Consider the following 205,444-nt stretch of genomic DNA (forward strand, 5'->3'; position numbering starts at 1 on the left):
CCCAACGAAAAGCCTTAGCGCCCTGGGCGCTTTATACCGTAGTTTGTTGCGAGTCCTTTTTTTTTTCTGGGCAACAGGCGGCTGGCAGGCTGGGCAGAGTAGTAGGGCAAGGCGAGGCAACTCTTGCCTGGTTGGGGAGAGACGGGGCGGGGCTCCTGGCTTGTTGTTCGTCACTTGGTGTAAAGCCCGAGCAAATCTCTGGAGAGAACAAGGAGCCCATTCAGAGCGGCCGCAAGGGGAGCGGCGCCGATCAGTGGCCAGAAGGGCGAGGGGCGCCCCGCGGGACTGGCTTTCCTGGGGATTCCGGCGGGCTGAGCAGCGGCAGGACACGGCGGTCACTCGCTCTTCGGAGGGAGGGAGGGAAAAAAATGCTTTCGCTTTTCTACCTGTGCCTCTTGCCTGGGATCGCCCGCGCCTTCAACCTGGACACGGAGCACGTCGTCAAATGGGACGGCGAGCCCGGCAGCTTTTTCGGATTTTCTCTCGCCATGCATGAGCAGCTGAACCCCAACAGGAGGCTGTAAGTTTGGCTCCGGGGCGCGGCGGGGAGGAATTGCCATGAAGCCGGGACTTGGTTGCTGTGAAAGGGTCCGGCCAGCGGGGTGTGTGTGTGTGTGGGAGACGCGGTGTTTTTGTGTGTGTGTGTGTGTGTGTGTGTGTGTGATCGGGGAGATCGGCCTGTCCAGCCACGCGGCGGCACTCGCTCGGGGGTAAGCTCTCCGCTGTGGCAATCGATCCGCCGGATGTGAACGATCTGCTGTGGCAAGGATCGAGGTCGTTTGATTGACCTGTCTGTGGCAGGGCCGATCGTCACTTTTGGAAGTGGAATTGAGCACTTAAAAAAAAAACACCAACAACCACACACACACACACACACACACACGCAAAACAAGCAACCCCCTCCCCAGCTGGGATCGCCGTAAGGAAAGCGCGCGCAACCGCTGCAGGTGGGAGCCGGCGGGAATTATCACGTGAGTTTTGTTTTGTTTCCTCGGGGCTGAGGATCTCTCGAGGGGTGCCTGTGACCTCCCTCGCCAGAGATGGGCGTCAGGAATGCTGGAAGAAAAAAAAAAGCAACCCTGCTCCGCCCGGGCTGTTGCGGGGCAACGTAGCTGGAGGCGCCGCTTTTGGAAGTTTGTGCCTGAAGCTGAAACCGGCTCCTTTGCTGCTCTGCCGCACCGGAGGATGGAGGTGTGGAGCGCGGCGGGAGGTGGCGGCGAACGAGGCTCACTTCCGCCGGCGTGCTTGCACTGATCTCTCTTCCTCTGCCAGCCGAAAATCGCTTTTAGTTTGGTCGGCGGGTAACCGCGCGCGGCTCTTTTGCTAGAACAAGTCAAGGAACGGGTGGGGGGAAACCCCCCACACAAAAACAACAACAACAACAACAACAACCCCCAGCCACCTGTTAGCTGGGACTGGAAGCAGATGACCTTCAGGAAGCCGGGCAAACGGATGGGAAGAAATCAAAATGTCCGATCGGAACTTGTTTAAGCACATTGATTTGTGCTTAGATTGTAAGCCGCCCTGAGTCTTCAGAGAAGGGCGGGATATAAATGGGATTTAAAAAAAAAGTTGGGGAGGGCAAAACAACAACAACAGCAACTCTGCTTTGTTCTAATCTGGAAGCCCTACCTGGTTGGAAGTTACTGGGTTTTGCATCAAGGACGCCCTCCAAGGGGACCGGGCAGCTGGCTTTAGAAGAAAACAGCAGGAATGCCCGCTGTTGCATGCATTCTTGATCCCTGATCACAAAAGATGTTTGCTGGAGTAGGGGGTGGTCTTGCAACAAAAAGGGGACATTTACAACTCTCCTCTCCCCTCCACCCCACCCCAACCAAAGTCACAGCATTGCCAAAGGGCAGTGTACAAACAACCAAGGAGGATTCATAAAAACTGGGAGACTTAGCCTGCCCGTTCTGAATGTATCTCTGAAGAATGAAAGGAAACCTCTCCCATCTTTTACCTGGCAGTACCAACCCACAGTGGGGCTAAGCATTCCTCTGTCTTGGGTATTTCTAATTCCTCTTTTCCTACAAAGGCAAGGGCTGGACTAAGGCTCTTCATCCTGAAAGGGAACCCCCAAATGGGGAATGCCAGCATTTTCAGAAGACACAGAGCAAAATCCACTCTGCCTGGCTTTTTTTTTCCCTTGGGGCAAGTTATAAAACACCCCAACCTGTAAAAATCACCTGCCAAAGAAACCAGATTGTTGCCCATTAGAATGACTGCTCCAAAGTCAAGCACCCGAGTCATTACACCAGTATTTCTTGAGAATTTGGCATCAAAGGCAGGGGCATTTGGAGACCACTGGTCCAATACTGTGTTTGTCCCTAAAAATTGTTTTGCACTGAAGAAAAGAGCAATTTTAAAAGCAGAAGACAATGAAGAACTGAAAGGTAACCTGTGTTACCTTCAGATGTAGCCCATGTGATTACTCAAAGAAGTATCAAACCAACAGCAATTATATTGTTCAATTTATGTGCATTTGAAAGTTGGGGGTTTTGGAGAAAGAGGGGTGGGGTGGGGAAGCAGCACTTTAGTAGCAGTATAGAGTCTAGCAATTTTTCCCCATTAGCTTCATGTAGCTTTTAATGTATTTTCTTTCATTGCCTTCTTAACACTTCAAGCAGTCTTGTAAGGTAGTTCAGTGTGATTATTCTCAGGATAGTTAAATGTGGTTAAGGCAACACAAAACAACTCACTTAAAGCCAGTGCTTTCCAGTTCAGAAGTCAGTCCCATACATGTTTTGTTAGATGTAAAAAAAAATAATTCAAGGAAATAGGTGCAAACCTCTATTCTTTAATCATCCTAATGCAGCCTTCAAGGAATTCCTATATTATGTGTCGTGAGCAAAGTTGAAACAATCTGCTATCCTATTTTATGTGAAATAACACTAAGGAATTGGGAAGAATGAAGCAGAAGTGACAATGCTCTTTGGGATTTACAGGACTGTGTCTGAACTACAGGCTTCTTCTGTATCCATCTTTTTTTTGTGCAAATTCCTTCCAGGAGTTGCATTTTATTTTGTAGTAGAAAGGAATAGCTCAGCTCTCCCTCTTTTCTTTGCCCTGCGGCTGGGAGAGCTGCCACAAGTGTGAACATGTGCTTCCTTGGGTACATCTGACTCATGCCATAGCTGGCACGTAGCCAACAGTAATCAACTCACCTTTGAATTACTGTATGCTTCTTTTCCAACAGATTCCCACTTTCTTTTTTGGTGGGTAGAAGCACCATGCAAAACTCCTTGATGCTTGGTTCCAGCTAAGCATGGGTAAACAAATAACTTAAGACTGCAATTCTGGACACGTGTACCTGGAAGTAATTTTTTTTTTAAAAAAATAGCAAAATTCACTTTCTTAATATTTATCTAGAATTCATCTCATAGCAGTGGAGGGAAAAATAAACAGGGCAGTTGTAGAGAAAAATGTGACAGAATGAAGATTGCTATATTTACCATAACTGTATGTAAAAGAGTCACAGGGACTTTCTGCAGTCTTACTACAGTTGCTCAAATTTAATTTAATTTAGAGTCTTTCTGTATAAAAGATCAGTGATTGCCAACAGTGTCTACAGGTAGATGTCAAAAAAATAATAATCAAGATGGTGATGATGGCTGTATAATTGAAGCCCTGCCTCTACATGTGTGCAACATTGATGTGAGTGCAGAACGAAGGGGGCTTTGATTATACAGATATGATCACCATCTTGCAGTTTTTCATGTGTGTGTCCTTGCTACATAGAAGGTAGTTCATGATCTACCTTATTGCCACACAAATGTACCAGCATAACTCTGTCTACACAAACCCAGACCCTGTTTAGAACACAAAAGCAACCTGACTAGTAGTAGTAGTAGTAGTAGTAGTAGTAGTAGTAGTAGTAGTAGTAGTAGTAAACAAATTAGGAGGCCAGGGACAAATTGCAGCTAGGTGTGGTGGTTGGAAGATCTGGACTATGCCCAGAGACCTGAAGTCTCTGCCCCTGCCCAAACTCAGTTGGCCTTGAGCAGACCTGATTTCTTCTTAATAAAGAATTGAGCTTTTACATAACTGCTTCTATACTTCGACATCTTTCCTAGTCTGTGAAGACAATCCACTGCTAGCTTGAGACCATCGCTGGGCTGGAAGTAATTCTTTTGGCTCTTGGGATGTTTCTTTCTGGTGCTTTCATTATCTAAGGAGAACTCTGAAGACTGGATTGTGATGGTGCAGTGCAGAATAAGATAAATATATGTAATTCTAAATAAACCACTGATGGAGATTTCTGCTTTGTTTGGGTACTCTGCCTGGTATAGGGAACCAAGTGGATGTGATGGAGCAGGGGTCTTCAGACTTGGCCCTTTTATGACTTGTGGACTTCAACTCCCAGAATTCCTCAGCCAGACTGAGGAATTCTGGGAGTTGAAGTCCACAAGTCATAAAAGGGCCAAGTCTGAAGACCCCTGTGATAGAGCTATGACAGCTCATTCCTAATCATTGAGAATGCTAAGGGATTCTGGCTCCAGGTTCTATTGGAACACAATTGCTGAGTTAGCTGGATTGTGTAAATGTGTCTCATTATAATATCCCTTAGTTGTGGTGAGACTACCCAGTAGGCCATAATTGTTTCTGGAGAGCGTACATGACAATGTCCTAGGCTTTTATTTATTGCAGTAACTTATCTCTTATTGGAAAATTGACAGTTATCTCTTACTCCTTCACACTCATGGGGCAGCAAAAGCCACACAGTTGAAGAAGATAAGTCTTGTTATGGTTTCAAGTAGCCGGTACTTTAGACTAGAGTTATATAGGTTATACCCAGTTATCAAGTATCAAAAAAGTATAATAGAGTGAAATTGAATCCAGATAAAACAAGGGCGTGACTGGGAAGGGTCAATTCCAGAGCAATAGCAAAGCTTCCGTTCTGGAAAAGGTAATGCTTTCTCAGAAGGAGCAAATAAGCAGTTGGAAGGTGTTTCTGCAACTGGATATCTAAGCACTTTCCCCGTGTTTCAATAACAGCCAAGAGTACTTTTTATCAGTTTTGATTGATAAGACAAGTTAATCTCTTCTTGGAAAAAATGTCCTTAAGACTATGGTGCACAGGCTGATAACTTCCAGTTTTAATTACTAATAACATGTTATCCTGGAACTGTCTTAAGTTCACTTCCCTCTCTCCACCAGTGGGGCAAAGTGAGCAAGTGTATGGACGTGCTTTATTTGCTTTAACAAATAAAAAACAGGATTCAGATGCTTTCCTGTGAAGGACATCTTTAGAAAGATTTGCCCAATTTTACTGGGCTGTAATTCCCAGGGCTTGGATCTAGCTACTTAAATAGCCACTTAAAGTGTCTATTTCTACATGGTTCCCCCAATTTTTTAGGAAGACTATGGTTACTATGGGCTTCTGGAGGTGAAATATATCCTCAGTTCTTGGGAATTCATTTCTGCTCTTCTACATATAGGTAAAAAGGGGGCGAGCCAAACAGATTCTAGGTTTCAAGTGGGGAGCTGAGGATGGACATTTCTGTGAATCTATATATGGAATTCTCTTGGGGATCCTCATCTATTCTAAGCCACCATCTCTAGGTCTGTCTTCATGGGGATGTCAGGAGGGACTTGAATCTGCAAAACCTGTTAAAGGTTGTGGCAGAAAGAGGAACAAGGAAGATCCTTGTTCATCAAATGTCTGCTAGAGTGGGGTGGGGAATCTTGTCTCTGTTTGGAATTGCAAAATAAGCAGTTGCAGATTCATTGCAAGTGACCCAGTGAAAGGGAAAAAAAAGAGGCAGCCAATAAAAGATGATAAATGTAACTTCAGAAATTGCAGATTTCTCTTCTCTAGGAGCTACATGTGTCACAGATATGGGTTGGCTTGTTACCCCAATGAGCAGGATTTCATCTGTTGAAAAATGTCATACATTTTTTAATTTATTTTTTTATTTTAATTTTATTTATATACCGCCCTTCTCCCGAAGGACTCAGGGCGGTGAACAGGGCAGATATATAAAAAATACAAAAATACAAAAGTTAAAGGAAAATTAAACATATGCCCAACTAAAAACAGTAAATACATATATTAAAAATGACAATAAAAACCCAACCCATCCCTCATTTGACCTTCTTGCTTTGTTCATTAGACTAGGGATCCCCATGGACCACTACTGGACTGCAGGCCGTTTGGAACCAGGCTGTGGAAGCTTGGCAGGCTCTTCTGCACAGCTCCACTTGAGTGAGTGGCAGGTGCTCATGCTTGCATGTGAAGCTCCAGTTACACCAGAGGCAGGCACTGAGTTCCAGTTGTGTGAGTGGTGGGTGCTCACGCTCACATGTGAAGCTCCATTTCCATGAGTGGCAGGTGCTTGTGCTCACACAAAGGAGCTGTGCGTGTGCATGTGCACCTGCCATTCACAAGGAACCATTCCCTCTCCCCTCCCTCGCCAGGCCAACAAGCCATAAAATTTGGGGACTGTTGCATTAGACAGTTGTAGTTGGGTTATTTTGGCCCTACTGATTCTGTTTGCGGACACATGTCAATTTACCAGTATTGGCTGACTGGGCAAAAAAAGGGAAGCTAATAAGATCATTTCTTTGAAGAAACGTTTGTAGGCTAAGAGTCCTTTCTGCATGAACATATTACAAGGCATGTATCAGAATTCCAAACTGTAAAATAAAAACGTGAAAGACCATTGTAACCTACATAAATTGGGATCAATTCATTCTGAGTAAATCACTGATAATAGAGGCGTACAAAAAAATTATCTTAAACTATACATCAATGGTGGTGGTGATGGTGGGGAGGCAGAGGTAGGTTGTACAAGACTGTAACCTGCTTATTTTTGGTAAGATGTACCACAAATGTATTCAGAAATGTAATATCATTTTTCTGTTCTGAATTGTTTTATATGATAGTTTTTAATAAGTTTGTTTATATCTTTCTTGTCTTTGGTGATGGAGGAAATCTTAAATACATTGAATTCCATGAAGGAATTAGGCAAGAAAAACCAAATGCACAGGTACAGTATAGGTGGTACCTTGCTCAGTAGTAGCAACTGTGAGAGAGATTTCGGAGTCCTAGTGGACAATCACTTAAATATGAGCCAGTAGTGTGCTGCAGCTGCCAAAAAAGCCAATACAGTTCTAACCTGCATTAACAGAGGGATAGAATCAAGATCATGTGAAGAGATAATATCACTTTATAATGCCTTGGAGTACCACACTTGGAGTACCTCATCCAGTTTTGGTCACCACGATGTAAAAAAGACATTGAGACTCTAGAACAGGCATGTCAAACTGCCGGCCCGCTGGCCGGATGCATCACACCAAAACCGCACCCACCCTATTGCCGGCAATGGGGAAAAAGTCCCGATACGTTGCACGACGTCATATGACTGCTCTAGAAAGAGTACAGAGAAGAGCAACAAAGATGATTAGGGGACTGGAGGCTAAAACATATAAGGAACGGTTGATGGAGTTGGGTCTAGTTTAATGAAGAGAAGGACGAGGGGGGACATAATAGCAGTGTTCCGATATCTCAGGGGCTGCTACAAAGAAGAGGGAGTCAAGCTATTTTCCAAAGCACTTGAGGGCAGGACAAGAAGCAACGGATGGAAACTAATCAAGGAGAGAAGCAACCTAGAACTAAGGAGAAATTTCCTGACAGTTAGAACAATTAATCAGTGGAACAACCTGACTCCAGAAGCTGTGAATGCTCCAACAGTGGAAGTTTTAAGAAGAGATTAGACAACTATTTGTCTGAAATGGTATAAGGTTTCCTGCCTGAGCAGCAGGTTGGACTATATAGAAGACCTCCAAAGTCCCTTCCAACTCTGTTATTCTACTCTACTCTACTCTACTCTACTCTACTCTACTCTACTCTACTCTACTCTACTCTAAAGTAAAGGTAAAGGTTCCCCCACACATGCGTGCTAGTTGTTTCCGACTCTAGGGGCCGGTGCTCATCTCCGTTTCAAAGCCGAAGAGCCAGCGCTTGTCCGAGGACGTCTCCATGGTCATGTGGCCGGCATGACTAGACGCCAAAAGCCCACGGAATGCTGTTACCTTCCCACTGTAGTGGTCCCTATTTTTCTACTTGCATTTTTACGTGCTTTCGAACTGCTAGGTTGGCAGAAGCTGGGACGAGTAACAGGCGCTCACTCTGTTACTCTACTCTAAATGTGCATCTAGGTAGACGTGACTATGAAGGAAATTACTGGGTATTTGCTAGTGGTTCTGCAAGTGTTTCAGGGGTTCTTGACATAAAGGGCATATGGATGCAAATCCACTTGCTTTTATTGATTGAAAGCATGATTTTTCCATTAATAATCTTCCTAATTGCTTACAAGAAAATAACGTAACATTCAAATAATGCTTCATCATGGCCCCAAAGGAAATTTGAGTCTCTCTTGATAGTCCTAAAAGGATTAGAGATGCTGTGATTTGAGTCAAATTACAGGCGGAAGAATGGGCTTTCATCCCCTTCTCAGCTTTCTTTCCACCAAGAAAACCAGCCTTCTTCCATCCACTGATCCTTCATTGAAGTAAACACTGAGAAATGGATACAATAAATGCATTTGTTTCACCTATCAGGATGAAGGGATGAAACAAACCTCAAAGTCCAACACTAATGATTCAGACGTACTGTAGGTGAGTGTGTCATTACTTCATTGTGTTTTAAACCGTTTGCTGAAAGGTTATGTCCAGGATCCTCTGGAGCTGCAGCATCACCCCATTCTTATAAATTATTATAAGTATTAAACCATAACTAAGAAGTGCAAAAACTGCCACTTTTGCCACAAACTATTAATAATGGCTGATGACAATGGCCACAGTTTTATTGTGGGTAAGGTGATTCCTGGTGATCGTTGGTGGCTGTCCTGATGTAGGTTGTCTTTTTTTAAAAATAATCCCTTGCCCATTGGTTGTCTGCCAACAAATAAACCAAAAAAATAAAACAAAAAAATTCAAAATTAAATAAGATCTGTGTATTACACTAAATTCTAGCTGTATCTCAGCAGAATTGCCTATGGATTTACAAATCCCAGCTATAACTTTCCCCATTCTAATGCTCTCTTCTTGTATTGGGATTACAAGATCCAGAATTCCCAGCCAGTGTACATCATGCCAGCTGGAAGATCTTGGAGTTGCAATCTAGAGCATGGCTTTTCAACCAGTGGTACGAGTACCACCTGTGGTACATTGGCACCTGGCAGGTGATACGTGACCATCCTAGAAAAGTGGTAGCGGGGGAGGGGAATGAGCTGAACCAGTGGCAGCACCGCACAAGCCTGAGCGAGAGATGGCTAGAACTGCAGGGCTGTCAGGGCTCAGCGGAAGTGCCAGGATCAGGGCCAGGCTGGAATAAAGCTCTGATACTGGTGCTTCTGTTGAGCCCAGAAGAAGCACCGATCAGCTGCAATGTTGCAGCATCCCCAGGGTCTTGTGATTTACATTCAGATGCTTGGCAACTGATTCATATTTATGACAGTCACAGTGTCCCAGGGTCATGTCAAGTGACCAAAACCTGCTGCAACCACCCAGCAGAGGGGGAAAAAATAAAAACCAAACACCCCCCCACCCCACCCCTGCTGCCAATCCTCAACAGAAATGCTCACAACAATGAAAACCTCGGACAGGAGGAAGAGCACTGCCAGACAGGCAGGCAGGTGTCTTGCTCGGCTGTGGCTTGGGGGGCACTTTTTTCAGTGCCATTGTAATTTCGAACAGTTACTAAGGAAACTGTTGTAAGTCGAGAACTACCTGTACTTCATCACTTTTTTCTTTCCTTTTTTTTTGGTCATCAAGTTTTTGACACCTTGCTAGGCAACTGGTGGTACTCGGATGTTGCCATATCATAAAAGTGGTACAATGGGTGAAACGGTTGAAAAGCCCTGATCTAGAGCACTGGGAAATCAATAAATTGGGGAAGCTGCTTTGTTAGTCTTGGTCAAAATTCAGAATTGCCTTCCTGATTGAATACTGTTATGAAATCTGAACTTGTTGCTGTTGTCAATCTGAATCAGGTACCATGATTTGATCACAGCTCAGGCATAAACTGCATCGTTTCCATACAGATGGTCCCATGCAGGTAATTGTGAATCTGGACTTGGACATGTTATCTAATGTTACAAAGCAAGGTTAATAGTAGCATAAAAATATTACCGACCATCAGACATTTGACTTTTTACAACTCTTACTTTCCAGCAGGTTTCTGAGAAGCCAATTACTTGGTTGTCTGGCATATATACTGGTGACTGTATGGGAAAAGGCAAAATTCTAGTGCATTTCCTAAAATTCTTGTTACTAGATATTACATTGATATATTGTGACTGGTATACTGTGCTAAGCCATTAATATGGCTTACTTGGTTTTTGGCTTAGTCATTGGGGTTGATAAATCCTTGTTTATGGCATAAGCCATTCTGTGAATCTAGCTATTATTAATAATGATTTATGGCAAAAATTAAGAGTTTTTGCATGCCTAGGTTATGGTTTAGAGTGCATAATTTATGAGAGGGTGGCGGCGGCATCGTAACTCCAGAGGATTGGGCATCAGGCATAGATGTGGGACAGAAACAGCCCTGGTCATGCATTTGGATGATCTCTGATGAGAGCAGAATGAAGGTAGAGCATCCATCCTTGCTCTTCTTGACTTCTTTTGAGTCAGTTCCAGGACTTGGGGATGGGAGGCAGAATTTTGTGCTGGTTTACCTCCTTCCTCCATGGCTGGTCCCAGTCAGTGTTGATAGGGAACAAGAAGTCCAGCCCACAGCGCCTGCTCTGTGGTGTCCCACAGGGCTCTCTGTTCTCTCTGCTCCTATTTTAACATTTAGAGGATAAGTAAAATATCTGGTGTGTATTACCAAAACCTAGTTGGGTGAGGGTAATGGTATTATTCTTTCAGTAATCTACCTTCCTGCCTCCTTCAGCAGCCTTGATTTCAAGATCAAGTCTCATGGCAACTTTCACCTTAAAAGATCTGTTGCCTATGAGTTGAGATGGGTGAATGTTTATGTGTTAAGCTGGACTGCTGAGAAAACTGTGGATCCTGTTGGTATAGGTTAGTATACCAGCCAACATATACCAATGATGCATGTTGGTATACTGGCCCTATTTGGACAGCTAAACCTGGGTCTTTGGGCTTGTTCTCTTCATCTATTGATGTTGGGTGAAGCAACTTCAGTCTTAATGCTTTGGGGACCAGGTCTGGGAAAGATCAGGAGTTCATGGCTTCTATGGTGACCATGTGTAGGAGAAGGGATGGCAGAACCTGGGGCAGAGTTAAAAGAGGGATCAGCCTAGAATCTCTATGTAGCCACAAACAAAGTCCAGCCTCCCTTGAATTCTGTTGACTTTTCTCTAACCGAACAGGTGCTAACCATTAATTGAGAATATTCCTGTGTGTAGGCATGAGTAGCAATAAATCAGTTTAATTGGATCTTCAAATATGGACCAGATCTTTTGTGCCTGACACCATGGGTTTGTCCAAAAATAACCTTTGGCTCAAGAGACTCAGATGATTATACTTTGGATCTTGTCTTTGCCTCAGAGCAGTTCATCTGGAACTGCATATCACCCATAGCTCTTTGTAAAACCCAGTCTCTATTTTCCCTCTATTATTGTATTGGTAGGCTTTAAAGAGGTCCTCTCTGGATCCAGCTGTTTTGGACAGCGTTTCCAACCATTCATTTTTGCGGGAAGGTTGTTGAATCAGTGCAGCAAAACAATCAAAGAGTGCCCTAGGAGTAGTAGAATGTCGCCTCCACCTTTAGCAAAATTCAGACTTCAGCACCTTTTTGAGATGGCATTGATAACTCTAATCCATGTTAGAGGATGACGGCTCTCCTGGTCCTACTTAGCCCTTCAATGGCCGTTGCTAGTGATACCGTTAATCATGGTATCAGTCTGGACCCTCTGTGATGGTGGGGGATTGGAGACATTGTTTACAGTGTTTCCAGTCCTTCCTCAATGGGCAATTCCAGTTGATAGTTGCAGGAGAGCAGAGCTGGGTCCAGTGTATATGAATAACAGAGTTGGAAGGTCTTGTCCAACCCCCTGCTCAAACAGGAAATCCTATACCATTTCAGACAAATGGTTGTCCAATCTCTTCCTAGAAACTCCAGTGTTAGAGCACCTGCAAGTTCTGGAGGCAAGTCATTCCACCAATTAATAGTTCTAACTGTCAAGAAATTTCTTAGGTCTATGTTGGTTCTCTCCTTGATTAGTTTGCATCCATTGCTTCTTGTCCTGCCTTTATGTGCTTTGGAGAATAGATTGACCCCCTCTTCTTTGTGGAAGCACCTTTAATATTGGAACATTGCTATCATGTCCCCCATCGTCCTTCTCTTCATTAAACTAAACATACCCAATTCCTGCAGTGACTTCTCCTCTATGATGTATGCAAGATTCCATCCTCTCCCTTTTGCCTTTTAACCTGAATCCAATGTGTGAGATCATCCATTGATTCAGAAAGTGGGAGTTAGATTAAAAAAAATAGAAGATTTGACCTATTAGAGGGGGCATCATATGTTTAAATACTTGTTTGAATATGATTAAAAGAACGGATGACTCTTAGACACAATTAGACTTTTATAAGGAAAGAGATGATTTAGAATTAAAGTAGCATTTTTCTTTTTCTTTTGATATGGGTAAATATGAAAATAAGAGGAGGATAGGTATGAGTAAAAATTTTAGCTATATAAATGTAATTAATATTGAGGAAATCATAATGGACAAAGATACTTTAAATATTGATGGGAAATCAAATTTTAACAAGAGCACGAAAAACAGGATATTGATTTATGAATTGATATTATTGTTATTTGTATAATATTAGTAAAATATGATGATGTTTATATCTAACTTTGTGTACATCAATAGTACCAAGAATTGTAATTGTGTAATGAGGGGGAAATGGAAAAAAATATGGGGAAGAAAGGAGGATCAGGGAAAAAATATTGGATTGTGCAGTGCTGAATAGATTTATATTGAAGAAGTTAATGTTAAATATGTGAACCCAGACAACATGTTGTTTACTAAACTCTAAAGATTGTAATTCTTAAAAATTAATAAAACTTTTAAAAAAAATCAGAAGAGGAGGAGATTAAAATTTAGCGGTACACTTTCTATGAAATGGAGGCTTATAAGTATTCCCGATTCCAGATCTACCTAGTTACATCCACCGTCCACAGTGCTCTTTACATAGAATTGTCTTTAAAATAAGTCTTGTATTTTCACCCAGGACAGAATTTCAGCACCCGCAATGCTTGTGGGAATCAGGCATTAAGATCATATGACAACTGATTTGTACCTGCACAGGTTGCCTATTCATTTCCTGACAACAGTTTAACACACTGGTCTTTCAAGCTCTGAATGGGCAGGATCAGATTACTTGAAAAGGATACCCACAGCCTTAGAAATTAATCAGGGATGAAATTAGCTTCAGAAACTATTAAATTATTTGGTTTTTTTAAAAAAATTAGTTTTAGAATTGGTGTCACTCGAATGTCATACCTGCGTAATAATTTTGATATGACAATGTGTGTGCTACGTGTCGTTGTGCAAAAGTATTAGAGGTATGCAAATCTTGTCATTTGAATCATAATGTCAGGATGCTGGGTTGTCATGTACCACCTCCCCTGTTCTTGCTAACAGCTGTAATCACAACTTGACTATAGGCCCTTTACCCTTGTGCACCATGGATCTCTTTGTCTGTTGCTTCCGAACTGTAATTAGGAATCACAATATTCTATTTTGTACTAACAATCTCTTCTTTAGCTCAGGCATCTGATTGACCATGTCAGGGGTTTTCAAACTTGGCCCTTTTATGACTTCTGGACTTCAACTCCCAGAATTCCTCAGCCAGGCACACTGTCTTAGGAATTCTTGGAGTTGAAGTCCACAAGTCATAAAAGGGCCAAGTTTGAAGACCCCTGGACTATGTAATACGAATTGGGAGCTTAAGCTATGACAGACTCGATTACTTGAACATGAAGGAAAAAAGAAAAAAACCATAAAAACATGTGAATTGAGGGGCAACCAAGTAAACCTGAGGTATGTCCCAAAGGTTAAATTTTATTTGAAGCTCTGACAGTTTTTATGTTCTCTGTAATTTTCCTTTTCTTCCCTTTTTTTTTGAAAGGCACAGTTCCACCGTGATAATGATATTGAAGAACATTATTAGATTTTATTTTAATTGAGATGTCTTCTGGAAAACAAAGCAAAACAAAACAGAACAAAACACTCAGTGTATTAAAGTTTTCCACAGTGATTCCTTTAATTTCATTTGTGTAGGGAATTGGCAGAGGCAACCTGAGGTTTGTGTATGTAATATCAATGCATTTGTTATTTTATTAGCATTCATAAGTGAGCTTTTTGAAGTCAGGTAGGTCTAAAGTGATGTTCTCATAGTATGAGAAAATGTTTCTAAAAATTAATCTTAGTAATGTCTAGACAGAGGACACATTTACATACTTTGGGTTGGATCCAGAACTAGCTATTGTACGTGTAAGAGATCCACAGAAATCTATAGGAATTAATGTCATATCATTAACTTCTACCCGTTTCAGTGGTTTTACTTAAGCACGGCCTGATTATTGTCCCTAAAAATGTTAGCAGAGGTCAGATTTTTTAAGATACTTGGATACACATCCATCATTGTCTCTGGTTTCATATCTCTTCTTTATGCTGTACATCAGAGGCCCCCAACCTTTTGGGCACCAGGGACCGGTTCCGTGGAGAAGGGTTTTTCCGTGGACTGGAGGGTGCATGGTTTTATGTGCTGCCTGCATCCCACGGATGGGGTTTTGCTTTTTTGTGCAGACCGGTTGCTGGCATGCCGTGGCCCGGTACCTGCCCACGGACTGGGGTTTGGGGGACCCCTGCTGTTCATAACAGAGTAGAGAATTGGAACTCTCCACTAATCCATGCATAAATTTGCTGCCCTATTCCTTTAATCTTTTCCCTTAATTTGCCTATGTAATGCTTTAGTCCCATTAAAGACAAAAATCAGAAAATGAATAAAATTTCAAAAATTGACAGTGCCAGTAAATATTAATAGTAGATGATTGAATGTATTCTACAGGTAAAATTTTGATATATTTAGATCATTCTGATCTGATTGTAGGTGTAGACATAACTATATAGTGGTTCATAATGCACAAATTCAAATTTGAGTGTTGTCTTATGGAGCGTCATGTGGTTGGACACCACAGGATGTGGTGAAGTCAGCTCAGGGTTGATAAGATATCACAAGAATTATAATAGCTGCTAGATGCCAAGTAGAAGCCAAAAATAGATTTAGGGTTACAGTTTTTCCCCAATTATTGATAGTAAAACTCATGGAATTCAAGCAACTTTACTTCTTATCAGATTCTATAGGGTTTCATTGTTTAAAATGTTTTAGGCTCTTCAAAATTTTACTGCTCTCCAAAAGACAAAAGAAATATAGTCTCTCTATTAAAATTCTTCATTTTGTATGACATTATATTGTTGGAATGCATCTTGAGAAGGTTAGATGAATTTGTTTCTACATAAAAGATTCAGATTTTTGACAAAGCTCAAACAACAGGAAATATGAACAGAAAATAAAATAGAATAGGGAGGAAAAGATGCAAATCCTTTAGATTTCCTTTAGAAGAGGTGCTTTGAAATATGTGGAAATATGAATAACTGTGATTTTTAAAAGTCTTTTTCCAAGTTTGTGCTTCTGTTGTATTAAACATGCAATCCTAGAAAAAGAGACGGTTGCTTTAATGAGTCATAAACAGATGCTCTGTTTGTGCATCTATGTGTTCTAACAATCTCTTCCCAACTGAACCTGATGTATTATATAAACGCTATTGATTTGCATGAATTTTTCTAAGGAGTGCTGCAAACTTCCATAGAAGAGAAAATAATTGAACATGCACTGTTATCAACTGGGTAACATTGAAGAATGAATTGCATTGCAAACCTGTGAATGGGGAAAGCTTGTTGAACAATGTTGCTCTTCAGATGTTTTGACCTTCAGCTCTGATCACTTCTAGCCAAGCATGATCAACATGAAAGAATTGTGTATAGGTATTCCTTGATTTATGACCAATATTGGGATCACAACCTCATTCATTGAGCAAAGCAGTTGTTAAGCAAGATACCCAAGTGAGTGCCTTGGTCAACAATTGCAATCCTGGCACTCCTGGTTACAATCGTTATGCAATCTCCCAGTTCATTAAAGGGACAGATGGAAAGAGGTGCCTGCTGAGTTCAGCTCCCTTCTGTGCGTGGAAGGGAACACCTCCAGCAGGCTGCAGGAATGGAGCTCAGATCTTCAGAGCTGGAAGGGACCTTGGAGGTCTTCTGGTCCAACCCTCTGCTCAAGCAGGAGAGCCTATATCATTTTAGGCAAATGACTGTCCAGTCTCTTCTTAAAAACTCAAATACTTAAACTTTTCTTACAATCTTCAGGATCTGTGCTCTATTTTTCTACCCCAACTAAGAAGTTAGCTTCTCTCTATGTGTGGAAGGAAGCTGCTCCAGCAGGCTGCAGGAATAGAGCTTAGCTCTTTGGGATATGAGCTCTGTTTTGTATCTCACCTACGTTGTTTAACTTCCCTTGGGTGGCAGCTCTTTCAGCCAGGTCCCAGAACCAAGAAGGTGTCCTCTTGGCAGGCAGTAGCAGCTTGCAACCTTCCCTACCAGCTTCCCCATTGCAAACTGATTGCAAATGGCAATCACTTGTTCATGGGGCACTGAGCAAACAGCCAAGCTTTAGCAGGTTGCCAGGTTGTCACATGACCACAAGGGTTGGAGTGCAATGTTTTGCTATGCCTAGAAGTGCATTACAGGCCGTAAATAATTCCAGACCTTTGTTAAATGAACAGGCATAAGTCAAGGATTATCTGTAGTAATAGCACTTAGACTTATATACCGCTTCACAGTGCTTTACAGCCCTCTCTAAGTGGTTTACAGAGTTGGCATATTGCCACCAACCATCTGAGTCCTCATTTTACCCACCTCGAAAGGATGGAAGGCTGAGTCAACCTTGAGCCCGGTGAGAATCGAACTGTCGAACTGCTGGCAACCACTGCATTTAACTGCATTTAACCACTGCGCCACCACGGCTCTATAAGTCCTGATCCAACTACCTCTCAAGGCCATCAGCTTTTCTATCCATGGTACTAACTGGACCATTCTTCTCAACCAGCAACCTTCTGGAATAGTTGGACTAAACCTCCACCACCACCACCACCACCCTATATTATCCACACAAAGAGAAATCCACAAAATTGACTCGTCTTCGGGGCAAACATAAAGAGTTTAAAATGCTTGTCCTTGATTTAGAGAATCAAATCCAGAATAACTGTTGTGTTGTTGTTTTTTCCAAGTTGCTGGGCAGATGCAGGCCCACAGAGACAGATGGGGAAAATTGGGCCCGAGAGACATGAAGCACAAGTCTATGTCTTAAACATTGCAAACTTTTTCCCCCTTTTTTGTGTAGCTGCTAACTAATTGTTCTTTTGTTTAAAAAGGCCACTGCTTTCTTAAAAGAAAGCTATTCTAATAAGCACAGGTGTGAGCTGGAGAATTTGAACTGTAATGGAATACAAAGGCTTCTAAAAAGCCTTTGGCTGAGCTTGTGGGGAAAAAAGAAGGCGGTTTTTGCCTCTTTCCCCAGCCTGCCCTGCCATCATATTCCTATTTCTTTCTATATGCGCCGTGGCTTGAAATTTAGAGGCAATTAGAAGGGTGGTATTAACTGGGCTTCATTTGTGCACCTTTGCAGCATTGAAGAAATTATGCTTCAGTATAAAACATTCTTTCTTATTGCCAGCCAGCCAAGAGTCTTAAGTAAGTTTAAGTTAAGTTTAAGTTTAAGTTTATTAAATTTTTATACCGCCCTTCTCCCGAAGGACTCAGGGCGGTGAACAGGGCATATAATAATAATAAAAAAGTAGGGTGTCTGATATGTGCTTGCACAATGTATTGTTTGTGAATTCCTCCACAAACGGATTAAATGGTTTTAGGCCAGCCTTTCTTAACCTGATGCCCTTTCTCTTACTTAGCAAGTGCAACTCCCAGAATTCTTTAACAGTGTTGGCTGGAAATCTCAGTAACAACAATCCCAACAGAGCTGGAGGTCACCAAGTTGGAGAAGGTTCTCCTACACACATGTGAGGATTGGAATGTACTATTGTTCTCTTTGGGCTTTCACAGTGGTTTAAAACACATTGACACACCTATCTTTTAGCACAGAACACATTGAAAGATAATAAATAGGCTTTCATTCCACATGCAGTTATAAACATATCTTTTATGAGGAAAAATACAAATGTTTGCATAGTTTTTTTCTTTTTAAATTTGCACAATAGTGTAAAAATGAGATGGAATAGACGTATGAAATTAGCAATTGCAAAATTAACACAGATCACAACTCTCTAAGCATTCGATCATTAGCTTGCCTTTGCTTCCATCAGCTCAACACTCTCTCTTCCATTTCTCCCCCAAAGTAATAAACACAGGAGATGATTAAAGAGAGGGTGACTAGCCAAAAATCAGCCAAAGATTTTCTATGGCTGAGGGTGGATTTGACTTTTGGCTTTCTCCAGTCCAAGAGATGACACCAACATACAATAAACCATCAGGATGGTGATGATGCTAACGCTGATGATGCTGAAACAATGATTAAATGGAGCATAAAACATGAACACTGCTAAAGACTTGATGAACCACTATGATTTTACTTGGCTTAAATAAGGGTCCATCAACAAGAAGATCATATGATTGTAAGATAGACATCTGATGGATAATTTATGTGATGGACAAAAGCTCTTCAGATAGCCTAGCCAGGTCTAAAATCATTTAAAGTAGCCTTCCCCAATCTGTTATCCTTATCTGACGTAGTTGTGCAAGTTGTGTTTGCCACGTAATTATTAGGTTGGCAGAAGGTGATTTAGGTTTTGTTGATTTAAATTGACACTCAGCCTCCTCTTCTTTAGCCACAACCTTGAGTAGAGCCCCCCTCAGAATTAGTATAGAAAAATAAAGACAAAATTCTTTCCTCTATTTTGGGATGTCCTCCCGTTCCTGAGAGGAGTCCATGGTTACTCCTTGAGGTTCATTCTCAGAAATGAATAATATTGCTGTAGCATAATATTCTCCTTTGCGTTCACCTTTTTTGTTATTTGATTCACTGATTAACAAAATGCCTTAACAGCTTATAATAAATACATGAAACCAGAATGTGCATAAAAATATTAAAACAAAAATTAAGATGGTAGTCTCTAATGTATCAGTTCAATAATTTTTTTATAAAGCTAATCATTCTTGCTTAGCTCAATTTATCTCATGTGGTTGTGAGGAAAAATGGAGGAATGCCAGGTTTTTCCATTCTGGCTCCTGAATGAAAGGTAAGATAGGAATCTAGCAAATAAATAAATACATCTTAACTTGAGCCCACGTATACCTTAAAAATGGCCCAGATCCCTGTTGCCAAAATTCAGCAAGTCAATCTGGGGTGCTGGAACCATAACTGAGTTACTGGTGTGATGTATGTGGCTCACAAGTCAGGAAATGCATCCTCCCCACCACACACACCTTTGCTGTAGCAAGAAAACTGGTTTGCAATTTCCTTATAAGTGTTACATCTTGTAAAGCTAAGAAAAGAGCAGAATGTTTGCTAGACTGAGTTCCTGTGGTTTCCCCTTCTCCTTTTCAAGAAAAATAAAAAGTTACCCTCCCACTTAAGGTGTTTGGCATCTTAAAGGCACAACTCTTATTATAAAAGCTGCAGAGTATGCCAGATTCCAAATTTGCCCTCTTCCTTTCCTGCTGAACATCCAGCCAGTGGCTCCACCAGGCCTTTTTTTTACTCCTTGACGAGACAATTATGCAGACGGTTTCTCACAGAAGTAGCCAAAGTCTTGCCAGAATTGAAATGAAATGGGCTCCCTGAGCCCCAAAGCAGATTGAAGGTTGGAGAAGGAGACATTGTTCCCAAACTAGTAAACTCAATGCCAGATGGAAGCAGAATAAAAATGAGGCTCTTTAAAAGGCCTTCTCCTGACAGAGACTTAAAAGACAGCTACCTTCAAGCGTGAATTCCTCTCAGCTTTAACTCAGCTACATTTCTCAACTTGTTATAGAATATTTCATTTTGTCAGATAATTACAGAGGTCTTTTTTCCTATGGATTTGTATGGGAATTTTTAAAATTCTGGAATAGATGTGGTAAGGACCATGCTATCTCTCTTACCTCAAGCTGATTTCTGCAATTAATTAAGGATATTAATCAGTGGAATTAATCAGTGGAACAACTTGACTCCAGAAGTTGTGGGTGCTCCAACACTGGAGGTTTTTATGTAGAAATTGGACAATTATTTGTGTTAAATGGTATAGGGCAGGGGTAGGCAACCTCAGCTCTTTTATGACTCATGGACTTCAACTCCCAGAATTCCTGAGTCATAAAAGAGCCGAGGTTGCCTACCCCTGGTATAGGGTTTCCTGCCTGAGCAGGGGGTCCGTTCCAACTCTGCTATTCTGTTAATGATAATTATCAGCCATATGAAACCAGAGTTGGCTGGTGCTGTAGTCAGGTGGGCAGTTACAAATCAAGGGATGTATTTATAAGTCAGCAGGTGACATTGCTTGTAAATGTCTGACACTCAAGCTGACCGGTTTTCTGGACCATCTGTAACAAAGGTGTAAACAATTAGTTTTAAGTACATTCCCAGACATGTTAGATCAAGTTTTCCCACGTAGGCTAAAAATTCTAAGAATTGTTATTCAAGCCTCCCATAAAGCTTAGGATGTAGTCCCTGGAGTCACTCTAGAAGTTTCCATTGAATTGTATTTTTAGTGTCACCAAAGGGGAAATGACTAATCATATTTGGAGAATAATTATATTAACACTGCTTAATTAATAATGTTTACTTTTTAGTTTAATCACATTTTAGTTGATTAATTAATCTTCTTTGTCCTGTTCTGCTTCAACTCCCAGCATGCTGTTCAAAAGCCCTTGGTCTGAGCAAGGATTGTGCACAATTGTTTGTAGTCTAGCTTACCTGGAGAGGTGGCAGGACAGACGATGCATTGCTGGGGTCCATATCCCTTATCAAAGACGAATGTTTTAGCAGTGGAATGGAAAGTGTCGCTTACAGTCCAAGATGAACAATAACCTATTATCTGTAACAGCCATTCTTATTCTTGTCTGAAAGAATCAATACATTCCCACTATTGCTTGAATGTCCTGTGTGAAAATTTCTAGTTTGCTCAAAAGTCTTCTGCTGGTGGGAGGATCATGGATAATCAGGCGAATCAAAGAGGGAAATGCTATATATCCTTTTTTTGTACATCAGTTGAATCATGTTTTGTTTCCAAGAAAAGGTTCCTATTTGGAGGCAACTTTGATTTCCTGACACTATTGACAAATAGCTAGGACCGTTTTCTTACCGTATGTCCTGGTTGTAAACATTCCAAAAATAATCTGTTTTAATTCCTGAAGGCTAAGAGTAGGGAGATTCTTTGTGCAATGGTATCATGACACACGTGTCATTTAAACTTTGTTATGACTTGCGTGGTTGGTGTTGAAGAGGGTTTATTGTAGTCCAGAGTATCTTCCTGACAATCTTAGGCTTTGCTTTTACCGTAGTTGAAATAGACCTCCGATGGGCACTTCTGAGAAAGGCTGGGATGGAGAATTTTATGGCCTACTTCTGGCTAACCAAATTGCCTTTTCACACATCGATACATAAGGACTATGTCAAGAACTTCCTGCCAGATTGAACTAGCCCATCTAGTTCAGCAGTCTGTTCCCATGATGGTCAATTGAGTGCACAAGAAAACCCACTGGTCACTTTGCAAACATTGCTGAATTACAGCTGCCCAACCAGGAGGGCAGTGGTGAAAGATTCTGGGAGATACAGTCCAGCAACATCTGGAGACCCTACAGTTTATTTATAATTATTTTATTCACCAGCATTGGTCAAGTCTTTACAACCATTTGCTTTAAATGAACCTCAAGCAATTAAAACATTTCTGAATTGCCTACACATTTTCCCGTGATAAACCCAATCAGTTTGACACATTCACACACTGGGTGGGTTGGAATTCAAAAGGAAACACATATTTGTCTGGGAAACACCCAAACCTGGCAGCTCTTAGCATGCCTAAAAATAACGTGATAGATTTCACCTTGATTCCTCCTTTGCTGTTGCTTTTTTTTAAAATCTGCAACAAAATCTCATCAACATTTTTCTCTTTGTACTTATTTTTGTGCAACGGAAGAAAAGTTTATATATTTTAAGGTAGTGACAACCATTGACTATTTTAGTACATTGCTTTTATTCCAGTCATGTGCACACTTATTAGGAAATAAATCTTGCTGGAAGGTGCTTTTAGAGAAGCTAACTTTCAAGGAGACATATCTGAAAAAAAATTGATTTCCTTTTCAAGGAAGTGAAGAGGTGAATGTAATAAAAGTCAAGAGGAGTCTGACAAATAAAAAGGAAGAATTTAGTCTGACAGAGGCAGTTGTGCATTGCTCTGCGCCATGATATGGAGAGTTAATTTTATTTTGGTTTCAGATGATGTGTGAAATTGGGTTGGTGGTCCTTAAATAAATTCTGATTTGCTTTGGGACATTGAACCAACATGAAACCATTCGAAGTGTGGCATACCATAAAATGGAGATGGGGGATGCACAACATGCATAAGATGCATAAATGAATTAATAAATGTATGAATAAAGAGAAGTGCAGAAAAAGAAAAAGAGAGATAATTTAGTAAAGAAAAAAGAAATATATAAAAAATTACTTTCCCTTCATCGTGAGTATAAACAATTTTAGTAATTTATCACTTCTCTCTAATTCTTTTGAATCTCTAATCTGATCTAATCCAACCTTCAAGTAATGTCCTAGGATGGTAGTGTTGTTTTTTTTATTTTTTTCTTTGTCTCACAATTTCTCACAAAACTCTACAAGACCTAACAAATCTGTAAATCCACTGTAAGAAAGTTGTGCAGATACAGTAGTGGCCAAAATTGTGGAAACCTTTTGGGAAAAGTGTATTCTTGAGGTTTGATGGCTAATAACACCACTTTTTTTGGAGTAGTACCATAAAATTATATGTCAATGGAAAGATAATTTAATCACGAATATAATGCAACATAGTTTATTCAATTATCTGTACTGTATTCTATGAAAAGTTATAGCCAAATAACCAGAAAAAGGAAACACAACTTGCTTAGGTTGATATCAGGTAGCTTTCCTTCATCTGATTGTAGCCAATGAGCATGAGTGTTTAGAGAGCCAATCAGGTGCCATCTTGTTTTGGCACTGAGCCAATCAAATCGCAGTAGGATTCAGTTATTGATGTCATGTGTTGAATCTGAGAGGAGGACATTTGTCAGTGTGTTATGTGATTGCTATCAAGTTGGTTGGGGTTTTTTTGTATTCTTTCATTTTAGTGAGCTTGTAAAATGTAATAAAATTAAAGTAATGGTGCAAAGAGTTGACTGGTTGCCCAGAAAGCAAAATAGTAGTATTAAGTGAACAAGGCTACAGTTATAAAGAAATTAGAAGAAAAATTGGTGGAAACTTAAGCAAAGGTGCCATTTCTACTGTTCACTTTTCCAAAAAGGTTTCCTCAATTTTGCCACAACTGTAACTTTTTCCGTATAATTCTTGGAGCCTGTCTTTTAAAAATCCACTCTCAAATCACTTGCATTGATCTGAAAGTGGACTTTCCATTTTGTTCCTCTGCCATAATATTGTTATATATCATACTTAGAGACCACCAATCTCCCTTATATATGCAGGGCTTTTTTTCTCATAGAACACTCAGAACGGAGTTCCAGCACCTTTTTTGGATGGAACCTTGTAGGGTAGGCAAGGCAGGTTGTATGACATGTGGGAGTTCCGGCACCTTTTTCTTTTACAAAAAAAGCACTGTATATATGTATGTATATATGTATATTTATTTATTTATTTATTTATTTATTTATTTTATTCAATTTATATATGTATGTACAGTATATATATGTGTATATATATTTGTATGTGTGTGTATATATATGTGTGTGTGTGTTTGTGTGTGCGTGTGCACGCGCACATACGCAGTACATATACATAGTGCATATACAATACTGTCCATTATTTTCTGTTTTAAATGCTTTTTAGCCCCTAAGCCACCATGCTTCTTTCCAGCAGATTCTAACACTGAGGGATGGATTTCATTCAGATTTTAACCCTTTTGCCCTTTAGTCCTGTGTGTGAGAACATGTGTGTGTGATGAACTTATCAGCTTTACACATATGAATTTCTTGCTCTGTTCTCTTTGTCTGGCAAAGCTCAGAGTTTCTTGTCAGTTCCACTAATGTTTATTCCTCTTTGCTTCCCCTTGGTGCCGACAAGGCCAACAAAAACCATATCCATTGTAGAGATTCTGGGAAATGTTCACCCTTCTGTCCTGCTTGCTTGTCACTGTGCTGGAGCTTTGCTAAAGACAGAGAAAGCATCAAAGGACCAATTGTTTCCAATTCTTAAAACATGAAAAAGGATTTTTAAAGTGATGTGTATATACAGTTTATGCTCATTGTGCCATGTATTATGAGACTGCTGCTTCTTCAGTAGCCTGACCGTATACATATCACATAAATATTGTTTTTGTGAATTTTTTTCCTCTCTTTAAACTAAATATTTTCTGTGATTATATAAAAGATAAACAAGATGGGAAAATAACACAGTAGAAAAAAATAATAATACCTTATTCGAAACCACCAGCATTTCTAGCATGAAATAATTTAACAATCTGCAGAGCAACAGATTCTCACAATATGATAAAAGCCCAGAACTTCTTAATCAGGGGTCTTCAAACTTGGCCCTTTTATGACTTGTGGACTTCAACTCCCAGAATTCCTCAGCCAGTGTGCCTGGCTGAGGAATTCTGGGAGTTGAAGTCCACAAGTCATAAAAGGGCCAGGTTTGAAGACCTCTGTTCTTAATGATAAGAGGAGATGAGACAAGCCATTCACTACATCTGAAAACAATGATTATCAATTCATTTCACTTTAATGTCTGGTTTTCTCATCTGATGACAAACCAAGGATTTTAAAGCACAGGTTTCAAAGAAATGAACCTGGCTTTACTTGGAGTCATTGGAGTGGAGTTACTCATCTGGGAAGATTTTTGAAGTATCTGAATAGGATGAAATGAAATGAAATAAAATGAATCAACGTGACACCTGATGAGATGTATCATGTATTCAACCATTAATAGTTGTAGCTACTGTTTCTGTTGTTTTTCTCTCAACCTACAGTATCTCTTGTCCTGTGGATTTACTTCACTTTTAATCATGAGATACATTTATATCTGTGGTTGTCTATTTGCACTAATGCTCGCATTAAGACGTACTTTAGGCCTGGCTGTCATCTATCAACTGCACCTTAGAAATATTAACTATGGTTCATTAAATGGGTCATAAGTGTCTAGTATTTACTGCGGTTGTTAAACAAATCAGGTGATCATTAAGTGAAACACACCATCGGTAAACAAATCCGCCCATTGATTTTGCTTATCAGGAGCCAGCTGGTAAGGTCATAAATTGTGATTTTTATTTTTTTATTTTTATTTTAATTCCATTTATATCCCGCCCTTCTCTGAAGACTCAGGGCGGCTTACAAGCTTAGCAGTGACCACAGAATGCTGTAACCATTGAAAATGTAAGCCCATGGCCTGCACTCGAATTGTGACCCCTGACTATGGGAATGGTATGATGGTCATAACTCTAGGATGGGTTGTAAATCACGTTTTTCAGCACTGTCGTAACTTCAAACATTTGCTAAACAAATGGTTGTAAGTCAAGGACAACCTGTACTTCAGGTGTTATGTGGCCTGAAGTCCCAGAGTTAGTTAATTCCTGAAGGAATTTTCTAAGCCCAAAAGGAGCTAGACTAGTGGGGCAACATACACTTGGCAAACCGAGGACAGTGAAATTGTAGAGGAGATGAGCATTTCTTCTGAAAGGATCTACAGATCTTGGAATATAAGGGTCATGTCTTCTTGATGGCAACACCTGCCCTATGAAGATGACTCTGATTATTTTCCCCCCCGCCCGCCTGCCCCCCATTTCTAACTCTGTTAGCCTTTTAAGAAGGCATTGAAGACTTGTTTCTGCAGGCATTTCGGCTAGGTAGATAGATGAGCATACAGATGATGAATGGAGTCAGCTGTTTAAGTGTGGGTGCTGGTATGTGGGTGTTATATTTGATTAGTTTGTCTTGTAAGCCACCCAGGGTCTTACCCTTGATGTGAGATGGGAGGGTCTATAAATCAGGCAAAGAAAAGCAAAGATGAAACCCTTGAGGCAAAGCGTGGACTTGGTCTCCTCTATAAAATTTACGCAAGTCGCGGGTGCACAACCATATCTAAATAAGAAGCTAAAGCAAGCTAAAGAATGCCAATACAGGTAGTCCTCAAATGATAACAGTTCATTTAGTGACCATTCAAAGTTACAACAGCACTGAAAAAAGTGACGTGTGGCCGTCTTCCACACTTATGACTGTTGCTGCATCCCCATGGCCATGTGATCAAAACTCAGATGCTTGGCGACTGACTCATATTTATGATGGTTGCAGTGCCTCGGGGGGTCATGCGATCCACTTCTGCAACTCTCTGGCAAGCAAAGTCTCTGGAGAAGCCAGATTCACTTAACCACTGTGTTACTCCCTTAACAACTGTGGCAAGAAAGGTCGTAAGATGGGGCAAAATTCATGTCACAAAGGTTTCACTTAGCGATAGAAAGTTTGGGCTCAATTGTGGTCATACCTTGAGGACTACCTGTATTATTTTTTTCGAAACGGAAAAAGTGTTCCTGTATCAGGAATTGGGAAGAGGGGCTGCAACTTTTGATATCAGGACCAGAGAGATAATGATGGGGCACGTATATGGATGAAATGTTTTATAAGCGTATGAGATGATACCTGATGTTTATTTGCATCTGCAGCTCTCGGTTTCCCATTACATTCTTCTAATCTTCTTTCTACAGTTTGCTGGTTGGTGCACCTCGACAAAAGGCTTTCCCATTGCAACAAGCCAACAGAACTGGAGGACTGTTCAGCTGTAACATCGAAACTCCAGAACTACCCTGCACACGTATCCAATTTGATGAGACAGGTGAGTTTGCTGAACTTTTTTTTTTCTAGGTAGAATAAAAATATTTATTTAGGAACCTGTTGGAAGAATCGAATTTGGCAGTTTAATAATAACTGTTAGATGTGGATACAATCCCCTAGCTAGTTTTTCAGCTTCCATTTTCATGGTTACTGGTTTTTCATATGGGCAATTTGAGCAGGTTTTGCTCTTTCAAAAACCAGATGTATGTATTCAAGTATAATAGAGGGGTCAGGTTTGAAGAGTCCCAGAAAAAAAAAGGTGTCTTGCAAGTGTGAGGTCAATTCCCCGATCACCAGTTGTTCTGTGTTAAAAACAGGATATGATGTACCAACAGAGTGAAGGAAATTCTGAGTTTTCTAGGCAAATACAGATTCCCCAGAACAGAATGAAAAATGAGCATGTTCAATGAACATGGAGCCTTGATTCATTGTTGTGATGGGATGGAGGAGGTATCCAAACAAACAGAAAGAGGAATAGTATGAAGAAGATAAATACGAGCAAAGAACACCTTTATTCTTTACTATTTTAATATATGACTCATTACACATTTTATACTATAATGATACAGTATCTCCAGTACTAAATGCAGTAAGCAGTGAAAACTTTGTACTGATACTATAGACAAACAGCGCCATCTAAAGACTGTTACAGATATAAATAATATTATTCAGTGAATCCATTGTGAAAACAATAATTTGCACATAATTACACAGAAACTATTTTAAAAGAAATAGTAGAAATAGATGAAACCTTTTTTTGCAATGATTTTTTTTAGCTGACCCAAAAAAAGAAAGCAAAGAAGATCAATGGATGGGTGTAACTGTGCGAAGTCAGGGGCCAGGTGGGAAAATTGTGGTAAGTTTTCAGAATGTTCTCTGAGCCTCAACATTGTTGGGGGGTTTATTTTGATACTGATAAACCTTTAGGATTATCTTGGGGGCTTTTTTGATATTGACAAGTCTTCAGAATTGTTTTGATTTTATAAATATTGGTACTCCTCACTTAAAAATCCTAAATGGCGCTGACAATTCCAACGTTGACAATTTCAGGTTCAAAGCAGTTGTTGAGCAAAACGTCACATAACCACGCTGACTTACAACAGCAGTTCAAGCAGTGCTTGTTAAGTGAGACATCACGTGATTGTGACCTGCCATCATCTCCACTGACTTTGCTGGTCAGAACCTGGCTGAAAGGTCTCAGTCTGTGATCACGCAAGATGTTGCAATTGCCATAAGTGTGAGGACTTGTCATAAGTAATCTTTTTTGGCACAGTTGTAAGTTCAAATGGCTGCTAAATGGTCATTAATTGAGGACTACCTGTATCCTCATTTAGCGTCTGCCTTGTACAGCAACCATTCACAATTATGACAGGGTTTATCTTTGAGCCCTATCCTCAAATTTATGATCTTTGCAGGTCTGTAAACCAAAAGAAAGTACAGTCATGCTTTCACTTAGTGACCATTTCACTTAACCACCAAGGTGCTTTTCATTGCTAAATGAGGAGTGCCTGTACTATTTTAGTGCCACAGGTGGACAACCTACAGACCACAAGGAGACATATACCCCAAACCATTTTTTTAAAGCTCCCCAAAATGGATCTGCTAAATTGGTATTTCTCATCCTGGGAAACTATGGTGCGTGGACCTCTGCTCCAGAATCACCCAACCAGAATTCTGGGAGTAATTCATATATCTTAGTCATTAAGCTATGAAGCAACTTAGGGATGAATTTCCACAGTTTTTAAAGGGAGAAGAAAAATAGCCGTTTGAAGGTTCGGCCCATCAAAAATCTGTAATCCCTCCAGCTTCCTTAGAGTCTGGAATCCCTATTTCCATGATAAAATCCTAGCCCCCACAGCATTCAAAAAGAAAAGAAAAAAAGTATAATTTAGCCTGCCAGTGTAATATTTAGTCATTGTTACCTCTAGGGTTGAAGTTGCGCTGTTGTGCCATTTGGTTTTCTTTCTAATTTTTAGGGCTGTACGTAGCTTTTGTTTCCGAACTGTGGAATGAAGTGAAGCGGCAGTATGTGCACACATGTGTGGAGACAGCCAGGGACAGGTTCTTGAGCAGTCACACAAACGTGGGAAAAATTGTGCCTGCTTGAGTGATTTGGAAAGTGGTGTTATTTGTGCTGCCAACCTAGCAGTTCGAAAGCACGTAAAAAATGCAAGTAGACAAATAGGGACCACTCCGGTGGGAAGGTAACAGCGTTCCGTGCGCCTTTGGCGTCTAGTCATGCCGGCCACATGACCACGGAGACGTCCTCGGACAAGCGCTGGCTCTTCGGCTTTGAAACGGAGATGAGCACCGGCCCCTAGAGTCGGAAACGACTAGCACGCACGTGCGGGGGAACCTTTACCTTTATGTTTTCTACAGCGTCTCTTTCAAAGGATTTGCAGATTTCTGATCATTTGAGATGGGAGCCAGTCTCAAGTTCTCTCTCTCTTATACACACACACACACACACACACACACACACACATATACACACACACAAATACAAATATATATATATATATATATATATATATGTGTGTGTGTGTGTGTGTGTGTGTGTGTGTGTGTGTGTGTGTCTGTGTCTGTGTCTGTGTCTGTGTCTGTGTCTGTGTGTGTGTCTGTGTGTCTGTGTCTGTGTATATATCTATATCTATATCTATATCTATATCTATATCTATATCTAATATCTAATATCTATATATATATCTATATCTAATATCTATATATATATACACAGAGACATATATATATACACATACATATATATATATATATATACACACAGAGACACTTAAAATAAATAAGCTATTCCAAAGATGCGGTTAACAAAGCAGTATACATAAGATTGGAAGTGCACTGTTACATTTTATAGGTAAAGCCACATTTAAGGTACAATTCAGTCTGGTTAAAGCAAAGACACACTTACCGAGAGACCTTCTGTGCGGAGTTAATTGTTTGGAAAATCAGCCCTGTTCATTTGTGGAGGAGACAGATCTGTTGACTGATCGAATTTGCTTTTGATACTTTACAGACCTGTGCACATCGCTATGAGAAAAGGTATTATGTCAACACCGAACAGGAAACCCGAGACATCATTGGGAGGTGCTACGTGCTGAGTCAGGATCTTTCCATTTCCGCCAATGAGTACATGGATGGTGGGGAGTGGAGTTTCTGCGATGGCCGATTGAGGGGCCATGAGAAATTTGGCTCCTGCCAACAAGGTGTTGCGGCCACATTTACCAGGGATAATCATTATATTGTATTTGGTGCACCAGGGACCTATAACTGGAAAGGTATAACCTCTTTATGTTCCTATCATTCCTATTGTCTATTTCCAGATTTATACATCCTGCATCCTACAGAATAATAATCACTTCTAGAAAACATTATGTACTTTGAACACTGGTTTATGCTACTCACCCCAAAACTGAAGAACAACCAAACAGGTTTCTGGTATATTACTCTTAAAACACAAGAGATTGAATTGAGGAATCATGTCCAATGACAAGGTGCTTCAGAGTAGACAGGAGTAATATTTAGCTTTTCTGGGCATCGTATAGATGCCCAGGAAAAGGTGCACCGTCCTAAGTGAGGCACCAATGGGTGAAACAAGTGTGCCCTTGACTCGTTTTGGAGTCGCCTTGTGGCAAGATGGCCGGCAAACAGATTTAATAAATAAATAAAAATATACAGTATGGATGTTCATACCTTGCGGAGAGGCTTACGCAAAGAGAATATCTATGTATATCTGTATATGCACATATAACGCGAACACGTTCAACGTGCAGATCAGGAGGCATTTACATAAATCACCTAGATTATTGCTGGGTTGTTGTTTTTTTCTTATCAACTGAAACTCCATTAACCTCACTGAGGAGAAAATTGGTTTAAAAGCCAAAGTAATCAGAAGAGAGAAATCTGCTGGATTTCATTTGGTGATTAAGGCGGAAAGCCCATCTTGGCTTTGTCCCATCTTAGTTATGCAGAGAAGCTGTAAAACACCACTCACCCCTTTCCTCCCCGCCATTTTTTTTCCTCTGTCCAAGCAGTCTGTTTTTCTTGTGCTGTTATACCAACAGCTGTGGAATTCTTCTCTGCCCTGCCCTTTTCTTCTTGTGATAAATCCTTGCAGCGTACACCTGTGTCTGACATGTAAGCCCTGTACAATCTTTGTCCCTTGGCACAAGGTGTTTTCAAGTGAAGGTTTACTTCTCCGCATGCTGGGTTTTTGTCAAGAAAATTGGGACTTTTCTGAGATAAGGTATCAGGTTTAGCTGTTGGTGAACTTAAATTACAAGTAGTTGCTTAATTTGAAGGCTTTTTACCTGTCCAGGGAAAATCCTGTAATTTTGTACGAGAATATTGTGCAGGGTATTCAGTGGTGTAGAAATGTTTAGGTTTCTCAAAAAGTGAACGTAGTTGTCCCGCTTAGCGGACAGTATTTATTTGACAGAACATTTGAATGATGGATATTTACAAATGCTTGCATCAATTCCTTGCTGGCTTCCCCATGGCAAAATCACATGATTGCTGGGAGTTCTTGGCAACCAGTTGTAAATGTAAGCTGATTGCTAAGTATCCAGAAAGCAGACAGGTGATTGCAAGGGGGAAGCCAGCAACGAATGATGCAAGAATTTGTAAATATCCATCATTCAAATGTTCTGTCAAATAAAACTGTCCACTAAGTCTGACAGGTACTTCCGTTGAAGAGCTCCATGGGCCAAAAAACCTCTTTCTGAGGCTCTTTGAATGGTCATTAACAATTGATTGTAAGTAGAGGACTGCCTGTAAGCAGAATTCAGCACAAACGGGTGACTGATTCACCACATGCCCAAACTTCATTCCCTGCCTTTTTGATTATGAGGAGGAGAACATAGGGAAACATGGGAAGCTGCTTTAAGCTGAATGAAAGTATGGGTCCATCTCTCTTTCCGCTGTCTGCTCTGACTGCCCGAATCCTAACAGAGTTTCAGCAGGTTTTTTTTTCCTGTTCTGCTTCTTCATTTGCTTCATCTTCATCTTTGCTTCACCTGTGATCTGATCTTTTTCACTTGACACGCTACCAGCTTCTCTTTGCAAAGCATTTTTTTTTCCATCACCTGTTTGCAAAGCATGTTTTTATGACGTGGAGCTACAGCTCCTCTCTGTGGCTTGAAGAACCATTCCTATAAATCCCACGGAGAGATTTGCTTTGGCATCAGCACATGGGTCACTGCGAGTGCAAAGCTCTTAAAAGAGTTTTGCCGTGCCGTGCCAATCAAAACTTTTCAGTGTCCCTCAGAGAATTAGAAAAACATACTGTATTAGGTATGGCAGGAAAGAAGTATGATTCCTGAGATGTCCAGACACAAGATTTAAGTGCTGCATGAATGTCTTTGCACTTTGAGCGTTGCACTTTCAAGTTCAAAAACGCTTACTTAGGGCAAAAAGAGAGTAAGATCGTATGATTTTTTTAAAATGACATTTTAAGTCCTTAGAAATGGCCAAAATTGACTTCGCTTTTTCAGTTCTTGATTATCATTCCACTATTGACCAGTCAACATTAGAGTATTATGTTAAGTTTCACAACAGCTCTAGAGACTTTTCCCCCGAGTCCTTCAAGTGCCAGTGATTTAAACGTTTATATCATAGCTCTTAAACTCAACTCCCCCAATTTTGGTTCCTAAGATCATTTGTCTATAGTAAATTCATAAAATGAATTTTTTTTATCCCTTCCATTCCATTTGCAGCCACCTAACCAATATGAGAGGGACGCGGTGGCTCAGTGGGTTAGGACGCTGAGCCTGTCGATCAGAATGGCGGCAGTTTGGCGGGTCAAATCCCGAGTGCCACGTAACAGAGTGAGCGCCTGTTACTCGTCCCAGCTTCTGCCAACCTAGCAGTTCGAAAGCACGTAAAAATGCAAGTAGAAAAATAGGGACCACTATGGTGGGAAGGTAACAGTGTTCCGTGCGCCTTTGGCGTCTAGTCATGCCGGCCACATGACCACAGAGACGTCCTCGGACAAGCGCTGGCTCTTCGGCTTTGAAACGGAGATGAGCACCGGCCCCTAGAGTTGGAAACGACTAGCACGCATGTGCGGGGGATCCTTTACCTTTTAACCAATATGACATGGGACAGGAAATAGATGATTGTGGTCATGGGTGTGTGTGTGTGTGTATGTGTGTGTGAAACATTCAAAACCAATAAGACAGAGTATTGTTTTGTGATAGAGCATCTGATTTGCATCACTAAGCCACAGATTCTAATTCCTGCATCTCCACGTAGCAATGGAAAACATTGTCCCCAATACTGGAGGAACAGTTTGACTGCATAGAAGAAGCCAATCCCTTTTGTTCTAAAGCTATTACTCAGCTGATGCTCCGTGCTTCTTCTATAATATCTTTCAGGAGGCCTCCCTTTCAGCAGGATTTTGGAAGAATGAGTCAGGCCACAAGGAGAGAAGGGGATAGGAAGCTTTGCTTTTGTCAGTTTGCTTAATGTATGTTAGGCCCTTTTTTCCTTTTAAATTTAAGGGGAAAGAAACAACTTTCTGATTATCACAAGAGTTAGTCACTCAGTATTCTAGTCATGAAACTGATTTATTTTGGAAATATGCCCCTAGGGCCCCCCCCCCCAAAAAAGCTTAATGTAATTCTTACTCATTTCCAATCTCCATCTTTATTTTCAAATTCTCTGGGCATATTTGAGGGAACACCTGCTGCCAGCATCAAGCTCCCTTCGTCCAGTGCGCTCCCACAGGGAGGGTCTTCTCAGGGTGCCGCCGGTTAAAGATTGCCGGTGGGTAACACCCAGGGGTAGGGCCTTCTCAGTGGGTGCGCCTGCCTTGTGGAACCAGCTGCCTGCGGAGCTTAGGACTGCCCCCAACCTCCGTTCATTCCGCTGGGACCTGAAGACCTGGCTCTTCGAGCTCTCTGGCCCAGGCTGAGAATTTTTTAATTTTAATTTTAATTGGTTTTTTTTATTGTTCTCAGGGTTTTATTTAATCTTTTTAAATTTGTTTTAACGTTTGTATTGACTCTCTTTTAAATGCCCTGTAAACCGCCCTGAGTCCTTCGGGAAAGGGCGGTATATAAATCTAACTAACTAACTAAATAAATAAATAAATCTCTGCCGTTCTTATTTTTCTGTACTCTTGGAAAGCTCTGATTTCTCTTCCTCCTCTCTTACTGCTTCTAGTCCTTTCTATCTCTTCAGCAAACTTGATTCTGCCAAAATAATCCATCCCATGCCATTCTCTCAAGTGGAGTTTGTTTTGAAGCGCGTACGTGCTACATGTTTACTACCAATACAATATGCAAGTTTTGCGGGGGGTGGGGTGTGTGTTTGTGCATATATTGCCCTGATCGCATTTTCCACAATCTTTTTTTTTGGGTGCCATTCATTATGTCATTGTAATCAAATCAAGGTTAGAATTGGGCTCAGTTGTGGTCACTCCCTTCGTTTCTTTGCTCCTTCCATTTTAAAACTATTTTATTTCATGTTCCCCGTTCTTTAACCTTCATCCCATCTTTTGTTTTTTGTTCTGTTTTGCCATTTCACTCTTCTAGGCGTGGTGCGTGCAGAGCAAAAGAATCACACCCTCGATGAAATGGGCATATTTGATGATGGGCCTTATGAAGTTGGGGGTGAAAGCCTGCGAAAGGAGAGCCTGGTTCCTGTTCCTGCTAACAGTTATTTAGGTAGGATTAAGCTCTTGAGAGAAATGAAAGGAAGAATGGCCATCCGAGCGATCCAATTCAAACGCCCCCAGAAGGTAACGGAGTTATGGAACCCTTAAATTTTGATCAAAGCTTTAGCCATTCATCCTGCCATTTTGAGGCTTCCTCCAAAGTACAGGTAGAGCATCCTGGCTGTAGAATCCTTAAGAGCCACTAACACGAAGAAAGATCTAAGAGGTACAGTTGTCAACTTGGAAATTCTTATGCCTTGCTTAACAACTCTCCCCCTCTCCCTCTCTCTCTCCTCTCTCTCTCTGTCTCTGTCTCTGTCTCTCTCTCTCTCTCTCTCTCTCTCTCTCTCTCTCTGTCTCTCTCTCTCTGTCTCTCTCTCTCTCTCCCTCTCTCTCTCCTCTCTCTCTCTCTCTCTCTCCATCTCTCTCTCTCTCTCTCTCTCTCTCTCTCTCTCTCTTTCTCTCTCTCTCCCTCCCTCTCTCTCTGTCTCATGCAAGACTATGGGTTGAGGATCAGTAGCTCTAGCCTCAGGAATTCTATTAATTGCTGGCTGCTGAACAGGATGCAAACATATCTGTAGCAAAAGCTTCGAAGGAACACTCCAGAACCGTCAGATTAAGTCTTGGGGCTTCCTTGAAATGTTTTAATGGCTGTCTTGATAAGAGTTCTGCCTTGCATGGGAATTACAAATATGCTTTTAAATGTTGGGGGGGGGAGGGGGAATGTGGGGCATTGAACATGGGTTCAACCAAATGAACATTTGTATGGCAGTTTTCATTAAGGTAAACGGTGAAAAATAAGCACAGCTTTGTGTAGCTTTGGTGGCTATACTGCACTGGGTCCTAATATCGTAAGTAAAACCTAGGACTTGTTATGACTGTCTGTGAGGAGAGATGGTGCTTCATTCTTTTCACTGGAGACACTGGATGGATCTTCTGTTGTAAGCCTTGTGTCTGCCATTGGTTCTTCTGCTGCTAGTGTAAGGGAAGTCTACAGCAAATCTGTTTTTCACAGCTAGAATGGAACACGAAGGTGAAAGCTGGGGATAAAGCAGCATAAAATAGTTTTCCACAAATAAGATAAAAAAATAGATATGGCAGTTACATGTTTGCTAATGAAAAACAACAACAACACACAGTTTTATTTACATTCCACAAAGTGTTATCTCTAGACCTGGCTTCCCTACATGGACATATATTGGGATTGCAATTCACATACCTCCCTGCTACCATGGCCGATGGAATTATGGGAATTATAGTCCCGTAGCATGCAGAGAATGCCAGGTTGGGGAAAGCTGTTATTGACTATCCTGTTCCTTGATTAATGTTCTATATCAGGGGTTGGCAAACTATGGCCACGGGCCAAATCCAGCCTGCTGCTGCCTGTTTATGGCTTACATATAAGAATGGAAAGGCAAGCAGGTGGCAGATTGCCAGGCTTGAGCCTCAGCTGAGCTTCTGGGGAAAGGGATGGAGCTGAGTGCCTGGGGTACATTGTCCTAGCTGGTGGCAGCCTATTGGCAGCCTCTTGCTTGCAGGCCTTACCATTTATTGGCTGTCGTGCTCCTTGACCTGCAGACCTGCTAGCCATTCCCACAGAGGCAGAAAGAATTTGCCGACCCCTGCTGTAGGCTATCACAGTGTATTTCTTTACTGTCCTTTGTTTGTACCAGTGAAGCGCTTCAGCTGGACTGCATGGAACTATCTATTTTTCTGCTCTCTGCTTAACTTGTCCTCCTTGTCTGCCTTTTCTTTCTCTACTCATCGCTGCAGGTCTCCTCTTTATGACAAGCGTGTCTTATGCCAACCCTGATCAGTTTGTGTACAAAACACTGCCTCCCAGGGTCAGAATAGACAAACCTGCTGATTTGACGATGAATAGCTACTTAGGTTTGTGACTTCCAAAGCACCAACCCATCTGCTTTCATTCATGACACTTCAGAGATCATTGTTTGACTTCCATTTCAAGTCAAAGCATGTCTTGAGGACAAGTGCAGATGAGATGAGAGACTTACAGGAGACGGTGGTTTGCGTAAACAAAATCTGGAAGCTATCAAATGCTTGCTTAGTCAGAGGGATGATAATGGAATCAGAAAGCCTATTAGACATATGGATCGTGGTCATCCTTCGGGTGACTCCTTTACCAAACAAATAAAGGAAATACTTGGGTGAATATAGTAGCACCAAAGAAATGGTATTGGAATATTTAGTCAATAAAATATGTCATCATCATCGTCATCTTACCTAAATCTCTTATCTCACAACGGTGTTTTCAAATTGAGAATTGGAAAGGCAGCAGTGAAGCAATCCAGGTTTTCTTTTTTAACATATCTCAATTTTTATCTTGCTATGAGAAAACTTTTTTTAAAAAAAGCTAAGAATTAAAAATACATAATTTCTGGTACATGTTCACTTTAAAGTATATTTATTCTTTAGAACTCAATTGGATGCAGATGAAATGGGCTAGAACTACATGTTACACATAATGAGGATGTGTCATTAAACCCCACAACTCTGGGCCAACATCTCTGCCCCATTATTCCCCATAAAATGTGATGGTATCTTATCTTTTAAATCATATTTTATGATAGCGCATATCCCCAGCACCTCTTCCACATTGTCGATAATTATATGGCACGAATGGTTATATAGAAATGTCATTAAATGAAATAAATAAGAATAATACATTTTAGTAAAAAGGAAAGCTAATTCAGTAGGGGAATCCATGGTTTGCAGTAGCCTTTTGTTGTGTCCTACTACCTTTTAGTTTTTCATTGCCTAAATCGGGTGAAGAACTATGGTCCTTTTATGACTTGTGGACTTCAACTCCCAGAATTCTTGAGCCAGCCATGCTGTCTCAGGAATTCTGGGAGTTGAAGTCCACAGGTAATAAAGGAGCCATATTTCCTCACCTCTGGTCTATGTGCTGCCTCTTGTATTTGCTTAAAAACCAAAGTTTAAGCTTCTTCAGCAAACCACTCATTTAATGTCCTACAGGCATGGCAGGAAGTTTCAGCTCTCCAGAGACTGGCATCTTATTAACAATTCTTCAAAAATTGGCTTACTTGGTAGAAGACTCACAGAGCTGAACATATCTTCTTCGCAATGATATGCTGGCTGGCCCACCCACTTTTCCAGCACTTTTCCACCAGCTTGTCCATTTACCCACAATCTTGTCAACATTTTGTAACTTCAGCCCCTCATCTTACCAGCATCTTCCTGCTATCACTACTGATCTTTCTGATGATCCATTCCCCTCCCATTTTAAACAGAATTGTAACACCGGTTTTTATAAACTGGACCAAACCAGCTCCATAATGCTTTGGCTCTAATTAAAGTCTTCTTCTTCCTACAGTATGTAACTGACCTTTAAGGTTTGGGTTTTCTTTTGAAAGAGAGGCAATAGGTTTTATTTCTTTAAAAAAAATGCCACGAGAGAAGCAAGTGTTGTTTACACTTAATTATGCTTAACAATCTGTTTCTTCAGATTTGGGTAATGGGTCTTTTTGTTCCCTGAATACAATGAATGAATTCATAGATGGCTTCATTTGTAATTTCATCTAATTTCTAAATGGATAAATAACAGGTGCTGGGGGTTATCATTATATATTCAGAAGGTAACCTTACCCATACCTGAAAAGAGAATAGTCGTTTTCTCAGTAGAAAAACTAATAGCACTTTGAACATCATTAAATGTTGGAAGGATGGTGGAAGAAAAGGGTATCACCCCTTCAGAAACTGGAACCAGTAGAGGTGCCTTCAATGACCTTGTCTTACTTGGGTTCAATTCTTGATCCTAACAGCCTCCCAATACTAGTTCAAGATATTTATGGCATCTTCATCTTGGCTCAGAATGGAGACATACAGCTACGTATCACTGCTATTCTGATGGTATTTCACCCCAAACTAAGTGACTTCTCCCAGTGGTGCCATCTGAACATTAAACAGTAATAGGAAGAGGATTGAACCCTACAGAATCTCACAACTGAGGACCTACAGTACCAGGTCAATCTCTCTTCTCCAATTGCCACCATTTGGTACTGCTACTTACATAAGAATAAAACCAATAAAGTACACTTGCCAGCAGTTCAGGAAGATACCATGGTTAGTGGTAGGAAAAGCTGCTGGGAATCTACAAGGACCAGGAGAAGTGCATTTGCCATTCATGTCCTAACAAAGCAACCAGAGACAACCAAAGACATCATTGTGTCTGAATCCAGATTGAAATAGTTCTATATAATTTACTTCCTGGTAAGCACTTTGTATCTTGATACCACACTGTTTCTCAAACATATTCTGAACAAAAAGAAAATTGAAGATTTAATGATAAACAAAAATTATCAGGTACAGGGATGGCTTCTTGATGGGGATACACTATCACACTCTTCTTAGTTGGTGGAAACCTTCTCTTTCAATGAGCCCTTAGGTCATAGAGAGCACCTTCTCCATCAGAGTCTACAGGCTGAGAAGATTCCTAGGTAACATTGCAAGACATTGTTCAAGGCATCACATTGGATTCTATCCACAAAAAGTCAAGATTACAGGAAACTTGAGGACTTTATCAGCAAAATATTGGTCCCAGGAAGGTGCGGTTCTTCTTGCTCAATGTACCCTGACAGGGAATAGGCAACCTTAAGCAATGCCATTGGAAGGTAACCCACTGATGCCGTAAGCATGCATCGTCATTCTTATAACCATGGTGTAGGCTTAAACATAGGGACACAGTGGCTCAGTGGGTTAGGATGCTGAGCTTGTCGATCAGAAGGTCGGCAGTTTGGCAGGTTGAATCCCGAGTGCCGCATAACAAACTGCCAACTTAGCAGTTTGAAAGCACGTAAAAATGCAAGTAGAAAAATAGGGACCACTACAGTGGGAAGGTAACAGTGTTCCGTGCGCCTTTGGCGTCTAGTCATGCTGGCCACATGACCACGGAGACGACCTCGGACAAGTGCTGGCTCTTCGGCTATGAAACGGAGATGAGCACCGGCCCCTAGAGTTGGAAACGACTAGCGTGCATGTGCGGGGAAACCTTTACCTTTACCTTTAGGCTTAAACACATGCTTGGTCAGATTCACTTTTGAACTTTCTCTGCCAGCATGAAAGGTGTTTCTTCTATGGTTTTCATCTCCTGGAAGTCCTCAGTAAATCCAAGAGACTTCCTAGGATCAACTAATGACAAAAGGCACTTGGAAGCAATTATATCCAGAACCTTGATTGTTTCCCAGTTCCTGGCTCTCTGTACAATTGCATTCCAAATTGTTGGGAAGGTCCCCAAGCCCTGATCCATTTCTGCCTAGACTGCCTGGGTCTTGAGACAACCAAAACTGCTCCCTTTGACTGCTGTTAAAACAGTTCTTGGCCCACCCACACTCACACCCAACATCCCACTTCCGTAAGCACCCGGCAACTCACCATTGTTTTTTGTGGGCCAAAGATTAAAGATGATATTTGCCCATAGTATTTAAAGTTCTGGCAGGAAAGAGAGAATTTTTAAAAAAGGAAAGGTAAACAGAGTGATGCACCTGATTTACAACTCCCCTCCCCGTTGATTGAAGGAATGGTAAAATATCAATATTATGAATGGCTAAGGATAGTCACTGTGTATAACATGTAGTTCTGTTCACAGCATTGCTTTTATGCAGGTGATTTTTCTGGAGTTTTTTTTGTTTTCACATTCTTGAAGGACTTTATCCAGGTGCCTCTAGTAATTACACCACTGCTGCTCCCAAACTGGAAGTATGTTTATTTGGCTGGGGCTATGTGAGTCCTATAAAAACTAATGTAGAGTATTTGGCAAATTAATCCTGGTTTGACATTTTTGGCAAAGCATGCCCTTTTTTGAGATGTGAGAGTATGAGCCGTTTCCCACGATAGTATTAACATTCGTTGAACATCATAGGGGTGCTGTAGCTAAGGGGCACAGTCATTTTAAAGTGCATGCGAGGTGTTTCTTTTTTTTGTTGATGTTCACTCGTCACTGAAATGGATTGCATGCATGATTAGTCAATATATTGGAAGAGGTTGTCTTTCTATGTACATACTGTATGTGCCTGTGTGTCTTGTCTTTCTGTTTGTGTATCAGAGGGTGGGAAATTGCTATCTACTGCACCTCTGTCTTCTTCATCCTCTTCCCCTTTTGCATTTTGGCTTTGTGATGTGTATGGAAAAGCGAATAAACGGGTGTTATACATGAAAATGGTGGGTGGATATATATATTTAATTTAATTTAATTTAATTTTAATTCCATTTATATCCCGCCCTTCTCCGAAGACTCAGGGCGGCTTACAAGCTTAGCAGTAGCCTTCATTCTATGTATATGCCTGCTTATTAGGGCTTTCACACCACCCCTCCAAGCGGCATTATTACAAAGTCAGCTTAATTGCCCCCCAACAATCTGGGTCCTCATTTTACCTACCTCGGAAGGATGGAAGGCTGAGTCAACCTTGAGCCTGGTGGGATGCGAACCTGCACTAATTGCAGGCAGCTGGTGTTACTTAAGGAGGCATTAGCCCACTGCTCCACCAAGGCTGGATATATATATATATGGTGGGTGTTATACATGAAAATGGTGGGTGGAAAGGATGTTTGAGGTCTGCACTGATGGACTGAAGGATGGATACATAAAAGTGTACATCGGATGTGGTATTTGTGTCTCTTGTGTGTGAGGGAGGGGGGTGGGGGATAGAAAATTGTCTTTTTTTTGTTTTGATCAGCTTTACTCAAACAAGCGGGTCTGGAGACTGTGGAAATTATAGTCCAATGCATACAGATGTTTGGGAACATGAAAAGACCCTTCTGAGTCTCAATTTTGTAAGACTCAACAGTCTTACCCTGTTGCTACTTCTCTTGCAAAAAAACCCAATAAAAAACAGACAAGGGGAGGAAGAGGAAGGTACTTAGAGAAGAGAATATTTATAGCTGAGGGTTGAAATGAGAGGTGCTTGGGGCTCTCTGAGCGTGATCGTTTTCTTGAAGACGTTTCATTACCAAACTAGGTAACATAATCAGTGCAAGTCAGGATTGGGACCCCAAGGACCCCAAAGAGAGAGGTGTGAGGCAGATAAAACTGGTGCTGATCCGAACTTTCATCTTAACTTACTGCTGGCCCAGAGCTTCCTAAGATATCTCTAAGGAAATGTGGGCCTCTATAGAAAAGATCTATCCTGAGAAGCATGCAGCTTTGGCCTTTCAACAATTTGCTGGCTGTTTTTGCTTTGATGCGTCTAAAAGTCAGGGAGTGTGTTTTCCTTTAACCTGTAGCTCCTCTTTCTTAAAAAGAAAAAGAAAAAAAATATCTTTGTGTGACGTACAGGCATACCTATCCCATTTTCCTAACCCTCCTTTAACAGAACAAGAGTTGCCAGGCATTACAGGTCAGAGCGTGAGGTGTTTTTAGCTGAACATTTTGTGTTCTGTTTTAGGGTTTTCTCTGGACTCTGGAAAAGGGATCGTTTCTAAGGAGGAGATCACTTTTGTTTCTGGTGCTCCGAGAGCCAACCATAGTGGGGCGGTGGTCCTTCTGAAAAAAGACAGTGACATCCAGCGGGCCTTGTCCTCTGTGCACATATTTGAAGGCGAAGGGCTTGCCTCTTCCTTCGGCTATGACGTGGCTGTTGTGGACCTCAACAATGATGGGTGAGATTCCTCTCCTTCACACCTCCCAGTCGCTTTTCTGTGGCCCATGATCCGATCTTTTTGGCAAAGAGGGAGCGGAACTGCGCTCTTTCCCTGCAGCTCAGAAATAGCAGAGGGCAACAACAGCATATGCATCGTCCCCTGTATCCCTTTCAGAAAAGCCACCGGCCAGATCTCTTATACTTTAAACAAAAAATCAAAATGCATGCAGCAGGCATCAAGTTCAGGAAAGCTAAAAAGACGACGGTGATGGAGAACTTAGATCCTAGGATTTAAACTACAGCAGCGGCCAAAATTGTGGAAACCTTTTGGGAAAAGTGTACAGTAGAAATGCCACCTTTGGTTACGTTTCCACCAATTTTTCTTCTAATTTCTTTATAACTGTAGCCTCGTTCACTTAATAATACTATCTTACATTGCTTTCTAGGCAACCAGTCAACTCTTTGCACCATTACTTTAATTTTATTACATTTTACAAGCTCACTAAAATGAAAGAATACAAAAAAACCCCAACAAACTTGATAGCGATCACATAACACACTGACAAATGTCTTCCTCTCAGCTTCAACACATGACATCAATAACTGAATCCTACTGTCATCTGATTGGCTCATTGCCAAAACAAGATGAGACCTGATTGGCTCTCTAAACACTCATGCTCATTGGCTGCAATCAGATGAAGGAAAGCTACCTGATATCAACGTAAGCAAGTTGTGCTTCCTTTTTCTGGTTATTTGGCTATAACGTTTCATAGAATACAGTACAGATAATTGAACAAACTTTGTTGCATTACATTCTTGATTAAATTATCTTTCCATTGATATATATATAATTGTATGGTACTACTTCAAAAAAAAAGTGGCGTTATTAGCCATCAAACCTCAAAAATACACTTTTCTCAAAAGGTTTCCACAATTTTGGCCACGACTGTATATACATCATAGCAATAAATTTTGACGGAATCACGCTTACCTTTGTAGAGTGATATACATATGTACTCAGAAGCAAGTCTGGGTCCAAAAGTGGAATCTCATAAATGCTATGAGGTGACCATCTATCGGAATCTTAACAACCAGCATTGCAGAAGCTTTGTGATAATCAACCACTGAAAGGCAATTATAAAGCAACAATATAAGAGGGCTTCCCCAAATGTGTCCAGCTATTTAAGAGTGGCCCTTCATTGTTGAAACTTTTAAAGCTGCACTTAAGGAATTTTTCTTCACAGATGATTAGATGGTGGTTAGCGCTAGCTGATCTGGCTGATTGCAAGAGGGGGGGAAAAGTAGGATTAAAACTTGTTAGTATTTGGAAATTGTCAGAAGGTTATAGCTGGAAGAGGAAATTAAACAGCTATCTATTTAAAAGCAAGGATAAACCTTGCTTTTCTAAGTATTTAAAGAAAATTTCTAGTATTCTTTTCTAAGAAAGACCTAAGAAGGAACCAGAAATCCTGCTTGATTCAAGCAAATCGATCTCATTTTTGTTCCATGCATTGAACAGGAGTTGTTTAACTGATCTGATCTCTTGAAAGTTGCTTGGGAATATTTTTTTTTTGAGAGAGAGAGAAAGAGGGAGGACTTAAAACCTTTTTTGCTCTACTTTTTTCAGTTGGCAAGATATTGTGGTTGGAGCCCCACAGTATTTTGAAAGAGAGGGAGGAATTGGTGGTGCTGCATATGTGTATATTAATCAGGAAGGCAAATGGGACAGAGTAAAGCCAATTCGCCTCAATGGAGCTAAAGATTCCATGTTCGGGATTGCAGTTGAAAACGTTGGTGATGTTAATAAAGACGGCTTTCCAGGTAAGCAGGAAAGAAACTTGTACGTATTGCATGGATTTTTTTGTTGTTGTTAATATTCAGCAGTTGGCCCAAAGTATCCAGAAACCTGAATCCAACATAATGTTGAATCCATACTCTTTGGAGCCAATAAAATGTTTCTTTATTGATTTATTTTTTCTGTGGTTTATTTATCATTTTTATATCCCACGTATTCTTTTAACATTAGTCAACAGAGCTGACATCATAAAGCTAGGAATGCTATGAAATACTGAGCAGTGTTTTGTCTAAAATTCAAACGTTTTGAAACTTGCATGTATCCTTAGGAAATTTGCACCTTGCAAATCATGTTCCTTGTGGCATAATTTATAATTTCATATTTGAAGTTTTAGATTTGTTATCTTACCGTTCTCTCTCCTGTGCTAAGATTTGTGTGCTTGTTTTGTTGTGCCTCAGTGTAAACAACTCATGCTGTAGCAATAAGGAAGATCAGCCTGAGTATTTCTGTTTTCTTTCCTCTTTTTAAAATACAGATATTGCTGTGGGGGCTCCTTATGATGGAGAGTTTGGCAAGGTATATCTCTATCATGGCTCCAGGGATGGAATAAAAACAACAGCAGCCCAGGTATTAGCTTGCAACAGGCTAATAGTGGAATTACATTTATTTTATCTACTCACTTGCTCCTGAACAGCTGCCCAGTCACTGAAGCCATCAGCTTCCACCACTCACTGGCTTTTAAGACTGTATTGATTTTATCTAGTATTGTATTACCCCCAAAGAATATGTTGGATTTAAACACATCATTTTAGCCAGAGAAGGATTGCCTGGCCTAGCATCTTCAGAGCTTCTTTCCTGTTTCCTTTCTTCCAGAAGTGCTGGTTCACTTCTTTTCTGCCTTTCAACCATCCCTGTTTTCAGCTTTGTGCAGATCGTGTCATATTTAATGAATGTGTAAGGAGGAAGTTGTATCATAATCAGTTTGCCATGCATGCATTACCTTTCCACACTCTTAGGATAGTCTGAAAAGAACTTTCTATGTAGAATTCCTTTGGAATCTTTTGTTAGTCTCAAACACATCTTGAGGAATCTAGTGGAGGAGTCTGTTGTGATTCAGGGTCAGCCTGTGGGTTCGGCAGTTGGGTCGGACGACTCAGAGGAGGAGGAGGAGGGGGGTGTTGAAGAGCTTGCTGAGGGGGTTGGACAGCTTGATGAGAGCCCTCAGCCAGGCCCCTCCCACCTGGTCACGACGGAGACCCAGCTGTGTGAACCTGACAGCGTGGATGAAGATGACCCACAGCTGGCCCTGTTCAAGGACGCCCGACGCAGGAGGCAGTCAATCAGGAGAGGAAGGCAATGGGGCTCCTCGGAAGGAGGCAGAGAGAAGCCACGCCCTGAACTGTATTTAAGGGGGAATGCGTGGGAGGGCTGGTTTGCTGAAGGCAACCGCTTGAAAAACTCCTGTTTCTTGGTTCGTGTCTTGTTCTATTTGTTTTTGTAGCAATAAATTTGGCAGGCGTAATTCCAGCCTCTTGCCTTCTTGTAAAAGGGGTTGTCCCTGCCTTTTCTGCAGGGCCGGTAGCAGGCTGGTACAGAACAGAGTCCCCAACTCTTGGTCCATGGACCGGTACTGGGCCGTGGCATGTCAGCAACGGGTCCGCACAGACAAGCAAAGCCCCATCCCTGGGATGCAGGCAGCACATAAAATCACGCACCCTTCAGTCCGTGGAAAAACCTCTCTCCGTGGAACGGGTCCTTGGTGCCCCAAAGTTTGGGGACCTCTGATCTAGTGGACCTGGGTCTCTGTTCAGGCTACCATGACATGGACTCACAAGAAGGCTTAGTTAATAGGGTAGAAAAAGAGTTTTGCCTCTCTCCAACAAAACTGCTGTTTCTCCTTAGTAGGAAGGGAAGGAGGTCAAGTAGTGAACTTGGGAGAACCATGCTGGTTTGGGAAGAAGTCATCACATTGGTATAGGGAAGGCAATGCACTGTGTTGCACTTTGCAAATAACGTAAGTATTATGGACAGTAATGTTACTGATGGCGTACCACTACTGCCAGCCACCACACCTCCAAGGAGAAAGCTCAGGAACCAAAATGCTGGAGATGGGAGTGTTCTGTACCAGCCTGCTACCGGCCCTGCAGAAAAGGCAGGGACAACCCCTTTACAAACGGCAAGAGGCTGGAATTAAGCCTACCAAATTTAATAACATAAAACAGAGCAAAACAAGACACGGACCATGAAAGAGGAGCTATGAAACAGGAACTATTCAAGCGGTTGCCTTCAGCAAACCAGCCCTCCCACGCATTCCCCTTTTATACAGTTCAGGGCGTGGCTTCTCTCTGCCTCCTTCCGAGGTGCCCCATTGCCTTCCTCTGTTTACTCCTGATTGACTGCCTCCTGCACGCTGTCAGGCTCACACAGCTGGGTCTCTGTCGTGACCAGGTGGGAGGGGCCTGGCTGAGGGCTCTGTGGAGCCTCAATATTATTCTCAGCAAGCTCTTCAACACCCCCCTCCTCCTCCTCTGAATCGTCCGACCCAACTGCCGAACCCACAGGCTGACCCTGAATCACAACAGGGAGAACCCTATGGATTCCCCTTCTATTCTCCTTTTCAGTGCTCCAGTTTTTCCTGTCTTTTGATATCTGACTTTGAAGGATAGAAAGGGGCAGGAAATACAGGAACATGCAGTGGATTAATACCGTTCCATTGATATAAGGAAATTAGATATAGTTTTAGTTTCTTCAAGAGTTGCCTTACTTGGAAAAGCAACATGTGCTTTTTAAATTCCGAGTGTTTAAATGAGCCTATCGACTACCAGGATTTAAGCTTGGATCCTTCCTTCCTGCAAGCTTTGGGAACGTTTTCTTTTTCAGTCAGATTTCTGATTCTTGTTTTCTGTTTCAAATCATAATTTTTCTTCATATACAAAGGGAAGAAATGACCTCATTTAAATACAGATATAATGTCTTCTAATTGCCATTGATTTTTCCATTATTCATAAGCAATTTATGCCTTCAAGAAATCTGGGAAAAATTGTCTGCTCTGAGCAGTTGACAATAAATTCTTATCTCTGTACGTCAATACGTAATTCTAATAGGAGCTTACAATTTGGAAAGGAGTGATGAAGAGATGCACAACTAGTTTTCTTATGCATGTAGAATTAGTTGCGGATAGCAACAGTGGCGTAGCGTGGGGGGTGCACCGGGCGCAACATCTGGGGGGCGCTCGCTCGCACTGAGCTGCTCAGGGAGCCCCAAGGGCTGCACAGAGTTGGCTTGGCTCCGCTCTCGAGCTGCTCTTTCTTGCAAAGCGAAATGAGTCCGGCAGGTGAGATGGGCGGCCACATAAACTGAATAAAATAAATAGAAGCAGCCAACTCTCCGCCCAGGCTCAGGCCAACCGCAAGCACCCCGCAGGCGCCCTGGCAGGTTTGGCCGAGCGAAGACGGACCCGCTGGCCGGCCGGCCTAGCTTCGTGCGCATGCGTGGCTTTATTTAGCGGGGCTCACGTGCGAGCTTGAATGCAGCGGCTCTTGCAGGTCGGAGCCCCGCCCAGCCGCCCTCGAGAGGGACCCGGAAGCATCCCGCATGCGCGCGACTCTTCTTGGAAAGTCTACGCCGCTGCGGGGCGCGTCTTTTCAGCAGTGCCGTGACGTCACCGCCCGCCCGCCCCTCTATTTCCGCTTCCGGTTGCCTTGCCCCGGGTGCTGACAACCCACGCTACGCCACTGGATAGCAACTGGGATGAACTAGAAACTAATGGAAATACTAATTGTGGGGATTAAAAACTGGCAGATGAAATAAGGTTAAAAGAACACAGCAAAAGTGTTCTTCACAGTTCAGAAATGTTTTTTGAATAAATGACCAGAATATTCTTTTTATATTGTTTCCTGTTTAGGAAAATGCAATGGTCCTTACAGGAAAGGGCCTAAAGCAGGGGTAGGCAACTTTGGCTCTTATGACTCATGGACTTCAACTCAGGAATTCTAGAGTTGAAGTCCACAAGTCATAAAAGAGCCAAAGTTGCCTACCCCTGGCCTAAAGCCTTAAAGAAATTGCCACTTGCAGTTCAGTGATTCATCTGTCTAGTGTACTCCTGATTTTGTTCATCTATTTAATACTGTAGGTGATAGAATTGCCAGTCCCTTTCTCTCAACCAGAGGCTGAAAAACATTGCAGAAGAAGGCAATGGCAAACAGCTTATGCAGTGTTTCACGGATCTGTTTGGGAAATGGCCAAGAGTCAAGATTGACTTAAAGGGAACATCCCAAGACTTGTCTATAAATGGGGTCAAGGGTGGGAGCTGAGTGAAGAAAGCAGTGTTGCATTGTTGTTTTTCAAAATATGTCCTTGTCCACTGCCATTATGATGTCATGTCCATGTACGAAGAGGCGGAGCTTCCAGTGCAATGCTGCTTTGGTGATGTTGATGAAATCTTGTTCCAAAGGTGCTTTTTCAAGAGGTGAGTGGACTTTCTGGTTTTTTTTTTCTTTGAAGATGTTTTGCTTCTCATCCAAGAAGCTTCTTCAGCATTTTTCTAAGCTTCTTGGATGAGAAGCGAAACATCTTCAAAATAAAACCAAGAAAGTCCAGTTGCCTCTTGAAAAAGCACCTTTGGGACAACGATGACCTGGATGACTGAGAATCTCCATAGACATCTGACTTTTTGAAAATCTCAGCACAGGTTCCCACATATTGAATGAATGCATTTGTTAAAGAGGTAATTTGACGCTATGCTGCATTTGTATGCTTTTGTTTTGCGTTTCTAGACTCTTGATGGCGCGACAAATAACGTGATATTCTTTGGGTATTCTATCACTGGAAATATGGATCTTGATGGAAACTCTTACCCTGACATTGCTGTTGGATCTCTTTCAGATACTGTTTCAGTTTACAGGTATGGCTCTTTACTATGATTTAACTGTCCCCGAAATAAAAGAGGTTCTTAAAGTAAGTTTATTCATCTAGTTAGCAAATCTGTAAGACCAATTGATTCCATAACAGCTCTTAAGTCTACTGAGGGGTGTGAAGAATATTTTGAATTCAAACACTCTTGCCTCTAACGTGTGATTTTTATGCAAATCGGTTGCTTGTAGTGCAAAGTAGATTGTTCCTATCATTTTAGATCAGTGTTTCGCAACTTTTAAGATGGGTGGCTAGGGAATTCTGGGAGTTGAAGTCCACCCATCTTAAAGTTGCCAAGGTTGAGAAACATTGTTTGAGATGATTTCCAATGTGAAACTGTGCTAAACTTTGAAACATCCCTACTGCTATTCGTGTTGGTCCAGTTTCATGCTCATGAGATCTTTGTTGTTTTTTTTATCAGAACCTCATAAATATACCATTGACAAACAGGTCCAAAACAGTGGGTGGGAGCAGAACCAGATGTAAAATTAGTGATTGGAATGGAGCCATTTATTTATTTATTTTATTTACTTACTAGATTTTTAAATCCTGCCTTCATTGCTTTTATAAATATTTTAAAGCAGTGAGCATACATAATACGGGTATTCCTCGACTTACAACACTTGGTTTGGTAACCGTTGAAAGTTACAACGGCACTTTAAAAAGTGACCTTTGACCATTTTTCACGGTTATGACCTTTGCAGTGTCCCCCACGATCATGGGATCAAAACTCAGATGCTTGGCAATTGGTTCATATTTATGACGGTTGCAGAGGCCCAAAATCATGTGATCCCCTTTTGTGACCTTCTGAGAAGCCAAGTCAACGGGAAAGCCAGAATTCAGTGAACAACTGGCTTACTAACTTACCAAGTGCAGTGGTTCACTTAACAGCTGAGGCGAGAAAGGTTGTAAAATGCAGCAAAACTCACCTAACAAGTATCTCACTTAACACCAGAAATGTGGGGCTCAATTGCGGTTGTAAGTCAAGGACTACCTGCCTTCTTTTCTCCTCTTATTTCCCTACAAGTACCGCCCTGTAAAGTGATTTACCCATGGATAGGTATGACTTTAGTGTGCTGTTACATGAAACAAAGCAGGATAGCTTTCACCCTCCTTGGGTGACATCCCTAATCGTAAGACTGAAGCTTCAAGTTATTCTTACCGTTGATTAATGTAAAGCAGTTCTTCTTTCCTCTCACTATTTCTGTTTTAACGATTTTTTCTCTCTCCTTGCTTCACTTCTCGCAAGGTCAAGGCCTGTAATAAGCATTAAGAAAACCATTATGATCTCTCCAGACAAAATTGATCTGAATATGAGGAACTGTGAAGTTTCAAGTAACCTTTGGTGAGCCACTGAGCCTTTTGTTGTCGTTTCCATTTTTTTAGCAAATGGATTTACATGCAAGTGGTTTACGTGCTACCTTTAGTCCTATTTTGGTGTATGGTCACGTGGTACAGCCCATTACTACTTTTAGGATGGTCTTTTCCAAAATTAATAGCATGGAATAAATACAGCACCCCTTCATTAAGGATGGCCCTAATTCTGTTGTAGAACATGTTCTTTGTATGCAAAGGTCCCAGATTCACACTCTAGCACAGGGGTGTCAAACTCCTGGCCCGCAGGCCGGACACGTCATCCGGAAGTCACGCCTACCCCATTGCCGGCAATGCCAAAACTGTCCCGATGTGTGACGTCATGTGATGTCGCGAGTTTGACGTGTCTGCTCTAGCATCTCTAGAAACAGCTGAGAAAATCCAGGCGGGGGCAGAAGAAGAGAGCAAGGCAAACAAAGGACTACGTTCTATTTCCTTATTTTTCTCATTGCTGAATTGTTGGTAGAGTTAGATCAACGAATGGGTTACGCAGCAGAGTCAGGAAGTTTCAATGCTTAGTTGGTATTCTGCTCAGGTGCAGATCTGGACAAATAATAATAATAATAATAATAATAATAATAATAATAATAATAATAATAATAATAATAATAATAATATCTATACCGCCCTTCTCCCGAAGGACTCAGGGCGGTGTACAGCGCAATACAATAAAATACAATATACAAAAGTTAAAAAAATATTAAATACTACAGCCCAATTCAATAAGTTAATACAATAATATTAAAATACCCCTAAACCCATCAGACCAGGCCGGCTTGTTCAAATAAATATGTTTTTAGGTCTCGTCGGAAGGAGCGAAGGTCGGGAGCCGTCCAGAGCTCAACCGGTAAACGGTTCCAAAGGTCTGGCGCGCCCACAGAGAACGCCCTCCCCCTGGGGGCCGCCAGTCGACACATATCCAACACTTCCTCTTCCTGGTGGAGTCTGCAACTCCATGCTAACTTTATTTCCCTTTCCTGAGGCTAGCAAGAATAAAGTCATAATGTGGAAGCTTTCCAAGGGATAGAAGACTTTGCACATTAGGCAATTAGCTTCTGAACAACTCACGTCTAGTGCAAAACTGTGCTATTAGGATAACTGACGTACTGGATTTTAGCTATCTAAAATGTGTCAAGAGTCCAATATAAGAGGAAGGATTCTCAAAGAGAGATCTTCCTTCTTGAGTTTCCAATTATTCTTAAGAAAATGTCAGCCATGTAGAACTCACTTTTTAAAACCACTTCTATCCTCTTGAATTTTTGCAGCCTGAACATTAGATCATGTTTTGAATATACAGCTAGCGAGACTAACTTCAATCAAAAAATAGGTAAGTTTTTATAATAATACTTGTCTATCATTATTGCTCCAGCACATGACAGTACTTTGTTGATCTTGAAAAAAGCTTAAGTAGTTTCTGGCCTTGTTAATACTTGGATAAAAGGCCACCAGGAAATCCCAAGGCTGTGACTTATAATGGGAAGTAAAACATCGAAGAAGGCAGGGCAAATCACTTCCGTATTGTCAAGCAATGGAATCATCGACACAACTAATATAGTAAGAAAAAGTCAAGCTCCAATTGAGAGTCTTGAATTTTTTTAAGCACCTTTATTACTTTTGTGGGCAATTTCAGAAAATTAGCTTTCTTTGTATTATACTCCACAAGGGCAGTGCAGAGAAAGATAAGCCTAGGAGGAATTTTCTCCATGGCTACTTTCTTTGTAGATCAATCTTGTCTTTGCGTTGAGTTGGAAGAATGAAAAAGAAGCCAATCTACATTGTCCAGTCTGGATATTCTAGATGTGTCTCAGCTCACAGTCGCCAGGATCTGGCCTCTTGAATCTGAAAGATGTGAAATTAGGGACTCTTCAAAATGGATTGGACTAAATGCCCGCGTCAAGTAAAATACGTGCCATTTTATTTATTTTTTAATCCCCATCCCACCCACTCCTTCCAGAATTGTTGTGCTAAAATGGTTACGGCTGCAGACAGCTGGCCCTCTTTTTGCTTTTCCGTTTGTTTGTTTGTATTTGAAGCAAAAATCACATCACATCGTTACTATAATTCTTGAGATTGTCAATCTTAGCGTGGCTGAATTAGGGCACTTATGCCAATGAGTTCAAGACTGTAGCATTTAGCAGGAGTACAGAGCCTAAGCATGCAGGAGATAGAGAAAAGTGTCTAAGTTAATTCCCAATATATATATAACTACAGTATGATATCCAGGGTCATTTTTAAAAACAAACGTATTTGTGGGGTGGTTTTCTTCCCAGAACCAGCTTGGATGGAGTGCAATTTTTATTGTGCTGTTTCTCCTAGCCTTACTATTTCCAAGTGTTTTGTTTTTTCTTTCACACTTCTCCTTTCTCCAGTTTTGAACTATACATTTGAAGCAGAAAGTGAGAGGAAGCAATTAGGCTTGCCACCAAGAGTGCATTTTTCTAAGCTTCGCTCTGTTCCATTTAGTGGAAGTGTAACTCTCAAAGGACAGAAGACGGAAGAGTGTGTGTCTAGCAGGCTGGAATTAGAGGTATGATGTTCAATAAAGGTCTGCAATTGTTCTAGGGCTCTCATTTTCAGGTTATGTTTGGATCAAACCCAACATTAGTATAGGTATGGCCAGCTTGCAGGCCACAAATGAAAGCTGTAGTGACTGCTGCCAACTTGAATTTCTTCAGCTTTCTCGGGCCCCCAACTCCCATCCCTCCCAGGAAATTTACTTGGATTATCAGTATTATTGTCACAAAAATCTGGAAAGCTTGCCCACTTCTGCATTGAAGATTTCAGTAGAGGTCAAGATCAAAATGGTCTAACCTCACCACCAGAAGAGCTACAGTATTGTTCCAGTACAGGTAGTCCTTGACTTACAACATTTAGTGACAGTTCACAAGTTACAACAGCACTGAAAAAAAGTGACTTATGACCGTTTTTCACACTTAAGACCATTGCAGCATCCCCATGGTCACATGATCAAAATTTGGATGATTGGCAACTGGTTCATATTTATGACGGCTGCAATGTCCTGGGGTCATGTAGTCACTTGTTGCAACCTTCTGACAAGCAAAGTCAATGGGGAAGCCAGTTTCACTTAACAACCGTGTTACTAACTTAACAACTACAATGTTTCACTTAACAACTGTGGCAAGAAAAGATATAAAATCTCTTTAACAAATGTCTTACTTAACAACATAAATTTTGAGCTTAATTGTGGTCATAGGTCGGGGGCTGTACCTATACTACCAAAGGTGGTTGTCCCTCAAATTGGGCTTCTCTGAAAGAAATGAAGCCATTCTGGCGAAGATGGATGAGATATTTCAGGATCAGAATGTTCCAGCCTTGAATTACTTTGTTGCATTTGCCATAGAACTCTACACATGTCATATTCTCCGCTGTACTGTTTATTAGCACTAGTCCTGCATATAATGGTCATCTTATACGTAGGTATCACCTCCTGGAAGAAGCTGCCACTATATGGTTCACATTTGCAGTTAAGATGAGGAGGGGGAGGAAGCTAAATAAAACAATGTTGGTTTCTATGTTTAACTTAAGTTGCCATGTAAGCCATTATATAATTTTAGGAGGCAGGCAATTCATTATATCTTACAGAGCGTGTACCAGCTCTTTAAACAAGGAGGGCCTTCTCAGGGTGCCGCTGGTAAAAGACTGCTGGCGGATAACACCCAGGGGGAGGGCCTTCTCTGTGGGTGCGCCTGCCCTTTGGAACCAGCTGCCCGTGGAGCTTAGGACTGCCCCCGACCTTCGCTCATTTCGCCGGGACCTGAAGACCTGGCTCTTTCAGCTTTCCGGCCCAGGCTGAGAGTTTTAATTGGGGTTTTCATATTTCTACTTCAGGGATTGAATTTAATCATTTTTAATTGTTTTTAAATTTTTGTATTGATGTTTTAAACACCTTGTAAACCACCCTGAGTCCTACGGGAAAAGGGCGGTATATAAATCTAATAAAATCTAAATCTAAAATCTAAAACTGAGGTGGGGATGTCTTTACTTTAGACAAGCAGCCTACATCTTTAAAATGTAATTTGCATTTCTGGCATTGGAAATATTTAATTGATCTAGATGGTGCCCACCCTGATGATATACAGGATTTTTTTTAAAAAAGAATCTGGTGATTCTCTCAAGCTTTGGGTTAAAGTGGAGATGGAACTCAAACTGGACAAGTATATGCCATTCATCTTTGTATATGTTTATTTTGTATTTGTTGGGCCATCCAACTTTTGTATTTTTATTTTTAAACCTTTTTAACTGAAGGACACCCAGAACCGTTGGAAGTTGTGTGGTCTATAACTTGCTTACTTGTTTGTATGTTGAGTGAATGAATGAATGAATAGCATTGTATTCCAGTTTTGTGGTAGCATGTATTAGTAGCTTTCAAATCAACCTACTTGGAATGAATTGCATATATTAATCGGAACTTCCTCTCTTATTTCTTAGGAAAAAATCAAAGATAAATTGCGTCCAATTCGTGTATCTCTTAGCATTGCAATTCATAATCCTGAGACTTCTGTAAAACCCAGAAGAAGACAGGGAAGGTCACTGCCAGATCTTACCCCAATTCTGGATGCCAGTGAGCCCAAAACTGTGCACTCAGAGGTAGGTTATTTGTGAATCTTTATGCTAGACATCTATAAGAGTCTCATTATGCTATATCATGCTTAGAAAATCTATTAAAAAAAGGAAATACTATCTCAAAAACATTTGCCACTTCAGTCATTGCCAGTATGTTATTTTGTCAAGAAAAGGTTGCAAGCATTGGGAATTAAAGGTAGACCCTCCTTCCCTTGTTGGATATGATAAAATGGCACATTAAATTATGTTCCTCTTCTCACAGCCTGATGCCTCTCTAGCCTCATTCCCATAATTTTGTACTGTTGTACTCTGCTAAGAGTTGTGAAACACCCGTCCCTGACCTTGAATTGCTGATACAAGGCAGCCCCCTTGGTCCTAATGAATGGAATGTTAACTTCTTACTACTGTGAGTTGTTGATGGGCTAGATTAGAGATCTCCAAACTTGGCAAGTTTAAGACTTGTGGACTTCAACTGCTAGAATTCCTCAGCCAGCCATGCTGGCAGGGGAATTCTGGGAGTTGAAGCTCACTAGTCTTAAAATTGCCCAATTTGGAGACCCAGGTCTTGAGAATAATGTTCATGACAAATTGCCACCATTGATTCACCTGTCTTGTTCCTGGATGTAAACATTAATGAAATAAAGTACTAATAGGGAAGAGGGCCTTATCCCATCCTGGTAGAGTAGCAAAGGCACTCACTTGTGGAAATGGAAAAAAAAAGGATAGGAAGAACTGAAGGTAGCTTTCTGTGAATGCAACGCAACGTGATGGGAGTGATAGATTTGATATTGTGTCTGACCTACTGTCCTATTTCTGGTTGCATATGATGTTTTCTTATTTATGGTTGCAAATAATGAGACACCTGACTGCTGCTCATATTAGTATGTGATGTATATAAAATAAAGCAGGTTAGTACAACCTCCTTGCCCTTTTTGTTGTTTTTGTTACAGTGTTATTTGAAATCAAACCATTGAACTTGTATTCTTTCTTAGGTGCAGTTTCTGAAAGAAGGCTGTGGATCAGACAACATATGCCACAGCAATTTGAAGATGCATTACAGATTTTGCACCAAAGAGGGAAGTGAGGACAGATTTGCCTATTTCCCCATGTAAGTCTATGGAAGGAATTTGCAAGAATGTGGCCCTAACACTTTTACCCTCCAGTTCCCACTAACGTGATTCAATTTCTCATTGTTTTCTCCAGGGAAAACAATGTTCCAATGCTTGTTCTCAAGGACCAGAAAGACATCGCCCTTGAAATCACAGTGACGAACAATCCTTCCAGTGCCATGCACCCCCTGAAAGACGGCGAAGATGCTCACGAAGCGAGATTTGTCGCCACCTTTCCAGACAGCTTGACTTATTCTGCTTTCAGGGAGTGGAAGAGCTTTCCGGTAAATAATTCCACCAAATGATGGGGACGTTCAAAGATACTGTTGTTTGACTTAATTTTGGCTTGATGCACCTGTGTCATGGTTCCGACAGATGACACTCTTCAAAGAACTTTGAGGCATCGTTTTCCTTAAAGAATCTTTATTCAAGTAGCATAGCATGGGCACGTACATAGGCAAAGCCGAAATCTGAATTCCCCTCCCCTGCACACATAGGATCAAGGGCAATCCTCTCCTCTGATTAACAGTCATAAATCACATTCTCCAATTAGTTTGAAATGCAGGCTTTCCCTCCAGTTCTCCAACCTGCCACTTCTTATCATCTCTTATTTCAAAAAACCTTCTCACACTGCTACAATATTGTTATGTCTAACTAACTCCCATACACATTCCTCCTCCCCCCCACCCCCCAGTATCATCTAATTCTATCTCCAAGAGTAAAATATAAGAAGCGAAATAGCTGCATTTCCATATGTTGTCAAAGCAAGAACATCTGATGTTAGTAGTGTTGACAACCTGGGTTTTTTTAATTATTATTATTATTAATTCAGGAAAAACTCCTCTCCTGTGGTGCTAATCCAAATGGTTCTCAAGTGGAGTGTGAACTTGGAAATCCTTTCAAAAGGAATTCTACTGTAAGTATGGCTTCTTTTATCTCAGAGAATGGGGTGACTGAATATCAGGCTGCCCTACATAACTCCGATTGCTGAAACACAGGTAGTCCTTGACTTATGACCATAATTAAGACAGACTTTCCATTACTAAGCCAGGTAGTTGTTAAGTGAGTCATGCTTCTTTTTGCCACATGAATAACTCTAGTTGTTAAGTGAATCATGTGGTTGTTAAGCAGATCTTGCTTCCCTCATTGACTTGACTTGTCAGAAGCTCCCTGGTTACAGATGACATTCCCAGAACCCTGTGATGTGGCAGCCATCGTAAATACAGGTTGGTTGCCAAGTACCTGAAGTTTGATTGACATGACTGTGGGATGCTGCGATGGTCGTAAATGTGAGAATTGGTCGTAATTCAGTTTTTTCAGTGCCACCGTAACTGAATGCTCATTAAATGAATGGCTGTAACTCAAGAATTACCTGCATAATATCCCCTCATGGAAAAATGACTTGAGTTTAAAATAGCAAGAGCACTTAGACTTATATACCGCTTCATAGTGCTTTACAGCCCGCTCCAAACGGTGTACAGAGTCAGCATATTTTCCCCCCAACCATCTGGGTCCTCATTTTACCAATCTTGGAAGGATGGAAGGCTGAGTCAACCTTGAGCCAGTCAGGATCGAACTGCCAAACTGCTGGCAGCCGGCAGTCAGCAGAATTAGCCTGCAGTACTGCATTCTAACCACTGCACCACCGCGGCACTTAAAGTAGGTGGTACATTAATTAAAGTAGAACCATATTTATCTGTGTGATAAAAGATATCAGAAATTAAGCAAAGCAGCTACTCCTTATTTCTTATGCATGGCAGAAGTCGTAACAATAATATTAAAAGGGAAGGCGCATGTTTCAGCAAAAAATGAAGATCAGGGGAGTGTACGTATTTTTGTATTTTTTATATATCTGCCCTGTTCACCGCCCTGAGTCCTTCGGGAGAAGGGCGGTATATAAATAAAATAATAATAATAATTATTATTATTATTATTATTATTATTATTATTATTATTATTATTATTATTATTATTATTATTATTATTATTATTATTATTATTATTAAAAGGCTAGAAATGATATAATGCTTGCTGTAAAATTTATCACTAAAACATTGGCTTTAGTAAATTTCCGTAACAAAGAAGACGCTGCTGCCAGTACATCTGTTATGTCTCTCTGATTTTAATCAATCCCAGCAAATAAACCAGTTGTGGCATATATAAGATTTATGCCCGCAATATAGTGTAACCAGTCTTTTTATTTCTTTTTTTTTAGGTTACATTTTATGTGATTTTAAGCACAACCAAGGTTAACGTTGATACGAAAGAGCTGGATATCAATTTGAAACTGGAAACGTAAGATCTTTTTTTAAAAAAACTGTATTCATCATGTTTCCTACTTTGTTTTTAATATTTTGATATGGCCATGAATAGGTTGTGAACGGATCTGCATTATAACATGAACATATATTCCTTGAAAGTATCCTTTTGTTTCCTTTTTTGTTGCAGGACAAGCAATCAGACTAATTTGAAACCAATTACCGCGAAAGCTAAAGTTGTTATTGAACTGCTTTTATCACTTACAGGGTAGGTGACCTTTACAAATCAGTGGCAGAAATGGTCCCTTTTAAAGGTCACTTTCATATATATTTGCTTTTTTTCTTTTTTTTACAACAGGGTTGGTAAGCCTTCCCAAGTGTATTTTGGAGGTAATATCATTGGGGAAAGTGCAATGAAATCTGAAGATAATATTGGTAGTTTAATTGAATATGAGTTCAGGGTAAGTTGGCGTGCGTGAAAAAAAAAGGTTATTTCCTTTTTTTGGTGATCAAATAAACTTGAAAATTCACATGTAGTCTTGCCTTTCTATCTCAATGGCACTTTTTCAAAGACCCATCACTAGGGAGAATTTTGCCTTCGCTTTTCTGAGCAAGAGCAAAGCACAGATGTTCAACCAGTAAAGTTGGGTGCTTAAAAATAGAGATAAAATAAGGTACTCAGAACCGTTGCATTTTATATTCAAACTATTTCACATCTTGTAGATTTACCATTAAATGCATATTCCTGAGAAATATTTGAAGGGGGAGGGATGAGGGAAAGTCTTAAACTGTATAGTAATTAAAACATAATATCTGCTAGCATTAAAAATGCTATGTTTATTTTTAATTAATAATCATCTCTTCATAGGTGGGTGGTTCTTGATATGTTCCTAGGTACTTCTAATTAATTGCATTTACCCAGAACATTTGTATCTGAAAGCAAATTTCCATCTTTACGGAGTGTATCAACACTGCATCCAATCTATTTAATTTGGTAGTATACACATGCTGTTAAAGAGAAAAGAGAGAGAAGCAAAGAAAGAATCTTGAGTGAGATGACAGCTCATTCCATAGTAAATATTGTGGGAATGTAGTGACTTAGATTTTAAATTCCCATGAGAATGAGACAATGAGACAGAGACAATGAGATAATGAGACAGGAAAGACATTTTATTTTTCCTTTTGGTCCATGGTATGTTGCAATAAACCTGCTCCACACAATTGTTGGAGTTAAGAAAATGGAGTGGGGAGTGACGTAAAGTTATAGGAAGTTCACTTCCAAGCTAACAACGTTTATCAGCCATAAGAATCACTAGAAATACTAATTTCAGATGTTCCTAGTCCCTAGGACTCACCTGCCCTCAAGCTGCTTATATGAAACATAATGGTTTTTAAAACCATACATTCAAGGGATTTTAATTCTATTAGATTTTTCTCAAAATTAAAGATACAAGCAAAATAAATTATAATATTATAATATAATATAATAATATAATATAATATAATATAATAATATAATATAATATAATATAATATAATATAATATAATATAATATAATATAATATAATATAATATAATATAATATAATATAATATAATATAATATAATATAATATAATATAATATAATATAATATAATATAATAATATTGGAAGTTGAGCAACCTTCTTCAACCTGACCTAGACGTTTGGAAAAGTTTATATGAAGAAGGTTATATTGCCATAATAAGCAAAAGGGAAACAGATTCGTAGTAAATTGGAATATTTGCATTTATTTTACACGATAGTTTTTTTAAAGGATGTATCAGCTAATTAATATGAGTAAATGCATGTATTTTATTCCTGACAGATCACGAACTTAGGTAAACCACTGAAATCATTTGGTACAGCTTTCTTGGAAATTATGTGGCCAAAAGAACTGAAAGGAGGAAAGTGGTTGCTATATTTGGTTTCCATTCATTCGAAGGAATTAGGAGAATTACAGTGTACTCCTCAAAATGAAATAAACCCTTTGAACGTTCAGGTAAATGAGTGCAACTGCATATTTTTCAATTAAAATGGCTGTTCTGTGGCATTTATAAGGGATTGGTGATCGAGTTGGCTCGATCTTGGCTTCTTGAACAAAGAATGAAACATCTGAGGATCTTTGCCTGTTTCCTTGGCCTGCTATTTTGGCAATATCCTGCTGATATTACATAATTGGAATGTATGAAAAAATATTTTCTTTTTTGGGTGATCAAATAAACTTGAAATTTCACACGTAGTCTTGCCTTTGTATCTCAATGGCAAGAATGAGCTAGTTTGGTCTAGTGCAGGGGTGTCAAACTGCCAGCCCACGGGCCGGACGCATCATCCGGAAACCTCACCCACCCCATTGCCGGCAATGGCAAAAAGGCTCCGATACATTGCGCGACGTCACGTGATGTCACGAGTTTGACATGTCTGCTCTAGTGGTTAAGGCACTAGATTAGAAAGTGGGAGACATGAGTTCTAGTCCCGCCTTAGCCAAGAAAGCCAGCTGGGTGACCTTGGGCCAATCACTCTCTCAGTCCAACCCACCTCAGAGGTTTGTTATTAAGGTGAAAAGAGGAGGATGTATGTTGAATATATTCGCCACCTTGAGTTATTTGTAAAATAAAGGCAGGTTACAAATGAAAATAAATACATTTCTGGAATGCAGGAAAAGATAGCATATAGTATCTGTGTGAATGAGAAATGGAGAATATGAGTAGAAAAGTTTTCCTTCCTTTCTCTTGAGGAAGGCCCTCCCTGTGCATAAATAACTTGTGGAATTTTCATACTCCTTGCTTTATAAATTCTGTATGCATGCCATTAAGCAGCCTCTATTCCAGACATGTCAAACACAAGGCCTGGGGGGGGCGGATCCGGCCTGCAAAGTGGTTTCATGTGACCCGCAAAGCCATCCTGGAAACAGTGAGGGAACGGCCCCCCCTGCCTTGGCCCTGGCCCAGAGACCCTCCTTCTGCCAGAGACCCTCAGATCTGTCCCACTCCTGCCCAGGCCCCCATAGGCACCCTTGATGCGAACGATGTAGAGCTGGCCACGCCCACCCAGTAGGCCATACGCACTCTAGCCATGCCTACCTAGTAGGCCACGCCCACCCTGGCCACACCCACCCGGCCCCCTGAGGGCAACCGCAATGCTGATGGGGCCCTCAATGAAATTGAGTTTGACACCCAACAGGTTCCTACTTTTGTGGCAAGTAAACCTACATCACCATATTTATATGCTACCAGTCTAGTTATTTCCTCTTTGGTCCCAGTGGGCCTACGGCAGAGTTTGCTGGGCTCTCCATAACCCAGGAGGATGGAGCTACCTGAAAGCATGTGTCCCATGAATGAAATAGCATGATACCTTTTTTTTGTCACTTACCCTGCCTTACCATTCCCAATAAAACCTATAAAGACTTTTGAAAAATATATTGGAATGGAAACTTAATAAATGCTTGTGAACTTGGTTACACAATTCAATAGTGAAATCTGCCTTAAATGGTTGTTTTTGTTTGTTTGTTTTTAAATTATTTGCAGCATGCTTTATGTTAACTATTTTTGCACGTCTGTTCATATTTCTAGCGGTCTCAAAATTCACGGATAAAACGTGAAGTTGCAGAGAAGCAGATAGAGGGTAGCAAAAGCTTTTCTTTGTTTACAGAAAGAAAATATAAGACATTGGTAAGTACCTATTTAACCAGTGACAAATTGCCTTGTCAACTTCCCCCTCAATATTTATTTCGGGAACCAGAAATAAGGCGTGTGTCCAAAATAACAGGAACTCCACACTTGTTTTGTTTCTTTCAGATTTCAAACTCCACTAAATGCAGCCTATTGTCAACTACACCTATTAAGCTACACTTAACACATTTAAAACGTCTATATTTAAAATTTCCAAATACCCAGAAGAGTTTGCAGGTATCTTAAAAGTGCATAATTTCATGGTGGCATAATTTTTCTCAGACTAGTAAATAGAGTGTCAGATTAAGGATTGATAGAAAACTAAACCCTAGTCAGTGACAACTTGAAACATAAGAAAGCATGTAAAGGCTACCTATAGCCATTTGGAGAGAGCGAGTTTGATGTAATGGTTAAAGTCACTGGGCTAGAAGCCAGGCAACTGTGAGTTCTAGTCTTGCCTTAGGTGTGAAGTCAACTGGGTGACCTTGGGCCAGTCACTTTTGCTCAGCTCTCAGAAGGCATCAAGGGCAAACCACTTCCAAAAATCTTGCTAAGAAAACTGCAGGGACCTATCCTGACAGTTGCCAGGAGTCAAGACTGACTCAAAGAGATGAAAATAAATAAGCCATTTTTTTAAAAAAAGGATGAAAGATAGTAAGACGTAGAAATATGCTTTATGAAAATACCACCACCACCACCCCAGCCTCCTTCATCTACAACTATATACACATTTAGTGAAGTTAATGAAAGTAGGGCTTTATCCAACCAGGTGATTAGAACAGTAGCACTGAAATAAACTTCCAAGGCTACAAACCCTTAGTTCTAATGAATCCAAGTGATTCCAAGAAACTGAGTGATTTTCCTATGCCTCCTTATTGCGAGCATGGAATTTCCTGCTATTCTTGCCTCTTTGATGCCAGTGGTCTTCAAGGTTGGGCAAAATGGGATGTGCAAAAACAGAATGAAAACAGCTTGGATCCAGTATTCCTGTTCCTCACATTCCCGAGCAACAGCAAAACTATGCCATCCACGAACACCCGAAGTGAATTTCTCATTCAGTGGAGTCCATGCCTAGTGGACCATAAGAAACTCAACAAAGAAAATAAGATAAAAAGCTTCTCTCTTTTCCTCATACAGATGTCCTCCTCCCTCTCTCTTAGGATTACTCTGTAAATGTTTTTCCATTTGTTTTGGGGGAAAAAAAATCTTGCTGGGTCATAGGACTACAGGAACCTTGCAAAAAAAAAATGCCGTATATCTGCTTTTGAGTTGTTTTTTTGAAAGCTTTCTGTGTATTACTTGCAGGAATGCAACGAAGAGGCAAACTGCGTCAACGTAACATGTTCCTTGCAAGGCCTAGACAGTAAAGCCATAGTAGTACTGCGCTCAAGGTTGTGGAACAGCACATTCCTAGAGGTAGTTTCCATAAACTTATCTTATACACATTTGAACTGAGTTCTTGTATTTATTCTAAAGAAAGATTCTTTTACTACTCTATAGGAATACTATAAAATGAACTATCTAGACATTCCTGTTAAAGCTAGAATTGGCATTTCTGCTGCAGATAACGTCAAGCTGGCAAATGAAGCTACGAATGTGAGTCTGCAATATTTCTCTACTTATGGCTGTCATAATAGTGAATCATTGACTGTAATTCCTTCCTTCCTCCCTCCGTCCCTCCCTCCCTCCCTCCCTCCCTCGGTCAATAATTTCTAAATGTTAATTATTCTTTTTCCTTAAATAGCATTTAGAAATTCCAGAGCTGGTTCCCAAAGAATCTCTCTAATACTGTTTAGGGGAGGCAAATGATCATGCATTGTTGTTGTGAATTAGTAAAAATGTAGTGAGCAATCTCAAAATCTCTGCTGTGATCGTTGGCTCAACTTTCATAGACCCATCCTCAGATCACCATTCTTTCTCTGGAAGTCCTGAAATTTCTTCCTCTTCATGTTTTTCTCTGCTGTGACAGTGTTTAATACCTTTCAAAGCTGAGCACATATGGATTCTAAGAAGAATGTGCAGATTTCAAAAAAAAACACATCTGGGGAAAGAGGAGCTTTTCTAGTTTACGATGTTATTGATAAATAATTTGAAAATAGTTTTGCACTGAAATACTTTGTAATTCAAGGGGAGCCTTCCTCTACTTGAATATACGATTATAATTCTTAGCAGGGTCAAGAACCCAACTTCCTAAGTATAATGGAATGAGGAATCCAACACGTATAAAAATAACAAAGTGGACCAAAAAAAAATTGGAGTGCTTCAGTATAGATGTAGAATTAATACTTTTCTCTGTGTAATGATATCTTTTTCTGCTTCTTTTGCAGGTACGAGTTACTGTCTTTCCTGCAAAAACGGTAGCTTTATATAAAGGAGTTCCATGGTGGATCATCTTGGTTGCTATTCTCGCTGGGTTATTAATGCTTGCTTTGTTGGTGTTCTTATTGTGGAAGGTGAGTATTTTATCAGCATGCTTGTTCATACTTAATCACACATTATTTGAAATGTGCAGAGAACTTTTTTGGGGGGGGGTTTCTCCAAAAAAAGGAAGTGTTTAGCTAGATTAGCATATTTGTATATTTATAAAGGCTCAAATGTGAATTTCTGAAATTCTGAAAATTTGAATTTCTTTTAGAAGTTATTGCTGTTGAGACCATACCCAGGCAATGGATTCCATTTTATATATGTTAACTTTAGATATAATGTTTCCAATATTTTTTCCATGTGAAAACAAATGTCCCACAACTATATGGGGACTCTCTAGATAACTCCACATTTCTTTTTCCACCACTACCCAGCATGTATGCTGATGCACATGTCATGATGTAGGGAAAGGGCATATTCTTGTCCCTTCTGTATCTCCACACTTTGCTCCATCTTATTCTTCAATTCTACATACATTTGCTTGAACTGAGTTGCATTTCATTTTGTCCGGAGATGAATAGGATTGCTGTGCTAATGCTGTTCAAATTAATCAGGATCTGGGTTTTAAAATTCATTGAAGAAATAGGATACTAAGTTCTTTGGGCATCTTTTATACATGGGCACAGTCAAAAAGCTTTTTATCAAGTAATTTTGAACACTGAATCAATGCTCCATTTATTCACGTTTCACATAATGCTTGTCTGTAAGATCAAGATCTGTTGTTGGTTTTTTTTTTGCAGAAAAATAGTTGTTGCCTCTTTAGGGAGCAAACGTGTCCTGATTGCTCTGACAAACATTATAAATTTATTTCACATCCTCAAAATAATGATTAAAAAGACTTGCCTGTCTATTGACAGCTCAGGGTTCATAACTGAAATATTAGAGCATGCAAGTTATCTGTAAGGGGAAAATTATAACCAGAAACCTATTGTAGTTATTTTACAAGACAGATTTTTAACATGCGGGTACCGAACAGTCGAGTTATTTCAATTTTTTCCCTTTTTCCTTTTTCTTTTTTGCACATTAGTCCCTAATATTAACCAAGTGCCTTGCTTCCTTGTAGTGTGGTTTCTTCAAGAGAGATAAGAAAGATCATTTTGATGCCACATATCACAAGGCTGAGATCCATGCTCAGCCATCTGATAAAGAGAGGCTTACTTCCGATGCATAGTAATGATCCACTTCTGTAATTGGTAATTGCTTTTTGAATTTATTAGCTGCAGGTTGGTTGCGGTGGCTAATGACTCAAAGCTTGCTGCATTTGTTCTGCTGGTTGCCTCGTTTCAAAATATCAAAACTCTTTTTAATGCTTGCTTACATTCCTTAGAATAATCTTTCTCGGTGCACGAATATGCCAATCCTTCTGTCAGTTGTTTTATTTTTTTAACTACTGCTTACTTATGCATTTCCCCTTCCACTCTGGGGACTTTCTGCTGAGGGTCGGCATCCCAGTCCTAAATATGCTGGCACACAGTCCAGGAGACTAAACACATCTCTGGAACCCTCTTCTGATTTTTTCCCCCTATGAAATAAGGAGGAAAGTCCTCTATTAAGCCAAACTGGTGGCTTTCAAAGAATGTTGGCTCAGTTCCTCGAGAAGTTGGGAAACTCAGGCAAGCTTTTCAAGGAAAAACAACGTCAGCAGCTAATGTCCAAGCAAATCTCTGAAGACTGGTCTGTGACTCGAGTAAACTCTTGGTCCTTCTTAGAGGAAGGCCATAAATCCCCCTATAACAGGGGTCTTCAAATTTGGCCCTTTTATGACTTGTGGACTTCAACTCCCAGAATTCCTCAGCCAGCATGCTTGGCTGAGGAATTCTGGGGGTTGAAGTCCACAAGTCATAAAAGGGCCAAGCTTGAAGACCCCTGCCCTATAGTATATTGGGACTCTCTAATACAGCAGTCCCCAACCCTTTTTGGCACCAGAGACCGGTTTCATGGAATACAATTTTTCCACAGACTGTGTGTGTGTGTGGGGGGGGAAAGTGTGCAACCTAGATCCTTCACAGTTTACAGTAGAGTTCAATGTGCGCCCTGGTTGCTAATAGGCCATGGACTGGTATTGGTCCATGCCTGGGGGCTGGGGACATCTTTTTTAGCAGACTTTTGGTGGTAGGAGGAAAGCACTTTCCCAGAATGAAAGTGCTGAGCTAAATTGTCATTTCCTAGCAAACAACCAGACACCCGGTAACTCCATCTGCCTTACCTAATAACAGCATGCTCATACTTAGGGTGGAAATAGTCTCTGAGTCTCCTTAAAGCTATTTGTGTGAACACTTAGCTCTTAAAAGATAAAACAGCACACAAGTATCTGAATGTGAAGGTTGAGGTTATAACTTTAAACCATAACTCTATTAAGTGGATTCCATGTAATGAATTCAAACCTATCTGGGCAGTCTTTCCAACATTTAGATGAAAGCATATGAAAAGGAGGCCATATAGATACTGTATAATAAACAAAAATAATAATAAATATTAGGAAAGAAAAATACATATTACCATTAAACTATTTATTAACATTTTCTATGTTGACTTGTGAAGGGACCACAATCCAATCCAATAGTTAATAAAATCCTAATTTAATGGAGCTTTTCTCAGATATTATATATAGAACTGTTATAACTAGGTTATAACTATGTCTACCTCCAGATTTAAGCATCTGTATTTAAAGATTTAACAACTGTCCATAATTGTGAATCAGTTATGCTTCAGAAAGATATGGACTGTGTTTTGAAATGCAAGACATATTTTTACTTTTTTACTGAGCAGGTAATAGCTTTATTAACACAAGCGCATGCCAAAAGCCTTTACTGCTGTGGTTGCTCTTTCCAATATAGGGCAATTCTCATTTCTCAGTTTTTACGAAAGCTTACTACAGAAATTTCCATTTTAGATTATCTGTACTTGGATCTGCATTTCTTTCTCTAAAGCCTGCCTATTGCATGCTGGCTAATGTTGTGTATACCTTGAACGCATAGATGTAAATGTCCATTGCACTTGTTGGATTGCCGAAATGACCAGTTTAATTTTGCTGCTTTATGTCTAAAGAAGCCGAAATGTTCCAATTAGGAAGACTTCTCAGACTGATCAAAATTTATTTCTCTGACCAAGTCTTTGCTACAACAGTTATACAGTAAAATGCCAAGTATGGGTTAGAAATACAGATTGTATGTTGACCAAATGGGCTGAAGGGCAGGAGAAACGTTGTGAATTTTAAAGAATTAACATGACACCCCCCCCCCCCAAAAAAAACACCTTACAACATCCCCTGGTGATAGTCTGAAAAATAAGCATCCTTTTGAGTAGTTATTGATCCAGGCCAGAGAACAGGTGTTTGCTATACGACCGATCCTCTGAAGATCTACTAGCCTTGTTGGCTGATGTTTCTTGTACATAGGGTGAAAGAGCCCGTGGACCTTGTTAGTAGAAGGTAACATGATTCATTGTAATTTTAATAATCATAAAAGTACGGAAGAATCAGAGAGGATGGAAACTGGAATTGCTGATTACAAATATTGGAAAATATGTGAGTAAACACAGGTGCTCTGCTAGATAAGTGGAGACCTGCATGAGGTTCCCGCTGAGGTAATCAAGGCAATGCTGCCTCTTTTCCTCTCAGAACCGAGCCCCATGGCAGTATCCTTCCCTATCCAAGCATTCATGGGTTCCTCAGGCAACTGTAATATCCCAAACAAAGCTCCATAACAATCCCCGTGTCCTTGGAAATTTACAAGGTAACAGGGAGGCAATGGTGTAACTTGCTGCGAAGAAAATGCTGCAACATTCCTGAACTGCATTTCTTTCAGCCCAAATTCTTTGCATGATAAGGGGAAAAAGAAAGCCTAGATCCATGGTGGCGAGCCTATGGCACGTGTGCCACAGGTGACACACAGTGCTCTCTGTGGGCATGTGTGCCGTCGCCCCAGTCCTAGGCCTTCAGCTGGGTTTTATAAAACCTTTTCACTTTAGGCCACCACCGCCATGTGCAAAAAAAAAAAAAGGTTCAATCAATCAATCAATTTCAACTTCTTGCAGGGGAAAAAAAAGATCTCGCAGAGTTGGAATTGATTGATTGAACTTTTTAGTCCCACCCAGTCTGCTATTCCCACCGTGGCCACGCCCACCCAATGGGCCACGCCCACCCAATGGGCCACGCCCACCCAATGGGCCACGCCCACCTGGCACCCAACGATACATAAGTGGATTTTGGGTTGCAGTTTGGGCACTCGGTCTCTAAAAGGTTCACCATCACTGGCCTACAACTAGAGATTTATGTTCATACATGCCAAGAACAACACTATGAGCAGCACAAATTGGATGGCTGTTATTCTCCCCATCTTTCTCCAGTGTCTCTGCCCCCTTAAAATAATGTTTTGGGATATGAGGAGATGGGAGCTACCCGAATGATACTTTTATGTGTACCTAAAACCTTAAAATTAACTTTGAGCTTGACCCAAGTTCTGGCAGGTTGTCTGGGGTCTAGATTTTGGTATTTGGCTATGGTGCATTCTGATGCCAGGCCTACATAATTTTGACCTCTAGTCTCCATAAACCATACATTCAGAGGAATAGATTCCCAAAGGCATGGGTTATTGGATATATATCAGGAAGTGAATGATCGATTTTTATACTTTTACTCAGCCAGGTAAATTATGTATGGTTCTATACTATGGTCTAAGCAAGGTTCGATATATTTGGGCTGGCCTTTAATTTTAACATCGGATCTCCCAAAAATATTACTAGGCTGACTACAAACAGAATTTACTTTTGTAAAATAAAATTTGAGATTGCAATCTTTTAGTGAGACGTTTTCTATATCCAGGATATCTGGTGCTGTATTTGTCCCTCTCTTTAAAGGTACGCTCTGTGGCAATATATTTCTTCAAGACAGAGATAAGGGGGATTGTAGTGCAGCATACCTGGGGGGCTCCAGGTTGGGTAAGACCACACTTGTTTAATAACATCGAGCATTGTGACATTTTCTCTCCCTTCCTATAGTGCGGGTTCTTCCGGCGTTCCAGGTACGATGACAGCATCCCCCGCTACCATGCTGTAAGAATTCGGAAGGAAGAAAGGCAGATTAAAGATGGAAAAACTAAAGAGAACCATGCAAAAAAACAGTGGGTCACAAAATGGAATGGAAATGAAAGTTATTCCTAGGGATCCCAGCTAAAATCCCAGATTGGATGGATTTTAAATGTCTTTGAGCAACATGATGGATGCAAGTGGGGGACCTGTTTGTTTTATGATTTCTATTTTGATATCAAAGTTGTTACAGATCTAAATTTTAAGACTCCCTAAACCCGCTTCTTGCATTAACTAATCTCTAGTATTTTGGGGGGAAAAATTCATTAAAATCCAAATTAGCAGCCCAGAAAGGGATAGATTTACTCTCCTTTTGGTGAGATTGAGCTATATGAATTTTTCCCAGGTAGTGGATTTTTTTTGCTTCCACCTTGAGAGACTCCCCTTGGGCTGAGAAAAAAATTAATGAAACTGGCTGTGTGGGCAAGGACATCTGGCCAGTCTAAAGGAGAAGGGAAGCAACCTGAGTTGTGTGGTTTGTTAGAATGCTCTTGGCAAAATTTGACTGAACTGCACAATTACTTGTTATTTCCAAAGTCTGAATTACATGTTAGGTCAAGCCTTAAAATTGTTTCTTTGATCCCACTCTCTTGCATTGCTGGAACTTCTCTCACCAGATGTAAGATAGCAAGATAATTTTCCTAACAACGAATAGTTTAGTATATTTGTCTTCACTATTTAAATATCAGAAGAGAATACTAGCATTTTGTCAGGAAAATTATATGGAAGTCCAAGTGAGATACAAAATAACGTAAACCATAATTCTTTCTCATTTGTGGATAGTCACTTGATTTTCTTGTCAATGAATGCTTAAAATAAAAATGGGGGTTTCAGACTTGCCTGCCCATCATGACGTTGAGATTTTCTCCTATCTCCCAGCCCGGAATATGTTTACTTTAATCCCACTAATTTCATGGCTGATTGATGATTATTCAGAAGTGAGAGATATGGACATATGGACAGAAGTTAATAATTTACATTAATAGGATAAAACCGTGACATTAAGAACTGGTTCTAACCTCAGGAAGATTAACTTGTAGTATGTAACTCTGTTCAGTTTTAGGAACTGCAGTGTTTGGATTTTTTTTTTATTTTTTATTTTTGCTTTTAAGAGGTAAATTGCTGGAAAAAGTGCATATTAAGGGAAGTAAATATTTGCTAATATTTATAACTTTGGTTTTTTTTTGTTTGCAGTAGATATCTATGAAATAGTGAATGGTTCTGGATTTAGACTTAGTTGCATTTTGATCCTGTTTGAAACAATGGGATCTAACTGCAACTAATTTCATCTGGATCCAACTCTTTATAGTGACAAATTGATGCAATGATGTATGGCTGAATTTCTAAAGGAAAAGAGTTATCTTATAATCATGTTCTCCTAAAAGTCTTCTTGTCTAGAAAGAGTATTTTATGTTTCTGAGAAGGGAGTCCTTGGCGTTCTGAAGCTATTTTAAAGGCACTGTTTACCCTGATTATTGTACTAATACAGTGTACAGAAAAGAGTTTATCGGTCCCGCCATTACACACAGTAATATGGACATGTGTTTTTCGGGTAAATTTGTGGTCTCTAAATCTGCTAATTCCGTGTTCTAAGACTAGTGTGTGAGCACCAGGTTTTAAAAAAAACAATTTTTAATGTGCAATAGGTCAGGTTTTAGTAATGTTTTAAAAATTAGCATTGCTGAATGTCACTTACACCAAATATATACAGATTTTCCAGTGACGATGTGTGTCGGGGCTAATAGAGCAGGGCACTTTCACCTCTGAAGATGGCAGCCACAATTGCTGACAAAGCATTAGGATACCGAAGAATTAGACCACATTCTATTAGCCCCAAAGCTCCTCCCCATTGGATTAACGCTGGTTATGAAAGCCTGCATTGATACATACATAGGTTTTGTCTTTTTAAAAGCTTGAATATTGGTTGTACTTTTTGTATATACTGTAAGTCATTCTTATATATTTATTTTTTACCATAAATCTTTGTCTTTGATGGTTAAGCCAAAGATTTTTAATTAGTGAGCAATAGCATATCAAGTTCAGTGAATAAAAGTGAACTTTTTTCCACCAAATGTGCCAATAACTTTTAAAATTCCAATGATTAGAATATTCTCAGAATCTCTTCTTTACACATTTCTAAATTATGTACTAGAGATGTATCTTCTAAGTAATTTGTGCGCTAATGCATACTTACAGATATTTATAGAAGTTTTATATGACTAACTTAATTAAAAATATAGCAAGTGCTCATTGGGAGTGGGGGAGGGACAGAGTTTTCTTTGTTCTGTATTTGGAACAAGGTTAAATAGTACAGAAGCTATAGCACTTGAACCAAAATATAAATTCACTAAATTAACTATGGTATTTTAATGGACGGGTTAAGGACTACTGAGTAATTTCCTACATTCCTAAAATTTAAGAATCGTTCCATATAAAATGCCATTTGAAACTTGTAATAAATGTAACTACAGTCTTATCATATCAAAATGTTGGTACTGATTAAGTGTTATATACATATGCTAGCATTTACAGTATATGAAATACCAATGGTCCATCAGAAGATAGATTTTGGAACTATGCAATGCATGGCTTTGCAATTTAATTCCACGTAGGGTGTTCAGAGCACATGGGACCAAACATCGCACTATTTGTAGCTTTATGAAAGTAGCCTTATCTTTTCCTGTGATCACTAGGCAGCTCCAGAAAATAGCTGTACAATTGTAGGAAAAATCGTAACAGCTTAGAGCTTTAGATGGATGCTGCATTTGTGGTCTTGTGTGCCCTGAAACGCTTTCTTGGAATCAAATCCGAAGCATAGCACAGCGGTGACAGATGTTATTTAACAACAAATAAAAACTATGCAAACCTGTAAGTGTATACCTTAAAGAAATAGGTATTATACATCTTGTGCTGTGTAGTTCAGTATAAAAATATGTTGGTTTGGTGCAGGATGATAGTTGGTTCCAAGGTTTGGTTTCTAGCTATTAATGTCAATTTCTATCATTCCACTTTTTATGGTTATCCAAATAACTTTTTGACCACACAATTTATACAGATTATTTTTCATAAAGCTTTTTTAACTTAAAAGGTATAAGCTCTTTTTTGAAGCCTCAGGTACAAATTTGGTGCCTGGCATTAATCCACTAAATGCTGCTGTGGTGTCTCCTCCATCCATTTTATTTATATGTGGCCCATAAAAATAAATCTTAGGTATGATGGATAAATTTTATTTAAAACTCTATCTCTGTAATGGGCTTATTGAACCGAAAAAGTAACTAAACACTACTATAATTTTTCATTAAAACTAACGTTATTCTGGTGGTTTGTCAGGAAAAAATAAATATGTAGTCAATAAGTAAAAGTATCATCTTGAGTCACATCACTGGTATATATTTATTTTCCACATTAATTGTTACTAACATCTAATGTTGCATCATGCCTGAAAATTACCTGTGGATATGTCTATAAATGTGTGAAATAAATTTTGTATGAAAACATTTTCTATGCTGGTATTAATTATGTATTACACAGTTACTTTAAATTTCTACATACTTATTTAAATTTGGAGGTGTCCAGCAGGGTTGTATCACATTTTTTTTAAATTCCCATTTATATCCCACCCTTCTCCGAAGACTCAGGGCGGCTTACAATCTAAAGCACAAATCAATGTGCTTAGCAATAGCCTTCATTCTATGTATATGCCTGCTTATTAGGGCTTCCCCCCCCCCCAAGCGGCATTATTACAAAGTCAGCTTATTGCCCCCAACAATCTGGGTCCTCATTTTACCTACCTCGGAAGGATGGAAGGCTGAGTCAACCTTGAGCCTGGTGGGACGCAAACCTGCACTAATTGCAGGCAGCTGGTGTTACTTAAGGAGGCATTAGCCCACTGCTCCACCAAGGCTTCTTTTTTGGTGTTTGCATGACTTCCTAAACCATAAACTCTATAGACTGGATTCACACAACAGTTCAGTTGAAAAGTGGCTGACTGGTTTATGGTTTAATTCTTAGGGCCAAACATGTTTGGATTGAATAAATACAGAATAAATCCTCAATTTATCATACCTTAGTTTAGCAGATTTCACAAGCAGCAGGCAGAATTTATTCACTATTATCTATGCACAAAACAGTATTATGCATAAATCAAATCCCAATGATCTTTTTCCCTCCCGTAATCTGTTAAATCGACTGTTTGCTCTAACTCCCTCAACATACGCTCAACAAGTGAATTGGATAAAAGCTTGGGAGATTTAAAGCTAGCAAGCAAACCTTTGGTTTAAATTTAAATCCAGGAATTATGAGCAGTGGCAGATATACAAAGTAAAATTAAGACAGCAGAAGTAAATATGAGTATTTTAACTATAAAGAATAATTGGTTAAAATAAATTCTTATAAGCGGAATAAAACAAAATATGTAGGGATGGTTAAATTATGCTGGGATGGTTAACTATTTCAGCTTGGGAGGACTGCAGAAACTAAGATGTACGTGCTACTACCTGTTTCTGACATATTTACCCCACTGAACAAGTAAATTAGGAATCCAGCACTAAATTTCTTTCCAGCTGATTTATGGAGACAGCTCGGTTATTAGGCAGAATTACTTAAATCAGTAAACACTAGGGAAAAAGGTAAGTGGCAAGGCGTGGAAAGGGTTGTAAGATAGGAAGTTTGCCTTGTAAACTCCAAACAAGGTCCTTACTCATGGGCATAACAGAATGTTATCCTGTCATCTGACTGAAACAAGACTTGGTTATTAATTCAGCAGGCATTGTCTTTTGTTGGTCCCAATCAGTGCTTTTTTTGTAAACGAAAAAGGTGCCGGAACTCATACATTATTATTTTATTATTTATTAAATTTGTATACCGCCCTTCTCCCGAGGGACTCAGGGCGGTGAACAGGGCACATACAAATAGAAAATACAAAAATTAAAAGGAATTAAATAATCGCCCAGATAAAAACAATAACAGTATAAAAAACCCCATTAAAAACCCTAACATCCCCCATCAGGCCAGGCCAGCTTGTTCAAATAAATGGTTCTTCAGACCGCGTCGGAAGGAGCGAAGGTCCGGTGCCGTCCAGAGCTCGACCGGCAGCTGGTTCCATAAAGCCGGAGCGCCCACAGAGAAGGCCCTCCCCCTGGGGGCCACCAGCCGACATTCTCTGACCGGAGGCACCCTGAGGAGGCCCTCTCTGTGGGAACGCACAGGGTAAGTAAAATATGTTTTATAGCAACATAGTTTAAATACATGTCAAACAATCTGCCTTGCCTACCCTACAAGGTTCCATCCAAAAAAGGTGCCGGAACTCCGTTCTGAGCGTTCTATGACAAAAAAAGCCCTGGTCCCAATTATTCAAGGCATACATAACTCAAATGTATTTAAACTATGTTGCTATAAAGCATATTTTACTTACCAAACTAAAGCTATTACACAATAAGTTACTTTATAGCATTTTGATTCCAGAACTTTAAAACTTTTCATTTTATCCATTAATTTTAAAAAGGCCCCAAACCCTTTAATTACCACTAGCAAAAGAAGAAATCAAGTCCTAACTAAATGTGGCATTGTGATATACATAACTATTGCATGCCTCCTGGTTGTGGGTACTTGCTAAAATTAACTGAAACCCTATTAACCCTGAGAGATTTCAACAGGATTTCTTTCTCATACTTCAAAGTCCTGTTTGGCTTTAGAATTTATTTTGTTCTCCTTTATTTTGCCTCTGAGAAGAAGATCAGTAAAAAACATTTGGTTAATAATTAAATAACCGTGTAATTTATAGGTTCACCTGATTCTATAGAGTTAATCAATATTCGCCTATCTTGATAAAATATTGCTCTCCAATAGAGGGCGGTATTCCCAAAGTCTGTTTCAACCTACACCACCAGTTCTCTTCAAGTCTCTCCTTCCTCTGAACTAAATGTACTATGCTTTGAATGGGAGTTCCAATCACTGTGAGCACTTGCTAATAAAAATCAGACTATAAAATAGGCATTTCTATACAGAGCCCCAAATGAGAGTACAAAGTTGGTAACGGCACTATAAGATTTACAATACTTGCAAATTATCACATAATTAATCAGCTCCTACCTAAGGCCCCAGGCCTGCACATAGGCTGTTTTTTACTGTACTGCGACTTAACTAGGCTTAATGAAAGCCAATAAAAAGTGTTTGAAAAGCTTGGTCCTGCATGCTTCTTCTGTCAATTTTGTATCATTAGCCCAAAATCTTAACTACCACAGAAGATTGCCTTAAAGGCAAATAAGGCACGTGAACTTGTAAAGGAATTATCTATCTATTCCCTTCCAATGGATAATTACATACCATGCAAATTTGCTGAGAAATTCCAGACTTCATAACTATTGTCTTCCTTATATTTTATTATTTATTTATTTTAATTCCATTTATATCCCGCCCTTCTCCGAAGACTCAGGGCGGCTTACAAGCTTAGCAGTAGCCTTCATTCTATGTATATGCCTGCTTATTAGGGCTTTCACACACACCCCAAGCGGCATTATTACAAAGTCAGCTTAATTGCCCCCAACAATCTGGGTCCTCATTTTACCTACCTCGGAAGGATGGAAGGCTGAGTCAACCTTGACAGCACACGGACCAGATTGCAGCACATATGTGCATATTTTCTTGGAAATTAATGACTTGTACACATTTTTATTTCAGCAAAGCAAAATACAGGAAGCCCGCAACTTACAACAGTTCATTTAGTGACCATTCAAAGTTACAACGGCACTGGAAAAAGTAACTTATTACCATTTTTCACACCTTTGACCATGGCAGCACTCCCATGGTCATGTGACCAAAATTCAGATGCTTGGCAACTGATTCATATTTATGACGGTTGGAATATCCTGGGGACATGTGATCCTCTTTTGTAACCTTCTGAAAAGCAAAGACAATGGGGAAACCAAATTCACTTAACAACTAACTTAGCAACTGCAGGGATTCGCTTAACAACTGTGGCAAGAAAGGTCATGAAATGGGACAAAACTCACTTCACAAGTGTCTCGGTAACAGAAATTTTGGGCTCAGTTGTGGTCATTAGTTGAGGAATATCTGTACTAAAATAATCGAGAATGATTAACAAACTAGAGGAATTTTAACGAGTTTTTTTTAATGGAAAAAACAGTGCACGGTTTTGTGGTATATTATGTCTGCACACATACAGAAACTTTGTCCAAAGAAACATACCGTACTTTAATTCTCCAGTTGCTACAGAAGACCCGGGAGATTAACATAATAAATTGGAATTGATTTGTTATGAAGTTCTGGTTCATAAATCTCCAGGGAAATGGACAGTAGAGCCACCCTGAAATGAATACAGCAAGGTAGTCCTTGACTTACAATTCATTTATGACCCGTTACAACGGCTGTGAAAAAGTGACATGACCATTTTTCACACTTATAATCATTGCAGCATGCCTGTGGTCAAGTGAACACAATTCAGAGGCTTGACAACTGCTTCATATTTATGACTCTTGCAGCATCCCGGGGGTCACACAAGCCCCTTTTGCCACCTTCTGACAAGCAAAGTCCATGGGGAAGCCAGATTCACTTAACAACAGCCTTGGTGGAGCAGTGGGCTAATGCCTCCTTAAGAAACACCAGCTGCCTGCAATTAGTGTAGGTTCGCATCCCACCAGGCTCAAGGTTGACTCAGCCTTCCATCCTTCCGAGGTAGGTAAAATGAGGACCCAGATTGTTGGGGGCAATAAGCTGACTTTGTAATAATGCCGCTTGGGGTGTGTGTGAAAGCCCTAATAAGCAGGCATATACATAGAATGAAGGCTATTGCTAAGCACATTTGATTTGTGCTTAGATTGCCCTGAGTCTTCGGAGAAGGGCGGGATATAAATGGGATTAAGATTAAAAAATAGTTTTATAATCAAAAAAGTGATCCCTGAGCTCCATTTTCAAACACGTACATGTCCTACACAACTAGATCACTTAGTTAACTGGTTTATTAGTCCAAATGAGCCAACTTGGTCAGGAATAAGTTAAAAATTAGTGTGATTTTGAACAGTTAAACCAAACTTTAGAACATAGATTGAGGAAAGAGAAATTACATTTACCCACAATGTCAAACAAGTTGGAAGGCAGCCAACTATCTTGAACTTTTTCAAGGTTGGCTCAGGCCTGGTTTTGAATTAAATTCAGCCTTAATTGTCTAGATAAGTGCTTGCAGGAGAAAAGACAGATTCTGACTTGTTGATCATGTTTGATCACTTGGGTACTTTTGATTATCATTGATTTTTGTTTGGTCTTGAATTATTTCTTGGACTGGAGACACTGAGTTCCATTAATTCTAATCTTACTTGCAGGACAACATCGCATCCCACCAGGCTCAAGGTTGACTCAGCCTTCCATCCTTCCGAGGTAGGTAAAATGAGGACCCAGATTGTTGGGGGCAATAAGCTGACTTTGTAATAATGCCGCTTGGGGGTGTGTGTGAAAGCCCTAATAAGCAGGCATATACATAGAATGAAGGCTACTGCTAAGCTTGTAAGCTCTTCGGAGAAGGGCGGGATATAAATGGAATTAAAATAATAATAAAAAAAATAACTAAAGCGATTCACTTAACAACTGTAGCAAGAAAGGTTGTAAAATGGGACAAAATTCACCGAACAGACGTTTCGCTTGGCAACAGAAATTTGGGGTTCAACGGAGGTCGCAAGTCGAGGGCTACCTGAACCGGCTAGATTTCAGGCAGGGCTGCTGGCCTTGTCCCCCAGGGAAACGGAGGGCAAGGGAACCCACCTCCTCGTCAAGGCAGCGAAAGGTTTACGAAGAAAAAAAGCGGGGAGGATTGAACGCCTGGTTGCGGGACCTGGGTGGTTCCAGCTCGGAGGAGCGAGCGAGGGCTCTCGCGCTTCCTTCCTACCGCGGGCCTCCGCAGTTTCGCTCCTCCTGGGCGACCCAAGCGGCTCCGCCTCTCCGCCCGCCTCCTGCCCTCACGGAGGGCAAGAAATAGCCCGGGCCTTGGCCCGTGCTGTTGCTGCTTTAACGCTTCGGCCTTTCCTTCCCGGGCCGGGAAAGGAGGCCTGGTGGGGGCGGCCGTTCCCTCTCGAGAGGCTGCAAGCGGCGGCTTGGAGCGAGCTGAAGAGGGAGGCGGGAAGGCCAGCCGCCGCTCGTCGTCTCTCTGCTTTGCCCGCCGGCCCGCCGGGTGGGCCGCCGCCATGAGACTGCTGCGGGCGCTGCTGAGAAACGTCTCCCCGGTGAACACCATCCCGCAGCAGGTGGATTTCTACTGCCGCTTCTCCCCGTCCCCGCTTTCCATGAAGCAGTTCCTCGATTTCGGTGAGTGGCGGCGGGTGGGGGGGGGTTCCCTTCTCTCTCCCGGCCCGGGTTGCTCCTCCTCCTCCTCCTCCTGGCTCCTTCCTCTGCAAGCCTCCCGCCCCCCTCCTCGGCCCACCATTTTCTCTCCCCGGAGGGAGACCCGCCACCCCTCTGCGGGGGAAAAGGCGCTTCCATCTGCCCGGGCCTCGAGGGCGCCGAGCCGAGCGAGGTCTCGCGCGGAGGCTGCAGCCGAAGCCGGCCCTTTGCGCTCCGGCCGCGGAGAAGTAGTGTGTGTGTGTGTCCCCCTCGCCCTGCCTTTCTCCACCGACTTCAGGGACACGGACAGAGATGGAAAAGGGGGTATAGGCGCGCCCCTTACCCCCGAAATGCAACTCAGAAGTTGGGCTGACAAAAGGCGTTGTGCAATGGAAGGTGTTGTCATGCAAAAAAATAAAAATAAAATCCTAGACTCGTGTCATATGCTCCTGCCCAAATACTTTTGGACCGTACCGTATTCCTGGTCATTGATTATGGTGGCCGGAGTTGAAGCGGGAGTCTGAAACATACGGAAGTTTTTGGCTATGCTAAGGTCACAGGCGAGTCCTTTTCAAGGGCGACTCCTGGGTTTAAAAGACCATCCCATTTCCCAGAGGATTGTTATTTACTAATACTAGCACGTCATAGCTCTGTCTGAAGAGTTGGATGTGCAAGGTTGTTCCTGTGTATAAAAATGTGCGTTGGGGAGACACATTTGTCCGCAAACACCCTTGATGATTATTTTTCTTTTTTTTTAAAAAAAAAATAATTGTTGCTTCAGCAAAATGATAGGCCTACCGTTATACCTATTACAGGTAGTCCTCGACTTACGACCACAAGTGAGCTCCAGTTTTCTGTTGCTAAGTGAAACATTTGTTAAGTCAGTTTTGTCCCCCCTTTATGACATTTCTTGCCATAGTTGTTGTTACATTGGTAACATGGTTATTAAGTAAACCTGGTTTCCCCATTGAATTTACTTGCCAGAAGGTTTCAAAAGTGGCTCCGGGACTCTGCAACTGTCATAAATATGAGTCAGTTGCCAAGCATCTGAATTTTGATCACATGACCATGGGGATGCTGTAATGGTCAGGTAAAAAAACAGTCATAACTCACTTTTCTCAGTGCCGTTGTAACTTCGAACAGTCACTGAGTGAACTGTTGTAAGTCGAGGATTATCTGTATTGCTTTCAGAAATTGTAATATTCTGCTGTATTAATATGCATACAGCAAACTGCCAGTACTATGTAGTCCTTCTAAGCTTACTTAGAATTACTGTTCCATTTCACAACCCGAAGGAAAATAGGATTGTGTTTGAATATTTTTTCCCCCCTGCAATCTCTCTCAAAACTGCAACTGCCTCTTGCTTCATTCAGTATGTTTGTTGAAGGTGACAGAACTGATAAGTTATAGTCTAGGAATGTAACTCTAATGCAGTGTTGCATGAGAAAAATTGGAGAACCCCTCAGAGCAGGAGTGTCAAACTCGCAACGTCACGTGATTTGTCGGGATGTATCACGACTTTTTTTCCATTGCCGGCAATGGGGTGAGTGTGGTTTTGGCATGACACATCCGGCCCGTGGGCCGGCAGTTTGACACCCCTGCCTTAGAGGGGGGGGGGAAAAAATCACACTGTAATTCTTTTGGTTCTACTGAATGTGAATTATGCAACATGACTAGAATTTCTCCTGAACTTTAGTAAAAATATCCAACTAGATATTGCCCTGATAACTATAAATACTGTTATTTGGCCTTAGATGTTTTAATACATAATGATATTGGTATTGTAATCAAAGCAATCAGATATCCACACCAATGTATCCTGCATATATTTTACATTGAGTAATAATAAAGCTTCAGGAAGTTTCAGTTTATATTATTACATTGAAAATTCTGTTGTTTGTATATTATGTCTCACTATCTCCTATTCCTAAATGTAGGAGTAGCTGATGAGTAGCATTATCTCCTGTATCTTCCTTTAAGGATATCATCTTTACATCTGAGATGGCTTTTGAAGGCAGATATCACTATTGCCTCATCACCTTTCAAGAAGATCCCCTCTTGAAATGATGAATGCAGAACATTTAAGAGGAATAATGAGACAATTCAGGGGGTGCCCTGAACCAGATTCTCTGGTTGGGAGGGCAGAAAGCAGGTCCTAGGGATGTGTTCACCAACACATCCCAGTTTGCAGTCAAAAAATGCTGCTTTGTTCCACCTAATGATAGGGCTGTTCCTGTCATTCATGCTCCATCAGAGAGATTATATTTTAAAATATTTTAACACAGTCCACAACACTTTTTCTTTTCTCTTTCAAGTAGCTCTAACCCTGAAATGGTATTCCTTTCGAATTAGCTGTAGACTTTGTCACAAAGCTATACTCAACTGAAGACTTCTGATCTGCTTTGATAATCTCTTTCCCCACATCTGTATCAAGCCATTGTTTTCTTCAGAAATGGCTGTGCTCTTCAACACAGGTAGTACTCAACGTACGACTACAATTGAGCCCAAATTTTCTGTTGCTAAGTGAGACAGTTGTTAAGTGAATTTTGCCCCATTTTACGACCTTTCTTGCCACAGTTGTTAAGTGAATCACTGCAGTTGTTAGGTTAGCAACAAGGTTGTTAAGTGAATCTGGCTTCCCCATTGACTTTGCTTGCCAGAAGGTCACAAAAGGTGATCCCATGACCCCGGGACACTGCAACCATCATAAATATGAGTCAGTTGCCAAGCATCTGAATGTTGACCACGTGACCAGGGGGATGCTGCTACTGTCGTGTGAAAAACGTCATAAGTCGCTTTTTTCAGTGCCATTATAACTTTGAACAGTCACTAAATGAGCTTTTGTAAGTTGAGGACTTCCTGTAATGGAGAAGAAGAAATTATTTTTTTAATATCTTTCACTGCTCCATAGTTTCTTCAAAAAAGAATAGTTTAAGATAAGTAAAAAGCCGCAATCAATAATATAAAATGTTATGCATCTTGAGCTTTAATATGAATGTTAAGAATCCAGCGTGGTCTTCGTGGGAGATCAAGCCACATTAGTCCAACTACTAGTACAATTTTGAACATCAGATTACGTACTACTTTCTGAATTTAATTAAACCTATTTTTACTGTAATGATAAAATATCGTCCAGGATTTCATAGAGAAGCTGTTATTATCTACCACCCTGAATGGAAATGCCTAATGAATTGTTTATAATCTATTCACTGTGGTTTCAAAATTGTTTCCTTATGACGTTTTCCCCATAGGATCTGACAATGCTTGTGAGAAAACCTCTTTTATGTTTCTGCGACAAGAGTTGCCTGTAAGATTGGCAAACATAATGAAAGAAATAAGTCTGCTTCCAGACAATCTTCTTAAAACACCTTCAGTTCAGCTTGTTCAGAGTTGGTAAGAACCCATTTCTTTTTTAAACAAAGCCTCATGAAGCCAAATTTGAACATTTTGCAAAGATATGTGAAGATGCAGAATATTAAAAGCTGAGTCTTATGGCTATAAGGTGCCTAATAGCATCCATGCACTGAGTAGACATCTGGCTTATATTTTCTCCCTCGCCACCTACATAGCTCTGTGCCAGAGGCAGGAGATACCAACACTGGTCATGAACACACAGCCGAGACTCCTAGCATATCATCTGTCAGCCATCATCATTTACTTGAAGCAATCCCAAGGACAAACATCTTGCCCACATATACAACTTCATCTTGTGGTTTCTGAGCCTGACTTCAATTAATATTAATATTTACAGACTGAGACCTAGGCATCAAAGCGTGATGCAAATGAAAAGTCCTCCTGGTTGAAGAGAGAACATACGGACCCTTGTCTCATTCTGCTTTTGTTTTTTCTCCTCAAGCATATTGTGCCAAATTGGCAGTAGCAATAATGTTACATAGTGATGTTTTATCCTTCCCAAAAAATTGTTCAACAAGTCAGATTTGGCCCATTTGAATTAATTACACCACCTGTTTGTTCTCTGCACCCAATTATCTTTTAGAGTGCTGCATGCATGTAAACAGTTAATTTAGTAAAGCTTATTTCCAAGTGAATGGACATGGCATTGCAACATTAGAAATTGATTTTGAATAATTCTTAGAAAAAGGGCCTCTGTTGTAGGATGGAAACAGATTTACGCGATGAGAAAGTAAGGGTTTGCAAAAGGAAGGGGAAAGCTGAAAAAATACTCTCCTTTCCTCTTGAAGGAGTTTCTTACATATTGGAGGCCCTTTTGTTGTGAGGAAAAAAAAATCTTCACTAGTGGGTGGCTAGACATAGAACAGTAAAGCTAGGAAGTGTTTTACTTTTGAAAATCCATGTGCTACTACCACTATTACTACTATCACTACTACCACAACTGCTTCTTGGTTGAGGTAAGATATAATGGGCATTCAGACACACTTGTAGAAATGGATAGAACTTATTATCTTACATATGAAGGCTATTAAAATTTTAAAAAAATATTTAAAAAATTAGAATGTGCTGAAATTTGGAAATATTACTTTGGCAAATTCATATTCTTGTCCTTATTAGGTGAGAGGAAATTATTTATTTCTCTTTATGACAAAGATCAAACATACCGAAATTGTGTTTTTTAGGTATGTGCAAAGTCTGCAGGAGATCCTTGATTTTAAAGACAAAAACGCTGATGATACAGAAGCTGTTTCTCGGTGAGACATTTTGGCTTTCTCAAGAACAGTGGATTATCTTACGTTTTTTACGCCAGTCTTGTAGCATGAGACATTCAGTGCCATGTATTATATTTGTTTTATTATATAGATCTCAAGAAACAGTATGGAGATATTAAGTAGGAAGAAAAATCTCTCTTAATTTATTTTTGTAAGTTATCAGGGTGGTCTAAAAATAATAAACTCATAATGTTTTTTATTCAATTGATTAGTAGTCTGTTAATTTTCTTTAAAGGTTATTAATAATGAAGTGATATTTTGAGTTCACCCATTGAAATTTGCTTAGAATTTGAGTAACTTAATTTTAATGGCTCTGTTTCAAATTTCAGTAGCTTCAGATGCCATTGTTCTATCCAAAACAGGCATTCATCCTTAAAAAATAATCTTAGTGAGATATAGGTGGTAATAAATAGTTACTTCTATTGTCATGTATCTCTAGCATGTAAGGGCATGCTAGCTGTGAAGAGATTAAATTACCATATATACTTGAGTATAAGCCGACTCGAGTATAAGCCGAGACCCCTAATTTTACCCCCAAAAAAACTGAAAAAAGTTATTGACTCGAGTATAAGCCGAGGCTGGGAAATGCAGCAGCTGGAGGCTGGATCCCCCGAAAGACGTCTCTGCTGAGATGAGAGAACGGGGTGGCAAGCCGCCGAGAGAATGGGGCGGTGGAGTGCTCCGCCGAGAGAATGGGGCGGCTTGCTGTTCTCTCGGTGCAGCACGGCAGAGGCTGGATCTCGCGAAAGAAGTCTCTGCCGAGAGAATGGGCGGCAAGCCTCCACCACCCCATTCTCTCAGCGGAGCGCTCCAACGCCTCATTCTCTCGCTCAGCGGAGACTTCTTTCGGGGGATGCAGCCTCTGCCGCCCCTTTCTCTCAGGTGCCTGGGCAGCTGAGAGAAGGGGGCGGCAGAGGCTGGATCCCCCGAAAGAAGTCTCCGCTGAGCGAGAGAATGAGGTGTTGGAGCACGCCTCATTCTCTCGCTCAGCGGAGACTTCTTTCGGGGGATGCAGCCTCTGCCGCCCCCTTCTCTCAGCTGCCTGGGCAGCTGAGAGAAGGGGGCGGCAGAGGCTGCATCCCCCGAAAGAAGTCTCCGCTGAGCGAGAGAATGAGGCGTTGGAGCACTCCAACGCCTCATTCTCTCGTCTCAGCGCCCATTTTCTCGGCGAAGACTTCTTTCGGGGCATGCAGCCTCTGCCGCCCCCTTCTCTCAGCTGCCCAGCTGAGAGAAGGGGGTGACAGAGGCTGCATCCCCCGAAAGAAGTCTTCGCCGAGAAAATGGGTGGCAAGCTTCCACCGCCCCATTCTCTCAGCGGAGGCTTGCAGAGGTGGCGGCGGAGCTGCGCGTGCAGCTCTCCAAACCGCCGCCGCCCGTTTGGAGAGCTGCTGCCTTCGTCCATGTTTGATGAAAGCAGCAGCTCTCCAAACTGGGGGGTGGAAGTTCTTTTTTTTTTTTGTTCACTGGAGTATAAGCCGAAGTGGATTTTTCAGCCCAAAAAGTGGGCTGAAAAATTCGGCTTATACTCAAGTATATACGGTATGCCTTTCTGAGGAAAAAGACCCTTAGGGTATATAATCTCTCAGAGATGAGATAGAATTATGAGAAGAGTTTATCTGTTAGAATTTGAACAGCTGCTGACTTGAAAAATTCTGATTGTATTTTGTGTTAAAAGAATTGTGAGATGGACTTTGGAGGAAGAAATGGTGGACTAAAGACGGCTGGGTGAAAAGTGGCGCCAACAACTTTAGCAAAGAATGTAGCTTGGCTCTTTGAACCTCTCTGGAAAAAGAAGATGAGAGATCACCCACAAGTACTCCCGACAGTTGATCCTTGTGAGGAGTGCTTTGAGCACTGTGGGATGAGGAAATAGCCATGTTTCTCAAACCAGAGTTAATGTCTTTAAAAAGACATTACGTTTGCATACTTCCTTAACTAATCCTATTTGAAAGTTGCTTATTAAGTACTTTGCACGTATTAGAAACCATTGGGTGAACAATAATAATAATAATAATAATAATAATAATAATAATAATAATAATAATAATAATAATAATAATAAACCTTTATTGTCAAAGTACAACATGTGTACATTGAGATTAGCTGAGCCTCCCCCCGTGCTCCCTCCCCCCAACACACAGTGACAACAAACCCTCCATCCTACCACACCATGTGAACCAACTACACCACACACCGGCCTCCCAAGTCAATTCTGCATAAGATTATGTCCCATTTAAAAGCCTAACAGCCCACGGATAAAAGCTAGTTTTCAGCCTGTTGGTACGACTGGCTATATTCCTATATCTCCTACCGGATGGTAGGAGAGTAAAGAGATACCGTCCAGGGTGTGAGTCATCCCTGAGAATTTTCCTCACTCTTCCAAGGCAACGAGCCCTGGCAATGTCATCCCTTCAGCCCTTTTTGAAATAATTTTTAACTCTTACTGGCTAAGAAGTTTAATTTCTTTAAGATTTAGAACTTAAAATAATTAAAATAAACAGCAAAAAGCTAATTAAGATTTTGAGTTTAGAAAATGATAAATGGATTAGGAGTTCAGATGAATTTGAAGTAAGTTTTGGAATTAATTATAAAGAATCCTTCCCACCAGAAAGTCAACTTGTATTGAATTTTCTCTACATAAAAGGGCCGGGGAGGATAAAAATTGGACTCTATTAGAGGACTAAAGTTTTTAATTAAGGGAGAATAATAATATATTTGATTAACAGCTATAATATTTGAAATAGTGAAAGATACTTTTGAAAAAACAAAATAAATAAGCAGTGATGTTTGCTTCTATGGATAGATTATATCGGAAAGATGTTTTGGAAGAAATGATAGAACAGGAAGTAGTTTTGTTTGACAAAATGAAATTGAAAGTGGACTTTTGCTTTCTGTTAGCTTTCTAATTCCTGCTGACAGATATCGGTGACCTCTGCAGCCCACGGCTATCATTTCCCCAGACCTAGGGAAGATATTCATAGGGACTACTGGGAGAAGAAATTGATTGTTGGGAACATCCTGTGAGCTGAACTCTATGCACTTAAGTATCTAAACCAAAGCAGGACATAACATAAATACAGATGATAGACTTCATCTAAAAATAATTGTGTCTATGCTATTAGAATACCTTGAGTTTAGAAGCCCAAAATCCATTTAAAAAGATTGCTTTCTTGTCCTGTTTTAAACACAACACATTTTTTGTTGACGAGTGGGATGCTTCCTTTAGTTTCTTGCTTTTGCGGTAGTTAAAATTTTAGTGACGGGTGTATTAGTATTTTAATACAAGTATACCATACTTGATTTCAGTTTTAAAGATACTGTGATAACAATCCGGAACCGTCACAATGATGTCATTCCTACCATGGCTCAAGGCGTGATTGAGTACAAGGATAACTATGGGGTTGACCCAGTAACGAGTCAGAATGTGCAGTATTTTTTAGACCGCTTCTTCATGAGTCGGATTTCAATCCGAATGTTGCTTAATCAGCACAGTAAGTACATTTATTTATTTATTGATTGATTGATTGAATGGAGTAGGGTAAAAAAACCTTTAGAAGTGAAGGATTTCAATTAAGACTTTGGTGAGCCAAAACTTGCAGTGGGCATAATAGTGATATTGAGACTGCAAAACCATTTCATGCATGCAAGCAGAGCTGGGGTTTTCTATTTTTGCATCTTAAGGCTTTGAGGGGAAGTTAAAACTATGGTTTTTCTGTGACTCAAAATGGCAGGAAGCAGTCATTAGTTCTTCCCGGTCAGAGAGGGGAGTCTGGGGGCAATAAAGTAGGCCACAGGATGCCAATCACTAATGTAAAACAAGGTGCAAATAGTTTCGTTTAAGAATAAAAAGGAATCTTCTATGCAGCGTAGTATCATCCTTGTTATGAAGTAGTAAATCCTTGTCCTTTGTTTTTGTTCAGTCATTATCATCTCCCTACCTATAAAATATGCTGTTCGTAGCCTCTTTACTGAAATCATTTGTGTTACTTTGTTTTTGTTGTTGGCAGCTTTGTTGTTTGGAGGAAACGTTGAAGTTAACCCAGCACATCCCAAACATATTGGAAGCATTGACCCTAAATGCAACGTTGCTGAAGTTATAAAAGGTACATGGTGAGGAAAATATATAGGAAAAGAAAACAGTCTTTCTGGGCTGTTGACTTTGTACAAGCTCATTCTGTCAGACATGGAAAATTTCTATTCTGCTGAGACCCGGTGTTTATCCTTGAGATGTCATTCTGTAGGTAAAAAAAATAAATAAATACAACTTGATTCAAATTTTGTAGTAATGACCTGATATTTGGGAGACTTTTATGTAGTGTTCCTATTGCCATTCATTTAACGTAATATATTATTTAATAAGGTACTTTTTATTCTAAATTGCATTTTGAAAATCAAGACAGGTATGCCATACCATTAAAAGCTAGCAAGCACAGTGAAAAAGACTTCTGAGCAAACATGCATAAGATCATGCAATTATTGGGCTATATATAAGGGTGGAGCCATTTAGGTTTCCTCAAATCGCTAGCCTTTCCAAAAGAAGGATCAGTCTAAAATGCCTGATAGAAGAAGGATGGTGTGCAGCGTGGGAATTCCCAACAATATGGAGATGGAAAATTCCCTCCTCTTACAATACAATTGATTTTGATCCTAGGTGCAAAATCAGAGATAGTGCATTCAATCCCTCCTCCATCATCTTGCCAAATCCCTGTAGCTACACGTCCTATATTTATAGAATTCAAGAGTACAGAGAGCCTCTCTCTGAGGGAGATGGGTGGTTCAAAAATGTGATGAACGAATGGATAGATAAATGTAAAAAAAAAAGCTTTTTGTATAATTTTGCTTGTTTGAATTTGTTGGACTGAAGGGGACCTGAGTAAGAAGTAACCATCGATGTCAGCGAAGTCCCATCTTTCGACTACTGGAAAGCTTTGCCGTCTGAGATTTGTACTGGACATCTTCCACCTGTTTTAAGATATTAATTTAGGCTATGCGGGATAGATAAATGCTCTTCTATTTGTGCAGAGAATTTAAACATAGACATAGTTCTTGTTAAACTGGTAATTGAAGTTAGCCAGAAGTATGCAAGAGAAATGTCACTTGCTATTCGTAGAATACAACAGTAAAAGTTTGAATGTGAATGACTGTTTCTTCTCAGAACTCTTGTTTTAAGAATTGCTGCCAGCTAATTGAATAAACTCTGTATGGGGTGAGGTCTCTCTCTCTTTCTGTGTTTGTGTGTCTTTGCGTGCATCTTTTAAGCAAAATTGTGTTGCTGTTTTCAGATGGTTATGAAAATGCAAAGAGCCTCTGTGACTTATATTACATGAGTTCTCCAGAACTTATTCTTGAAGAGAAGAATGGTAAGTATGGAAGGGGCAGGATTGGCTTATTCATGGGAATTGCCTGTTCTTAATCAATTCCTAGCAAGTTTTACCATATCCCTCTGCTTTGCCTTGGACGTACTTTAAATATTTCTGTAACAGATAGTTTTTTAATTGGTTAGAGAACTAGCCTGCTTATGCTGTAAAATACTCTACTTGGTGCTTTGACTCTGTCATGAGAAATGCTAGAATCTTTTGACAGAGAGATGGACAATATTTAGTATATGTTCAGAGTACATCCTAGAACAATAAATGTTTGCACATACTCATTTCACTGCAGAAATTGGTTTTAGGAAGCCAAGTGCAATTATCTGTGTCATGTTTTCAAATGTGCCTATAGGTTATGGCTGGAATTCAGTGTACACTAATATGCTGACTAAAAATGCATGGTAGGTACATTTATCTGGAATTTGGGAAACAGCCTTCAGTATCAATCAAGCTAAACCTAACTTAGAGTTTCTCTAATTATATGATATATTCTGTCATACGTTACCTCAAATGGTCCAATAATGCCAAGAAGTCTTTCATTTGCTTTTATTCTTTATTCTTTTGACATTTTAGCTAACTTTTATTCAAAATGCATTTTGAACGTCTATATCTTGATGTATATGTAGCACAGTTCTCCGTTCTCCATTACATTTGGACATCTTATACATCATATGGAGAACTTTTGGCTCATGAAAAAGCTGCTAGGTTGGCAGAAGCTGGGACGAGTAACAGGCGCTCATTCTGTTACGCGACACTCAGGATTCGACCCGCCAAACTGCTGACCTTCTGATCGACAAGCTCAGCGTCCTAACCCACTGAGCCACCGCGTCCAATAGTAGTGCCTATTAATTTTTTGCTGAGAATATTATTTGCTTACTAATATGGAGGTTGAGAGTTCAATCCTAGGCAGCGGCAGATGTTTCTCTATCATAGTGCAAAGAGAAAATACCTGTTGCAAACACCGTGTAGGTGTCAGAAAGGGCATCCAGCCAGTAAACTTTCAGCTCCATTCAGTCACCCTGACTCTACCCCAAATAAAGGTATTACAGATAGTTCATAGAAAGAAAAAGATCACTTGCTTTTGTATTGTTATTCCGGTCTTCATCAGTATTATTTTAAGTGTAATAACAATTTCTATTGTCTATTTGGGGTATTTGATTGTATTAGTCATTTTATACAGAAAGGTAGTTTAAAAATAATTGAAATGCATAAATGATGTATGACTGCAGTATTAATGTGAAGGATTAATGTATAACCTGATAAGTGCTGCTATTAGCTATCAACTCAGTGTTGACTCTGAGCAACCACTTGTATAGATCTTCTCTAGGACTATACAGTATGTTCCAATCCAGTCCTTCAGGTCTTCTAACAATGTGGTTTGTGTTTAAACCCATATTAATGAGACAAGAACTGTATGGAGTAGCTTCATATGCATAAGAGTCCTTTTGTAGCTTTCATGTCATTTAAACAATAACAAACCATTTTTGGAAAGGCATAGAACATAAAAGATTATCTAGCTTCTAGTAATTACTATTACAGTAATTAGTACTGAGTTGTCCAATGATGTTTAATCCTTATTCTGGGTTAGTTTTAACACTATACATTTTAGCATTCTATATGTGTGTGTGTGCGCACACGGGCACACACACAGGCACAAGTATCTCATAATCTGTTATATCTTGAAGAATTATCGAATACTGATGGCTAGACACAGTCACATTAAGAATGTACATTCTGCTTCAGTCACGGAGTCTAAAATCAATATAAGGAGAATGAGAAATTTTGCTCTGACCCGTGATACCTACACGAGTATGCTAAATTGACATTCTTTTTTAAAATGTACTTTAAATATCTGCTGTTGAGAACAGAAATTTTCTCAAACATAGGCTTCGAATAAATTTTCTTAACAATACTTAATACTATGTATGTATATATGTGTCCCTCACTTATGATCCAGTTTTGAAGCTCTGGCAGCTTCCCCACCCCCCCAGTCTTGTGATTCCATTTTGGGCTGTTGACCACATTTATGGCCATTTGCAGCATCCTGCAGTCCACATTACTGTGATTTTTGCCATTTTTTTCCTAAAAAAACCAGCATTTTAGTTCCAGTTTTTGGCAAAAAAAAACCTCCTATTGGGTAGAATGGATTTGTTTAATGACCGTGGCATTCGTTTAACAACCAGGGTGTTGGTTTAATACCACCACAAAAGTCATAAAAACAGGCATAGTTACGTGACCTGCTTAACCTCCATGATTTCCAACCATAATTCCAAACTCAATTACAGTCATAAGTAGAGGATTACAGGTATATGCGTGTACAGACATAGATTTAGTCTATTGACTAAGACTATAGACTAAATGTATAGACATTTATAGACTTATAGTAAAATGTATTGGGATCCCAATAAACATGAGAGTAATTCCACTTGCCCATTTTATCTCTTTTATCTCCCAAATGACAGACTTCCACTACTGCAAGAAAGGCTGCTCTTAAGAGAATTTCAAATTGAGTTTGCAGTGTTCTATGAGTGAGAGTAGCAATTGGGGGGAGGGGGAGGGGGGCTCCATAACTCTACAGGCTCATGTGAGCCCTTAGGCAGGACCAAAGTAACTGGATCTTAGTAATCTTTCAGCTATAGCAGGGGTGTCAAACTCAATTTCATTGAGGGCCACATCAGCACTGCAGTTGCCCTCGGGGCCGGGTGGGTATGGCCAGGGTGGGTGTGGCCTGCTGGGTGGGCGTGGCTAGAGTGTGTATGGCCTACTGGGTGAGCATGGCCAGCTCTACATCGTTCACATCAAGGCTGCCTAGGGGGGACAGATCTGAGGGTCTCTGGCAGAAGGAGGGTCTCTGGGCCAGGGCCAAGGCAGTGGGGGCCATTCCCTCACTGTTTTCAGGATGGCTTCGCGGGCCACATGAAACCACTTCGCGGGCCGGATCCGGCCCCCTTGCCTTGTGTTTGACATGTCTGAGCTATACAGTTGACCCATGAGGATAACAGTGACCGTGGGTGTACAACTGATCCTTTCCATTCATCTTGTTTTGCAGTAAAATCACCAGGGCAGCCTATGCAAGTGGTATACGTGCCATCACATCTCTACTACATGGTTTTTGAACTTTTCAAGGTTTGTATTGATCTCTTCTATGTACTCTTCCTGTTTCCCTTAGCCAGATTACCCAAACATAATAATATCTCCCTCTTGATCTGTTAAGAACTGTGTGTGTGTGGGGGTGGGGGGGTGGGGTGGGGTGTGTGTGTATGTGGGGGGTGGGGTTGGGGGTGGGGAGGTGGGAAGATTTTAAGGGCAGTGACTGTAAATTCTATTCAGCACATGATCTGTGCATTCATAGAAGATTTATTTAGGTGCTCTGCTGAACTTTCTGTCTTTCAGGAGCATTGCCAGTCTGCTGGCTGTTTCTGTAAATGTGACACACTTTACCTGCACTTTAGAGCCAGGTGTGTCTCTCCACACCCTTACAGCTCTCTACTGAGGGTGAGACAGCCTGTGTGCTTGGGAACTTTCAGAAAAGCAGATAAATGGATAATCCTACATCAGGGTAGGAAGGCCACATTATTACGAGAAGCCAGAATTCCTACATTGCCAAAACAGATGCTTCTCTCATATTTTGAAAATGAGTCGAATACATTTGTAGAAAATACTGTCTTTACTTAGTAAGCAAAAATGTGTATAAATTGACTGTAAATTATTTTTTTTTTTAAAAAAAATAGAATGCAATGAGGGCTACCATGGAATATCATGCAGATCGGGGAATTTATCCTCCAGTTCACGTCCAAGTCGCTTTAGGCACTGAAGATTTAACTGTGAAGGTAAAGTCTTTATTTATGGTCTTACATTTTCTGTTTGCAAATGACTAGCAAAGCAATTTGCAGGGATTGGAGCCACTACTTCCTTTTTTTTAATAGGACTTATTCTCTGACCTGATCAGATGACTATGAATAATTTTACTTCTAGTGTTTATTTTTAGCTGCCTACAGGTAGTCCTTGACTTATAACAGTTCATTTTGTGACCGTTTGAAGTTAACAATGGCACTTAAAAACTGACTTATGACCATTTTTCACATTTACAATTGTTGCAGCATCCTTGTGGTCATGTTGTCAAAGTTCAAGCGCTTAGCAACTGGCATGTATTTATACAGTTGCCTTGTCCCATCCCAGGATCGTGTGATCACCATTTGCAATCTTCCAAGCCGGCTTCCAACAAGCAAAGTCAGTGGGGAAGCCAGAGTCATTTGTTACTAAATTAACAACTGCAGTAATTCACTTAACAACAAGAAAGGTGGTAAAATCAGAGCAAAATTCACTTAACAACCATCTGGCCAAGGAACAGGAATTTTGGCCTCAATTGTGGTTGTAAGTTGAGGACTACCTGTATTAGTTTTCTATATGCTTTATATAGATGATTTATTGTTTGTGTTTTGTTATACTTGTTGTAAACTGCCCAGAATTGCAAGAATAGGTGACATTCAAATAATCAGAGAATGAAAGAGAAGGGGAGGGTGAGGAGGGAGGGATCCTAGATTTAGCATTGCCTCTACGTATTCAAATAGAAGCTATGAACGGAAAAGTCTTGCACCAGCTGCACCTTTTTTTGCAATAGGACTAACCTAGTCACAATCGTGGATGCTTTATTTGCATCATGCTCTAGTTAGCTTTTGTTGCATTTTCGAAAAAAAACTTTTTAAGCTTCAGTCCATTTATTTTACATCATTTTATTGAACACTAGAATAAAACATAATTTAATAACCTTTTTGTCTGTGCAGACTACGGTTGGAGTAAGCGAGAAGAGTCTGTTGGTCTCTTTACCTAGATCAGGGACCGGTTGTATGATTGCAATTTGTGTGTTGTTGTTTCTAGAATTTATTCTTGATAGTGACCCATTGTATGTAGATATAGAATCACACCAAACATGCATAAAGGAGCTCAATACTGTACAGTTAATTTTTCCCCCACAATTTAGATGTGTGACCGTGGTGGAGGTGTTCCTTTGAGAAAAATAGACCGACTGTTTAACTATATGTATTCAACCGCACCGCGTCCCCATGTTGAGACGTCACGAGCAACACCTCTGGTTTGTAGTCCATATAATATTTTACGTTCTCAGTTTTGAGATGAAAAACTCAAGTTCTTATTATTTTTCCTGTAGCTTTTTTTAAAACATATGATTAAAAAGCTTTAAACATAGCACGCTTAAAGCAAAATGAATAAAGAAATTCTCGGACATTCTACATATAGAAATAATTTTTTCCACAACCCGTTCTTAACGCCCGTAAATAGTTTGAAGGTGGTCCATGATTGCATTTCCTTTTGCTCAACTCAGAAAGGTTGGGAAAAAAGATAAAAGTATGGTCTTGCCCTAAATTGTTGCAGGTCCTAAGCAATAAAAAATCCCACCCATGCCAATCCCATCTTAAAGGGGGTGGGGGTGGGGAAAGTGAAACATTCTCAGTAGCTTAGCAGTTTGGATCCTGGCTGGTTTCCCTCTGAGAGAAGAGAGACTAAGAAGTGCTTGCCAGTCTTATCTCTGCTGATTTTTGTCTAGGCTATAGAGAGACCTGGGTAGCCATTAAGACTGATATTATCCTTGCAGCCCCTGAAGTTTAGGAGCTTGGAGGAGAGATGAGGTAAGAATTTTCTCCAGGGGTGTCAAACTCACCACGTCGCATGACCGTTGTGACATATCGCGACTCTTTTTGCATTGTCGGCAATGGGGTGGACGCGGCTTCGGTATGATGAAACCGGCCCGCAGGCCAGCAGTTTGACACCCCTGAGCTGAAGCATCTGCAGATGAACAAAACACTAGGTCAGCGGTAGTTTTAACGACTGGAAACAAATAAGTACAACTGCTAGTATTGTTGAAACCCCTGAGCCCTGGAGCTACTTTGAAACTGGTGCTGAATTCTAGAGTAAAAAACCTGTCCTGTGGGGGTTTAGAGGCAAAAAAGAAAAAAGAATTCCGGGAGAAAAACAGAGCTTTAATCATGAGCTCAGGAAAATTCCATTTTGGGGAACTTAAAACAGCACGTAACTTAGTTAGCTAATTTATTTGTCTGCTGCTTTCCAGTATAAATCCCAAAGTGACTTGACAATAATTTAAACTACAAATATTAAACAGTAGCTTTAAAACAGAGTAACATAGTATCGGTTTTAGAAATAAAAGAAAAAAGAACCAAAACAAAATGATATATTCAAAGCATTCATATAAAGACAGCTTGGTTATGGGTCTTTACAGGCACCTGCTAGATTTCAATATAGTTGCCCTATGAATTTCAGCATTTCAGAATGAAGGTGCCTGTGCATGAAGGTGGTCTGCCTTCAGGAGGACATTTTGGGAAATGCTTTGAGTCTGACTCAGTTGGCAGTTAGTGTAATTGCTTCAGTAGCAGAATAATGTATATAGTTGGTTAATCATTTAGCAATCTGGCCGTTGCATTCTGCACTAGCTGCAGCTTCTGAAAATGGAATAATCCACTGTAATCCCATTATATTTAATAAAGGAAGGACATATTCAATCTGTCATTTGAACCTGGTAAAGCAAACATCTAGTAATGGAAATCACTTGGGTCTCTAGGACCTGTTCATTCCAAGGAAGCCCAGCTCCATTCAGAGCAGGCAAATTCTCCAATTTCCAAATCCATCATTCAGCAACCCACAGTGCCTATGTTTTGTCAGGTTTCATGGGCATTCATCCAAATTTTAATTTAATTTCATTTAATTCTTTTTTCATCCTGGAATTCTCCTACAAGTCCAGGGTTTGCCTTTTTTGGATCAACTGAGCATTGATCCATTGGTTGTGACATAAATTGGCAGCTGGCTTGTCAACTCAGCCCTGTCGTTATTGGCTAAGAGAATGGCTATCATATCTAATGTGGGACTAGAACTCATAGTCTCCTGGTTTCTAACCTGCTGACTTAACTACTAGACCAGAGTGATTTTATTTCTCATTTACATACTGATTTGATACACAGCTTTTTGTGATTTACAAGTCCCCAAACTCCTAATAACTACACTTGTGGTTTCACAGAGTGTCCTCAAGGCACTATTGGCATAGTTGCTACAATATAGAGACATAGCCATCTGATGCTGTTCTTTTTTTTTTAATCTTAATCCCATTTATATCCCGCCCTTCTCCGAAGACTCAGGGCAATCTAAGCACAAATCAAATGTGCTTAGCAATAGCCTTCATTCTATGTATATGCCTGCTTATTAGGGCTTTCACACACACCCCCAAGCGGCATTATTACAAAGTCAGCTTATTGCCCCCAACAATCTGGGTCCTCATTTTACCTACCTCGGAAGGATGGAAGGCTGAGTCAACCTTGAGCCTGGTGGGATGCGATGTTGTCCTGCAAGTAAGATTAGAATTAATGGAACTCAGTGTCTCCAGTCCAAGAAATAATTCAAGACCAAACAAAAATCAATGATAATCAAAAGTACCCAAGTGATCAAACATGATCAACAAGTCAGAATCTGTCTTTTCTCCTGCAAGCACTTATCTAGACAATTAAGGCTGAATTTAATTCAAAACCAGGCCTGAGCCAACCTTGAAAAAGTTCAAGATAGTTGGCTGCCTTCCAACTTGTTTGACATTGTGGGTAAATGTAATTTCTCTTTCCTCAATCTATGTTCTAAATTTTGGTTTAACTGTTCAAAATCACACTAATTTTTAACTTATTCCTGACCAAGTTGGCTCATTTGGACTAATAAACCAGTTAACTAAGTGATCTAGTTGTGTAGGACATGTACGTGTTTGAAAATGGAGCTCAGGGATCACTTTTTTGATTATAAAACTATTTTATGATGGTTTGTTGTATGTCAAAAAAGGCACAATGTCATTTTCCTAAGTAGAGCTGGGCTCCAACATTAGCACTCTTCACTTTAATATTAGCACTTACATATCTTGAAATAGGTATGAAGTTTTTAAAGACTTACCAAGAGATCTACTGTGAGAGTCCCTATATGCTCTGAAGCGCCCCTCCCAAATTGGAAGCATTGCATGGCCCTAGTTACTATTCTTGCATCAGTATGGCCTTGGAAAACAGTATTTTGTTTCTGAGCAATGTAGTGTTGCTCTCAAGAGGAGTACAAAAAAGGCTTTGGAAATACTATTTTCACATTTTCTTGAGAAGAAGCACAGAAAAACTTCAATCTCATTAAGGCCCTGATCATTTAATAGAGCAAAAGTGAATTTAAAAAGTGGCTTGCTGTTTGGAGGGCGAAGGCAAAGGGCCGTCAAGTTCAAACTTTTTTAAAACTACTTTTTTCAGCACCTGTTACATGATGGGGGGAGATTATTTAACGTGTTCTGCTTCTAACAGCAGCTTGCTTTATAGTCGCTGGCTGATGAAACGTCTGAGTCACAGAGATAACGTTGTCTTCCTTTAACATTAATAGACATAAATAATTTTACAACCTTATCTGTGAGGGCTAGTAGTTAGCAGCAAAACAGAAACATGGATTGCATAAAGCTGCAATCCCTGCCTGGAAATAACCCCACTAAACTTTCCTGTAGGGCAGGGCTGTCAAACTGGCAGCTCACAGGCTGGATGTGTTATGCGCAGGCCACACCCACCCCGGCTTTGTAAAGGTTAAAAAAAAACAACAACACACGATACGTCACGTGCCACAATCAAGTTTGACAGCCATGCTGAAGGGGAAGCATTTCAGGAATTAGGAAGAAGAGAGAAGGAAAGGGCAAAATGCGAGTTGTGCAAAAAATTCCTTGGCATCAGTGGGAAAAAGAAACACAGAGAATGTTGGCTTGTACCTTCATGTTCTTCTTTGTGGTTAAAAATAATGTTTTAGTCTCTTCATCTGTCCTTTAAGCATTCGATCTGCTTCAGATGTTTCAAAATTTTTAGTTTTTGTTTTTTGCTTAGGCTGGATTTGGTTATGGCTTACCGATATCGCGCCTGTATGCTCAGTACTTCCAAGGAGATCTGAAGCTCTATTCTCTAGAGGGTTATGGCACAGATGCTGTTATCTTTATAAAGGTATGTCAGGGACCAGTTGTGGTGGCAGATTCCTTTCTGTTTAAAATATAAAACTTGTTCATAGCAAGGGATTAACTCAGTCCTCCTTTCTTTTGCTGCAGGCTTTATCAACTGAGTCTGTTGAAAAATTGCCCGTGTATAACAAATCGGCTTGGAAACATTACACGGCCAATCACGAAGCCGATGATTGGTGTGTCCCAAGTAGCGAGCCAAAGGACATGACAACATTCCGCAGCACATAGCAGCAGGAAGCCAGGTTTGCTGAGCCAAAGATGGGTCCTGCCACCTATGGTCAGCCTACTTAGTACCACTATTACATGTTTAATGGGGACGGATGCATCTCCATATCCAAGCTGGAGTATGAAAACCACATCATTGCCTAAAGTTTTCTGCAGTGTTCATTTCTAAGAAGTGAAGCTTTCCCATCTTAAATTACTTCAGCAAATGCACCTTAGGTTACTTGAGCAAAGTCTAGATGATAAAAGACCTGAACAGTGTCTTCAAATATTGTTCTGCTTCACCACCAGTCGTTCCAGTGAACAATTCATGGGATGTATGATTTTCTTTTAGACACCTCCTCTGGGATCAGTTGCACTAGTGTAGCTTTTTGCTCTCAAGGACTCCAAAAATGATTTTCAGTGTGAGAGAAAACAATGTGAGCTTATCTCGTTTGTTCATTTTTGTATTAAACATTATGTGGAATCCATTAAATTGTTGCCGTTAGTGTAAACAACTCTTTAGCTTTATGTTTATAGGTATGTATTTACAGCTAGACGTAGGACTGCTTGAGCCTCATTCATTTTGTTTTGAAAATGGAACCATTTCAATCTTTGTCACTGAAATAAATATTTCAAGCACTTGGCTTGTCCAGGTGTAGTGTTTTCCCAACTGGGGAAAGCAAAGCCAATCTTTTAAGAATGCAGGGCCACCCGAGACCTCAGAAAGGAATCCGACCCCTGAGTTACTACCAGGTTAAGTAGGCAAAATCTTAATTTCCTCTGAGATATTAATGGAATTTAAAAGTGTATAACTTGGGCTGAATTTTCCATTTATGTTCAGGGAACTTAGTGATGTTGATAAAACCCTTCCTAATAGAATGCCACTCATACACAAGTGCTGCCAAATACAGTTAGCCCCAGAGTTCGATCACAATATGTGAGGTAAGGGTTGACATATGATTGCAATGAATTAGTTTCTTTTCACATTTTTATTCTGATAGTCCCATAGAACCGTGAGATATGCTTGCGTTCTAAGAAAACAGAAATTGGAACATTATACCAGGTGATTTATGTTCCTTTAGGTATATTCTAATGATTCCAGTTGTGTTTTCCTATCTGCAAGGCAGGTTTGACAAATGACCTAGGTCAGGGGTAGGCAACCTCGGCTCTTTTATGACTCATGGACTTCAACTCCCATGGCTCAGGAATTCTGAGAGTTGAAGTCCATGAGTCATAAAAGAGCCGGGGATGCCTACCCCTGACTTAGGTTAAAAACAAATTTCATTCCACCGAAATCAGTTGAATACTGATATCACTGCTAATCTTTTACTATTGCAGTAACTTAGAGAGATGTCTACTCAAAAATAAAATCCCGTTGCATGAGTAAAGGACGTAGCGTGAAGCAGCAGACTTAAATACATTACATCAGAAGTCCCATTGAATATGATTGGACTTGGTAGGACACAGAGAAGAAGATTGACTTAACTCCCTCAGCCGATACTTGGGAAAACATCACACACATCTTGAGTGATGTGAAGCCCCACACCACCGCAGATTGGATTTAGGACCCATTTTCAAGTCAAAAGATTGCTAGAACATTTTTGTCTTGACAGACTGAAATGAAAGATTCAGGAGACCATATAAGGAGATGATATATAATGAATTTCAGACCAATCAGTACAGAATGGGTTGTGTGCAGAACGAAACAACATAACTTTGAAATTAAAACAAAACCAGCCCCTTTGCAAAAAATGCCTGTTACAGCTTTGGGTTTCTTTCATCAAGGAGGCTGTTGTTGAGGATTAGTTTGTAGTCATTGTACCACTCCACTTGGAGATAGGAGACAACTTTCTGTCTTCTATCAGGATTCGTGAAGGAATAATTAAAAAAAATATTGGTCAGAAGATGAAATACATCCTCCCAGCGAAATGAGCCCTGGATCGTAAAAACTATTGCAGATAGCTAATAAGGATAATTAAAACAAGAGTGCAAAGCAGTTACAGTCACTAGATAGATACATAAAATAAGCTTCTGCCTGCAAATAGAACCGTTTACTCAATACTAAAATTAGTTAATTTCCTTCTATTGTACTTTGTTGTGTTTCAGTATGATTTCAATTCTCAAGCTTTTTATTTTAGACATGCACCTTTTTATATCCCTCATTATTATTTTTTTCATACTCCCCATTTACTCAGGCAGACTGTCCCCAGATGATATGCAGTTATCCTCATCTGCAGTTATGATAGAACATTTCAAATAGATTTTGATGGAACAAAACTTCACATACTGGGAATCTTTTTTCCCACAGGGAACAATGGCAGTTCAAATTAGCTTCATTGTTTTGTCCTGGAAGCACCAAAGGTGGTGGCAGTCCATCCTGTGTGCTTCTTACCACAGAGTAAATAGCCATGTTTAAAATGTTTTGAAAAACTTCCAGTCAATAATGAAAACAATTGTTCAGCATAGCCATAGAACAGAGGCCAGTGAGGCAGCACCGTCAGTGAACTCGGGTCAGCGATTCATGGCAGAAAGGTAACAAAATGATAGAAACACCTCCATTACAAGGAATTTTTAAAATTCATCATGCTTACCTCTCTTCCTTCTGTCCAAAATAAATCTCATTTGTCTACTTGCCCATAAACCAACCTCCTTTGCACTGGTTCTTTCCTGCTGAAATAGCTCTGGACAATAGCAGAGATGGAGCCTGTGTCCCTTGCTTTATGAACTACTGCCTTCATTATAAGCTCCATGTTTGGGAGAATGAAAGAAAAGGTAGATCAAAGGTGTGGAAAACCGGCTTTTTTGTTCCATGTTTAGTAAACTTGAAAAAGCAATTTTGAACGCAAAGCATTTTAAATGTCTTGGCGCGAGTGTTACGAAACACATTACATTATGCTTTTTTATTTTTTATTTTTTAAAAAAATGGAAATTGGTGATCACTTCTAGGCTAACTGTTGAAATTTCTTGGGGAAAAAAGTTCTGAGAGTAGCCCTGTTAAAATTCCTTATGAAAAAGTTCAGGCTGTTTTGTGGAAAAAATAGTTTCTATTTTGAGTCCCCCCCCCCCCCCCCCGTAGGGCAATTGTTAAAAGAATAATGGAAAGTCTAGAGATAGCAACTAAGGAACATCCCTCTCAATTACAGTGCTTAAGGCCATAATCCTTAACACATTTTTACTTAGGAGAAAGCCTTAAAACATGACAGTGCCAACATATATATGGATTTTAGATGATCAAGGATAGCAGGCTAAAGCAAGCTACCTTTGTTTTGGGAAACTACATTTCTTCTTATCAAAAACTAAGCTAAATGTACTAAATCACAGGATTAGATTACCCTTTCAATAACCGGTAGATCAGTGCTGGAGTTTTCAAGTGAGCTACAGTACACCGTAAGCCTACATTATTTAATTAATCATTGTTGGAAGGAAATAATTTGTTACATGAATCATCAATCAGGAGCTTGATAGATGGATTTGGCCCTTGAAAAGTTAATTTTTCAAGCTTGGGTGTTCATTTGAACCTCAAGAAAATATGATCTTGGGTAAGGGAACAGAGAAAGACTGGATTAGTGTTATGTATCCCTGAATGAATTACAAATGTCAATTGTACTCAAATAAGCCTGTGGTCTGATAATCCAATAATGAAATTATCTGCCATGTGCCAGACTGAAAATGATACAAATAGGTTTAACAAACACCACTAGAGTTGCATATAGGCCTTAGGTTATATGTATATGTTGTCCTTATTGAAATAAGATAATATTGGTGTTTTGACAATTCAGATTACTGAAAGTTTATAGAAAATAATTGTTCATGTTACAAAATGGATTTATTTGCTATTTTGAAGTTTGATTTCTATTTAATACAGTATTTAAAATAATAAAAATACACCTTTTGGGGAATTTCTCACATTGATAGTACTTACCAACAAAAATCATTATCCTTATAGTTGAAAAGTAAAATGGAAAGCAATCACTTTTTGTTTTTAGAATATTAGTCTTGTAATATGAAGCATTGGATTTGTAAGAAAAATTACACTAATTTTTGTAAGAAATAATAAAAGTTTGACTTTTTTTTTTAAAAAAAGATCTACAGTGTATTTAATGAGTGACAGCTCCTGTTTCAGATGAATTTTCAATTCATTCTGGTCAGAAGAAATGTTTGTAGTCTGCTTCTCTGAATATATGACTATGCACCGAAACATTTACATTTTATAGAGAACAGAAAGAAATCTCATCCCAAAAGACAAGTGAAAAGAAAATTTAAATCTGATCTCACAGTCTGGGTAGTGGACAATCAGATTCTGAACATTCTGAATGAAATTGTTGTCATTTGAATTTTCTAATTGTCTCTGTTAGCTACCCACTGAGTGGTCGAGTCAGTGCAGTTAGTCAAAAGGTTGTGTGTGGTATTATATAATTTCAGGAGTTTCCTGTGATTAACTGTCATAAGCTGCAAACAAGTCATTTGACTAGACTTTATTGAAAGCCATCGTCTATATGCTGGACAAGTTTAAGTATCTGACTTGTGAAGGACTTCCCTGACCATAAAGCAGCCTTTTGGCAAATAAGAGTTAGTTCAATAACAGGAACTATTCTCTCTCATAGAGTTTAAAGGGATGGCAGATGAGGGAAATTGGACAAAATTTCTTTTGTTTGGTTCTTTCCCAGATTTCAAAAATTAAAAAAACCTGGGCTTTCCTCCAGGTCATTGGAATACACTTTGAGGCCATACAAGCATTAAAAAGTGAGAACCACCATTGTTTTATTAAAGTTTCTATTTTTTTTATTTGTTCAACATGAATATCAACCAATCCCATTTTTCGTATCTTCGTATCTTGAATTGCTGTTTCTGGTTCTTCTCTATGAAAGGCCGAGTATAATTATACACTGGCCTCCCATTTTCCTTGGAAGCCTGCATTTCTTAAGTTTCCCCTTAACCCTGCCATTTAACAACGGCTGATGAGCTATTTGGTTTGCCATGATGTTCTTACAGTGACATGAATTTGTTGGATCATTATTCAGCTGTTTCAAGTCGTCTGACTATTCTTCGTCAAATCATTTGATTCCAGGGTAGCCTTCCATTTCTGCAAGGAGTGCCATTATATTATCGTCAGCTTCAATTGTTTCTTCAGAGAATGGGTTTTCTTCAAGAATAGAAACTATTCTTCTAGAAAGTTATTAAAATGAAGAATATCTGGAGAGAGCCCTGGCACAAAGTGCGTTTAGCACCCTCTAAGAATAGATTTTCTAGGCTCAAAACGTACAGATTTAACAAAAAGATCATAATTTTCTGTGGAAGAAAATGTGAAAAGCTTATGTGAAAAATGAATCATGATTTGGGTTCTTTGAAACAGTATTTTTTCAACAGCTTGCTTATTAGATTACATCATTGTGCAACTTTCACAAGTTAATAACATTCCAAAATTCAGATTTCTATTTTTTGAACAAAATTTATTCCGTTTTTCAAAAGTGTCATTCTAAGATAGTGTATTTTACAAAAGATTGTGCTGCTGCTCAATGGCAAATCCAATTGTGATTTACACCATTCTGCAGAACAAATAATTATTCATGAAAACAAAGACATGTTTGAAGTCTACAGTGTAAATACGTATAATGCAGATACCTCATGTTTAATTTAAATGAAGAGAGAGAATAATTCTATCTGTAAATTGTAAATCTAGAAGACCAACAGCATGTAAAAATCATCAAAAATATCATTTGGTCCCCAAACATTTAAGTAGGAAAGGGTTATGCATTCTGACATTTATCACATGAACTATAAAAACATTGTATACAAAAGTATATAAAAGATAACTTTTGAAGTCATGCTTAACATATTCAAAACATAGAAAAATGTATTTTAGAAAATATTAACGAATTATATTATTACAATGCTTTGAAATTAAAATGAACTCTGAAAAATACAGATTGTAAACACTTCATTTCATTAGATTAAATTAATTTTCTATTACTTTTTAAAACTTAATTTCTCTCTATACAATACTATGGGCAACAAACTATCTCCAACAGAACATAATGTCCTAATAGCATCTGTTCACCAGATACCCCTGTTGTACTGTAATTTGTAATCTTGTGTTTTAAAAATTGTATATGCCATTTCCAAAGACACTTCAGGGAATTAGCCAGACACATATATATATACATATTTCTTAAAAAATAGTTAATTTAATATCCACTAGTACAAGTTAATAATCTAAATATAAAAATTGAAAATATTTTAATGCAACTGTATAAATGGGAAAGGACTATAGAAATCAGAGGTAAACTAAGTTTGTTACTGTAAAACTACCATTTTCTTCCCTCCATAATTGTACAGAAATATACAGTTGTTACATTTTCTCAAGTTAAGATTCTTATTCAATAAAGACTGAAGCATTATACTGGTATAGCTCTACTTTAGTTCCAGCTATTCCAGGAGAGAGTAGTATGGCATCAAATCATGTTAGCAGTTTGATTCCACGGCAGCCACCAATTTGCCAGTTTTCCGCACTTCCTTCTCTTTCTTCTGAAACTTTTCTTTCTGTTTCTCCAGTTTTTCTTGTGTTTTTTTAATATCTTTAATTTTTTTCTTTATTGTTGCTCGGTCATTTTGACTGGATACTCCTAAAGCCTTTAAAAGAAAAGTTATGTTGAGCAGAGCAGAATACAGTAAAAAAAGAGTCTTTTATTGTGGCATTAATTTTCATAAAACAAAAAATTAATATTTCAATTTTTAACATATTTTCCTTGTATCAGCTATAGCAGAAATAAAGTCCAACTTCTATGGCTTCCTCTACAGAAGTAACTGACAACATTATCGAAAAGAAATCATCAATATGTGGGCAATATCCAGTTCTTTACCATCACTCTGAGCTAAATGACAGGTGTGTTAAACATCTGACGTGTTTGGAAGCTATCAGGTCTTGGATTAGGAATAACAGGCTCAGACCCAAATAGGGTGGAGGAGCTATGGATTCAGAAACCCATGAATGAATGAACCTTTATTGTCAAAGTACAACCATGTATACATTGAGATTGGCTGAGCCTCCTTTTGTGCCCCCACCCCCAACTTACAGTGACACAAACCCTCCATCTTATTACACCATGTGAGCTAATTGCACAACACACCAGCCTCGCAAGTCAATCGTGCATAAAGTTTATAAAATTATATCCCGTTCAAACAGCCCATGGATAGAAGCTGTTCTTCAGCCTGTTGGCGCGGCTGGCTATACTCCTATATCTCCTACCCAATGGTAGGAGAGTAAAGAGATACCGTCCAGGGTGCGAGTCATCCCTGAGAATTTTCCTCACTCTTCCAAGGCAACGAGCCCTGGCGATGTCATCCAGTGGTGTCAGGGGACAGCCCACAATGTCTTGTGCTGTGCTCACAACCCTCTGTAATGCTCTCCACCCTCTGTAATGCTCATCATGACTTGAGGCCCCAGGGACAGAAAACTCACAATCTAGGTGTACTTGACTCAGCTCTTTCTGGAAGGTGGAAGTCATGGCTTTTACCCAGTTTTGGTAAAAATGGAATCGAATGATCTTACTTGTAGTTACAGGCACCAGAAATTGTTGTTGTTATTATATGATTACTTTGGTTGTGGCTTCTTATTGTATACATCACTAACTCCATTTTAGACCAATCCCATAAACAAACAAATGTAGCAAACCTATTAACATTGTCATGATGATTTTTGAATCTTTACTGTTTTTTTTTAAATTCTTAGACTGTTCCAGGTGTAAGTCTGGATTCAACCCAATGTGTTTCAATGTAGCTAATATGCACTGGACTACAAAAAATCTTTTCAGAATCTTTCTTCTAAAAACCATTAGGTTGTCCTATAGAATCTAAAAAACCAAATGGCCAGTTCTAAACATGTGTTCTCACATTTGTAAATAGCAGCTGCTTTTTATTACCATGCACAGACTGCTGCGAATTCTGAGGGAGCTTTCAAAAATGTATTGTGGCAGAGATTTTTGAAGGGGTAAAAATGGAATATCATTCAGAGACTAAGTAAGTAAACAGATGTACCAAATGTAGTAGCCAATAGAAAACAAATAGGATTCTAATACCAGACCATCTTATTTGTCTCTTGAGAAACCTATATGTGGGCCAAGAAGCAACAGTGAGAACTGGACACGGAACCACTTGATTGGTTCAAAATTGGGAAAGGAGTCCAGCAAGGCTGTATACTGTCGCCTTGCCTATTTAACTTATATGCAGAGCACATCATGAGAAAGGCAGGGCTAGATGAATCAAAAGTTGGAATTAAGATTGCCAGAAGAAATATCAACAACCTAAGATATGCAGATGATACCACTCTAATGGCAGAAAGTGAAGAAGAACTAAAGAGCCTCTTGTTGCGGGTGAAGAAGGAGAGTGCAAAACTTGGGTTGAAACTTAACATTAAGAAAACCAAGATCATGGCATCCGGCCCTCTCATTTCCTGGCAAATAGATGGGGAAGAAATGGAGGTAGTGACAGATTTTATTTTCCTGGGTTCCAAGATCACTGCAGATGGGGACTGCAGCCAAGAAATTAAAAGACACTTGCTCCTGGGGAGGAAAGCCATGGCAAATCTAGATAGCACACTAAAAAGCAGAGACATCACCCTGTCAACAAAAGTGCGTATAGTCAAGGCTATGGTCTTCCCAGTTGCAATGTATGGCAGTGAAAGCTGGACCATAAAAAAGGCTGAGCGCCAAAGAATTGAGGCCTTTGAACTATGGTGCTGGAGAAGACTCCTGCGAGTCCCTTGGACTGCAAGGCGATCAAACCGGTCAGTCCTAGAGGAGATCAACCCTGACTGCTGTTTAGAAGGTCAGATCCTGAAGCTAAAACTCAAGATACTTTGGCCACCTAATGAGAAGGAAGGACTCACTGGAGAAGAGTCTAATGCTGGGAAAGATTGAGGGCAATAGAAGAAGGGGACGACAAAGAATGAGGTGGCTGGATGGAGTCACTGAAGCAGTAGGCGTGAGCTTAAATGGACTCCAGACAATGGTAGAGGACAGGAAGGCCTGGAGGAACGTTGTCCATAGGGTCGCAATGGGTCAGACACGACTTCGCAGCTAACAACAACAATACCGCCTCAGTCATCAAGATCACCCTAACAGCAATTTCTGGAATAACTTAACTTCACAGGACAATTGTCAAAATTAAAAGAAAACACCTCACTCATATAGACCGGGCTGTATTTTTTTTTAAAAAGATAGATGAAATCATAGTAATGTTATAAACTGATGTAATATAATTTTTTATCAACAGATGGCAACCTCTGATAAGACTATAAACCCATTTTGGCTTTTTTTAACATTACATCATGCACTTACAATTCTCAACCCAAATAAAACTTAAAATGAATTTGGACAGATTATTATCTACTGCTTAATAGTGAATAATCCTCATTGAATACAATGAGACTTCCTTGGATTGTTTCCTATAGTTTAGGAGGTAAATCCTAAAATGGTTTTACAACATAATCCTGAACAAGCTGTTTCCTGAGAAAACCAACTGTGTCAAATGGGATGTCTTCATTGATGAGCAAGCATATTGGGCTTGCCTTCCTATGGAATATATAATCATTTAGGGAAATACAATATTCAATGTATTATTCTGTTCTGACACAGAGAGAGTATGTAGACTCTAGAAGAAACCACAAATTAATGTTACAAGCCCTACGTAGGGAAGGAAGGGATATTACTGCATAATTCAGCAATAAAAATCCATTTAATACAAGGTACTGTTCCACCCAGGATTTACTAAATACAGTAAAAATTGTAATTTATACTATTACCTCAAGTCTAATATAGATTTACACAGAAACATGGGCTTACCTTCAACTTTTCACTGTCAAGCAGCATTAACTGTTGCCCATCAATATTTCTGCTCGTGAATTCTGAGATGTACTGCTCCATGTTCATTCCTATTAGCCAATGGCAGACCTGTTGTGTGGTCCATTCAGAAATGGGTCTGTTGTGCCACTGGTTTTGTTTTCCAGTAGCTGAAGGTTCATCATCTATGGTCTGATTAAGTAAAATCAAATTAATCAATTTTCCCCAATAAACACTAATTTAATTTTATTGACTTTAAAACTAGAAAACAATTTCCAGTGTTTTAGAATCTTAGAAGGCTTTCACAATGGACTTAACTTGAAGATTTTTAAACACACCTGTGTCAAAACAAGTTTAATCATAGATCTCTGAGACCATTCCTTACATTGTTCTCCATATAAAACGTTAACATCTTTTGAATAGATGAGTCAGTTACTTTTTTGAAGTTAAGTAACATTCCATGCTCTTTTTATGTGCGTAACAGCACAAAGTGAGCCTCATTAAGACAATGAACAAAACTTGCCGAAACCCTGGCAAGAGGCTGTTGCACTTCCAAGAACAGTTTGATAAATTACAGTTGCAAGAAAAAGTATGTGAACACTTTGGGATTACGTGGAGTTTTGCATGAATTGGCCATAAAATGTGCTCTAAACGTCATGTAAGTCACAACAATAGAAAAACACAGTCTGCTTAAAATAATACTACACAAACATTAGCTGTTGTCATGTTTTAATTGAAGATAAGATGGAAACGTTCACAGTGCAGGGTGGAAAAAGTATGTGAACCTTTGGACTTAATAACTGGTTGACCCTCCTTTGGCAGCAATAACCTCAACCAAACGTTTCCTGTAGTTGCAGATCAGACCTGCACAACGATCTGGAGTAATTTTGGACCACTCCTCTTCACAAAACTGTTTCAGTGTAGCAATATTCTTGGGATCTCTGGTGTGAATCGCTCTCTTAAGGTCATGCCACAGCATTTCAATCGGGTTGAGGTCAGGACTCTGACTGGGCCACTCCAGAAGGCGTATTCTGTTCTGTTGAAGCCATTGTTTTGTTGAATTACTTGTATGCTTTGGGTCATTGTCCTGTTGCATCACCCATCCTCTGCGGAGCTTCAGTTGGCAAACAGAGGGTCGTACGTTTTCCTGCAAAATGTCCTGATAAACTCTGGAATTCATTTTCCCATCAATGACAACAATCCGTCCAGGCCCTGAGGCAGCAAAGCAGCCCCAAACCATGATGCTCCCTCTGCCATGTTTTACAGTGGGGATGAGTTTTTGATGTTGGTGTGCTGTGCCTTTTTTTCTCCACACATAGTGTTGTGTGTTTTTCCCAAACAACTCAATTTTGGTTTCATCTGTCCATAGTATATTTTGCCAGTAGTGCTGTGGAACATCCAGGTGCTCTTTTGCAAACTTCAAACGTGCTGCAATATTTTTTTTGGACAGCAATGGCTTCCTCCGTGGTGTCCTCCCATGTACTCCATTCTTGTTTAATGTTTTCCTTATTGTAGATGTGTCAACAAAAATGTTAGCATGTGCCAGAGATTTCTGTAGGTCTTTAGCTGACACTCTAGGATTCTTCTTTACCTCATTAAGCATTATGCACTGTGCTCTTGCAGTCATTTTTACAGGACGACCACGCCTAGGGAGAGTAGCAACAGTGCTAAACTTTCTCCATTTGTAGACAGTCTGTCTTACCGTGGACACATGAACATCAAGGCTTTTGGAGATACTTTTGTAACCCTTTCCAGCTTCATGCAAGTCAACAATTCTTGATCGTAGGTCTTCTGAGAGCTCTTTTCTGTGAGGCATGGTTCACATCAGATAGTGCTTCTTGAGACCAGTAAACCCAAAACAGGTGTGTGTTTTTAAAGGGCAGGACAGCTGTCAGCAACACATCCAATATTATCGCACTGATTGGAGTCAAGGTTGGCTCACTCCCGACTCCAATTAGCTCTTGGAGAAGTCATTAGGCTAGGGGTTCACATATTTTTTCCACCCTGCACTGTGAATGTTTACAGGTTATGTTCAATTAAAACATGACAACAGCTAATGTTTGTGTAGTATTATTTTAAGCAGACTGTATTTTTCTATTGTTGTGACTTACATGACGTTTAGAGCGCATTTTATGGCCAATTCATGCAAAACTCCACGTAATTTATTTATTATTTATTTATTAATTAGATTTCTATACCCTTTTTCCACCCTGCACTGTGAATGTTTACAGGTTATGTTCAATTAAAACATGACAACAGCTAATGTTTGTGTAGTATTATTTTAAGCAGACTGTATTTTTCTATTGTTGTGACTTACATGACGTTTAGAGCGCATTTTATGGCCAATTCATGCAAAACTCCACGTAATTTATTTATTATTTATTTATTAATTAGATTTCTATACCGCCCTATTCCCGAAGGACTCAGGGCGGTTTACAGGGCAAAGTTAAAAACAGTTAAAACAGTACAAAAGTTAAAATACAGTTAAAATTAAAATAGAATTAAATAATGTTAGCCCAAATTTAAAATTTAATTTAAAATTTAAAAATTTAAAACCCCTCGGTCCAGGCCAGCTAAATCAAACAACCAGGTTTTTAGGTCCCGGCGAAACGAACGAAGGTCAGGGGCGGTCTAGAGTTCCACAGGCAGGTCGTTCCACAGGGCAGGCGCACCCACAGAGAATGCCCTCCCCCTAGGGATAACCCGCCGGCACTCACTGACTGGCGGCACCCTAAGGAGGCCCTCCCTGTGGGAGCGCACAGGATGATGGGAGATTGATTCTGGCAGCAGGTGCTCCCTAAGATAACCCAGACCCATGCCATTTAGGGCTTTATAGGTCATCACCAGCACCTTGAATCTCACCCGGAGGGCAACCGGAAGCCAATGCAGCTCACGGAGGAGTTACATGGGAGTGTTGGGAAACTCCCATCACAACTCGCGCGGCCGCATTCTGCACCAGCTGAAGCCTCCGAGTGGTCCTCAAGGGCAGCCCCATGTAGAGAGCATTGCAGTAGTCTAACCGGGAGGTCACGAGTGCATGAGTGACTGTGCGTAGGGCATCTCAGTCCAGATAGGGCCGCAATTGGCGCACCAGGCGAACCTGGGCAAAAGCCCCCCTGGTCACAGCTCTTATATGATCTTCCAAAGTGAGCCGTGAATCCAGGAGGACGCCCAGGTTGCGAGCCCTATCAACGGGGGGTAACACATCATCCCCCATAATTAAAGATGGACAAAACTGGTTCATCCGAGATGCCGGTATGCACAGCCACTCAGTCTTGGCGGGATTGAGTCGAAGCCTGTTTCTCCCCATCCAAACCCGGACTGCCTCTAGGCAACGGGACATCACGTCGAGGGCATTGCTGGGTTGGTTCGAGGTGGAGAGAAAAAGTTGGGTATCATCAGCGTACTGATAATAACCCACCCCGAAACCACGAATGAGCTCGCCCAGTGGCTTCATATAGATGTTGAACAGGAGGGGGGAGAGGACCCAAAGGGTTCACATACTTTTTTTGCAACTGTACATCTGTTATTAACTTCACTAATTATATAATTAAATTGGTCTAACACAGAAAAATAATTTGAAATTAATGATAAAAACTCTTTAGATTCTGGTCTTCTAAGTACAGAATAATGATTGAGAAATCTATGATTGTTGGCTTTAGATTGCAAAGCTTCCTGGAACTTAAAGATGGACCAATTAGAAAAAAATAAAAGAAAAAAAATCTGAAACCATTTTTATACTGTTTGACTTAGACACGTAATTTCTGTTAATTCATTGAATGGGCCAATGGAAGCAATTGTAATGCTTAGTTATATATACATAATTCTATGTTGGTTTTAACATATAATTAACTGCAAAGTATTCTTTTAATGGAGAATTGGTTTGTTTGCCCTAGTTTGCAGTATCTCATGAAGATATTGTTAAGGGATAAAGACCACATTCTTTGTCATTAGTATCACTTCTAGCAACAGTAAACCCATATTACTTTACATATTTCTCCTACAGCAGATTACACTTTTAGCCAGTAGCTGATACTTTGATCAACACATTTGATCCTGGAATTTCATCTTGTTTGCTAAAAACTGGTAATCTACTATTTTAGTTTGCATGTTCTTTCTGGACCAAGATATGCCATTCATTTCAAATTCACGACAAAAGAGGAAGTCTAAAATGCCTCCAGTTTAAACTCAATTACTGCATTAATCTTGGTGGCCCTGCTCAGACTAAAGTATAAACTAGCTTGTACATTGCATAAAGCCATAACATGAATTAGAATGAGTTAAAGCACAACTTGAGTCAAATCACACAAGTTGGTATGTCTGGCCAATAAGAAACATTCAGATACAGGTAATCAGCTAGTACTGTAAATCAGTGGTCCCCAACTTTTGAGGCTTGGTGGCCCGGCTGGGGGGGGGGAGAGGGGAACTGGGCTGCATGAGCAGTGAGCCAACCCGCATGCGTAGCCTTTATGCACTCATGGAAGGGCTGCATGTGCATGGGCTGGCCCGCTGCTTGCGTAGCCCAATTCCATATAGGTCACAGCCCAGTAGTGGGCTACGGCTCAGGGGTTGGGGCCCCCTGCTGTAAACTTTAAAGTATTTTTGTTCATTGTGTTTAACACGTTGTAAGATGGGAGTTAAATAGCTGGGCCAATCCCATTTTAATTTTTTGGCTACAATACCATTATTCAGGAGTTCATTACCAAATTTCAATACACCCTGCAAAATTGGAGACGCTTGGAGACGATAAGCAGTGTACAAGCTACAGATTGCCTTTCCCTACTTTAGTGTATCAAGCAAACCAGAGAATTCAGTTTATTTCTTTTAAATAGGAAAGCCATAATTTTAAACAAAACATGTATGGAGCCATCATTCTCATCCAACCAAAATCAACTCCTGTTTCCAACAAAGAAAATAAAGAGCCAAAAATAATTAAACTGCTCAAAAAATACAACATTCGTAAGACAACTGGAAGACACAGATACAGGGGTGGGGGAGAATTAAACTCCAAAATAAAATTCTTACAAAGAAGCCCCAAGAGCTTAAAAAAAAGAAATTACTAGCAAAAACGTTTTGTTAGAGCAGGGGTGTCAAACTCAATTTCATTGAGGGCCGCATCAGCATTGCAGTTGCCCTCAGGGGGCTGGGTGGGTATGGCCAGGGTGGGCGTGGCCTACTGGGTGGGCGTGGCTAGAGTGTGTATGGCCTACTGGGTGGGCATGGCCAGCTCTACATCGTTCGCATCAAGGTTGCCTATGGGGGCCTGGGCAGGAGTGGGACAGATCTGAGGGTCTCTGGCAGAAGGAGGGTCTCTGGGCCAGGGCCAAGGCAGTGGGGGCCGTTCCCTCACTATTTCCAGGATGGCTTCATGGGCCACATGAAACCACTTCTCGGGCCGGATCTGGCCCCCGGGCCTTGTGTTTGACATGTCTGTGTTAGAGTAAACTACATGCAGGACTGTTAACACTTATCAGCAAATGCTGAGCTTATCTTTTATTACAAACAAAAACAAAATAAAAGCCCTCACTCAATCCTGCATAATTCTGAAAGACACAATTTTCCCACTTAAAAAAAAGGCTTCATAAAGACTCTAAAATAATTTCAACGGCTAGAATTATACCTTATGGTCCAAAGACTGAAGAAGCATCTTAGAATGGAAAATAGCAATTGAGAACTCTGTATTCTGTTAGAAATGCCATTACATGCCATTCATATCAATCCTACCAGCAGCTTCCTTATGAAGTATATTGGATTCATTAGAGCTACTCAGAATCAATAAATCATAGATTTGGGTTGCAATTTAAAAATGTTGTGTATTGGACTCACGTTTGAAAAGATAAATGTCTTTATCTTTATTTTAAAATAAATTATAACAAATAATTGATAAAACTATCACTTCATTTAAATATTTAACGAAAAATTTATTATATTTAGAAAAATATGCAATAAATGCATTACACATTTATTATTTTATTTACAAAACTCCACAGAAAAATGGTAATATTGACAAAGAAAAAAAATAATGTATTGAACTTAACAGGCCAAAATCTGGCTAGGATTACTAATGTCTATTATTGTTATGTTAGACAAACTGAAATGACAAGGTGGTCTGAATTGTGACATCAACAACACACAGAGACACACTGAAACTCACCTCATCTGAAGAGAAGGTTAAAGTGTGTGAACGCCCTGAAAGATTAGGCTCTGCCACTAACCCTGACAGATCACAACTTGGCTTGCTATGATATGAATCATCTATGAAAATTCTACTCTGCAAACAAGTGAAAATAATGTTTTGTTAACTTATCCCTTGGAATAAATCACAAGGAGACAAAGCACCTTTTTTAAAAAGTAAAAATAAAAAAGCACCTACTTAACAATAGCATTAAGCTATATATATCTACAATGATATACATCATTTATACAATCATTTATGTATTCTTCCCAACATATAAAATATATAAATATTGAGAATTTATCAGTGGGAGTGAAGGAAGTCTTTTAGGAATACAGGGTTAGTGACAGTTATTCCTTGAAACCAGTGGCCATCTCAGGTATGAAGTTTTAAATCTTAAAGGAAAACCGAGATTTCCACCAGCAGTGTTAGCTACTGGCTATTTCCAATTAAGCAAAGGAAAAGCAATTTTTTTGACTGACCCTTCCTGTTGCAGCCTTTTTATTTTGAAGTTTCCTTCTGATCCTCAGAAATGTATTTTACTAAGAAGTGCACAAATGGGCAGAGGAGACAGAAATCCTCTCTCCTGAAAATATTAACACCTAAGCACTTTGCTCAAGTCTTATGGGAAACGTGTTTTAGGATTTTGCTCATCACAGTTTGGATTACAAATCTGAGTATTAGTTTATTTAGCCAGAATAGTCATCCAAAAGGGAAAAAAAAGAAACAAAAATTCATAATTCCAAGCTTTTGTAGGAAAATTAAAGCTCTCCTTAAAACGGGTGATTTGTATTATTATTATTATTAAGTGTGTACGTTATTTGATTCTGTTGTAAGTCTGGGTGACATCTAAGTTTAAAATAATAGAATCTGAGAATGGAAATGTCTGAAAAATATTAACAATGAAATCTCACAAATCAAACATCATATAAAAAGCTACCACCCATTGCAACTCAAAGTTGGAGGAAAAGCCCAACTTTAAGGGCTTGTTTAAATAATGGGGACCATATAAATATCTGGGAAGAATATTGTTTCAGAGAGGAAGTGCTATGACTGAGGTGGCCTACTTCCTATGTCCCTTTGTGTGATACTGTTTAATTGATGGGATATGCCCACTCTGCTCAATTATATAGGATGGGCAGAAGCTATGGAATAGTAGTCCCCAAACCTTTTTGGCACCAGGGACTGGTTTCGTGGAAGACAATTTTTCCACAATCTGGGAAAGGAGGGAGGAGGAATGCACAATCAAAATCCAGTGCATGTGAAGTTTTGCTTGCCCACCGCTTACCTCCGGTGTGGCCCGGTTCCTAAGAGGCCACGGACCGGTACTGGTCTGTGGCCCAGGGGTTGAGGACCCCTGCTAAAGATAGGTAGATAACCAAACCTATACCAGCCTTTATAGGTGATCACTAGCACCTTGAACAATAACCGGAAGCTTACTAACAACCAGGGCACCTCAAGAATTGGAGGTGTTATGTGGGCATGCCCATCATCACTACCCATGCCACTGTATTTTGGATCAGTTGCAGTAAGTGATCTTTAGGAGCTACTCATGTACACTATTGCAGTAGTTCAAACATGAGGTGACCAAAGCATGATATCAATGTTTTACAGTAAAGGTTCCTGGTCCACATATGAACACAAACACTTGAAGAATCTGTATGAAGGCCATCTTGGCCACAGCTGTCCTCTGCTCTTTCAGTAGAAACTATAGTTCAAGAATATTCGCAAGTTATGTAACAGTCCTAAAGAGGAAGTGTAACCTCTTTCAGGATAAAAGAGAGAACATTTCTAGATTTGGTGGTCCAAAAAAAACCCCACACCAGTTATTCAGTTTTGTCATGATTAAGCTTAAACTTATTCCTCCCCATACAGTTCTCCACACACTTCAGAAAATTTTGACAACATCATCTGGTCAGTGAGGGGTTGATATGTACAACTGGGTAACTTGGAAAGAAGGAACAAAGTGACAAAATAAGAAAGGTTAACTATTTTGATCCTAATTATACTTGTCGAAAATGAGTTAAAAATCTAAGTACATACTTGCATATAAGTTTAAAGGGCCTAGATTATATTTATTTTTATGCCTATATCCTGCCTATCTGGAAGAATAAACTTTTTGTCCCAGTTTGAAATACATTTAATTATTTATTTTTTCAGTGTGTCAGGGAAATAATGTTTGGAAAAGAAGTAAATATCTTGCTCCCTTCCTCTCCATCTTGGTCAATTTAAATTCAAATTTAATGTCTCTATTTATTGCATTAATGTTTTATATTGGCATTTATATTGATTTTAAATGGCCTAGAATTGCCTTTGGCAAGATGAGTAGCATATTAGTTTAATAAATAAATACATTCCAAATGTATATTATAGCTGCTGCTACAAAGGTGAAAAATATGCACAGGTTGTCCTCAACGTACAATCATTCACTTAACAACCGTTTGAAGTTGCAATGGGCTCAAAAAAAGTTATCTACATCTTGTCCTCAAAGTTACAATTGTGGCACCACCTGGCAGTCATGTAATTGCATTTTGGACACTTGGCAGCCAACTTACATTTACACCTGGTTGCAGCATCCGGCAATCATGTTTTGTGATCCCGCCCCCCCTTTTTTTTTTGCAAAAACACCCATTGGATGAGCTTGATTTGGACTTACGGTCTTGTGACTTGTTTAATGACTGTCATAAAAATGGCTGTAAAATAGAGTCTGATAATATGATAATATGGTGACTCAACTTATGACAGCAATGACTTATGACCAAAATTCCAGGCTCAATTGCGGTAGTAAGTTGAGGACTACCTGTATCCGTTTAGCTACTTAATATTTCATAGCCCAGAGACACCGAACATCGTTAAAACTTTTAAGTCACTCAACATTACATGCTAGTAAAACTCATTTAGTATTTGTTATTTTGGGATGCATTACAAACAAATACTGCAAAGGATTAATGATCAGAATCACCAAAGGAACAAGTAGCTTAACTGAAATTAGACTACTTTACTAATACTTTTATTAAGATCTCAGTCACTAGGGATTTGAAGAGCAATGGGCAGAATTGATTGGGAACACACTCTAAAGCTCCTATTTTCCTTGAAGAGGTTCAGCTTTTACATCAAGAAACAACATGAGAAAAATGTTAAACCAGGGACTTTAATAGTATGTGATAAAAGGTAAAGGTTCCCACGCACAGGCGTGCTAGTCGTTTCCCACTCTAGGGGCCGGTGCTCATCTCCGTTTCAAAGCCAAAGAGCCAGCACTTGTCCGAGGACGTCTCCGTGGTCATGTGGCAAGCATGACTAGACGCCGAAGGCGCACGGAACACTGTTACCTTCCCACCGTAGTGGTCCCTATTTTTCTACTTGCATTTTTACGTGCTTTCGAGCTGCTAGGTTGGCAGAAGCTGGGACGAGTAACAGGCACTCACTCTGTTACGTGGCACTTGGGATTTGACCCGCCAAACTGCCGACCTTCTGATCGACAAGCTCAGCGTTCTAACCCACTGAGCCACCGCTCAGTGATACTACTTGTTTAATAGACATACTTGTTTAATAATTTGCAAAAAGCATTTGCGCAATAGCTTACTTATGCAAGAGGAGTTATCTATATGGATTCAATATTCGCACAAGAATCAAACGGGTGATTCTACAACTATTACTTTGCACCAGCTAAATGATCCCATTTGATATGACTCAATCAATTTGTATTTCATATTTCTTGCATTAATATATTTAATGTACTACAAATATTAATTAATCTGGATGGAAAAAGGGAAATGCCAGTCAGGCTCTACAGTGGGGATATAATAGCTGGGTAAGGGGATCAAACAACCAAGAGTTTGCTTTGCATCCCAGAAGACTCTTAGACAAACATACATGAATGTATGCATTGTGCTAATGGATCCACAGAATGGTCAGTCTGGATCCAACCCATTATTGCTTCACTAATGAATTACAAACTGCACTGGCTAAGTTCACACAACATCCTAAATCAAACAAAACTATATTATGGTTTAAGTTAAACCTTAGGATGATTGTGAATCTAACCAGAGAGCTACTTTCCTTATTGATTCACTTTATTTTGTCAGCTGAAAAGCCTTAAACACAAGTTTTCCCTAGTGAAAGGAAACCATTCAGCCATTTGCAAGCAGGCATAAATTGGTTAAAATTATGTTGGCAAATACTTTGCAAGCTTCCAAGATATAAGAAATGATCTGCCAAAGAAAAGTAAGACAAAATGAAAAAAAGCATGGTTTAGATTGCATACCCAAGATTATCACAAACTTGAAATAGCAAATGTATCTGTAAAAGAAAACCAAGCTACAGAAAGATTTACCCACTAAATTTGAAATTAACATTATCACAAAGGATGTAGAATGCAAGCTTATAAACTCTGTATAGGATATAAAACAAAGCACTAGACTAAATGATGACATTATTAGATTCAGCTTTGGAATAATTACTTTCTGTAAGCACAGAAAATGTAGCTTTTAACAGATTTAGCTATTTATTATTTATCTAAATATCAACTCTTGATACATAAAAATATGCAAGAGCCCCTCTCAACCATAAACATTTCAGCAAATTTAATATTTTTACTTAATTTTATAATATTTTTATTATAGTAGAGGGATCCCATGGTCCTCCATGTGTTACTGCTTAAGAAGTTTAGAAGAAAAATTTGCCTGAAGTTTCACTAAATATATTGAACAATTTTACTATTTTTAATATGTTATTTGCATCTTAACCAAGAAAGTTGCAGTTGATAGAAATTTCTTCTAAATGATATGATGGATCACTGGTATCAAAAAGTAGTTTGTTTACTATGATTAATTAATATTAATTAAATTAATTAAATTACTGCACAGGCCACATATATCAACTTTCTGACTCAGTACTTTTAACAGTTCTGTTAAATATGAAGCAGGGATTTTAATAGTAATGTTTGATTTAACAACAAAAATAAAAAAGGCATGGATTTATGCCTTCCCACATTTCACATTCTTTTTTTAACAACTTGACAGCCATCTTGCAAGATCTTGGATCCATCATTACTAATCAAGATTTGCCAAGGAGAGACATGTTTACTTAAGGAAAGTTAGCATTAGTAATTTTTTTTTCTATACTTGTGGTTAGTTGCTTTAACTGTTGTACAATTATACATATCTTTATAAATGATTGGAAAAGCTGTCAGAAGCAATTTGTTAATTTTTTTTGAAAATAAATTTTTAAAAAAGCTAGGAGAAAGAAATAGTTCTTATAGTTTGTAATAAATTACCTTTCATAAACAATATGAAAGGACCACTGAACCCAGAAAGATTTTGATCTAACAAAACATTTCTCCTGATGGGACCGAGCTCAACAATTCTTTCTCTCTTAGCAGAGTCTTTTACACTGCTAGGTCCAGGGGTGTCAAACTCAATTTCATTGAGGGCCGCATCAGCATTGCGGTTGCCCTCAAGGGGCCGGGTAGGTATGGCCTGGGTGGGCGTGGCTAGAGTGCGTATGGCCTACTGGGTGGGCGTGGCCAGCTCTACATCGTTCGCATCAAGGGTGCCTATGGGGGCCGGGGCAGGAGTGGGACTGGTCTGAGGGTCTCTGGCAGGAGGAGGGTCTCTGGGCCAGGGCCAAGGCAGTGGGGGCCGTTCCCTCACTGTTTCCAGGATGGCTTCGCAGGCCACATGAAACCACTTCGTGGGCCGGATCCGGCCCCCGGGCCTTGTGTTTGACATGTCTGGCTAAGTCCAATGCCCTAAGGATTGGATTATTCCTTAAATAGAAGATTTGACTGAAAAGAAAGAAAGAAAAGGCTCTCTTTCCCATGACTTTAATTACTCGAAATGAAGTACTGCCTTGTCAGGAATCCAACCCTACATATTTCAATAGTCCTTTCTGGACTGTAGTGTAGAAGCTAAATTTTACCTAGCATTTCATGCCATACTGAAATTTCACACATTAAGAGAGATCTCTATAGTTTTAACATAAACATCCCCAGAAATGTCAGTAATATGTACAGTGATGACTAACTTGTAAACTGCATTTCCAGGTTGTATACAAGATATAAAGTAGTCCTTTGGGTTCAAAGAAGACATAAGGTAGCTCTAGAAAATCCGAGCAATATTAACTATTGAGGAAGTCAGTGTATCTAAAATGCATAATATATTCAAACAAGCTACATTTACCTTGCTTCTGGTCTTCTCTTGACTTTGTTCAATGGCAATATCCTGCCCACCCTGAGAAAAACTCAGGGTGCTACTAGAGCTATGTTCCTTATGGCTGTCTCCAAACCAAGAGAAAGGCATACAAGTAGGAATAGGTGAATCGGAATCTGAGGCAGATAAATTGTTGTCAGGGTCTTCCAATAATTCTCGGGAACCTCTGAAATAATATCATGTCCATAAAACCATATATCAACATTTACTCTACATGCAAATCAAGCTATTTAATGTGTTTGTCACAGTTCCTATTTTAACATTCAGTATAACCATTTATAACACAAAACTAAAATAAATTTAATAAACTGTGAATAAGCTTGGCTTACTATTTTTAAAGCATTTTAAAAATAGTTGTTACTAAGGGATTTTTGTCTTGTTGTAGCAAACAGAAAAGAACTCCCAGTGCTGAAAACCTTTTAGCAATAACTTTGGAGTTGGTACACAGAAAATGTATGTAAGTAAAAAAAATCTCTGATTATGTTACACTTTTCTTTTTTTTAGGAAAGTTTAAGATTGGGTATAGAAACAGGAGGTGTTGTTTTCTGTATGGAAAAAATTACCTCACAATTTAATCCATGAAATTCCCTTTTTCATCTCACTATTAATTAGCTTATTTTATTTTATAAAAAGGATAGAGTTAAAACTGCTGCATCTCTGAAATCTAAAACATGTTTATAAAGTTATTTCCAAATTAAAAGCAGAAATACAAATCTTTTAAAGATATAAATTGGACACAATAAGCACAAATGAATCATTTGTACAATATTCTGAATATGAACCCATGTTCTTCAAACCTTAAACCACTTTTTAGTAAATTGCTGTATAATAGTATCAGAGGATACTACAGCCAAATGATAAAGCTTGCTGTTAGACTTTGAACACAGTGCGTAACAAGACACAGGGACAGATTCTTCAAAAATATAAGAACTGGTTCTTAAAATACTACATAAAATACTTCATCCATTTGTACTTTCTCACATGGCTCATAGTTATTCAATACTATTCCGGACAGTGTGTAATAAAAAAAAGAATATTTACAGTGATTTAGCAATACAATATAAAAAGTTTCACCAGAAGTTATTATATTGTAATCCTAGGATTAATAACTTAAAAATATATAAAGGAAACTGCAGTGCAACTTGGACTTTTAAATATAGAATTTAAAAACAAAAAAGTATAGGACATTTGTCCACTTTTCCATTAATATCACTTCCAATGAAGTACGAGAAAAGAAATTCATTGAAACTTTGGTACAGTAAGTGTTTGGATTCTAGATTTTCTGGAAAAAGATCTTACAATTTATAAAATTGTTAAAAAACCAACATGGAAAAAAAACTATATTATGTAGATTGATAGAACACTTGCACCTGAAGACTGAAATTCTCAATAAAGTGTGCAATACTGAACTGTGAATTCATTCAGAAAAAACATTCTAGTTCCAAAGAAATATTTCAACTTGGAATGTATCAATAAGAATGTATCTATGTATACCTGCTGTCCAGAGAACCTCTTGCATTTTCTTTTTCTTGCTTTTTGCCTTTACCACCTGATTTTCTTAGGCCCCTGAAATTATATTGAACCAATAAATTAAGCACTTCATAAATCTTAAATTGCAATCCTTACCTAGAAGTAAGACTTATTCATTAAAGCACAGATTTTAATAGACATCTACAGGATTGAGTTGTTCTAAAGTATTCACATTAAAAGCCAAAATATAGCAGTTTTATCACTCTACTCTGATAAACACATAAATCACCATGTATTTTACAGTTCAAAATGTTCACAATAGAATATATGCTACACTGAATACTCTTTTATGAAAAATTACTTATTGAAGAATGAAAAAATGATACAGTATAATATAAATTAATAATATAATGTAAAGAGAAATGTTTTTCCTAGCTTCCCATAGATATGAGGCCTCACCCAACCCTAGGGCATTCCCAAATTTTAGGCCACAAATGATTTGATTAACTCTTGTTGGAGTATAATGCTATTTATTATCACCCAGAATTCCTATGACTTGTATACCAGTAGTGGTTCTGAGTACTTTTCAGCATTATGTATAACACAAGATAGAAAAATGTGGGTTAGACAGCATCATCACCAGATGGATTTGTAGCTGGCTGACCAGCCGTACTCAAGTGTGTGGTCCGCAATGGAACTGCATCTACATGGAGGGAAGTGTGTAGTGGGATGTCCCAGGGTTCTTTTCTGGGCCCAGTGCTCTTCAACATCTTCATCAACGATTTGGATGAAGGGATAGATGGGGAACTCATCAAATTTGCAGATGACATCAAGCTGGCAGGAATAGCCAACACTCCAGAAGACAGGCTTAAAATACAGGAGGATCTGGACAGACGTGAATACTGAGCGCTGTCTAACAAAATGAAATTCAATGGTGAAACAATCACTTAAATATGAGCCAGCAATGTGCTGCAGCTGCCAGAAAAGCCAACACAGTGCTAGACTGTATTAACAGAGGGATAGAATCAAGATCATGTGAAGTGTTAATACCACTTTACAATGCTTTGGTAAGGCCAAACTTGGAATACTGCATCCAGTTTTGGTGACCACGATGTAAAAAAGATGTTGAGACTCTAGAAAGAGTACAGAGAAGAGCAACAAAGATGATTAGGGGACTGAAGGCTAAAACATGTAAGGAACAGTTGCTGGAATTGGGTATGTCTAGTTTAATGAAGAGAAGGAGGAGGGGTGACATGTTAGCAGTCTTCCAATATCTCAGGGGCTGGCACAAAGAAGAGGCAGTCAAGCTATTCTGCAAAGCGCCTGAAGGCAAGACAAGAAGCAATGGATGGAAACTAATCAGAGAGAAGCAACCTAGAACTCAGGAGAAATTTCCTGAAGTTAGAACAATTAATCAGCGGAACAACCTGCCTCCAGAAGCTGTGAATGCTCCAACACTAGAAGTGTTTAAGAAGAGACTGGACAGCCATTTGTCTGAAATGGTATAGGGTTTCCTGCCTGAGCAGGGGGTTGGACTAGATGACCTCCAAGGTCCCTTCCAACATCATCATCATCATTACAATTATGTTAAATTGTCTTTTACCTTTAACAGCAATTTGCTATATAATAAAAAAAACCTGATAGCTATTTTTCTAGATTTTAGGCTACTTCAAACACATTATATGCAAAGATCTAGCTCTCTGGAGAAGAAGTGGAGAAGCTCCACTTTTAATTAAATCTAGATCCAAATGATAACCTCCTTATGATGTTAAAAAGTAATCTGAACCAAATAATTTGGTTTCATTATTTAAATGTATACAAGTAGTCCTCACTTAACAAGCATAAATGGGTGCAAAATTTTGGTCACAAATTGTTGCGATTGTTCGGCAGATCTCCATAGGAGATCTTAAAGTGAATCACCTGGTCATTAAATGAATCCATTCTTCTGAATGGGTGTTTTTTGCTGAAAAATGCCAGAAACTGGCAAAAAATGTCACACATTATGGTGACATGGTCATGGGACACTGCAATCGGTCATAAATAAAAGCCAGTTGCCAAACTCCCAAAATGTGATCACATGACCATGGGGGGGGGTTAACTTTGAGGTTGGGTTATAATTTTGAGTCCATCGTAATTTTAAAAATAACTGGTTATTAAGCAAGGACTGCATGTATCATGTATATATTACACAATAATTATATTTCACTCACATCCTATTAAGCAGCAAAATAATATTAAAACTAACTGACATCAACACAAAACTCAAAATTCAATTTTTGAAGATAAACAATACTCTCTAGTAGCATAAAGCAAAAAAAATTTTTTTCCACGACAATAGAAAAAATTCCAGGACACACTTAAAGTGGTATTTTAATATATGTATTATCAGCATTAATTATTCAGATAAATATCTAACTTCGAATGTAAAGAACTGTAGTTTAATAAACCAATGCAACTTTCTGTTGTTAAAACCAAAAAACCCATACCCAAAATCTGGAAAACGTCTTTTGGATTTTCCCACAGAAGAACCGTCCCCTGATTCAGCCTTTTCGTCAGCTCTTTTCTCATCTGTAATAAATATATTTACTGACATAAATTATGTACCATAATGATAATTTAATCAAATGATGTGAGAAAATAGAGCAATTCTACATAAGGATAAACAAGAAGTTATTGAAGAACACTTTCTTAAGGTGATAATGTTAAACTCCTAGATCTTAAGAACAGTGAATAAAGTGCAGTAAATATTTCACAGGAATAGGAAAATTAAAACAAGCTTTCCCCCAAGATAAAAAATTAGATGTTTTTAAAATATCTTTGCAATTACCAATGGTGAAGACAAACAAAGATAGCAAGTTCTCAAGACAAGGCCTAGTTAGTATTTATAGGTACATTCTGCCTATCCAAGTTTGAAAGAAGCACATAATAAGACAGGAAATTATGCCCACTCAAAAGTTGGGGGAGAAAACCCTGATATTGTCTGATTCCAGTAAAAAGTTGGGTGATTTTGAGGCAGTGAATCTCTCTCAGCCCAACCCATCTCATTAGGGCTGTTGTGGAAAAAGAGGAGGAAGGTGTGTATGGAATATATTCATCATCTTGAGTTATTTGTAAAAATACCGGTAATAAAAAAACCAATAAAGGCAGGATAGAAACAAACAAGCTCCCAACAGCATCCCAATACCAGCCTTCAATGACAAGAACCTCTACTGCTCTGAGAAACAGCAATCGATTTTTTTTATCTAATGTGGCACCCTGAAAAAAAATACAACCCCCATAATTGACCCTCAAGGTAAAAACACAGAGTATAGTAAATTACTGCTGAGGACAGTTTTAGGAAATTGTATGAATCCCTTCAAGCCAGAATGATATTTAGACTACTAAATGATCACTAAATATTGAAAAGCTTTTTCATTGCTCTAGTTTTTCCATCGGCAATTCTTGAAGGCCGATACAGGAAGGTCCCAGAGAGAGAGACAATTTCTGTTCATGTAGCTCAGGGGCCATTAAATCCTTGTCTCACGACCTGCTTCCCTGCATTTTCTATACACATCTTAGAAGCTTGTTACTGTATTGGAGCCTTTATTCCCTGGCCACTCAGGTGAATTATACGTTCAATATTTCTTATTAAATAAAGGTCCCCAAATAACAATTGCTAACATTGCATTACTAGCATGGGCTAATACAGTTAAAACATAGGTAAGGTAAAGAATGACAAACAAAACAATGTTATTCTTTCCTTTCTTTTTCTTCTTCTGCCCTCTTTTTAAACAATTTAAGTCCTGGATTATTAAGGTAAAAACATACATCCATGCATTTGAAATACTTTTTTTTAATATCCTTTGTTTTTAATCTATTGGACAATATAAAACCTTAACAAAAATGTTACTTCTGAAATGACCTAATGCTTCATTATTCTACACTGTAACTGTCTCCAAAGGCATCCAATTAGGGGATGAAAGATAGTTTAGTGTTCATTTTATACTGTAAAACTTCAGTGATAATGAAAGCATTGTGATGTAATGGCATGGTTAAGTAGGGGCTCAAACAAAAAAAGTTCAAGATCTCTTAAACTCTGCAGAGATTCTCAAATCTTCAGGACATGCCAAAATCAAGATTTCAAGAATCTTGAATAAACTGCAGCAAAATTGGAAGATTGGGATTACGATTGAGAAGTAGAAAGTTGCTGAGTAATACTGAAAATATTTCATTTGTGGAAACTTTTTGTAACAATAGCATGCAAACAAATAAAAGTATACAAATGTATATAACAATACTAATGGACCACAGGATTAATATAAATGAAAAGAAAAAAGAAGGCCTAAAAATTGCATTTATAAGTAGCTACAAAAACTGACAATATTCCTTGAAGTCTTCTTTGCCGAAAACAAACAGTTGGTAAAACAAACAGTTGGTAAAAACACTGTTGCAAATCAATTTTAATTTTTCCTTCCAAGTGCTGTCTAATTCTTCTGGTCAACTCCCACGCTCTCTAAACCCACTATTTTTGTACAGTATCTTGATATATTCCAAATACTGGGGATACAGCCAAGAATAATATGCACATTCTTACCATACTGCAATAGAACCAGTCATATTAATAATCTTGCTGATGTCGGCCCCAAGCACAATAATAACAGGATACAGTCAAACCATATGTTTATTTTCTGATTCCTAAGGGAATCTACAATTACCCAAACTTTAATTGCAGTCACCTCTTTTCAAACATTCTTTGAGGTGTCCAATATACATAACGTATATTGTTGTATTAAAATCATTTTAAGATAATACGAAAATAATGTCATATGATTTACTGTGATCCTCCAATGACTTATCAGATTAAGACCTTTAAGCTCTTTATAGCCAAGGCCTAGAGGTAACTACTGTGAAATTCTCTCAAACTTACTATAAAGAGTAGGCTATGGAGCAGCAGATAACTTTTCCGGAATCTCTAACTATTATGGGGCTTCAGAAGCAGTAATTACATATTAAATCAAACAAACTAAATAATGTGCATAAGTTGAATGTACTGTTAAAAACCAGAGAGAGATTTTTTTAAATTCATGTTTTAAAAACACTTTCTTCAGACTTGGGTTGACCCAAAGTGATAACAATATTAGAGTTTACACAAAAATCAATTTAGATACTATTTTGAACCTGAATATTTTATTACATGTTATGGAAACATCAAGCATATCATAATAAAACAATGAGATAAAATACAATGCAGCAAGATGATCAGAAAGGCAAAAGATACAGTAAGAAAAGGCAAGATGATGCACCATTCTAAAGCTGTGCAGAAAAATTTTGGTCTATATAGCATACACCAAATTAACTTGTTATTAGTAAACAATATATTCTGCAGGCTGAATGTACACACTTACCAATGGCTTGTGTTATCTTAAACTCTTTTGTCTTCCAGAAATATATTATTTTTAACTGTGATTACTGATGACATGAGAACTTTTTACAGGTAAATGGTTCAGTTAGATCTGTGACTAATTGGTGTTACAGTGGTACTTTGGTACTCAATGTTAATTGGTTCCAGGAGGTGCAATGAGTACCAAAACAATGACCACCAAACAAATTATTCCCATAAGGAATAATGTGGTGAGTTACAAGGCAGCTGACACTGGCAAACTCTAGCTTGTGAATGGTGTACCAAACAAACGATGAGTACTGGGACAAAATTTTCACATCAAAATGCATTGATTTACTAGTTTATATTTTTGAGTTATTCTTAATTTAAAATGGCAGGAAAAGAGGGGGGATAGATATCATAAGATGAAAAGGAGATTAACCCATTAAAATGTAATATGAACTTTTAAAACTTTTGAAAAATTATTGAAACAATGTAATTTGAAAAAAATAGAGGAACATCGTATTCAGTTAAAGCATTTATTATGTCCCTGGTAGGACCTTGATACTTTAGCAGTCTCTGGATGTATTGTGTAAACTGAATAATTCTTTTATCCAGGTTAAACTGATAATTCAATATAAACAACCAAACAAAAACATTAAATAAAGTTTTATAATATAAAAGTAATTTTAAATACAGAATTGGAGCATCCTATATTGCAGAACCAATATCTTTCAGATTTAAGATGCAATGTTTCTTAAGGACTCATTTAGTCCAACAAAAAATTCTCTTTAGTGGTATATTAAGATTGTTTAATTGTTTAAAAAAGATTGACTGTCATCTTCTTTTTTTTAATGCCAGAGGTGCAATTTAGTAGAATATCATGTGTTTTAGGGTTATCTGTTGGTTACTGTGATGCGTCAGATTCATGGAAGTAAGTTCAGAGATGTAAGTATGATATTAATATTCCCCCAAATTTGACATTGCCTATGCGTGAAGAGCAAAATATATCTTGCTCGGATAGTAGTGAAAAACATAATTGTACATTCTTGGAAAAATATGTGAACAGCAGATCTTAATGTGACACAATCATTTTAATATTACCTTTGTTCACTTTCCCCTTTCCTTTTGATTCTCTTTGCTTAATATTTCGGCAATATCCAGCAGGGGAATTTGGAGCAGAATCATCGTTAGGTAGTGACTGAGATATTCCAGCAACGTCTTCTGTCTGTAGTTTATACACTGGAGAAGAGTGCACAGAAACTGGTGGACTTGGTTCCAATGAAAAGTCACTGTTTTCAGCACATTCCAATTTATCATTTTTTTTATCTGTATCACTTTGCTGTAATGAAATGACCTTTTCTGTCACATCTGAGAACCTACTCAAGGTATCTTCTTTTGTATCATCATTAATATCCTGAAACATAAGAAAGAAAACAACATTAATACTCTAAGCACAGTGATGGCGAACCTTTTAGAGACCGAGCGCCCATACCACAACCCAAAACCCACTTATTTATTGCAAAGTGCCAGGGGTGCATCAGTATTATGGTGCCCTTGGGGAGGGGTGGGCAGGGAGGCACCTCTTGAGTGCCACCTCTGGCACGCAAAAACCAGGGGCGCAAAAATGGGCCACCGTGCTGCAAGGCGCTAATACAAGGCGCTGCACCACGCAAGAATGGGGCAGGGCTAGTGAGTACCACACAGGCACTGGCCCTGCCCCATTTGCAGCGCGTGCATGCTCACAGCCCCATGCACGCATGCACGTAAAATGCTTCCCCCTCCCTTTTCTTCCAGTCCGCCAATCAACAATGGTTGGTGACCTCTGCTCTACCATCTCTACTTGAGCTTGCTAGTCAGCCGCTTTGCCTCCTTTGTGCTGGGCGGGGCTCCTGCTCCGGGCAGTGGTGGCGACTAAATGGACCTGCTGCTTCCGGCAGTGGCACGTGTGCCAACAGAGAGGGCTCTGAGTGCCGCCTATGGCACACGTGCCATAGGTTCACCACCACTGTCTAAGGAACTTTAGGACTATCATTAACACCCAGGTTTTCCTATATTGCTTATTTGTTAAAGCTGTTATCCATAATTAGCTGTGAATCACCTTGCCGAAATAACCTAAGCTAACATCAAGACATTATACTTTCTGTGATGCTTTCATTGTTGTGAAATGTTTTTGCTAGAAATATTCCCTTCCTGCATGCCGCTCTTTCTTTATAACACCAACTCAAATTGCTTAAGTTGGCGTACCAGAACCTGTGGCTTAATTTGTTACAATTTCCCTTTCATCACATCTTTTCATCTCTATGTACCTAAATATATAAATGAGCAATGTAATTATATTAATATGAAATAAAATGTTAAAATGCAACTGTAATTACACATTCTATTATGCAAACATTATATATTGTTTTGTAATAACATGCACAATTCTTTACATTATTGTGTAGTGACATACAATTAAACAAAGTCAAATAAAAACAAGAAAATATCACCAGAAAATATCAAAAATATCTTTTGATATTTTATTGTTCTGAATTGTTCAAATCTATGTATATTAGATTGGAATTCTTCAAATCTATGTATGCAGAAAAGCATGTGAATGAACAGCTGTGTTACCCAAACATATTTTTTAAAAAAGATAGCAAAAAGAAAAATATGTCTTTTTCAACCATAATAGAAGTTACTTTTGTCCAAATTTCCAAACATTTCAAAGTTTGTGATTCTTATATTCTACAAAGGAGTTTAAAAGACTAATTTACAGTTACTGTACAATGTAACTTTTAATTAATATCAGATTTGAAATAACCATAAAATGATTTAACGCAAACCTTTGTTGAAGCAGAGATAGGTGCATTTCTTTTAAAAAAATCTTATATTGCGCCATGGGGGCATAGTGGTTAAAATGCAGTATTGCAGGCTAATTCTGCTGACTGCTGGCTGCCAGCAGTTCGATCCTGACAGGCTCAAGGTTGATTCAGCCTTCCATCCTTTCGAGGTCAGTAAAAACAGGACCCAGATTGTTCGGGCAATATGATGACTCTGTAAACCGCTTAGAGAGGCTGTAAAGCATTGTGAAGTGGTATATAAGTCTAAGTGCTATTGCTATATAAATAAATGCCAAATTATTTCCCCCCTAATCAGCTGTTTCAGTATAGATTATAGAGCTAATCACTGGGCTGTATGCTTTAAACTGATTTTTAAAGTCTTTCCACATTAGTAATGATTTCCATAGAGCTGAAATAAATGTAAGAAAAAATCAGTTTTATGAGTGAGAAATATGTATTTCCTTAAGCAGTAGAAAAAGGTCTGTGAAATTATATACCTTCTAGCCAAACCCAAATCCACAAACAAAATGTAACAAATGTAATCATTACTTTATCCTCTTCTACCCAACTTAAGTCAGCTATTTTCCAAGAAGGAAAGTACTTGCACATGCTGGAAAGAAGTGAGACTAAAGAGATAATATAAAACCCCTTGTGTCCCTGTTAACTCAATCCATTTTTAAGGAACTGTATATGCCTATTAGCCTAATATTTCTCTCAAAATCTGTCAAATGCAGCAGCAGTTGAAATCTGATAATTACTGGAAAGCTGCAGAAGAATGAACAGTACCTACATCAATTGTAAGACATCCAGTTACTCGGTTGAGTTAGGCGGCTACAGAAAATGAATGAATAAATATTAAATATGGCAAAAAACACTTGGTTTGAAAAGCTGGGAGAACAAGGAAATAAATGACCTTTTAGGTCAGGGGGTGGGCCAGATGCGTCATGGTAAAACCGCGCCCACCCCATTGCCGGCAATGGGAAAAAAATTGCAATACTTTGCGACATGTCATGTGACGTTGTGAGTTTGACATCCCTGTTTTAGGTCATCTGCCAGAAATGCTGAGTAAATTATGTATTTGATATCATGTATACTTTAATCATTAAAAAGTACCAAATTATACCTGGGAAAATAAAATGAATACTATACCTGTGAGTTTCTATCTGTTTGTTTGGCACCAAGAGATTCCTTTAGCTTTGACCGAGAAGGTGGCTGACGTTTTACTTTCAAGGCAAGCTGTGCCTTAGCTTTATGAGCACTTGTATCTAACCTTGGTGGGTCTCCAACAAAGTTATCAAAATCTGTAACAAATGCATAGTCACATTAAAAACTATAGTCATCACCCCATTTTATTATGAAATTATTCAATATTTCTTTTTATTTGTAACAATTAGACAAATAATAATTTAGATTCTGACACATTGTTTTACAAGAAGATAAGTATCACTGTACCAGCTCTAGTAGAATGACAATTTAATGTCATGTTATAAAAATGTGTTGCAGGTCATTTAGTATAAGTGGTCCTCTTTAATGACAGGTCATTTGGTGTTCTGTTCAAATTTACAATAACAAGGAGTAGTTACAATGGAACATTATAGTCCCTGCAATCTTGATTGTGGGCTTGCAAATTATAACTTCACAGCTCCCATGATCAAGATTTTCAATCTTCCTTGCCAGCTTCCCACAAGCAAAGTTGATGGGAAAGCCAGCAGAACGATGGAAAGCAGTCTGCCTTCTCACCATGTAGTCACATGTTTTTTCAACTTATGATCACGTTGCTTAACAATGGATTTTTTAGTCACAATTAGTATAGTATCTAGGAATTAGGACTTTACCAGAGGTTTTGATATCATAGTTCACAGAGCATACCAACAGATTTCTTTATTACTCACCAGAAAAATCTAATTTCTCCACCGAAGATTCAATTTCCTGCATATCATCCTTAATTTCAAAATGTTCTGCCAGTTGTTCAGTATTTGGTGTGACAGAGTCTAATAAAATACCATTTCCAAACATAAAGGGGAGTTTCTCGTATATTTTTAATTTTTCTTCAAGCTCTGTGATCTGAAGATGATAAATATTATTTTAAAAACTGAGACGCATTTACAAAGATCTTTAAAACAAAATTTTAAATATCATTTTGTCCATACCTTCTCCTGCAAAATTTTTAATTCATTTGCATGTTCTTGATTGTTTTCTTCAATAATTTTTGTATGATCTTCTTTTACCATGAGTTCTACTTCTCTGGGAGAGGGAGCAAACATATGATTAGGCAACATAAAGGAGTAATAAGAAAAAAAAACCTGAAGCAGTTTATTAAATTGAGCTTGTTAGCAACAATAATTTTGCTTCTTTAAAAAAGACCCAATTTCCTCTTATTTTCAATTCATTGTTTGTATTGTAGTACTCATTAGTCATATTTGTCTATAAATATATATATGACATAACACACTTGGATCGATGGTCTTAAATGTGACATAGAGTTTCAACCTCTTCCCTGCTTTTTCCTCTCCATCTGACCTTTATCTTCACCATTCTCTCTTTCCCACCCTTTGCAGAACAGATTGCTTCTTTTTACCAGCTAATACCAATCTCATGAATATTGCTGCTGAGCTTAATAACCTAAGTAAAACACAAAACCAAGCGTTCTGGGAGGAAAATATACGGTGGGTTCTGAGCTTTTTTTTCTTGTATGGTTAAATTCATCCCAATATTTTAAAACTGAAACTTTTTAATGGGAAGTACCACACAAATATCTTAAGCAAGATTAATTCTATGTTAAATTAATGTGGACATGGCACAATTCATAGTTCACCTTTTTTGCTGGTTGTTTTAAAGCTCTTTTATGCCTTCTCTGGGAACATCTGGATGGCTTTTAGTGATTTATTTGTAAATAACAAGAACAGTCATAAATTATCTCTTCTGGAAGGACATGCAACTAGAGAAAGCTGGTTTAAATATTTTTCTTACTTGATATGCTTTCGCAATTTTGGAAATAGATTCTGTGTTTAAATGCCATATGCTCTCCTAATTATTTTCATTTTAATTATTTTCATTTTACTATGCTATACCTTTTAAACTACTATTCTTTCAAGCCACTCAGGTCATTTGTTTGATGGACCTATGTTAAGATATATAAGCAATTAGATTTTTTTAAAAAACACCCAGAATTTAATTGTGTTTTGAGGCCTGAATATCCTATTTTAAAATTAATATTCTTTGAAAATAACCTCAATTTAATGACATTACATATCAGAGATGAGGATCCTAGGACCTCTAGGTTTTACTGAACTATAACCCATGGCAGCTTCAATCAGTCCAACCAATGATGAAAGATATAATTGGGCAACATCTGAAAGAACACATTCTCCATCTCTAGTTTGATAAGACTGCAATGCCATCACTGCGTACAATATATGTTTTCAGTTATTTGCTTCTTTTCCCTGAATTATTTAATTCATGTTGTCCTACATTTTTCCCTAGCACCAAAATAAAGCTCTAATACTGTATATGTTACTTTAACCTAATTCAGGACCCTGATGCAAATTGCCCAGTCATATACAGAAACAAAACACATAGCAATAGCACACAACATCGTACATATAAGAAATTACAAGCAGAGATATCTATGAGCTTAACTGACAAGAGCATAACAACACACTCACTTCTGTTGATACTCTTTGAGTAACTTCTTCGCTTTGTTATACTTTTTTTCCAGCACATCATATTGTTCTTGAGTTTCTTTAAGATGCTCATTTACTGTTTTGCATAAACTCTGGGCTTCTAACCAGTAGGTTTCCAACTTCTTAATTTTTTCTTTGTTCTCATCTATTGTTTCCTGGAGCTGTGATTTCTTTAACTCCCATTCATCCTTTTCAGCTTCTGTTGCTTTTAGCTTAAAAAAAAAGTTCAGATTATTAGACTTTAGTAATTACTCATTCATGTATAGATTGACTACAGCCAAACAAGTAAATTTCTCTCCAAAATGTAACAAGGAACAATTATTAATTTTGCCTTAGTTTTAGGTATCATTTTAGTTTTAGGTATAAAATCCACACAGATTAATTGATTTTATAGTAATTAATGCTTTTTTTAAATCTTTGGCCATCTAAAAATGTTGCCTTTAATTTCTAATATTCAGATTGTTTTAACTGGTATAAAAGATCTACTACCCCAAAAGCAAAATAAATATTTACCTTATTTTCCAAAACTTCATTTGTAAGCTAAATTTTATGGATATGTTTTATATATATTTTTTGCTGATATTAATATGTTAGCTTTGAAACAAATGTTCTCGCTCCTACACAATTGCCTAGTTTCTTGATGGCCATTTCTCATAGGTTGCACTATGTGAAGAATGTATATACTAAATATACTAAATGAAGAATGCATATAAGTAAGGAAAACATTCCTACACAGTATTGTCAAACTCAAAACTTCAAGAAACATAGTCAGCAATTTTTTTGTTTCATTACTAGAAAACAAACTACTGGATTACCTATTACTTTTCTATCACTGCAGCACTGTTAGAAACTGTTTCCAGTTTATACTGCAAAAGTTTTAAAGTTGTAGGAGGCCATCTATTATTTAGATCCAGTAATTCAAGTCATATATTATGTTTTAATTACAAGAAAGCTAATGGCCTACATTTAAATCCATACACTAGGAAATATGTTGACTGCCTTCTCTTCTATCAAAAATGCAGTACAAACAGTACATCTCGTATTACACTGGAACATCTGTTTAACTAAATGGGAAAGGAGGATTTTTGTAAAAAGTTGTTCTACGGCAGATTAAAAATCTCAAAGTATCAAACCATTCTAACCTATGTACCCTAGGCACTGCCCTTACTTACAAATGAAATGTTATCCTTACAAAACAAATTATTCCTCCAATCTTTTTGCTTTTGATTTGCATGCATCTAGCTATGCTTACTTATTTTTATTTCAACAAGTGTAATGAAATTCCACAGAAAATATTCCTCACAAATTACTACAAATTGCATAAATAATAATGTTTTCTATTTTTAGTTGAAATTAAGAATTTTGGTTTTATCTTGTTTGTCTTCAAGATATTCAATTTAAATTTACAAATGACTGAATTTAAATATATTTTTTTAAAAAAAGTATATATTGAAGATTTACCTTTTCCTTAAGTTGATTCACTTCAGCTACTGTAACTGCGTGTTTTAATTGTAACTAGAAAAAATGCATAGAAAGTTTTATTTAAGAAAAAAAGGTGCAACTGATATTTGAAAATTCATTTTATATATCTATTACTGTTCACATTTTTTTCAATCACATTTGAAACGATAAGGTTTCATAGTCTCAAAGTGCCCACTTGCTCGTCTCCTCAAGCAAAATAAAGCCACTTGTTTATTATATACTTACACCAGACCAACTGGTCTCAGGATACTGCTAGGCTATAGTTCATAAATTATCTCACTACTAGCCATGCTGACTTAAATCTTCTAAGTGATAAAATTCAGCAATATCTGAAGGGACGGAGATTGCTATTCGGTGGCTTACAGTCAATAATTTTTCCAAACATAAGAGGCACATTACTAGAACCACGATGTAAAAAAGATGTCAAGACTCTAGAAAGAGTACAGAGAAGAGCAACAAAGATGATTGGGGGACTGGAGGCTAAAACATATAAGGAACGGTTGCTGGAACTGGGTATGTGTAGTTTAATGAAGAGAAGGGTGAGGGGTGACATGATAGCAGTGTTCCAATATCTCAGGGGCTGCCACAAAGAAGAGGGAGCCAGGCTGTTCTCCAGAGCACCTGAGAGCAGGACAAGAAGCAACGGATGGAAACTAATCAAGGAGAGAAGCAACCTAGAACTAAGGAGAAATTTCCTGACAGTTAGAACAATTAATCAGTGGAACAACCTGCCTCCAGAAGTGGTGAATGCTCCAACACTGGAAGTTTTTAAGAAGAGACTGGACAGCCATTTGTCTGAAATGGTATAGGGTTTCCTGCCTTAGCAGGGGGTTGGACTAGATGACCTCCAAGGTCCCTTCCAACTACTACTTCTTCTTCTTCTTCTTCTTCTTCTTCTTCTTATTATTATTATTATTATTATTATTATTATTATTATTATTATTATTATTATTATTATTATTATTATCTAGTCAGAGGAAGTAGTTCTAACTTGCTTTTCCCACCAATTTTGCTGAAATCCAAATTTCAGTCAGCCCTTCCTCTCTTTCAATTGTTTCCAGCTGACAATTATATAACCCACTTATGTACGATGAATATGAACAGAGGCATTGATTGATTCATGTTAAAGAATCATGATACATTGCTAGATAAAAATAGCTCCAACTGATATATTAATATACTTTCCCACATACATTGCCTGAAAATGTTTCTTTACATAATCAGCATTATTATTGTTGGCAAGAAACATTTATTAGGAGGCTTAAAAGATAAAAACTAATTCTCTCAAGCCTACTAAACAACTAAATCAAAACAAAAGATATAAAGATATGCTTTATACAAAAAGGATATGCTTTTTTTCTTCTTTCAAATGACTTAGAAGAGTATCAGAGTGTTATTAGCTAAAAGTACAGTGGAAGGTAGTCAGAGAGTCTGAGAAGGCAACTCCTTCGGAAGCAGTCGACTTGGGGTGGGGGTGGGGGGACAGTGGCACATCAAGAGCATTGAGGCCACAACTGTTTTGCTGAGGCAGCCAAAAGCAAGACAGTGGAGACAGCACAGCAGTTGGATCAGCTATCTGGATTTTGCCCCAGAAAGGACTGAAGAATGGAATGGAAGGGGAGGATTGGGAAGAGGTAAAGGTAGAACATAGTGTAATCCCATAGGTGATATTATGTGGAAGATGTTGCATGTACTGAACAGTAACCTATACCCTTATTGTGCTTACATTTTTTTTAAAAATCCCATTTATATCCCGCCCTTCTCCGAAGACTCAGGGCGGCTTACAATCTAAGGACAAATCAATGTGCTTAGCAATAGCTTTCATTCTATGTATATGCCTGCTTATTAGGGCTTTCGGGGGGGCCCCCAGCAGCATTATTACAAAGTCAGCTTATTGCCCCCAACAATCTGGGTCCTCATTTGCTTGGATTTGTTGCAATACAGGTACTCATCAACCACAATTGAGCCCAAAATTTCTGTTGCTAAATGAGACATTTGTTGAGTGGATTTTGCCCCATTTGACTCAGCCTTCCATCCTTCCGAGGTAGGTAAAATGAGGACCCAGATTGTTGGGGGCAATTAAGCTGACTTTGTAATAATGCCGCTTGGGGTGTGTGTGAAAGCCCTAATAAGCAGGCATATACATAGAATGAAGGCTACTGCTAAGTTTGTAAGCCGCCATGAGTCTTCGGAGAAGGGCGGGATATAAATGGAATTAAAATTAAAAAAAATAAAAAATAAAAATTTTGCGATCTTTCTTGCCACACTTGTTAAGTGAATCACTGAAGTTGTTAATAACACAGCTGCTAAATGAATCTGGCTTCCCCACTGACTTTGCTTGTCAGAAGGTTGCAATCATGTGACTCTGGGATACTGCAACTGTCTTAACTACAGTCCAGTTGCCAAGAATCCGAATTTTGATCACATGATCACGTAGATGCTGCAAAGTTCATAAGTGTGAAAAATGGTCATTAAGTCACTGTTTTCAGTGCCGTTGTAACTTTGAACACTCACTAAATGAATTGCTGTAAGTTGAGGACTATCTATATTGAATTGGTATTGTTCATGCATTAATGATTTTGTTATGATTTTGATTATGTACTATGTTTATCACTTATTTAGATATGCTTACTAAACAATATTTCTCAATGAACGAGATATATAAAGTGGTTTTTCTGGAGTTATTAAAATGAACATAATTCCCAGGTTATTTTATATTTTGAATAAGAAGTATAATTCCTACATACACATCTTGAAAATATTTTAAAAATACAATATAATCCATGAATTTTTATTGGGTTCTTCAGTTCCAAAGATATCTTTGAAAAAGTTATAATTAAATTGTAACATCAGATTTTCGAACATACAATAGTTAATTCACAGTAAACTTCCTATCATCCATTTTAAGAGATAACAAAATTGCACTCTACCTCTTTAAATTTCAGCATGAACTGTGTAGAATCCATGTCTAACGGGAAATTAATATCTTCATTTTCAGGAAGATAAAATACTTCTACTGATTTTTCTTGCAAATGTGATTCAAAAGAAACTTCATCTTCATCATAATCTTCATCCTAAAACAATATTAAACAATATTTTATTAAAGCAAAATAAAACTTTCTTAAAATGGTTTTAATACAACAATAAACATTAATGCTATTTTTATGAACGTGCAAAGCTTAAAATCTTTAACATTTTTAAAAATAAATGCTTAATAGTTTATATTTACATGTTTAATTGTTGGTTCATATGACATCGTAAATCATCAAATTTGATTACATTGGTCTCAGATTCAAACTTTGAATCTGAACATCAAATTTGGCTGAAAGTATATTTTGTGCAAGAAGTCTGCTAGTCCATGTTGCCTGACTGTTCTCACTTTGCTCCTCTTTTTGAGCAAAGGGGCTTTACAAATCAGGAAAACACAAATGGCTACAAAGAGTAGCAGAAGAAAAATAAAGAAAATGAAGAAACTGTACGGTTGCCTTGCTTTTAAGTTTTTGATTTAATGCTTAAATAATTAAGTATTTAATTTATAGTCCAATGTGATTTTTATCAGGGAACTACATATGTTAATACAAATATAACCAACCACAGACTTCCATTTATTAAATAACAGCATTTGTAAGAATATAAAATAATAGCTAAATTGTATTATGCCCATTGCTTTACTAAACCAAGATGCATGGCTTATTGATTCAACCAAATGCAGCCCATTAACAATTTGTATTTTATCAGAGGAATCAATATAGCTGAACATGAGAAGTGCTCAGATTCGCTATCAATTTGTGTAACTACAGTTTCCTCACTACACATCTTATAGCAGACATGTCAAACACAAGGCGCGGGGGCCGGATCCGGCCCGTGAAGTGGTTTCATGCGGCCCGCAAAGCCATCCTGGAAACAGTGAGGGAACAGCCCCCACTGCCTTGGCCCTGGCCGAGAGACCCTCCTTCTGCCAGAGACCCTCAGATCTGTCCCCCATAGGCACCCTTGATGCAAACGATGTAGAGCTGGCCACGCCCACCCAGTAGGCCATACGCACTCTAGCCATGCCCACCCAGTAGGCCACGCCCACCCAGGCCATACCCACCCGGCCCCCTGAGGGCAACCGCAATGCTGATGCGGCCCTCAATGAAATTGAGTTTGACACCCCTGTCTTATAGCATGAACATCTACTGTCAACAATCCCTTTCAAAAGGATTTTACAGATCTATAAAGTGATCGTAAAAAAAATGAAGAGGCAATCCTCCATATTTAAACAACAAAACTGTGCATGGGGAAGGAGAAATGAGAGGCAAGTTTGAGTTGCAAATCAAATTTGCAAAATTACTCATCGGCTGAACCATATTTAATTACTGAAACTGAAATATGTAGGTAGGAGGGACATGACCAGGAAAATTTTACATAGTGAGGATCACAGCACATGGGCAAAGGTAAGAGGGAAAACGATATAATACTTATTTATATGATTTAAAACTCCACCCGACTCAACCAATGTGATCATGGGAAGCGTACAGCCTAAAAATGAATAATATAACAAAGAGCATAACAATAAGCAATATATCAATATCAACTACAAATGGCAACCCTAACACAGCAGTCACAGGGGACTCCCACTCAACTGGCCCCTAAAGGCGAAAAAAAAGTTGGGGCCTGTGAAATATCTCGGGCTGGGTATCCTTCCAGAGAACAGGGCAACCACAGAAAAGGCAGGTTTCCCAGGTCTCATTAAATAACAAGATTTAAAAGAAGGAACCTGTAGCTTGTCCATGGTTGAAAGAAAAATGGGAGACAGGGAGGAAAAAAAATGCAGCTTAATAAGAAAAACAAAAAGAAAAAAAGGAGAACAAAATACAACATTCCACAGGGAAGAACTGGGAATGATTTTGTTAGTCTATGAATGAGACAAAAGGGGCAAATAATGCAGAATGCAATGAGGACACAACTCTCTACTCGTGTCCCTGTTTTTTCTTGAAGGGCTCTGTCCCTTTTAATTAAAAAAAAAGTTTGACTTGCCTGCCATGTAATCTCTTTGTCAAATTTATGCAATCCCTACATTGCGGTTGAGGAAATATTTTTTATCCTTCTTCTCCCCGCTCCATTTCTTTCTTCCTCAACTGATTATCATCTCAGATAAGAGTTCATGAATGATTTCTAACTGTCAGATAACAGCCTAGAGAACTTTTTATATTTGTTGCTCCCTGTTTTCCAAGGTTTCTGAGAAACTCATTATACTTTATGATGCCTACAGGAAAAAACTAATGTAGAAATGTTTTGAAAAACAACAAATCCAACGTGAGTAGGTGTGTGTGTGTGTGTGTGTATATGCATGTATGTGTATGTATGTATGTGTGTGTATATGTATATATGTGTATATATATGTATATGTATGTATGTATGTATATATATATATATATATATATATATATATATATATATATATATATGTGTGTATATATGTGTGTGTGTGTGTGTGTGTGTATATATATATATATATATATATATATATATATATATATATATATATATATATATATATATATCTATATATATATATATATATATATATATATATATATATATATCGTATATACTCGAGTATAAGCCGACTCGTGTATAAGCCGAGACCCCTAATTTTACCCCAAAAAAACTGGAAAAAGTTATTGACTCGAGTATAAGCCGAGGCTGGGAAATGCAGCAGCTCACGGTAAATTTCAAAAATAAAAATACAGGTAGATAACAATAAAATTGCTTTAATTGAGGCATGTGGAAAAGAGGGTCAACAAAAACAATATATTATCAGTATATTCAACAAAAACAATATATAACATTAAAGTATTAACAATAACTTTAAATGTACAAAAACCTTAACTCAATAAGCAACCAAGCTAAAACACAAGCATCAAAATCCTTCAAAACTGGATTCCTCCTCCTCATCTGTATCTCCAAACAGAGCTTCAGCTGTAGCTGGTGTGAGGTTATCATCATATACATTGTCACAGAGTTCGCTGTCATCACTATCACAGCTGTCGTCCTCATACAAAGCAGTGTCTTCACTGCCATCCATAGCATTACTTATGCCACATTTCTTGAAGGCGTGCTTCACCATGTCCTCTGGAATCTCTTCCCATGCATCACGAACCCACTTTGCTATCAGTTCTATGTCAGGCTTCATCATATTTCCACCTTTTGTTAGTCGGGCTTGACCAGATGACATCCATTCGCACCACATCTTTCGCACACGGTCTTTGAAAGGTTTATTTAAACACACATCTAAGGGCTGTAATACAGATGTAAGCCCACCTGGAATAACGGCTAAAGTAACTTGAGAAGACTTTGCCAATGTTTTTATGTCATCAGATGTGTGGGCTCTGAACATATCCCAAATTAGCAATGATGGTTTTTTCTTTAAGGCTGCTCCTGGTCGTCCATTCCAAACTTCTTCCAGCCACTTTTTTGTTCCATCTTCATCCATCCAGCCTTTAACATGTGGGCGCACTGTAATTCGTGGTGGGAAATTGACCTTTTTAGGCAAGGTCTTTCTTTTAAAAATAATGACAGGCCGCAGCTTAGTTCCATTAGCCAAACATGACAGAACGACTGTAAAATGGTTTTTCTCATTACCTGTGGTTCTGAGTAAAACAGTTTTGTCTCCCAAACTTGCCACGGTTCTGTTGCTTGGAAGATCAAAGGTCATAGGTGTTTCATCCATATTCCCAATATCTCCCAGGTCATAGTTATGGATCTTTCTTTGTTTTATGATGAATGAATGGAATGACATCACTTTTTCATCAAGGTCTTTTGGCAACTTCTGTGAAATCTTTGTTCTTTGCCGCAAACATAGGCCATACCTATTCATGAAGCCAGTACACCATCCTGCTGACGCAACAAAATTTTCAATGCCTGGTGCTTTTAATTTGTCATCTTTAGCCATTTGAAGGGCACGTAAGCGAATTCCCATTAGTGTTACGCAGTAACCATTTTGACGACACTCCATAACCCATTCATGCAATTCAGTCTCTAGAGCCCCATATGGAGTTGTTAAACCACGTCGAGCTTTTTTTGCCTTTGGAATCTTTTCCAAGTCAGCTTTGATTTTCCGCCACTCCCTCACTTGTTTTTCATCAATACCAAATTCCCTACTTGCAATACTGTTATTGCTTTTTTCTGCTCTTGACACAACCTTTAGTTTGAAAGCAGCTTCGTATGACCTGCGTTTTTGTTTTGGTGCAGGATTAGAAGTACTGGGATCCATTTCTAACAGGAATGGGGAGGTCTGCTAGGGAGGCGGCAGTCAAGCGTTGTTTCCCTCCTCGTGCGTGTGTGTGTGTGTGTGTGTGTGTGTGTGTGTGGCAGTCAAGCGTTGTTTCCCTCCTCGTGTGCGTGTGTGTGTGTGTGTGTGGCAGTCAAGCGTTGTTTCCCTCCTCAGTCAAGCGTTGTTTCCCTCCTCGTGCGTGTGTGTGTGTGTGTCAGACCCGCAGGAATGGCTAGTAAAGGTGGCGGCAGTCCGGCGTTTGCGTTTCTCTGTGTGTCGAGCCCCGTGGGCCCAACACACAGGAGGGGGGGGACGCCGCTTCCTTACCAGCCATTCCCGTGGGTCTGACACACACACACACACACACACGCACGAGGGGGGAAACAACGCCGGACTGCCACCTCCCTAGCAGACCTCCCCTGCGGGATGTGCTGCCAGGAAGCTGAGAGAAGGGGGCGGAGGGGCTTGCAGAGCTGCTCCCTTCGGCTCCTCTTCGGGCCAGGCCGGACTGCCGCCACCTTTACTAGCCATTCCTGCGGGTCTGACACACACACACACACACAAGTCGCGCGCGCAAGTCCTCGGTAAGTTCTTTTTTTTTTGTTCACTGGAGTATAAGCCGAAGTGGATTTTTCAGCCCAAAAAGTGGGCTGAAAAATTCGGCTTATACTCAAGTATATACGGTGAAGTCCCATCCGTCATCATCAGGCTGGTGGCTTCAGCTTCCTTCTTCTGGGAGAAGCTGAAGCCACCAGCCTGATGATGACGGATGGGATTTCGTCGAAACGTTGCTTTTACACCTTCAATTCTACGTGGGGAAAAAACCCGAATAACCAAAGATCCACATACAAACACCCGCGAAAACCTCAGAAAACAAATACACACACACACACACACACACACACACACACATGTGCATCTATATGTACATACACACACACACACACACACACACACACACACACACACACCATCTTGTTACCTGTTCTGTTTCATGGGCATATTGTTGCTCATATAAGTATCTCTCTTGTTCCAATGTCTCGCTGATAAGGCGAGCTACTTCACTCTGACTTCCTGGTTTTTCTCTTCCAATCAGAAATCTAAGGAGAAAAATTAACCAACATTAATGCACCAATGGAAAAAAATGCAACGGTGCTTTTAAAATTTTATTGTACCTTGGCCACAGTTAACCGTGCTTTGTTTTCTTACATGACATTTTGATAACGGAAACTCACTTTACATAGGAGCTGTGACCAAGGGGGCCTTCTCCCGGGTTCGACTAGTTCGCCAACTACGGCCTTATCTGGACCTGGATTCCTTACGTACAGTCACCCATGCCCTTGTGACCTCTCGCCTAGACTATTGTAACGCTCTCTACATGGGGCTGCCCTTGAGATCCACTCGGAAGCTTCAACTGGTGCAAAGTGCGGCGGCACGGACACTCTTGGGAGCCTCCCGATACTCCCATATCACACCTCTCCTCCGTGCGCTGCACTGGCTTCCGGTTGCCTTCCGTGTGAAGTTCAAGGTGCTAACAATGACATACAAAGCCCTACATGGCATGGGTCCGGACTACCTACGGGAGCACCTTCTGCCAATGTCAGCACCCCACCGTCCTGTGCGTTCCCACAGAGAGGGCCTCCTCAGGGTGCCACCGCTCAAGGAATGTCGGCTGGTGGCCCCCAGGGGGAGGGCATTCTCAGTGGGTGCACCAGCCCTCTGGAACAGCTTACCAACCGAAATCCGGATGGCCCCTGACCTCCGTACCTTCCGTCGCGACTTAAAAACTTTCCTGTTCCAGCAGTCCGGCCTGACATGATAGCGTTAATTGGGGTCCCAGTTTGTTTTCATTAGTGTTTCTTATTATTTTTATTGTTCAATCTGTATACATTCCTTCCTCTGTACACCGCCCCGAGTCCCTCGGGAGAAGGGCGGTTTATAAAAACTAATAAATAAATAAATAAATAAATAAATGAAACAATCTTTGAAATATGGTCAGAAGTTGCAATGGAGGCAAAGTGCATCATGATATAGATAGCAGTAGCACTCAGACTTATATACCGCTTTGTATCACATAATGCTAGTATTAAAATATCTGCATTAATGGGCACAATATGAAGTTTTCACTTAAATGTTCCTAAGATGTGCGGACCAGACTATCCGAAGGACTGCCTCACGTCCCATTAGAACTTGTTTGGATTTATGGTCTACAGGACAGTACATTTGGAAGATTTCCCTGCTGTCAGAAGTTTGCTGAACCTTTTCTTGCATTGCTCCCAAACTATGAATAGCATTCTCTCAAGAGTTGTGTTTGCCTCTCATTCTCTCTGAATTTATAAAATGGATAAAAATGTACTTTTAGCATTAACTTAATTTTATCTATTTGGACTATGGTTTTGTTAGCCGCCTTGAATGTTCATTCATATATATTATAAATAAGGGAATAAATCAATGATTGCTTTCATACCTGACTGTGCCTTTTGTATTTTTTAATACAGTTGCTGCAAAAAACTGGGTTACCCCCACCAGACTTATCCCATCAACTTCAACAATCTGATCGTTTACTTGGATTCTGCAAGGCAAGGAACAAACATTAGATGTTGCATATTGCATTATATTTGCTGAAAAAAAGTAAAAAGAATCAATGTCATATTTATCACTTTCAATTAAGCATCTACGTCATTTTCCAGAGGAAAATTAATGAATAAACACCCTGTGACTTACAGGATTTTTTAAAACACTTAGCTTAGCATAAGTAGAAGATGCAGATCAACTTGATGTGTGTGAGATATCTTCAATAGAAATTACATAAAATAATATATGCCTTTCCTATTCACTATTCATTTGACTAGTATTATGGTATCCACTCTCAAGCTTACACGTGAGTTATATCTGTAGGATTTGAATCAGTAAGTGGCAGATGTATAGATCCCTATGAGGAGACTGGGTCATTAATCTTTCCATATAGTTCACGAACTCGAAAAAATAACATTTTATAGCTTTCACTTTGGTAACATTACTATTTTCACTTCTATTTTATCTTGATGACAATACTATTCTTTTATCACTAGATAATAATGCATTTCCATCATTGGTCAGAGGGCACTATTCTTGTTCAGTGTGCTGTATCACTTTATTTTAATGAAAATTTGAAAACAGGAAGTAACCAACTAAGAAGTCCTATCTACACTACAATAGCATTTTTATGTTCTGGAAACAAATATTTCAAGTGGCATACAGGTAGTCCTCAATTTACAATCATTTGTTTAGTGACTATTCAAAGTTCCAACAGCACTGAAAAAAGTGACTTATGACAGTTTTTCAAACTTGCAATCCTTGCAGAATGGCCACACAATCAACATTTGGGCATGTGGGAATTGGAATATATTTATTGCAGTTGCACTGTCCTAGGGGTCATGTGATCACCATTTGTAACCTTCCCAGACGGATTCCCAAAGTCAAAAGGGAAGCCAGATTCATTTAACAACCACATGATTCACTTAAGCAATGATAACTGTGGCCAAAAGGTCATGAAAAAGGCAAAATTCTCCTAAAAATTGCCTTGCTTGGCAGCAAAAATTTGGGGTTCAATTGTGATCGTAAGACGAGGACTACCTGAACATGACTGCACACAGCCAACAGAGAAACTATGTCAAATTACCTTAACACAGTTAAATTAATTACTGAATTAAGCATATTAATTCAAGTCGCTGAACTGGATTTAAGGAGTAAAAGGGAAACCTCAAATTCCAAATAGACATGACAACAAGACAGTTTAGATGTGTTATTAGTTGAGTTTAGATACTGTTCGTGAGTTCAATTAAAATCCTTGGTATTTACATTGGTATATACATAAACACACTGAAATACATTTGTAATTTTAACTTCCTATACTATTTAAAAAAAGGACGCGGTGGCTCAGTGGGTTAGGACGCTGAGCTTGTCGATCAGAAGGTCGGCAGTTTGGCGGGTCGAATCCCGAGTGCCGCGTAGCAGAGTGAGCGCCTGTTACTCATCCCAGCTTCTGCCAACCTAGCAGTTCGAAAGCACGTAAAAATGCAAGTAGAAAAATAGGGACCACTACAGTGGGAAGGTAACAGCGTTCCGTGCGCCTCTGGCGTCTAGTCATGCCGGCCACATGACCACGGAGACGTCCTCGGACAAGCGCTGGCTCTTTGGCTTTGAAACGGAGATGAGCACCGGCCCCTAGAGTCGGAAACGACTAGCACGCATGTGCGGGGGAACCTTTACCTTTACCTTATACTATTTAAGTTTGGTGTATGAAACTATACCTTTATTGTAGTTTGTTCTAAGTAACAAGAATCTAAAAAAAAACCCCTATGGTTTTAAATTTAAAATTAATAAAGAACCCAGATTGTCTAAAACTTATTCTCATACGTAAGTAGAAGAGAAAGGAACCATTCCATGTTCATGTTATGTTATGTTATGATAATATTATATTATATTATATTATCTTTTATTATAACATTACATTACACAGGCTAAACAAACAAGCAGTCTTAATTGAAACTTACCGGCCATCTTGCTGAGCAGCGCCACCTTCAGTTATTGTTTTTACAAATATACCCAATTTTTCCAGTCCCTGATCTGCACCAACACCCATTCCTATTATACTGATACCCAAGCCATTGTCACCTGTAATAAAAACACAACAAGCCAAATGATCCTATTTTTGTAATTTGATAAGTCTTCTGTTATCATAGCTAATGGCTGAGACTAATGAAGTGGATGGGACAGCTGGAACGTAAATCAAGGAATTTCACAGTCGGGCACAATGATTTGACGCCCATCTGAAAGCCTATTCTGAAACAATAAAAGCAGAGAACACAGCTTACTTCTTGGCTTTCACTGCATACAGCTCAAAAAAGAGTTTGTTCCACGCAGTGAAGCATCTTTTTCATCAGATTTGGGTGTGAGGAGGATCAGGAAGAGCTGGAGAATCTTTCTGACAATTTGCATTCCTTTTTTTTTTTTGCAAATGAAGTCAATGAAATCTGTTTTGAATGGAATTCCAAGTGTTCAGTCGAATCCTAAGGAGGAAACCTCAGCAACAAGTTGTCCCCTTATTTTGGATTCTTTGGGGCTTGTAGAAGAGTTTCAATAGGATGGATTCCATAGGAATTTATAATCAATTAGACACTCCTGGCAGTTCACAATTATAAAAACACTGCACAGAAGGGGTGGGAAAGTGCCCCCCTGGAAAACTATTCTTTTAACATTCTCTAGTACAGTGATGGCAAACCTTTTAGAGACCGAGTGCCCAAACCGCAACCCAAAACCCACTTATTTATTGCAAAGTGTCAGGGGCCACATCAGCATTGGGGTCCCCTCAGGGTGGGTGGTGTGTGTGAACCACTAGGTGGGCGTGGCTACGGTGGTCACGGCAGACTGGGTGGGCATGGTCACCTTGATGCTGCTCATGGGGGGGGATGCCTGTGGGGGCTGGGCAGGATTGGAGGAGATCCAGAGGGTCTCTGGTGGTGGAGCGGTGGGCAGGAGGCTTGTCCTGCAGGGTGAGACAGGGGGTAGGGTGGGGGTGCCATTGCTGTAGGGCAAGGCAAGGCAAGGCAGGGGCAGATGCTGCCTGACACCATTGGCCCCCGCACACAGAGGCCAGCAAGCACATGGGGGCGTGATTTACCACCTCTACTCAAGCTTGCTAGCTGGCTGCTTGGCCTTCTTTGTGCTGGGTGGGGCTGCTGCTCAGGGCGGCAGCGGCAGCCTAATGGACCCGCTCAAGCTGCTGGTGGCCAGAGGGCTCTGAGTGCTGCCTCTGGCACGTGTGCCATAGGTTCGCCACCACTGCTCTAGTATTTTCTGGAAGGAGCAAGTCTAATTTTTGAGAGGAAATCATTTCATGAGGCCAGAACTGGAAGGAGAAAGTAGCACTTCCTGGCTTAATGTGTCAAAACTAGTACTGTACCTTCTACAGGGAAACATACAGGCAACCAATAAAGGGCAAACAACAAAGGTATTATGTATTTCTGGCGGTTAGTACTTGCCATTATGTGAGCTGCCACATTCTGCACTTATTGCTGTTGTGGTGTCTTCAGAGCCAACACAACAGCAATGTAGAGCACACTGCAGTTATCTAGATAGGCAACGATCAAGACATGTGTTACAATAGAAAGATAGTGTTGTAGAGAAGTAAGGTTGCAACTGGGGAACCAGCTGGCACTGGATGAATGCCCTCCCAGCCACAATCTTTTCCTGCCTTTCAAGCATCAGGTGTGAATCCAGGAAGACACACCCCCCAATTGCAGCCATGCTTCATCAGGGGTTTTGCCTGCCCCTTGATAACTATGCGTCAAACCAAGAATCACAGTGGATCAACAGACATTCCCTTTTGCAATGATTCAATTTTAGTTTTTTTTCCCCATCCAGACTGCAGTAGCTTCTAGGCAATGAGACAAAAGTTTCAAAGCATTGCATTCTCTCCTGACAAGCACATCAGCAGCCTGAAAGTAGTCCTTGGTTTACATCCATTATGATCGCAGGTGGTAGATATGCCACAATATGTTTGCTAGGCTAATTTGACAATAATTATCTATGTCGTCATTGTATCTCTTCTTGACTACTTCAATTTACTTTACATTGAGTAACACCTTAAGTCACAAATGATATATAATGTGGCAGCTAAATGTAAGTTATGTAAGTTACCAGATCACAAGATGCCAGTACAACTTGCTAATTGCTCATTGGCAAAAGTTAATGTGTTACTATGACCTTTGAACCCTGAAAAACGTAGGGACTATTTCCAGTCATATGAACAGCAAAAGAAGGCCCTTTTTTGAAGATGTCCATGCCTTCAGAAATCTGTCTATCTATCTAGCACCTATTGATCCAAGGCTATGGAATACAGCCCCTTGGGAGCTGGGTTCAGTTCCCACTGCCCAGTATAAAAAGGAAAATAAAAGAATAAAAATAGATTTTCTTAGCCAGGTTTTTAATTTTTAATGAATCAATTTTTGGCATTATTTTTATATTTTAAAAGTAATAGCTTCTTTGATTATTTCCTTAAAGCTAAGGTAGATATTAAAAGACAGATCAACCTATCCTTATAATACAAACTGAAATATTGAAGTATTTAAAGACTCCACAGAATAAAGTATGATGTCAATCTAGGTAATTTTTCTACTATTCCTGCAGACTTAAGAACTGGAATTTGCATTACCAAAATTAAGGAATTAAGCTTTAAACTTGGTGGTACTTAACACTAGTATTTAAATATCAGTTGACATCAAACCTAATACTACTTAGCATAAACACATTTCTCTAATCCTCACCCTATTTTTCTTGATGTATTCAGAAAACATAAATCAGATAAAGTCTGAAAGTTCATACATTACCTTAAAGTTTGCTAATGACATTGCCTCGAGTTTTGACTTTTTCTTTCATTACTAATATATTAAAAAGGATTAGTTTTTATAGTGCAGTATTAATTTTCTTTTCAGCTTTTATAAAATATTTTCCAGCCCTAATACATTCAACTTTTTAGAGGACAATCTTATTTTAAGCTTAAGTAATTCATATTCTTAACTTTATAATGCTAAACCTAATTAGAAATTTTGCAGTATCAATGATGGAAAATTAAGACATAAACATTAAAAGGCCTTGTTGTTTCTCCAGGATAGACATTTGAGATTTGTACCTTTTTCAATTTCCACAGGAAAAACCTCCATTTTTTCCACCCTTTTCTCAAGTTCATATTCCGCTGATGCGGCCACAGGGTCCACCTCTTCATTGCGTCTATCGTAGTCTTCATTTGAGTAAGTACTGAATACCTAAAATAATACAGTATTTTCAAAGAATACCCATGCAAGTTGAATAGATTTAAATGTCAATTAAACAACAAATTAGAACATGCACATGTTATACTTATTTGCAAATCAATGTTTGAGAGTATGTGGACAACATAGCAAGTTGCCTTCTGGTAATTTTTTAAAGCCAATTATATAATCTTTTTAAACATGTCATTTGAAAAATGATTTTTTTCAATAATAGGACTATCTCAATAATAGGACTATGCTCATAATACAGCTCTTCAATTAAAAATATTATTAGAGGAATTATATTACGTTATTCTATATTATACTTGAAGCAAAATGTACTCGGTCACATGAATTAACAGAGTTAACAAAATCAGGAACTGATTTCAGAAACTGATACACATTTACACACAAAAAAACAGCATTGCTATATTTAAAACCTCACCCCCACCAATGGAAAAATAGACCAAAAAAGGTGATAAGCATATAAAAATCCATGCTTTCTAACTTTTTTCCTTCGTTAACAATATTTGCCAACTCCCACTGAAACTAATCTCCTGCAACAAATGTGGGCATATGAGCAAACACACTGGAAAAAGAAGGAGATGGATGTATATTTTCTTTTTCTTTGCAAAAAAAAATTGACACATACTTTTCAGCTGAGCTACAAGTACAAAAATCCCTGTTTTGTGTGTCTTCATCTTGAGGCAATAATAGTTTAATTTTTGGACTAAGAAGTATTTATGTTTGCTCAGTTATGCTGTACCTAACATCTGCAATCATCTTGAGAACATAGTCTAGAAATACAGGTGACAGAGTATGCTTTAATAGAAATAAAAAAAAATATTCACTAGTCTGAATTTGAAGACGAGCGGCCACATAATGTTAAAATGAATAAATTCGAATATGCTTTCAGAAACGTTTCAAAGAAAAGATTCTAGCACTGAATGAAGTTCGAAGTTAGAGACTGAATCCGGAGTCAACTTAACATTTGCTTGTTTGGAGGGCAGCACAGTTTTACGAAGTGCTCAGTAAATCATACGTAGGACATCTTTGCTGGAGAAGCTAGGTACAAAAAGAAGACAGCAAAGTGCTTCTGCTTCGGGTGTGGCAGCTGGGCTCAAAAGGAGAAAAGTTGGTGCAGAAAAGGGCCTTGGTGGAGCAGTGGGCTAATGCCTCCTTAAGTAACACCAGCTGCCTGCAATTAGTGCAGGTTCGCATCCCACCAGGCTCAAGGTTGACTCAGCCTTCCATCCTTCCGAGGTAGGTAAAATGAGGACCCAGATTGTTGGGGGCAATTAAGCTGACTTTGTAATAATGCCGCTTGGGGTGTGTGTGAAAAGCCCTAATAAGCAGGCATATACATAGAATGAAGGCTACTGCTAAGTTTGTAAGCCGCCCTGAGTCTTCGGAGAAGGGCGGGATATAAATGGAATTTAAAAAAAATGGGGGAAAAGGCAGTTGGGTGAATGAATGCTTACTGGGGCTTCATGGATACTGCAATGCTGAGGAGCCATGTGTAGGAAGCTGGAGAAGTTGGAGTGCCCAGAGTAACATAGTGGACAAGGTTCCAAAAAGGAGACTGCAAACACAGCAAGGCAGCGAACACTGCTTTTCAGCGGCTGGGCACAAAGGTCAGTGTGGGACACTGAGAAGGCAGCTAGGTGAACAAATGCCTGTTGGTGCAGGCTGGGGCGGTTGAGGCTCCCCAGAGCATGGGAAGCAGTCCCAGAACCACGTAGTTTGGGGGCTGCTTGCTGCCGTACAAGGCAGGGTGCGCAGCATCCAAAAGGGAGTAAATGGGAAAGAGATAGGCAAGCTGAAGGAACTGAAGCGCCCCCTACAGTTTAAATGTGGGCGAGATGCCGAGCCCCTGAATTTTGATACATGATCTCTAAAGCGCTGCAACTGCCGTAACTTTAGGCACAGGCTGTTTCAGCACAGTCATAACTTTGAACGGTCACTGAATGAACGGTCATACATCAAAAACTAGCTGTAGTTTGTACGTCAAAAGAAAACCCGAACCATATGCTAGATAAAAAATGGATAAAATGGTTTCCGAGGAGAATTATTGTTATAAATGGAAGGCAGGAGAACGACAGAAAGCAAAACAAGAAATGGAATAGGACATGTTTCTAAAACCCTGACGATCTGAGGAATTTGTGCCTTCATTTTCATGCCACAAACTATATAAGACATCTTATTTGGGAACAGTTTAATGAAAGTTCTTATATGATGTCTGAGTAAGTCAGCCAAATGCAAACAAGCCTGACTGACTTAAAAACATCAGTATAAAAACTGCATCTGCCTTGCAGATGCTAACAGAAGCATGTCCGAACATGCAGCATCCATACATTAATAAATAACTTTATGCCACCGTATCCTTTTTTCTTTTCCAAGGACTGTCTGCATTCCAGTTTTTATGTGGCCTTATGAATTCTGATATGTGAATAGCAGTCATTATGGATTATGCTAATTTTACTGCATTTAAGCAAAACAGGTGTTTCTTCTAACGTTCCAATTGCATCAGCACAAGCACCCTGTGATTCTGAAAGAACAGTAGGTATATTAGCTTCCTTGACTTTTGTTCATGAATCCATTTGAACCAGTTGAAGGCTGAATTCTAGTCCTGCCTTAGGCGTGAAAGCTGGCTGGGTGACTTTGAGCCAGCCATTCTCTCTCAACCCAACTCACCTCTTATAGTCGTGGGGAAAATTGGAGGAGGAAGGAGTATTAGATAAATTCATTGCCTTGAGTTATTTATAAAAATAATAAAGGCAGGGTTAAAAAGTCTAAAAAATATAAACAACATTCTAATAACTGGGTACCTGTTTTTTGTTTAACGTTAATTTTTTTTACTTTCTATTAATTTAGAGTGTTCTGATAGTGGTATTTTAACCATGCCATGTATGGCAGCCCTAGTATAACACCACAGCACAAGAACAAAATGCATCCTGTAGAAATTAGTACAGATAACTTTATAATAAAAAAATGTAAATTACAGCAAGAAGAAATGTATTTAAAGAAAAAATACATATTTTATGGAACAAATTCATTTTCATACAGAACACATATTTCAGTCACGTAACTGATTAAACAGATTGTCTAAAAGATTAGATATTGCAAGAGGGTTTTTTTGTTAAATTATATATGAACTACACAAATATGGTAGTCTAGATGGGAAATTGTTACAATAGGTCTTAATGTGAGCAAAAAACAGAGTAATTCCATAATATGTTTTTATGTATCAAGAAGCATCTTCCTTAGTAAAACAAGAAATAAATACCCTGCTAAATATTTATAGATGCTATGAAAATGATAATTGTAAAAAAAAAAGATCTAAAGAGCACAGTTGTGGATAATACTACAATGTAATATATCACAAGAAACTTAGAACAAAGTGGAAAAGTCCCCAAATACCATAGAAATAAAATGTTCACTTATTGCATTTCCTAGCTATACATTTCATTGTTTAAGAAATAAAATCTCATTTATTAAAAAATAAATAAACAGATGGATCTTAACATGGGGTCAAAGAGAAATATAGAGCATTTGATAACCATCCTAAAATCTATTTTTAGGGGGGGGGGAAAGTTAGGGTAACCTTGAAAAACAAAAAACAATAGACAATAGTAAGAATTAAACACAGACATAAAACAAAGGAAAAAAAGCCCTGTCTCCAACTAATTTTCTTGCCAACACCAGTCAATTTTTAACTGCTAAAGAGGAACTGACTAGGATATAGGCATCCAATCAATCTTCCACAACATCAACTATAAAATTCAGGGAAAAGCGTGAGACATTCAAGAAATATACTTAAGACTTACAACCACAACTGAGCTTAAAATTTCCAGGGCTAAGCAAGAGAGTTGTTAAGTGAATTTTGCCCCATTTGATGACTTTTCTTGTCGTAATTGTTAAATGTATCATTGAAATTGTTAAGTTAGTAATCCAGTTGTGAAATGAATCTGGTTTCCCCACTGACTTTGCTTGTCAAAAGGTTGCAAAAGGGGAATTATGATGTAGCCATCATAAATAAATGCCAGTTGCCAAGGGCCCAAATTTTGATAATGTGACCATGGGAATGCTACAATGGTTGTAAGAGTGAAAAAACGGTCAAAAGACACTTTTTCCAGTGACACTGTAACTCTGAATTGTCACTAAATGAATGATTGTAAAGTCAAGAAGTACCCGTACTTCATTTTTATTTTGAAAAGTGATATAATATATATGGCAATCAGCTATTTTTTTCTATTACTTGGAATGATAATCTGAACTAGGTCAGCCTCAAATATTGATTTATTGCATTTATTTATTAAAATTCTACATTGCCCATCTCACCAAAGTGACTCAGGGAGGTTTACAACCATCGTGCATAGTAATTTCATTCTTTATCTCTGTTTTCCTTAGTCCGGAAATGAAAAACAAGCAATCTTACTTTTATAGTTTGCATATTACTCTCAATTTTGAATTACTTCCAAATTTAAAAAATTCACCATCAGGAAAACGTCACTTAATGTTTCCAACATAATGATCTAACTAATATCCACAAGTATTTTTTAAATATACAAGTCTCACTCACTTGGAACCTACAGCCAAAGACACTTTATCACTCTAGGGCCAGGCAGAAAGATTAAAGAGAATCTTAATTAATTTATTTATTTATTTATTTATTTTTATATACCGCCCTTCTCCCGAGGGACTCGGGGCGGTGTACAGAGCAAGGTAGGTATACAATTAAACAATAGTAAAAACAAATGAAACCCCAAGAGCTATCAGGCCAGGCCGGACTGCTGGAACAAGTAAGTTTTTAAGTCGCGCCGGAAGGCGCGAAGGTCGGGGGCCATCCGGATTTCGGTAGGCAAGCAGTTCCAGAGGGTTGGCGCACCCACTGAGAATATATTTACTACAATATTAACAATAATATTACTGTGCTAAAAGATACTGATTCATTTCTCTTTTAACATACTAGTAAAGTTTGCACATTTTACTGTATCTGGCTTCCATGTGATGTTCTCTCGATAAGCTGCAATTCAGCTTGCATAATTGCTAGCTAACCTGCTCTTTGCCCACAGTAGTTGAAAATGAAAAGAATGTGCAATGTATCTGTGGGCGAAGCATTGAAAAAGATGAACTAAGTCATAACTTAGTATGGCATAAAGAAACAGGGACGAGCCAAATGTCTTGAATTTGCTTACTTTTTTATTTTTATTTTTAAAAACATAGCTGACATTCAAATAACGTAAGAGATTACTTACAACCTCTGAATTAGCACCACGGAAAACTGGTGGAGATTTAGTGATACAGACCCCTCGTTTCATCTGCGCCTATAAGATATCCCTGGGCAGAACTGTTAGCCAGCAGAGGTGATTTGTACAGTTAGTCCTCGACTTAGGACCACAATTGAGCTCAAAACTTTTTGTTGCTAAGGGAAACATTTGTTAAGTGAATTTTGCCCCATTTTATGACCTTTGGTGCCACAGCTGTTAAGTAAATCATTGGAGCTGTTAAGTTAGTAACACAGTTGTTAAGAGAATTTGGCTTCCCCATTGACATTGCTTGTAAGAAGGTGACAAAAGGAAACACATGATCCCGGGACACTGCAATCGTCATAAATATGAACCAGTTGCCAAGCATCTGAATTTTGATCAAGTGTCTACAGGGATACTGCAATGGTCATTAAGTGTGAAAACCGCTCATGAGTCACTTTTTTCAGTGCCGTTGTAACTGAATGGTCACTAAATGAAGTAATTCGAGGACTACCTGTATATTATTGCACAAGTGTACTTAAAAGAAGTTACTTAGCACAGTTTTGCACAATGCATCATTGTTATCGTTAATTACTCTGGCCTGCCACTTATCTGTTACTTATCACTTTAAGATAAACAGGAGGACACCAGCTCCCTAATCTAATACCTGCCAAGGGAAGTAGGAGTAAGAGCCATGCTCCCATAAACTAGAGAGTCCATCTTTCCTAAAAATTCTCGGTAGGGATTCCACTGTCTAAATTTATGATCAAGTCCCTGATAAGAGGTGCTACTAAGCCATCTCCATCTCTTGTTAATACTCCCTGTTTCAAGAATAAAATGTAGTAGAATAATTCAGACAATTTGAACCTCATCATCCCTGGGAAGATGTGGCATAACTAAGGTGTTAAGCTTCTAGATCAGACATGTCAAACACAAGGCCAGGGGGCCGGATCCGGCCCGCGAAGTGGTTTCATATGGCCCACGAAGCCATCCTGGAAACAGTGAGGGAACGGCCCCCACTGCCTTGGCCCTGGCCCAGAGACCCTCCTCCTGCCAGAGACCCTCAGATCTGTCTCACTCCTGCCCAGGCCCCCATAGGCACCCTTGATGCGAACGATGTAGAGCTGGCCACGCCCACCCAGGCCATATGCACTCTAGCCACGCCCACCCAGTAGGCCACACCCACCCTGGCCACACCCACCCAGCCCCCTGAGGGCAACCGCAATGCTGATGAAATTGAGTTTGACACCCCTGCTCTAGAGATCTGCTTGCTACCATTTGAGGGCTCCTAATATATATACCAAAGGACATGGATTGGTATATATTTCTCTATTAAATCTTTTAATATTTACAGCCCTCTCTAAGCGGTTTACAGTCAGCATATTTATTTATTTTATTTATTTTAATTCCATTTATATCCCGCCCTTCTCCGAAGACTCAGGGCAGCTTACAAGCTTAGCAGTAGCCTTCATTCTATGTATATGCCTGCTTATTAGGGCTTTCACACACACCCCAAGCAGCATTATTACAAAGTCAGCTTATTGCCCCCAACAGTCTGGGTCCTCATTTTACCTACCTCGGAAGGATGGAAGGCTGAGTCAACCTTGAGCCTGGTGGGATGCGAACCTGCACTAATTGCAGGCAGCTGGTGTTACTTAAGGAGGCAAATTAAGGAGGCCAAACAGTCTGGGTCCCCATTTTATGGATCTCAGAAGGATAGAAGATTGAGTCAACCTTGAGCTGGTGAGAATCGAACTGCTGATAGCCAGCAGTTCAGCAGGATCAGCCTGCAATACTGCATTCTAGCCACTGTGCCAGCACGCCTCTTATAGATCTTAACTGGGGATGGCAAATGTACCTCTCTGGAAAATACATTTCATAAACACGTCCTTAACAATTGGGAAGGCTTTCTCCCATATAGCTACTACCACTGGAAGCTCCAAAGATAATTAAAAAGCCATTTCCTTTTGTTTCATGCCATTCAGGGCTTTAAATAACAGCACCACAACTGAGCCTAGAAGTTAGTGCAGCTGAACAAGACTATCAGTCAGTACAAGATATGAAACACGGGCATTATATGCTTAGCCTGTCCTAGGCAGTCTCATTGGTCATGATTCTATTTCAGATTAACTGAACCGGTATCTTTAAAAAAAAGTAAAAGTAAAAGCACTTTAGAACTCAAAATATTTTAGAAATCCTTATCTGGAAGGGAAACTGTAATTAAGAGACCAATTTCAAAGCATCTGTATAGTAATGAATATACTAATAGGCTTCATTGTTATAATTACTATGTTTAAACAACTAGCAACAATAATTATATTTTATACCCGTTCATGAAGCTTTACCTTGATTGGGGCTGTAGAAAACTTCACTTTTCTAGCTGGATCAGGATCTTCTTCCTCAGAAATTCCAGAAAGTTCCTCATAATCACTATTATAGTTATATTCCTCCTCTTGCAAGGTTTCTTCTCTTTCAGGGCCCTGACTAAGTAGTTCTGGTACTCTGTCATCATCAAAAGCTGCATTCTCTATCCCAAAAGCACTGGAAGAAACCCCACTAAACTTCTTTCTCTGTTCTTGTTTTTCCTCTTCACCTTCCCCTACAGGTTTTACGTGGACCTGCTCTTGTTCTTGAACTTTGTCCAGAAACACTAACTCTCTTGCTCCTTTTTGATTAACTGCACTGTCCTCGTTAGATTCTTCCATTTCTTCAAATGTCCAGTCATTTTTCTCATCTTCCCAACTTGGAAATCTGAGTGATTTTTCCTTCTGAAATACATTAACTTCCCCAGTAATTTCATTGTTATCCCCTAAAGTTTTGTTCTGCACCATTATCAGTTCAGCTCTAGCTATTTCTACTTGGGAAATTTTTATAGGGGCTCTATCCACTTTAGAGCATTTGCTGGTTTTGTATTGTTGCTCCCTTTCGGAAATTTGATCTGTTTGAGAAGTTACTTCAGTTGCATCACTTAACTCACTCCATTCGGTAGAAGTACTGCTTATCAAAAGGGAAGACTCTGCAACAGGCTGATTTTGCTGCAAATATCCCTCTTTCCTAACTACTGGCGATTCCCAGCTGCAGAACACTGTTTGAAGAGGGTTTGGGATATCTTTAGTTTTCAAAGTATCTTTGAAGTCGTCATGGTCAATGTCAGCCAAGAAACCCTCCAGTCTTCGAGATATAGGTCCTGCATTCAGTGAAGGGGATTTACAACTGCCAGTAGATTGCTGTACCTTTTGATCACTATTTTCTTGATTCTCCGTTTTATCTACAGCCACCTGAGAAGTTACATCAATATTGAAATTAAATTGATCTGTCACACTACTGCAATCAGAAGAAGTAGAACCATGTCGCCTTCTGTCTTCAATCCTTTCATTTTTAATGGGAGTACTTCTATCCAATGAACTTGGTTTTTTAATGTTCCTTTCAAATAGTTTTCTGGTCTCGGAAAACTTCTCTGCTAGCGTAGCTTTGTCTAAATTTCCCTCTTCTTTGCTGCAGATAATTTTATCAGTGAATGAACCTGCAGGTAAAGGATCCTGGGAACTACAAAAAGAACCACTGTTGAGTAGGTTATTTTTTTGAACACAGAGGTAAGATGGGCTACTAGGAGGAGGAAGTGCAAGATCAGCTGAAGTTATTTTATTAGTAATTCGGGGCTCAGAGGGTGAACTGTTTTCACAACATGGTGCATTGGAAGAACCACCCATCTGCATGAACATGTTTTTGATCTTGTGTACTCTGTTGCCATAGTTGACAGCTCTGCCGCGAACATGTGGATCATTACCTTCTCCATTGGATGACTTGGTCAACTTTTGCTGAGGACTAGACTTGTTGGAAGCATTGTCAGTATTCACTGAATCAAAACTGCACTTAATTGCATGAAAATCAGTTTTATAGGTATTTCTGTGTGGAGAAGCACTTCTTAAAGTTCTGTCTCCTTTGCCTTCAGTCTTCATCATTGTCAAATGGAGAAAGCCTTCAATTTTTTTACAAATGAGAGTCTGAAGAGGTAAAAACCAACAGCAGCTGCCAGAGCTGCTCCCACAATGTGATACAGTCCTCTTACAGCCTGGAGAGAGAATGAGACTGGAAGACGCCTCTCACCATTTTATTCTTCCATAAGAGCAATGAAATATGTGGTGGGAAGGAGGAGGAGAGGCGCACACAAAAACAACAAGCACTCCAGGAATGTATGTAGAAAAATGAGATGCTAGCACCACAGCTGATCCATTCTTATCCGGAAAGATATCTGCAAAAAAAACAACAACAAAAACCAACACTTTGTGAGCCAGAGACGTCACACATTTATACTAAGTATTTCATCCTTGTGTTAAAACGGAATTCCATCGCCTAAGGAACAGGGAGAAATTTATTTAAAATGTGGTCTATCAACCAAGGGACAAATAACTAAAAAAAATATCTTTGAAACTCAAAAGAGTCCACACGAGGCAGATCTTACAGAGACTCTGCCCCCACAGAGTGAAAGGTATTGTCATTGCCAAGGCTTGCCTTTGGTAACCTATGAAATAGTAAACAAGGAAAAGCAGATAATGGCTTTCAACCTGTGCCAAAAATAAGCGGTTCTTCTTTTCCTCTCCGGTGAGCAACTATGGCAAGTTCTTCCGCTTTCAGGATTAAGGAGTCTAGGACTGAAAGTGCAAACCTTCTCGCTTGCGAGGGTCCAACCGTAACACTTTTCACACGAAAAGAAACTGTTTGAACAGTGAAGTTTCTTTCCAGGCATGAAGCAAAATCTGAAGGTTTGGGGTCTCTCTCTCTCTCTCTCTTTCTTTCCCCCTGCCTGTCCTCCCTCCCACAAAAAACTCTTCTGTTTTCCTTTCCAAAAGGCAACTGAATTAACTAGCCATCATTTCCTTGCAAGGCCCACCACTTCTGGATCTCTTTCCCCCTGAAGAGAAGCCGGCAGAAATCAGGTAAATAAAAAAAAGGGGGAGACGGGAAGGCGCGACAACCGATCTCTCTCGTTCCCGAAGCGCTTATTCCGCCAAACTTTCCCCCCTCCCCAACACACACACACACACACTCCCCGTCCTCCTCTCTTTACCCACGAATCTGGGTTTGGTTTTTTTTGCTTTCCTACCAGAAATGCGAATCGATTCGGCTAAAATCGGGGTTCCCTCCCGGATGACCAACGAGAGCCCCCCCACCCACCCCCCGCAATTCCTCCCTTCATTCTAGCACACGGCACCGCTTCGGCCGCAGGACTCGGAAAGGTGGAAGGAAGCCGAGCGAGCGAGAAGCGATTTTTGAGCGGCTCACAATGGAAGCCGCCAACTCGCCCGACTCGGATTCTCCTCCCTCTTTTCGTCCCGGTAGCGAAGCGCTCGAGGCGAGCTTTGCGGCCCTGGCCCTCCTCCCTCCAAACTTTTCAAACTTATCCTTTCCCCCCCCTTTTTTTTTTCTCTTTTCTTTTCTTCCTCCTCCTCCTCCTCTCTCGCACTTACCTGAGGTAAACAGCGGATACCTACGCGGCGGCGGCGGCGGCTCTTCCCCCTTTCCCCAGTTATAATTGCAGCTTCCTGCCCTGGCTTTCCCCTACCAGCAAAGCCGCCCAACGGATCGTCCGACTCGCGCCTCCCCCCCCTCGACAGCTGCCCCCGGCCAGCCGTTGTTTTTCATCGGTTCTTTTTCTTCTTCTTTCACGCCGCCTCTCCTCAGCTCCGACTCTTCCACCGCGCCGACTCTCGGTCTCGCGCGCCCGCCCGCCCGCCCGCGCGGCCGCTTTAGAATTCCGCTCTTTCCTCTTTCTCTCTCTCTCTCTCTCTCTCTTTTATTTTCTCTTTGCTCTTCTTCTTTTTCCCTCCCCTTCCCTCAGGCCCGCGCGGGCGGGCGGGCGAGCACGCGCTTCACTTCCCCGCACAAAGAGCCCCAGTCTGACCCAGCGCGAGCCCGACTTCCCTCCCCCGCGAGGGAAGCGAACGCAGGGAAACGGGGGGGGGGGGCGGGATCAGAAGGTGAGAGACCTGAAGAGGAAAGGCGAAAAGCGAGCGAAGTCTTTAAGGAAACGCCTGCATCTGTTGGGATGTACCATCCCGGGATAAAGGGGGTTGGGCGATACCAACCCTGGAAAAGTCCGGGAAAAGCTGGTTGCCTCCATTGTTCTGAGTTTTCACCCCTTGCTGGCGGTTTGTTTTGTGTGTTTTTTTTCGCTCCCTGCCTAATAAAAAACGTGACAGGGCGTAGTTATTAAAAGATAAATAAATAAAAAGATTGTGTTTTCCCATTTCCTAGGCAGTTCAGAGTAAATCAAGAAGGGAGGGAAGAGGCTGGCTTTCAACAGCACGAGAGGTTGGCATTTTGGGGCCAACTACCCCTTCGTTCACTTTTTGCACTTTTTGCTCAGCAAAGGATATGAGGAGCTGGAAATGTTTTAACCTTAGCAATACATAAATGTTACACGTTATTGAACTTTACTCATTATAATTATTTTTTAGGCTAACTCCTCAATACAAACAACTTGAGATTTTTTTTATATTTATTGTAAAACAATGAAAAAACAACAATGAAAAAACAAACAAAATGGAACAAAAGAAAAGCAACGAAGAAAAAAGAAAAATAATAAAAAAGTGGTTAATTAAATTTAACATTTGACATATACATATATGCAGTGCTTTTTTGTAAAAGAAAAAGGTGCCGGAACTCACACGTCATACAACCCGCCTTGCCTACCCTACAAGGTTCCATCCAAAAAAGGTGCCGTAACTCCGTTCTGAGCGTTCTATGAGAAAAAAAGCCCTGCATACATGCATACATACATACGTAAAGGTTCCCCCGCACATGCGTGCTAGTCGTTTCCAACTCTAGGGGCCGGTGCTCATCTCCGTTTCAAAGCCAAAGAGCCAGCGCTTGTCCGAGGACGTCTCCGTGGTCATGTGGCCGGCATGACTAGATGCCAAAGGCTCACGGAGCGCTGTTACCTTCCCACCGGAGTGGTCCCTATTTTTCTACTTGCATTTTTATGTGCTTTTGAACTGCTAGGTTGGCAGAAGCTGGGACAAGTAACAGGCGCTCACTCTGTTACATGGCACTCGGGATTCGACCCACCAAACTACCGACCTTCTGATCCACAAGCTCAGCATCAGAATACACTTGCTTAGTCCCAGACATGGGACAAATCTTATTTCCTGTTTCAGCCTAGCCCAAGGCCATCCACAGGCAGTAGCCACAGCAGTGGCAGCTCATATTTGTGTAAAAAAAAGTGAAAAAAGCCAAAAAAAATTATATATATCTTATAACTTGTTATTTTCTATATATAGAGAGAGAAAAGTCAACATATTGAGTTAAACACTACACTAATCTTCAAGTCCCTCTGTTATCCATCTGTTATTATATTTAGTGCGTAGAAAGTCTACAGTTTCCAGTCTCTTATAAAACTGCCTAGTCTATTATCTCTAAAAAGTCCATTAACTCTAATTTTGCCATCTCTGCTAGTTTAGTCAATTTCAAAATCCATTCTTCAGCAGTTGGCATCTCTTTTTCTTTCCAGTGCTTAACAAGTACAATCCTCACATCCATCACAATTTGAAGGAATAACACCCCAAATTGTTTTCAAGTGGCTGGTCTATCACACCTAAAAGAAAAGCTTCAGGTTTCATTAATATTTGTATCTTAAATATTTTTGCATTGTCATTGTTATTTTATCCAGTATGTTTTCACATATTTGCAAGACTACCACATATCATAAAATGAGCCTGGATTTTTATTACATTTCAATCAATACCAAAGCATTGGCAAATGCACATAATTTGTAATTATGTGCTTTAATTTGTAGTCCTTTTGCTCTGTTATCCTGTCTAATAGCTTTATTTAACATTTCCAACCATAGAATAAATAATGAAGGATATAAAGGACAGTGCCTGTATTGTTTCCTTCTGGATTTCACATGGTTTTGTAAAGTCTCCACCATGATTCAAGATTTCTGAAGTGTATAGATGGACCCTGTATAAAGCCCAATCCAAAATCCATCTTTTCTACTATTTTAAACATAAAGGCCTAGTTCAAGTTGTCAAAAGCTTTTTGTGCATCCAGAAAGACTAATGCAACCAGTCTGTCACTACGTTGTAGTAAATTTTTAATTTTTAATTTTTAATATTAATCCCATTTATATCCCGCCCTTCTCCGAAGACTCAGGGCGGCTTACAATCTAAAGCACAAATCAATGTGCTTAGCAATATTCAGTTATATTCAAAATTGTCTTTTAGGTAAGAAACCACACTGATTTTTATGTATATAATCCTGTAAAACTTTTTTAAGTCTTTCAGCTAAAATAGATATAAAGAGTTTATAGTGATTATTCAGGAGAGAAATTTGCCTGTAGTTCTTCGCAGAAGTTAAAGCCAGTCCATCTTTGGGTATTAAAGAAATGTAGGCATATTTCCAAGAGTCTGGTATAGGGTTCCCTTGTAAAATAGAATTCATTAAGCCCATTTGGAAGAAGTAGTTGATCTTCAAAAATTTTATAGAATCCGCTCAGTAGGCCATCTGGTCCCAGAGCTTTGCCCGTTTTAGCTCTTTTAATTGCTTCTATTATTTCAAAAGTTGTTGCTGGTCTATTCAAAATTTGCTTGTAGTTTTCTGATAGTTTAGGAAGATTTTTAGTTGTCATATATTCCTCCATAGTATCTAAAGAGATTTCTTGTTCATTATATAAATCGGTATAATAATTTCAAAAAAGTCTTTAAATGTTTTTGTTATTCATATAAGTCTTATTCCCCTCTTGAAGCTCTGTTATCATCTACTTTTCTGTCTGTTTTCTTAGTTTGTATACCAACCATCTCCCTGGTTTATTTGCATGTTCAAAAAAGTGTTGTTTTGTATATTTAAGTTTCTTTTCAATATCTGAAACAGTCAACAAAGAAATTTTGTTGCAATAATTTTAGTTGATTAAGTATGTTAGGATCTTCTGGTGAATTCTGGAGTTCGCTCTCCTTCAGTTTAATCTGTTGTAGCACATTTTGGATTTTTTCGTTCACTTCCGCTTAATTGCTGTATTGTATTGTATAAAATGTCCTCATATCACAACATTACAAGCATCCCAAACTGTTGTCAAATTGGTTTCCTTACCTAAATTATTATTAAAATAGTCTTGAAGTAACTATTTACATTCTTTAACAATCTGTGGTCTCTGCAAAACAGACTCATTTAATTTCCATTTAAAAGACTAAGGACCAAATGTAAGATGTAAAGACACTGGATTATGGTCAGAAAAAGTTTTTGGAAGAATAATAGCTTTAGTTGCTTTGTGAAGCAGATTTTTTGTAATCCAAATCATATCAATTCTAGAAAAGGATTTGTGTCTCTCTAAAAAGAAGGTAAAGTCTTTTGTTAGTCCATTTTTACACCTCCAAACATCAAACAATAAAAGTTTGGGGCAGTTTCCCTTGTGTTTCTTTAATTCCTTTATCGGCTGATCTATCTACTTGTGGGGTTACTATCCCATTGTAGTTTCCATTTACACACCAATACTGAAAAGGAGAGACCTTTTCAGACCATTTTTTAAAAAACTTGCCTTTTTCTTGATGTGGAGTATATAATCCCACCATAATAGATTTTATTCACTGTAATTCAATTTGCACAATTACATACTTACCTTTATCATCAGCAAACAATAAATGTGGATGTAGTTGGGGTTTTATATACAAAACAATCCCATTGATTTTTTTTCTTTGAGTTAGCAGAAATAAATTCCAGACCCAAGATGTTATTTGTTAAATACTTTTTATCAGTCTCTTTCATATGAGTTTCTTGCGGACATATCGTGGTTCATTTTTTTCAAATAATGAAATAACTTTTTTCTCTTTTGTGGGGAATTTGCCCCATGAATTTGCCCCTATGTCAAAATCTTATAATCCATCTGTTATGAAGAGGAAGTTCCAGGGATTCCAGCTGAGGCTCCCATCTCCATAGCCTCTCCTTCATAAGTGTCAAACCTCTTTTTATCTTTTTCTTTCTGATCTTTTGAAAAACAGTGTAGTTCCAATCCATGTTTTTCAAAAAAATCTTGTGCTTTAAGGACTGAATTTAGTCTATACTGTTGATTTCTAAAGGTAAAGATAACCTTTCCAGCTTATCCCAGCGAAAGGGAATATTATTTTGTTTTAGGAGATCTGTCAGGAAAAAAATATTCTTTTTGTTTCCTTAATATTGTAATTGTAATTTCTCTGAATCTTTTCCAGAAATGTTAAATCTCTGCTGGCAATGTTTCTGAATTACTTGCTCTTTAATATATTTTCTTATAAATTGGATCATAACATCTCTTGGCAGTTGTCTTCTGGCTGTGTATGCTGAATTTATTCTGTAAATCTTGTCTATTTCTTTAGAGAAGTCTACTTTCTCATCATTAAACCATTTAGTCATTTCTGTTTCAATGACATCACTCAAGTTGCAAATTTGCTCAGGAATTCCTCTGAGGCACAGAAAAACTTCTTTCTGTTTCAAATCCAGTAACCAGGGCTTTTTTTGTCATAGAACGCTCAGAACGGAGTTCCGGCACCTTTTTGGGATGGAACCTTGTAGGGTAGGCAAGGTGGGTTGCATGATATGTGTGAGTTCCGGCACCTTTTTCTTTTACAAAAAAAGCACTGCCAGTAACAGTAAATTTTGGTTAAAAAGATCTAACCTTGTGTCATCTCATCCATTCTAATCTGTATACTTTAACATCTTTTTAGGTTTGTTTTAACTCTGATTTAACACCAGCTGCCTGCAATTAGTGCAGGTTCGCATCCCACCAGGCTCAAGGTTGACTCAGCCTTCTATCCTTCCGAGGTAGGTAAAATGAGGACCCAGATTGTTGGGGGCAATTAAGCTGACTTTGTAATAATGCCGCTTGGGGTGTGTGTGTATGAAAGCCCTAATCAGCAGGCATATACATAGAATGAAGGCTACTGCTAAGCTTGTAAGCCGCCCTGAGTCTTCGGAGAAGGGCGGGATATAAATAGAATTAAAATAAAAAATAAAAATAAATAAATAATTCAAATCTTTTATTGGATTTTTCATTCATCTCTTTTACTGTGTCATGTAGCATAGAAAACCTTTTCTCAAATACTTCCATAAGGAGTTTGGTGCTGGGCTTTTCTGAGTCATGTTTTAATTCCTTCAGTTCCTTCTTAGGGGGCATTTTTGCAAATATCTTCTCTTTTAAACTGTTGCTGAAAGCAGAAAAGCAGGCAAGAATACACCGGTCTCTTTTCAAGGTCAGATAAGGAGTTCCAAATGCAAAACTAAGCAACTGGCAGGAGAAATAGTGTTGATATACAAACTCACAGAGTAGAGGGGGGGGGGAAGAGGTTTCTAAGCTTTTAATGCAGAAAGCTGAGAATTGTATGCAGAATGCAGAAGAAATAGAATAAAGATATAAAATATTTTCTAGTTGATAATATATACAATCTTAGAAGTTCAATGCAGTTAAATCAGTAACTCTTTTTCTTAGTAATCTAAAAAAAACCTTTTTTAAAAAATTCCATTTATATCCCGCCCTTCTCCGAAGACTCAGGGCGGCTTACAAGCTTAGCAGTAGCCTTCATTCTATGTATATGCCTGCTTATTAGGGCTTTCGGGGGCCCCCAAGCGGCATTATTACAAAGTCAGCTTATTGCCCCCAACAATCTGGGTCCTCATTTTACCTACCTCGGAAGGATGGAAGGCTGAGTCAACCTTGAGCCTGGTGGGATGCGAACCTGCACTAATTGCAGGCAGCTGGTGTTACTTAAGGAGGCATTAGCCCACTGCTCCACCAAGGCTTTGTTAATTAAGCTAAGGAATGCCATCCAAGAAGCTTCAGGACAATTCCATGCCCCTCCTTTTCCAATTCAGGTGTGAAGTAGCTACAGAGACCTGCTCTGTAGCTATCAAACCAGCCATTTGTCTAGCACAGGGGTGAGCAACCTGAAACAGTGAAAGAGCCACTCGGAACCGGTTCCCTCACAAAAGGAAAAACTGGGAGCCGCAAAAAATATGTGCGCATGCACGTACATGCACACATGCGCAGAACAGGGTTTGACTGAAGAGTGGAGCCAAGGCGAGATATGCACCTATCCTGCATATTTGAGCTGATTGGTTGAACCTTTTTAGTCCCACTTTTTTTTTTTGGACTGCACATGGCAGAGGACCGGGAGCCGCAGGAGATGGCTGAAAGAGCCGCATGCGGCTCCAGAGCTGCACGTTGCAGACCTGTGGTCTAGCAGAACAAAGTTTTGTGCTGCTAGTTCAGAGCAGCATACTGGGCGAACAACTTAAGATGTTTTAAAGCAAAAACTATATAAAATATTTTTAGTGAGATTTAGTTACCTGTTTAATTTATAAGCCATAGCAATTGTACAAGCAGGTCTAGATGGCAAATCTTTTTTAAAAAAACGACAAAAATAGAAAAATGGTAACGGCAATAAAACAATACCAACATACGTTAGTAACGTCCCTGTCAAAGAAGAAGGAATAATTCATCTGGACCAAATTTCCACAGAATTTGTCACCTGCTTTCCTACCCCAGTTTTTTTTTAAAGTTTCACCAACACATTTTTATATCAACAACAAGTTGAATTTATAACTGCAATCACAGCACATTGATTTGAGAGTAAATTGTATTGAAGTCAATGTGTTTATAAATTTACATTTTGTATCTACATTAGGAATATTAATGGAGAAAAATTAGAGAAAATGTGTTGGGTAAGGTTGTGTACACCTCAAGAAATGTCACCATTCAATAAATTTACAGCATGTTCTCTTTTTCCTCTATCCACATGCCTATGGAGGACAAACAATTGTCTATATTGTCTATGTCTATGATAAGATCTGATATACTTTCTTTCATATGTAGCCTAGCTGTACTGACTGACAATTACAGGAATTGTGGGAAAATGCATCTAGGGTCAGCCATACTGAAAGAGGTAATGTAAGGTATAACATTGTCACTTGTTTTAGTAGTAAAACCATGGAAATCTGAGCTCTGACTTCATGAATGAGCTGTCCCTCATCTTCATCTTACTCCAAAGGTTGGGGAACATATTTCAACATTGCAGTCTGAGAAAAGTCTTGAAGAGGGTGAAACTAAGGTCCTGTCATATGGAATTTCTCACATTCTTCTGTTTTTCAATTTATTGCCAGTAGAATCAAATCTGGAAGATGCTAATTGGAAAGCAGTAACTGCCAATAATGCTCTAGGGAAGCTAGTTATCTATCTCCAATTTCATATCAAGGCAAACAGCTATGAAAAACAGTAAAATATTTGGTCCCAAGACAGGAGCTAATATTTAAACTCTTGGTTTGAATACTCTATTTTGTTTTTTTCCATTGAGGTTATAATCACGATAACTCCTCAGAACTACAAGACGTTGTTCAATGTATAATCATGCATAAAATGCAGTCTAAATTTTACTGATACGGTAGGTACTGGGAAAAGAACACAATAACAAGAGTCTTCCTGAGCCATAAACATTCTTGAGATTAGGAGACTGATGGCATACAATATTGCTCTATTCCTGAGCAGGCAGCTAAAATGGACAAACTTCTGTTTTGGAAATAAATTGTATTTCATTTCCTCTGTCCTAAATCTTATTTAATAGTTTTTAAAGTAGTCTGCAATAATTAGCACATGTAGAAACTTAACTTACTTAGTATTTAATGAATTTTTCAGTTTCTGGCTAAAAGAGGGATTTTTCTTCATAATAAACTTTTATGTGCTTTGTTCTGGACATATTTTAAAGAGTATGTTGCGTCAGTTTCAGTTTTCTATATGGTTGTTTTGCCACATTTTTAATAAGACTAAGAAAGCTTGATATTTCTTAAGAGTTCAAATTACCAAAATAGAATAACAGAGTTGGAAGGGACCTTGGAGGTCTTCTAGTCCAACCCCCTGCTCAAGCAGGAAGCCCTACACCATTTCAGACAAATAATTGTTCAATTTCTTCTTAAAAACCTCCAGTAATGGAATACCCACAACTTTTGGAGGCAAACCGTTCCACTGGTTAATTGATCTAACTGTCAGGAAATTTATCCTTACTTCTAGCTTGGTTCTCTCCTTGATTAGTTTCCATCCATTACTTCTTGTCCTAACTTCATGTGCTTTGGAGAATAGGTTAACTACCTCTTCTTTGTAGCAACCCCTTAGACATTGGAACACTGCTATCATGTCGCTCCTAGTGCTTCTTTTCATTAAACTATATATGCCCAATTCCTACAACCCTTCTTCATATGTTTTAGCCTCCAGTCTTCCAATCATTTTTGTTGCTCTTATCTGCACTTCTCTGGCACTCTGTATCAAAAAAGGATGCAAACAAAAACAAAAATTAACAGATAAAGGGGTGAAAACATGATGTCATATGCTGTCAATATGCTATACAATTGAAGAACATCTTACTTGTTAAAATACCCACTGAAATTTATTTTTTAATAAACTGCCTCCCACAACAATTATTCTTTCACTTAAGTAGTCAATATTTAAGAGGCATTTGATTCAGATAACTGGAATAAATAAGTAATAGAAAAGAAAGCAATAAGTAGCACAAACAAATAAAAATATATTGCATTGTTAAATGCCAAGAGGTGAGCTCCTTGTATATCATACCTCCTACTCTTCCCATAAGCACTCTGAGTGCATACTTTTATAAAGCTATTTACTTTATCTAATGTGAGACTGATAATGTGAGGTTCACATTTATTCTGAAGAAAATCCTATTTTATGCAGTCAATGAAGCTTTCTTCCTAATAAGAAAGTTTAGAATTGCAACCTTAATTTGAATGAGTTATAAAGATTGTTTTAGTTAGATATATAATTAATCTCATTAGTGTTGTAATAATGTAACAGCTGTTATTTTTTTTAAATTTTTTACCTTTGTTGAATTTTCACAAAATAAAGATTAAAAGCTACAATTAGATCTTGGTATGTTTTTGTATTATTTTGAAAGCATCCCATTTTTATTTAAAGATACGTTGAACTGTAGGACACTTATGCAGCACAGTGTAGATACAAAATTAAAGAAGATGATCCTCAGGGATATTCAGAGAGATTGTTCAAATCTCTGCTAAGACACTGTATTAGATCAGCTGCATCCTTGAGAGGTCTCATTTTGAAAGTATATAAATGGATTGGATCAGTATACAAATCTAGGAGGGTTTTAATGCTGGTGAGAATCAACCTAGAATCAAGGAGAATTTTCCTGACAGTTAGAACAATTAATCAGTGGAATGACTTGCCTCCAGAAATTGTTGGTGTTCCAACACTGGACATTTTTAAGAAGAGATTGGACAACCATTTTTTCTGAAATAGTAGAGGGTTTCCTGCTTGAGCAGGGGATTGGACTAGATGACCTCCAAGGTCCCTTCCAATTCTGTGTTTGTGTTCTGTTATTTCTGCTGGTGTTAAAACTGTGTCCACCAAAGTTTACAGTATTCTTTTGTGTTCTGGTGGAAGCTTGGTTCACATACTAAGTCATGGTGTATTTTAATAAGTTTGTTGGACAAAGCACAGTATTTGAGTTCAGCTAAGTCAAAACTAAACCAAGTTTTAAGTTGAAGAGATGCCTGAAACTAACCAACACGTGGTTTGTTTGCAGTTGGTTTATATATATTGCAGTTGGTATTTTGTTTGAACTTAATAATTGTGGTCTCTACGTCATGATATATGGCTTAACGTGTTGCATGAATCTGGCCAATTGAGATTTAGTCCATAAATTGTAGTGCATGATGTTACGTTTAATCCAACCCAAAAGATTTTCTGTTCCAATGGAGAGATATCTAGGGTCCTTGAGTTGTTGCTCCAACTCTACTTCCTAGCTGTTTCCAGCTAGCACTAAGGGCCCTAGAACAGTTATTCAGCAACATGATTAGGACCATAGATTCTCCCTCCTTGTTTTTCTTTCTTTTATGAATATGTAAGAAAATACCACTCACTAAGGAATTAAACATGCTCCCATTTTCCAGTTGATGTAAAGGCACGGGGATAACAGATAAATATGAAGTTCTATTTTAATTTACATATATTTAAATTATAATTTATTGAAATTTAATATAATAACTTTAAATCTACTAGATTACCTATGTTTATGTCCTACATTTTTGCATTATTCTTCTATCTCTTAAAGATTTTATAGACAAACAAATCCCTCTGAAATAATAGTGCATTTCTACATACTTATAGCTTTAGAAAAGCTATAGGAAGGAAGAAACCTGCCTGAAAAAGTTTTTTTTTCAAATTTTAACTTCTCTATTTTTTTGCACAGATAGGTGTAAACAATTAAAAAGGTGCATGCTCTTCTGTATCACATATAATAAAAGGAAGTGTTTGGGATTTAAGAAAAGCTTACTGGTTGAAGTGGTATCAAGTTTCAATTGTAGATTGCTTAGTCAATTGAAAGGCAACAGAATTTCTCCTTACATACAATTAGACCACAATTTCTGTATGCTTAAACTAGGTCTGTAATTATAGATTATACTCCAGTCAGACCTGAAGGTTATAATTTAAAACTATCATAGCAACTGTTAAGTCGTGGGCTCTTGGGTGCAGGAATGACGACACGAGGCTGAGTACAGGATAACTCATACTTTATTCTTGCTGGAACTGTACTGAAACATGGGCTGCAACCAGCCACAATATATAGTCTAGCCCCTAGGCAGCAGCCAATGGGTTTGAACCCACTCTTGCCGCCTGGGTCTAGCCAATTGCAGGACCGGAGACAGCCAGTCTAGGTTGCTGGAGAGCCATTGGCTGCTCCAGCAACGCACGTGGTGTATCACGAGAAGCCCAGTACATAACAGCAACTGTAGTTCAAGTTCTACCAGATCCTATTATGGCGATTTAGTGCAAGAATGAAAATAAAACCTAAAAATGTAGTCACATCTATTTTTAATAAGACAGTATGAAGCAATGACTAATATTCAGGGCTTTTTTTTCTCATAGAACGCCTCAGAACGGCGTTCCGGCACCTTTTTTTTGCAAAAAGAAAAGCTCCCTCTGAAAGCCTATTGCAGGGCTAGGCAATCTTGGCCCTTTTTTATGACTTGTGGACTTCAACTCTCAGAAATCCTGAGCCAGCCATGCTGAGGGGAAAGAGAGAGGTTTCCAAGCTGAGCCATGCTGGTTCAGGAATTCTGGGAGTTGAAGTCCTTAAGTCATAAAAGAGCCTGCACTAGAGGAGCACATTAAATTATTTACAGAGTTACTTCTTTAGGAACTTAACTTTTAGAATCTAAAACAGCTAATTCAAAAAAGCCAACAGGAAAGAACCTCACATTTTTCATCTGCTTCTGTCTTTTGGAAGGTAAAATTAGATAAGAAAATAATCTATTTCCTATGTTAACATCTCTGCAATGAAATCAATAAAGGTAATAGGAAAGAAATGAGAAACATTTTTCTCAATGTAATATGTCTAATTTAGCTGATGCTAGAAAAAAATAGTATCTTGTGTACACACTCTTGAAAACTATTTTGAATCTAACCATCTATTACAACTAAACCACTTTAAATTAAACAATTCTTAAGAATGAAATATTCTTAATTTGGACTTTACTTTTACTGTTTGGACTGAATATCAAACATTCAAAGAAACAAAAATAAGTCCAAAATATCTGTATTACATGCAGAAATGCCAACTTTGCAACCAATATTTCTCATCCATAACTATGGCACCATAAGGATACCTGCATACATGCAAATGCTTCTCTGGGATCAGTAACACAGCAGGGATTGCTTTTTCCTTCCAGTAACAGATTGCTGGGAAATACGAAACATGGCCTTAAGAATTCCAATGTTTGTTACAAATTTTTCTGGATGTGGTTGGAAAGAGGCCTAGAAATGCCAGCACAAATACATCACAGTTGCTGAACGTGCACATGCAACTAATTACAACCTTCAATTATATGTGATATATCCAGAGCTTTTTTTCCCCATAGAACGTTCAGAACGGTGTTCCAGCACCTTTTTTTGCACACACACACAAAAAAAAGCTGAAGGAAACTGTTCCGGTCAGCCAAATTCTCCTTAGGCAGCCAGGTTGCAGAGCAGCAGAATGCATCACAGCAACAGGCCTTCAGATGGCTCAAATCGAAGAAATGCAATCTGTACAGGCTAATTTAAAAGTGGGAGGGTAAGAAGGGCCGAGTGTGAGCAGGTTGCTTAGCAACCTGCTTAAACAGTCTCTGTAACTTTGAGCTCCCGGTGCCTTGCCTTTTTTAAGCTGAGAAGTTGAAAAAAAGGCTAAAAAGAAGGCAATAGAGTGCTATCAAGGAAAATGTATAGATATAGCCAGCAGACATTTAGGGAACCTTTATTTTTCATACGCTGTTTGAATTTTGTTTTAATGCCATGGTGATACACAATCAAATGTAGTCAGTCTTTTTTTTAATCCCAAAGCATCTGTTCATTAAATACAGTATAACAAAGTTTTAGATGATGGAATTATTTTTTATCTAAGGATAACTTTACCTAACTAATGATAACAGCTCTTAAATTTGTTATTTTGTTTTATTTTTGCACAAAAATTGTATAATTTGCATTTGCATTCATTTACAAATAGAATATGTTGTTAAAATGTATTGGTGTTGAAATAATTAGTGCACACATATTCCTAATATTGCATTTGGCAATTGTACTAAAAACAAATCTCATTGTCAACCAATATAACTCATTTAATTTGAAATCAAGTGAAATATTGATTTAAATTATTTTATTAAAACAAATTAATGGCAATTCTTTTATATAAGAAGTTGCCTCAAACAAAATGAGTTTGACATGCCTGCTCTAGACAGTTGAATGTTCCAAAATAAATTCTAGACCAGGCCTGTACATGCAGCCTACCAAGCACCCTTGGACAGAGCACAGACTTAAAAAAAAAAGTAATAAAATCACCACCACTGCCCTGAAAGTCATGTTGCCTAGTGCCTCCATGGCTTACCATGACCATGAACTCCAACACTGTAGATGCTCTTCTAGTCATCAAATCATTGATTAGCCCACCAGCATTCCTTTGCAGACCACAAAGATTTTTAATTTATCAGTGTGGGCCTTTCCCTTCTACAAGTTGCACAGACCTCTTCTAGATTTTCCTCTTGCCTTTCCAAATTAGCTCCTTGGTCTGTCATTGAGCAAGAATTGACTTTGTAGGGAAGCATATTATCATTTGATATATATTTAACATATGTTCTACCTTTATTTACCAATTATATAATATTTGTACGCAATCCACATGGCGAAGTTTGGGGCAACTTAGAATATTTTTAAAATCATAGGATTAAAACATAAAAGCAGAGCTTTTTTTCTCATAGCACGCTCAGAATGGCGTTCGGGCACCCTTTTTTGTACACACACACAAAAAAACCTTTGCACAAGCTATGCTACTCCCTCTATTGGCTTTCAAAAGCGTATTGGCTTTTGAAAGCCAATAGGAATTGCTGCTGAGCATGCCAAAATAGGAATTGCTGCTGAGCATGCCAAAAGACCTGGCCAGCAAACGTTGCACCGGCAAGTTGTCTGCAGTGAAGGCGAGTTGGCAGGAACTTTGCATCCCTCCCTGCTGCCCAACTACACCATCTCAACTAGGTAAGTAAGAGAGGACAAGGAGTGGTAGGTGGGTTCTGCGGAGTCCATGTGCACTCCTTCCTTGTGCTCACCCATGTCAGCCAGGCTGGTGGCCTACCTGGTGCTGGACCTGTGCCACCATCGCCTTGCCCTGCATGCCTAAGTGGCCGCCCTGCATCGCCTGGCCCACACCGCCTCCGTTGCCTGCCCCGCGCAGCCCCGCGATATAGAGCGGGCCCCGCTTCTCCCACAGCACCAGCTGCGCCGGTTCCGGCCCCAGGGGGCAGCCCGCCACCAACACCCCTTCCACATGTGACTGCAGCAACGCCACCCCCCCTGCCCCCCTGCCTCCTGTCCCCGCCAAGATGAGAGTTCCGGCACCTTTTTTTTTTAGAAAAAAATCACTGCTAATAGTGTACAATTGTAAGCCAAAATGCGATGAAAAGCTGATCACAATTTGGGTTGTTACATCAGCTATAAAGTATTATGCAGTGCATATTGTGCTGCCACTATGTGGTCATTTGGAAACTACAACATTTATGTTAATCTGTTCAGCCAATCCCAGCGAAAGGGAATATTATTTTGTGATGTACTTCCTCCTTCTTCTTAACCCTGAATGTTCTATCACTTCCTGGGCACCATTCACATGCGGTCTGCTCTCACGGTAGGACCATTACTGTCTTTGACCTTGAAATACTGTCCATTTCATCATCTACTACATCTTGTATGCTGTAATCTTCTCTGAATGCAAATAAAGATCCTCGTGGATGATAAAAAGGTAATTTCATGAGTTCAGCTATCTGGCAACACTGTCAGCAGTGATTGCATCCACTTACACAGGCCAGACACAGGGGTCTCAGCAAGGGGATACATCATTAAACAACGGTTGGAATCAGAATACAATTGTTTTTCTAAACCACAACGTGCAGTCTTAACTGTGGATTTTCCTTATAATTTAAAACATTTAACATGTATCCAAAATATGCTCTAAGGAAAAAGCAGAATAAATTAAATTCAGCCTTTCTTAATTTGGAAAATCCAGTTATGTTGGTTTATATTCATTCTCCTTTAGCCTGGCCACTTTCACTTCTTGGTGTGTTCCATAAGCGTTTATAAAATGGCTATTAATTTGCATAGAAAGGAAGTTACTGTATATCACTACATATATATTTTGTTTACTTTTCAGAGTCTACCCAGGATTTTAACCAGCTGTTCTTTTAGCCTTGTGTGGAGTGCCACAGACTGGAGCAGATCTGGTATATAAAAATACATGCTAAACCAGAAAAAATATTTATTTCTTTTGTTTATACATTTTATAGACAAACAATCTCTTGTTTTCAAAATGTAAACTTTTCAAAACTTTCAGGCTACTAGTCAGACTACCAACAAACCTGTTATTTTCTCAAGGACTTTTTTTTAATGCTGCAAGTGTAATTCCCTCTCGCCACTTTTCCTTATCTTAGCTAAAATAACCAGTTTTCTTGTTTAAACTTCTTCTTTTTGATAGTTCACTTTTACTTCATTAATGCTGTATGTCTAGACAAGAATATGAAATCATCACAATGCCCTAGGTTTAACTGTTTAATTTTGTTTAATATGATTCCAGCTCAGGTGAATATCTGCTGTAATTAAACTTTATTTGAAAAAAAAGACATCATGCCTTAAAAATGTTCCATTCTGCCATGAAGGTAGAGTGGTTAAACCAGAATTTTAGTCCACATCAGACCATGTTTCTATCTATTTATCAATCTATCAAAAATATTAAAAATATTAAAAGTTACCTGAAAAAAAATCATGAAAATGTTAGAGCTTGTGAAATTTTGGTGATCTCATAGGATTTTGCACATTTTATTTATATATATATTATATCCTTTACAATATATTCCCCGCTTTAGTAGATCTGTGCAGTCTTTAATCACATTAATTATTATAACAATTATACATTTATTCTATAGTTACAAAATAACTCTTCAAGTCAACCACACAGCCAACCAGAGATAGCACTGACCCTCAACCAACCAACCCAAGCCCCCCCTCCTGCCAGCAGTTCACTTTCCAATGACCTTGAACCTGAGGTAATCTCTCCATCACAAGACCCATCACAAAACTCACTGATGACTCACACCTGGCCCGTCATACGACCCATCACAGACCCTCACTTGACGCAACCACACCTGAAGCCCATATAAACAGAACACTGACACTGACATCCACTTAACTCTGCTGAAGGTGTTACCTACAGTAGCTTGGTAATGAAACATTCAGAAACCAACCCACAAGCTCGAAGAATGAACCTTCACCCTCATATCATAAATATCTATGCCATCCAGATCATAATCTTTAAATTCCTTCTATTTCTCAACAGCACCCACTCTTTCACCCCAAATAATCAGGAAGCTGCAAAATACAGTTTCAGATCAGATAGACCCAATCCTCCTTTTTTCCTTTGCATCTGGTAACACCTTATATTTAACTTAAGATTGCTTTCCATGCCACACAAATTTAAGTATATCCTTCTGTCCCTGTTTAAATGGTACATCATTTGTCAAAACGGGCATTATCCGAAACAAGCATAATTCTAGGAAGAACATCCATTTTTATCACAGAAATTCTCCTCACTAATGACAATTGTAGTTTTTCCCATCACAAGATGGTCTGCTGCAGAGTGCCTTAGAGGAAACAGAACCCTTTCAGTCATGATCTAGACCTGAGGCAGCATTGGTTGCTGTGGTAGATTATCCTTTCTCAGAACCTCCATGGGGGCACTCCATCCATTACTGATCACTTGTGAAGGTTGCGAATACTATTTTTGATATTTCCAGTCCTTCCTAAACAAGCAGTTCCAATCAAGGGCAGAGGAGAAGAAAAGTTGTTGCAACAATCACTTCCATGTGGCGTCCTTCAGGATTACATTCTCTTCCATAGGTTTTAATATTTACACGATCCTGCTTGGGGAGGGGAGGCATTATCTGTCAATTTAGGATGAGATAACATCAGAGCACTGGTGGTATTTAGCTCTATGTTTCTTCTGAGATGCCATGAACATCTTGATCTGTCACCTGAAAGCTCTAGGAGTCTGGATAGGATGAAACAAGCTGAAATCGGTTAGGACGCTGAGCTTGTCGATCAGAAGGTCGGCAGTTTGGTGGGTCGAATCCTGAGTGCTGCATAACAGAGTGAGCGCCTGTTACTCGTCCCAGCTTCTGCCAACCTAGCAGTTCGAAAGCACGTAAAAATGCAAGTAGAAAAATAGGGACCACTCCGGTGGGAAGGTAACAGCGTTCCGTGCGCTTTTGGCGTCTAGTCATGCCGGCCACATGACCACGGAGACGTCCTCGGACAAGCGCTAGCTCTTCGGCTTTGAAACGGAGATGAGCACCGGCCCCTAGAGTCGGAAACGACTAGCACGTATGTGCGGGGGAACCTTTACCTTTTTTTTAACATCAGAACACTGGTGGTATTTAGCTCTATGTTTCTTCTGAGATACCATGAACATCTTGATCTGTCACCTGAAAGCTCTAGGAGTCTGGATAGGATGAAACAAGCTGAAATCACAGCCTAACAAGAGGAAAGCCATTTCTCCCGTGACTTGGGTTTCCTCCTGAATTCATTGCTACTGCTGTTGGACTGCTGGAGACCATGGACAGAGACAATCTTGGACATACAATATAGCAGCTGTTGTCATATGGAATTGAGGGAACATGGCAATGGTATCTCATGCTCCCATCACCATCAAAAGAAATTATGGCAATGCGTACCACACGGGGCTGCTTTGTGAAATCTTTGGAACCTACGGTGGCTGCAAAGTGCAAGTGTCCACATGCTGGAGATTACAAAATACTTTGGCATGTTATAGGGAGCTGCAGGTCCTGTACTGGTTGCCATGCCAATAAGTTTCCAGGTAAAGTTCAAAGTTTTGGTTCTGAGGTTTAAAGATTAAAAATAGGTTAACATCTAGCTATCTTCAGAAGTTAGGGGAAATCATCTACAATACCTTACTCTGTGCAAATAGGGCCCTCCTGTTTTAAAGGTTCTTTTTTGAAGGGAGTGGAGAATCTAGTCTTTTTTTCAGACCCCACCTGAGATGCATAATACTTCTCAGAATAGATATTGTTGTTCAAAGTGTACAGCATTGCAATGTTGTAGCCTCTTTGAATGTAATCTACAACTCATGTTAACACTAAAGATTAATATTTATTCTCTGGGAATATGGCCAAGGGAATTTGCCTTGACTTGCACACCTAAAGGATCAAGAGAAATCTAGGCTTTGTTGGTACAGTACAAAATTCCTCTTATTACAAGGAGAGGGATAGGCAACATGGGCACTAAAATACTAACAGTCTCCCTTTAAGCCTGATGATTGTGTGTGCCTTCTGTTTTTTAAAGTATTTTTTCACTCTAAAGGAAAAGCTTTAAAAGCTATAGATGCCCATAAATATTCTTAGAAAATGAAAATGGGAATGGTTTATGAAGAAATCTGCCTATATGTTCAGAAGAAATGTGAATGCTAAGCAGGGGTCATAGAGAATATTCTGGAGGGCTAGAAGGGATGGCAAGGAGTACGTTCACTCATCAGTATCTGGTAAATGGATGTTAATGCAACACTCCAGCAGACATTTTTGAATGTCATCCCCTCTGGCCCTAATGACTGACACGTTGAGAGTAGCTCTGGCAAGCTAGTGGCTCAAAAATATCACTTGCCCTCATGATAATAGTTATAGAAGTAACCAAGCTCCTGCCTTCTTTATGGTCTAATCCACGGGTGGCCAAACCCCAGGCCGTGGACCAGTACCGGGCTGCAGCATGCCAGCAACCGGTCCGCATAAGCAAGCAAAACCCCATCTGCAGGATGCAGGCAACACACAAAACTACGCACCCTCCAGTCTATGGAAAAATCTCTCTCCACAGAACCGGTCCCTGGTGCCCAAAAGGTTGGGGACCTTTGGTCTAATCCATGAAGTCCATCTGATGATCATCCCTCCTGAGATGAGATTGGCTCTGCCCTTGCTGGCCTTATGGAAGAGCCTGAAGCTATGGCTTTGCCATCTGGCCTGGAGATCTGGTGACATTGTTGAGAGTCTGCTAAATGGTTGTGCTTTTGAGGAAATGAATGGTGCTGTCCTGCATCTTACGTTTTTTATGGCTTTGATTTTATTGATTTTAATGTTTTAATGATTTTTGTGGGTATTTTTTGGTTGTTTTGTCCTTTGGGGGGGATTTTAACCTTGTAGACTGCCCAGAGTCATGCAATGAGTTGATGGCTATATAAATTTAATCAGTAAAGTAAGACCACTATTAATGCATTTTAAAATATTGCCCAAATTGCCCTTTCTGATCTTGCCTTAGAAAGGACTGCAGTGGCAGTGAGATGGGTAGTGTGTAAATTTAATAAATAAATAAGAAATAGCTTTTTATTACCACATTTTGTATTACTAAATAAATATGAAGGCAACCTGTGACAAAACAAGGGACCCAGGGAGAGATTTGTTCAGAGTTTGCAAAAAAGATACCACTGATAGATCTTCTATATTAAAGATTGTATATTGCTTTCTAATAATTCTTTCTAATATATGTATATATTGTTTGAAGGAGAGAAAAAAAGAAAGTAGAGAATATTGTATATGTCTCGTGAGCTTTTAAATGAAAGGCAGCAAATAAATCTGGCTAATATGAATATTCACAAACATATCTGACTCCCTCTGTGAGTGAAGTATCTGCTATCTGTGAAAATTTTAAAACATGGCAGTGGATTATGGGTATTATTCATAAGCAAAGCTATGGAGCACTCAAAACTTTGGGGCCTATGGGAGACTTCCTTGCAGCACTATACTAGCTTCAAAGAAGCACTTTGAACTCTCTCGGCCATCTGTGATTCTGATAATTATGTGCTTCCCCCAGTGACCGACCTTTGCACTTTCCAGAGCACCAGAATGGACTTAATGTCACCCTTAATATAATTTCAGAATAGTAAATCATACCAAAGGATGAAGAAAGGGAAGCGATCTGTTGACAGCTGATTCTAACTAGGGTTGAACCAAATTTCTCAATGCTCAAATTTCATGTGACAGTTAAGTGGATCAAAAAAAAAAGCCTGCTGAATTTTGGGTGCATGGAGAGAACATTGGAGAGTGTCAAAACTCACCACCGTTCTCCAATGGTCTCCATTTCCCTGCAGAGCAATATTAGGGTTACCTGTCAAGGGTTTTAGAAATGAAAGTCATAGCCATCAGAAAATGACAGTCAGTAGGATTGCCAGGCAGAAAAGGAGTGATAGTGGATAAAGGTTGAAGCTGAACCAACGAGACCGAGGTTCATGTCCCCACTTGACTTATTAATTTACTAGGACTAGGTGATTCACATGGTTATGGTTAGGGTAGACCCTCTTGTCAGCCACCTTAAGTTCTCAGAGCAAAGGTGGGGAATAGATGCAATAAAAAAGTTAAAGGTAAAGGTTCCCCCACACACGCGTGCTAGTCGTTTCCGACTCTAGGGGCCGGTGCTCATTTCCGTTTCAAAGCTGAAGAGCTAGCGCTTGTCCGAGGACGTCTCCGTGGTCATGTGGCCAGCATGACTAGACACCAAAGGCGCACGGAATGCTGTTACCTTCCCACCGTAGTGGTCCCTATTTTTCTACTTGCATTTTTACATGCTTTCGAACTGCTAGGTTGGCAGAAGCTGGGACGAGTAACAGGCGCTCACTCTGTAATAGGCAATACATATGTACAAATGCAATTGCTGCTCTCTAATGTGACTCTCCACTTTCCACCTCTTCTTGCCCATTGCAAACTGGGGATAGTAAAATGGAGAAGATATTCCATCTATTCTAGATGCAATAGAGAAGGTACTTATTTTCACCAAGTCTTATTTGATTTTATGGCTTTGCAGATCCCCAAACATCAAGAGATGGAAAAAGATACCCGCCTCCCTGCCCCATACAATATGAATTTCTTGCAAAGAACTATGCCATAGCCCACCTGCATGAGTAGCCGTTCTATGACAGGCTACAGGCAAAATCAGCTATTTTAATCTCTCTTCCTTCCCATGGCTTCGCTCTTCAATGTACTGGACATACTGATTGTTATAAGAATGCATAGTAGTTTTTCACATAATTTTAAATGCAGTCTTTAAAATGCCTTTTAAACCTGTAATTCAGAGATGTTATACTCAGCACTATATCTTCCTATCCTACTACCATCATGCTGATATTCCTTTGTTTTTGAACAATGAAAGCAGATGTTATTTGCAACAAAACCTTTAATAACAGGATGCATGACATCAGCCTAGGTAAAGTGTAACGAAGTTGTCCCTAGAGAGGAGGGACAAATTCTCTGCAAATGTCATATTAGTCTGTAGTTTGTATCTGAAAAAACAAAACCCCATCTATATTATTTGATAATTTGCATAAGTAGGAGCTACAAGTTTTCTCTTGGGCTCAGATCTTTTCTTCCAATATCTAATTTTCCATAGAACTGGAACTTTGCCATTTACCATAAACCCAACGGACAGAGTTTTGACAGGAGACCAAAGTTTCCAAAAGCCAACAAACCACACACAAAAAAAAATGCTCTGAGGTTCTGAAGACATTCATATTAGTTAATACTGTACTTACATTTCAGGCTCAGCATGAATGATGAACTCTCAGCATCATAGTTAAAGTATTCAGAGAGACTGTCAATCATTCCACCTGTTTGCCCTGTACTTTTCAGCAACAATTTGGAACTTGGAAGCGTTCACTTTCTAACAGACCTAGTACCACACTATTTCTTTCTGTGCTGCTTTGTAGGTCATCAAGTACCCAGACAAGTAAAAAAAAATCACTGGTTTTTACTACTATTTGGTCAAGAATGTTTTGTTCTCTCTATATTTAAGTAATCATGTATGAGCTAACTTATGAGATGGAACAATACTGACTACTATATCCATTCATAATGGGCTTCAAGCACTGAAATTCCTGGTGTTCCTCTCCCCCACCCTTAGCACACACCCCCAGTGAACCTGGGGAAAACATTGTTGAATTGGAGATTAAAAAGCAGTTGAAATATTATCATTTGCTACTTGCAATATTTCTTTTTCTGCACTTTGGCCTTTGAAATGACAGTTCCAGCTTTTAGGTTTTCAGGAAGAGTTTGTTGGCTACCAGGTACTACTGCTAAGTGTTTCCCATCCTAGTGCCTTATAGATTCATTGGGACTTCAGCTTCCAAGCTGCTTGGACAACCTAACTATTGTCTGGAATTTCTTTGATTAGTAATTACAGAGTTTTACTTGAGAAGGTATAAGGTTATGCATTAACAAGAATATTTTAATTAATTTTGGTTGTATACATATTTCAATGTACATAACAGATAATCTGTATTTATGTTCTGCAATCTGGTAGATCTGGAGGGTGTGCGTGTGTGCACAGATTCCCAGGTGTACACGCATCCATTCCTATGGATTGGGATTAACAATTATTGTGGCCATTGGTGGCATATTCTCAAGGTCAAAAGCAGCTTGTGGGATTTGCAGTTAAACTCCTTTCTCTGCAGTGTTTGCTGTCATCACACACTTGAACAACTATTTTAAAAGCAAATGCAAAGGTAGATAATAATAATAATGACCTAAACAATGCCTTCCATTTTATAATAATAATAATAATAATAATAATAATAATAATAATAATAATAATAATAATAATAATAATAATAATAATAATAATAATAATAATAATAGAGTTGAAAGAGACCTTTGAGGTCTTCTAGTCCAACCCCCTGCTCAGGCAATAAACCCTATCCCATTTCAGACAAATGGTTGTCCAATCTCTTCTTAAAAACTTTCAGTGTTGCAACATCCACAACTAGAGACAAGTTGTTCCACTGATTAATTGTTCTAACTGTCAGGAAATTTCTCCTTAGTTCTAGGTTGCTTCTCTCTTTGATTAGTTTGCATCTATTGCTTCTTGTCCTGCCTTCAGGCGCTTTGGAGAATAGCTTGACTCCCTCTTCTTTGTGACAACCCCTGAGATATTGGAACACTGTTATCATGTCACCCCTAATCCTTCTCTTCATTAAACTTGTAATATAACTTGTAATATTTGCTTCTTGCTTTGGTACATTCTTTTGAACACAGCTAGTCTAGATGAATCAGGAGAACCAAAAAAATCTAGTCTCTTGGCCCCAGTAAGCTTGGTCTATTTCAGCAAAAAGGTCAGCAAGAAACTTGTCAAATCAATGGAGAGGATAATCAGGTATCATGGCACTCTAGTTCAGGGCTTTTCAACTGGTGGTATGCGTACCACCAGTGGTACATTGGCACCTGGCAGGTAGTATAAGACTCTGTCTAGCCAATTGTAGCAGATGGGGAGGGGAAGGGAACGAATTAAAGTGGCACAGCACAGGACTTGTCATCAGGAACTGCAGGGCTGCTGGGCCTAGACTAAGGCCCCAGGATCGGCACTTCTGGCATGAAGACAAGGAGGAGGAGGGCGGAGACAGGAGAGGCTATAAAAGGAGGCAGTTTTGGCAGGAGAGAGAGAAGGGGGGGAAGAGGGAGAGAGAGAGAGAGACTCCAGAGAAAGATTCAGAAGAGAAAATGCTTTTGTCAGAGAAGTGATGAGAGAAAGGCTTTTGGGGAGGTGTGTGCGTCAGAGACAGAGAGGAAAGGCTTTTGGGGGAAAGCAGTGGTGGGATTCAAATACTTTGTGCCACTTCGGCAGAACTGGTAGCTAATTTTTTTGTTGCCCAAGCCCTGAATGGACTTCTGAAAGCGGCATCCACACAGAGAACTGGTTGTTCACATATTTGAATCCCACCACTGGGGGGAAGTGTGTGTGTGTGAGGGAGAGAGAGAGGCAGAAAGGGGGGCTTTTGCGAGTGAAGGGTGAGGAGAAAAAGAGAGGAGAGGGAGAGAGGAAGAAGGACCGACCAACCAACTGACCATCAAGGTAGCGGTGCATTTTAATAAATATTGAGAAATTCATCATACATTTGTCAGCGTAAAAAGGGAAAGTGATTCAGCAAAGGAACCACCACCGAAGAAATTAAAACCGGTACTTTTTTCCTTTTTAATTTTTTTTTACAATTTATAACATTTTATTAGATTATGGAATCAAATACAAAAGGAAATAGCAAGACACAGTGGGGAGGAAAAAGGTGGGAAAAAGTGAGGAGGAGGAGAAGGGAAAAGGAAAAGGCATTGACTTCTGACTTCCTCTGTTGCAGTACCAGGAAACATTAACATTGAACCTCATCTTTTTACTTTTCCATAATATTATAAACTAGCCATTTCTATAATAACAAACGAATCTAACCAGTAAAAGTCAAAACCCACCGACCCCCCCCCCCATTTTTTTTGGTCATCAAGTTTTGGCACTTTGCTAAGCACTGGTGGTACTCGAATATTGTCCTGTCCTCAAAGTGGTACAATCTCTGACAAGGTTGAAAAGCCCTGCTCTAGTTGATGCCATGGCCACAGGAAGAAGACAATATGATGGATGCCCTTGCCTTGTTTGCCAGCACATAAACTGACCAACCAGTGGAACTTTTAGTCACCCTTCTTCCTTCAGTCCATATTTGAAGCAGTGAAAGCCTGCTCCTCCTCCCTTCTTTCAGATTTATTTTGCTATTGAAGATTCCTGTTTGGTCTTGTGACAACTTGGAACGAAATGATACAATCCTTCACTCTTTCACTCTCTCAATCTTACCAGCTTTCCAAGTTCCAATACTTCCCCTTTCTTTTCCTTTGCATGTTGTATGAATACTGCCACTCTCACCCAACCTTGATTATTATTCATCGCAATTTACTTTTTATGTCACATAATAATCCTCCCCCTTTATCCTTATTCTGTGCTATTGTACATGTACTAAAACAAACTAGTCTCTGAGCCAATTCGTCTTCCGACTGGAATCTCTTTTCTACCACTGCAGTAAAGGATTCCTGCAGCAGTAGGCTAATTTCCTTTGTTCCTGTTCCAGAAGGGTTTATTTATATTATATTTATTATTTGTAGAACAGTCACCATTATGTATGTATGCCCTAAATACGAGCTGATCATAATTCCCTAATAATTCCCTAACTGCTACGATCCATTTTACTGACTATCCCCTGCACTGTGCTAAGCCATGTTTTAGTTAAATATAGATCACTGAATAGACCATATTTGGTTGAGTCACACACTATAATAAGCCATAAACCACACTGTACAAATCACAGGTTCACAGGTTAAGCCAAAACCAAATTCCATTATGGCTTATTACAAAAATCCACAGCCTTTCAGATCCCTAGGTGTACATGCAAAATATTTTGCAATATCTCAGGGTACCTCTAACCTTATTCCAGGTCTCCCAAGCATGCTATATTTTGGGAGATTTTCATAAACAAATAATCTTACATGATCTTGTGTAAGAAATTCTCTACACCATGTTTGATTGGTAAACAGGTTGACGGATCAATTTGAAATGTTTCCATTATTCAGTGATAAACAAACAATCCATACCTTAGCAAAGGTTTCAGACCTTGTTTAGTAGCCATCAGTAGAATTAGGAATCATGGCAGGTTCATTAGTAATGGGTCCAACACAACTGAAAAGTATCCAGTTTGTCTTCACTAACTACTTGTATATTAGGCAATATAATCTTGCTCAGATAAACTCTTTAACAGCCCATATCGCACTAGGAATAGCATTTACACTTATATGCTGCTTCATAATAACTGTAATAACTGCTTCTTTGTAATAACTGCTTCTTTGAGGGAGGGTGTATTCCCTGCCACCTTGAAGGAGGCGGTGGTGAGGCCCCTTCTCAAGAAGCCTGTCCTGGACCCGGCGATTTTGAATAACTATTGTCCGGTCTCCAACCTTCGCTTTTTAGCGAAGGTTGTTGAAAGTGTGGTGGCGCATCAGCTTCCTCTGTTCCTGGAGGAAACTGATTATCTTGACCTGTACCAATCGGGTTTCAGGCCCAGGTACAGCATGGAGACGGCATTGGTCACGCTGGTGAATGATCTCTGGCGGGCTCGGGACAGGGGATGTTCCTCTGTCCTAGTCCTATTAGACCTCTCAGTGGCTTTTGATACCATCGACCATGGTATCCTACTGCGACATCTCAGGGGGCTGGGAGTGGGAGGCATTGTTTTACAGTGGTTCTCCTCCTATCTCCTGGGCCATTCACAGTCGGTGTTGACAGGAGGGCAGAGGTCGGCCTCGAGGTCTCTCGTTTGTGGAGTCCCTCAGGGGTTGGTCCTCTCTCCCCTCCTGTTCAACATCTATATGAAGCCTCTGGGCGAGCTCATTCGTGGTTTCGGGGTGGGGTATCATCAGTATGCTGATGATACCCAACTTTTTTTTCCACCCCGAACCAACCCAGTGATGCCCTCGATGTGATGTCCCATTGCCTGGAGGCGGTCTGGGTTTGGATGGGGAGAAACAGGCTTTGTCTCAATCCTGCCAAGACTGAGTGGCTGTGCATACCGGCATCTCGGGTTAACCAGTTTGTTCCATCACTAATGATGGGGGGTGAGGTGTTACCTCCCGTTGATAGGGCTCGCAATTTGGGCGTCTTCCTGGATTCACGGCTCAGTTTTGAAGATCATATAGGACCCGTGGCCAGGGGGGCTTTTGCCCAGGTTTGCCTGGTGCGCCAGTTGCGGCCCTATCTGGACCGAGATGCCCTAAACACAGTCACCCATGCGCTCGTGACCTCCCGCCTAGACTACTGCAACGCTCTCTACATGGGGCTACCCTTGAGGACCACTTGGAGGCTTCAGCTGGTACAGAATGCAGCCGCGTGAGTTGTGATGGGAGTCCCCCGATACTCCCGTGTAACACCTCTTCTCCGCGAGCTGCATTGGCTTCCAGTTGCCCTCCGGGTGAGATTCAAGGTGCTGGTGATGACCTGTAAAGCCCTAAATGGCTTGGGGACGGATTATCTGAGGGAACACCTGCTGCCGGCATCAACTCCCCATTGTCCTGTGCGCTCCCACAGGGAGGGCCTTCTTAGGGTACTGCCGGTGAAGGATTGCCGGTGGGTGACTCCCAGAGGGAGGGCCTTCTCTGTGGGTGTGCCTGCCCTTTGGAACCAACTTCCTGTGGAACTCAAGACTGTCTCATTTCGCCGGGACCTAAAAACTTGGCTCTTTGAGCTGTCTGGCCTAGACTGAGGGGTTTTTAACTGGGTTTTAAAGTTTTAATTTTTAACTTTTGGGCTTTAAATTTAATTAATTGTTTTAAATTTATTTTAACTTTTGTATTGTATGGTTTTAATTGCCCTGTAAACCGCCCTGAGTCCTATGGGAATAGGGCGGTATACAAGTCAAAATAAATAAATAAATAAATAAATAAATAAATAAATAAATAAATAAATAAATAAATAAATAAATAAATAAATAAATAAATAAATAATGCTTTACAGCCCTATCTAAGTGGTTTACAGAGTCAGCATATTGCCCCCAACCATCTGGGTCCTCATTTTATCAATCTCGGAAGGATGTGGAAGGCTGAGTCAACCTGGAGCCGGTAAGAATCGAAGTCCAGGTGGTGGGCAGAGTTAACCTACAATACTACATTCTAACAACTGCACCACCATGGCTCTGATATGATTCAAGCCATCATAGGATTATTGAAGTTATCACATTATAGACAATTAGTGATGACTTTTGATGATACGAAACCAAAATACAGGACTTTGGGACAGAGGTACCCTTTTAAAATGTAGACATCCTCTGGTCTGAACTTTTTAATTTCTAGTACTCTTAAGGCACAATATCTAGTGAAAGACAACTGTGGGAGTTGCAATCCCAAAATTTGGTGGGGGGTCAAATTGCCTGTTTTTGTCATAGGGAAGTTCCTTTTTTACTTCAAGTAACGTAATTTGGGAGACGCTTAGGCAATACTATCACTCAGTCCCAAAAGGAGCAATGTTTGGGAGCAATCCTAACCAGCCAGCTGAGGAGAATGGGGACTCGGCCTTGAAATCCTACTCTGAATGCACCATGTGAGGCAATCTAGGTTGGTCCTAGCCCAGCATTGTTCTTGTATGTCATGTTTCTGAATGCAAAACAGCCACAAAGGAATGTAGCAATAGATTGTCACGGCTAGAAATTCATGTGGTTTGTGGTTTGCATACTTGTTGTGGTTTTCTGGTTTCCTTTATAATCCCTCAGTACACCCACAGACAATAGTAGGCTCTCATAAGTCTGAACAGTTTCTTACTATACCACTGTTCTGCTTGCACGCATAGGTTTAATCAGAGAGATGGATATCTCAATTCCTTTAGTTGTAATTTTTTTATCAGTTGCTTCTCAGAAATAATCATTCAGATTATACTGTTCACTGCAAAGCAGATTTGTAGGAATGACATAATAGCTTAAGCATTTTAGAATAGCCTTGCATGATTCTGATGAATATACATTCAAGATAATTGGACATAAGTCTTATAATGCTTCTGTAAATATATATTTTCCTTGCCACATTAATGTGTTTGTTTAATGTGTTTTTTGTTGCTTGTGTGAGTTCATTGGTTGCAGAAATATTCTTTCATACTTAGGTGGTGCTTTTGAAAGTTGATCTGAAAACGAGAGCGAAGAAGGGAAGAACATTTCCTATACTATTATATTGTATGGATTACTGCTTTCTATTTATTCCTTGAGCACTAGTTTATTAACAGTGATTCAAGGCACCAGGCTAGAAACTGAAGTCTATGAGTTCTAGTCCTGCCTTAGACAGAAAGCCATTTAATTCCTCTTTCTCAATCCTAGGGAGGGAGCAGTGGCAAACCACTTCTAGAAATCTTTCCAAGAAAAACTACAGGGACTTGTCCAGGCAGTTACCAGGAGACAAGACTGACTTGAAGGCACCAAAGATAAAGAAAAAAAAAATATCTTCCTCTGTATAGCATTTCAGCTATTTACTTTCTTGGATTTTAACAGGAATACTTAATACTTAAGAGCTGTGGTGCCACAGTGGGTAGAATGCAGTACTGCAGGCTAATTCTGCTGACTGCCAACTGCCAGCAGTTCGGCAGCTTGATTCTCACCGGCTCAAGGTTGACTCAGCCTTCCATCCTTCCGAGGTGGGTAAAATGAGGATCCAGATTGTTGGGGGTAATATGGTGGTTCTGTAAACCCCTTAGAGAAGGTTGTAAAAGCACTGAAAAGTGGTACATAAGTCTAAGTGGTATTGCTATTGCTATAATGCAAAATGTAGGAGGAAAGCCATATTAGTTTATAGTAGCAAAAAACAAAAAAAAACCAGCCTGTAGTGTCAACTCTGAATAAAAGTCACATGTTTTTTTGAACTGCAGGATGCGTCTGATGAAATGAGCTGAAACTCCCAAAAATAGTGTGCCTTTTAACAAAATTTGTTAGAAAAGGCACGAGTCTTAACTGGGCTGAACAAACTGAAATCCCAACCCACTCTTTAATGTCAATCAGATGATCTACGAAATACAAATTCAGGGGTTTAATTTATTTCTTGCCTTTGTGGAACTATGTGATCGAGCTATAAGCAAGACAGATCTAAAACTCCCTCATAGACGTGGGTGTTTGTTAATATCACCCGTTCAGGCAGCTTTATGGATTGAGTTTAAAAAAATATATATTCACAGAATGTCCTCCTCCAACTTTATACCTGAAAAGATGAATTCAGCAAACACCTTTTAGATACAAACAATGCAAGTGAAGCCAGGCACCACCTTGCGACATTTAGCCTCCAGCTATGAGTCAATGGAGGTGCATGTTTGGAATAACTAAAGGTAGTGTTTATTCTTCTGGGTGGAGAATGTCTTCCAGGAAAGGCAGGTCACTTTGATATGCAGCTCGGCCTTATCTAAACATTTTTTGATTGTGTTAGATGGGTTGAAAAGTGTATTTAGGACTATGAGTTTATTACCTGTTTTGCAAGTGAGGCCTAAACTTGCTGCTCAACGCACTTATAATGAAAGGCACTTATAATGAAAGACGCACTGACAGTAATGGGGGTACCTTCAAGGGGAAAATGCTTAAATCAGGTGTATATTTTATGCATGTGTACAGTCAGTGTAAAAGAACATTGAAAGGGTTGAAAGTCGTGGCCAGTGGTGTAGCGTGGGGGGTGCAGGGGGGGCCGGCCGCACCGGGCGCAACATCTGGGGGGGCGCGCTCGCACTGAGCTGCTCAGGGAGCCCCAAGGGCTGCACAGAGTCAGCTTGGCTCCGCTCTCGAGCTGCTCTTTCTTGCAAAGCCAAACGAGTCCGGCAGGTGAGATGGGCGGCCACATAAACTGAATAAAATAAATAGAAGCGCCCAACTCTCCGCCCAGGCTCAGGCCAACCGCAAGCGCCCCGCAGGCGCCCCGGCAGGCTTGGCCGAGCGAAGATGGACCCGCCGGCCGGCTGGCCTAGCTTCATGCGCATGCGTGGCTTTATTTAGCGGGGCTCACGTGCGAGCTTGAATGCAGCAGCTCTTGCAGGTCGGAGCCCCGCCCAGCCGCCCTCGAGAGGGACCCGGAAGCATCCCGCATGCGCGCGACTCTTCTTGGAAAGTCTACGCTGCTGCGGGGCGCGTCTTTTCGGCGGTGCCATGACGTCACCGGGTTAGGGGGCGCAAATTGCCCCGGGTGCTGACAACCCACGCTACGCCACTGGTCGTGGCTCTCTTTTTCTGTCTGCATTTCCATGCCAGCAGAAAAAAAAACCATTGTTTGTTTCGTTAAGTATCAGATGTTAAAAAATCAGTAGGTTAAGGATTAAATGATCTCTGAAACTAAAACAGTACTCCACTAAACTTAAAGAAGATACCTTGCTGTGTCTGTAAATGACAAGGGCTGATTCAGGCTGCCCTTAAAGAAGGAAAGCTCCATGAGAAATGTAACCTAATTTAGCTAGCTGTGGCAATATATTACTACAGTGATTGTTGAAGTTGGGATGAAATAAAAAGCAGGCAGTCCTATCTGTGTGTGAGTCTCATGAGGAAAGCAAGCCTAAGAGGCTTGTCTTTCCTCTAGCATTCCAAGGGCCTGAGTAGCTTTCTTGCTTGCTATTATGGCACAAAAATCCAGTTCTTGCTTAAAATGAGTTCCTAGTCAGTTTGGGAATAGCCATTGCTTGCAGTATATTTTTTGGGTCACTCTGCCCAACATACCAGAAGATTGCCAAATTGGGGAAGACTGAATTGAATTCTAGTATTTGGGAAACTTAAATGTCTTCTAATACAGGTAGTCCTCAACTTATGACCACAATTGAGTTGAGAATTTATGTCGCTGAGATGTTTGTTTTGTCCCATTTTACGACCTTTCTTGCCACATTTGTGAAGCGGATTGCTGCAGTTGTTAAATTAGTAACACAGTTGTTAAATGAATTTGGCTTCCCTGTTGATTGTTTGTCAGAAGGTAGTAAAAGATGGTCACATAATCCTGGGACGCTGCAACCATCTTAAATATGAACCAGTTGTCAAGCATCCAAATGTAAATACATGATCACATCAGTTTGTTGCAGCAAAAATCATGAAGCGTCTTGTGACACATAAAATAAGCAAGTTTTGACACAAGATGTTCATTCCAGAGTGCTAATCTTTTTTCCCTTAAGCTTGATTTAGACTTGTCCACAACTTCACATAGGCGCTGCTGCAGAGGGGTTGATGGATAAGCATAGACTGCAGATGGTTGCAGACAGGTTGACATCCACACCTCCCACACCACAACTATATGTTGTGTGGAGATGTGAATTCTGTATGCTGATTAGTTGATCCAACTTCCTGTTGGGAGGCGAGCGGATGACAGGGTGTTATTCAAACAGCAAAATGGAGCAGCTAGAGCAGGTGTAGGCAACCTCGGCTCTTTTATGACTCATAGCTGACTCAGGAATTCTGGGAATTGAAGTCTGTGAGTCATAAGAGTCGAGGTTGCCTACCCCTGAGCTAGAGTATAAATGCAACAACTATGCAACATCATTGAATGAGACACATACATTCACTGATGTGCAGTGATGCAGAATCTGGTCCAGGCTTTATTTTTAACAATGCATCTGTCTAGGTTCCAATCCATGAGACCAAATAAATCAGAGCTCCGAGGCAAGAAAATTCCTCAAAGGACATGTTTATTGGAAACATAATATCGGCATGGTCAAAAGTGCAACCAGATCTAAACTTCCCCCCCCCAAGAATCAAATTCCCACCCCTCTACTCATGCTATCCAATAGAAAGCCTTGGCGGGATTTTTGACTCAATGATCCTTCTTCTCCCTTCCGATTTGGGAATGACCTTGGTTCCCACAAGATTTGTTCACATTTAGACTACCAGAAATATTTTTCCCCCTTCCCTTTCTTGTGGCAATCGAGAACGACAAAAATGGCTGCAGCCAGATTTGTTATAGAGTTGACAGCATCTGTATATGACAGAGTCATCAAGTTGCTGTCTGCTTTGTTTGTTCGTTTTGCCTGTACTCCTCTCAGCTTTTTAAAAACATTGTAAAATATTACTGTTTTGGGGAAGAAAAGAATAGAAATTCTTTATTTTCAGCACACTTTCATGTAATATTTTTGGTATCTTTTTGCCAGTAATAAGGTATACTGGGCAGCAAAACCTATTTTTATTTTTCTGCAACTGAACACATGTTTACTCTAGAGAACTGCAGTACTTTTTTTTAAAGCACTTTCTTTTGGGATGCATTTTTTAATGCATCTTTTAATTCATATTAAATGTGTTTTTCCAGTTTAGTTTTTTTCAACTGATCACTAAGGACCTGAATAGTTTTGGTGTTAACACTAAGCTTTTCCAAAAAGCACTACCTTCATAGGTGGATTCATTTTTTTTGTTTTGTGTTTATTCCCACCTCTTTTCTATTTTTAAAGGTTTGAGCTTAATTTTAGCACAACTTAACATTTTGATTAAAAATAATCGTGCTTAAAGAGACTACTCATGTGGATTATTTTTTTCCTCTGCTCATATGATTAGATAATAGTGGGATACATGTGCAAATACAAAATCCCAGCACTCCCCAAGTACGGAAATTTATATTTTGTCAATAGGAGACTTACACTGGAAGAGCAAAGAAGCCCCCACCTCAAAGCAACTCAGAGATGCAACGTAAATTCAATTCCGTTTATTGGATTTTTACGAACTTCTAAAGAGTATTGTTCATGTAGTTAATACCACAGGGCTGGTCAACATAAATTACTTTGCCCCAGTAACACAAGTAGTGGCCACTAATCATTTTTCAGGCAGAAATGAGGCTTTTGACTTCCACCCCACCCACCACTCCAGCAAGGACAACCTCCACCCACTTTTTTGCTGTGATGGGTCAAAAGTTGTGTTTTCTGATTCTGTCTCGTTTGACTTGTCTGCTTCATTTCATGGCCTCCACTCCAACTGGCTGTGTGCTCTATATGCAGACAATTCTCTCGGTCCCTGGTTGTTGCCCACCCAGGCCATATTTTTTTTACAACTTCACCCAAGGCATGATGAAAAGCTGCCTCCCCCCCACACACTTTTTTAACAAGTTCACTGATGTATGAAACAATGGCTCTTTTTTCAAAACAAAACTGCTACTTTCCCCTTCTAGTCTAAATGGCAGGAATAACGGTAAAAGGTATTGTTACTATTTTAAACCAGCACGCAAGAGGCGTAACAAAGCAGAAGAAACTGCCAGTCAAAGGAGGCATGGACTGAATATCAGGGTATTCCAAAGACCAAGGAGAGAAACCAGGAAAGAAATTCCTTAAAATGGCCTAAAGCAGTTTCAGGCTGCACTGTGGAAAACTCATAGAGTAGACAATGCCGAAACTGCAAAGGCTGAAGCGTCTTCATTGGGAAGAAGGTACCCGCTAAGTAGTTAAAAGCATTTTGGAATCTTGTTCCGGCACTGTTGAGTGGTGAGAGAATAGCATATTCCACCCAAACCCAAGGGCAAGATGTTTGTGAGAGCTTCTAACACTTTTCAGCTGCCCCTCCATCAACAGATTCCCTCTGCTCCTGAGGGAATCTCTTTAGCTCGCTGAATGACGCTGCTGCCCCCAGTGTTGCTTTTGTTTAAATAATAGAGAATGTTCTGAGGCTTAATTTCAGCCATTGTGTAGTTTCTTTGAGGGCGGGTGCACAAATTTACTCCATTAAAATATATTGAGGTTCTTATGCTGGTCTATGACCATAATAAATGTTTGTTTGTTGGTTTGATGTTTTACTTAAGCATCACCAAAGACATATTGCTAGGGGTTATTGTTGTCTTTAAACCCCATGGCACTTTACATAATTTGAATTGCAAAACCCCTGAAAATGCTACCGACAAGAGTGAAGAAACTACAAAAATTCCCAATAAGAAATTAAAGCTTTAATTTGCTTTTTTTAAATCATTTTTGTACTTTTATTGTATTTACAACAACATACGTTTAAGAGAAGGGGCCAAAATGCCTTTTTTTTAACACTCTGGCAAATTCAAGGCGTCAAATCAGTTGAAATGACAGGAAACAGATAAATAATCCAACTATTTTCGTTCTGAAAGTATTACATTTATTGTCAGGTGGCTAATCAAATTTTGTTTTACATGTTTTAAAGGAGCACTGAAAAGTGAAGCATAAGAATCTTGTACTTTCAAACAGATTGAATATGTTTATTTCTCTCTCTCAGGAATCCAGTTCAGATATGAAGTTTTTGTATTTGCAGGAAGTATTTTCACTACACTCGTCCCTGCCCAGATATCTTGGGGAATCAAGTGGCATATACGTACTTACATTATTATAATTAAATAATTATTTTTGGTTTCAGAAGCTGAGCCCGGTATCAAAGAACGTGTTGAGATATACGCTCAAGGCTGAAAGTACGTCACCGATAACAAACCAGGGAAAGAACAGCTGCTGCGAAAAACAACACTACTAGATGATTGTATTAGTGCTGCCTGCTGCCTGCTGGACAAAGTGTGCATCCTCCAAATAACAAGAATGACAACATCAAACAAAGCCTTTATTTTGGTCATTGATCAGCATGAAATGCAAGCAAGAAAAGTCACTCCTATTTCACTAATGCCACTGAACCTATAAGAGCTAAAAGATCATTAAAAGCAAGGGTTCTTAACACAATACCGAAAAACCAAGAACTAAGATATCTATAGCAATTCTTTTTTTAATAATATTTTATTAATTTTCTCATTTTAAAATTGAGTATTTAAAAAGCAACATGATGACTGGGTTAATCAATAGTTCAATAGCGTACATAAGTCTTTAGTATAAATCTCATGTTACAACATCAAATATTTCTTCTCTTTTTCCCTTAATATCTACTATCTCATATTGGGCTAGTACAGTTCTTATTATTATCAACTAAATAAAAACATCTTTGTTACAATTATCAATATTTTTTAGCTTATACATAACGTAACTGCATAACCTAAAGACGCCACGATGCAGCTGACCAGTGGAGATAGCGGCGACTAGACCACCAAGGCCATCATCATCTTGCCTCCACCAGCTCCCAACCCCCTGCCCTCCCTCGCCCCACAGGACATGATGGGCATGGGTGCAAGCCACGGTGGCAGAGTGGCCTGTCCTTACACCTGCAACCCCATAGAGGTGTGAGCTCTATGGGGTATGCTTCACCCAGAGTGGGTCCTGGACCACCCCCAGAAGCAGAGTCACAACCCATCGTGAGAGGATGAGGTGTGGCCTGCTTCTGGGGTTCACCCAGCCAAGTGGCAGTGGATGGATGACGGTCCAGATATCCACCTACCCAACTCGACCCTCCTTCCAATGCTCCACCCAGGGGACCGCCTTCCCAATGCTTCCCAATGCTCCCTATGCTTCTCCAATATTCAAGCATAGACCTACTCGCCCTCAGGAGTTCCCCCCTCTCCTGGGTTCGTCCTGCCTACAATACATCGATCCTCGATGACGGGCCCGACCATTGGGCCTCTGAGAGATGGCCAGGCAGGGTCAGGGGCCTTCATCACAAGTCCAACAAGAGGCCCCTGGTTAAGTTTCTAGTCAAGTTTTTTGTCAGGTTAGGGAGGGGGGCGGGAAAAGACTATGGTTGCTCGGGGAAGGCAGGCCTTCCACCTACCATAGCGCAGGCCAGGCCTACGACCATTCGCGATGGTGAAAAACGAGGACCAGTCGCCGACAAAGCCCAGTGGCGAACTGACGAACAGCCTATTCCCAGGATGGTGGGGAACGGCAGAAGGTGCACAAACAGAGGGCCGTATCGTCACCGGGAGTGTCATCTCCGCTCTGTACAAGCGGTGAAACGCTCCGACCCTCTGTACTTCCCCCGAGGACCCGGGAGCGAAGGTGTGCAGCCTCCTATGCTCAGGCTGGTCTACCTAAATGCCAGGTCCGTAGCTAACAAGGCTCACCTCGTTCATGACCTAGTGGAGAACGAGCACGCGGACCTGGCTTGCATCACGGAAACCTGGCTGGGCCCAGAGGGTGGTGTCCCTCTGGTTGACCTCTGCCCGCCAGGTTTCCAGGTGCTGCACCAGCCTCGGGCCCATGGGAGGGGCGGGGGTGTGGCAGTTATCATCAGGGAATCCCTTAGCCCGCAAGAGACCACCGTCCCCCAGATAGTCGGGTGTGAGTCTCTCCTTCTGAGATACGGCCCAGGGGCGCAGTTGGGCCTGCTGCTGACGTACCTACCACCTAATCGTGCAGCGGCAGCCCTGCCTAAGCTACTCGATATCCTCTCAGGGTTGGTGGTTGAATTCCCAAAACTCATGGTCTTGGGCGACTTTAACCTACCGTCCCTGGGAGGATCGTCCGAACTGGCTCGGGAGTTCATGGCTTCCATGGCGGCCATGGACCTGTCGCAAATAATTTCTGGACCGACTCATGAGGGAGGCCACACCCCAGACTTGGTGTTCTTGTCTGGACGGTGGCGTGATGATATCGGTGGGGGTGCCACGACCGTTACGCCCCTGTCATGGACCGATCATCACCTCCTACGGCTAGACTTCCCCTTTGCCACCCCCCGCCGTGGGTGCGCGGTGCCAACCAGATGGTACCGCCCTAGGTGCCTAATGGACCCTGATAGGTTCCAGGCAGCGCTTGAGGACGCACATGCACTCCCTGCTCACAGCTCGGCGGATGCCTTAGTGGAAGCCTGGGAAAAGGCAGCCACGGAGGCTCTGGACCGAGTTGTACCCCTGCGGCCTCTGACCCGGCGCAGATCCCAGCGAGCCCCATGGTTCACCGCGGAGCTCCGGGAGATGAAGCGTCGGAGACGGGGCCTAGAGAGCCGTTGGAGATCCAGTCGATCCGAATCCGACCGATTGCGATTAAGAATCCTCACCAGGTCTTATCTCGCTGCGATAAGGGTGGCAAAATCCAACTACTTTTCCACCCTCATCGCGTCCGCAGATAATTGCCCGGCTGCCTTGTTCAGGGTGACTCGCTCCCTACTGAACCAAGAGGTGAGGGAAGAACCCTTGCAGGGTCGAGCCGAGGAATTCGGTCAATATCTGTTGGATAAAATCGCTCGGATTCGAACCGGCTTGGACTCCAACTGGGCAGAGTTGGAAGAACAGGACATGGACAGTCTTGTCGACGTCATCTGGGAGGAATTTGATCCTGTGACTCCTAAGGAAGTGGACAGGATTATGAGGAGGTTGAGCTCCTCCACATGCTTACTGGACCCGTGCCCTTCCTGGCTGGCTTATGCGGCTCGAGAGGGGACACGAGGCTGGTTCCTAGCGGTCATCTCGGCTTCTCTGAGTGAGGGTCACTTCCCCACCGCCTTGAAGGAGGCGGTGGTGAGACCTCTCCTCAAGAAGCCCACCTTGGACCCATCCTCATTGAATAACTTTCGTCCAGTCTCCAATCTTCGCTTCCTTGCGAAGGTTGTTGAGACCGTGGTGGCGCACCAACTTCCTCAGGTCCTGGATGAAGCGGTTTATCTAGACCCATGCCAATCGGGCTTCAGGCCGGGCTACAGCACGGAGACGGCATTGGTCGCTCTGATGAATGATCTCTGGAGAGCCTGGGACAGGGGCCATTCCTCTGTCCTAGTCTTATTAGACCTTTCAGCGGCTTTCGATACCATCGACCATGGTATCTTGCTGCGGCGCCTCAGGGGACTGGGAGTGGGAGGCACGGTTCTGCGTTGGTTCTCCTCCTTTCTCCAGGGTCGCTCGCAATCGGTGCTGGCAGGGGGACAGAGGTCGACTCCGAGGCCTCTCGTTTGCGGAGTCCCTCAGGGGTCGGTCCTCTCGCCTCTCCTGTTCAACATCTACATGAAACCGCTGGGTGAGATCATTCGTAGCTTTGGAGTAGGGTACCATCAGTATGCTGATGACACCCAGCTTTTCATCTCAACTCCAAACAGCATCAGTGATGCCCTCGACGTGATGTCCCGCTGCCTGAAAGCGGTCCGGGAATGGATGGGGAGGAACAGGCTTCAACTGAACCCGGACAAGACTGAATGGCTGTACGTACCGGCAAGCCAGGATACTCAGAGCATCCCACCCCTTAACATCGGGGATGAGTTACTACCCCCTGTTGATAGGGCCCGCAACCTGGGTGTCCTCCTAGACTCGCAGCTATCCCTGGAAGATCACATAGGAGCTGTGACCAAGGGGGCCTTCTCCCGGGTTCGACTGGTGCGCCAACTACGGCCTTATCTGGACCTGGATGCCTTACGTACAGTCACCCATGCCCTTGTGACCTCTCGCCTAGACTACTGTAACGCTCTCTACATGGGGCTGCCCTTGAGATCCACTCGGAAGCTTCAACTGGTGCAAAATGCAGCGGCACGGACACTTTTGGGAGCCTCCCGATACTCCCATATCACACCTCTCCTCCGTGCGCTGCACTGGCTTCCGGTTGCCTTCCGAGTGAAGTTCAAGGTGCTAACAATGACATACAAAGCCCTACATGGCATGGGTCCGGACTACCTACGGGAGCACCTTCTGCCAATGTCAACACCCCACCGTCCTGTGCGCTCCCACAGAGAGGGCCTCCTCAGGGTGCCACCACTCAAGGAATGTCGGCTGGTGGCCCCCAGGGGGAGGGCATTCTCAGTGGGTGCGCCAGCCCTCTGGAACTGCTTACCAACTGAAATCCGGATGGCCCCCGACCTCCGCACCTTCCGGCGCGACTTAAAAACTTACCTTTTCCAGCAGTCCGGCCTGGCCTGATAGCTCTAATTGGGGTCCCAGTTTGTTTTGACTATTGTTTTTTCAGTATTGTTTCATTATGTTTACCACCTTACTCTGTACACCGCCCCGAGTCCCTCGGGAGAAGGGCGGTTTATAAAAATAAATAAATAAATAAATAAATAAATAAATAAATAAATAAATAAATAAATAAATAAATAAATTTGCACCCAATCCTTATATACAATCAATGTCATGTTATTGCTTTCTTTTCCAGGCTTTAATTTCTTATCAATATTCAAATTAAAATTGTTATTTATGATTTCCAAGTATTTTATATTTAGGCAACCAAAGTTTCCCTTATCTCAACTTCTCCCTTTTTCCTTTTTCATACCAAAGTCTAATAGTCTAGTTACACATCTTACCTATTTAATTATAATGGTACTCTATTTTCTAAATGTTATCTATTTTCCACAATATTCAACCATCTAATTAGTAATATAATATCCCCTCTAATAAATCAAAGCCATTATTTTCTTCAGCCTTACTCTGGCTTTCTTCCTTTGCCAACTAACCTTCCATGTCAGTGCCTTTGAATTATCAATTAGTTCTCCCGCTATTTTTATATATATTATTTAGAATAAGAAAAACCATTTGGCTGAAGTTTTTTTGGAAGAACAAGCCCATTGGTATTCATTAAATCACCTCCCTATTACTCCAATTTCCCACAATTGTCCTGATAGGTTTATCTTCCATTCAGTCTGCTCTTCTTCCTTTTCCTCAAATTTCTTCTGATTTCTTAATTTGTAAAAAGTCTTTTCCAGTTTCAATGTTGTCACTCCCTTTTCTCATTTTTCAGTTGGTTGGGTCTGTTGGTCAGTTGTGTCCTCTGTCTTAGTGTTTAGTTGTTCCAATTTTCCTTTTGTTTTCTGCATTGTTAGTTCTTTGGTTGTAGTCAAGATCTGGGTTTGTATATTTAAGCTAGCACCTTGTTCCTTTATGTTGCTTCTTATTTTGTTACAAGCTGAAAGGATGGTTTCATGTGTTGATTTCAATGTGGAAAGGGTTTTTTCCTGACCTTCATCCATATTCTCTTGACAGTATGTTAAGTTGAAGAATCAAATGTGAAAAATATTTTTTTGTCTTTTGTAGCTGGTTAAGGAACATCTATTTCACATTTTATAGGTGGTCTTTATAGTAGAAATTGTTTATCAAGTAAGAGTTTATAATCCAAGATGTTCCATCATCTCATACAATAACATATGCATCTCATGTAGGGAAATAGGAAAGCAATTCCCCAGGTATAGCTCTGAAAGTCAGTAAAAGTTTACATTCATAGTTCAAGCAGGCTGGATAAGCCACCCAGAAGTCCCTTCTTTGCAGCTGGGTTTTTCAAAGGTGGTAACTGTCAAGGTCAAAGAAATTTTATCTGAAGTCTTGGCTTCAAGCCAAGTCTCTTATAGGCAATAACAAATTGTAATACCATAATTCGCCACAAGATGTTACCAATGCCGTTTTAACCTTTTTAAGTCCAAAATTTATATGGTGGTTTTTCGAGTCTTATTTTAAAAAAAAATAAAAAACAAACGTCTCCAATGAGAAAATGAATACTTTTAGTCCCCAAGTTTCAAAAGAATATACATCCAATCAAATTAAAATTGTTTTCATAGTTGCTCTATTTCCCCTGGGTTGTTAGTTGCCGCTTTTCTTAGAGGGTGGGGTAAAAATTCCCTTCCCTTTCTTCTTACAGGGGGAAAAATGCTTTGGGCAGCTTTTACAGGAAAGAAAAGAGAAAAGAAAAGAAAAGAAAAGAAAAGAAAAAAAGAAAAGAAAAGAAAAGAAAAGAAAAGAAAAGAGAGAGGATCTGTTCTCACCCAGTTTCATCCGCGTTGCTTAAAAGTTGCTTGGTGGTGCTTTTGACTTTGGCTGTCAGCAGCTTAGTGACCAGCCATATTGCTATGGTCAGTCATTCCCCCATTGGTTTGGAGGGCTTCCCCAGATCAAACAGAAGGGCCGCTGCCCTCCTACGATCAAACAGGGGTCCCCTCCTTGCTTGTCGCCTCTACAGGGTGACTTTTGACCCTTTCCAGGGTCCCCCAGCAGAATGAATTTGAACGCGAAAGACAGAACTTGTCTTCCTGCATCTGCGGCCCCACGATGCCAAGCCGGAAGTCTATAACAATTCTTAATATTAAAACAAAGATTATGAAAGAGAACCTCTAAGGGCCACAAAAAGGATCTAAAAACAAATTAGAATTTTAAAGCATTCAAGAGGAATTCTCAGTAAGTTTACTCATGCCTAATAATAATAATGGCATGTTGAGGAAATAATTATTCATATGTAATTCTGATTTAGGTAGCCAGAGGTTTGGGATTTCAGAGTGGCATATGCCCTGCTTGAAGAAAGCTATAAAGTAGAGAAAATAGAGAAGTATAGATCAAAACCATGGCCCAAAAGAGAACAGACTTCCGGTTTGCCATCGTGGCACTGGCGGACGCATGGAGGCAAGCTCCGTCTCCAGCATCTGGTTTTATCCTGCTGGGGGACCCTGGAAAGGGTCAAAAGTCATCCTGTAGGGGCAATGAGCAAGGAGAGGACCCCTGCTTGATCGTGGAAGGGTGGCAGCCCTTCCTCTCGATCCAGGGCAGCTCTTCAAACCAAAGGGGAAAAGACTGGCCATAGCAATATGGCCCGTCACCAAGCTGCTGACAGCCAAAGTCAAACTTACTACTGAGCACTTTGAAAGCAACGTGGATGAAACTGGGTGAGATCTTATTTTCTCTTTACCCTAAATACCTTCCCTTCCTGTAAAAGCTTTTTGAAGTATCTTCCCCCTGTGAGGAGAGAGGGAAGGGAATTTCTATCACACCCTCTAAGAATAGCAGCATCTGACTGTCCAGGGGAATCAAAGTATCAAAAAGAACAATTTTAATCTAATTGGATTTATATGTTCCTGAAACTTGGGGACCAAAATTTTTCCTATTTTTACTGGAGACTCTTGTTTTTATCTGCAAAAAAGAAATAAAATTGGGAAAAAAACCTAGAAAAATTCGGGACTTAAAAAACCTTAAATGGTACCGGTGACATCTTGTGGTGAAGCTTGGTATGGCAATTTGTTATTTCCTAAAAAGAGACTTCGCTCAAAGCCCAGAACCTAGATAAGACTTTCCTGACCTTGGCACCATCTGTGAGAGACTCAACTGTAAGAGAACAGCTGGGCAGTAAAATTGGCCTACTTGAACTATGAATGTAAACCTTTACTGAATTTTGCTTAACAAACAACTTTTACTAGAAAGATTATTTACAAACACATGAAAGAGATGGATGAAGACCAGGAAAAGATTATTTCCATGTTGAAAGCAATACATGAAACTATTCTTTCAGCTTGTGATAAAATGAGACCTAAAATAAAAGATCAAGATGCCAGCTTAGATGCACAAAGCCAAATTTTGACTACAACCAAAGAACCAACAATGCAGAAAATAAAAGAAGAAGTGGAACAATCAGGACAGAGGACTTAATTGACCAACAAGTACAGCTGATGGAAAATCCAGATAAGGAAGTGACAACACTGAAAATGGAAATGACTTTCTATACAAATCAGAAGAAATCTGAGAAGAAGAACAGATTGAATTGAAGACAAATATACCACAGCAAACATGGGGGACTGGAATAACAGGGCAACAATTTAATGAATACAAATGGGCTAGTTCAGGGGTAGGCAACTTGGCTCTTTTATGACTCGTGTACTTCAACTCCCAGAATTCCTGAGCCAGCATGACTCAGCTTGGAAACTCTCCCTTTCCCTTCAGCATGGCTGGCTCAGGAATTCTGAGAGTTGAAGTCCACAAGTCATAAAAGAGCCACGGCTGCCTACCCCTGGGCTAGTCCTTCCAGAAAACTGGCAATCAAATGGTCTCCTTTAATTCAAATAACATATATAAGAATGGAGGGAGATTTATTTGATGATCTAAAAGTGCTGATATGGAAGCCTAGTTGGCAAAGGAAGAAAGCTAGAATAAGGTTGAAAAAAATGGACCTTTGATTTATTAGAGGGGATTTTATATTGTCAATTAGAGGGTTAAAGGGAGATGTTGAGATAAGGGGAATTTTGGTTATTAGATTCAAAATAGTTGGAAATCAGTTGAAAATAAGACTCGATTTGTTTAATATTGTAAAATTAGATTTAAAAGGGAAAAGAAAATTAATCATCATGAATATGTTTGATTTATTGATTAACCCAGAGAATATATATAATGGTTTTGATTTATCAAAGGGGATATTGTATTATTAAGTAGATGATTTAATATGGTGGGAAATAGATAACCTTTAAGAAATAGAAGAAGATTACATTTAAATAGGTAAAATGTGCATTTTGGATATTATAGTTTGTGATGAAGTGAGATAAGGGAAATCCTGGTTACCCAAAGTTTGAAAATTATGGACATTAAAGGTTAAATTGGAATATTGATGAGAAATTAAAAATTATGTAAAAATAATAACAGGATATGGATTGTTTACAAAGATTGAATGTAATTAAGATATGTATAAGCTAAAAATTTATTGATAAATGTAATAATGAGGTTTTTATTGAGTTGATATAATTAGAAATGTACTAGCTTGAATACGAGACAGTAAATGCTTAGGGAAAAAGAGAAGTATCTGATGTTGTAACCTGAGATTTGCACTAAAGATTTTGTTATACACCTTGGATTTGCATTTCCCCTTTTGTCTATAGAGCCAGCCATGACCCCTACATAACCCCTTGGGAATCTGGCAACAGCCATTAGAATATTAAAGGACATGTTTTTGCATAGGAACAGAAATCTCAGATACAAAGCCACAAAGAAGGTATAAAACCCACCTACTCTCAACTGCATTTTGTCAGCTGTCTCAGAACTACATGCTGTTGTTGGTTCTGCTCGTCCATTTTTTTTCTCCTGGCTTGGAACTGGACCTGATTTTTCTTTCAACAGGATACTACTAAAACTATATCCAAATCTTAGCTGATACTCCAGCTTCTTTTGAATGCATCTATGCCAAACAATTGTGCAAAACCAGATCAGAGTTTTGATCAGTCAGATTTGTCTCCTCCTCAACCAATTCTATGCTAAGGAAAATTATTGGTGGATTTTTTTCCCCTCCTGGCAGGTGGCACTTTGAGGTAAAGACAAATGAAGCCAGGGGAATTCAGTAACAATTTTCTCTTACTTTTCTCCCATCCAGTTGCAGAAACTGCATCCATTGCTACCCACATTACTGAGACCTAGGCAGGAGGGATGGAGGGAGGGACGGGGAGAGAGAGAGAGAGA

At 39.6% G+C, this 205,444-nt stretch overlaps 3 protein-coding genes across 7 annotated transcripts; 2 read left to right on the plus strand and 1 right to left on the minus strand.

Annotated features, from left to right (window-relative positions):
- The first annotated feature begins 233 nt into the window (after positions 1-233).
- ITGA6 (integrin subunit alpha 6) lies at positions 234-73,130 on the plus strand. The gene is made up of 26 exons (XM_081315094.1): positions 234-520; positions 26,993-27,120; positions 27,896-27,975; positions 30,151-30,412; positions 34,670-34,801; positions 42,213-42,426; positions 44,035-44,228; positions 44,738-44,829; positions 48,978-49,105; positions 50,363-50,458; positions 51,753-51,814; positions 52,857-53,014; positions 54,937-55,095; positions 56,064-56,179; positions 56,275-56,464; positions 57,013-57,096; positions 58,396-58,475; positions 58,629-58,706; positions 58,797-58,899; positions 60,287-60,460; positions 62,031-62,129; positions 63,435-63,545; positions 63,630-63,725; positions 64,457-64,582; positions 65,617-65,746; positions 69,552-73,130. Exons 1-25 carry the CDS (start codon positions 369-371, stop codon positions 65,722-65,724), a joined length of 3,222 nt encoding a protein of 1,073 aa, XP_081171220.1. The 5' UTR covers positions 234-368; the 3' UTR covers positions 65,725-65,746; positions 69,552-73,130.
- A 5,477-nt stretch (positions 73,131-78,607) lies between these two features.
- Positions 78,608-102,334, plus strand: PDK1 (pyruvate dehydrogenase kinase 1). 3 transcript variants are annotated; one of them, XM_081315095.1, is made up of 11 exons: positions 78,608-78,950; positions 82,217-82,358; positions 83,561-83,632; positions 86,957-87,141; positions 87,658-87,753; positions 88,933-89,010; positions 92,069-92,145; positions 92,751-92,849; positions 94,001-94,111; positions 97,920-98,033; positions 98,135-102,334. In XM_081315095.1, the coding sequence occupies exons 1-11, from the start codon at positions 78,830-78,832 to the stop codon at positions 98,273-98,275; spliced, it is 1,236 nt and encodes a 411-aa protein (XP_081171221.1). In that variant the 5' UTR covers positions 78,608-78,829; the 3' UTR covers positions 98,276-102,334. The 3 variants fall into 3 exon arrangements, with proteins under 3 accessions (XP_081171221.1, XP_081171223.1, XP_081171222.1); XM_081315096.1 differs by lacking the exon at positions 78,608-78,950 and adding an exon at positions 81,343-81,439; XM_081315097.1 differs by lacking the exon at positions 98,135-102,334 and having other exon boundaries at positions 97,902-97,995.
- Positions 102,335-102,529: 195 nt separating this feature from the next.
- Positions 102,530-161,481, minus strand: LOC308660644 (neurabin-1-like). 3 transcript variants are annotated; one of them, XM_081315092.1, is made up of 18 exons: positions 161,151-161,481; positions 157,933-159,839; positions 150,221-150,353; positions 147,084-147,204; positions 145,016-145,120; positions 143,531-143,648; positions 138,221-138,364; positions 135,270-135,323; positions 133,791-134,020; positions 132,276-132,369; positions 132,018-132,189; positions 131,275-131,426; positions 128,405-128,717; positions 124,428-124,509; positions 121,966-122,037; positions 120,442-120,637; positions 108,091-108,279; positions 102,530-104,881 (listed from the first exon to the last, which is right to left on the minus strand). In XM_081315092.1, the coding sequence occupies exons 2-18, from the start codon at positions 159,547-159,549 to the stop codon at positions 104,714-104,716; spliced, it is 3,960 nt and encodes a 1,319-aa protein (XP_081171218.1). In that variant the 5' UTR covers positions 159,550-159,839; positions 161,151-161,481; the 3' UTR covers positions 102,530-104,713. The 3 variants fall into 3 exon arrangements, with proteins under 3 accessions (XP_081171218.1, XP_081171217.1, XP_081171219.1); XM_081315091.1 differs by having other exon boundaries at positions 161,056-161,481; XM_081315093.1 differs by lacking the exon at positions 161,151-161,481 and adding an exon at positions 160,692-160,731.
- Between the last annotated feature and the right edge of the window lie 43,963 nt (positions 161,482-205,444).

The sequence above is a fragment of the Vipera berus genome, assembly GCF_964194415.1.
Source record: "Vipera berus genome assembly, chromosome: 1".
In the NCBI taxonomy this organism is placed as follows: Eukaryota; Metazoa; Chordata; class Lepidosauria; order Squamata; family Viperidae; genus Vipera; species Vipera berus.

Excerpts from the sequence above, each read along its gene's own strand:
- ITGA6 (XM_081315094.1), top strand. The coding sequence starts at position 369 with ATGCTTTCGCTTTTCTACCTGTGCCTCTTGCCTGGGATCGCCCGCGCC. Across the intron at positions 50,459-51,752 it reads GAAGTTTCAAGTAACCTTTG|CCTGAACATTAGATCATGTT; the intron begins GTGAGCCACTGA and ends GAATTTTTGCAG. Across the intron at positions 60,461-62,030 it reads TAAACCCTTTGAACGTTCAG|CGGTCTCAAAATTCACGGAT; the intron begins GTAAATGAGTGC and ends TCATATTTCTAG.
- PDK1 (XM_081315095.1), top strand. The coding sequence starts at position 78,830 with ATGAGACTGCTGCGGGCGCTGCTGAGAAACGTCTCCCCGGTGAACACC. Across the intron at positions 87,754-88,932 it reads CGTTGCTGAAGTTATAAAAG|ATGGTTATGAAAATGCAAAG; the intron begins GTACATGGTGAG and ends TGCTGTTTTCAG. Across the intron at positions 94,112-97,919 it reads CGTCACGAGCAACACCTCTG|GCTGGATTTGGTTATGGCTT; the intron begins GTTTGTAGTCCA and ends TTTTTTGCTTAG.
- LOC308660644 (XM_081315092.1), bottom strand. The coding sequence starts at position 159,549 with ATGATGAAGACTGAAGGCAAAGGAGACAGAACTTTAAGAAGTGCTTCT. Across the intron at positions 135,324-138,220 it reads TCATGCTGAAATTTAAAGAG|TTACAATTAAAACACGCAGT; the intron begins GTAGAGTGCAAT and ends CATTTTTTCTAG. Across the intron at positions 134,021-135,269 it reads TGAATCAACTTAAGGAAAAG|CTAAAAGCAACAGAAGCTGA; the intron begins GTAAATCTTCAA and ends TTTTTTTTTAAG.